Source organism: Sminthopsis crassicaudata, chromosome 2, assembly GCF_048593235.1.
Source record: "Sminthopsis crassicaudata isolate SCR6 chromosome 2, ASM4859323v1, whole genome shotgun sequence".
NCBI classification, from domain to species: domain Eukaryota; kingdom Metazoa; phylum Chordata; class Mammalia; order Dasyuromorphia; family Dasyuridae; genus Sminthopsis; species Sminthopsis crassicaudata.
The window spans coordinates 396734914-396959419 of record NC_133618.1 but is presented as its reverse complement, the minus strand read 5'-3'; the positions used below and the strand labels follow the sequence as shown (position 1 = coordinate 396959419).

Sequence of the window (224506 nt, the reverse complement as noted above, 5' to 3'; positions counted from 1 at the left end):
ACCTCCCTATTCAGTAAACTCATTGTTCCTTATAAACCCAGGATCAAATATAAAATCTTTGAAGCCCTTCACGAGCTGTAAAGTCCGGCTTCCTTTTTTTTTTTTTTTCCCCTGAGGCTGGGGTTAAGTGACTTGCCCAGGGTCACACAGCTAGGAAGTGTTAAGTGTCTGAGACTCATATTTGAACTCGGGTTCTCCTGAATTCAAGCCTGGTGCTCTATCCACTGCGCCACCTAGCGGCCCCCAAGACCGGCTTCCCTTGACATTTATACCTTACTCCCCTCCATATACTCTCAGATCTAGTAAACCTGACACCCCTTGCTATTCTTAGCACAGAATACTTGTGTTCTACTTCCACACGTTTTTACCACACATCCCTCAAGATTGGAATGCTCTGCCTCCTGGCTTCTGGCTAAAATCCCATCATTTACAGGAAGCTTTTCCCAGGGCCTTTTAATGAGATTATCTCTAATTTGTCCAGAATCTTGTTTGCAAGTTGTCTTCCTATTAGCCTCAGCTTCTTGGAAGCTGGAACTGTTTTTCCTTTTCTTGGGATTCCTCAGCATTTAGCCTAATTCCTGGCATGTAGGAGGTACTTAATAAATGCATATTCACTGATCCATTAATCAGTAGAGCTGGACCTTGGGGAGAGATGGTATCATGAAGATAATCAGCTGAGGTAAGAACAAATAAGTCCTGCAGAACCTGTGTCTCTTCTACTCAAGGTACAGAATTCCAGACAGATCTTCCGCCTGATGAGGGCATGTTGGCAGGCAAAGAGTTAACGTGTTTCGGGAGCACTTAGCATGCAGCTCCTGGGGAAGCCAGACCGGCCTTCCAAACAAATCAAGTTATTAAGGAAGGGCTCAGGGCAGCAGCCAACCCGCCCGCCTGCCGCCGAGGCATTATCGGGCCTGAGAGGAGGCACTGTCCGGACTGAAAGATACATTTATTTGCTCTCTAGGCAGAAGGAGGCTTTAGTGACTGGGAAACAGCTGAATGTGGTCTTCTTGGCCGAGATCCTGGTCGTGCTGGGCACTTGGAATGTCAAGCTGCTTTTATGACCAGGATGAATTAGGATAGATATGGAGAAGTCGGTACGGGAGCTATAAAACTCGTGATGGGCAGAGCTGCAGGAGACAGTCAGGGTTGGGAGACCCTTGCCAGCCCCTTCCACTCTGAGCCTCAGGGGTTCCTTCGTGTGTCAGGAGAGGATGGTAGTAATCATAGCACTCTCATAAGGCTATTGTGAGGAAAGCATTTTATAAACCTTGTAATGCCACATAATGAAAGTCTATTTCTCTGTCTATCCCTAGAAGGCTCTTCCTCCTCCACTTCCACTACTGACTTCTTTTATGTCCCTACTAAAATTTCATGTACAGGATTCCAGTTCCTTCCCTGTTAATTATCTCCTTGCTATCTATACCTTGCTTTGCATAGCTTTGTTTGCCTGTTGTCTTCCTCACTAAATTATAAGCACCTTGAGAACCTCTTTTTGTACACACAGAAAGCAATTAATAAATGTTTATTGATTGATTGAATTAGGCCAAATCCTGGTACAGATAAGAAAACCAAGACCCAGAAAAGTAAAACTTGTTGGAGGTCACCATCAGGAGGTTTGAGTGTAAACCAGGCAAGGCAGAATCTGGGCTTTCCAAGGCTTCTGTGGCCCAAACCTTGGCTAATGAGCCCAGCTGGTTAGGGCAGAATTGTGGGAGGTGGAGGTGTCGTCCTCCACATGGAGTTTATTGTTAGATGATTATTATTACTCAATAATTAGTAAAAGTCATTACTAATTATCAATTATTATTAAACAATAATTGATTGTGATCCATGGCCACAAAACAAAAAACAGCTTTTTTTCTGAATTGAGAGAGATTTCAACCAATACCCCTCCACAAGTTCCTACCACAACCTCATAATGTTAGCCATTATTTACAATGTTAGGTGACATTTATAAAGCATTTTAAGGTTTGCAAAGCAGGTTGTATATGTCTCCATTGATCATAGCAGACAGGAGACCATCTAACCAGACTTTGAAATGAAATCTGCACTCCTCCTCCCCCTCCTTCCACCCTCATTCCCAGTCCATTCCATTTTGTGTTAGTTCTAATTAAGAAAATTTTCCTGACATGATTTTCTGCTCCTCTTTTTGCCCTTCAGGGTCAAGCAGAATAAAATGAATCCTTCTGCCCCATGTTAGCTCTCTTCAGGAGCCGGAGGGCAATAATTACGTCCTGTCCTTCCCACCCTTTCCACCTCTTCTCCAGCAGAAGCATCCCCAGCCCTTTTATTGATCTTCAGATGGATGGACATGAGGCTCTTGGTCAATGTTGTTCAGGCCTATCTAACTCTTTGTGCCCCATTGGTTTTTTTTTTTTGTTTGTTTTTGTTATTTTTTTTTGGCAAATACTGAAGTGGTTTGCCATTTCCTTCTCCAGCTTATTTTACTCATGAGAAAACTGAGGCAAATCAGGTTAATTGACTTGCACAGCGTCACACAACTGGTAAGCATCTAAGGCCTGATTTAAGTTCACTAAGAGGAGTCTTTCTGACTCCAGGCTCAGCACTCTATCCACTGTACCACCTAGCTGCCCAGCAAACAGGGACTTGAGCCCTGGTTAATCTGATTAAAAGTCTGATGCTCCACAGACTAAGCTATCCCAGCATCCTTCTGCCACCCTATAGACTTCTTTGGTGCTTAAATATTGTTTCCCAACCTCCCATCTACAGTCTTCTCTGCATGAGCATCTTTGCTTCCTTTTTTGATCTTTGTATGGGATAGATGTGAGGCTCTTCTAATCATAGTTACTACTTTAACTTATTAACATCCTTCCCAATTGTGGCACCCAAATATAGAACCAGTACTCCAGTACTTGTGAATGCCAGGTAGACCTCCTACAATTGCACGACACTGATCTTGAAGAGATCTGAATGAGAAAGGAAGCTTTTCCTGATCTCTCTTAATCCTAGTAGCTTCCCTCTGTTGATTATCTCCAATTTATTTGCATCTTATCTTCATATTAAAATGACCCTTAATTTCTTGAAGTCAGGGATTGATTTTTGCCTTTCTCCTACCACTGTGCATCCCACGTTAGTTTACAAATAAGGAAACCAGCTCTCAGGGAAATCGAATAGCACCTTGCCCAAAGTCATAGTTAAGTGACAAAGCCAGGATTGAATGCCATGTCCCCCAATACCCAGTTAATACCCACTTCCCACTGCACTATGATGCTACTTTTTGTTCAAGGTTCCTTTATTACAGTTCCCCAAAGGTACCTGATTTCTAGGCCATCTTTGAGAGAGCTCAGGAAGAAGTTAGATACATACAACAGAGCCAAGAGTAAGACATTTGACTTTTTAATTTTGTTAGTGGTAGACAGACACAGTACTTAGAACAAGTGAACATGGCAGACAGCTATTAGAAAACAAGGTTATATGGTCCTTTGACATCTTGGTGATGAACAATAGAGATACCCAGCTCTTCATTCTCTTCCCTTCATCTTCCACAATTCACCCTATATTATCATGGGAATGCTGGGAGAATCCTCTGGGAGATCTCTGTCCTGCTTCCTTTGTAATCTGCCAAATGATCAGAGGGAGCCACAGTGATGGGCAATATTGGTCATTTATACTACTGCCAGTGACAATTCTCCTGCAAAAGGCTGTCTGATTACTCCAATTAAACTGATCTTAGCCCTCTCTAAATGTAGAGGAAAAAGTACTATACTTGGAATCAGAAAAACTGGGGTTGAGTTCCCCCTGGATAGTAGCTATGTGACTGACCTCTCTGAGACATATTTTCCCCATTTGTAAAGGAAGGGTGGTGATAATAATACTGCCTAATTCACAGACTGGTTGTGAACATGGCAGCAGTCAGGAACCGTGAAGGTGCTACATTAAGGTGAGTACTTAGGGGTCATAGGAGGTTAGAGGTGATTTGGATTCCAGCCATAAGCTCAGATCTTACATTTTAAAGTCACTGTATCCCGTAGGTTTGAGTTTTATATCCTAGGATCCATATCTCTTGTCAGTAGGGTACTCCCACTGTCCATGCTGCCCAAGTCATGGGCAGATAGTCCAGCAAACAGTGCTATTAAGGAAAAAATGCTTCCAACCTTATGAGCACAGTAAAGCTATAAAAGACATTTTCTGTGATGATGGGTGGAGATGATAGTACAACACTAACAAAATTTTCAGGAACACAATCATAGATGGCTGACGTGGTCCTTTTCCTTTCCAATTGGAGAGCTCCAAGTTTAAGGAGTGGCGAACCAGGAATGATAGGGCCTGGAAAACCTAGGAGCATGCAATTCAAGCCAATGGTAGTCACCAGGATAATCCCCAGGAATACAAAAAATAACCAGAAGGATCTCAGTGTTGCTAACAGCTATTCAAGAAACAGGAATTTTTTTTTTTTTTTAATAAAAGTTTGGGATTGCACTAACTGAGCAGTGAGAAAGATCCATAGCATTCTTTCTTACTCCATTTTAAAAAAAAAGGCAATACCAATACAGACAAAACTTCTATTTTATTTTTGGCAGACTGTCTAAGCGGGCCAGTAAGGCCTTTTTGTCTCATCCAGGTTTGTCAGTGACCAGCAAGTGAATCCCAGTTCCTAAAAAATAATGGCACTACTCTGGGCCCAAATTTTTATTATTTAATATTTTGTTATTATTAGAATTATTCCCTGGTTCACTAAGAATATGAAGTATGGACTTTTTACAAGGCCCTTCTCCTGGTCGAGACATCCTAGATGCATGAGTTAGACATGTCAGTGGAAAAGGAGCCAAATGGTTTGCCTTCCTTCCCTTTGGTAATATGCTTGTTCCCAAAATATCCCTTAGAAAGGTCTTTCAACAGGACTCTCTAATGAAGAAGAAATGTGTGACAGGGAAGAAAAAGTCTATGACCTTTGGGGCTTGAGTCAGAGCAACCAAAACACATTATTTGGCCTGAGTTGCAAATGACCATGGAAACTCTTGGTCTTTTCTCTTTGGAAAGAAAGTCTGTTCTCTTTCTCATTACTGATGACTTTATTCCAATCCTTAGATCAGATTGTGTTAAGACAAGGGCTGGTGTTTGGAGAGAGTTCCTTGAATAAGAGATCCCATTCATAGAGTGTTTTACATATATTATTTCACTTGATGCACTTTCTGATTGGAGGGGATTGCTATTGTTTGTCCTTCCTTCTCAGAGGACCATGACATCAGGGAGGTGATGCCCTGACATGTGAGTGAATTGAATTTAAATAAGGGAGGGCTGTTCAGAGTCTGCAGCCTCACTTTCTCCTCTGGAGACATCTAGGTCTAGTGGCAAGATATAGGTCCGGATGACTGGAGATGGCCCTGGACGCAGTGGGAGACCTTGGCCTTTTTAAGCTGAGATCTTTCACAGTTCTCAATGTGACTGAAGCATTGCCCATTTTAAGCCTAGGTAAGAGATGAGGCAAAAAAAATGGCTTCTTTCATCTACTCAAAAATAAAATATCAATCTAAGAAGAAAAGACCCTTAGGGCTTTTTGGCCAAAACAGAAACAATGGCTATTTACATATACTCTGAGCAATATGGTCCAAATAAGGACCATGGGCATTTTACTGTTGGCCAATCCAAGGATAGCCAGTGACTTAGTTGGAGGAGAACACAAGAGGTGGAGGTGGATGGTAGTTACTTTTGTAAATATTTTCAGATATTTATGCTTCTTCCTTGCAAATACACTTCATTTTTTTTTAAATGGCAAGAAGTCTTTTTTTTTTCTAGCATTGCCGGGACTTAAGGCTTGTTAGTTCAATACATTAAAAGCTGTAAATACTAAGCAGATGCGGAGTCCCTCATTTCTTGCTCACAGTGGAGTGAAGCTATCTAGTGCTCTGGATTCACACAGGCCCTAATTCTATATATTCTACCCCCAGAATGTCTGCTTCCTTGATCAGACCAACACTTTGTCCTAGAGTTAGGTGATGAACATAGCAAGAAAGAGACACCGTCAGTGTTTCTTTGTGTCTTAATGGCAGTTAGTTTATCTCTCACCCTGAATGTCTTGATAGACATCAGCTCAAACTTCTCTACATGTTAACATCTGACCATATTCTTTTCTGTGGTTTCCTGGTATTTAGCCAGATAACATATAATCCCTAGTTAAATGAGATGATCACTGCTGGAGGGCCATGTTACTATGAGAAGGTCCCTGATTGAGGGGAGTCTCTTTGTGATTAAGTTCCATTCTTTTTTTTTCCTGGACAGAATTCTCCACTTTATGCTCAGATAGATTAAAGACATTCTAACTCCCCTTTGTTAGTTTTCTAAGATGGAAAGACCTCACCCCAATTCTTACATTTTCTATAGTGTGGCAAGGAGGAGGAAAAGAATTAAATATAATAAGAACTCACAACTATATAGTGTTTCCCTCACAGGAACCCTGTGAGGTAGGTCATATTTCTATAGGTAATGTAAATATTATTACCCCCTTTATCCACTGAGGCTCAGAAAGGTAAAGTCATCTGCCAGTGGCCACACAGGATCACGGCTGGGATTTGGAACCAGATCTTTCTTAGTCTAAGTCCTGTATTCTTTGTACTACACTAGAGTATAAACCCCCAATGCTAAGTGTTCTACTATAGCACTTTGGGCATTTGTAAATGGGGGTGGGGATAGGTGAGAACTACTATCTGAGCTTTCTAAATGGAGGGTTCAGAAGCACATGGCACAGGACCCATGTGCAGAGCAGTTGATTAATGTTGTAGAGAGGATGGAGCAGATTTCACAGGTTGTTGTTCTGACCATCTTCTGGGTCTTTGGCTTGTGCCAGCTTCTCATTATGTTCCCTTCTTACCCTTCAGATAAAAAGAGGAAAAGGTTTAAGTCTTGAATGGGAAAAAAGAAATGCCTGAGTAAAAACAAAACAAAACAAAAAAAACCACAGCAAACCCAAAACACATCACTGATTTGAATGATCTACTAATGATGCTACTGCTTTCTTTACCAGTGAATGAGAGAAGTAAGAAGCATTCATCTCCCTTATTCACTCTACATGGAGAACTACTATTTAAAAATAGTGGTTCTGCTAGAATTTCTAGCTGACACATTTTTTAAAATTTACCTTTTCTAGGAGTGACTTACTTTTCTCTGTTGAATATAATGAATTCCTTCTGAACTGATTCAAGGTGCTCTTGAAGAAGACAAGTCTGCCAGATGGAAAAAAGAAAAGGGAGATTAGCAGACAGAGTCCACAATCAAGCAACAGATATTTCCTAAGTGCTTATCATACTCAGTAAAATCAGTCACATAGAGATCATGTAATCCAACCCTCTTTTTTGCAGAGGAGTAAAATGAAACCCAAAGAGCATCACTCACCAAAGCTCATGTTGGGAGATATCAGCCAGAATCTAAATTCAAAACTACTTTAGCCAAAAAAGGATAAATTCAGAAAGTATTTATGGGAGATGTCAATGGATGCCCACAGTTCAGCTACCACCGCTCTGACATATTGAATAAATCACTTAAACTCTCAGGGCTCTAGTTGGAAGTAAGGTACCAATCTGCACTGGTAGAGGAAGCTTCTTCACCTGGGAGTTCTCTCTACTAATAAAGTCACAGGTCCAGTTCCTGTCCTAGAAGGGTGGAAATAATCTTATTTTTTTAAATAATAGCTTTTTAATTTTTGAAATATATGCAGAGATAATTTTCAACATTCACCCTTGCAAAACCTTGTGTTCCCAATTTTCTCTCCCTTCCTTCCATCTCCTCCTCTAAATATGCAATTCTGAAAGGAAGCTTAAAGATCACTTTATCCCAAATCCCCATCTGACAGAAAAGGAAACTGAGATTCAGAGAAGAAACTGACTAGGCCCTCAGTCACATAAGTAATTAAAAAGTGTTGGAGTATAGGATTCACATTCAAGATTGCTGAGTACTCTTTTAACTGTTCCACATTGCCTTTTCCTTAGCTCTAAATTATGACCTCTATTTATGTGTCAAACTTTCTAGGAGAGCTTAAAGCATTTTTTCCCCAGTTATCAAACTGAATGACTGATTTGGGTAGGAAGGTACAATTCTGTAAGAGTAAGAGCCTGTCCCCTACAAAGTTCCCAAGATAAATGTTAGTTCAGCAGGGACAGCTACATCAAAGAGAGGTAACCAAGGACCTGGAAGAAGGCAAAAGCAATAAAAGAATCAAAATCAGAATCATAGCACTCTTATCTGGCAAAAGAAAAAGGAAGCAATACTCCAGGCCAGCAGAGCAATCACCACCTCTCTAGGCTGATTTGGAAAGACTTGTTAAGGTGGCTGTTCAACCTGGATGTCAATGAATATCTGCTGAAAGACCATCAGCTATTTACCCCAGGATAAAATCAGAAATGATAATTTCTTGGAGAAAACAGGTCTGAAATTATGCTTCAAGAGCAAGAGCTGCAGCAGCTCACCTGCATTTCCCACCACATATTTCCTATCCCATGGTGAAAGGCTCAGATGTTCTACCGCGTGGCCCAGAACCATCTCTCTCCTCCGGGATCACATTTAATTCCATCTGACTGTTCACTCCAACCACTGTGACATTCATTCATCAGGGATTTTAAAAAGTACTTTGGCTCCAATGAACAGACTATTAACTATGTCTGACTGGGTTATTGTATAAAGTACCTGCTTGAAAGATCTTAACCTTGAGAAGTGCTCAACAAACATAGGGCCTAGGAGGAATGAGTTTCCTAGAACAAAAGTTTTGGATGTTTACCAAAAAATGTTTCCCTAAATTACTTTTGAGGACTTAAGTTATTTCTAAGAGAAAATTTGGTTGCAAAGTTATCCTTTGTCAATTTCTTATCCTTTAGAAAATAAATATTCAGACTGGAAACTGAGTGGATGCTCATCAATTAGAGAATGGTTGGATAAATTATGGTATATAAATGTTTTGGAATATTATTGTTCTGTAAGAAATGACCAGCAGGATGATTTCAGAGAGGCCTGGAGAGACTTAGATGAACTGATGCTGAGGGAAATGAGCAGGACCAGGAGATCATTGTATGTAAGGGCCCTTTAAATGGGTGGATACAGTGCATTGGGAGATTGAGGCCCAGAAGTAATTTCTGTGGATATTAGGACTGCCCTTGGGTGGGATCTTGGCCACGATGAGATAGCTTTGTAATGGGTGACTCGCTGATTGGCTGTGTGTGACCTCACAGGCCCTTTATAAGCCCACTGCAGGCAGCAGTCGCTCTCTTTAACTTGGCGCTCTTCACCCTGGCTCCTTAGCCTGGGGCAGCCAAGCCGAGATGGGTAGCCAAAAGAGGTAAGGGTTTTGGTAGTGAACACCTGGTCAGAAGACTCACGGCAACAATATTATATAATGATCAATTCTGATGGATGTGGCTCTCTTCAACAATGAGATGATTGATGCCAGTTCCAATGATCTTGTGATGAAGAGAGCCATCTACACCCAGAGAGAGGCCTATGGAATGTAGATCACAACAGGGTATTTTCACTTTTTTTTGTTTGCTTGCATTTTGTTTTCTTTCTCATTTTTTCCCTTTTTGATCTGATTTTACTTGTGCCGCATGGTATTTGTGGAAATATGTATAGAGGAACTGCACATGTTTAACATATATTGCATTACTTGCTATTTAGAAGAGGGGATGGAGAGGAAGAAAGGGAAAAAATTTGGAATACAAGGTTTTGCAAGGATAACTATTGAAAATTATCCATGTATGTATTTTGAAAATAAAAAAGCTTTAATTAAAAAGAATGTAAACAGATAAGCCACATTAAAATATATGCATATTCAAATCTTTTGTTTTTATATCACCTTCCTTGATGAGTATATTTGTCTTCTCTTCCCTACCTAGGGATTGTAAATGTAGCTACCTTTCTAAGAAGGAATAAAAATGAGAAAAAAAAAGCTGTTCAGCAAAACCAACTAAAACTTCAACTGAGTCTGACAGTATATATATAATGTTATATATTAGACTTCCACCTCTGCAAAGGGAGGGAAGTCCATTCTCTTTTTTTAAATGGATAAAGCTTGGCTATCATAATTCACAACTCAACCTCTCATTTTATATCTAGCAACAAGCCCAAAAGGGAGATCTTAGACTATCCACTTACTCTTCCAACTTAGAAGACAATCAGAATGAAAACAAGAAAGAAATTCTAGAGACAAAAGTTGTACTCACTAGTCAAAGAGTGATTTAGTTACAAGATTAGTACAGAAGTAGAGCTCTCAGGAACTCTTGGCAGAGGCAGCAAAGAAAGGTTCTAAGAATTATTGTAGGAGACTTCCGAAGGGTCAAAACAGAAATATGAATATTCAGAAGAAAAGGGAGAGGAAATGCAGGTAAGAAAAAGGCCTGGCAGACTTTTACAAGAAAGGAAAAAGGGGAAGAAAAATGCAAAACAGAATGATACAGTGGAAATAGCACTAGACTTGATCCAAATACTCTGCTTCTATTACTGATGTGATTTGGGGCAAATCACTCCTTTGCTTTTCAGTTTCCTCATCTACAGATAGAGATAACTAGGTGATGCTGTGAATGGAATCAGGAAGAACTAAATGCAAATATGGCCTTAGAGACTTACTAGCTCTGGGCAAGTCCTGTGTTTGTCTCATTTTCTTCAACCAAAATGGGAACTAATAATAGTACTTAATTCCCAGAATTGTTGTGTGGATCAAATAGATAATGTTTATAAAGTATTTAGTGCAGTGCCTAATAAATGCTGAGTGAGAGAAGTAGAAGAGAGTAGAAGACTTCTAATAAGGTTCCTTCAAGTTATAAATCTAGGATACTACTAAAAAAAGGATACTACAAATGAGAAAGAAGACTATCATAGAAGAAATTACTAAATTGTATTAGCCAAGCCAGGGAATGATGATTTGGCACCTGGAAATGAAGAGGACCTGAGATACATTAAATTAAATGAAGCTTATATCTATCTGGTGATTTCTGGTCCAAGTGGAAAAACCAGTGGTTTTGGGGGCAGAAAATCTTGAATGAAATCTCACCTTTGCCATTTATTACTTCTCTGACTTTGAGCAAATCATTTAATCTCCACAGGCCTCAGTTTCCTAATTTGTAAAATGGACAGAGGTGTTATTGGATAAAATGGCCCCATCTAACTATAAATCTATTACTGTGATCTGAGTTTCAGAGAAAAAGTATATGGAGGTGAGGGAGAAGAGATGGTTTGGAACAGGGATTAAAAGGTTTGAATTATGTTATCCTCAATGGACAGAAGGAGTGAATAGAATTGTACGGCTTTTAAAAAATATGAATTTCAAAAAAATAATCAAAATCTTGAGAGAAGTAAAATATGGGAAATGTTCTAATTGAATAGAAGCAATAAAGTCATTTTCAGTGGGGGTAAAGGAGGGAGGAAGGTGAAAGACCTCTAGGAAAGAACAAAGTTTATTTTAAATTAATTTTTATTATATCTTATTTATTGTACTCTGAAACTCTATAGCCTAAAGAGACATAGTGGAAGAAATCCCAGGACTTATAGGATAAGGATAATAATAATAGCTCACAGATTTACAATTGTTTGTTAGTGTAAGACTATATATATATATATACACATATATATATATGTATATATATATAGTCTTATATAGTTAATAATAACTATATTATAGCTAATAATAACCCGTATATATATGTATATATATATATATATATATATATATATATATATATATATATATATATATATATATATATATATATATATATATATATATACACATATATATATATGCGGGTTATTATTAAGTTAGCATTTTCAATCAATGTGGTTTTAAACATTAAATTTTTGAGACCCCTTGTATTTAATCTGGGATCACTGATCATTTCATTCAAATATTTTTTTCATGTAAATTGCAGACTTTCTCTTTCAGATTCAGATTTCACAGCAGATGGAAGGGGAGGAAGATGCTTTCAAGGCATCCTTTAGGCTCTGCCAGGTCCTGGGCAACTTGTGCTCAGTGGGGAATACAACCATGTAGTAGAAGACACATCTCTTCCATCAAGGAGCTTGGAGAGACAAACACTTAACACAAACAAAAGAGAGTTAAGTGACAACACAGGCAGTATGTGATCATGGGTTATGTGGATAGCAAGACCTTAAATATGTTTGTAAAAAAATCCAAAACACTTTGTGGGAGTGTTATAAAATATTCAGATTGCCCCAACAGCTCATAAAGTTCTGACCTTTAAAGATTTTCTTTTTTAAAAAAAGAATAGAACAACAGTGTGTCTTTAATTAAAAGGTTTTTTTCATCCACACAAGGTTATGTGAGGGCTTTTCCCCCCCTTAATGAGGACCCCTATTGACTGAAAAGTCTCATTTTTAATGAGATTCTTTTAACAGGAAAATTTAGTTAAAGGTACTTCCTTAATATACTAAAAAAAAGTCTTTTGTGTATAAAAGGCACCTTTGATAGATGGCAACCTGATGCAGTGGAGAGAATGTTTCCAATTTTTCCTTCATATAGCTTATTTATATCGCGTCCTTTGAATGTTTAGCTGTGATCTTCTTGAGAATAAGGGCTGTCTTTTGCCTAATGTTTGGCACAGTACCTGGCGCATAGTAGGTGCCTAATAAATTCATGGAATGTTTGACTTAAAGTCAGAAGAGAACTGAGTTTTAATTTTGCCTCTGAAATTACTAGCCTGGACAACCGAGAGCCCATCATGTTCTCTGAGCCCAAGTATCCCCTTTCTAAGGAAACAAGGATGAATGGAGAGCACTGAGCTTATAATCAATGGAAGGCTCATCTTTACGAATTCAAATCCTGAGACACCTTCCAGCTCTGTGACCCTGGACAAGTCACTTAACCTTAATTTGACTCAATTTCCTCATCTGTAAAATGAGCTGGAGGAGGAAATGGTGAGCCATAACTGTATCTTTAACAAGCAAACTTATATACAACTGAAATAACTCAACAACAAACATTCCCGTCACAGAAATAAGGATTAGGATTATCTATAGTGTCTATGATGGGAGGTGGATTGTGAGGGCCAAATGAAGTATAAATCTAAAATAAATCATAAGCATTCCATATAAAACAAGCTATATTATTATTACTAGAATATAAGGCTTAGAGTCATGAATTTAAATTCCAGCTCTGCTATTGCTGAGTGATTTGAAACAATCATTTTCCCTTTCTTGGTTTCCATTTCTTCCTCTAAATTAAAGGTATTAAAGGAGATGACCTGATGGTCCCTTCTCCCCTGACATTAGGTGATTCTGTGAAATTTCAAGTAAAGCCTGTTTTCTTATGACTAAAAGCCCCCATTTCTAGAGCACTTTAAGATTTGCACTTCCCATATAGTATTTTATTTGAATCTCATGGCAACCTTCTGAGACAGGTACTCTAGGTCCCTCTAACTCCATTTTACAGACTAGGAAACTGAGGCTCAGAGAAGTTGTGAGCCTTACCCAGTTAATTTGAGTGAAAAAGAATCATGCTGAGAATGCCTATTGTAATTCTGTTGAGGAGGCCTGGAGGGATCAGGGAGAAGATAAACTATTCTAGCATGGCAAAAGCTCCTTAGGCACAGAGTCTTTCCCCTGTAGCTGAAGACAAAGATTCAAAGGTTGGGTATCAGGAGACAGCTGGATGCCACTAAAATGTTCACGCTTGGGTTGCTCCTTTCCACATTCATGGCTTAAATTTGAATTTTTCTGCTAAGTGTAAGGTATTATTATTATTTTTTTTAAAGAAAATGTGATCCTTAAACAGTGCTGCTCAGCACAAGGAGTTTTAATCCTTCTCTTGTGAGGCTGGAGGCAAATCCTATTCTTGTTTTAAATGTTTAATTCAGTTCCAGGAAAGTAGCCCCATTGATTGAGACCCAGTGGGGCATAGAAGATGGGGAATAACTTAGGACAGATCAGATCCTGGCTTTCTGGCTCTGGCACATATATATGTGTATTTCCCATGGTTGCTGTCCATCATTCTTGAAGAGGACCAGAATGGCTCCATACCTTGGAGTCAACTTATAGTGAGTGCAATGCTCTATCACAGGTCAGGCACAAAGGGTCCTTATAAATATTCAGGTGGATTCTCTAAATTTGCACAACTCCACTTTCTTCTGAGCTAATTCACTTCTGTTTCCTCATAGAGCACTTCTCTGATGAGGAAAGTATGGGAGATAAAAGCTATTAATTAGACTTACTACCAGACTGAAGGTCTACAGTGCCATTGTGCTGACCCCACTATAAGCCTGTGAAGCCAGGAAACTGAATCACTTCCATTTGAATTATCTTAGGAAGATTCTGAAGATCGCCTGACAAGCCAAGGTACCGGACACTGAGATCCTTTCTTGAACTAAACTGCCAAGCATCCACTGTATTTCGATATATCTGATAATTGGCTACCTCTCTCCACCTCATACCAGCATTTGTTTTTTTCTTTAGAAAATACAAAGATTGCATCATTAAGACCCCTTTATACTCTTTAAAATTTACTGAAAACACAAAGAGCTTTCATTTAAGTGGGTTATATCTAGGGATGTGCTGGTAAATGTCTAATAATCAGCTCTTCTGCCCCAAAATGTAAATGACGCTTTTAAATTTAATTTGCATTATTAACATTTTCTTCAAAATGTACTTAAGTCTAGACAATCAATGTAACAATAAATCAAACCCTGATTTGTAACATTTGCTTATTTCCAAGATATAAATGTCTAAGATTTAACAATCAGTTCCCCAGTCAATATGAAATAGCTCCAATAATACAGGGGTGTCCCTATGTGACAGGAGGTGTTGTGAAAGTCAAATAAGACAGCAAAACTAAAGGCATTTTGAAAAATATAAAGCACTATGAAATTTTAAGGGGTTATTTCTAATTTATCCCCTCTTGTTATTTTTTATGAGAGAACTTTTGCAGGATCTTTGTACCCTTCAGAAGTTGCTTTTTATAAATCTGAAATTTTAGGAGGTTATTTCTAATTTATCCCCTCTTGCTATTTCTTATGAGAGAACTTTTGCAGGATCTTTGTACCATTCAGAAGTTACTTTTTATAAAAATCTGCTTTATTTGTTCTTTAAACAATGTGCTTTTCAAGGGCAGGCACTATGTTATCTCAATTGAACTGTACAAATGTTTAATTAAGTGCCTTAGGCTCTGTGTAAGCATGGTGCTAGGGCCTGGTAATGGAAGGGCAAAAATAAGACTCCTTGCCTGTCCTTGAGGAGTTTATAGTTTCCTAAGGAAAGCACTGATATAAATAGATAAGTAAATCAAAATAAATTTGAGGGAAGAGAGTAGGGTAAGTCAAGACAAGCTCTGTGGAGGAGATGATAGCTGAGGTGAACCTTGAAGAAAGATAAGACTTTGGGGAGGTGAAGATAGGGAGAGCATCCATTCCTGGTGTGGGTGATGGAATGATGAATTCAGGACATAGTTTAATGATAGGAAATAAATTGGGAAAGCTAGCTTAGAGCCAGATTGTAGAGGACTTTTAAAGGTCAGGAAGCAGAACTTATATTTTGACCACTGAGGGTTTTTGAAGAGGGTGGTCATGGTTAAACTAATGTCAAATAATAATAATAATGTAGGCGGGCATCTAAGTGCAATAGATAGACTGCTAAAGGCCTGAGTTCAAATCCAGCCTCAGACATTTACTAGTTGTCTGATCCTGAGCAAATCCCTTAACTTCTGTTTGCCTTAGTTTCCTCATCTCTAAAATGGGGATAGTAACAGCATCTCACTGTTGTGAAAAGCAAATGAGATAATAATTTAAAGTGCTTAGTACAATGCCCAACACACAGTAAGCACTATATAAATATTAATTATTATTATGTTGGTGGTTGTGTGGAGGATGGGTTGGAGCTGGAAGAAGCTGGAAGAAAGGAGATTAATTAAGAGATTATTGAGATAGGCCAGGCAAGAAGTGCTGAAGACATGTAAAGTGAATGGGAAGGAGAAAATAAATGCAGGGGATTTGAAGGAATTTAGAAATTTGGCAACTGTTCAGAGGAAAGGGAAGAGTCAAAACTGATTTTTAGGTTGTGAACGTTAGTGAGTAGGAGGATGATGGTGCCCTCAATAGAAATGGGAAAGTTTGGAAGAGTATCAGCTTTAGTGAAGGGAAATTCCACTTTGTACATACTGAATTTAAAATGCTCAAGAGAATATGTTCAACAGGCATTTGGTGATGCATACTTAGAATTAAATAGAGAGATAAGGACTGGATATATAGATTTAGGCATCACCTGTAAAAAAAAATGAAAATGAAACCCATGGGAACTGTGAAATTATCCAGAGAGTGAAAGAAAAGGTTTCAGAACACAGCCTTAGAAAACTTCCCTAATGACAGGCCAGAATGGTAGAAGGAAAATGAAAAGAGAATAATGTCAAGGAAATCAAGAGAAGAGAAAATTTCAAGGAAGAGGTAGACAGCAGCAAAAATTATAGGAAAGTCAAATGGATAAAAAAACCCAAAATCATTGGATTTAGCATTGAAGAATTAGTTGATTTCTCTCACACATATTATGAAATTTATTCCACAATATATCATAATAAACTCCAAATGTACACATAACCTAAACAAAAGATCAAATCGTAATAAATTAGAGAAGGAAAGGACCTACATCTCATAACTATGGATGAGCAAGAATTCTTAACAAAACAAGGAATAGAGATGATCACAAAAGATAAAATGGACTATTTTGATTATATAAAATCAAAACGCATTTGCACAAGTAATGTAGTCAGAATTTGAAAGGACAGATAATTGGAGGAAAAAATTCTTTGTAGGGATTGACATTGTACTAGTACAGAGAAAAGAATATATCTTGTTTGGAGACTGGAGCAAAAATAGTACAGAATGGGGAATGATGAGAGGGATTTATAAAATAAGGGAGTATAAAAGAAAGGATAAGGATTTCACAGTGAATTACCCTGATTTGCCCAAAATGAGGCAAGATGTCTGCATAGAGGGAAAGGAATAGAAGTGGGGTAGGAGGGTTGAGGGGAGAAGAGCAAGCTTGGGACATATTGTAGGGAAGTAGAAGAAAGGTCAATAAAGGAATAATAAAAGAACTTTTAAGCAGCCAAGAGCCAAGTTGAGATGAGATGACATAGATTTGTTTTGCTAGCATGAGTTCTCTAGAAATGTTCTTTAAAAAAAAAACAAACCTTCCAGCCAAATGCTCTGTATATTGGAAGTACTTCATAAATAATAATTGAATAAATGGACATAATATCGTTAAGTGCAGACGGATGTGTTGGAACTAGCTGGAACCAATAGTTAAATTTTCAGCCAGAGTATTTACATCTTAGAAATCAGCAAATACTACATACCAAGGCTTGGTTTGTTGTTTTGTTGATTGTCTTGACTTAAGAAACAGAAAAAATGTAAATAACAGATTAAAATTAAAAGTCACTTTGATTATCATAAATACTCAAATGAAGGACATCTGAAGGAAAATTCTATCTGCATCCAGAGAAAGAATGGACAAATAGAAGTATGTAGAAAAGGCATTTATATATACATGTGTGTGTGTGTGTGTATATATATGTATATATATACACACACGTGCATATACACTGTGTATATATATATATATATATATATATACATATATATATATATATATATATATATATATATATTTGTATTTATGTCTAATGGTAGCCATTTCTAGGGTGGTTGGTGGGAGGGGGGAAAAGGGGGGAAAAGAAATATACATGATAACTTTATCATATATTTTTTAAAAATAGCAAGTTTTGCATAATAGATTTGCAGTTTCATGTGCAATCATCTTTTTAAACATGATACTATGTTATGGAAATGATTGTTTTATTCCATAAATTAAAAATTAAATAAGCAAAAAATATTTTAAAAAGAATATTGTGTGTATATTTTTTCCCTGGAAAGCCAAGTTGTTAAATATTTGCTAGCACTTCTTTGGGCCTGGACTATTCCAACTTCATTTTTAGCAAACTCGACTTACTGAAATAAAAGATTTATGGCACAAACCATAAGGCAGGGTACTCGGTTGAAGAGCACACTAGGAACTTTAAATGATCATTTAGAGCATCATGATTTTTCTTGTGTACCCCAAGGAGTAGGGGCTGAGATATGTGCGTTCTGTTGCTCACCTGGGACGAGTCACATTTCCTATTATCTTTTTCTTTCTTTGCCAGTCGTTTCTTTTTCTTATGAAGAGGTTTGGACTCTAAAATCATTTCTTCAAGTTCAAAAGTGGGATCGCAGTTCAGTCTGCCTTTCTGCAGGGAACAAAGAAAAGGTCACCTTTCTTTCTGGACTCAACCTTCTATATCATTTTGCTAATGAGACAAATTTAGGGGAATGGACTGAACTAAATCTCAATAAAATCAGCCCAAGATATTAACGAGAGCAGAGCTCCTGCTGCATGTTTTTTATAATTTATTGCCTCCTTCCATGGCATAATGGGTTCATTATTCTTTATGCTTATATTTTATTCTCTCTGTCTTTTAATAAGCCCACCATGAATAGAAGGGAAACAAATGGTTTTTTTTCCCCTAAATTACATTTTATCTTTCTTGTTGGTGGACTTTTGGGGTCATTATGGGCTTTTGTTGCTGGAAAAGTACTATGGTGCTAATGAGACTAGTCACATAGAGGGCTATCTTGGGGAAGGAGTAGAAGATTTGGGCTTTAATGGAAAGAGCAATGGGTATGGAAGCAGAAGACTTGAAATCAAATTCTATGGACTGAGTGAACAAGAGCAAGTCACCTCACCTCAACCTCAGTGTTCTCCATTGAAAACTGAGAGGATTACTGGATGATCTCTAAGGATCCTTTCAATTCTGTTACTATAGTGGCTAGAGCACCAGGACCTGGAGTTAGGAGGACCTGAGTTCAAATACAGCCCAGATATAAGCTGTGTGACCCTGAGCAAGTCACTTAACCCTGTTGCTCAGTTTCTTCATCTGTAAAATGAGCTGGAGATGGAAATGGCAAACCACTCCAATGTCTTTGCCAGGTCAGAATGAGTTAGATGCGACTGAAACGACTCAACAACAAAATAATTAACTCACTAGGAAGGGAGCCTACCTCTGGTCTCCACCATATTAAAGAAAATTTATTAGGTTGTTCCTCCCTCTCCCTACAAAGGATTCATACAAGACTGACCATGGGACATTCTCCAACTCTGTAAGGCTTTATGGCAACAGTGATTCCCCCAAATCTGCTAGAACACACTAGTGTCTTCTTTTTTAACTGCCAGAGTAATTCTCGTCTTTACTACTTATATCTTGTCATGTGATCAGTTACAGGCCTATATTCCTGAGCAAATATTTGAAATATGTCTGTCCCTCCAAGCTGCAAGCTCCTTCAAAGACAACAGGGTATCATGGTCTCCCTGGGTTTTTGGTTTTTTTGATAGTATTTTATTTTCCAAATACATGCAAAGATAGTTTTCAATATTCACCTTTACAAAACCTTGTGTTCCAACTTTTTCCCCCTTTCTCCTCCCCTCCTGCCTCCCCAAGATGGAAACAATCTAATTAAGGTTCAACATGTGCAATTCCTCTAAACATATTTCTATATTCATCATGCTGTAAAAAAAATCAGATCAATAGGGGGAAAAACATGAGAAAGGAAAAAAGACTCAAAAAAACCCAATAAAAAGATGAAAATACTATGCTTTGATCCATATTCAGTCCCCATAGGTCTCTCTCTGGACCTGGATAGTACTTTTTATCATAAGTCTATTGGAATTGCCTTGAATCACTTTATTGCTGAAAAGAGCCTCACAGTTGATCATCACATAATCTTACTGTTACTATATACAATGTTCTGTTGATTCTGCTCACTTCACATAGCATCTCCAGACTTCTCTGAAATCAGCTTGTTCATCACTGCTTATAAGAACAAAAATTCCATAAAATTCATATACCATAGCTTATTCAGCCATTCGCCAACTGATGAGTATCCTCTCAATGTCCAGTTCCTTGTCACTACAAAAAGGGCTGCTACAAGCATTTTTGTACATGCGGGTCCTTTTCCCTCTTTCATGATTTCTTTGGGACACAGATCCAGTAGAAATCAAAGTTTGATAGCCCTTTGGGCATAATTCCAAACTGCTCTCCAGAATGGCTGAATCATTTCACAAGTCCTCCAACAATGCATCAGTGTCCAAGTTTTCCCACATCCCCTCCAACATCTGTTATTATCTTTTATCTCACATTGTTCTCCCTGTTTTCTAATCCTTAAAAGTTCTTGGCACAGAACTGAGTCCAAAGCTGATATTCAGTGAACACTAGAGGATCATTAAACATATGAATTTCTGTAGGTCTAAAACTCTGGAGTTAAAGACCCCAAATTCTGAATTTTCACTGCATTAAGGGCCTCAAACACTGTCATAAAATGCATTATCAAAGTAATTTTAAACATGACATTGCAATTGATACATTAGCATCTTATATACAGTTAATCCACACAAGTGAATTATGGAGGCAGCATTAGTATAGTGAATAGAGTACTCTGTTTTGGAGTCAGGAAGAAGGCTCAAATTCTGCCTGTGATATGTATAATCTAGGTGACACTAAACCTCTTCTTCAATCATATAACCTCTCTGCTCTCACATGTCCTTCTTGTTCCTAGGATTTAGTAAAATATAAAGGTGGAGCTCCCTATAGCAAGATCCTTCTTGAATTGAATTATGCTAATTCCCTCCTGATTCTTAGGATATACAATTTTCAATGCTGTAGAATAGCCTGAGGCAAAAGTTACAAAAACTTACATTGCAACACAACATATGAGTTTTGTCCTATAGAACCCCACTGCACTGGAATTTATAGACCCTTCAAAACAAGAAAAAAATACACTCTAAACTTGGAACAGATGTTAAAATGAACAGTGTGGGGTGAGGAAGTGGGAAGCTGGACTTCTTTCAGTTGACTTACATTAGGAATGAAAGTTGGAATCAGCCTCTTCTGCAGAACTGCATCCCAATTCACGTCAGCCATGTAGGAGCAGTCCTGGACATCTGATAGCTGAGAAAATCTGTGGTCAGGATTTTGTTCAAGCAACTGCCAAGAAAACACAAGAGTTTAGATAATGAACTATGTATGGAAAGGCTTTGTGGATAATTCCATTGTTAATGTCTTCAGATATTTCCCCACTTCCTCCTATCATATATATCCGGTTACCAACTCATAGAATCAAAGGTTTAGAATTGAGAGGAATATTAAAAATTATCCAGACCAGAAGTTAAAAACATACTGCTGAACCCACAATACTCCCAAGTGTAGCCTGAAGCAGATTAAAGAGTAATTGTAAAATATTGAACAAAATAAGTAAAAACACAACAGAACATAAATAACACTAATAGGTGCTTTTCTAAATTCAATATGCTGCCTTCAGGGATCCTTATGTGTGGCTTAATGGTTCATGTTTCTATTTGAGTTTGACACCTTGGATCTGGACCAACTCCCTCATTTTATAAAAAAGGTAACTAGCTTTCAGAAGTCTTGCTCATGGTCATTCAACTAGTAAGCAATCTGGTCAGTTCTATTGCTATAACATTTCTTGCATCAATTCCCTTTCCTCCAATGAATCAGGAACTCATTACCTCTCATCAGTCCCCTCTGTCTAACAAAGACTTCTTCCTCTCATCTCCTTAAAACTCTTCTTCCTTCTAGGATCAGCTCAAGGGCAGCTTCTGTGACTAGGAAGCTTTTCTTGAGCCTCCTAGTTGTATTGCCCTCTCCTACCTCAAATTATTATATATTTATTTAACTGTTTATATATTGTAAACTCCAGCAGGATGCAGGCTCCTTGAAAGCAAGAACAATTTTTAATTTTTAAAAGGTTTTTAATTTTTGTCTTTGTGTTCCCAATGCTTAGAATGGTGTTTTGCACAGCTGTTTGTCATGTCTGATTCTTTGTGTTCCCATTTCAGGTTTTCGAGGCAAAAACATGGAATTGTTTGCCATTTCCTTTTCCAGCTCATTTTATAGTTGAGGAGACTGAGGCAAACAGGGATGAGTGACTGGTCTAGGATCATAAGCCAGTAAGTGTTTGGGGCCAGATTTAAAATCACTCACAAAGATAAATTTTCCTGACTTCAGGCCTGGCACTCTAGCCACTGCACCACCTCCCTGCCCCTTTCCACAAACTAGGCAACTAAATAATGCTTGGTACATTAAACTGTCAAGATAAAATAAAATATTGCTATCTTAAAATACAAAAGAGAAAGCATTGAATATAGCTTTTTGAGAAAAAGAAGCTCTTTCTTTTGCAACTTTTCACTTAAGATATGCCCATTCTTTTGTTTCTACACCAGAGCCCTAATTAGAAATATTTGTACCCAGGGAGAGTAATATAAAATATTCCTGGGGAAAGCAACACAAACATTAATGGACAGGCCACTGCTAGGAGAGATGATGGAACAGGGGTAGACCAGAGATAGAATGCCACCACTGAGCTACCATATAATGGTTTCCTATTTTAACACATCTTTTTTTTTTTTTAAAAATAGCATTTTAGGGGCAGCTAGGTGGTGCAGTGGATACAGCACCGCCCTGAAGTCAGGAGGACCTGAGTCCAAATCTGGTTTCAGACACTTAACACTTACTAGCTGTGGCACCCTGAGCAAGTCACTTAACCCCAATTGCCTCAGCAAAAATAAGTAAATAAAAAATAAAATAAATAAATAATATTTTATTTTTCTAAATACATACAAAGATAGTTTTCAATATTCACCTTTGCAAAACTTTGTGTTCAAAATTTCTCCCTCTTTCCCTCCCTTTCCCTTCTCTGAGACAGCAAGGAGTACAATATAGGTCAAACATGCAATTCTTCTAACCATATTTCTGTATTTGTCACACTGCACAAGAAAAGCCAAATCAAAAGGGAAAAAACTATGAGAAAGAAGAAAACAAGCAAACAAACAACAGCAAAAAGGTGGAAATACTATGCTTTGAATCATATTAAGTCCCCAAAGTTTTCTCTCTGGATGGGGATGGCTCTTTCCATTACAAGTTTATTGGAATTGCCTTGAATCACCTCACCGTTAAAAAGAGCCAAGTCTATCACATTAACTAATTATTTTTACTGGATGCTAAGCTCAGCTTTTTTTATGCTGCTAAAGGATTGCAATTACTATCACTGTTTTTTTTTTTTTTTTTTTTAATTTGGGCCCCCTGCTTGCCCACTTCCATCACAAGGGATTACCTTAAAAACAATCACAAAACAAAAACAAATTTCCCAATTCAATGGAAATTAAGTTCTACTGGTGAACTCCTGTTTGCTTCTTTTATATCAGGCTATTAAAAATTAACTTCCTTCTCTTCAGGAAAGGGTACAAAGCACTATTCCCATAGATAGCAGTGAGTTCAAGAAGAAAATCATCAGGATGTAGTTGAAGTGACAACAGTTTCATAAAGTACACATATTCTCAAAGGCCATCATTCTCATTATGTGAAAAAAGTTCCACTAAAATGAATGTTATGTGGAGTCTTGTGATTGTAGTTTTATCTTGAAGTATCTGGAGCTGGCTTTCCACTTTGCCTCAAACAATCCCTACAAGCCAAGGATTGACTTATCAATCTACAAACGAACATTATATTTATCGTATTACAAACTTTCCCAATTATATTTTGATCCGTTCCAGCAGTTCTAGGAAACATTGCCAACCTCTTAAGGTCCACAGACAGGGAGTATGGACACACCTGGTGTAGCAGATAAAATGTTGGACTAAGAGACCTGAGTTTGAAGCCTTTTTCAGACCACTTCTAGTCATGTGTTCCTATGCAAGTCATTTACTTTTTCTCAGCCTCATTTTTCTTATCTGAAAATGAGGATAATAATGATACCCAACTCACAGAGTTGATCTGAAGTTCTAATGAGATAACATGTGAAGAAATTTGAAGAGCTTAAAGTATTATGTAAACTGTTATTCTTTAAAAAATATTTATCCATAAGGTCTCACAAGGCACTAAACTTTAAAAAAGTAAAAAAAAAAAATCAAGGGGACAACCAGTGGTAACTTTGGGGAGTTATCTCAAGACTCCAGCAATCATTTAGCTCTGCTGCATTCCCAGGATGATCATCACATCTAGCCATCAGCAATGAGACTGCTCCCTCTGGCAGTAGAATTACCTAGAAGTCAAAACTTTATTATCTCAAAAACCTGTGACTTTGGCAAGGTAGGTGCTCACTTATAAAATGCAGTATAATTCCTTATACTTTAGTGGATGGTTTCATGAGTTGCTGTTGCCAAAACTGTGGATCATTTTGGTGGGCAGCCTTTGAGCTCCAAGGCCCGTCCTCAAAGGTAATTAAATACTTGTAAGGGGCGTGGGATAAAACAAAACAAACAATCCCTGTCCTCCAAGTACTTCCATTCTACTGGGAGATTACAATATATGGTTGTTGCTCAGTCAGAACTACCTTACACTCCGATGAATTGGAGAGGAGAGAACTTGGGTCCAGATTTTGTTGTTGAGCCATTTCAATCATAGTTGACTGTGACCCCATTTGGTATTTTTTTTTGCAAAGATACTGGACTAGTATCCATCTCCTTATCCAGTTCATTTTATAGATGAGGAAACTGAGGTAAACAGGGTTAAGTGACTTATCTAGGGTCACTCAACTAGCATGTGAGCCCAGATTTAAACTGAGGAAGAGTTGTCTTCCTGACTCCAGGCTCAGAGTTTTGTTCACTGCATCAAAGTTGCCCCAATACATCCAAGGAAATAAATGTAAAATACATTTCAAGAGGAAGAGAGTACTTATAATTGGGGAGAGGGAAGGGTGTCAGAAAAATCTTCTTATGAGCGTTAGCATTTTTGAAGGAGACTAAGGATTCTCTTCTAGAAATCAGAGAGAGGCACTTGTGAAGAAGCTTAACAATAACAATAACTAGCATTTACATGGGTCTCTAAGGTTTGCAGTTCATTTTACATATATTAATTCATTTCATCCCAACAAGCAGCCCTAGGTTTTTGTTAATATAATTTTACAGATGAGGAAATTGAGGCTTAAAGAGGTTGCCCCACATCACCCAGCCAGTAAGTTCCTCAGCAGGGTTAGAACTCAGACTTTCCTGACTCTAAGTGCTATTCTTTTTGCACTGAGCCACCTTGCTGAATGGTGATGGAATATCATATTCCGGGAATAGTTGGCGACAGTTTTAACTGGAATGAAGAATACGTGAAAAAGAGAAGTGGAATGTGACTGGAAAGATAAATGGTAGTTAGATTATGAAGGATTTTATATGTCAAGTTGAGGATTTTATATTTTATCCAAGTGACAATTGGCAGCGATTGAAAGTTTTTGATTCTATTCCAGGGAACTCCAAATCTGATCCACTACCTGTTTGTTTGTTTTTTTAACTGCCCCACAAGCCAAGATTATTTTTTTAAATAGGATTATTTTCTAATATAATATAATTTTCCCATGATACAAAATATTATACCATTATAAGATTTTATTTTTAACATAATAAAACTTAGTGAATATATAAAAACATTTTTGACTTGTGGGGCTATATAAAAACAAGATTGTCAGATTTGGCCCATGATCAATATTTTGCTTACCCTTAGTACTTTAATGGTTACAAAATGCTTTTCTCAAAATCCTAGGAGGTAAGTGCCATAATTATTGTGATGCCCATTTTATAGATGAGAAAAAGGGGGACAGAGTGACCTCTTATAAATACTGACGTTAGGATTTTATTTAGGAACCCTGACTTTGGGGCCCAGCTCCTTCTACTGCACTAAATTTTAGTGACAAAGGTACCTCACCCAGCTGGCCTGCTTTATAATAGATTCAGTTAACAGATATCCGTGACATATGTGTGCAAATGTAAATTTGTTTATACCACATTATCCCTTCAAGAATGGAGGACCTTTGTGAAGAAAGAAACTTGGAGAAGCTATTAAAAGAGATGTAGATAGTCACAGCTGCCTACCATCTGTAAGGTTCCTACAGACTAATTTCTGTCACTTGGGAATCTGTTCTGAAAACACTCTTACCCACAGATTCAGGCTGAAAAATAAACACCTGGGCTGCACTAGCAATAGATGTACATCCTTGCCTTCCCTCCATAACTCCATCAGGGCCAAATGACTGTCAGAAACAAGGCTAAAGAATGCTTTATGGGCCAGACTTGCTATTTAGTTTCTACTCTGAGATTGAAATATTATTCTTTCTGAATAAAAAAAAAAAGAAAATTGATATCCTTTTTGGGGGATAGTCTAATTTTACCAACTTCTTAAAATTCTCAGGGCTTAAATCATACAAATTATCTCCTATTTTCCATCCAGATGCTGGTAAAGATAGGTAAATAAACCCTATTTTGGGATTTGAAGGGTGGGATTTCTGGGGATTGACATCTCTGGATAAGTCTTCCTACCTTTTACTTAGAAGGATCACTAAGAATTACTGAATATGGGGCAAATCCGGTGGGGGGACTGAGGACCATTCCAGAATGAACCCCCAGAATCCAACAGATGGTCTCTGATGGTCTCAAATATCATGGGAAGATGGGAATGATGGGGAAAAGTGGTCCCTCAGAAAGGGACTCTGGCAATGGGGACTTTGAGTCATAGCACAAACACAAAGTAAAGTCAACAAGCCAGAGGACCATTGGGAGTCTGAGGAGATACAATCCCCATCTGTCAAAAGGAAGCAGTTCACAGTGATTGGAAAGTGGGATGATTCTGGAGCCCTGGGCCTGGGTTCAAAAACTCCTCTGACATGACCTCGTCAAGACATTTAACTTCCTTGGGCCTCAATTTCCTTAGTTTCAGGAGCAATTCCTTGGTACAGTCCATAAAACTTGACTTCAAATCCTGCCTCTGGACATGTCTCCACATCCCTGGGCAAACCAGTTTCCTCATCTACAAAATAGGGATAAAAATAGCACCTACTTGTCAGGATCAAATGACATAATATTTATAAAGTATTTTACAAAATTTAACTATAAAACTACTATTATTATTAACATTAATGAATTTTTTCTTCATCATTAAAATGAAAGAGTTGGGTTAGCTGGTCTCAAAAGTCCCTCTAGCTCTAGAGTTCTGATTTTACTATTATTATCAGGATCACATCAATAGAAATTAGACTGAAGATTTATTTCAGCAGAACCACCAGAGGGTAGTGTCTAGCCTTGTCAGATGAAAATGTTATTGTGAGCAATTGTTCTCCATGTCTCAGTTATCTTTTGTTCTAAATTCATTTTTGCGATGTCCACTTTGCTCCACATTTGGCATTTTTTCTACACTAAATTATTTTGTATTGTTAATAGTCTTTCTATGTGTATATCTCTTAGAGTTCCTACCAATTGATAAATTCCTACAAGGGAATATAGTTCGTGGAATCATCTAGCCCAGTTTTAGAAATATAGTATATAGTATAAATATAAATATACTACATAAATATATTAGATAATTATTTCTCCATAAACTCATTCTCTTCTAATATTCTAAGCATCTCTAAGGTAAGGATCATGTTTTATGTTTCTTTTGTAACTCCCACATTGCCCAACACATAGTAGGTGCTCAATAAATACCTGTTGAATTCAATTTAACAAGTGTTCAACAAGTATTTATTTTATAATATAAATATAATACCAACACCAAGGTTAGAAAGATACAAAACAGCATAGTTTCTGCCCTGAAGGAGCTCAGACCTACACGGTGCACCTGTGTGCATGCTGCTCTAAGAGTCAGGGCTGTCAGTTATTGTTACCCATGTGACTTTAGGAAAAACACCTTTCCTCTCCAGATCTCGTTTCCTCATTTGTATTTAATGGAGGACTAGCCACTGGGAAATTCATCAATGGCCTCCCATGCACAGTCATCAGGACTGGGCTCAGTGGCCTAGTTACACATAAATCAATAAGGCTGGACTACATGGCCATTCTTCCAACATAGAATCTTTTATCTTTTGTATGACTGGTTTCCTAGGTGATGCAGGGGACAGAGTACCAGGCTTTGAGTCAGGAGGACCTGAGTTCTAATCTGGACTTAGACACATAAATACATAACCCTGGGCAAGTCATTTAACCCTATTTGCTGCAGTTTGCTCATCTGTAAAAATGAGCTGGAGAAGGAAATGGAAAATCACTGCAGAATTTTTGCCAAGAAAACCCCAAATGGGGTCATGGAGAGTCGGATATGACTTAAATGGCCCAACAAAAGCATGACAGGTTCACCGATAAGTATGAAACAAAGTATGGTGTATACAGAGAAAGTACTTTAGGGAAATTTGAGGAAGGAGAGAACATTGTAATCTAGCAAATTAAGTGAGATAAAATAGAAGTACCTTAAAAATATGAAAGGACTATGCAAGTATAAGGGCTTATTATTTTTTGAATAGTAATTCTGATGATGGAATCTTAGGACTCAAGTTCAAATCCTGACTCTGACATTAAGTATGGAACATCTGGCAAGTTGTTTCCCTTTCCTGAACCCCAATTTCCTTTCTGTAAAATGGAGAGCATAATACTTGTACTATTTGGCAACCAGAACCACTGTGGAGAGCAAGTGGGATGAAGTATTTATGTTTAAGATACTAAGATCATAGAAATATACCTGAGAGAGGATCTTAGGGGCTAAAAAAGCCAAACCCCTTTATTTCTTAAAAAAAAATCACTTATTTTTAACATTCATTTTAGAAAAATGAGTTCTGAATTCTATTCCTCCAGTTCTTTCCTCACCCTTTGAGAAGGTAAGCAAAATGTCAATTATATGTGTGAAATCATATAGACTATTCCTAAATTGGCCATTTCACCCCCATATTTTATAGATGAGGAAACTGAGGCAGATAGGTTAAGTGATTTACATAAGGACACATAGCTAGTAAGTATGTGAGGCAGGATTTGAAACCAGAACTTCCTGATTCTAAGTGCAGTGGCCTGAAAGTATATAGTGCAGTATAACCCCTAGGGAGTCATGGGGACCATGCTGCCCCTCCACTTACCTTTTTCAGCAGAGTCACCATTCCCACTGACCACGAAGCCGGGTAGGTCACAATTGCTGTCTTAAACATGTGAGCAATGTCATGGGTAGATGCTCCAGAGCGAATCTGATACGGCCTCTGCAAAAATATAACGAGAAATTTACTTCTTTTTGGCTGGGGAAGGGAGAGGAGAGAGGAAGACAGAAAACCCTTCCCTTGGAAATGTTCCCAGGTCAGGCATTCAATAACTAAAATATTATTATGTAGTTTCTAATGCTTCCCCCATTGCTATCGTCAATAGAGCCTCTGAAAATCAGCGTAGAGCCAGGCTTAGCCCAGCTGAAGTAAATAGATTAAACACTGGGTTGTAAACACAAGAGCAGCTACAATAAATCCAATGAAATGAGGCAGCTCACAAAGGAAAGGATCCTGGAAGAAAAAAGTAAAAAATCCACCACCAACAAAGAGCCACCACCTAGCGGAGTTGTGGCCATTACAGCCAAAACAGAGGCATTAAATCTAGGGCCAGGAGAAAGCCGAGTGGCCAGGTCACCTTTGCAACCAAGCTGCAATAGTGTTTGGATCAAGGTTGGAGGCTAAGCAGGTCAGACGTGGGAGGTCTCAGGTGGGCTCCCCTTCCCCGTTCTGTTTGCACAAAGTGGAAAGAGAAATTGGAAACCAAGTAACTTGGCTCTGGTACTGTTGTAATGATGGGTCAGTAAGCTCCCTTTCTGTATCTCAGTTTCCTTTTCTCTGAAACGAAGAGTTTGATCCAACTAAAATTGCTTTCCAGTTCAAATCCCAGAACACTATAAATGGTGATAAAAGCAGAAAGCTGCATAAGAAATACAATTTTGGTTATTGTCCTGGGTCCCTGATGTCCTAGGGAAGAAGATTTCTTTGGGACCACTGTCTGGATGAAATGTTATAGTCCTGAATACATTTGTAGACTTTTTTTTTGAGGGGTAGAGAGAGGAGAGGACTCATTTTACTTTGCTTTGAAAAAATAAATCACTTTCACAAAATCCGCAGTTTATCCATCCGAAGACAATTCCAGTGGATGACACATTTAAGAAATGGCATGGTGAAATAAACAGATTACTAGAGCCACAGAAGACTTGTATTGGAGTGTTGCCTTTCTGCAAATTTGGGTTTCAATTGCTTAGCCCTACATTTTCTCTTTGGAAAGATAAGTCTGGGCTGTGAAGTGCTGCTGAGGTTTAGGTTTTATTCCTGTTTTTGAAAGATTTTCATTTAATACATTTACTGTATATTTTATGAGCAACTTGGAGGTGAATAATAACTAAATATTTATATAGTACTTACAATGTGTCCAGGGCAACTAGGTGGTGCAGTGGATAGTGCCTTGAGCCTGGAGTTCAAATGTTACAAGACATCTAAAGATTTGTGAACTAGATTTCTTTTTTTTTTTTTTTTTTTTTTAAAGGACTATCTCTTAAACTCAAATCACTCTGGCTCTCATTGATTGGTCAATAATAGGTTCCTGTAGCAAAACTGGCTCATTTCTTTCCTTTTTTTGCAAAAAGTTTTATTGTTTTGTTTTTACACTGTTAGAATGTTCTTTTACATTGTCCCCATCTCACTGAATCCTCCTTAATAATAGACACATATGCATGTGTGTGTGTTTGTATATGCATGTATATATACATCTACCCACATATATATACACATATACACATCACATATATATGCACACATTATATGTATATGTATGTATATTCCATTATATCAAATATATGTATATATATGTGTCTCCATAAATTTTGCTTAAATATTTTTGATAGACTGTATATATATATACATATATGTAATGTGGTCACATATGTATATATGTGTATATATATATATATATTCCATTATAGTGGGAAAATGTAAGCAAAATTAACAAAGATATATTTATATCTATTTATATATTGCCATTATAACAGAAATATTGATATAGGAACCAGTCTGACTGTGTATATACCACATTTCATAGCCGTGGTTCCCACTTCTCTGCTGAGAGGAAGAAGCTGTATTTTCTTATTAACTCTCTAGGACTAAAGTTCATTACAGTCATCAGAGTTGAATGTCTTCTGATCATTGTTATTATTTACATTGCTGTAGTCATTGCTTTCTTAGATCAGCTTTCTTCATTCCATATCATCTCATGCCTTCCCATTTCCAATGGGCCAAGATGAAGAGCCAGTCTCCAGTTTCATGAATAAATAGTCAAAAGATTGAAAAAAAAGTTTCAGGAGAAAAATTCAAATGACCAAGAGCCACATAAAAGAGATTATTAATAATGAGAAAAATGCAAAATAAAGTAATGCTGTTTTACCTCACACCTAACAAACTGTCAAGTTTGATAAATCAATGATTGATCAATGATGGAGGGAGTGGAGGAAAGTTAGGCATATCACATTAGACTGTGAGTACCATGGGATCAGAAAGTATTTTTTTTTACTTTTCTTTGTATTCTCTGCATTTAGCACAGTGTGTGGCAAACGGTAGGCTTTTAATAGATGTTTACTGACTGATATTACAGAGATATGCCATTATGGGTGAGGAAAATGTCTCTATTATTAGTCTTGGTTCCTGTGCAGTCAGTTTTATGGAACTGTTTTTTCCCCTCTTTATTTTGTTTTCTTTGTTCTAAGAGATGACTCTTTTGAAGAAAGAAGGAAGAAAAGACATATTTAGAAATTAAAGAGGTGAAAAATAATGCTCTTAAAATTTAAAAAAATGAAAGTAGATTTTAGTCAGATCCATCATCTCTTCACTCTTTACTTTCTTTTCAATTGATTGCAATTGATCTTCCTCCTCAGCCCTCTCCTGAAAGTAATCTCTTTAAGATGACTAATACTGACCTAATTGACACATCCAGTGGTCTTATGAAGTCCTCCTCTTTGGCATTGCTGCCCATTTACTCCTGTTGGCTACTCTCCCCTCCCATAGCTTCAAATATCAAGCAGTAACAGTTTTTAGGTATTAAACTGAAAACCATTTAATTGGCTAGTGTCTTATGTAGAGTTCATAAACAAAGAAAAATTGAAGAGCACAAAATGGAACAGAAATATGGTTTGAAATAAGTTAATTTATGACAAATTGATGGTTGGAACACTGAGTCTAGAGAAGTTAGAATAGACTAAGGGGCACATTTGTCAACAGTTATGATTGAGCTCAAGATTCTAGGGAACATTTTCAAGTTCATTTTCTCTTTAAAACTTGTTTCTTTCTAAATAATAACTTGTAAATGTTGAAATGATTATTTAACACCCTCTCTGTGAGATTTGGCAGTGTTGATAATTGTTCATAAATGGTTGATACTCTGTTCTTTCTTGTCTGCACATACTATTCAAAATACCATTTACAACTTAATCTGTATTTTATAGAACTGCAAGAGCCTAGATTTAGAAGAGAGTTTAAAGGTCAACAAATCCAACCCCCTTCTTCATCCCCTTCATCATGCCTTCCAAAGCATCCTTACAGGTGGACATTTGCCCTGAGAACTCACTACTTTTACAGAACATATTGTTCTATTTTCAGACAGTTCTCATTATAATTCTTTCTTAAGTTGGAATTGAAGTTTTCCTCCTTGTAACAGAAGCTGAGAAAATGTGCGTATTCTTCCAGACAATAGTCCTTGAGCTATTTGAAAGCAACTATCACATCTCCATTGTCTTCTACATTTATCGAAAGAAGCCTGGTAATATAATTCGTTTCTCTTCTTATTCTATTGATTTTGATGGCAAAAGTAATTTTTTCCCATTAGAATTTCAAGCTTAATCATAGTTATTTTTAATTACTCTAAGTAACCTAGAGAAAGGATTCTTAATATTTTTTCTGAGATAGACCCCTCCTTGGAAGTATGATGAAACCTATGGATGTCTTCTCAGAATTATATTTAAAAGACATAAAATAGAATACGTAGAATTACAAAGGATATCAATTATATTGAAACATATTTATCAAAATATTTTTTAAAACATAAGGTTTTGCAAGGGTGAATGTTGAAAATCATCTTTGCATGTATTTTTAAAATAAAATTTTTAAAAAAAACTTTTAAAACTCTAGATTAGAAACCCCTGATGTCTTAGAGTAGCCTTTTCTCAAGGCCTTGCTAAGTCAGAATTCCTCATAATGAGGTGACACAGAGAAGGGTTTAGTGCTATGGCTATCCAAATGAAATTAATGCTAAATATATGTAATTTGGGATTATCTATACTGCATTATCTCTACCTTTTCTCTTTTCTATTAATATGAAAAACCACTTAGCAAATATTTGAACTGAGCACATCTTGTAACAACGTTTAAAGATATATTTGGGAACCTTGAATTTAAAAAGTAATCATTTTGTAAAATGTGTTCAAAGTTGTTTTTAAGTAATTATTAGATTTATTTTTTGTTTTATTGCATGGGACTCCAGTAAGCCAATGCAAACATGTTTTTAACTGTTTTATAGCTTGCATTAATGTTTTTTGAGTGTGTGATGTTTAATGTAGGTCAGATGATAGAAACCTAATAAATAATTATTTATTGAGTTCATATAAGCTAAACAAGTAATTATTGAATGATGCCTCAGAGAGTACAACTCTACTTGTAAATGTTGAAGAGCTGATAGCCTTAGGTCATGGATTTGGCCACTGAGATAATCTCCTTCTGGTAAGGAAATGTCATGATATTGTTATCAATTTATCTGCAGAATCTTCACTTCCAGTTCTGTGCTACCATACAGAATAGCTTCCTGAAAGATCTCATTCTATTGAAGTTAAGGCAGAGAGGACGAAAAATCCAAAGTATGGGAGCAAGTACCAAAAAACTGTTACACTCCCAGAGAGGAGTTTAGAATATGAGACGAACCTTTTAAATTCTTATCACTTTCCTTTAATTAGACAGGCTAAGATACACTCTCTCCTTTTTTTCCCTATTTACTAAAGTGATTCAGATTTTATTTTCACCAGCATAGTGTTCCAAGTCCAATAATAAGCAATGCTCAAATGCCCATTGTGACCATGGTCACTTCCTCCTAAGACTCCACAGTATCACCCTGCAAAGGGAAGTCTAGGGCCAGATACTTAGTGTGACAATCAGGAAAAGTCAACAAGAATTTATTGAGTGCTTATCATGTATGAGATACTGTGCTAAATGGTGGAGATTTAAAAAAAAGACAAAAAATATTCCTTGCCCTCAAGGGCACAAGATTTTATACAGAGTATATAGAGAGTATCAAATGGGTTTTAGGCTTTATAAATATTATAAGTCTTGGTACTCTAATTGATGTCCTACTAAAGAAGTTAGAGCAAAGGTCAAAATGAATACAAATAACAAAAAAAGGGAAAAAAGGCACTTACAACAATCCCTGTTGACCTATTTAAATAAGCTACGAACTCTGAAAATAACAAATGATTAAAAGCAAAGACATGTACTCCATTGTTGCCAATTCTTAAGGTCATTGATTTAGAACTAGAAGGGGCCATTGAGGCCATCTGGTGCAGCCCCTTAATTTTGCAAATGAAGAAACTAAGGCCCAGAGAAATTAAATAATTTGCCTAATATTAAATAGATGGTAAGTGGCTGTGCTGGAATTAAAATTGAACCAATTGAAATAATAAGCATAATAAGGTTAAAAAAATCCCTGGAAACCACTTTGTCCACTAAATATGATAATTCCTTGTTGAGGAGACTTAGTAGCAAAGAAGTATAAAATGAATTATAATTTAAATTCATAGTCAAAACATTACAGAGGAGGTCAATAGAAAGTTATAAGCAGTACTTCTGGGCAAAGAATTAAAGAAGCAATAGGAAAATATGTCTGCAAAAAGTTTGGCATGAGATCCAACCAAATGAAATCAGGTGAAGAGCTGTCATCGATGAAGCTATAATAAATAGATAGATAATAAATCCATGGGAAATGAAACACTTTCCAGTGTTTTAATAATAATCTTTTCTCATCCTAGATCACAGTAGTGCCACCATATTTATGCTATTAGATGGATCAGAATCCAGTGAATTATTTAAAAAAGCAGAAATGGCAACAAGGTAAAATGGCTAGAAAGCAGTTTAGTGAGAAAAAAAAAAGATCTTTTAGTGGATTTTAGGGATTTTAGTGGACAGTAGGCTCAATTGGATGAGTAGGTTGGGATGGAGAGCTGGGCCTGCAGTCAGGAAAGCTGCAATCAAATGTGGTCTTAGACATTTACTACCTATGTGACCCTGGGCAAGTCATTTTCCTTATTTGTAAGATGATTTGGGGATGGCAAACTACTCCAGTATCTTCACCATAAAACCCCCACATGAAGTCACAGTCAGCCGTGACTGAAGTCTCAATATGAGTCAATAGCATAATAAGGTAATCAAAACAGTGAATAAAATCATAGTCTCCGTTAAGAAAGATATAATTACCAGGACCATGGAGATGATAGGCCTGCTGTTCTCTGCCCTGGTAAGAAAACATCTGGAGAAATGCATTCACTTATAGGGAGATCATTTTAGAAAGAGCTTTGATAAATAGGAGCTCAGCTAGAATAGGAGCTAATGTATAGGGCCTGAATACCATGGTAGCACATGTGGATCAGAGAAATAAACTCCCACAAAATATTTACAAGGGCCCTTCTTGTGAAAAGAGCCTTTCCATTCTACCGTCTGTCCTTTGGACCAAATCTGAATTCTTTTATGTCTACTGTGTGGGTATCCAGGGGTCTAATCCTGTTCTTCAGTTCTGCTATTTCCTGTCCAGAATTTCATTCTCCTGACCTTCCTCTTCTCTTCTCCTTCCAATCTCCTTTCTTCCTACTAAGATACTACAGAATTCTCAACATGAGATGCCCAAAATTACACCAAGGACTTTTGATCATTATTTTTTAGTGGATGTATTCCAACCCTGAGGGGATAATACCAGAGGTGCTCTCATTCACCTGCCTGCTTTCTTTCTTTCTGGTACTCCCCTAGCTTTTCTCTCCTCCACATCCCCTTTTATCAATGTTCATCAAGAAGAGTGTTAGAAAACGTTTGCAAGTATGCCTCTGAATGAAATGAATTATCGCTAGAAAAATCAATAGAAACCTTCATTTGTCTCCAAGAAAAGACTCTTTCCATTAGTGCAATTTTTTTTGTTTGTTTTCAGGAAGACAACTCTATTTTGCCCCTGAACCCAGAACTTCAGAATGGAGTGCCAGCAAGGAATTCAACATGACAGGGCATGAATGGTGTTGCATTAATAATTCACACCTGCTGGAAGTGGGTAGTTTCTCAACTAGTGTGTCATGTTGTGATTGCAAAATGACTTTCTTCAAATATACAAATATATTTACATGAGTTACTTAATGAATAGTACTGCAGTCATCACTTGGGAGATTTCTATTATTCAAATTACTCCTTCAATTTCTGGTGCTTAATTTAATGTTAACCAACATTCTGAGCCCCATGCTGAGTGATGGGGAATTAATCTGCATGAAAATCACATAGATTCTTACCGGCTCTTCGTTGGGCTGCAGCATGGATATTTTGCTGTCAATTCAAAAGTGGGAAGTGGAGGAGGCAGAGCTTGGAGATATACTGAGTTATTATAGGTTGGTGCACCCTTTCCTTGTAAAACACTGTCCACTAAAATCCCTAGATCTTTTTTTTTTTTTTTTTCACTAAACTGCTTTCTAGCCATTTTACCTTATTGCCATTTCTGCTTTTTTAAATAATTCACTGGATTCTGATCTATCTAATAGCATAAATATGGTGGTCTAAGATGTGATTTAAGATGAGAAAAGATTATTATTATTATTATTATTATTATTATTATTATTATTATTATTATTATTATTATTATTATTACAGTGTGGTGTGAAACAAACTGGAATAAAATTTTACTATACCCGGCCTCTCAGCAGCTCATAAGCAGTCACTCCCAGGGACCACCAGTCAACAGCAAAGGAGTATCCTGTTTGTCTTCTTGAGGTGAACATTTCAGGGGCTGGAAGATAAAAAAAATGGGACTAATGATTACGCCCAGGTTCCTCATCAATGAATAAATCCATTGAACCCATGACACCTTGCAAAAGCATCAGGGGACTTCTGTGCTAGACAAACTGAGCCTTCTGGGGCTTTTTGATCATGTAATCACTGTAAGGAACGCTAGGTGACTAATTATTTTTTAATTTTTTGGAATAAAACAAGAATTTCCCACAACATAGTTCAATTTAAAACAAGACAACGGTACATAAAACTACTAATCTCCTATGCACCATTTTATATTCCTTTCAAATACACAAGAAATTTGTCATGTAAATTTCTTTCCCCCTCCTTTTTGTGCATTTCTGCCCCCTTTTATCTTCCCCTTCCCAGATAGATACAACTATACAACTCTCTATATAGCTATATATAAGTATATGTGTAAAATTATTCTCTACCTATTCTATACCTCTATTTATTAGTTCTTTAGATAGACAGCACCATTCTTTACATGTTCTTTAGAGTTAATTTGGGCATTTATAATAGAGAAAATAACTTTCGCTAAAAGTTGTCCGTAAAACATTATTGCTAATCCAATAAACGATATTCACTATAGGTGACTGATATTTATACATGAGCCTCATTTAGCACTTGTAGCTGAGTTTGTTAAGACTTATTTTGTTTTCTAGAGAAATTTTTATTTTCTAAAATTGACAAAGCACTTTGTTTAGGTTCACTATTTCATTTGATTTCTCAACAACTCTGCAATATAGTTACTTTTATAACTCTCATATTACAAGTAGTTTTGGAGATAATGTTCTGGACAGTTTATAAACAACTGTTAGTACTGTCATGATAAAAAGTCCTGGAGTCCACCACAGAATGTCTGTTTGATGGACTTATCTAAACTTTTCTTTTCTGAATTGCAAAAGTAAAAATGCAAAGCAAAAACCTACAATACCTGTCACCAAAACCAAGATTTTAAAAATTTCTGACCTAATCTCAAAAGCAGGAGTCACCTACATAAGAAGGGAAAAATAGGGCCAATGTCTCCAGAAAGAAAAGTATCTGATAGCTAGACCTACCTAACCTTTTTTCTTCCTTGAAGGTGATTTCATTGATGAGGGTTCTAAGAGGAGGTAAATTTCCCATAACAATGCAGATCAGCCTTGTTCTTTATTAGTCTCAGGCAGTGAGAGGTTGGGTAATTTGCCCACTTTCACAAGCTACAGTGTTATAAGAGGGACTTGAATCCTAATTTTCCTAATTTAGGGAGCAGCTCTTCTCTGCTCTATCACATTGGCCCAAGTAACTCAGGCAAAAACAAGAAAGAATGGATTCTCATTCAAGAAATATGGGTGTGGCACTAGGATTGTTTTCATTGAGGTATTATGTAAGTTTTCTTTTCCAGCTTCACTCCTGTAGAAAAAAATATGAGAAACACCAATTTTTTTGTTGTTGCAAAAGCAAGGTAGACAGATGATGCATTTAAACTAAGCCACAAGAAAAGGGAGGGGGGAGATGGTTTCTTTTCAACCTTCTCACCATGGAAACCAGATCCAGACCTTAGAATGATGAAAACCGTAGAGACATATGTCACTCCTGAAAACAACGATTTGAAATGTTGCAAACATGGGCAACTGGGCTTACCAGATCTTTTTATTCCTCTTTTTATTATTTGAGTACTAGAATCTAGGACAGAAATGGGCTAAATTACATGCTCTCATTTATTTCAACTGTGACAATAAAAGGATTTATTTCATCACCTAGTATTTGGAAACTGTAATTCAGTAGTTTCTGAAGTTCCATAAAATGAGATTCATTTTTCTCTTGTAAAATTTTCTTTCTAGTTGCTCTGGGGATTGGGACTATTTTGTTAGCTCTTTCTTTCTCTCTATGTCTGTTTTTTCTTTGTGTCTCTCTCTGTCTCTCCCTCTTCCTCCCCTTCCCTTCCCATTGCCTTTCTCTTTCTTCTTCCTTCTTTTCTCATTCTCCCTCTCCCTCCTCCTCTCCTTCCCTCCCTCCCTCCTTTTCCTTCTCCCTCTCCTTTTTCATCCCCCCCCACATAGCTAAATAAAGAAGTGAATGAAATACTAAAGGGAATAAATGAACTATCACTAGGAAAGCAAGCTTCTTCAATTGTCACTAAAATCTTATTCCTGGCTTTGTAGTCTGCTTCTCTTTGTTCCTCACCCAGGTAGGGCTCTATTCCCTTCCACTCCCCAGCTCCTTGTGCACGGGGATTTTGTTGTTCATTTGTGTCTTATTCTTTGTGACCTTATTGGAGTTTTCTTGGCAAAGACACTGGAGTGGTTTGCCATTTTCTTTTCTATTTTATTTTACAAACAAGAAAACTGAGGAAAATAGATTTTTCCTGGGGGTTACACAGCTATCAGGTGTCTGAAATCACATTTGAACTCAGGTCTTTCTGACTGCAGGCTCAGAGCTCTTTTGTACCTAGCTGTCTACCCACAGGTTTTAGGGGCATATTGTTTATCTCTGCATTATTTTTCCACTTGTTAAGCATTTGTTATTGAAGCGAATTGTTTAGAGATCCTCCAATAAAACTGCAGTATGGATGCTGGGGAGGTTCCAAGCCTGGGTTTTGAGTAGCCTAACAAATGTAAAATGACAGTCAGAAGGAGAACAAAGCTCTTGACATTGGAATATGAGAAATAAGGCCATAAGAGACATGTCCAAGAGTAAGGACTTCTCTGCCCAAGACTGTTTCTGGTGAAAATAACCCACTTAGCAGAGGAGGAGGCCTTTATTTTATTGGCTGAGTATCAGTCTGTTTTATCCCCCATTCAGATCACAGTCCAGCTATAGGCTGTGAAAAGACTCTTTAGCAAAGAAAGAGTCTTTAAGAGTTTTTGTGAAGGAAAAATTTTATCACCAGGAGAACAAGTTGGTATTGAACTTTAAAAGCTCAGCTTGGCTGATGGTTCCCCTACAAACATGCAGATTGTCATTAAGAGGTGATGCTGAATAAATAGTATAATAAAATACAATAAACTTGAGTTAGAAGCCATGGGTTCAAATCCTAGCTTTGCCACTTATGTGCTGCCTGTGTGTTTTTTTTTTAAAGTTTTATTTTATTTATCTATTTAATATTTTTCCTTAGTTACATTCAAAATAAAAAATAATTCTTTTACATTGTTTTAAAACTTTTTGAGTTTTAAGTTGTTTCCCTTATCCCCACCCTCAATTACAAAACCACTCATGAAATTATGCAAAACATTTCCATAAAAGTCAAGTTGTGAAAAATTAAGTTTAAAAAAAAGAGCTAGAAAAAGAGAGAATGGTTCAATCTCTAGGTTGTGTCTAAAAAGACAATCAGTTCCTTCTCTGAGTATAGACAGGATTTTTCATAAGTCCTTCAGAATAATAATGGATTATTGTACTACTGAGAATAGCAAAGTCATTCATAGCTGGTCATCCCAGAACATTGCTATTATTTTGTATAAAATACATTTCACTTTGCTTGAGTTCATGGAGGACTTTCCAGGTATTTTTTCACTGAGAGTATCCTACTCACCATTTCACAAAGAGCAATGATATTCCATATAAACACACACCACAGTTATTTGAGCCATTTCCCAGTTAATGGACATCTCCTGAATTTCCAATTTTTTTGGAAGAGAGTTCCTCAGAAAAGAGTTGCTATGAATATTTTTTGTACATATAGGTCACTTTCCTTTACGTACTGCCTATGTGATCTTGGCAAAGGCTCTTTGCCTCTTTGCCCATCTTCTCTGGGGCTCAGTTTCCTCATTTGTAAAAGGGGAATATTGAAGGAAAGAGATAGTTGGCCACTGAAGTCCCTTCCACTTCTTATTCTGATTTTATTAAGCCACTTCTATGTAAATATTATAATCATGAGAAAATTGTTTAAATTGCCTACAATCATTCCTGTTAATCATCTTAGTTCCTTATAACCCGATGTAGCAGATAAAATACTGGTATTTGAGTCAGAAAGACTCAAAGAATTCTATCTCAAATACATATTTGCTTTGGGACCCCGGGAAAGCCACTTGTCCTCACTCCACCTCAGTTTCCTCGTTTATAAAACTAAGAACAATAGTAGCATGTATCTTGTAGGGTTGTTGTGAGGATCTCATTTAAGTCCTAGGAAAATCTGTGCAAACCTTAAAGTGCTTATACAAATGTGAACTTCTGTTGTTATCTCATTTTAAATTCTCTTTTCTATAGAGTTCACATAGAAGAGGTCCTTGGATAGGTGAAAATTCTGTTATTATTCTTTTGCATATTTAACATTCTGTAGAATATTACACAAGTGAATAAAAATAATTTATTTTTCTTATGTGTTTTTTCACCTGAGGCAATTGGAGCTAAGTGACTTGCCCAGGGTCACACAGCTAGGAAGTGTTAAGTGTCTGAGGGCAGATTTGAACTCGGGTCCTCCTGATCAGGGCTGGTGCTCCATCCTCCTAGCGGCCCCTATAATTTCTTTCTGTAGTTAAAGAAAAGTACTAGGATATAAACTCATCCACTGCAATCTCATAGAAAGCATCTTTAGCATGTTTCCCATGGCAGAAAGGCCATCAGGGTGATCTGTACCTAATTCTGTTTCCACATAACTTTAATTTATTCTACTAAGTATCTGTATTTTGAGAACTTTTCACTTCATGAAACTTGGAGTTTCAATATGGTTCTTAAGTTTTTATGAGTCCACATTATGTTTAAGTATTGATGATGACAATGGTAGTTTGCTGCTTCTTCATCATCATTAACAGAGGCATCAAGTTATGGTGGATATAGAAAGCTGATCTTGGAATCAGCAAGTCCTGGATTCAGGTCCTGCCTTTGAAAAATATTAGTTGTGTGACCTTAGACAAATCACTTAATCTCTAAGCCTAGAATTGTGGAATAATCGCTATTTTGAAAGAACAGAAAGTTTCCTCACTATGAGTGCCTTATGCTAATAGAATTCCAGTCCAAGTTAAAAAAAAATTCATTCTCACCAGACATACCCCCAAATTAATCCCTTGCCTTCGACTAATGTCACCACCCAGTACCCTGTTGACTGCTGGTGCTCCAGGGTTAGACAGGCTCAGGTCCTGCTGTCATTTAAGTAACCTGACATTCAACTGAACAAATAATCTTCCCTGAAGTTGGCTGCTATGAGTTTCTCAGCCAAAGCCTAATGACTGCTTGTGTGACTGACAACTAAATTCTCAGAGGAAAAAAGGGAATGATGAAGCTGTGGAACAGAGGTGACAGTCCTTGGGGGAAGCGGCAGCGTGCATGCAAATCATCCCCTGCTGGTGCCAGCAGCGATACTCATGATTTGCATGAGCTGGGGACTGACTTCATTATAAGGCACAAGTGGCTCCTTGGATGCTCCTGGTGCATGGGGAGGGTCCGCTGGAAAGTTTCAATAATCTCCATAAAGCAAAATAACAACTACTGAGTCAGGACTCAGGGACTGCCTGTAGGCCGGGCCATTTCATCAGGGAAGTCGGCCCCAATCCCCACTCAGCTTGTACCACTGGCCCTGCTAGCCCATAGGTCCCAGCGACTTATTCTCCTCCTCAATGACTGCCCAGACTTTCTGCATCACAAATATCTGACTTGATGGACTTGCCAAGATAATTAAAAATAATCATCATCATAAGGATGACTGGCATTTATGCAAACTTTGTCATTTATAAAGTATGCTGTATAGACATTAGCTCATTTGAACCCAGATTAGTGTTTGTTTTCCCCTAGTCTTTTCTATTTATTAGCCTCAGGATTTTTAGCTAATTTTTTAAAGTGACAAGAATCATAATTATAATAGCCAATATTTATATAGCACTTTCAGGTTTAAAAAAGTTTTTCTTATGCTATCTTATTTACTTCTCCCCAAAATGGGGTGAATTAGCTACTAGAAATATTGTTATCTCCATTTATGGATGGGGAAACAAGTCTCAGAGAGGTTAAACTGTTTGTTCAGCTTTCTAAAAGTTGGGTGGTAGACACCTAATTGGCGTCTAAGTCCTGATTCAATAGGTTGTCATTTTGATTTACGGAGATCATCGGAAGAATCCTGAGAAACACTAGTAAGCATTCCCAGTGCACCAGGAGAAGCCAGTAGTTCTAGAGAGAGAGTATTCATTTCCAGTCTTTTCTGACTCCAAGGCTGCATTGTTTTTATTATATGGCATAAAATCAAGAATGTTTAAAGAAGTTTTCCTGTTGACTATAAAACAGTAATCTAAGAAATAATATTGTGACTATTTTTAGAAGGGAAGGGAGGGGGGAGAAAGTTTTTTAAAGGATGAAGTTGGCTGTCTGGCATTTAAAGCCTTTTACAATCTGGTGCTAATCTCACTATCTTTCCAGCCTTGTATATTAGAAGCTTCCCATACTCTGTAAGCCAAGCAAAATGGATTTCCTACTATTCCCCACACCCATGACTCCATCTCCCATTTTTGTTCCTTTATTTACAGTGCATTCCCTCCTTTATTCCACCTCTTGGAATCTCTAAGGTCCTTCAAAAGTCAGTTCAAGCATCACCTTCTATAAGAAACTTGTCCTGATTCATCTATTTTCTTGCCACAAATCACTTTGAATCTAAATACTAATACTAAAATATGGTTTCTTCCAATGGAATACAAACTCCTTGAACAGATGCTCTATTTAATGTTTGTCTTTGTGTGTTTAATTTTTGGCACAGCTTGGGTATACAAAAAAATCCTTAAAAAATATTTATTATTGACAGTATGCCTGTTATAGAGCTGTTGCCTTGCACTTTAAGTAGGTAACAACATGTGAAAGAAGATGGTCTGGAAGTACCTTATTTCAAACTATACTCCAAAGCAGTTATTATGAAAACAATCTAATACTGACTAAGCAAAAGAACAGTGGGTAACTAGAACAAATGAGGTACACAATACACTATGATAAATGAGCATAGTAATCTAGTGTTTAATAAAACCAGAGATCCAGGCTTTGGGGGTAATAACTCACATTTGACAAAAATTGCTGGGAAAACTAAAAACAGTTTGGCAGAAAGTAGGGATATACCAGCATCTCATATCATATACCAAGAAAAAGTCAAAATGGATAAATAGATTAGATATAAAGGGTGATAACTTTTTTTTAAATTAAAGCTTTTTATATTCAAAATATATACAAGGATAATTTTTATCATTCATCCTTACAAAACCTTGTGTTCTAATTTTTCCCTCCCTTTCCTCCAATCCTCCCCTAATATATATTAAACATGCGCAATTCTTCTATACATGTTTCCACAAATATGCTGCACAAGAAAAAATCAGAATAAAAAGGAAAAAAATGAGATAAAAAAACAAAATGCCAGCAAACAACAACAAAAAGATTGAAAATATTATGTTGTGATCCACACTCAGTTCCCATAGTCCTCTCTCTGGGTATAGATGGCTCTCTTCATCACAAGATCATTGGAACTGCCCTGAATCATCTCATTGTTAATGAGAGCCACGTCCATCAGAATTGATCATTGCATAACTGTGCTGTTGCCATGTACAATGACCTCCCAGTTGTACTCATTTCACTTAGTATCATATAACTCTCTCCAGGCCTCTCTAAAATCATCCTGCTGCTTGTTTCTTACAGAACAATAATATTCCATACCATTCATATGCCATAACTTATTCAGCCATTCTCCAATTGATGGGCATCCATTCAGTTTCCAGTTTCTTGCCACTACAAAGAGGGCTGCTACAAACACTTTTGCACATGTGGGTCCCTTTCTCTACTTTATGATCTCTTTAGGATACAAGCCCAGTAGAAGCACTGGTAGATAAAAGGGTATGTACAGTTTGATAGTCTAAAGGGTGATAGCTTAAGTAAATTAGGGGAACATGGAAAATTTTACCTCTCAATTTTATAGATTAGAAAAGAGTTTATGACCAAACATGAGATAGAGAGGATCTAGCAAAATGGAAGTAAAATGGATGGTTATGATCATATGAAATTAATTTTGCACAAACAAAACTAATGCAGCCCAAATTGGAAAGAAAATAGGAAATAGAGGGGGGAAATTTTTCCACTCTGCTCAAGACAATGACCCAAGACATTCCAAAGGGCCCATGCTACTCATCTACAGAAAGAGAATTGACAAACTCTGGATGCAGATGTATTTTAAAACCACAAACAACAAGATTCTTTGTATTTCTGACTTCTTTCTTTGTGTTTTCCTTTGCAATATGACTAATATTGAAATTTTTTTCATGATTTCTCCTGTATAATTGATATATTGCTTGCTTTTTCAAAGGGTAAAGGAGGGGCAGGAAGGAAGGACAATTTGGAACTCAGAATTTTTAAAAATCAAAGTTGAAAAATTTTTAACTTGTAATTGGGAAATAGCTAACTATATACATACATATAAAATATTATACATATATATACATATATAAGAGAAGGTAACAACGTTCACAGATTACCTTGTAAAAGGATTCATATTCTACAGCTGGTCAGCATTAGAAGGTATTTTAATAATACTAGAAAGTATTTTAATAAACCAAAGAACTATATATAGAAATAATCAAAGAAATCCTACCCATATAAGGTTTGGTGCCAGCAACTGTGGTGATTTTCATTTCCTTCGTCAGCATGGCAGCAATGTTGAAGTCTGTAATGTGGACGTGTCCTTAGGAAAATAAAAGAGCCAAAATCAGTGCTCAGGGTTTTTTGGCCCCTGTGGATAAATTTCTGTTTTAAAACAGTTGCTGCCTAGTTTCTTTAATAACAGTTTCCAAATCAATCCTTCTTTATATCCATTAAAATCCCATTACCTAATCTAGAAGTGAAAGGTCAAAGTGTCTTGAAGTACTTTTATTTATAATTATATATTAAAATCCCTGAATGTGTATGAATATCAAATGACAACAATAATAAAGCATAGACATACGTAACTATAAATCTTTGGCTATGATCAAAGTCACACCCTGAATCACCTCTAATTCTCAACAGTAGATAACAGTAAATGACTTTTCTTCACTTGTCTGGTAACAACCTCACACAATTTAGTTCATTCCACAGTTTCCTAAGAATCTTTATAATTCTTCTTCTGATAAATTCAGGGTCTCTGAAAAAAATAAGTTAGATTTTTTTGGTTTGTTTTTATTCTAAGGGTAGGGATTTATACTTATCTTTATTAAATTTTCCCTTGATCTAGAAGATTGGGATCTTTTTAGATTTTATTCTGTCTACCAAAGTGTTAATTACTCCTCCCAGTTTTATTTAAATCTGCAAATTTGGTAAACAGGCTATATACATTTTCATCCCAATCATTGATAATAGTGTTGAATAGCTTAAGGTCAAGAATAGATCCTTTGGGAATTCTACTAGGGACCTTAGTCTATTAAACACCAACCCATTAATCAATATTCTTTATATCCCGAACAATCACTATTTGGGAAGTTGTGTGTGTGTGTGTGTGTGTGTGTGTGTGTGTGTATGTGTTAAATGTTATTAAAACATCTGATTGCTTGATTTTATTTTTTTAAAGTCTGGTTTTCAGAAGAAAAAGGGCAAGTGACTAAGAAACGTGTCTTCTTGCATTCTTTTTGTTTTTCTCCTTTTTTTCCCATCTTCACTATAGCTTTCCTTGTCATATTTTGAAGGAATATTTTGGACATTGTGGCACAGTGGACCAAAAGCCGGCCTGGGAACCCGGAAGATTTAAGTGCTGCTTCTGATATATGTTGGCTGTGTGACAGAAAGCAAGTCACCTTATCTCTGGATGCCCCCAGATTATTTTCTAAAACTTTAAACTGGTAATCTTTTTGGGGAGAATTTCCTCTCCTGGACTTCCCTATATTGATTTTAAAAATCACAGATCTGTACTCCCAAAAACCCCAAAAGAGAAAATTTGCCATCAAAGTTGGCCACCCTACTGTAATTGTCCCGGGCCTTCTACAGTCCCATTGTTCTAACGGCTTACAGAGTTAAAACTTGTAGCATCCATAAAGGGAAAAGGTGATATTAAGCTAGAAACTCAGACAGATAAATCTTTGACTCTATTAGATTCATGTTAGGAAAGGGTAACTTATCCAGAAGACCTCAGCGTGTTGACATTTTTATTTGTCTGTGTTAGTGACATTTCAATGCTTTGTCCCCAACCGAGGGAAAAACAATTGATTGTTTTCCTTTACAGCAGTATAAATTGTACATGTCAAACATTATCTTCTTCTCTCTTTGAGGACTCTGAAGATTCTATTCCAGGTAAATCTCATTGACTCTCCCAATTTGGCATTAATGAATGATTTTATTTTGTAAAGACCCCAACAAAAGAACACGTGGTCACATTTTTGAATACAAATAAAGAATGAAGAAATGAAAAAATAAGAATAAAACTGAGTTGTAACCAACATCTGAAATGGGCATTGTGCCTTGTCTGAATCATCAGTCAGATAAAATGATCTCTAGGCAGGGGTGTGCTAGTAAATGTTCAGCAACTGGGTTTCTTAAAAAAAAAAGTATACTCATGTCATATTTTTAGGTTTAATCTGAATTATTAACATTTTCTCCATTACTTTATTAAGTTTAGACAATCAACAAGACAATAAATCAAGTACTGATATATTGATTTTGTTGACTTCCAAGGTATAAATACTCATACTGAAAATGTAACAATGGCTTCAAGGCTCAGATTTTAAGACTTTTGTAATTTTTTTGTTCATCATTTTCTTACTTCGTTATCTGAGGACTTATCTAGGAAAATTCCAGAAGTCCATCATCAGAGGGTTAACCACTAGGAAATGGATTGCTTTTGTCTCACTAAATACTGGCAATTAAATATGAAGAGTATTTTAACCATTGGTGGGAGGGATACACAGATCAATTCTAGAAGTAATGGTAAAATGTGCCATTTAAAAAACTGAATTTTCTACAGCAGGTTTGAATATACATTTAAAAAATTACAAAAAGATGCACTTAAAAAGTACCCTAAAGTGTGGTGTCTGGCATACAGTAGCTGCTTAAAGAATATTTATTGATTGGTTTAGAAAAAGGTAGCCACTATATTGGTTTTTTAAGATTTTTAGATTATATTATTTAAGCTTCAATTTGTGGATGATGTTTTGCTGATTTGCATCAATCCCCAGAACAATAGAGATCCATAATTTTTTGAGTTGTCTTTGACTGGGCCTCTGCTTTTTTTTTTAAATAGTATTTTATTTTTCCAAATACATGTAAAGATAGTTTTCAACACTCATTTTTATAAAACTTTTGTTTAAATTTTTCTGCCTCCTTCTGGACCTATGCTTTTAACATATTAGGGAACATTAAGTCAAGAATATCTTCTTCTAAGGCTGATCAGTACTTGCTCTGCAACTTAAGAGTCTTAGAGAGTTGTGGGGAGAGGAAGCACTGAGAGGTTAAACGATTTGACCAGGATCACACATTTATGTTTCAGACATAACTGAACTCAGGACTTGCTGACTCTGAAGTGAATTCTCCATCCCCTATACTATAAGTACCTCTGATCCACAACTCAATGGAAATCATCCTACACACAAAAAATCAAAAGGATGAAAAGATGTCTATTGTTCAGACTATGACATGCAGCTGGATGGTCAGGCTGTTTAGTTAGAACACCAGTACTTATAGCTGGGACGGATGAAGAGGGATAATGAATTGGGCCCAAAATTGAATAGGAGGAAAAGGCAAGCTGAATTTCTTTGAGAAATGACATAGTGCTTTTATTAATTCCAAACAACTTCCTAACACAAAACTCCTCTTTTCTGATGATACCAGATAGTGATAAATGCTGAGATAAAATGCAATCTCTTAAGAATCAAATTGTTGGTGACCTGAAGGGCAATGTATAATAGGGAAGCATAGGGGTACCACATGTGAGTTGCAGCATATTTCTATTGGCCACCCATAAGCAAGAAGTGATCTAAAGGATGGCATTAAAGAAATAAATGATTGGAAAGGACTGTTCAAGGAGCAAGAGTGAGGAATCCCATAGAGCCTGAATTGTCTGCACTGATATCCACAAAACAGGAAGGCAAGAAGGAAGGGTTCCATCCATTGGGTAGATTCCAGGATGGATCCTTGGGAGGACATAACTACAACTTGCATCGGATTGAGGAGGTGGGTAAACTTGTGACATCGGTGTAGATTTAAAGCTTGAAGATTCCTTAGAGGTCATCTAGTCAGCCCCTCCATTTTATAGAAAAGGAATGGAAGCCCAGAGAGTAGAACATGGTGAGCTGGGACCCTGAGTCCCAATCATACTGTTCTATGTTGTTCTTCATTGCAACACACTCCTAAGTCATAACCTAGATAAAACTCCAAAAGATTTCCTGCCCATTGGTTAGCCCCTCTGTGCTATTTTCTGATGCAGATATCTGAGAACTAATCTGGAATGCCTTCTCTACCTTTCATTACCTCTAGTTCATTTGGGTGAATTCGGGTGGTTGGGTAACAGGGCAAGGCAAACCAGGAAGGAGGGAGGGCATTGTGATATCAAATAGACTGAACTGCTCTGGGTAAGACTTGGTTGGAGAATGAGCAAGGAGATAAAATTAGAAGAAAAACAAGGTGGGAAGGTCATAGCAGTTGCATGTTATGCTTATTTAAAAATAAATACTTCATACCACTAGCAAATCCTTTTGGGATCCAAATCTATGGATTTGGTGTTAGAAGGGATTTTCCTTAGAAGCCACGAAATCCAAAATCTTCATTTTTTACAAATAAGAAAACCAAGACAGATAGACTTATTCTGGGACCTATAGTAATTATAGAGAGGGGGATTTGAACCCAGGACTTCTTGACTTGCCACTCTGTCATGCTGCCCTTTGCCTTTATGCTAGAGGTAACTTCAACATTTCAAAATGTGTATTAGATTTAAAGAGGAGACTTAGATGATGCAGAGAATAGAGCATGGGACTTAGACACAAAAGATAAAAATCCAATCCTTGTCTGAGGCAAGGATACTTTCCAGCTGTCTGATCCTGGGCAAGCCTTATTTTTCTCATCTGTAAAACGGGGATAATGCTATCACCTACCTTACAGAATTGTTGTGAAGAGCAAATGAAATAGTGCAAGCAAACTATTTTGCAAATCTTAAAAGCACTATATACATGTTACTATTATTTGAAATAATCAGATTGGTTGTACTTTTTTAGTTGATCCTATTTACAGTTAATTGTTTTTGTCATAGAACTGCTTAAGTCATGATTCTTTGTCTCTAAACATAGTTCAGAAATTCAGCTATTTGTAAAATCAGTTTTCCTGTTAATCACTTTTCTATTCTTATATCAAGGAATGTTATTACCTTTGAAGGAAGCAGGTAGACACACCAGGGAATCTGATCTAGTATTTTTATACCATGAAGCCATCCTTCAAGGGGGTCTGATTTAATCACCAAAGGAGCATAACCCACTATTTCTAATATTGTAGGTGGGTTCAAACAATGACTATTTCTTAGCCACAGAAGGTAAGAAGGCGTTTGTTATTATCCCCTCATTCCCAATTTCTAATCAATCATGTTATTCCAACCCCCATGGTGCTGTCTACCCTGTAATCAATCACACTGTCTTACTCAGCTACCCAGCTCTGTTCTTTTGTTCTCTTGTATTTCCCAAAACTACGAAAAAATTACTAAGCCCTAATTCTGGGCCTTTGGTTATTGAGAGGCCAAACATCCAATTTATTGATTACTGCTAGCCTAACTAATGAATTGACTGTGCTCAGACCATTGTCTCTGTTTAATTTTCAAAGGTAGCATATTATTATTATTTTAAAAATAAGATCTTATACTTTATAGAATGCTTTACAACTTTCAAAAGGCTTTCAAATACGTGCTTATTTCATCTTCAAAAACAAACCCCTGTGAAGTAAACGATGCCATATTTTCATTATTTTGTGGAGGCAGAAGCTGATACTCAAAGCATTTCAGAGTTGGGAAGACCTTTAATATTCATTTAACACAACACTTTCAAACTGAGACAGGGAATTATTTGCCCAAGGTGATTTTCTTAGTGGGTGACAGAGGACACAAGACCCGAGAAGACTTGGGTTTTCTCATCTCACATGTGCCCCCTCACAGGGTAGATGCTTAAGGGACCCAAAGCAGCTCCTGAAAACACTGGCTCACTGAGGGCTCTCTGAAGGAATCTAATAATCCCATTGCCTGGGCTCACGTAGGAGCATGGATGCCATTCTAAGTGGCAGTCTTGTTTTCAGCCCGTGTCAAGCATGGTTTAACAGAAAATGCTCAATGTCACCTGTTCTACGGCTGTGCCATCTGTACTGTTAGAACAGCATGAAAGATCTATCAGGACACATCTATCAGCCACCTACCGAGGGACCGCCAAGTGTGAGGCTAAGGGAGAGTGGGAAAAGCAGTGAGCCAAGAGGTGAAGCCCAGATTTTTGCACTGACTTTGCCAATTAATATTTACGGGGTTATGAACAAGCCACTTCCTCTCTCTGAGCCTCAGTTTCTTCCTCTGTAAAATGTACTTGATGGTTTTTACAATTGATTTTTCAATTTGGAATTTACAATTCCTCTCAGCATTGAGAGCACTGGATTTGTCAGTCTGGCAAACAGACAAATCACTGACTGTCTCTGGATCTTAGTTTTCTCATCTATAAACTAGGACTAAAAAGTCCTTTGTAATAAGGATCAAATGAGGTAATAAATCTCATTTGTGAAGACACATTAAACAATATAAAGGACATGGAGATAAAGGGGATGTTGTGATTATTTGTGCATTTTTATTTGGTTATGAATTTGCCTTGAGTTCCAAGGGTTCAATGGAAAAAGAAAAAGATCTCAGAATTTTGTCCTGGCTTTGCCATGTATTATCTGTGTTACCTAAGAAATCCTTTCTCCTTTTTTGGGTACCAATCTCCTCATCTTTAAAATGAGGTTGTGAGACTAGATCAATCAATCAATCATTCACATTCATTGGATCCCATGTAAATCCCATGTAACAGGCATTATGCTAGGAAGTGGGAATATAGTGACAAAAAATGTAATTGTTCATGCCCTTCAGGAATCTTCTATTATAAGAGGGAGAGACAATACGTTATTATTTAAAATGTATTTATGTATAAAAATATTTACTTGTTTTCCTTTTTTTTTTTTTTTTTTTTTTTTTTTTTTTTTTTGGGCAATTTGAGTTAAGTGACTTGCCCAGGGTCACACAGCTGGGAAGTGTTAAGTGTCACATTTGAACTCAGGTCCTCCTGACTCCAGGGCTACTGCTCTATCCACTGCAATACCTGGCTGCCGTTAAACTTTATTTACAAAATAAGTATAATATAGTTTGGAGAAAGAGGCATTAACAGCTAGAAAGACCTGAAGACAACCTCTTGGGTCCCTTCTAGCTTTATTTTATGATCAATTATTGGCTTAATAGCTATGAAATATATAGGAAATAGAGAATAGGAATTAATCTGCACTGATTCTGATCTTCCCAAACATCCATCCATCCATCTATCCATCCATCTATCTATCTATATATATATATATATACACATTATATATACAAAAATGTATTATATATGCATTTTATGCTAATATATATTTTTCAGTTACATGCTTTTATAATAAAAATATTATTTAAGATAATATATTCTGTCATTTATCCTTTTTCCTATAAAAGCAAAGCACAGAATGTATAAGAACATAGCCTTCTGAAAGAATAGGGAAGAGCTCTCTCTCTGAAAATAAAGTCTATATTTAGATCCTCTCTCAGTCCATTGCTTGGCTCATGTTTGAAACCTTTCTTGCTCAGTAGAACATGCTAGAAGTATTTGCCTCAGTCTCATGAAGAATAGCATCCACTAGAGACAGACTTTGGCCTTCCTATGCACTAGGTAGATTGAAAATGTATTTTCCAGCAGAAAGCTGGGAAAAATTTTTTTACAGCCAGTATGTCTGATAAAGGCCTCATTTCTAAAATATATAGAGAACTGACTTAAATTTATAAGAATACAAGTCATTTCCCAAGCGATAAATGGTCAAAGAATATAAACAGATAACTCTCAGATGAAGAAACTAAAGCCATTTTAGTCATATGAAAAAAATGCTCTAAATCACTATTAATTAGAGAAATGCAAATTAAGACATCTCTGAGGTGCCATCTCACACTCACACCTCTCAGATAATGATAAATGTGGAAGGGATATGGGAAAACTAATACATTGTTGGTGGAATTATGAAATGAGCTAACCATTTTAGAAAGCAATGAAACTATCAAAGACATCATAAAAGAGGGAAAAGAACCCACATGTGCAAAAATGTTTATAGCAGCCCTTTTTTAAGTGGCAAACAGCTGGAAACTGAATATATACCCCTCAGTTTGAGAATGGCTGTGAACAAGTGTTGATATGTGAATGTAATAGAATATTATTGTTCTGTAACAAATGATAAGCAATCTTGGGGGAGAGGGAAGGGGAAGGAAGGGAAAAATTGGAACAAAAGATTTTGCAATTGTCAATGCCTGAAAAATTACCCATGCATATATCTTGTAAATAAAAAGAAAAAAAAAAAGAAATGATGAGCAGGCTGATTTCAGAAAAGCCTGTAAAGACCTACATGAACTGATGCTGAGTGAAATGAGCAGAACCAAAAGAACACTACACAGTAACTACATGATTATATGATGATCAACTGTGATGGATTTGACTCTTTTAAACAATGAAGTGATTCAAAGCAACTCCAATATCTCAGGATAGAAAATGCCAATCACATCCAGAGAGAGCACTCTGGAGACTGAATGTGGATTTCAGTACAGTATTTTCATATTTTTGTTTGTTTTCTTTTTCATGTTTTTTTCCTTTTGGTCTGATTTTTCTTGCACAATATGACAAATAAGGAAATATATTTAAAAGGATTGCACATATTTAACCTATGTCAGATTGCTTGATGTCTTGGGGAGGGGAAGGAAGGGTAGGAGGAACAAAAATTTAGAACATAAAGTTTAACAAAAGTGAATGTTGAAAACTAATTTTGCCTGTATTTGGGAAAATAAAATACTATTGAATGGCTCCCAAAAAATTTAAAAATGGAGAATGAATGACAAGCAAACAAAAAACTAAGAGAAAATGTATTTTCCAGAAGTACCATAGACTGACTAGAACTGAATGGGTTTCCTAGTTTGACTAGATAGCAGATAGAAGACTCTGGGATCACACCTTGGCCACCTGTAAGAATTAACCAAATAATTCATGGGCAAGGTAGTGTACAGTCTTCATGGGGTCTTACATGATGTGAAACTGTCTTGGACACAAGCAAAGAATGTAAGAAAAACCAGAAGATTGAAGATTCCTTCCCAAGATGGGAGGACCGCCTTCAACGCTCTCAGAATAGACATTAATGTGCTACTGCTGGTGTTTGGAAAGAAGGAAATAGCTGAACTTGTAAAAAGGTGCTTAACTTGTCCCATCAACCTTTCTCTTATTAGCCCATCACAAGAACAGTCAAGAAGCCTACAGAGTTCAGAGATAATAGGAAAAACTGTAAGAATTATAGTATGGAAAAAAATCAAGAAAGATATGAGTGTCCAAACTCAACATTTAACATGATCCTGAGTAAAAAATAAATGGGTGCTAATATTTTCACAAATGAAGACTAAATAGCCACTATTTGGGGAGGTGGTGGAGTTTAGCAGAAAAACAATTGAACTGGAAATTAGGAATCATGGATCAAGTCCCAGCTCTGCCATTTTTGAACTGTGTGACCTTGGACAAGTCAGTCAATATTTCTGGGTCTCAGGTTCCATCTATGTAGACTAGGACTAATGATTTTGGCCTACATTATTGGACTGTTGTAAGAATCAATGAGATAATCTATTTTATTTGTGAAATTACTTCCAAAACTATAAAGGATATGCTAATATAAGGAATGTTATGATTCCTCTGGGGGGGAGGGGGAGACCTACCAGCCCTGCCATCATCTACTCTGACTGTTCCTGTCCAAGAGCCATATGCTATTCTCTCCTCTTTGCCTTTATCAGTGTCTCTGCTTCCATCTTTCCCACAGCCACTATCCAGGGAGTTCATTTGTCCCAGAATTTTAAGGGGAATCTTCTTGTCTTTGCCAGAGTGTAAATAAGAAATCTAAAAGTTTTTTTTTCCAATTAAAACACCTTTATGCTAATTCTATCCATTGCCCAGAAGCATATATTTTATAATTTATTAGCATTAGAACTAGGGGGGTAGAAGGAGATGAAAAAAGAAGTGAAAGAGGAGAGAGAGAAAATCAATTTGGAAATTGGAAAAAAATACCCAACCCTTTTAAAAGAGGACATAAATAAATGATTATTCAGTGCTTTGAAATTAGAGGTCTAAAAACTGATACTCAGCTCCCTAGGCTCAGGTGTTATCTGGCAAATTCGGTTTAAAACTCAGATAAATAAATAAAAGAACAATTTATTTCCCTTTGAAGTTTCATCCCTATTACTAAATCCCATCATAAGTTCTAAATGATTAAGGAAATTTGGAGATTTCAAACGCCTTCATTTAGTGACCTTGTAATTATTGCCAGAATATTTTACTGCATATACAGCCCACAGGAGCATGCACACACAGGTGGGCTCTAGGCTACAAAACATGCAAGTTTGAAAAATTGATAGATCAGAAATTATCATAAAAGGTCCAAGAGAACTGTTATGAAGGTGTCTAATCATAATTTCATGACTTGTTAAATTACTAAAGGAAAAATGTATTTAAGATCAAAATTCATCACAACAACTTTTCCAAAGCATCCTATTAAGAGGAAGTGTAATGCTTTGGGAAGAGGATTATAGCTTGAAGTAGAACATCTGGGTTGTAATCCCAGTTCTGCTAAATTATTTGTGGGACTTTGGATAAGTTGCTTTGGGTCTCAGTTTCCTCATCTGGAGGAATGGACTGAATTAACATTAAGATCTCTGATTTAAGTCTAGTGGATAAAAAAGTCACTTTTATATGTGTAAATTTCCTTATATGTGTATAATATGTGTTTCTTTCTAGTCTACTCATGTGTGCCCAGGATACTACTCACCATGCTCATCAAGTAAAATGTTGTCGGGCTTCATATCCCTAGAACAGAAAAGAGAAAATTTTATTTAAAAAAACCTCCCAAAACATTGGAAACCGAGGTGTATTGTAAGTACAAGAACCTAAAGGTTCATGTGAGCATTACTGTGTTCTGAAGGAGAAATGGTGACAATGAATGAATTCTTGTCCTCTTCCCCTCTCCCCATAACTTCCATGCAACTCACTGATCCTCAAAAAAAAGCCCAAAACAAAACAAAACAAAAACCCCCAAACTTCAAACTTAGTCAACTTTATTTGGATTTCAGCAGCTTGAGACCGTGGAGAGAGTGTATTTCTTTAATTTGCTTTTCTGTACCCCAACAGAGTGCCATGTACTAGTGTCTGCTTAATAAATACTATTCCACTTAAGGTGGAAAATGAGATTTGGAGCTATTTCTCTCAGCCAATGTCTTAGTCTAAGCACTCCTGTGAGATTTCAGTCCACAGAAGGGAGCATGTATCTAACCCATATCTAAAGAAGGGAATGATTCATCCAAAGGGAAAAAAATAAAAACTTCATTAACTTTAAAATTCTCATGAAACTTGTGATTAAAAAATACCCCTCCATCAGCAAATAGATTTGCTTCTCTTCATCAGCCCTTACTTCTACACCCTTAGACTTTTCACTTTCCAAGCCTCACTATGAAGCCCTTTAACTCAAATGCACAGAAGCCATTATTACACAAACCATTTTGAAACAAGGTACATTAAAATTGTATTTACGTTGCTGGGATAAAGCTGCTTTGTGCTTCCTGAGCAATCCAGAACAAGGCATTTGGGACTTTCTTTTTCCAGAATACATAGATTATAACAGATATCCTGGTCCTTGCATAAAATGTATTCTGGAAAAAGAAGGCTCCAAGGAATTAACATTTATTTAGGGTGGTGCTGTACTAGAAAGCCAAAAAACTGTAGAAAATATTTCTGCATAGTTGTTTTACTTCTTAAGGAGTGCAAAAAATCATGGATGTTCTCAAAGAGAGAAACTGAGCAACAAGACACAAGGAAGTAAAATGCCCTAATCCTGTCAAAGATAGAAGACAGGGATGAGATCTGCATGTGGGCATATAAGTCTAGAGCGATTCTTTCCTTTCTGTTGCCCTTGAGAGACTTTCTGACTGTCATGCTGAGAGCAGAGAGCTGTCTGCTTCTACAATTAGGCTGAGCCTCTAGTACATCATGGGAAGAACTGGAGTACACAATGGCCTCCGCTGGAGCTAGGGTAGCTGATTCTCTTATAGGTGAGCAGGTGTGTTGCCTTTTGCTTTGGGGACTGCTCCTCTGTAGCAATCACAAGTTGCCACAGCCTGAGACTTTTTCTGCCAGTGGTTAAGACCAGAATGTGTGGTACAGGATGATGAACACAGTGGGGGGAAAAAACATAGCAAAAGTGAGTCTAGGATAGCTGAAATGAGCTGCTTTTGAAAATCCATCAGCTAGGGGGGCAGCTAGGTGGCGCAGTGGGTAGAGCACCAGCCCTGAATTCAGGAGGACCCCAGTTCAAACCTGGTCTCAGACACTTAACTCGTCCTAGCTGTGTGACGCTGGGCAAGTCACTTAACCCCAGCCTCAAAAAAAAAATCTATTAGCTGGTAACATGTAAAAGCTTGTTCTCTTTAACCTTTGGCACAATAAACCTGAGATAGGTTCTTTGGTAACCCTTTCTTTAATCCTTACCATGATCTACAGGAATTGATAAATGATATAGAAAATGGTGATTTAAACCCAGGTACCTCAAAGATAAGAAAAATTAAGCAAAGGGAAGTTTGGAGACAGAGAGGTAGAAAAGTCTCAGATCTGCTTAACATTTCCCATTTAATTTTGAATTATTTAAATGTAAATTATTGTTATTATTTCATAGGATGTAACAGAATTCCATAGAATGTTGAGAAGGACTGTTTCATTTAAAAAGGTTCATCCCAATAATTAGCACTTTTCTTGGTATATAGCAGGTGACTAATAAACATTTATGAACTGATTATTGATTACTTTTTATTATGTCCAAAAATGATGTAGCCACAGAATAATGAATATTTGTACCACATGAATGTGATTAGTAATTTGTTGAAGGAGAGTCTAGATGTTCAAGGGACTAGAAGCATAAATTTCCTTTTTTTCAGTATTTTCAGCACTATTTCATATCTTATCCCAGCTTAAATTTCAAATCTGACTATTGTCTTCCTTGAATGGCTCAGTAGTTGTTGTATGTAGGGTGGAGAGAGAGGGGTGGGAGATGGGGACAAGGGCTGGGGTTTAATAGGACAATATTCTAAGCATTCAAGACTGAGTTACTACTGTTGGCTACTTTGCAGCCTTTGGGAACTGCCAGTGAGGAACTGAAGTGGCCTCCTGGTCTAGAAAGTCAAGAAGAGTGCTATATGATGTACAACTGAGATATTACTGCCCCTCACTGGATATTTAATAAAATGTCATACTGCCTTTCTGTACACTTAAGGAAGGCAGTACATGAATTGTACATGAATTTTGAATGTCAAACACATATATTGCTAGCTAGATTACAAACCTCATTTTTGCAGATGCAAATCAATTCTTTCAGGACACCAAGATGGATCATAATATGGTTTAAAATTGTGAGACAGACTAGTAGAACTTCCTTATTATTTGAGTCTTGAATATTTGTGGACTCAAAGCCCACTCCCAGGCAAACTGCTTAACCTCTCTGGGTCTCAGTATCTTCATTTATAAAATGTGGGGATGGTTTCCGATGGCCTTTGAGGTCCCTTAGTTCTAGACCAATGATTTTTCAATTCACAACCTAAAGACTTACTCCCTGTGAGATCCTGGGCAAATAACTTAACTCCTCTGGGCTTAAGTTTCCTCATCTGTAAAAAGAGGGGGTGAGACTAGAAGACCTGCTGAGGTCCCTTCCAGCCATTTGTCCTTCCTTTAATAATTAGATGAGAAAAAGATATATATTCAGGAGAATAGCAAGTAATAACAATTTAGCTAGAGAATGAGGTTGCAACTAAATTGTGGAAGGCCTTGAATGCTAGGTTAGGTAGGTAATTGATGTAGAAGGTGGGGAGCCACTGAAAGCCTTTTAGTGAGGAAGTAACATGATTGTCTGACAGGGTTATAAAGGCTTGATTCATGCAGGGAAAACCTGGAAGCAAAGAAATTGGTTAGGAAGCCATTGTGAGAGTCTAGACAATTTAGAAATAATAAAGCCTTGAAGTAGAGTAAAGGAAATACAAATGGAGAGAAGAGAATGGATTTGGAAGTGAACTGTTCCTTCATTCTTAGTAAAAGAAATGCCCTTGGTAAAATAGGAGTGGGGTTGGAAAATGGAATAAAATTGAAAAAGTTTTGTGTTGGCATATGTGTTAAGGCAAAGTATGTCAGTACCTATTTCAAAGAGTTGCTTTGCTTTGAGACTAAAGCATATTGGTAAAGAGTCCTGATAAGTAAAAATGAACTATATCAGGAACAATATCCCTTCTTCATATCAAATATGAACAGATAAGATTTGTAATAAAAGTGAGGAATTATTTTTTTCAGGCTATATTAAAATGATCAAAGATTAAAATCTAACCCTATTGGGGAAAAACTGAGGGAAGCGTAGCAATTTTATTTATCTACTAAAGCACCTTGGAAGAAAATAAATGAAAAAAGAGTTCTGATTATTGAAATTCCTGCTGGAACAAGTTGAGACCTTTGATTTCTCAATACCAGACCCTTTGAAACTCATTCAGATATAAAAAACTGAACAACTTGCAAAGAAAAGAAAGTTTGTTTTTAAGTTTAAATAATAAAATTTTTGGGAAAATGGAACATGAATGTTGTTGAATAGGCAAGGAAAGAGTATACTGAACAAAAAGAGAATAATGAATCATTCATTCATTCAAACTAATTGGCGGAACCCTTAAAGTGTGGAAGGCACTATATTAGGGGCTAAAGAGGAAGTTGCAGTTTATTAGGAATACATATATGACAGTAGTCTCAGGAATACAAATGTCTGCTTTTTGAGGACCAACTTAGCCAAATTCAGCAAAGTTCATCACCAAAAGGTTGGTTATAGAGATGAATTCTTTTGACTTTTGGTGACCCATAAAAAGAAAAGAGAAAATAGCTCTTAGTCAGGCTCTTATGGTCCCATCCATTTCTATAACGATGATTGCAAAAGTTGGGGCCCATTATTTTCCCCAGACAGACCCAGTTATAAACCCAGACAGTTGAAAAGCACATATTAAGTGCCTATTATGTACTAGGTACTTGTAGAGATACAAAGAAAGATTTTTAATTCTTAAGGATCTTATAAGTCTCACCAGTCAGACTTAATCCAGCCATGTGGGAAAATTGTGTTAGCATTCCATTACCACTAAGTTGAATCTGTAGCAGTTGGGTAACATGGTTTACATACTCCCTCCTTTTCATCTTTGAAATCGTGTGATTCAGAGTTGTATGCTTTGTGAGCAAAAATTTGCTAGCCCTGCTACTACTACTAACTAGTCCCTCATCCTTATACACTTTCCAATGAAAATTTTTCCAATCTTCTTTTCCCCTTCCATTGTATCCTACAGAACTCAGTTCTTTTGAAGGAATTTCCATTCCTATTCTTCTTCTTTTTATACTTCTTTCCTTTCCTTAATGGACACCTGGCTGACCAACCTCTCCTTTCTTATGGATCTTCTCTTATGTTCCCTACCATACTGCTTAAGATTAAACAAATTCCTTGTTCCTGTTTCTTGATTCTTTATCTTTGCTGCCACAACTCAATAGCCAGATCTGGTTGTCTACTAATCAGTTCCCAGGTTCTTCTCTCTCCTTTAAATTATTATTTTTTAAAAAAATTCTCTTTTGATTGTTTTTGCAATACTATATATTGATTTCCTGATTGTCTTTACTGTGAATCAGTATATCTTCCCATGTTTAGCAGCATTCTCCATATTTATCTTTACTTTCAGTGCAGTGATATTCACACACCACAATTTGTTTGACCATTCTCTAATATATGAGCATGAACTTTGTTTCTTGTTCTTTACTATTCCAAAAGGGCTGCTGCAAATATTTTAGTGTATGTGGGTACTTCTCTGTCTGTCTTTGACCTTCTTGGGGATATATACCTATTCATATCTCCCCTTTCTAAAGGAGTTTAGCATCTGGCTCAGTTTTCTCCCTCCTGACCCAGCTCTTATTTGGGGTCTTCAATATGTTTAATAATATCTTCTCACTATAGGGCCTGTATTCCAAAGAAATCATAAAAAAGGAAAAAAGGAGCCACATGTGCAAAATGTTTATAGCATCTCTTTTTATAGTGGCAAGGAATTGGAAACTGGATATTCATCAATTAGAGAATGGTTAGATAAGTTATGGTATATGAATGCTATGGGATATTATTGTTTTATAAGAAACAATCAGTAGGATGATTTCAGAAAGGCCTAGAGAGACTTACATGAACTGCTCCTGAGTGAAGTGAATAGAACTAAGAGAACATTGTCTGAGTTTGGCCATTGCTAGCTTATGACTTAGATAAACCTCAAAAAAGAACGGAGCGGATCTGCAATAAACAAATGGGGTAGATCTGCAGATCTCTAAGTTCTCTTCTAGTTCTGACATCCTACGATTCTGTATCTCTGAGTTTTGTTGGGGATCATGGAGGTGGAAAGATACACACCTCTCTGGCTGCAAAAAGCCCTTAATTACATCTCACTGTTTACAGGCTATGAAAGAGTCTGTTCTTTCTGCCGTGGCTGATTCCCTCTAAGGGAACACTCTCTGAGGCAGCGAACAAGATGTAATTGATATATCTACTGGACTCACTTGAATGACTTTATAAGACATTAGCTGAACTTAATAGGCTAATTACATGACTTTTCTGCACTTACTCTGGAATCAAGTCCTCCAGCAATTTGATACAGGACATGAAAACTGTGAAACAGAAGACTATGTGCCTGTCCTGAAACCTATCTTTCTAGTGCTTTTCCCTGTTATCTGTGAGATATAAAGAGGCACATTTAGGGTCTCCAATCCTTAATTCAATTCAGTGTCTACTATGTATGTGCCAGGCACTTTGCTTAGTACTTTACAAATTTTACCTCATTTGATCCTCACAACAACCCTGGAAGAGATGCTCATATTATCATCTCCATTTTACAGTTGAGAAAATTGAGGCAGATCTTAAAGGTAAAATGACTTGTTCCCAGCCACACAACTGTTAAGTGCCAGATCCTCCTGACTCCCAGTTCAGAACTTTATCCACTGAGTCCAGTAGGATGTGATAGAAGAACTAAGTAGTATGGTATAGTATATGGTATAGTATGGTATATAGAGAATGCTGGATTTATACTCAGAGGACCTGAATTCACATATGTTCATGTTCCTCCTCCCATTCCCCCATAAGAACTACAGGTGAAATCATGTCCTATAAGAAGCTTACAGAACAGATATGTCCTAACAACGGGACTTCAGCAGTCCTCTCTCTGAGTGCAGATGGCTTTCTTCATCACAAGATCACTGGAACTGGCCTGAATCACCTCACTATTGAAAAGAGCCATGTCAGTCAAATTGATCATGGTATAATCTTGTTGCTGCCATGTATAATGATCTCCTGGATCTGCTCATTTCACTCAGCATCAGTTCATGTCTCTCCAGACTTCTCAAATCCTCCTGCTGATCATTTCTTACAGAGCAATAATATTCCATAACATTCATATACCACAATTTATTCAAACATTCTCCAATTGAGGGGCATCCACTCAGTTTCCAGTTCCTTGCCACCACAAAGAGGCTGCCACAAACATTTTCGCACATGTGGGTCTCTTTCCCTCCTTTAAGATCTCTTGAATGTATTTTTGGAAAAGATGCTCTATATCTTTGCGAGGGTAAATGTTGAGAACTATCTTTGCATGCATTTTGAAAATAAAAAAAAACTGCTATTAAGAAACTTTAAAAAAAAGAAAAAAAATGTTTTCTTGACTATGCAAGTGCAGGTGTGCCAATGCAAACAATCAATCAATCCCCTTTGGTTAATCTATTATGGACCAGGCACTGCTGTGCTTATCATTATGTTTTTTAATATCTACAAATCAATATAAATATCAACAAATCTTTTAAAAATAACTTAAAAGGCATTTTCAGTGTTCTTCTTCAAATTCTGATCAATAGTCCTGTGGAATAAAGCTCAAGATAGAATCTGATTTGTTTATCATAAACATCAACAGAACTGTCATCTGAAGGCAAGCCAATTATTTTATAAGCAGAGAAAGAGAGAATGAGATGATTAGGTACAAAGTATTTTGTTCCATTACTGCTCCAGAACAGAATGTACTGGCCTAGACACATGAAAAATAAACTCTCCACTTGAAAATGAAACAAATTTACACTCCATGTCACAGAGAGAATAAAAATGAAACCAGTGATATGTTGCCATATTCCCTTCCAGACAGTTTCAAATCCAGTTTTACTTTGAAATCTCTGTGGTAGAAATAACATATAAATCATGCATATAATTGCTAGTATGATCAGTGAAGGGCAAAAAGTCACTAAATCCATTTTAGGGTGTTTTTTTTTAAACTCGCCCATCATGTTAAAAAAATAAAGTTCTAAGCTTCAGAAAGTTGGCATGCCTTACAAGTTGCTTAAATCAACCTCTGGGATGAAATCCCTGCTTCTAGGCTAAGCAAGAAATATCTTGGACTCGAGCTTTAGTCCTGGTCAAAGGAGAAGAAAAACCTAGACCTGCCAGCCACCATCTATCTAAGCCAAAAACAATCCACCCAGCCCTCCTTCTATCCATTCATTTCAAGCAGCTGGCCCTTTGTCCCCCTCCTTGTGATTTAGACCAACATTAAAGGTCTCACCTGGGCTCAAGGAATAGTACTAGGAGAACATGAGAACAAAAGAAAAGAAGCCCCCTTGAGAAATTAATTAATGCACCTTATACTAATCCCCTTTACCAAGCAGGCAGGCAGGAAGAAAGGGAAAGGGAGGGGAGGAAATAGAAAGGGAAAAAGAGGAATTGGAGAAGGAGATGAGAAAGAAGAAAGGAAAGAAGGAAGGGAAGGAAGAGAAATCTTTCCCACCCACCAGACTTTATTTCTACCCTCAGCACCCCCCATTTCTAACTCCATACCTGGCAACAGAGAACTACTTTGCTGTTGTTGCTTTTATTGTTGCTGCTGCTGTTACTGACCTCTGGAAACCAGGAAAGGAAGAAGCTCCGAAGCCCAAGGGTGGACCTTGGGTGGGCAGGCTATTCCCCTGATTCCAAAATTCATCTATCCATCAAGCAGGGAACCACCCCAGCATATGTAGTCATTCAGCCACACACTCACTAAATTCTTTGGTAGGACATGGTGAGGAGTGTGGTAGAAGACCTCTGCAATTCAGAGAAGGTAAGGGATAGAAGCCAGCTAGAATGAGGGTTCTAAAGCTCCTCTTTATGATCCTCTAAATGATCTCTTATCTACCTATTCCAAGGCATCAGCGACTGTACTGTGACATTGGGGGTCATCTTTATATTGTAGAAGTAACCAATGAAACAGTTCAAATTGGGGTACCAATGCCCCAAAGGAAGGAGGTGGATTGTTAAGTACAACAGGGCAACCAAACCCTGTTTTACCAACTTCCCCAAAAGGTTCTCCTCGATAGTTCTAGAGACCAGTTTTTCAGACTCTAAGTTCAATGCCCCAACACTATCACACATTGCCTCTTCAATGTGCATGCACTTCCCTTCTCCTTCTCCCCCCCCTCTCTCTCTCTGTCCCTTTCCCTTTCTCTCCCTTCCTCTCCCTCTCCCTCTCCCTCTCCTCCTTTCCTTCTCTCTTTCCTTCTCCCTCTCTCTTCATCTCCCTCTTCTTCTTCCCCCTCCCCCTCCTCCTCCCTCTCCTTCTCCACTGCCCCCACCCCTATCTATCCCTGTTTATCTGTCACTCTGTCTTCTACTTCACCCAATTATTGACTTATTCAGAACTCCCCAATGTTCTTTCATACACATGCCCAAGTGCTGGATCTCATATTATCCTTTCAAACAAAGATTTCTAGACTCAAAAGTTTGTCTTGAACTCTTATAAAACATGGCAACTTTAGCAAAGTTGCAGGATAGAAAACAAATTCCCATGAATCATCCACATTTGTATATGTGACCAGCAGCTGAGCGGCAAGAAATAGGAGAAATCATATTTAAAATAACTGCAGATAATATAAAATATCTGGGAGTCTAAGACAAAGCCAGGAACTATATGAACACAATTACAAAACACTTTTCATACAAATAAAGTTAGATCTGATCGATTTGAAGTATATCAAGTCCTTACAGGTAGACCAAGCTAATATAATAAAAATGACAATTCTACCTAACTTAATCTACCTATTCAGTGCTATACCAATAAAATTGCCAAGAAATTGCTTTACAGAGCAAGAAAAAATAACATCACCTGGAAGAACAAAAGGCCAAGAATTTCAAGGGAATTAATGAAAATAAAATGCAAACAAGGGTGGCCTAGCTATACCAGACCTAAAACTATATTATAAAGTAGTGGTCATCAAAACTATTTAGTACTGGCTAAGAAATAGATGGTGGATCACTGGTATAGATTAGGTTCATAAGACACAACAGTAAATGACTATAGTAATCTAGTGTTTGATAAATCCAAAGGCTCTAGTTTCTGGCAGAAGTCACTATTTGATAAAAACTATTGGGAAAATTGGAAAACAGGATTGTACACTGTACACAGCAATGAGATTATGTGATGATCAATTGAAATAGACTTGGCTATTTTCAACAATGTGGTGATTCAAGGCCAATCCAATGGACTTGTGATGGAAAGAGTCATCCACATCCAGCGAGAGAACTATGGAGACTGAATGTGGATGAAAGCATAGTATTTTCACTTTTTTTTTTTTTGGTGATGGTGGTAATAGTGCTTGTTTGCCTATTTTTTCTTCTTTTTCCTGTCTTTTTTCTCCTTTTGATTTTTTCCTTGTGTGGCATGACAATATAGAAATATATTTAGAAGAATTGCACATGTGTTAACTTAGAGTGGATTGATTGCTTGTTGTCTAGGGGAGGGGGGAGAAGGAGGGAGAGAAATTTGGAACACAAAGTTCTGTAAAGGTGAACATTGAAAACTATCTTTTTTATTTATTTGGAAAAATAAAAAGCTATTATAAAATGGCAGTAATTCATAATTGTAAGCAGCTGCAAGAATGTTGCATATTTTCAAGGGGTGTATTGGAATAAGCTCAGGCCAGCTCCTGAGAGCCAATTGTTAATTTTAAGAGTGAGAATTTATATCCCAGAAATCAGGAAACTCCACAAATCAGGGCTTCATTTATTGTTTTATAGGTTGTCTAGACTTAAGAAAGTGATGGAGAAAATGTTAATAATGCAGATTAAACTTTAAAAGCTGTTGCACATAATTTTTTTTCTGAGTTGTTAAATATTTGCTAGCACCTTCCTGGTTGTATTTTCAATGCACCATTGTCTTCCTTCTTCCTGGCATCTTAACCCTAATAGCGCTCTAACATTCTATAAACCCATAGAGCCCTTCCCTCCCTGTCATTCCCCCCACCTCCCCAATATTAATCTAGCTAATTTATTTGGTTAAAAAATATAGTTTAAACTTTCTTGCAAAATAAATAGGATCATAGATTTAAAACTCTAAAGGATGTTATGTGTAATCTAATCTAATCCCTTCATTTTACAGGTGAAGAAACCAAGGCCTAGAAAGGCTAATTACCCTCTTCAATATTACACATGAAGGTTGTACAGAGCCAAGATTTAAACCCACATTCACTTGTTTTTTTTACTGTACCATGGCAGTCTCCAAAATAGTGGATAAGATTTTATTTGAAATAGTCAAAAGCCCTTGCATCCACAAAACTTCCCATTCTTACTAAAATGATCTAAAGAACAGTATGATTTAATTAATTTGCACTGACTCCTGAACCTAAACATGTAGGTAGCCTTGGGTGAAAATGGATGTTTCAAACTTCATTTAAAAAGAAAACAAAACAAACCTGATGGCATAATACACAGAAGGCTGGGTTTTTTTTTTTCCTTTTCAGAGGTGTAATTTATCCTCATTCATTATTTGGTAGCTTGAGAACAGGTGCAGAATGGAAATGCATCAACCTAATACCCTCATTATTACCTACCATTTTGTTTCTCAGTGTAACATAGCTCTCTTTGGGTAGAGAAATTAGAAAGAGAAAATTTGCCAGGTCTGTCTGTGGTCCACTTATAGAAAACAAGACTTACCAAAAACAAAAGGAAACAACACAAAAACTTAAAAAAAAACTAATAGAAGAAAATGCTTTTCTAAATAATAAACAAAAAGGGATATTCACACAATTCTTTTGAAGGGAGAATGCCCAATTAAACAGGGCAGTGGATCAAACATAGTTTATGAATTAGCTAAAAGAACCTGATTTTTGCACTTTCCATTTCCCGACACCACATACACAATGATCACATAATTTTAGTGTTTCATGGATTTTGGAGGAGTATATAGTCCAGCTTATAGTTAACAAGAGAACATTCAACAACAGCTTTGACATCTCTGTACTTACATACTACATGGTACAAAGCCTCCTATAAATGCAAGTTGGCTTACTGACTCTTTTTGTAGATATCTAATTATAGAGAACTCACTATCTCCCAAGACAGCTGCTTCTACTTTTGGATAGTTCTGAGTGTTAGGAACTTTTCCCTTAAGATGAGTCTTATAAACCTTATATACTTTATAAATCTTAAAATAATAAAGTTGGGCAGTAATGTCTAACTTTATTATTTTAAGATTTATAAATTGCTTAATAAATAGCTCCTTTGATCCTCAAAACAAGCTTGGGAATTAGGTTCTATTATTATTATTTTTAGATGAGGAAAGGAAAGCAGAGAGTAGTGAAATGATGTGTCCATTATTATAGCTTCTAAGTGTTTGAAGCAGAATCAAACTCAGGTTTTCTTGTCTCCAAACCCAAACCCCATCCACATAGTTGCCAAAAAAGAGTTCCTAAAGCACAAATCTGAAAGCAGAAGATAGAAGTGAGCACAAGAGCCATCAACAATGATTAAAATTACCATTTAAAAAAGATAATATGGAAAATTAATTGTCTATAAAGAATTTTTTAAGGATTAGCACATTAATTAACTGGGACTTAATGTGTTATTTTATGATAATGGATAATTATTTGTTAGCTTAAGATAAAGCATTGTGTATTCTCTCTCTCTTCCCCCTTTGAAGATTGGATCTCCTTAATTTACCCAGGGTGGAAGTACAGCAGCCATTCTCCTTTACTGCTGATTGGCATAGAAGCTTTGGCAGCCTGCTAGGTCTTTGCTCCTGGGGACTCACCATATTGATGACAGATCAGACCTTTAGTCTGAAATTCAGAATTCAGAGCTCAGTCAATCCAAGACATAGCCTCCCGTAGCAAAAATTAGAGGTATTAGACATTCTCAAGAATTATTAATTTGTCATTAAAAAAGATGTATTAGTTAGAAATTCAAGAACATAGAATTTGTTCATAGACCTGCCTAGTGAATCTTCAACACATAAATTTTCATTGATAGACAAAAATGACTTTAACAGGAAAAAAGTGACCTCAGTTAAATGGGAAAAAGAGTCTAAATGTGAGTCAGACTAATGAATTTGTTGATAGTTGTTCAGGAGATGACATCATCCCATTTCTGCTTAGCTTTTTTCTGTATATAACTTGAGCACAGTAGGTAGATGTCTTAGGGGATAGGACCACAAACAGCAAAAACATGGGGAAAATGATGCAGCTATGTTCTTTCTATGCTAAAAGTAATTTGTTTTATTCTCCACTAGGACTAGTCTCATGTGTATAAAAATAGGAAGAATAAAATTATGCCACAGAAAAAGCAGCTAAAAAAATGGGTCTGCTTAGTATTTAGAGGCAAACATGAGATCAGACATTGATTTTTTTCAACCCTCATTTAAAAGGAAAACAAAACAAATCTGATGACATAATACAGAGAAGGCTGTTGTTGTTTTTTCCTTTTCAGTTTTGCCTGCTTTCCACTGCCAAGGCAGCATGACATAGTAAATAAAACACTACACTTGAAGCCAAGAAGACCTGAATTTATATGACCCTAGGAGCAGAGGGTCCTCAGGCTGCCAAAGCTTCTGTGCCAATCAGTAGAAGAGTATGGCCTGAAAGTGATTGCTGCACTTCTAGGTTGGGAAAAATAAAGGAACCCAATATCCAAAGGGGAAATGAGAAAGGATATAGAGTACCTTATATTAAGTTAACTAATAATCATCCATCCTTCTAAAATAACAAATTAGAACTCAGTTAATTAATTAACCAATCCTGCAACAATAGGCTCTTTCTAGACAATCAAGTCCATATACTCAACTCTCAGTACTCTTCACAATTCCTTGAGAAGATGCTAATTTGCATGGGCAATTATAAGTTGTAGAGAATGCTGATTCCTCTTTTTGGAGAGGAAGTTTTCCATCCTGGGAGTTCTATTCCTTATCCTCTCCCACAGCTAAAGCTCAAACATTGAAATATATCATTTCAAGGTTTTGGGGTCCCTATAAAAGTTTCTTCTGAAGTATGGTGAAATAACTTTCCAGTGGCTACCCATGTCAGAATTCTTCCAAGAGCCTCATGGGAAAGAGAATGGAGGTCTATTACTCTTCTCATTTAGAAGGAGGAATTGTTTGTGTCATTCAGAAAATCTAGACAGAGTTAATATGACAACATCATGAACATAATCTTATTGCTGCTGGGGAGAAAGGGGAAGGGTGATATAAAAAAGCAGAAAACTTTCTCTTTTAAAAAAAGTTACTATGTATATTTCTGCAAACTTTCTAGTTTTATTTCTTTTTCATTTTTATTTCAAATTCAAGAAAACTTTCTACTGTGTTGTTGCCTGTTACGATTATTTGCATAAATTGCCTAATAAAATTTTATTGTTCATACAAGATTTGAAAAAACAAAAAGTTACAACTTTATTACTGTCTAATGTTGTTTGGAAAGGAAGGAAGTAACAAATATCTATTTTGATATAATATTGATACAAGGTAACTTAATACTGTTTGACAGTTTGTCCCATATACCCAAATTACTCATTGAATTTCTCAAAATTGGACATGAAGACATTAATAGAAATTTGTCCATTTGTGTTTAACTGTGGTAATTAGTTTCTCAAAAATCATTATCTCAAGGGAGTGATTATAATTAGTTTTATTTTCTTAAGGATTTTCTTTTTCTTTCTTTCTTTCTTTTTTTTTTTTTTTGGTGAACAAATAAAGGCTTTTTCTAAATTTTTCATTTTCCTTAGTTGAATTGAAGTTAAAAAAAAAAAAAGGGAAAGTCCAGGTGGAAACATTGGAAATTTATGATGTCCTTCAACACTTACTGAAGAACAACCTTGAAATGTGTTGACTTAATGAGTAACTTGAAATAAGAAACAAGAACAAGAATTTCAAAAGAATATGTAACTGACAAAAAATTCAGAAGTTTTTGGTTATCATCCTTCACCATAGTCTTCAGAAAATGTTAAAGAAAGAAAAGATCTGGATTTGGCTCAATATTATTGAGTGTTGCCTTATGTAAAGATGAAGAAACTGAATTTCAAAGAAATAAAATTATTAGACCAGGGTCATACAGCCAGGAAGAGGTAGAAATGGGATAAAATACCAAGCCTTCTGATTCTCAAACCTTTTTCTACCATGACATGCCAACTTTACTACTCCCTCAATTGTAATTGATTTCTTGGTTTTCAGAATCCCTGTAACAGAGATGTTAAACAGGTGGTCCACAACACTGGAAGCCTAAAGCAGATTAAAGATAGTTCCTATCTGATTTTAATGGATGGATGTAATAATAATAATAATAAAAAGAAATTAGAAAAATGTGTGATTTTTTTTAGTTCAGTATATAACTCACATGCATTCTTGTATAGTTTAGTGAGTGCTACATTCCTTTTGATCCATCCAGGTCAACTTATTAAATACACAGATAATGAAACCTACTTCTAATTGAATGGCAATATAAGCTCTTTGAGAACAGGGGTCATAGACATAGTCCTTTTATTTACCTGATTCACAGAATCTCTCCTCAGTGGAATGAAGTATTTCATTGGAAGGAAGTTCAATACAAATGAATAGAAAATTAACAACAGTTTTGATAGAAAGAGGAATGGAGAAGGGATGAAGATTTAAAACACTCTTCTGTTTCTGCAATCAATGAATAGTTTTTAAGTCAGGCACTCTGATAAGAACCATAAATATAAAGAAAGGCAGAAATAGTACCTTCCCTCAAAAAGAAATGGAGGAGAGAACATGTGAATAATGAGATATATGCAAGATAAATGTGGGGAGATGAAGATCGGACACCAGAAAAGGCCTCCTGCAGAAAAGATGGGATCCGAGTTGAGATTTGAAGGAAACCCTTAAAACTGGCCAGTGTAACCAAAGTGAAGGCACAGAGAATTACAGTGGTGGGGAACGGCCAGTCAAAGGCTCGAAAATGGGCTCTCATTCTGACCCATTCAGAGCCTGGTATTGGGGATATGTGAAAGAAAGGGGATAAAAAGGGACAGAATGAAACCAAGTCTGGTATGTAGATATATAGGTTCATACATATAGCTATATAAATAGATATTTAGATATCTATAGATATCTCTGTCTAGAGAGATAGACTCCTCCAGAGCAGTACCAGTCATTGCCCTCATTAACTCTGTGCCCCATCATTGAACATAATGCACGGCACATAGTAAACATTCAAGAAATATTTGATGTGATTTGAAAGAAGTGAAGATAATGAAAAGTTGGGGTTTGAGAGTGGAAAGAAGGGGGGGAAAAGAGGGGAGAGGAAGAGAAAGAGGGAAAGAAAAAGAGAGAGAATGTGCATAAAACTTAAATGAAAACAGGTTATGTTATAAAGAAAAGGGAAAAAAATTAAAAGATGTTTTGAGGCACTGCCAGCTTCACATAATGGTTTGTCCTTCCTGATTTCTACATTGTCAGCAACCAAAACTCCAGAAGGTAGTTGGCAATTTTCTTGCAATGATGAATGAGAGAAAAGACAGAGGGGGTAAAATCTATGAGATTAAAAGGACCTTTCTGACAAAAAGAATGTTTTTCAACCAGCTACTGCTATTCAGAAGAAACATGGCTAGAACAAGAGGTCAGGTTTTAGGTGATGTTAGTTTCAGGGGGTTGATTTAGCTGTTGTGATAATACCAAGTATGAAATTTCCTATTCCTCAAGGTGAAAAGTAATGAAGAATAGTGGAAAGAGAATTGGTTAATTAGTGAGTCAGGAGGCCTCGATTTGAGAACTGACTCACTATTCACGGTATGATTGTGGGTTAAATTGTTTAATATCCTCTCTGCCTCAGTTTCCTACATCTATCATATAGTGTTGCCTTTTTTCAGTCCCATTTTGGTCCTGATTAACTTAGCCAATGTACAAGTCTCCATTTCTTAGGGCTAGGGCTTTCTGTATGGTAATACAATCAGTGTGAACTAGAAATGATAATATGGACTCATTTCAGCATTCTCAGCCCTTTGTTGACTTTATTTAAGTAGTCAAGCCATAGATTTACAATTGCTAAAAGGAAAAATGGTGGCCACAAGAGATAAAGAAATTGTACTCATATGCTTTCCCACCCAATGCTAGGTGATCAAAGCAAAAACTTCATGTTTATAGACTTCTTTTATTTAATGATGTAGCCGCTGATTATTTTCAGCATGATGTATTCATCTCAGTACATTTTAGGAGTAGTGTGTGGTTTTGGCTCTGCTCTCACTGACTAGCCAACAATAGGGCCCACCCTAAGCCCCACTTGGTCATTGTTTGGGTTCAGGTTGGTTCATGGTAACTGTAAAGAGAAATTGTTTTTACTTTGGACAGAAACCCTGAAGGTCTTCCCTTCTGAATGATTTATTTTTTTTTTAATTGGGAAGAGGCCATTTTTTGGCTTTATTTCTAATCTAGCCTTAAACACTGAATGGGCATTACTTTAGTCAAACTGTCAGCTGGAAAAGACCTTAGCATAAAAAGACCAAGGTCTCCCCCTCAGGATGAATCTTCTTTCATGCTGATTTATATCTTGCCACTGGATCCAGATGGCTCTGGAGGAGAAAGTGAGGCTGGTGACTTTGCAACTCACTTGCTTGTTATGGCATCACCTCCCTGCTGTCATGGTCTTTGAGAATGAAGGACAAATAACAACAATTGATTCTGCAGTCAGCCTGAGAAGTGGGTGTGGATTCCATTTTAGACACTTAATAGCTGTCACGTAATGGATAATTTTTTTAATATCTCAAGTCCCCAGGCTCCTTATTTGTAAAAATGAGATAATAATAATAATTGTACTCCTTACCCCATAGGTCTGCTGCAAGGATCAAATGAGAATGTAGGTATAATGCTAGATAAATGACTTATTGATATTATTAGATCCTTAGCTAATCCTTAGCTTCTTTGGGGGTGGCAGACTGGGATCTAAGCGCACTTGATTTTGAAAAGTCTCATCACCCAACATTCAAAATGGGAAGACTTCAGCCAAAAGCCTCCCTCCTGGGAAAAGATAGTCCCTTGGGAAGTTAGAAGGGCAAAAATCAAAATGATTAAATATTATTGCTCTGTATGGGGAGGACACTCCGAGGGCTAATTAAGTATGTCCAACTTAAATCTGTATGTAAAATAGATTTCTGTGTGTCTGTGATTTCTGTATATATGTCTGCTTTGTATTCTGTATTCTGTGTTAAAAGTTAGCAAGCTGAGTGAGAGTTGAGTCAGCCTTTGTAGCTAGTTTGGAAAAGATCTGACTAAGTTGGAAAGATAAGATTTTTAACTGTTATTATCTTTAAGGTTAGTGAGAAAGTTTAAGAATGTATGAATGAGAAGTGCATAGATTGAAAGGGATTAGAGAATTTAAGAACTTTTGGGAAAATGGAAAATCAGTGTGCTACCTTAAAAAAATGAATGAAATGAAAAACGACATTTTTGTGGTACCAGAACTGGCCAATTTGAGTCTGCAGAAATAGTTAAGTTATAGAACTATTAAAAACATTTTAGCAGATTCTGTGGTTTTTGAGAATAACGTTTAAGTTGCTTGTCACTATCAGCTAAGTTGAGTTGGTCTAATGAGTTTTTAAGTAGGCCTAATTTACATGACTAAAAGCCTTCTGAGGGAAATTGTTGAAGAATTTTTAAAAATCCAAACTGCTCTCTCTAGGTTTTTCCAAGCTTTTCAGGTTTGTAGAATCTGCCTTGGCTAGGGAGGTGTCCCTGACAGAATTTTTCTGGGGTTTGTGCTGGTGCCCCTATGTCTTTGACATGGGCCTCCTCCCCAGAACTTCTGGGATAGAGAGTGAGACAGCCATTGGACCAAAGACCTGTAGCTGGACACCTGGGTCCAAATTTCCAAAAGAAGTTTAAAGAAACAACTCAAGTGGAGGAAGTTGAATTAACTTTTTTTTTAGAATGAAGAAATTATTAATGTTAATTCTGATAAGGTTCTTTTATGTGAAATTAGGATATTCTATATTCTGTATTAGCTTTAATTGGTTGTATGGAGTCATCTTAAAGTTGTACCCATTATTTAAAGGGATTCTGAGAATAATAGTTTTTGCCTTCCTCCTTTTGAACATGTTTCTGTTATAGCCAATATGCACTAAACATTTTAAAAGCAAAACAATTTGTGTAATGTTGAACTTAAAGCTACTTGGATATGAAAGGTAAGCTGTAAATTTTCTAGGGTGAATCTCTTACTGTTATTAATGTAAGGTCACAGTTAATGTCTATGTAGGATATGTGATTTTTGAGAGCTAAAGTCACCTGAAGCTTTGATTGATGATCTTTGCTATTAGAGATAACATCTCTTGGGACTATAGCAGATATATTTGAAGTTTTAAATTCAGGTATGCTTATCTGATACATCATTAAGCCAGTGATCCATTATCTGAAAGAAATATACTACAAGCTACTCAGAAGAATGTGATCCTGAATTGTTAACAGGTAGAAGTTAGTATGTGGGCATGAGTTATGAGGACGACCTTGGCCTCTGCTTAAGGTGGGATCCTTCTGACTCAATGTCCCAGTAGTATTCTTTTAACTAAGAAACCACCTAATTATTCCTGAGTCTGGCTTAAGGTGGAATTGTTACTATTATGTATGTGCTCTCAGGTCAAGGCCTTGAAAATAAAGTCCATCAGGAAGTTGAAGAAATGTATAAACTTTGATGTGAGAAGCTTCCAACTGATGAAAGAGAAGGGGGAATTGAATGAAGTAAACTGTGAAAGCTGTCTCACAAGATGGAAGCAGTGTTCTAAAGACTGAGTGGAGGTCTGCTGTGTCCCAGGACCAGATTAACAATGTGTGGGGTCATATTTCTTTGTGAGAATAAATTGGGGCTACCGTGGCACTGAAACTCCCATATAAGGTAATTTAGTAATTCTAAAGATGGGGTTGAGTTTGAAGTTTTTCCTCATTTATGACTTTGAATGTGAGGTCATTTGTCCTGAATAATCAGGACCCATATATAATTCTTTTCTGTTAATTATGCCCCACCTTTTCTTGTATAACTGCTTATTGGGAGGGAGTTGCCCTTTGAGATCCCAATAAAATTCCTTTCTGCTTTTACCTTGAGAAATCTCCTTGATTTATTTGAGTAGTGGTCTTTATCTCACACAACATGAAATACAGATTAAATTTTTGTTTGAGAATAACTCATAAATGGTATTTTTAAAACTTAATTTTTTCTCTCCATTTGTACCCTTCCTCTATTATTTTTTCTTTGTTTTCTTTTTTCTTTATCAAAATGAAATACAAATTAAACTGTTTTCTAAAACTTTGAAAATTGTTTTGTAAAATGTAAAAAAACCTCTCTCTCTCTTTTCCTCTTTTTTTCTCTCTCTTTCTCCTCTTTCTTCCCCTCCCCTAACGTCCATTTTTCTATCTCTTTTAAAATGCTGACTATAATTTTAGAATAATTTTCAATTTTTAGTTTTCCAAATTAAAAAAAAAACTTTTATTTTTTCTACTCTGTATATTTTTCCTTTTTTCCTTTTTTAAAAACTTCTTCTTTCTTTGTTCCTTAGGCCTGCCAGTGGCATTCATCGACATTGTTAAGCCACAGTAGAAAGCCATCTAGGATAATAGAGTTGCTGAGCACAGAGTAGTGTCTCAGCAAAATCAGATAGCCTGTGGCTTCTTAATTGATTTTCAGACTCAGTTCTCATATCCTCACAACCCTGAATATCATCTTCCTGAAATAAGTCCCAGAACCAATGCCCACAACTCACCTATGGATGATGCGTTGACTCTGAAGGTAGTCCAGTGCCATGGATAGCTCACAGATGAAGAGCTTCACAGTGTCTTCTTGGAAGCGGACATTCTGCTGCAGGTGATAACGCAGATCGCCACCCAATAGAAGGTCTACCACCATAAACATGTCTTCCTCATCTTGGAAGGAGTACCTAGAACAGCATATCCACAAACATAAGTTAAATGTCTTCACAAACCACCAAGTAGCTACTTGTTAGAATTGTTAGAAAAGAGCATCTTGATCTAGGACTAAACATGTCCTGGAAAGATTAGAACTGTTTGGATAGAAAATTTTCATCACAAACTATGTAGTGTCATATACATTTTATTCTGTTAGTAACTATGTTTTCTGGGTATGCTAGGTATGGATATAGCAAGCTTTCACTTCTGCCTTTGTCACCAGCAATGTAACTGTAAATCACTTAACCTCTTCAAGCATCTGTTTCCTCACCTGTAAAATAGGAGCACTCTTATCTAGCCATAACCCAAAGTTCATGGTGAGATGTACCTGAGAAAGTAGAATTTAAAGTTGGTAGAAAACTTAAGAACATCTAATGCTATTTTTCCATTTAGAGTACATGGCATCCTATGTTTAGAGCTCAAAGATTATTTAGTCCAACTTCTTAATTTTAGAGATTAAACAATTTACTAAAGGTCACACAATTAATGTGTAGCAGAGCCAGGAACAAGGTTCTTATAATTTTAGGAGGCAATATGGTACAGTGGAAAGAGTAAGGGATTTGGATTAGGATGCTCTGAGTTCAAATTCTTTTTTTTTTTTTTTCCTGAGGCTGGGATTAAGTGACTTGCCCAGGATCACACAGTAAGGAAGTGTTAAGTGTCTGAGACCAAATTTGAACTCGGGTCCTCTTGAATTCAGGCCCAACCCTAACCCTAACTCTCCTGACTACTCCCTGCTATTTGTAAGACTTTAAGTAAGACACTTGGCTTCTGTCATTTCTTCAGTTGTCACATGAGGGAAAAGAAGTATTTGTTAAAGATCCTTTGCACCTTTAAATATATGATTCTGTGGTCCTAACAAAATCTAGTATCCTTTTCATGAAATTCCTTCTCATAATAATTGTGAAAGCATGATAAATTGCTACATAAATATTAAGGAATTAAACATTTGAGAATACATCAGTCTTTGCTAGGCCATTTATGCTGCTTTCCCCCATGTGTAATGTTTGGTTTTTACAGAAAAATTAATTCATTAAATCACTTTTGATGTAGCATTATTTTCCTCCAAAAACTTTATGCAAAATTTGTTGTTTGAAAAAAAAATTAGTTTGTTGATTGTTAACAGAAAGGCAAGCTATATCCTTTAAACTCAAATAATATGGTACAAAGTAATATTTGTTTCCAGAAGACTGGCCTTGGTTCGTACAAGACATATTCATAAACTCATGAATTTAGGAGTGAAAGGAAATTTAGAGGTTGAATCCTTCAGCCCCCTCATTTTATAGATGAGAGAGCTGAGATGAAAGAGGTCAAGTAAGTGCCCTGAGTCACCTAGGCAGTGAGCAAGAGATGGAATTTGAACCTTGGTTTTCTGATACAAGTATGGACTCTTTTTATTGTATCTCACTTATGAATAAATCCCACTGTTATATTATTTTATTATTTTATTTTGTTTATTTATAATTATTTTATCTATTATATTTAAGTCACATATTGCTTAGGGAATATGTCTAGATCAGTGGTGTCAAACTCAAAAAGAAATGGGGGCCCTTTAGTCATACATAAGCCTTTTTTGTGCCACAGATTGACTTAGAAAACCCCATATTAATATTATCTTTGTCCTACTGTATTTTTAAAATTTTATCAAATATTCTCTAATTTTTATCTGGTTCAACTCTAAGGCCACCTGCTACATATTTGACACTTCTGGTCTATGTGATTAAGATGGACTCATTCCAGATGTTTTATTTTTGTTGACTTCCAGAACTGAGTCTGTACAATTTATGCACTAGAGCATTAAAAGGAATCTTTTTAAGGTGTAGTTCTTTTCTTAGAACATATATGCAGGGACCAAGGGAAACCTCCAAATGATTAAGAATCCCTGAATTGGAGAGACTGAAAGGTATAGCAGAAAGAACTCTAGAGTGAAATTAAGGAGAACTGAGTTCTTAGTTCCAAGTCAGTCATCATTTATCCCTAAGACCTTTAGCACCTCCTCTTTAGATCTCAGCTTTCCAACCTACTAAATGATGGTGTTGAATCTGAAAGGTTTCTTCTAGCTTTAAAATGCAATAATAAAACATATAAACTTAAAGGGGCAGAAGGAATTATATGCCTTTTTTATTTATTTTATAATTATAACATTTTTGACAGTACATATGCATGGGTAATTTTTACAACATTATCCCTTGCACTTCCTTCTGTTCTGAATTTTCCCCTCCTTCCCTTCACCCCCTCCCCTAGATGGCAGGCAGTCCCATACATATTAAATATGTTATAGTATATCCTAGATATAATATATATGTGCAGAACTGAATTTTGTTGTTGTTGTTGTTGTTGTTGCAAAGGAAGAATTGGATTCAGAAAGTAAAAATAACCTGGGGAGAAAAACAAAAAATGCTAACAGTTTACACTCATTTCCCAGTATTCCTTTTCTGGGTGTAGCTGATTCTGTCCATCATTGATCAATTTGAATTGGATTAGCTCTTCTCTATGTTGAATATATCCCCTTTCATCAGAATACATCCTCATACAGTAGCATTGTTGAAGTGTATAATGATCCCCTGGTCCCCTACTCGTTTCACTTAGCATCAGTTGATGTAAGTCTCTCCAAGCCTCTCTGTATTCCTCCTGTTGGTCATTTCTTACAGAAAAATAATATTCCATAACATTCATACACCATAATTTACCCAACCATTCTCCAATTGATGGGCATCCATTCATTTTCCAGTTTCTGGCCACTACAAAGAGGGCAGCCACAAACATTTTGGCACATATATGTCTCTTTCCGCTCTTTAGTATTTCTTTGGGATATAAGCCCAGTAGTAGCACTGCTGGATCAAAGGATATGCACAGTTTGATAACTTTTTGGGCATAATTCCAGATTGCTCTCCAGAATGGCTGGATTCTTTCACAACTCCACCAACAATGTATCAGTGTCCCAGTTTTCCCACATCCCCTCCAATATTCGCCATTATTTGTTCCTGTCATCTTAGCCAATCTGACAGGTGTGTAGTGGTATCTCAGAGTTGTCTTAATTTGCATTTCTCTGATCAATAGTGATTTGGAACACTCTTTCATATGAGTGGAAATAGTTTCAATTTCATCATCTGAAAATTGTCTGTTCATATCCTTTGACCATTTATCAATTGGAGAATGGCTTGATTTCTTATAAATTAGAGTCAATTCTCTGTATATTTTGGAGATGAGGCCTTTATCAGAACCTTTTACTGTAAAAATGTTTTCCCAATTTGTTCCTTCCCTTCTATTCTCGTTTGCATTAGTTTTGTTTGTACAAAACCTTTTTAATTTGATGTAATCGAAATTTTCTATTTTGTGATCAATAATGGTCTCTAGTTCTCCTTTGGTCACAAATTCCTTCCTCCTCCACAAGTCTGAGAGGTAAACTATCCTATGTTCCTCTATTTTATTTATGATCTCGTTCTTTATTGCTAAATCATGGACCCCTTTTGATCTTATCTTAGTATGTGGTGTTAAATGCGGGTCCATGCCTAGTTTCTGCCATACTAATTTCCAGTTTTCCCAACAGTTTTTGTCAAATAATGAATTCTTATCACAGAAGTTGGGATCTTTGGGTTTGTCAAACATTAGATTGCTATTTTTGTTCCCTATCTTGTCCCGTGAACCTAACCTATTCCACTGATGGAATTATATGTCTTGGCAAAAATAAAAAATTGAGGGAAAATAAGGGAAGATATATAAAGAGGCCCAAATTACTTGCCAATTTTGCCTATGGCCTGATGAGGAAACTGAGGCATGCAGGTTAATGACTTGCCCAGGATTACACTGCTACTAAGTGTCTGAGATCAGAAGACTTGGACACAACTGAAAATAACTCACTAACAACAAACTGGAGATGGCATGAATGAAAAGGACAACATACTTGGTGGTATTATGTCCCTAAAGGAGAGTATCAATGTATAATAGCTGTGTTAATTAAGCAGATCAGTTTCCCTGTTAAAAATAGCTATTTTGTAATATCTTAATCCTTCTAAAGATAATTACAATAACTAACTGATCAGTGTGGTTTACATGACAAAAAAAAATTCTGGGCTTATATTGAAATTTTGAATATTTAAGATTAGTTCTGGTAAATAGTAGGTATGGGACGATGATAGAAATAATTTTTTTCTATCCTCATGAGTATATTTTCACTAACAATAGTTAGTTTACATAGGGCTAATTTTGATCTTGACCAAAGGGTTTCACTGGGATTTGTGGAGGAGTATAACAGGCAAAAATAATTCTATGTGCTAAAATGTCAGGAAGACAAATCAAGATTTCTCAGAGTATGAGCTAGGAGTATTCATAGCAAGTTCTCAGATGCCTTGAAGGAAATGTCAACTCATGTGCTAAGAGATCCCAAGAGAGTCAGTAAGAGGTTGTTTAAATTCACTGTATCTTCATTTAAGTGAAGAAATTGAATTTAGATTTTTTTCATTGCAGCAGGGGTAACTTCTCATCTTGCTGAATGAAATTTCCAAGATCAACTCTTTTAGAGGCTTCCAAAACTTCAAAGAAATTAGGATGATGTGGTATGGTTGTTTTCAGAGATGGTTCCACATTTGATCAAAGATAATCTGAATTCTATAGAAGTCAACCCTAAAAAATTGGTGTAACACATCATCAAGAAAAAGAACTCCCAAATAACATAAAAATCATATGATAATATCAATAGATACTGAAAATAGCTTTGGTAAAATATAACACCCATACTTCTTGTATTTTTTTAAAAACAGGAGTTTGCATTTTTAAAAACTAGAGGAATAGAAGGATTTTTCCTCTAAAGACAATAAAAAAAAATGTATGTGAAACCAATGCATGTAGTGGAAAAACAGACTCTGGACAATCTATTGTTAGATTTGTCATAGTGGGGACTCATTTTGTGTGTATATTGGATTAGTTAGCTTCTGAGGTTCCTTCCAATTCTCAAATTCTATGATTCTGTTGGAAAAAAACCCAAATCCAAACAAACCAGAAGAAACTGTTAAAAAAATAATTATAAAATTCCCACTTAAGGAAAATTATTTTGATAGAGGATAACAATTTAATAGAAAGAATTAAATAATTAGAGGGTTATTTCATTATAACCATAGTTTCAGTGGATATCACAAATATTGAAACATTGATTTTCAAAATGTATACATAATAACAAAATCAAGTGAAAATTAGTTTTAAAAAGGCAGAATGGAAGATTATGTATATTGCCAGATCTCATCCATACTAGTGTCTGCTATGTGCCTGACATTATTTTAGGTATTGTAGCTATACATTAAAAAGAGTGAAGCAATCCCTTATCCCAAGGAGCATACAGTTGAATTGGGAATATGTATGGAATAAATATAAAAAGAATAATAATAATTAGAACAGTGAGATATTAAAAGTAATAAAGGACAGGTATCAAATCAGCTACAAGAGAACAGTATTCCCTAGTGTAGTCTAAACCACATTAAAATGGAGTTGGGAAATATTTAATAAAATATTGTGGTCAGTATGGGTGCATCCTTGACAGATTTAGAGGTGTTCTTCACCAAGGAGACAAAGTTGATGATGTCTTTTTAACGACAGTAACTCCTGCACATCATCCATTAAGTTGATTTACATTAGTGGAAAGAGAACCCACATTGACAACATCATATGCCCTTTAAGGAAAAGTAAGCACTTACAATATACATGCAAGTACTATACACTCTAAAGTTCATTATACTTTTCATACACTTGTACAATTTGTATAAATTATAGGTGGTAGACAAAATAATATTGTAATAAGTATGTAAACTATTGTGCAATTCTGATACATCTGAAAAAGAGAGGGAGAAAAGGAGAGAGGGAAAGAAGGGGAAAAGACAAAGAAAGGGAGAAAGAGGAAGGATGAAGAGTGAAGAAAAATATAGAGAAACAGAGATGATTGTATTAGCCTGGAGGAATTCACAACGTGGGAAATCCCTCTACCAATGCATTCATTTTTTGTGAGTAAATTATGTTTACGTGAGTTGCCCAGAGTTACACAGCTAGTAATTGTTAAGTGTCTGAAGCTGGATTTGAACTCAGGTGTTCCTGACAGGGCCAGCACTCTATCCACTACACCAGCTAGCTGCCCCTACCAATGCAATTCATGAGGCTCTTAAGAAACTTCTTGTGTTTAGAAACTTGACTTCTCTACCCATAGATATACTGTATTTGCCAGAGGCAGAACTTGAATCCAAGTTTTTTTGGATACTAAATCTAGACCTGTATGCACTGTGTCAGGCTGCCTCTTAGGATCAGTTTTCTGGGAGCATTGCTATGATTTTACCTTTTTCTTTAAGACTCTACTGATATAGATCAGTATCTGCTTTGCAATAATTTATAGCTTTAAAGGTGACTTAGGACTCCAACAGATCAAGTGGCTTATCCAGGAACGCCCAGTAAATGTCAGAGATAAGTCTTTAATTCCAGTCTTCTTGATTTGGAGGCCAGATCTCTTTCTCAATCACTACCCTACAATAGTTATTTGATAACACTTGCTAGAGTGACTAATTCAGATCACAGCATCTGACCTATGTGCCTAAAACCTGCAAAAATTTAAAATCTTGCTTGGTCCCAGAGATGACAGACTTTAAAGATATTGTTCATGAGAAGATTAATTGTATTTATCTCTCTCTGCATTTCTTCTGGCATTTGGATGGGAAGAGCATAGAGAATTATTTTATTCATTACCAGCAATATATCTACTATAGAGTGATATTTCTGAAGCCTCTCTAGAGACTATCTGGCTATTATTATTTTGTTCACAATCTCAGGAGGCAGCTCCCTCTGGGAATGCTATATCTAATAAACAGGGAAAAAGGGGATATTATCACAAACATTATAAAATATTTTTTTCCAAGGCATATACTCTGACGGTAAAAGGGACTCCTCCCCAAATGCTATCTCAAATAGCACCCTATGCAAGTAAATACAGAATTTATGTGTTTGTTGTTTTTTTTAGTGGACCTTGAACAATATTAACTTGTTTCAGACATACATAAGCAGGGTCAGTCTGGGGCACTCCTAAGATGGGAAATGGCAACTTATGATTCAGACGGTAGAAGAGTAGGTCTTGACCAGGATGAAATGTGAGTCAGCCTTGACTAGGCTGAGTAATTGCACTCAGTCTGACTCTTTCTCTAGAAAGCGAGACATAGAAAGGTAGAAAGTCCAATTGATCTTCTGCCCCTTCTGCACCCTCTGGTAAAAAGGTTGTCTGTTTTCCCTGATTTCTGGCGTCCAAGTTCCAGGCAGTGATAAACTTCACTCTAAATTCCCAGCATTATCTTTAGCAAGCAAGGGTTCATGCTCTCTGGGAAGATATACCTGGTTCCTGTCTCTCCAAAATGGTGTCTGGGTATAAGTGGAAATCATTCTGATCATTAAAGTAGGAACTTCCTCCATCCTTAAAACCTGCAGCCTGTTATTCATTTTAGGCTTTTATTTTATCTGAATTGTTCTTGAAGGCATTGGTGCTGTAGGATGCCTTGCCACCCAGTTAGCCATCAGAGGCTCCCTGCACTGAACAGAATTGAGGTACAAAGAGATAAGAAAATAAATCAGAAATTCTGAGAACTGGAAAAGGTTCTCTGTGTTTGTATTATATATATATGTGTGTGAAACCATTCCTTATTCCCAAAGAAGGACCTTTTCCTCCTTAAATGTTTCTTACAAATTGCCTAGATATTTGTTCACTTTGTATTTTCCTCCTTCCTCTCCCACTAATTAGGCTAAAAACTCCTTGGAAGTAGGGTCTATATCATGTCTACTTTTGTATTCCCAATGTTGAGTAAAAGACTGAGTACACAGTAAGTGGCTAATAAACGTCATAGTTTTCTGAATTCTTGAATTATAGAACTTGCTTCTGTTAAACACATTTTGCTTGACTCTTTCTGTAGACTTACTCTTCTATATTACTGGCCTGCTGCAGTGGCTGTGTTCACAATTCAAGCCCAATCCATGGGTACAGATTTCCTTTTCCATTTCAAGGCTGCTTGTTCTTTCAATTACCAAAAGCACAGATGGATCCTTGATATTGGTGGAGACAGCTGATGTGGAAAATACCCAGAGGTAGTTTCTGCAGCTGCAAGCTTGATCATAATTAGAGAAAGCCAACTGGGAAAGAGGCTTGAGGAGGGAGTAACCATTCCATAATGCATTTAAGCTGCCTGCTCAGGCTGAGTTAGCAGTCCATGACTGCTGTCCAAAAAGGTAGGCATAAGGACTTTATTTAGACTAGAATTCAAGGCACTCGCTAAGCCTGATTGTTTTTAATCCTTGATTTATATTTATAGAGAACATCCCAGGCAGGGTGCTGGCTGTTTGCTGGATTATGTAAAAAACTCTAATAGGTAGCTAAGAACAAAAGTTATTTTTCCTTTCAATAACACCTGCTTAAGAAAGCACTGGTGTTCAGGGACCTATTCTAATTACCTGAATTTTATAAAGAACAATTTCATTTCCCTGAGGAGAGATGCGTTTTGAACCTGTATGAAGGGCCCATCTGCTTAAGGTAACTATGGGTGGCCTAGTGCGGTAAGATGATGAAATTAATTTCAGAATGAAGTGATAGTTAAAAATATATTGTTATGTTTAATACTTGGACAGTGTTTGGTCATTTGCAATTGCTTGAAAGGCAGCATTTGCTGGTATCTGGGAACCTTTTCTCTGAAGCTTACTATTTTCCCCTGGGAAAGTCAGTCTTTTTGGAATTTTGTTTCCTCTTTTGGGAAATGAGGTGATTATATTAGACAAGGTCCTTTCTAACTGTAAACTTATCTTATGTACAACCTTATTATGTTTGAGAGCAGATGTTCGCTCCACTTCACAGATGAGGAAACTAAGGTTCACAAGAGTAAATTATCAAATTAATTATCAAAGAGTTAATAATAAAGATCACAAGGTAGGAAAAGTGTTATGGCTGGGACTAGAAGATTAGTATTCTGATTTAAGGTCAATTCTGAAATAGATATGACAAAACCTTGACTTAAACCAAAATGACCAGTATCATCAACTAATTCTTTCTTTTATTCAGTTTACAGAACAAGGAGTCAAACAATTTATTGATTATAAGAAAAAGAGCTTAAAAGGAAAAAAAATGACAGTGAGGTTGTCCAGCTCTGCATGTAGAGACTGATATATGTAGTAGGTGCTTCATAAATGCACATTGGTGTGACTGACAGGTATCAGTTTTCATACCAGAACCCTCTTGGACACAATGGCAAAAAAGAAAATTAAAAAGAGAGTGGAAGAACTGCAAAATATGATAGATGAATATGGGCCAGAAAAAATCCTTGATCAGCGGCTGGTGAGGAATCAAGTACAATACCTGGTAAAGTGGAAAGGTTTCAAGGAGGAGGAATGTTCTTGGGAACCAAGGGAAAATATAGAGTTCCCTGACCTCATTGAGAAATTCTTAGAATCCCAGAAAATGGCCTGTGAATTCAAGGAAGGCAGAGGCAAAGCTAACTTGTGTAACAGAAGCATGAGAGAGGGGAGCAAACCAAAAAGGAAGGAAGAGAAGCCACAAGATCTGGCCCCAAATTTGGAGGCAGAGAAGATTATTGATGTAGATAAAACCAATGAAGAATTGAAGTTCCTGGTGAAATGGAAAAACAGTGATAAAACTGACCTTGTTCCTGCCAAGAAAGCCAATATCATGTGGCCCCAGCTGGTCATTAGCTTCTATGAGGAAAGGCTGAAGTGAAAACAGCTGGTGGACTAGAGTGCTAACCAGAACCGATTCTATCTTCAGCCAGCCTCTAGGTTGTTGGGTCAATGGATTTGAAATGGCTGAGGAGAAAAGAAACTGTATTTGTCTTGAGACTACAGAGGCAGCTCGAGATGTCCTTAGACAAAAGAACTGGTGCTTTGCTTGTGTTTTTGGCATCCCAAGTCCATTAAACAATTCTGGCCTAGATAAGTTTGCCAGCCCAAGCCAAAGGATAGAGAAAATGATTCAGGAAGGATTTTTTGGTACTTTGTTGAGCAGATAAGCAAAGAATCTTCTGTGAAGAACAACTTCTAGAGTATTTACTACTTGTAGTGTATTGGATCCCAAAAAGAACCAATTATTTCTCACTCTCCAAAGCCATCTACATAGTGTGAACTTTTTGTTATTATCACATAGCATTGTGTAAAATTTGGGAAGGGAAAAGTGAATGGAAAAAGGAGAACTCAAAGTCTAGAATATTCACTTTAAAAATCACTGGTACAATAAATTAGCACTAAAAAACTGTTGGTAATTTTTTTTAAGACTATGCCCTACTCAGGTCCCAATTTGGGGTTTTCTTAGCAAAGATATTGGGATGGTTTGCCATTTACTTCTCTATTTCATTTTACAGATGAGAAAGCTGAGGCAAACAAGTTCACAAAGTTAGTAAGTGCTGAGACCAGATTTGAATTCACCAAGATGAGTTTTCCTGAATTCAGGCCTGGCACTATACTCCTTGCACCACTTAAATGTCCTAGCAAAAGACTATAAGACTGCTAAAGTACACTTTGCCTGAATCTAGTGCACTTGTGCTAGAATTACTTCAGGGTAGTGGAGACAGAATTATGTTAGAATTTTAATTTAATTTAAGAATTATTTGAGACATGGTGGTAGAAATAGCACAGGTAGGCTAGTCTGTTATTTAGTTCAAAGTGCTAATTTATTTATTTTTTTAATATTGACTTTATTGACTTTTCCTCTCTTCAGTCACCTTTCTTGCACCCTAAGATGCCCCAAAGTATTCAAGGTAGGAAACCATGAAAGAAATGATGGAACTTAGGAAATAGGCCCAGAGTGATCCTGGAGCTGTATCAGAGTGAGGAAATGGCCAGTGGGGTTGGTAGAAGCTGGGAAAGTGAAGAGGGGTTGCTGAGGCTCTTATAATGGTTTCTGATTCCTGCTCCCTGATCTCCGATGCTACCAAATCCTGGATCATCTGACCCCTTTCCTGCAGCCATCTCATTTCCCTTTTGGCTTTCTGTTGAAATTGCTCTGGACCCTCTAATGCCCAAATTACACTTGGTACCATGAGTATACAGAGCCAGGTCTATGCCATCTCAGATCCATTTTCTTCTCCCTTTGAGCTGCTTCCACCTTATTAGTCCCTGAGTTTTCCAGATGCTTTACTTCCCTTTCCACCAAATGCTGCCCAAACTTCTGTGACCACTCTTGATTGCCCAAGGTCCCTTCCCTGTGGCTGATAGATGGTCTTTGCTGTCATTAGCCACCAGCACCAGCTCTTCCATCACAGCTTCTCTTTAGAGCCTCTCAGATGCCTGTTGCTCCTTATTGTACAGGGATTTCTTCACCCTCCCACACCTCATAGTAGCCTTTTACTTACCCTGGTGATACTCCTCATCTCCATCTCCTTCTGGCCTCTCTCTTGCTTATTTGCTCTACCTGGTCCCCCAGGGTTTCCTCTAAAACCACAGTGATGGTGGTATGGAGCAGGGAAAAGGAGGCTGGGGCCAAAAGGATAGGAATAACAGTTTGAAAGGAGTTGGCAGAGCTGGGTTGAAGGAGAGGAAGTAAATCCCAGTCTCTGCCCTCAAAGAAAGCTAAAGTGGAAGCTTTGGCAGTAATTGGAAAATTCCCAATGACTGTTCTTCGCACAATTCACACCACCTGGCCTTAAGTCAAAAGGGTTCAGGGGCCAAGCAGTTACCTTTCCCTTTCCTTCCCCCGCCCCCTTCACACCAGAAAGTAAGATCTCAGCTAGAAGTAGTTGCTTCGCCTTCTCTCAGTGACAGCAGCAAGCTTCATACCTCTGAGACATAGGCAAAGCAAGAGGGTCAGGAGAGCGTTGTGGAGCTGATGGGCTGTGGGGTGCAGAAATGTTGATTTCCTCAAAATACATTTGGGTTCTAGGATCTTTCCACATGGTGCACCAAATGGGGAATTGGAGTTGGAATCCAAAATGAATTGGGGTTACAGGCCAGTGTTGAGATATCTCAAAAAAAATTTATAGGTTTAGATCATCTCCAAATCGAGACAAAGATTTTATTATTATACCTTTTATTGGCCAGCTAAAGTTCCAAAGGAGAGTGTTAGCCATTAACAAGGGGAAAGACTAGGGTTAAGTTTCTTAGCAAAACCCTTCATAACAAGGAGAAAAGATGCTATAACAAGGGGGGCAAGCTAGGAGTTAGTTACAACAAAAAGAAAGATGTCATAAGGCAGGCAAGGAACTTTGTCATAAGGTGGGTCATGAACATGCAAAGAAATGGGGGGCAGGTGTAGGTTCTTTTGGGGGAAAATAACCTCATGGGTTGACATAACTTTGCCTTCTGTTTGGTTGCAGTAATTGTGGGGTCATGATGATTTTGTCAATGCAAGGAATTCAGTTAGATATTCAACTAGGGGTCTGCAAAAGAAATCTACGTTAGGACAACAAAAGGCATAATTAAGATACTATTAGTGCTCTTCCCTACTTGCCTTAGGGAGTAGCTTAGACGGTCAAATTCAGGCTCTCTCCTGATAATGCCATTCCCTATTACCAAAGACTTGAGGTTTTTATTAGGCACCCCCCCCCTTTGACGGGTGGGGAGCGTAGCTTCCTTGGAACCAAGATGATCATTTCTGAAATCAAGGGAGAATCCTAGAACCTCTCATCTCTTCAAACAATTGTTTTAATCTTCAGCTTGTCTAGCCAGTCAGTGATGTGGAAGATGCAGAAAGAATTGGGGAGAAGGGCCTCATATTCTTAGGGAAGACTGATTTTTGAAGCCCGTTTTGTTTCTTAATTCTGAAATTGTTGATGGGTATCTAACACTGATAGCACAAATTCTATCTGATCAATACAAGGTTGAAAACTTCAGAAAACTGGAAAGAGTAAACATTTATGTTGGACAATGGTTCACTTGAAGGGGAAAAAAGCCTGGTAAAACTGAATTTCCTTTAAAAAGTTGGAATTTTCTTGTATCTCAAATATTTCATCTCTTAAATCATGAGATTCGCCAGTTTTCATTATCTACATTCGGACAAGACAAGAACTGCATTGCAAAAATAAACATTTTTTTTTCCAAACTATATTTTTTGGGTTTCTATGAAAAGGCCTGATTAAATGGAAAATAGAATTTTTAAAAAATCACTTTATATGGGATGTCCTGAGGGTAAATTTAATATATATTAAGCTCAATTTCCTGTACCTCCTATAACCACAATCTTGCATAACAATTTTATCCAGAATAATCAACTTGAAGCTCATAAGATCCTTTATCATGGCAGAAAGTTCTGATTTTATAACCCTTCCTACTTTCCTTCCCTCTTCTTCTTCCATACCAAGCTATTTTTAAGGCAGGAAAATAAATGAGCAGAGTTTATATATATATATATATTTACCATAAGATGCAATAAGTCTTCTTCTTAAATCACAGCTAACCAAATAAATTAGACTTCTTTCCTTATCCCTAAATTTTGGTTAATTGAGGTTTCACTAAAACCACATTCCCTTGTCATCTGTCAATTATGTTCACATAACCTGGAATAAAATAGAAGATAATTTTTAAAAGTTCCTGAAATGAGATATCCTTCTTCTTCCTCCACTTCCTCCCCTGCCCAGTATCCTAAGAATAAGGGAATTTTTTATCAGAAAAGTGAGTTAGCAACACTTTAAACTATAACATAACCTAAGATAAAATTGGGAAGGAAGTAGATGAAAAAAGGTGGTATAGAAGAAAGAGGGTTTAAATCCTGGCTACTGTTTGTATAATCCTGAGAATCTACTTCAACTTTTTGGCCTCAGTTTTCTTAGCCATAAAATGAAGCATTTAGACTAAAACTTCTAGCTTTAATTATGATTCTATAATGAAAGAAAAAGAAACTTCCAGGGGTTAATTGAGAAGATTTTCTCTACTAGATGATCATTGTATAAATTGAAGCAAAAGAGTTGGTTGAATTTTTAAAGGGGGAATTCGTAACTTTAAAAAAAAAGAGAGAGCTCAGTTGATAAATGATCAAAAGATATGATCTGTGTCCAAAGGGCATTCATTCATATTCTTTGACCTAACACCACTACTATTAGGCATGAATACCAAAAGAGATTTGGAGGGGAAAAAAAGGAAAATGACCTGTATGTACATTCATAGCAACTCTCTTCTCAGAGCAAAAAAATTGGAAATTGAGGGGATGCCCATCAATTGGGGAATAGCTCAATAAACTGAGATATGTGTTTGTGGTGGAATATTATCATTCTCTGGAAAATGAGCAGAATGCTCTCAAAAACACAAAAGGCCTGAAATATGAACAAAGTGAAATTTACTGTATACAAAGTAATAGCAATGTTCTGGGATTACCAGCTGTAAATGACTTTGCTATTCTCAGCAGTTCAATCATCTAAAACTATTCTGAAGAGCTTAAGATGAAAAATCCTATCCATACCCAGAGAAGAAACTGATTGTATTTGAATACAGATTGAAGCATTCTCTCTTTATCTCTCTCTCTCTTTTTAACTTAATTTTTCTTGAGAGTTTTTATTTTCCTGAGGGTGGGAGATCTATGTTTTCTTTTGCAACTTGACTTTTACGGAAATGTTTGCATAATTTTATATGTGGTTTCTTAATTGTGAGTGGGATAAGGAAGAGAACCTAAAACTTTAAACATATACATATATATATATATATATATATAATTTTCAATGCAATTGGGGAAATTTAAAAAAAATAGATACATGTTTTAAAAATGTGAGGGTTTCTGAAAAGGGAATCTTAGTCCTTTTTTTGGTCCTAGATCTTGTTAACAGTCCGGTAAAGTCTATGGATCTTTTTTCAGAATAAATTTTTAAAGTAATGGAAGGAAATGCTAAATTAAATTTTAGATAGATATCAGTGAGAATAAAGATGTGATTTTCCTCCTCCCATTCAAGTAATTAATTGTAATTAAGCCATACACTTCTTGGGGTCTAAAGATTCCATTTTAGAAGCCCCTATAACTGCTGAAGAAGGTTGAGGGGTTGTGGACTCAAGTTAAGAACACCATAGAAGATAGAAATTAAGCCCACACTCTCTGTCCTTCTTTCTATCTCCCTCTGCCTCCTTCTTTTCTTCCCTTTTCCCTTCCTTCCTTCTGCTTTACTCTCCCTTTTCCTGTTTCCCTTCTCCATTGGGACTTGATTTACAGATTTCACTGTACATTAGCTGCACAATATTTTAAAAAGACAAATGAACTGTTTTATGTAGAGGTCGATATGTAAGCATAAAATACAATCTTAATTATGTTTCCACTATTATTTGCCAAATAAAGACATTTTTGCCTTTGCTTGACTATGAAAACTGATTGGAACTGTATATTTAAACTTCAATCACATTTAATTTGTTTTAGAGACTAAATGGATAGCTTACATAATAAACACATATAATTTACATAAAGAAAAGAGAAGTAGTATGATAGGTCAGAGATCTGATCTTGGAGTCAAGAAGACCTGATTTTAAGTCTTGTCTCTGACATAAACTAATTATGTAACTGTGGATAAATCTCTTAATTTCTCTCAATTCTAGACAATTCTATAAAAATGTTGCTCATCTGCATTAACGGAAGGAATTTGCACACTAGAAATTAACTATACTGATAAAATCAGGGGTCTGACATCCTCTCCCCTCCATAAATAAATAAAAAGAAATGTATACATATAAACAGTGGCTGATGACACTTTACACTTCTCCATTCTCTAACACTAGACTTTAATATATCTCAAAACAAAACTTGTTCAGTTCACATCCATCTGCTTCCATGAATAACATCATGACACAATGTTAAAAGACATAGCATTATAGCAGGAAGGGAACAGGGAGTCTGGTCCAATTCTCATTTTACAGCTGTGAAAGTGATGCAGTTAATTAGGTTAAGAAGACAAAGAAGGCCTATAGAAACAGTACTGAACACTTTCCACTTCCCTCATGAGATCATGGATCCATTAAAGTATCCAAGTAAGTTATAATTATTGAGTGTGCTAATTTCTTACTAAGAAAATGGGCTTAATTTCCTGCATTTGCCCTAACCTTTTCTGTATTTTCTCTTTATTCATATAACATTCCATAACTCTGGAATTCCCAGACTAGTTAGTATGGATTTGGTCAATATATTTAAAATTACTAAATTTTTCATATCTAAATTACTTTGGGAAATGCTGTTCTAGTTCCATTTGTGAAGTTATTTTTAAAAATGTTATGTATTAAAATTCATCTCTTTTTTGCTCTTGCTCTTTATAACATTTTATGAATCACATCATAATCCTTCCTTAGTCTTTAAGTCTTACATCAATCTCTATTTAAATTAATACAATTCTCACTTGACATTTCAATGAATTTTTTAAAAGGCCTCATGTAAGAAAAGCAATTCTTGGCTTTTTTCTCCTGATGAGTACCCATAGATAGCCTAAATAATGTAAAGACAACTTAGGGTACCAATAAGTAATTCATATGGCCACTTAAAACTGCCATTAAATCTTATAGATAAGGTAGTTTAATGGCCAAGATGGCAAGGAGAAAGTTGTAAAAATTTTCTAAAACCAATGTCAGCTTTTTATAAGTTGGAGAGGCCAGTGATTAAACATTTAAGTCACTTGTGCACACCAAAATTTTCAGGCAGAAAAGACTGGCAATTGGAAAAAACTAGTCCAAAAATGGTACCATATTTGCTTCTATTTATAGGCAACTGTAATATTGTAAAAGATATAACCTTGGATTGTAACTGCACAGAAAATGTTCATTTAATTAAAATTCGAACAAAAGATAAGGGCCAAGGTCAAGCAAAACCTTATCAATGAATCATTCTTTTCATATGAATTTCATAATTCAATATATATATATGTATATATATATTACTAAAGACTAGTCTTCCATTGGCATGACCCAGTTATTTATTCCAAAACCTCATAACAAACCTGGAATTTGTTGTTTGTCCTTTGTTCTCCAAGAGGATCATGACATTAGGGAGGTGATGCCGTGATGTGCAAATGAATTGGATTTAAGTGAGGAAGGACCATGCAAGGTTACCTGTCTTACTTTCCCCTCAGGAGCCATCTGGGTTCAGTGGCAATATGTAGATCAGGAAGACAGGAGATAGCCCTGGATGAAATGGGAGACTTTGGCCTTTTTAAGCTAAGGTTTTCAATATGTCTTAGTTTGACTGAGGCTGCACCCATTCAGTAATTAAGGATGGGTAGCAAATTAAGGCAAAGAATCTCCTCTTTCACCTAGTCCAAAAAAAAAATCAACACATAAATAAATCAATAAATCTGATGGGGAAGACCCTCAGGGTTTCCCTATTTACACTCAATTTGAGTAAATCACAACCCAAAATGACCAAATGAGACTTGGTATAGGACCTATCGGGGGTCAGTGAGAATCAGATTGGTTTTGGTTTAAGGCATAGTCTTTAAGAAAGAATGGAAATATGTTTCTCATAGTAGCACATATATAACCTATATCATATTATCTACCATTTTCAGAAGGAGGGAGGAGAGGGAAGGAAGGAGAAAAATCTCAGAAACATGAATGATAAAAATTGTCTTGACATACAATTGGGAAAATACTATTAAAAATAAAAACATTATTCTGAAAAGGGGTCTCTAGGTTTTCCCAGAATTCCAGTGGAAACCAGATGCAAAAAGATGATGTCTGAACTATGGCTATAGGTTACAGTGCAGTTGTTAAATGACATTAATAGAGAGAGTTTTTTACTGGGGAGTCCATCTCTATCAATGAAATCATAGGGTTTGACAAAAAACAAGGGCAAAATAATGGGGATACAAGGACAAAACATATGAAATTGTCTCTGCCCTTCAGGATCTTATATGCAATAAAATAATAGGGATGGGATGGAGTGGAATAAGGAAGATGAGTGGTGGTGGAAGAGAAGGAGGAGGAAATGTATTCCAGAAAATCCCAATATCTAAAAACTCAAGAGAAAAATGCTCACCACAAATTAACCAGAAAGGGATGTTCTAGACATTGCATGATCTGAAGTTCCTTGAAGACATTTCTTACTTCATTGCGCTCAACACACTTCTGTTTGTTCATGTACTTCATGGCATACATCTTCTTGGTGTCATTCTTCTGTACAATGCAGACCTGATAGAGCAAATTGATTAAATTGATTAAGAGAAACAATATCATCTTGGAGGTAATGAAGAGAAATGTAAAAGTCCTCCTTAGTAGTGCTAACAGGGTTTCACTGCCCCATTTACAACTCTGAAAAGTTCCATTTTTTTTAAGACTTCCCGTTAAATCTAAAGAAAAAAATTTCAGTCTCCTGAATGATATTAATTCAGTATTCTTATTTTATCAAATTGTTTCTCATTTCTTTAACCAGATATTTTGGTGATTTTTTAAAAAAGCAATCTTTGAAACTTTATAGTATCATTAAAACCTAAACTGAATTGCCTGAAATCCCTGCTTATTGAAATGAGGTTTAAGTCTATGTGAACAATCTTGTAAATCTCTGTATTCTTCACAACCCAGATCAAATGTCAATTGTTAAATGAAATTTCCCTTGATCCCTTGGATAGTAATAACTTTTTCCCTTCTGAAAAAATACTCTGTTCTTCCTCTTTTTAAAACATTTTGGGATAGGGATAAAGACTGGAGCTATGATTTCATTAATATGGAGAATTCCCACCGGAGGGAATGCTTTTTACCAATGGAGGTCCATTTCTCTGCAATTTATAGTTTTGGAGAGTTGTCTAGATCATTGAGAGGTTAAATGACTTGCCCCATGTTATGCAGCCAGTATGTGTTGGACATGGGACTTGAGATTAAGACTTCTGGTTTTCTACACCATAAGCTTTACTTGCTTTTGTCACCTACTCAATTTTATAGTATGTTTTGGTTATCTCTAGGTAGGTATGATGAACTTCTTACAATTATATAAGACAATCACTATGAATAATATGTGCTAGAATTGTGAGTTTGTTTACTTTTAAGCACAAGATCTTAGAAATTTGTGTGCAAATATTGAAACATTGCTACTAGTAATTTAAATCTGTATTTGATTTGAAGTTTTAAAAAATAAGTTATTAAAACAAAGTTCTGGTAGCTTATCTTAGAAGATCACATGTTTGTATCCTCTAATTAGATGAAGTATGTTGCTTTCTAAAATGTATATTGGGTGGGAATCTTAAAGTTTTTTTTTTTTTTTTAAGAGGTGATTTAAAAAAAAATAAGGGACAAGAAAGATTGATTTGCAAAAGCAATTGATAGTTTGAATGGAACACTAGTTAGAATATCACAAGGTAAAGTATTGATTTTTAAAATAACTTTTTAATTGATAGGTATATTAAAATTAGATATGACTGTAAATTACATAAGATTTCTATCCATTTTTGTGATAGGTTATGTTATGTTTATTTTGCTATCACTTATGAAAGTTGTGAAATTGCTAATTAACTTATTTGGGCTTATTATTATAATATTGAAACCTAAAATTGTTAGGCTTTATGTGGTTTATGTAGACAGCAGATGATGATAGGCACCAAAGTTGCGGTTTGGTCATTTGAGGAATTTACGTTGGCCGTTGTCTTTGGCAAAAAGGTAGATTTAATATGGAAAAGGGCAAGCCCCTTGCCATTTGCCAGGAGACACCTCATGAGGTTGGGGGCATGTCCTTGGCTGGCGGACTGGATCCTTGGGGGACTTGACACCCTAAAAGAGTTAGCTATAAGGAGAAATGAGATCTGAAAGTCTAGTGGAGTTAGGGGAGAGACCACATGGAGTGGGGGAAGGGGAAAGGGAAAGATCTATTTGCTTGGGAAGGTGAAGATTTAACCCATCTGTGTGGCTACTTCTTAGAAGTGAGAGAACAAACCCAGTCACTGGAGTCCATCTCTGCCGTCGCCCCCCTTTCTGGTTAAATGAAATTACTTTAACATTAATTGCTTTTATTGTTTAAAAGAATAGCTTACATTTACATGGTGTTAATACCTGAATGTTTTTATTTTTCAAATCTGTGGTAGTTTTAAGGCATCATTTGTGATGCTATGTTAAAGGTTCTATCACTTAGCAATGTAAGGAATTTCTAAGAGAAGTTTGTTAGATTTCTGGTTGACTGCAAATTCTCTGAAAGTGGTTATTTCAAAATCCATTCAGCAAATTGCCTGATATCTAAATGCATGATGGTCTCCTTGTTTAATGAATAAGATAACAAATATGATCTATAGCTTTCTTGAAGTATCTAGAGCAGAATTTTAACCTGATATCCCTGCACTAATTTTGACTATCTTGCAGGTGCATTTGATAGATTACACATGATGGTTTGTAAGATTTTTTTTTGTTTTTACATAGACTTGAAGCTCCTGATTGGTGAAACTTGCTATTGAGATGAAATCTCTTAGGACTGTAACTAATATTGTTTTGAGTTTTGAATCATTACATCAGTAACCTGCCATTCCAGAGAAATGAGTTATTCAGAGGGATGCCTTCCTGAACTATTACAGGTATCTGGTCATCTGGTCAAGAGCTGGAAGAACAACCTTAGCCTCTTATCCTACTTTATTATTTTTGAGTCTAGCTATGAGGTGGAATTGTAACTGCATGATTGGTTGTCAGAGCTAAGGATACTTTATATTGCCATGTGTGTGCTCTCAGGTGAGGCCCTGAAGAATCACTTTTGACTGATTATATCATATTATAATCATGTCCCTGCTTTTCCTCTTATAGGAAATTCCTGTAATCAGAACAAGTGGTCAGAAGAAGATATAAGCCCCAATACAAATTTATAGATGGTATCTTGATCTGCCCCCCAGCCCTGAAGCTTCTCTGGCTGCTACCACAAAGCCCTTAACGTCCTTGCTTCCTTTCTTTGTCTGAAGGCTTACTTTGCCTAAGTATTTGGGCCACACTCCCACCTCCCTTTTGCTCACTGGGAGAAAAAGTAGACAATCTTATTGTGCCCCAGTCAGGTCAAGGTTTTTAAGACCTGGAAAACTAAACTGACCTCTCCCCTCTCTTAAACCTACCTTTTGCACTGTATATTGATGGAAGGTGGGGCCAGGTCCTCAGGATCTCATCTCATTCTCTGGAACCCCATCCTAGACTTCTTGCCTACTTCTCAAAGAAACTTGGTGTCTTTGGGGTGACCCTCCCGAGGCCTTAGAGCCCTTCTAATTGAGAAAGCTCTTAAGCTCATCCTGGGGCAATCAATGTAGACTCTGGCTCCCCACCAGCTTTGGAGCATTTTTTTATTACATCAGAGCTTTAGAATTGGGAAAAGGAATGAGAATAAATATCTATATTGACTTCAAATACATTTTTTGTGTTTTTTGCATGATCCTGGAGGCTATATGGAAAGAAAGGGGATTTTTCACAGCCAAATATTCCCCCATTAAGTATGCAGGGGAGCAATTAATGAATGCTGTCCATGAACCTAGAAAGGTTTCTATTACATATCATAAAAGAAGGGGGATTCACTTCAGGCCAAGGGAAGCAGGCTTGCAGATCCAGCTGCCCATGTGCTGCTTGTTTGCCCCGACCATGGCATCTTTAATTCCCCAACTCCTGACTTCTGCATTCCCTCACATAGTTCCCTAAGCTTATGTGTCCCACATGAAGTAGATAGCATTGCTGATCATTGGCCAATGGTTACTCCCTTTCCAGTTCATCCAATTAACCCAAGTTCCTCTCCCACCATTAGCACACTCTCTCTCTTGAAATTATATTATCCAATAGAATGCAGGTTCTTTGAAGATAAGGAATATATTTTTTATCTTTGCATCCCCAGTAACTAATATAGACATTTGCTCATACTTCCTATTCCATATGCTTTAATGATAAGTATTTATTTAGTATCAAAGCATAAGAGATAGATATTTCTTAAATCATAGTGAAAGTCTCTAATATATCACAAGGATATTCAATTCAATTTGATTTAGCAAGCATAGATCTAGAACATAGCAAACTTGTGAGGTTTATTCCACTGCATTCTATAGGATAATATAATTTTAAAAGAGATGGTGTGCTAACAGTCGGGGAGAGAGGGATATGATAAGAAAAGGAATTATATAGGAGCGGAAACCTGAGAGTCATAGTTTGGTTTTGGATTTGTTATAGAGTGAGAGCAGCATAGCTCTTTCAGTGATTACAGTTCTTTGATGAAAATGCTCAGTAGGAAGGTGGAATAGGAAGTATGAGCAACAGCAAAAGTGGAAGTGATGACTAGGGAGCTTCTCTGTCAAAGTCAGAGATAGAGAGGAAGTGAAGGAGAGGGGAGGATTTTCTGGAGAACCTGGACTCTAGGAGTCGGTTGGTTTGGTCTTAGTGAAGTGCTACATGGGGCGCCAGGGAGTGTCTCTTTACTGCTGTACAGATGAATAAAGTTGGCAGTTCTAGATGGTGGGAACTAAGGGAAGGCCTTGAATTTTGGGGGCAGGAATTTTTATTGAGAAGTTATAGCTTGGGTAGGTTTAGATAGGGTAAGAGTTTTATGATGAGCCTCCTCTAAGAGAGGAAGGGCACCCAGAGGGTTGAGTGGATTAAAATGAATAGGGAACTGGGACTGTTCTGGATGGGTGTCTTCTAGTTCTTATGTAAGCTATGTTATTTGAAGGAAATTATACCCTCTAGAAAATAAGTGAAGAGATAGTCTGGCTATCCAGACATAGTGGTCCTCTTCTGCAAAGTCACAAAAGCTGGAGGAGTCTACACAGGGAACTTCTAGCAGGCCATTAGTCTCTAGAGTGTTTTCCTTTATGATCTTGCTGCTTTTATTTGTGGCAAAAGGTCAATTTAGTCTTGATCCTTACCTTTCCAAAACTGCCTTTCCCAATGGCTCGCAAAATTTCAAAGTGATCAAAGTTGACTGTAAAAAAACAAAAAACAAAAAACAAAAATGACAACATGATACATGTTTGTTGACTAATCACTTGAGTTTTTTTCTTATCATATAGAGATTTTAATAAAAACATGGGATGTATTTTCATGAAATAATGAAGAGCAAAATGAGCAGAATCAAGAGAATGCTACATACAAAAATAGCAATTTTAAGTACAGCTTTGAGAGACTAAGTCATTTTGACTATTATAAATACCCAAGTTACCTATGAAAAACATGGAGAAACCCACTATCACCATTACTATTCAATATAGTACTAGAAACGCTAGCCTCGGCAATAAGAGCCGAGAAAGAGATTCAAGGAATTAGAGTAGGAAATGAGGAAATTAAACTATCACTTTTTGCAGATGACATGATGGTATACTTAGAGAACCCCAAAGACTCTGCTAAAAAGCTACTAGAAATAATTCAAAATTTCAGCAAAGTGGCAGGATACAAAATAAATCCACATAAATCCTCGGCATTTTTATATATCACTAACAAAATGCAACAGCAAGAGATACAAAGAGAAATTCCATTCCAAACAAATGTTGAGAGTATAAAATATTTGGGAATCCATCTACCAAAGAAAAGTCAGGAATTATATGAGAAAAATTACAAAACACTTGCCACAAAAATAAAATCAGATTTAAATAATTGGAAAGACATTCAGTGCTCTTGGATAGGCCGAGCGAATATAATAAAGATGACAATACTCCCCAAACTAATCTATTTATTTAGTGCTATACCAATCAGACTCCCAAGAAACTATTTTAATGACCTAGAAAAAATAACAACAAAATTCATATGGAAGAATAAAAGGTCAAGAATTGCAAGGGAACTAATGAAAAAAAACTCAGAGGAAGGTGGTCTAAGTGTACCTGATCTAAAGCTATATTATATAGCAGCAGTCACCAAAACCATTTGGTATTGGCTAAGAAATAGACCGGTAGATCAGTGGAACAGATTAGATACAAAGGACAAAAAAGGGTACATCTATAGCAATCTAATCTTTGACAAACCCAAAGATTCCAACATTAGGGATAAAAATTCATTATTCGGAAAAAACTGTTGGGAAAACTGGAAATTAGTATGGCAGAAATTAGATATGGATCCACACTTAACACCATATACCAAGATCAGATCAAAATGGGTCCATGATTTAGGCATAAAGAATGAGATCATAAATAGATTAGAGGAACAGAGGATAGTCTACCTCTCAGACTTGTGGAGGAGGAAGGAATTTATGACCAGAGGAGAACTAGAGATCATTATTGATCACAAAATAGAAGATTTTGATTACATCAAACTAAAAAGTTTCTGTACAAATAATACTAATGCAAACAAGATTAGAAGGGAAGTAACAAATTGGGAAAATATTTTTAAAAACAAAGGTTCTGACAAAGGTCTCATTTCCAAAATATATAGAGAACTGACCATAATTTATAAGAAACCAAACCATTCTCCAATTGATAAATGGTCAAAGGATATGAACAGACAATTCTCAGAGGAAGAAATTGAAACTATATCCACTCACATGAAAGAGTGTTCCAAATCACTACTGATCAGAGAAATGCAAATTAAGACCACTCTGAGATACCACTACACACCTGTCAGATTGGCTAAGATGACAGGAACAAATAATGACAAATGTTGGAGAGGATGTGGGAAAACTGGGACACTAATACATTGCTGGTGGAGTTGTGAAAGAATCCAGCCATTCTGGAGAGCAATCTGGAATTATGCCCAAAAAGTTATCAAACTGTGCATACCCTTTGACCCAGCAGCGCTACTACTGGGATTATATCCCAAAGAAATACTAAAGAGCGGAAAGAGACATATATGTGCCAAAATGTTTGTGGCAGCTCTTTTTGTTGTAGCTAGAAACTGGAAGATGAATGGATGTCCATCAGTTGGAGAATGGTTGGGTAAATTGTGGTATATGAAAGTTATGGAATATTATTGCTCAGTAAGAAATGACCAGCAGGAGGAATACAGAGAGGGTTGGAGAGACTTAAATCAACTGATGCTGAGTGAAATGAGCAGAACCAGAAGATTACTGTATACTTCAACAACGATACTGTATGAGGATGTATTCTGATGGAAGTGGAAATCTTCAACATAAAGAAGATCCAACTCACTTCCAGTTGATCAATGATGGACAGAGGTAGATACACCCAGAGAAGAAACACTGGGAGGGGAATGTAAATTGTTAGCACTAATATCTGTCTGCCCAGGTTGCATATACCTTCGGATTCTAATGTTTATTGTGCAACAAGAAAATGATATTCACACACATGTATTGTACCTAGACTATATTGTAACACATGTAAAATGTATGGTATTGCCTGTCGTCGGGGGGAGGGAATAAGGGAGGGGGGGTAATTTGGAAAAATGAATACAAGGGATAATATTATAAAATATATATATATATATAATAAAAAAAAAAAAAAAAAAAAAAAAGAAAAACATGGAGAAAGATGATCTGCATCCAGAGAAAGAACTGATAAATAGAAGCATGTATAAAAATGATTTTGCATACATGCACATGTATTTATATTTAATGGTAGCCATCTCTAAGATATAGGGGGAAGAAAAAAAAGGAAAAATAAGAATTTGCATGATAACATATATTTAAAAGGAATAGCAAGTTGTACATAATAGATTTGTAGTTTTCATGTGCAATTATCTTTTAAAAATTATATTATATTTATTTCATAAATTTAAAATAAAATGAACTTTAAAAAAAAGATAGGAGTAAACAAAGGTATTTGTACTTTCTTCAAGTGAGGTGTACAGGCATGAGCAAAATTGGTTTCATCAATGCTGCCTATAACTCCAAACAATAGTTCAGTCAGACAATCAGTCAATAAACATTTTATTAAGCACTATTATGTGCCAGTCACTGTGCCAAGTACTGGGGATACAAGAAATGCAAAAGACAGTCCTTGCCCTTGAGAAGCTCACAATCTAATGGGGGGAAACAACTTTCATGTTTCTTATTTTAATTAGAAGCTTTACAATTTTCCACTGTATCTGTACTTGCTCTTTGCTATTGTAGCCTGAATAAATTTTTCTATTTCCAAGTAAGGGATTAAGGAAGTAGCACAGAAATGGATGCCCAGTGTATAAATATTTTCATTTGTCTCAAGGTACGTGCATAGTATATGTGGCTGGAAGAGAAGGTATGCATGCTATTTAGTAAGAGTAAGGATGGATAAATTCAGTGCTGTTGTGAAATCCATAAAATATTCCAAGACCCATTTAGTTCTTTAAGTGGATCTTCAGTGGAAGAGTTATAGTAAGACACAGACAAGAACAAGGATAAGGAATAACAGAGCATCAGTGATCTGCACAGGAGGAGGTGTCTTTATCAGTTCTTTTCCATTCAATTGTGATCTCTATTTAGGCAACTGTTAAATCTATACTATTTAGTCCTGACCTCCCTCTAGAGTTCCAATCCTACAAGACCTAGATATTCTGTTCTATTCAATTCAACAAGCTTTTATTAAGTTCCTAGTATCACAAATATTGTGATAGGCACTGGAATACAAAAACAAAAACAAAAGTCTTGCCCTCATGAAGCTTCCATTCTGTTGAGGGAATGACATTGATAAATTGAGGAAAACAACATTGATACATATCAATCAATATATACAATAAAAATAAATATTATGTATTAGATATAAAATAATTTCTTAGCTTGCAAAAGGGATACACCTCCCACAAAATGGGGTTTCAGGAAATGCTCCATGTATAAGTTGATGCTTGAATTGCATCTTGAAAGAAGTCAGGGCTTCTTTGAGGCAGAGGTGAGGAGAGAGTGCATTTTAGAATTGTAAAGTCATGGAGATGGAATATTGTGTATATGAAACAACAGACAAAGCAGTTAAGGTGGAACTTAGATGTCTAATGTGTATCTCAAACTCATTGTGTCCAAACTGGAATTCATTATCTTCTTTGCTAAATATTGGCCCTCCTCCAAACTTTCCTATATTCACTTATATTCAAAACCTTGACATTATCTTTAACTTTTCCCTTTCCTTTATCCTTACAGTCATGCAGTTGTTAAGGCTCATCAATTCTCTATTCTCATCTACCATCTGGATTATTTCAAGATCCTACTAATTGAACTCTCAGATGCTAGTTTTTTCCCCTCTCTTCTCTTCATTCTCCACACAGCTGTTAAAATGGCCTTTCTACAGTACAATTCTATCCAGGTAATTGATGCAAAAAACTACTCTGTTTGGCATATAAAGCCCTCCACAATCATGCTCCATGATGACTTTCCAGGTCTATTTTGTATTGCTCTCTTTAGAGGATTTTACATTCCAGCTAAACAGACCTACTTGCTTTCCTCTAGATTCCATATTCCATGTCCTGTGTTGGGCCTGAATTGTTCTCCATACTAGGAGAATATTCCCTTTGTGAATTCTCGGTTGTTTATAAAGCTCAGGTGCCATCTTTTATGGAACAATATTTTGGGCAGTCAGGGCTAAGTGACTTGCCTAGGGTCACATGGCTAGTCAGTGTCTGAGGCTGGATCTGAACTCAGGTTTTCCTAACTCCATGGTCAGTGGTCTATCCACTGTAGCTGCCCCAGGGGCATCTTTCTCGAGTCCTCTGGTTGCTTCAAATTTTTGTTTTCTCACATTAGTTTTTCTAAAAATCTGTTTATAAGTGACATCATATAACTCTAAGATTGTTGGCAGGGATTATTTTCCATGTTGTCTTTGGCATCCTCAGAAACTAGCTCAGTCCATTACACATATTAGAATGTGATTGGTGTTCACTGGGTTACAAACAATACACATTTTCTGTATAAAAACAATAAAATTTCAGAAACAATAACAATAGAAATGAAGAAAATGCTCACACAATCTGCTCTGGTGCAGGTCCTCATCAACTCACTTTTAAACTTTTCAGTAGCCTACTCATTTGTTTCTTTGCTTCAAGTGTCTTATTCCAGCACATCTTCTCACTCAGTCACCAAAGTAAGTTTCCTGAAGTTCAGGTCTGACCATGCAGTAAACTCTGTTATTGTTATTTAATCATTTCAGTCTTGTCTATCTCTTTGGGATCCCATTCAACTCTAATGACAACTTATTTTTAACTCTAGAATAAAATATAAAGTTTTCCATTTGTTTTTAAAAAATCTTTTACAACCTAACTCTTTCTATCTTTCCAAGTATTCTTTTCCTCCAATTATTCTCCAGGGTCACAGCCTTGTTCCTCTCATACAACATTGCATAGCTTTACTCTGTGCTTTTTCATTAAATGCCTACTCTCACCTTTGCTACCTGGTTTCCTTCAAGACTCAGCCCAAATTTCACCTTCTGCAAGGGACCTTTCTGGACCAGCTTCCTCCCATATTTCCTCCCTTTCCCATTTACACTGCATATGTATTTTATGTACATAGCTGTTTGCAAATTTTCTCTCCCATTGGAATGTGAGTTCCTTGAGGGCAGAGAACTTGTTTTTCCTTTTTCTATTAGTATGTACTTAACATTTTTTGACTTCTCACAAGAATAAGTGCCAACTATTAACAACCATATAAAATAATGCTGCAAATAATAAACAAGAGAAATTCAAATCAAAGCAAACAAAAATCAAACAAAATTTACCTAATATCCAACAGTTTGGCAAAATGTCAGAGGATGGATATATTTAATTCTGGAGGGGGTATGGAAAGAGGGGCCCAATAATGCATTGTTGGAGCTATGAATTAGTGCAATGAAACTTAGAAAATGATTTGGAATTATGCAAAAAAAGCAGTGAAAATTTCCATGCTTTTTGACCCAAATTCAACATTGCTAAGCATAGATACTCCCAAGGAGGTCATTGACAAAAAAAGAAAAAGTCCATACCCAACAAAGAGTTTCTAGCTGCACTTTTTTGTAGTAGTAAATTGGAAATAAAATAGAGGACTATTGATTGTGGCATGGCTAAATAAAATTGTAGCAGATGAATGTTAAAAGCAGCAAATTGGTACTCTGGGTAGAGTACTGAGCCAGGAATCCGGAAAGCCCTTTTTACTGACTTCAATTCTGGCCTCAGACTAGTTGTGGGATCCTGGGCAAATCACTTTAACCCTGTTTGCTTCAGTTCTCATCTGTAAAAAGAGCTGGAGAAGGAAATAGCAAATTGCTCCTTTATCTTTGCTAAGAAAACTCAATAGGATCACAAAAGAATTATCAACCACACAATAACAGCAAAAGATGAATGCTATGTTACCTTACTGTTAGAAATATTAACGATGTCAATAGAGAAGCATGGAAAGACATACATGAATTGATGAAAAAAGAAACAGAAAAACATTTATAACATATGCCCAGATATTATATCTATGTAAATGTTGAGAATAATCATCATCAAAGAACCAAAATAAATGTGAAAATTTAAAGAACAAGCCTATCTCAAAAAGAGATATGAGAAGATACCTCTCCCTATTCCTGTACAAAGGGGTAAAAGTTCATGAATGTAAAAGATTGAATGTAATATTAGATTTGTTTGAATGTATTGATTGATTTTGCTGATTAAAAAAAAATCTTTGTTAAACTCCCTGGGCAAAGCAAGAGGAGAAAAATGGGGGAAATCTAAGTAATATAAAAATAAAAGTGGTCAAGAAAAACCTATAATTTTTCTTAAAATAAATACTTGATAAATTGTTGAATTTGAGACCACTTTTATGGATGAAATCATAGATTCATTAATGTATCATAGCTAGTAAGCAGGATAACTTGCAACCCTTTAAATGGAACTTTTTTTTATCATTCACTATATCTTTTCAATTCATTTTCACCACTGGCTGGTACACCCACTTGATGGGATGAGTGAATATCAACTCCTTGGTAAATCTATAATAGCTGAACTGCCCTAATAAAAGTATCTTTAAAAATCTCAGGTACTAGGGAAGTGTTAGGACCTGAAGTCCTAGTGATATCCACTTTATTCATACATTTATTTTCAGTCAATTAGAGAAAAGAGAAAGAGAAAGAACTCCAGTCCTGACCTTCTTTGCCTGAAGCTACTTCCCTGCATGACACTCAGCTTACTGAGGAAGCCAGTGGTGAATGTAAAATGACAGAAACTGAGATAATATTACTCATCCATTCCAGCTCTTCCTTGAGTTATATAACTACATAGTAAACAAAACTTAAATAATTAAGGCTGAGGAAAGAGGCCAATCTCAATTAATAATATGACAAAGGTATATCATTATTTTATCTATTTTATATAACTTATGTATATTTCACATATATTGCATGTAAAATTTATTTTTATTAAAATGCAATTGTATCCACTATTCTCATCACTTAATTTATCCATTATTCTACAGTTACAAAGAATTTTACACACCTTGTCTCATTTGCTCATTTTTCACAATAAGCCCATTAAGTCTGGTAGTACAAATGTAATTTATGGCCCAACGCTCAAGTTCTCTTATTCAACTTTTATGTTCTGTAGCCACACTCCACAAGCCCATCTCAAGACTTTCTAGATCTGGTTCTAAGGACTGACCTCGAACAATCCCTTTTTATCTCAGAGCCCCACCTTGGATCACTTCAAGAAAATCTCAAAATAAATTCATCTTACAGCTTGTGTTTGTTTCCTCAAATGTGGGAAATAAAGGCCCCAACTCTCATACAAGCATTCAATATAAATGTCTATCAGGAACAGGTAATAGGTAATTTTTATTTTACCATCCCCACTCCCTTCCTAAAAATGCATGTGATATAAAGAACTCACAGGACATGGCTAGATAAAAGAAATAACACAAAACACTCATACATCCTTGAATTTCACTCTGGAGACTTCTGAATATGCAACTCCTTGCTATGGGACATAGACTGCACAAAGCAACTCAGTCATAGCAAAGAGTTGATAAAGTCCATATCTCACTACTCACCTCTTACATTCTCAAATTCAACATGACTATAGTACTTTAGCTACAGGAAAATACTTCTCTAGAAAACACATGGTTTAGGAAATCTCTCTTCAGGAGACTCAGTGATTCTAGAACTTAGAGTTACCCACAGGAGTAAAACCCAAAGCTGGTGCTGCCCAGGAAATCTCCCTTCTCCAAATAGAAGATTATATGCCAGGATCATTCTGCCTAAGGTATTCAAAATCCTCTCTTTCTCTACATAGAATGCTTGAGCTCAGGACCAGTACTCTTGAACTTCTGTCTCAAATCCATGCAAACACATATTTGCCGTGACCATGCTATTCTACAAGAACTCTATAAATGTCCCCCTAGCTGCTGGGTGATGATGGGTAGGGCAAGTTTATTCCTAGAAATTCTAGCCTCTCTCTTATGTTCAGAAAAGGAAAGAGAAAGGCAGAAGACAAGAACCTGAGATTCAATAATATCCCTTTCAGGCCATATGAACAATATGTATTTTACTGGAAAGCTACCATTAATCATTTTTAGAGAAGGGGAAAGACATTCAGTCTGAAAATCTAAGGGAAACAGCCTTTGAAAATTCCAAGCCGATTTCTCAGTTCTCTTATATATCACATCACATCTGCTAGTCCTCAGAAGGCAGTGTCAGTCCCTGAAATCCAATTAGTAAAGCAGCCGCAGGAATTTCTGACCAGCTCCCATCACTCTAGTATCATTATCTTCACTTTATAGAGAAGGATGCTAAGTTTTAGAGAAGTAAAAATTCCTTGCTTAAAATTATATACCTAGTAAATGGTACATGTGGGACTAGAATCCAGTTGTTCTGATGAGATCTCAAACTCTTTTAAAACCTCTTTTTATTTGCATCTGAAAGAGGTTTTTCTGTGACTTGAAATTATTACTTCTAAACAATTCAATTTCCTTTAGGTCAGTTCAACAAAACCTTGCTGTCATTTATCTCATCAACTTCACCATACAAGTACTTTATCAGAGCCAAAACTACCCAATGATAGCAATGTTAGAAGCAGAGCTGAAGCCAGATAGTATTTGTTTTTCCAGGAGTTTTGGACTTTGAGTATGAGAAAAGGCAGCTCACTATGGCAACAGAACAAGCACCAATATTAAATTAAGGCTTTATCCTACCCATTATCAGAGGACAGATAGATTCTATTCAACCTGTATGTAGGCCTGGCTGTGACTTTGTCCTTGCTTTTGGATGGATGCTACCTAAAAGAGTATGCTTGAAAAGGGGGGAAGAGGTGCATACAGAACCTAGCTTCTGATTAAACATCACTTCTTTTATGTAGCTTAGAGTTTGCAGTAATATATAAGACAGTAGTTTGAGTTGTGCTATATTTCCAAAATCATTGTTTTGGCTTTTTTGTTTTATTCAATTTAATAAATATTTATTAATCATCTTTATATGCAATTAGAGTCTTCTTGGAATGGTGGAAGGAAAATGTGCTTTGAATCAGGATGATCCAGCCCAGATCTTCTCTTTGACACATAATGTGTGGGACCATGAATACTTCACTTAATCTTTGTATACTAGAAAACTCTGTAAAATGAACAGTTGCAGGGAAAATGTTTATTTTTCATCTCTCTGTTGATTTTTATTTTGAAGTATTGAGGTACTTTGGGATTATAACTATAGGGCATCACTGAGATAATTGGGTTAAAAAGATTGGTCTTGTTTTTGTTTTTTATTTTTTTCTCAACAGTGAACAGCTTGAGATTGTTAGATGTACTGCACAGTCTCCTAAATGGAATCCATCCCACTCTCTCAAATTCAATTCTGGATCCAATTCACTGTCCATCTGCAGTGCCTGTCCCAGATACATGAACTGATATAGTAGCTCAAAGGACTGACCTTCCAACTAGATGTCATTATCTAAACAATGGCCACATTTAATATCTACTTATTTGAGATTTCAACATCCCATTAGTCATTTTTGTTCTGTTCTTTCCACTCCAAAGATTATTCTTCACAAGAAAGAAGCCAAAAGGAAGACTAAAGTCTTCTCTCTAGTTTTTGTCACCCTACCACCTCAAGAAGTAATACTATTTATCATTCCTTTTTCTTTCATATATATTTTTTAAAAGAAATGCCTTTTTATTATTCTTAACTTTTCTTACTGGACTTAACTTATTCTGTATTGTAGCCTTCCTAACACTATTTTTACAGTTGTGAATTAGTCAACAAAAATTTATTAAGCACTTCCCAAATGCCAAATACTGTGCCATTCTTTCTGATCATTCTGTTAGTTGCTCTTACATCCATGTTTTATACATCTTCCCTGTTCCCTATTCAAAACGGGTATAATTTTTCTTTTAACAAAAATGTATTTTCTCCCCTCCTACCTACTTAGAAAAATCTTGTAACAAATATGCACACAGCCAGCAAAAATAAATTTCCATAATAATGGTCCAGAAGTACAAAAGGCCTGCTCATGTTGGGCAAGAGATAGGGGTCTGGAGGTATAAAAATAAATTGTGGGACTTGTCATGTAACTGAATCGTCTCACCCTGAACTTGGTCATCAAAACAAGGAAAAACAAGGGTGGAGGGCCTCTAGTTAGCTTTCTATGATTAAACAAATGAACTTAAAATCTGCTGTTCATTGTTCTGGGGCTTAATATATAGATCTTTTATAATCATTACCCACTGAATCACATCAAATTGATGAATACTGACTAGAATAGAATAGAGGCCTCAGTGAATCATTTCTCACAAAGTCTGGCTTTTATTTTTTCCTTTACCATAAATTATGAGATAGAATGATTATTTCCCACTAAGGTTTCTACCATTTTTACTTCAGGAATTATTTCCTAACAGGCATTAGTGAGAAGCAGACCTAGAATGAAATCTCCTCTTGCTGGTTCTTCCACTTACTGATTCTTAAGAATGAAATTATCATTGATGGAGAGCAAAGTATATTAGTTTCTGTTTTGGGTAGAAAGAGAGCTCTAGCAGATGTCCAGATAATAGAAGTCTCCCTCCCTACATTGCATCATGCATCCATGCCAAGTTTGTGATCAATTTCCCCAACTCCTCATCTGTTACCCTTTTTTTTGCCCCAGGAGTACATCAGTGACAACATCATTTATCACAGGACCATAAATTCGGAGCTGAAAGAGACCTTAAACATCTTTTAGTCGAGTGTCCTCAACTTATAGATGAGGAGACTGAGCCCCAGAGAGGTAAAATTTGGACATAGTGTGAGATAAAACCATATCCATTTCTACTACTAAGCCATTTGATAGCACCAAAGACTTTTGTAGTAAAAACTTTCTTTTTGAGGATTTCAGTAAATTTAGCTGTTGAGGAGGAAAGGAATTTTCAAAACTGCAAGATTGCATTTATACAGAAGTTGCTTCCCTGAATGATAGTTGAAGACTTGACTTAAAACAGGACTTAAAACAGTTTGGGTCCACTACTACTTCTTGGGCTTACTTGCCCATTGGTCAGTGGTTGGTGGTGATGGTAGTGGCAGCAAAGATAGAGTTTGCTCCCTTTGATGATGGTGGTATGCATGTGGGTAGACTAGAAACAAGGCTAGTGGACTGGAAGGGTGGCATTTGGACTTCAGGTCCTAGGCTTTCTCCATTAGGGTCAGAGGGAAGATGGTATAAAAAGTAGTGGCAGTGACTTAACTCTGCTGACACCTACCACCTCATGTCTCTCCCTTGAGGTACCTTGCTGCTTCAGCTATTCTGGCTTGCCTCTCTAGCTGGCAAGTTCTACAGGAGTTAGTTGCTTCTCTTGATGCAGGAGCTGTAGAGAAGCAAGGTGCAAATTCACTTACATGCACATGTCAGATGACTAGAGAAGCCCACAAAGCTCACAAGTGAGCTCCCTATATAAGTGGTATAGTGGAAAACATGCTAGATTTAAATTTCAGGGGATCAATCCTGGCTGTGCTACATACTTCTTATGTGATCTTGGGCCATGTGACTTGCTTCTTTGGATTCCATTTTCCTCATCTGAAAATTGGGGGTTGGATTAGATGACTTTAAAGATTCTTTTCAGATTCAAATCTATGACCTCACAATGTCTTAGGAAAAAAAATCAGCCATTGGAATGTTAGAGAATGAAAGAATAGGATAGACTTCAAAGGAGACCTCTATCTTTAAATGAGAACTCTTACCCAATCAGTCCACTACACTATTAAAAAAAATCTCTGTGATACTTATCTCCTATCACATTTCTCTAACCACTCCTGTGATTGCCATCATCTTTCTATTAGAATCCTATTGGTTCATCACATGGAAAGCTAAAAAATAAAAGGTATTTCTTTGAAGACAAGTATTTCTTTTTCTTTTTGGTCTTTGAAGCATAGCTAATTGCTTTACAGATGACATTTTTCGCCCAAAAACACCAGATCATTGTTTTGTTTGATATCAGGGACTCTCTTGTTTTTCAATTTATACATCTAGTACTTGACATAAAGTAAACACTTAATAATATTTTTTCATTCATTCTTTCAAGGTAATACTTTTCCTTGCTTGAAGCAGTTTTGTTTTATTTCCATTTAATACGTTTGAATTACTAATACCAACAACCAGGATCATAAGGGGATGTAAATAAATGATGAAAAATTTTTGATGTTACAGCAGCAACATTTTAAATAGAAAAAGTACTGCAGTTCAGGCCTCTATCCAACCATTTTGGGATCCAATATTCAATTCTAAAGCCAGACCTGAACACCTAGATTCATTAGGGAAATTGGAGTCATTGGATTGTTAACAATATTCTTCACCCAAATGATGTCTATCATCCTTCCTCATGTTCTTTAAATACAATTTTATACTAGTTCTTCCCCCATTAACATGTTCTGTTTCTTTTTGAATAAAGTATGGTCTTCCAGAGACATACTCCAATCATAGGTCTCATTCCATCAAGTTTCACTGATAACTGAGGTGAAATTTGCCTCCTTCCATAAAGATCTCTAGTTCCATTTGTTTATTCTTTACATTTTGCAAATTTGTGTACTAATATCTGAGGCCAGATTTTTTTGCCAGATTCTTTCTTGGATTTTGTCTCCTGTAAATTACAAAGTGTCTATACTATTTTTTCATGTTATATCTATTATCAATGATATCTAGACTAATTGAAAACTGATTAGATAGTTTCATCCCTTTCTTTCTTTTTCAGTTTAAAATCCTGTTGATTAAATTTGCAAGCATCCAAAAATATATACTCATAGCTCTTTTAGATGCAACATCACTGGCTTAGAGCATCCATATCTATATTTTAAGTTATAGTCCAGAAATCCAAATTTTATTTCCAGATACTATCTTTTTAATTAGCTCTAGACTTCCCAAATATGCCTTTCTTTTCTGAAAGTCCTAACTCATTTTTGCTCAGCAGCAAAAATGAAAAGACCATATTCATTTAGTATTAACTTCTCCCTGAGAGATGGCATAAAAAGATCTCTTAATAATTTAAAGATCTTGTCATATCTACCTTGTATTTCCTTGATTTGTACTAGAAGCAGTCTGACAGACTCTCTTTCTGACTATATCTATATACGGTTTGTTTCTGGACTTAGATTAAAAAAAAAAGAAATTAGAGCACCCTTGACAAGGATGGAATACACCTAAGAGGGACTTTAGTGCTAAGAATGTATTTATCTATAATCTTATAAATCTACTCAAAAGATCCTTAAATGGAAAGTGAAGAAGAGAAAGAAAACTATGTATATAATAAAACAGGCAAGCCTTAACAGAGAATTCTCCAGCATAGACTTAATTGCCCATTGTATGAAATAGAAAAATTGTTTTTCATTAGAGAAAGTTCCAGGATACCAGATTCCCTGTGATCAGGGAGTGGATTGGATCAGTTCAGCAACTTGAAAAAGGAGGAAAATAGAAAGAATACAACATGGAAACAATTGTTCTAGAATGTCCCTGGGAAGCCATAAGCAAAAAGATGAACTTGGAAATAAGAAAAGCGTGGCTACCAGAGCCAAGAGAGCAAGCAGAGATGGAGAGATAAGTCATGGTCTGAGGTCTGAAAAGAAATAGATGTGGGGGTAGTGTTACATGGAGCCATGTTGTTAGGGCATCTCTGAACCTGGATCCTACTGGAATTCTGATGACACAAAAGCCAACTGAGATTCTTTGCATATCTTTAGTCTTCCCTAAAAGACTCCATGAGAAAAAAGGCATTAAACCTTAGACTCTAACCCTTGGGACTGTGAATTCTGAAACAAATGTTCATCCAAGAGATTTACCAAGTGTTTTCAAATATTATCTTATTTGATCCTCACAACAACACTGGGAGGTAAGTGCTATTGATATCTCCATTTCACAGATGAAGAAAGTGAGACAGACAGAAATTAAATGGCTTGCCCAGGATTACGTGGTCATTACACAGTGTTTAAAACTAGATTTGAATTTAAACGTACATGACTCTAGTTTCAGAGTTTTATCCACTATGTCATCTAGTTGCTTTAATTTTTAATCAGATAGAAAAAAGTATAGATGGCATGCTTATCAAATTTTAGATAAGCCAAAGCTAGAAAATATAGCTATATTTATGTACCTTTATATAGAAAATACACACATACACATACTTATATACATAATAGTATAAATGGATAGATTGTATTTACGTCATATATAGATAAACAAATGTGTATGTATACATACATTGATTATATATTTAATATATTAAACATATATGCATGTGTATGCATGTAGTGAAGCAGGTGCTAACTAAACTGCATTTGTAAAGGATGTTTCCTAGAGACTCTGCTTAAGAAAAAAAAGGTCAAGCTTTCCAAATATCTTCAAAATTTTCATAAATAAAAGATGGCAGTAGCATAGCTAAATAACCTTTCATCTGACAAACACCTTAGAGGTTTTCTATGAGTCACTAGTGGAATATGTCTGCCAGAAGAGCCAATGCAATCTTAGACTGGGCTGAGGGGGATATCCCCAGGGAAGGGATGGGCTCCCTCTATAATTCTCAGATTACATCATAGCAGGAATGCTTCATTTAGCTCTTGGTGTCAGATTTTAGAGAGGACAATGATAGCTGCAGAAGTATGACCAGGAGGTGAAGGATCTTGATATCATGCCATATGAGGATCAATTGAATAAATGATATATACTTAACTTGGAGAAGAAAAGGCCTAAAGAAGGATATGAAAATAGTTTTTGTAGCATTTACTTAAGCACCTACTATCCTTTATGGGAGAAAATGGATATTTATTAAAATAGAGGACTTTCAAGAATTACTGATGAAAAAACAGTTGAATAGAAAATTTGATTTTCAAATACAATACTCAAGAAACATATGGAAAAGTAAACATGAAAGAGAAATCATAATGAATTCAATAAAGTTAAAGTGTTTACCTTTCTATATGGGAAGATGATCTATTCAGGTACTATACTAAATGTTTTACAAATATTCTCTCATTTAATCCTCAGAAGAACACTGGGGGATAGGTGCTATTATTAATTTTTTTTCCTGCTGAATAAACTAAAGCAAACAAAGCTTAAGGAACTTGCTTGAGGTCACTAAAAGCTAATAAGTGTCTGAGGCTGTATTTGCTGACACTAAGCCTAGTGAATTATCCATAGAATCACCTATTTATTCTTAAAGGATTCTGACAAAGAAGAGAGATTCAATTTGTTTGCCAAAAGAGTCAGTCTAGTGTAAATCATGGTGAATTTGGAGTGAGAAGAGCTGGCTTTGAAACATGGCTTTGCCATTTGCTATCTTTATGATCTTGAGTACCATTTATGCTTCCAGGTCTCCTATAAGAGTCAATTGAAATAACACTTCCTATATTATATTTGTTGTTGTCCATTGTACTTGAAGAGAACCATTACATCTAGGTCAATGTACAGTATGTCCAAATCTCATATTCATTTTGTATGTATTCTGTAAATAAATACACATGTGTATGTACAATACATATATGTAAATATAATGCATAAGTACATATATATTGTCTATTTCATTAAAATATAAGCTGCTTGAGAGTAGGATAATTATTTGTCCAATGCAATTGTCCAAAATAATAATCATTTGCCTTTGTATCCCTAGCACCTATCCAAATTCTTGACATATAGCAGGTGCTTAATAAGCTTGTTGAATGACTAAATGAATAAATAAACTATCTTATAGATAAAAACATCCTGAGATAGTGAGTGAGTGCTGGATTTGGAGTTGGAGGATCTAGGTTTTTATCTACTTTCTGATCTTAATATTTGTGTTGATTGTTAAGTCACTTCTCTGGGCCTCAGTTTCCTTCTTTATAAAATGAGACAATTGGGCCAAATAATTCCCTAACGTCCCATAGATAAAAACTGTGATCCTGACTTCCAGAGAGTGAAGCCATGATGATGGATTAGAGAAAGTTGAATTTTCCCAACATTTCCCTCCAGATAACTTTAAAATAATGCTTCAAATAGAATTCTGGAGTGGGAGAGCCAGTAAAAGGTTAGAGTAAGACATTCTTCCAGGTCAGGACAACAAAGGAGATGGGAAAAGAGATCTGTGATGTGGGAGGAGGAAGCTGGCTCAGAACCCATGTGGATGAAATACAAGTGGTGGAATTAAGTGGGGCTGATAGATAGAAGCAGCCAGAGCAGCTTCAGCTACCTTAAGTCAGAGATGGTAAGGGGACTTGGCAATTGGTACCACAAGGAGGACCTTGCTGGAAGCAGGACCAGATGTCATTTGGCAATGCCATTGCCTATACCCACTTCTGAGACAATTCAATGGCAAAGAGGAGTACTTTTGATCAAGAGGGAGTGGAAACCCTGAAGGACAGTATCACTTCCTCGCTTCCTCTCCCCAGATCACATCACCTAGAAAGTACCAAAAACTTCAAACTCCCAGAACTAGCTCTAAAAACAGCAGTGAAAAAAAAAGTCTTAAATTTGAGATAGACTCCCCACCCCAAACTGGAAACAGAGCCCAACATTAACATAAAGTTCCAAATCAAGAAATTGGGTGATAAAATGAGCAAACAAATAAACAGAAAAAGAGAACTTAACCATAAAATGGTGACAGGGAACAAGAAGACACAAACTCAGAACACAGTGATATTAAAGCAGCTATAAGCAAAGCTTCAAAAGAAAAAAAAAACAAACCACATATAGTTGGATACAAGCCCAAGAATTCTGGAACAGCTAAAAAAATTATATTCAAAATCAGAGTAAGGAGCTAGATGGCACAGTGGATAGTCTGGAGTCAGGAGGATCTGAGTTCAAATCCATATTCAGACACTTGACTGGGCAAGTCACTTAATATCTAATACCTCCCTCTCTCTCCATTTAAATAAGAATGGTAAAGGAAAAATTAGGTTAAAAATAGGAAGTGAAGAAAATTATGAAAAGACAAGCATCATATTAGTAAAAGAGATATGAAAATACTAGAAAAGAAAAAAAAAACCAAGAGAAAAGCTCTTTAAAAACAGAATTGACCATTTGGAAAAAGAGGTACAACAGCTCATTGAAAAAAATTAGAAATGGGTACGTGGAAGCTAATGACTTTATGAGACATTAAGTAATAAAACAAAGTCAAAGGAATGAAAAAACAGCAAAAAATGTGAAATATCTCGTTGTAAAAACTGACATGGAAAATAAATCAAGAGAAGATTTTTCAATTTTTCAATATTTTTCAATAATTTTCAAATTATTGAATTACCTGAAAGCCATAATCAAAGAAAGACCCTAGATAAATATATTTCAAGAACTTTTCAAGAAAAACTTTCCCAATATCCCAAAACCAGAAGATAAAATAGAAGTTGAAAGAATCCATCGATTATCACCTAAAAGAAATCTCCAAATGAAAAATCCCAGAAATATCAAATCCAAATCCCAGAGCTCCCGAGTCAAATACAGCCAGAAAGCAAAAATTTAAATACTTTGGAGTCATAGTCAGGATCATATAAAACCTAGAAGGTACTACCTTAAAGTAGCAAAAGGTTTGAAATATACTATTCCAGAAGGCAAATGAGATGGAATTACAACCAAGAATAACCTACCCAACAAAAACAGATATAATCCTTTATGGGAGAAAATGGATATTTATTAAAATAGAGGACTTTCAAGCATTACTGATGAAAAAAACAGTTGAATAGAAAATTTGATTTTCAAATGCCTCAAGAAAAATATAGAAGGTAAACATGAAAGAGAAATCATAATGAATTCAATAAAGTTAAAGTGTTTACCTTTCTATATGGGAACATGATCTATTCATCTATCTATCTATCTATCTATCTATCTATCTATCTATCTATCTATCTATCTATCTTCTAAGAACTTTGTCATTATTAGGGTAGTTAGAAGGATTCTACCTAGAAAGAAGGTACAGGAATTTGTTGATTATATTGAGATTATAATAAAAAAATGAATAGGTGAAAAAAATTACAATTTTCTTTGATAAAGGCCTCATTTCCCAAATATGTAGAGAATTGAGCCAAATTTATAAAAAACTAAGAACCATTCACCGGTTGATAAAAGAATACGAATAGAAAGTTTTCAGAAGAAATCAAATCTATTAATAGTCACATAGTCTAAATCATTGCTGCTTAAAGTAATACAAATTAAAACAACTCTGACATAACACTTCATACCTATCAGGTTGGCTAACATGACAGAAAAGGAAAATGACAAATGTAGGAGGGGATATAATAAAATTGGGACATTAATACACTGTTGGTGGAGTTTTGAAGTAGTACAATGATCCTAGACAACTTGGAACTATACCTAAAGAATTATAAAAGTATGCATACCCTTTAACCCAGCAATTCAACTACTAGACCTGAATGCCAAAGAGAACAAATAAAAGGGAAAAGGACCTAGTTATAGAAAAATGTTTATAACAGTACTTTTTCTGATGACAAAGAATTGGAAATCAAGGTGATGTCCATCTATTGGTGACTGGCTGAACAAGTTATGATATATTTTTATGATGGAATATTATTGTTCTTTAAGAAATGATGAGTAGAATAGTTTCAAAAAACCCAGAAGACTAGTGATTTAAAGGGTTAAAGCAGGCAGATCAAGGATTACATTGTATACAATAATAGCAGTATTATAAGGATTATCAACTGTGAAAGACAGTGACTTTGATCAAGACAATGATTCAAGACAATCCAAAGGATCTATAATGAAAAATGCTATCCTTTACCACAAAGCTATAACTGATTAACTGTGAGTGCAGATTGAGGCATACTTTTAAAATTTGACTTTAGCATTGTTTGTGTTTTCTTTTGCAACAAATTTAATATGGAGATGTGTTTATGTGACCTCACAAATATAATTAAAATAAAATTGCTTGACTTTTTAAGGAGGAGGGAAGGGCAGAAGAAAGGGAAAGAATTTGTTGTTTTAATTGTTAAAAGGGGTTTTTTGACATGTATTTGAGAAATAGTGAAATTAAAATAATTGTTTAAAAAAATTAAAAACTTATGATTTTGTGAAATCTTAACATAATGAACTTGGAGATTGCTTAGAAGCTCTTCAATGCAATTTGACCTAGATACATTTGGTCCTCTGAAAATTTCCAGTACTATGAGAAAAGTTCATACAATATGACAAACCAATTGTGATCATCTTATAAAGAATCATTTAAGTGAATCATAAGTTCTTTAATATTCCAGGAAATAGTTGGCAGCAAGGGGTCAGCATAGATAAATGTAGAGCTTGGCAAGCCCTTCAGGAAAACAAGTCCTAACTGTTCATTTGAAACCCCTGGACTGATGGTTTGACTTTGCTTTGTCAGCACTTTTTCTTCTCTTAAACTCCTGGACTGCTGTAGAGTTGGTGATTTACTAACCCAGATCACTGATGCCAGGACCCTGCCATAGAATCTACAGCTTCATTATTTCTTTTGCTCAAGCCAATATTTCATTAATGGGCTTAGAAGTCAGAAACAAGCAGGCAATTTCCTTTGAACAAAACTCAAAATGCAGTAATAGAGGGAAAAGGCAATCTCCAACAATTTCACTTATCCCAATAAAGCAAAAAAATTCTGATTGAAAACAAAATCTACTTGGCCATCTTTCAAACACATTACCTATGCTGTGCCTGGTATGTGTGGCAATATGACAGTGCACATTATTTAAATAGATTCTAATAAGTTAGATAGAGAGAGGAGAATGAGCATGATCCCATTTTGAAAATTATGCTGCAATTTCTGTGATCCTAAATTTCCCCTGCCACAAAAGGCTATCTTCTAAAAGCATTATTCTCCTGGGGATGCAATATTGTGGTGAATAAGAGGATATTACAATCTCAAAAGATTCAGAATTTCAGGTAACTCAAAAGGCAATGGAAAGATGAACAGTGGACAGAAGTAGTCCACAGCATTTTATATTTTAAAAATTATTTTAAAAATTTTCTGAGCTTAACACAACCTAAACAGAACGAGCATTTCCATATATGTGGATCAGAAAAAGATTGTGCATATCTTGATTATGTACAATTTGATTTTCTTTTTAAGTATATAATAAACTCAACATGTAACTTTTAAAGGTGTCCTACTTGTCTATCTTGTTAGTTTTTTCCTCTTTTGGCATGGGATAGAGCAATATTATCTCTAGCTAAATTTGGAAAGGCATATCCCCAAAACATTAGACATTAGAGCAGGGATATTTATAGTCTTTTTTTTTTATCATCAACCCCTTTGACAATCTAGTGATGCTTATGAACCCCTTCTGTAATGAACAAATATTTTAAAGCTTTATGTTCCAGACACTGAAATAAATCTGGGGGATATACAGAAAGGCATCCTTGCTCTGAAGGAAAGCTAATAGGAGAGATCATGTAAACAACTATATGCATACAATATGCATGCAGGTAGAATGGTAGTACCTTCAAAAGTAAAAGGGAATTAAAGATTTTCAGAATTATGTTTTTAAATGCACAAAACACATAATATTACGAAGAAGACAAATTATTTTGAAATATAGTTAATAAGATACTTAAATAAAAAACAACTAACTTTACAGATGCCAGATTAAGGACTCTTGCATTATATTTATATATTTTATTATTATGCATAATAATAATTATATTATTATATGTAATATATTATATATATTAAATATAAAATTACTGGCCAGAGAAACTCTCAAAGCTATCTGCTTGTGTGAAAGAGCCGTGATAGCTATCAAGCAGGAATCACTCACTTTGACAGAATCATGACTCCCTGAAGTATTGAAATAAGTTCCCATGGGAGAGAAGGAGTCTGGATAAAAAGTAATCTTGGATGTTTTCTTTAAAAAGAAATTTCTTTTATTAGATTTCAAATCTATAACCATATAAATTTTTAGACTTTAAAATATACAGCTTGACTTTAATGCATTATTTAAAAGGAAAAGTATTGACAAATTAGTTTTGATGTGCTTGTTTTCCAAATGGCAATGGACATGTTGGGATGTAAGTAGCAAGGATTGGCAACATCAAGGGAATGCTTGTCCTCCAACTCATACTCTAGAATTCAATTGAAGTAGGACCAAGAAATTTGGATAAGTCCATCTTGGTGGATCTCAGAGAGATACTCAGGGTATAAAAGATAATAAGGAGGTAAGTGAGTTGTTTAAATAATTTTAACTTCTATAATATTACTGAGGTTAACAGCAAATAGAGCAATCGGACACTGGGAGAAAGAGAATATTCAATTGTGATTTTACCTTAAGCCAACTCAATGTCAGGTTTATAACAATATCACTTTCATAATCTGAGAGCTTGAAGAGACCTTGGAGGTCATCCAGTCCAATTGCCTTATTTTACAGATGAGGAAACATCTATAAACAGGGGGCAACTAGTGAAAGTGCTCAGAGAATTAAACTTGCTCAAGGTTGCACAGATAGCAAGTGACAGATCCAGAATTCTGTAAATGATGAAAACACATTAAAAGACAACAGGACCATATGGGAGTTCTTGACCTCAGGGTGAACCCTGTGTAAGGCCAGAAATTTATGAGAATCAGAGTGAAAGAATGATAGATCCTGAAGGGGAAGCAGCAATCTACCTGAACTGAAGAGGATTGTAAGATGACAATAGCCATTAACTACATCCCACTGTATAAAAATAATCAGCCAGGACATTTTCTTTTGGTAATTGGTAGAGCAGATAATGGTATTTGAGTTGTCACACAATAATAGGGAACTCTGAAGAATAACAGAAGGCAATGTTACCAAGGCCCACAAAAGTTCTTTGTAACCCGAACTTACATAACCCTTCCCCAGCCCCAAATATCAGCCTCTTGATTGAAGTTCAATTTTGAAGAGAACCCAAGTACCCAAGGGATGGAAGGATCAGCTAAAGAAGAGACTGTGATATTTTAACTCAATGAATGGGGTGTAGAAGTTGCAACTATCAATTTTTTTTTCCCTGATCAAGAATCATCCATCGTACTTGAGGCAAAGACTCAGACTTTCATTTAGGAGAGACAGAAAGCAAAGGTGGTAGAAAAAAAATCCCTTCCTAGTTTGTTTTCTATTTTGACTGATGATTACTGATTCCTCTTCCTTCCTTCCTTTCTACTCAGTGACCTCATCAATTTACATGAATTGATTATCATTTCTATGTGGATGATGATAAATCTACATATCTGACCCTGATCTTTCTTCTGAGCTCTAGGCCTACATCATCAACTGTCCCATTCAAAATGTCCCAAAAAAAGAAATAATTTATCTTTTCCCTCAAACCCATCCCTTTTGAAGGCAGCATTATCTTTTAGTCCCTAATTCAGGCCTTTGTCCTCCTTTCCTGAATTATTGCAATGGACTCTTAGCAGGTCTTTTTGCTTCAGGTGTCTTCTCCTCCCAGTCTATCTTTCCCAACTCTGACAAAGTGATTTTCCTAAAGCACAGGTATAATCCTGTCATTCCCATTCTCAATAAATTCTGATGGCTCTCTATTGCCTCTAAGATAGAATAGAAACTCCCGTTTGGCCTTTGAAACTCTGTACAACCTGCTGTACGTCCCTTTCCCAATTATTCATTACTATCATTTTTACACTCTCTAGTCCAGCCAAATGAACCTTTTTGCTGTTCCTCATGAATGACTCTTCATGTCCTATCTCAGTATCTTTGTACTGACTGATTACCCCACTTGTAATATATAGTTATCCCCCTCCCACATCGTGATTTTCCCCATTGTGGTTTTGATATATCACAGGTTGGCATAAGAAATTGAATGGGAACTTTTGGGAAGTGTTGCAGAAGCTATAGATGATATGCAAAGGCCAGCAGGTAATACAGAAAAAATTTAGAAACTCAAAAATGTACAAAATATATATATATAATATTGTATAATATCAACCCAAATTTTACAATAAGATACTATAAATAAGAGAAAAAGAAAAAATTTCATACTTCTCTAGTACAAAAGGAGGGTTAAAAAATTTACACAGATTTTCCAGATTTTAAGGATGCCATGCTCCTAATCTTCCAGTATGACAAAGGATAATTATATTTCTTCCTCATTTCTGCCATACAAAATCTCTTATTTCTTTCAAATCAGATCAAATACATCCACCTATATGAAACAGTCCTTCCAAATTATTTTTATTTATTATGATCACCATTAGATCTATGAATGGTCTGAATATACATATATACACCACACATGAATACATACACAAATGTGGACATGCACACAGCATGATTGTACACATGTGTGTATATGCACACAAATATATGCATGCATATATGCATATGATAGAATGAATATAAGTTCTTTGAGGAAGAAACGGTTTCACTTTTAGTTTTATATTCCTTCCATATAACACAATGTCACGAACCTCTTTGACCATCTGGTAAAACCTATGAACCCCTTTTCAGAATGTTTTTAAATGCATAAAACAAACACATATGATTACAAAGGAAACCAATTAAGCTGAAATATAATTTCCAAATATTTTAAGAATAAGTTTACAAGTCCCAAATCTTAATGAATTAATGTTTGTTGGTTAACATTAGTGAACTTTAATATTTAGCCAATCAGAAACTATATAAATAAAAGCATATCATTATTTCAAAACTTTAGGAACAGATAGTAATTTTTTTTTTTAATTTGGAACTAATATTAGATAGTGTTGCTAGGGATCCTGTGTATACCAGTATGCTAGGAGTTTATCACTGTATTGTTAATGTCTTCCTGGAACAAATCCCATTGCTAAGAGGTACTAAAAGTTCCATTACTTACTTATTGAGAAAAGTCAATTTTACTTATTAAAATGTTAGAGACTTAGCTCATTTTAATTAGGCCATTGCACAATGTGGTCTTTCCAACATTAAATCAATGAGAGATCTGCATCTTGGATTGTTGGCCTAATGGACTGAAAGAAAGCTGGAGAATGTATTTAAATGCCCCTCTCTGGTATTGTTTTGTTTTGTTTTGAAATTCCATGGTGGTATAATATCCATGAAAACATTTAGAACATGTAACAAGAGCCAAAGGGTCAAAATCCACATTTCCCTTTGGAATATATCCACAAACCACTTCCTGACACTCGTGCTGTTTAAAAATATGTGTGATTCAGAGATTGTAAAGATTTGGAGATTTTTCAGTCTTTAATATTCAAGAATTACTGTAATTTATTGGTTTGGAAACTTCTCTTCTCCACTGAAGCAGATTGCAACCTTTCCATGGTAAACTTTAGTAAAATCCTTTATGAATTTCTGTGGTTAAAAAGAAATAATCACTAGATGAGGCATGAGTTTCTCTAAATATAATTTAGATCAGTCTTTACACAACAGACAAGTAGAGCATCTCTTCTCCATGAGAGTAGGCATTATTTTCATTTTTCTTATTTGGATCCTTAGCACAGTGCCCTTAGCATAGTAGATGCTTCATAAATGCTTTCTGAGTGATTGACTGTTGGGCCAATACCCAATATCCTATGAGCTCCTTAAATCCCAACAGAGTTTGCTTTCTGTTGGTATAATAGGGCTTTTAAAACTTTTTTTCACTCTCAAGAAAGTTTTATGTGAATCCAAGTACATAGATGTATAAAATAGGTATACAAATCAAATATTTATTCATCATAAATCATAAAATTTTTTATTTTAAAACAATTTTGGGGGTATATATGACTTTACCATTTATTAAAGACAAAAGGAAATTTGTATACTAATTAGAAAGATGTATTTTTTATTTTTATATAAAGAATTAAATCTTAGTGGAATATTTGCTACCTTTTAATGTTGCCCAATTTTTCATGACAATCACATTCAGTTCCATGATCCTATATGGGGTTGCCACCCATAATTTAAGAAATTTTGTGGTAAAGTCTCTAAGAGCCCACCACACTTGGAGTCACATAAAATATAGTAAATATATAAATATCATGCAATGATTATAATTAATGTCTATGTAAAATTGTTTAAAAAACTTTAGTAAACTTCAAAGTACTATAGAAATGTTAGTGATAGGTATTTATACTCATTTATATGATGTTCAGTAAATATATTCATGCACACAATGTATGTGTGCATATAAACTCACATAGAAATAAACATAAATGTGTGTATACAAATACATATACACATACATAATTGATGTATATCAATCAATTAATAAACATTTATAAAGCATCTACTATATTCCAGATATTGGGCTAAAAATGCTAGGGATAAAAATATAATGATTAAAACAATGAAATAATCTTTACTCATAAGGAGCTGGCAGTGGGGAAGACAAGAAATATGTATAAAAGTATATACAGAATAAATACAAATAACTACAAAATAGTAACTTACAAGGCAGTAAAGAAAGGAGAACCAATCACTTAATTTCCTAATGTACCAAGCCACACTCCAATATGATATACCTGTAAATGAGTTGTCAGTTTGTGGACAAGTATTTATTATCTACACTATGGCAGGCATTGGAAGTACAAAGATAAAAATTGATATCTCAATAATTGAAATTAATCAACATTCTTGAGGGAGATGCAACAGTAAGTGGAAGGCATTTCTACTATGGCTGTTCCTCATCTTGATAAAACCATAGGTCTTGCTCTACCCATCCCCTGTTCCATTCATTGTATTTATGGTTATATTTATTTAATATTCAGTATGGCTTGTGCTCTGTTTCTGCATTCATCTACAATTCCCACTGATTTCAGTGGGATTTGAATTCACATATTCCCACCCACTTGGTGAAGGCCTTCTGCTTTCCCATTGGTCAAACTATTCAATCTTTCTGCACCAAAGCTTCGTCATTTGAAAAATAAAGAGGTAAGACTCAATGGCCTCTAAAAGCCCTTCCAGCTCTAAATCTATGATATTATTACAAGAGGGAAGTTCTATAGCCCTACCACAATTTTAGAGGATTTAGACATCTCAAATCAATCAGAACTAGTCATAAACAAAGGCTAGACATAGATGCTGAAATAATCAATCAAAGGAATTAAATTAAGTGTTAATAATCTAGTTAAATGAAAAGGCATAGGCCACTGAGGATGGCTGAAAAGTGTTGGTGATATTCTATAGGTCTTGGAACCTGAGCATTCCAGTCACGTCGGAAGAAGGTAGTTCTAGCCCAACTCTTGAGAGGCAATTGCTTGGGGAAGGGGTGGGTGGTGGGCCAAAAGTACCTCTGCTCCTTCTCCCTCATTACCCTACCTTAACCAGAGAAAAACCTTATGATCTTATATCTCCCCATCCTGAAAAAAGAATTCTTATTTAACCTTTCAAACCTGTTGACTAGTCTTCCAAACCTGCTATTATCCGATATCTCTTCTCTCTGCCTTTTGTAGCTAAACTCAAAAAAAGTGCATCCAGTTTCTTACTACCCACTCCCTTCTTAACCAGATTCTGACCTTTTCATTCCAGGAAAACTGTTCTCTTCAAAATTCCAGTAATCCCTTAGATGCTAAATCCAATGACCTTTTCTCAATTCTCATTCTTCTTGGTCCCTTTGCAGCCTTTGACACTGTTGATCACCTCTCTTTTCAGATACTCTCTTCTCTCCAGGTTTTCAGGACACCATTCTTTCCTGGTTTTCTTTCTATCTATCAGACCACAGTTTCTTTTGTATCCTCCTCAAAGTCACATACCCTAATTGTTTATGTTCCCTCAGAGTTCTGTTCTGGGCCCTCTACTCTTCTCCCTCTAATTGGCCACCTATAGGTCCTAGGCCAAGATCTTTATTTAGGTGCAAATTGACTCAGTCATTTCTGTTTTGACCAGAAACACTGAGAATCTTCCCTCCCAGATTTATTTATTTGTTTATATTTCTTTGGTCTAGGTGAAAGAGGAGATTCTTTTCCTTAAATTCTACTTAGACTTAATCACTGAACAGGTGCTGCCTCAGTCAAATTGATATCTGTTGAAAAACCTCAGCTTAAAAAGGCTGAAGTCTCTCATTTCATCCAGGGCCATATCTAGTTGTTCTGATCTGGATCTGGCCACTGGACCCACATGGATGTGGAGAGGAAAATGAGGCAGGTAACCTTTCATAACCCTCCCTCACTCAAATACAATTCACTTGCATGTTATGGCATCACCTCCCTGATGTCATAGTCCTCTTCGAGAACTGAGAGCAAACAACTTTTTTCCCTCTATATCATTTTACTTGGTGATCTCTTTAGCTACCAAGGATTTGATTACCATCTTTATAATGATCATTCTCAAATCTACCCTTTTGTATCTCCAATAGCTTTTCACACATTTCGAATTGAATGGCCAGCTGATATTTTAAATTTAATATGTCTAAAATAAAAATCATAATTTTTCTTCCTAAACCCCAGTCCCACCCCACCTTCCTTGTTACTATAAACTCCATGGCTCTAGTCTCATAGGCACACAACCTACTGTGTGATGGGGTACAGCTTGTAGGGGGAAACATAGCAGTATGGAGGTTCCCTGACCTTAGAGTGCTTCTGTTTTAACAATTTGTCAATGGATCTGGCATTTAAAGTTCTCTCCTACCTTTCCAATCTTCTTTTTCCTTAATCTCTGGATTCACATACTCTTTGATCTAGTAACATTGTCCTCCTGGCTGTTTCTTGAACAAGACACTCCATTTCTTGGCTGTAGGCCTTTTTTCTGATTGTTCCCCATCCCTGGAATGCTCTTCTTCCCTCTGCTTTTTTTCTTCTCTAGCTTTCTTCAAGTCCGAACTAAAATCCTATCTTCTACAGGAAGTCCTTCTAACTCCTCTTAATTCCAGTGCCTTTTCTTTGTTTATTCTCTCTCTCTCTCTCTCTCTCTCTCTCTCTCTCTCTCTCTCTCTCTCTCTCTCTCTCTCTCTCTCTCTTTCTTTCTTTCTTTCTTTCTTTCTTTTTCTTCCTTCTTTCCTTCCTTCCTTCCTTCCTTCCTTCCTCCCTCCCTCCCTCCCTCTCTCTCTCTCTTTCTCTCTCTTTCTCTTTCTTTCTTTCTCTCTCTCTCTCTCTCTTTCTCTCTCTCTCTTTCTCTTTCTTTCTTTCTTTCTTTCTTTCTTTCTTTCTTTCTTTCTTTCTTTCTTCTCTTTCTTTCTTTCTTTCTTTCTTTCTCTCTCTCTCTCTCTCTCTCTCTCTCTCTCTCTCTCTCTCTCTCTTTCTTTCTTTCTTTCTTTCTTTCTTTCTTTCTTTCTTTCTTTCTTTCTTTCTTTCTTTCTTTCTTTCTTTCTTTCTTTCTTTTTCTTCCTTCCTTCCTTTCTTCCTCTCTCTTCTCTCTCTCTTCTCTCTCTCTCTCTCTCTCTCTCTCTCTCTCTCTCTCTCTCTCTCTCTCTCTCTCTCTCTCTCTCTCTCCTCTCTCTTTCTTTCTCTCTTTCAATCTCTATCTGTCTCTCTGTATATGTGTGTGTGTGTCTGTCTCTCTCTGTCGATGTCTCTCTATGTCTATTTATGTCTCTGTCTCTCTCTCTCTATGTTTTATAAGATTATGTACATTTGTTATCTCCCTCATTACATTATTAGCTCCTTGAGTGTAGGCAATGTCTTTTGTCACTTTTTGTATACTTAGCACAGGGCGTGGTACAGAGTAGGTATTTTAGATTCTTATCGACTGACTGAGGCATTTGTTTACAACAACTTGCATTTACTTTCTACTTTTAGCTTTCACAGGGCTTCATTATCTAATTTGATTCTTACAGCAGCCCCATGAGTTAGGCACTATTATTACTTCCATTTTATAAAAGAAAACTAAAATTGAAAGAGAGTAGAGGAGAAAACTGGGATAAATTAAAGTGATTTTTCCAAGGACCACATGGTTATGATATGTCTGAAGCAGCATATTCATACTCTGTATGAATCCTCTGGCTCCAGGAACTCTTCTCCCATAAGGAGTTTGTAAGAATAAGTTGAAAGAAATGCTGCTTACTAAAATGGACTGGTCAGCCAGGGTAATGTAACTGGGCTTTGAATTCTGTGTTCTTGGCTTATTAGATTATATCTCCTGATTCTGCCAAGTCTTTGGGGAGAAAAAAGCCCCCACTAAGTCAAAGGAAAATTAATGCTTTCTGCTGTTTCTGCTATAGTGGCACTTATTTGTGACAAATAACATCACCAAATGCTAGAATGTGCTGAATAATTTAATCTCTTCATTTATTATCTGCACTACTTTGCTAATTATTCTGATACCAAATAATAAATGTAATGCAAGACCAATTATTATTTTAGTTTGAGAAGGGAAGGTCCACACTTCATTTCCTGACCCATTACAAGGAAATATACAATGCATATTTATTACAATAATAAAAGGAGGCCTCCTAATCCTTATACTTGGAATCAGTTCCATTGAATCCCTTTCCTCTTGGATTGTACACCATGTCCAAAATTCTTGGCCTCATATTTTGAAGGGCTCCGTTGACAATCACTGAAGAAGATGCAGGAAAATTAACCATATAGCCTGGTAGCTCTGTGTTGCCAAATGAAAGTGGAGCATTGAACTTTTACCAAGCTTAAAGAATGGTGCAATAATTGAATTCTCTAAACAAACAACACACTTTGCAATCTCCTTTATTCTCAATTTTTATCTCAAGTCAACTTTTCAAAGCTTTAGAACCTCAATTGTCAGAGTGTTGATTATGCCCCTCATCTATATTTTAACCGTGTTTTTGTTTTGTCACTGTAAATTCAACTCATTTCAGTTTGACTAAATATTTACGAAATGCTTTCTATAGGGAAGGCAGCATGGAAAGTGCTGAAGGAAAGATTATCTAGATCTTTCCCTCAAAAAATTTATAATTTATAGTAGGAGGGAAGACTCATGTAAACAAATAAAATATAAAATAAGGTAGTAGATGATTAAGGGATTAGGGGAAGTCAAATCCCTCCATAGGAGGGATCACTTGTAGCTGTGGAAAGAATCAAGAAAGGTTTCATGGAGGAGGAAGCATCTGAATTGGATGTGGAAAAGAAAGATTTCAACAGGTGAAATTATAGGAGAAGAAGTACTGAAACAATATAGGGCAAAATAAGATAAAGGCACGAGAGGTAGATTAGTTTGTCTGGATTACAGAATATGTGAAGGAGAATTGTATGAGGTAAGACTAGAAAAGTATATTTAAACCAGCCTTTGAAGGGGCCTTGAATGCTAGCCTAAGCTGTTCCTATTTTATTCAACAAACAGCGGGGAACCACCTGAGATTTTTGAGCAAGGAAGTGAATGTAATTTAAGAAAATTGCTTTAATGATAGTGTGAATGATGGAAAAAGGGAAGAAAATAGAAATGAAAAGACCAAATAGGAAGAACTTATAAGAATTATGGGCAGCTAGGTGATATAATGCATAAAGTACTGTGAGGGATAGAAAATCCTACCCAAAAATGACTACTCAGAGATCACTCACAGAAAAGCAGAATTATTAGAATCTCTAGAAGTGGACCCCATCCTGTTCTGTGAGCCAGATTCACAGCAGGAGAGAGCCACTCCTTGAAGATGCTCACGGCTTTTATACATTTCAGACAAAGAACCTCCAAAATCCCCCCCTCCATAGGTTGTGATTGGCCATATTTGGTCAGTGGAATGTAGCTGGCAATGTGATTTATAGCTTCTTTGACCGAGTATAGGTTAATCCCTATTTGGGCAAAGGAATGCAGCCCAGACCTTCACGTGACTGGGGCCTGTAGGCCTGGTTTACGTTAGCTAGAAGTCTCTGATCAATATGTGCTTAATCTGTAAGTTCTTCACCATACCTTACTCCACACAAGTACCAATTCTGGAGCGAATGACAGAAAGATCAAAGAGACTCTTCATGAAAGACAGCCTTTAAAGAATAGACATTTTATAGTTGAATTGGACTTCTAGGTTGCTCAGTGTTTAGAGGACTAGGAAAAATTCAGCTTCCTGATCTCAAATTTGGCCTCAGACACTTTATTTTTTATTTTTTATTATGGCTTTTTATTTACCAGATATATGTATGGGTAAAATTTTATAGCATTGATAATTGCCAAACCTTTTGTTCTAACCAATTGCCAACCTTTTCCCCTCCATCTCCCCACCCCCTCCCCCAGATGGCAGTTTGATCAATATATGTTAAATATGTTAAAGTATAAATTAAATACAATATATGTATACATGTCCAAACAGTTATTTTGCTGTACAAAAAGAATCAGACTTTGAAATAGTGTACAATTAGCCTGTGAAAGAAATCCAAAATGCAGGCAGACAAAATTAGAGGGATTGGGAATTCTATGTAGTGGTTCATAGTCATCTCCCAGAGTTCTTTTGCTGGGTGTAGCTGGTTCAGTTCATTACTGTTCTATTAGAATTGATTTGGAATTGTTGAAGATCAGAATTGATCATCATATAGTATTGTTATTGAAGTGTATAATGATCTCCTAGTCCTGCTCATTTCACTTAGCATTAGTTCATATAAGTCTCTCCATGGCCTCAGACACTTATCTATATGGCTGGGCAAATCATTCTATTTGCCTCAGTTTCTTTATCTCAAAAATGAGCTGGAGAAAGAAATGACAAAATCATTCCAGTATCTTTACCAAGAAAACTGCAAACGGGGTTCCAAAGAATCAGACAGGACTGAACAACTACAATAATAAGAATTTAGGAGAGAGATAATAAGGACCAGAAGTTGAATAGGGAAGGGAGTTTGGAGGCAGTATTCACAGTTCTTGGTAACTAATTTGATCTAGAGGTGTAGAAACTAAGAGAGGGAAAACTAGTCAAAAAGGTCTTGAGTCTGAAAGATTTGAAAGATTGTAGAACTTCTAATAGAAACAGAAAAGTTAGATGGAGAGAGTAGAGGCAAGGAAGATAATTACTTGTTTGGATATGTTATATTCAAGATGTTAGCAGGACATCCGGACACTTAATAGCAATTGGAAATGGAAGTCAAGGTTGGGAAGAGATAGAAATTTTTAAAGTCATGTAGAGAAAGGTGATAATTGAGTCTATAGGAGTGGAAGAAATTGTTAAAAGAGAAAAAGGATATATAGAGAGGAAATCAGAATTGAGAACAAAGAATTGTGGAATTTCCACACTCAGGGAACAAGGAGAACCAGAAAAGGAGAATGAAACAATGGTCAGAGGTGGGAGAGAGAATCAGAATAGAGCACTATAAAAGAAACCAAGGGATGAGAGGGATGGTACCAGGGAGAGACTGGTAAACAGTCAGATACAGTATATTTTAAGGACTTTGGAATACATATTTTTGATAATGACATTTTCTTGCTCTAAATCTGAATCTAGGACAGATTTAACTTATGATATGGCTATGATAATTTACTAGTTAAATCAAATGGCAGGATGCACATATTTTGAAAATTTGAACTCGATATATAAATGTCAGTTCTTCTCTAGTGTTATTATTATTATTATTACTATTAGTAAAATTTTTAGAAAATAAAATCAGTTGAAAGACTTGAATTGATACTGAATGAAGAGAACCAGGAGAACAATTTACATAGTAACAAGCAACATTGTGTGATGATCAACATTGATAGACCTAACTCTTTTCATAAATGATCTAGGTTAATGATCCTTGGCAAGTCACTTAATCCCAATCACCTTGACAAACTCCCCCCGCCCTTCGAAAAACCCTCAATAAAACAAAAGGCTAGTGATGGAAAATCCTATCTACTATAGAGAAAGAACTATGGAGTTCTTTTACTTTCTTTTTCTTTTCCTTCCTTCCTTTCTTCCTTCCTTCCTTCCTTCCTTCCTTCCTTCCTTCCTTCCTTCCTTCCTTCCTTCCTTCCTTCCTTCCTTCCTTCCTTCCTTCCTTCCTTCCTTCCTTCCTTCCTTCCTTCCTTCCCTCCTTCCCTCCTTCCCTCCTTCCCTCCTTCCCTCCCTCCCTCCCTCCCTCCCTCCCTCCCTCCTTCCCTCCTTCCCTCCTTCCCTCCTTCCCTCCTTCCCTCCTTCCCTCCTTCCTTCCTTCCTTCCTTCCTTCCTTCCTTCCTTCCTTCCTTCCTTCCTTCCTTCCTTCCTTCCTTCCTTCCTTCCTTCCTTCCTTCCTTCCTCCCTCCCTCCCTCCTTCCCTTCCCCCCCTCTCTCTCTTGTGGTTTTTCTTTTGTTCTGTTTCTTCTTTCACAACATGACTAGTGTGAAAATATGTTTAATATGAGTATACATGTATACTATATCAGATTGCTTGCTATTTTGGAAGGGAAAAACAAAAAAAGGGAAGAAGAAAAAAATTTGGACCTCAAAATCTTATTAAAATGAATGTTGAAAACTATCTTTATATATAATTGAAAAAAATTAAATACTATTAAGTGGAGGGGGGAGAAGAAGAGAAAACCAATTATAGGGTAAAAGGAAAAAAAGCATTGAATCACTACTACAATTCATATCTCATTTGATCCCCCAAAATCTAGGGAAGTAGTTGTTCTTATTCTTGTTTTACATATGAGGAAATTGAGGCAAATAAGTAACTTTCCTAGGGTCATTCAACTGCTCAATATCTGGGATCAGATTAAAAGTCTGATCTCTCCTGACTCTATTCACCTAGTTTCATCATTGATAATAGGCCAATCATTTAAAACTCTCTTGGTCTTTCCTTCGTAAAATAGGAATAAAAATGCTTGTATTACTTGTATCACCAGGTTGTTGAGGCAAAAAAAATTATTATTTGTTTCATAAATGAGAAAACTAAGCCCTAGTTTTGTGCTTCTATCTGGGAAAATGCCAGAAAATAATTAAAGGCCTTTTAGTGGTTAGCTCCATGTTTTCCTGGCTTTATTTGAAATGAAAATCTGACAAGAGAAAAGAGGTGGAAAAGGGATCTGAGAGTGTGACATACAACTCCTGGATCAGTTTTTTGAAAGTTGACATTGTTTTTAGCTGACTCAGGCACAAACTTTTATATGATCCATCAAATTGGCTGTGTAGTTGATATAATTCTGTTGTTAAGATGGTGGACCTCAAGGGACAGAGCACTTATCATGGCATGGACAAAGGACAAATTTAGCTTAGTTTAATCAAGTTTTTTTGAAACCTCAATACAACTAAATCTAAATACTATGAGATGAGAGTTCCATACCTGAAAATGAACCGACATGAAGAAGATATAAAATGTTCTTGGGCCATAGTTTTATTGTTGCTCAGGTATGTCTGACTCTTTGTGACTCTGGGGTTTTCTTGGAAAAGATACTCGAGTGGTTTGCCATTTCTTTCTCCAGGATATTTTACAGATGAGGACACCAGGCATATGGGGTTAAAGTGACTTGTCTAGGATCATACAGCTAGTGAGTATCTGAAGCCAGATTTGAACTTAGGTTTCTCACTCCAGGCCTACTCTATTTTGAAGCTTCTTAAACTGTGGCTTGTGACCCCATGAGGGGTCTCGTAATTGAATAAGGGGGATGATAAATTATGATATATTATCAATGAATGTATTTTATATTTATTTTATATACTTATATATCTGGGGTCATGTAAAAATTTTTCGGGTGAAAAGGGATCATGAATGGAAAAAGTTTAAGAAGCCCTGCAATCTATCCACTGTGCTACCTAGCTCTCCCTGGGCTATAATGAGAAAAGACAAAACATGAATTTACTGAATCTTACATTTACCTTATTAAACATATATTTGATCATCTATTTAATCATATATTTTTTAATCATCTATTATTCCATGTCATAAACAACTTTCCTATGCTCTCTTTTCAGTAGGTGGAACTTTAGAACTGCCAAATCTACCAAGCAGGACTACCTCAATTATCTCCCTTTTGTCTCCTCCCTTTGCTTCCCTTTAATGTACATCTTCTAGCTTACTTATACCTTCCCTAAAATGCAACATTCAAAACTGAACACAGTATTCCAGATAGGATGTGAACACAGCAGTGTAAAATAGATATATTATTGCCCTGGATGTAATATCTCTCTTGTTTTCCCCCCTTTTCCCCCTCTTTTTTTAATTAAAGCTATTTATTTTCAAAATATATGCATAGAACATTTTCAACATTCACCCTTACAAAACCTTGTGTTCCAATGTTTTTTTCTCCTTCCCTTCCTCCCACCCTCTCCCCTAGAGGGCAAGTAATCCAATATGTGTTAAACATGTGCAATTTTTCTATACATATTTTCACAATTATTGTGATGCACAAGAAAAATAAGATAAAAAAAAGGGAAAAATGGGAAATAAAACAAAATGCAAGCAAACAATAACAAAAAAAAATGAAAATACTATGTTGTGATCCACATTCAATCCCCACAGTCCTCTCTCTGGGTGCAGATGGTTTTCTTCATCACCAAACCATTGGAACTGTCCTGAATCATCTTGCTGTATAACATTTCTCTTATGGCATCCTAAGTTTGCATTAGGGTTTTTTCTGTCTCTTTGTTTGGGATTTCTTTCATCACCCATACCACATAGTAAATAGAATGCTGGATTTGGAGATAGGAAGAACTGAATTCAAATCTTGTTTTTGACAAAGAACTGTGTGACTGTTGTTAAAAAGAAGGTTGGTTTACAAAACAGATTCTCTTTTGCCACTTAAAAAAGCAAGCAAACATAAAGAAATCCCTCTATTTTATACAAGTTTCAGGATATATTTGGACAACACTATGATATAATGAATTATTCATTAGAACTAGATATAAAATATGAACTATGTTAAATAAACATGAGTCTTTTAAGCCAATGAGTTCTGAATATAGCCAGCTAGTATTAAGAGGGTACTTTAAGGTTTGTAAGCATATTATAAATACTATCTTATTTTATCTTCATAGTGACTATGAGGCAGGTGTTGTTATCCCATTTATATGATTATATAATGATATGATATGGGATCTTTTGTGCACACAAGGGACAGTCCTGCCCCTAAAGATATCAGCTTAGCAATACAGCCCAATATTTTGACATTTATCAGAGACCTATGAATAAATCAGAGACCATATTTGAGGAAGAAAACAAAACTCATCATTTGACTGATTTGAGGTGAAAGGCAAGTACAGGTAATAGGGAAAAAATTACAGATAATAATATTTCAAGGCACAATGAAAAGAGTATGGACTTTGAAATCCACAATGCTCCGTTCAAATCCTGCTTGCTATTTAATACATATATGAGTTTGAACAAGTCATTAACCTTTATGGGCTTCATTTTTCTCATTTGTGAAATATGGAAGTTGGACTATTACTTAATATTTAAAATACCTTCCATCTCTAAAGCAATGATCTTATTAATCACTTCTCTTTTTTGTGTGTGTGAAAGCAATTGAGGATAAGTGATTTGCCCAGCTCACAACAGCTAGTGTCTGAGGACAATTTGAAATCAGGTTCTCCTGACTCCAGAGCCTGTGCTCTATCCACTCTGCCTCCTAGCTGCCCCCAATCATATCTTAAGTGCGGTACCAGTCACTGGAGTTAAAAGGTAAAAATGGAAGTCTTTGCCCTTAAGGAACTAACACCCTGTCGATGATGAATTTCACCATCACTAACAATTTGAAAAGTATTTTATCTGTCTCACACAGCTAGTGAGTGTCTGAGAAGGAATTTGAATGCAGGCTATCCTGAGTCCAAGTTCAGCATTCTATTCTAGTTACCTAAATTCCCTTCATATTTTATTTTAATGGAGCTCTTACAGAGGATTTCAGTGTTTTTAACCAATAATATTGTCATTCATCCTCCTAATATCCTGTGGGATTGATAAATATGCCATTTGCCGACTAATATCCTATGGGATGGATAAGAAACTCAAAGTCTAATCCCTTTCCACCTTTGTTGCCTAAAGACTAACCTGCAATTCAGAACTTGCTCTGACTCCAGAGGGAGCAGCTCAGGTAGAATAGGTTGAAGCCCGAGTGTACTTCCTTTCTAGTATGTGTCTCTATATGTGTCTGTGTGAATGCACACATTCGTACATCTGTTAACGGAAATACCCTAAATTCTTCCATATGCACCCTTTCTATAGTCCTTTGGATTCTGAGATGCATTTTGAATATTCTTCCAGCTGAGTATTTACATCCTTTGAGGCAGGAGATATTAATTATTTTTATGTAATGGACTCCTGTGTCAGTTTGGTGAAACCTATGGACCGCTTCTCAGACCTTTTTTAGATATATTAAATAAAATACATAGAAATATAAAGGAAACCAATTATATTGAAATATATATATATGTATACACACACAAATAGATATATATATATAACACACCTGCATATACACACATATATGTACACACTTTTTTTGTGAGGCAATTGGGGTAAGTGACTTGCTCTGAGTAACCCAGCCAGTGTTAAATGTCTGTCTGAGGTTGGATTTGAACTCCTCCTGACTCCACCACATCAGAGCTCTATCCACCATATCTAGCTGCCCATCTGCTGGTAAATATTTAACAACCAATTCTCTAATCCCCCAAAATGTATACATAACACATTTTAAAATTTAATTAAGATTATTAATATTTTTATCACTTTCTTAATTCTAGAAATCAATAAAACAATAAATCAAGTCCTAATATGTAGTATTTGCCAGTTTCTGAATTGTAAATGTTCATATTGAAAATCGAACAGTTGATCATCCATGGTCCCAAGAGATCTAGTGGCAGCCTTCATTCTGTCTTTACTTTCACGACTTTTTGTGATCAATGAACTCTGGGTCTCAGTTTTCTCCACTGTAAATGTGGCAATTGAATTACCTGGATCACTAAGATCCCTTCCAATTAATTTTTTAATGGTAGACATACATATATACATGTATATACACATATATGTGTATATTTACATATACATATGCACATATTATATATAATTTTTATTTTTAATTTATAGAATAAAACAAGTATTTGTACAACATATATAATAAAAAAGATTATTGTATATGAAACTGCAAATCTATTATGTACAACTTGCTATTCCTTTTAAATATATTATAAAGTTACATTTAGATTTTTCCCCTTTTTTTCTTTCCTTTCCCCCCAGATGGCTACCATTAGACAAAAATACATACACAAATATGTGTATGTGTAAAATTATTTTATACATCATTCTATATATCTATTTATCCATTCTTCCTCTGAATGTAGCTAATATCTTTCTTTGTATATAATTTAGGTATTTATAATAGTCAAAATAACTTATTCATTTTAACAGACCAGGTATTAATGAGGATGGCTGAGGAATGGGATGTTTTTGGTAAACAAAATATTCTGAGAAATAAAGGGCTGTCACATAAAGATGACCAATTTCAAAGAATTCAGATACAGTAAAATTCACAACAGTCCTATTCTAATAATCTAGTATTAGTGACCCTGGGTTCTCAAAGCTATATCAGAGGAGAACAAGCTTTGGTAGTTCCTCCCAACAGGGAAAGACTTTGATTATGGGGTCCGGAGATAAACTGGATATCTGTCAACTTAGGAGCAACCAAGATAAGCAGGGAAACATTCATCTCACTAGAAGGCTGGCTGCCAGGTGAAGAAATGTTTTGATCATATCAGCTTAGAAAACCTTCTTTAAGATATGGAAGGGTTGTGATCTATATGGAAGGAGTATGGAATCTGATGAAATCTCAGTTTTTGATATAAGTAGTAAACTGCATTCAATTAATTCTGAAAATGAGTTAGCAATACAGATAAAACTCCTGAATCTTTCAGGGTCTCAGTTTATGATAGAATTCAGGTTTGTGCTCTTTGGATTACACTGAAGATTTAGATGGAAGATTTAGAGCTAGAAGAGACTTTATACATCAATTATTTATTTCTTTATTTTTCATTTTTAAAAGACTGGCTCTCCTTATCTCTTCCAGGCTAGAAGTTCAAGGACCACTCATGGAGCCAACCCCACATAGGCTGGCATGGAAATTGGATTTGGTCTGTTTGCAGCTTGGGCCAATTTGCCTTTTACTTGGCAACCTGGTGGTGCCCCCACGCTATAGCTCAGACACTTAAAAAGGCCTGGTTCAGGGCAGCTCGGAACTCCCAAACTTCTCTGATTGCAGAGATCACAGACAAGTGCCACTATGCCTGGCAGACACCATCTAATTGTTTCCTCTTTTTATAGATGAAGAACAAGGCTAGAGAGGTTAAGGGACTTGCTCCTTGCACACAAATTGTCAGTCTCAGAGTCATTATCTGAATGATGGTCCTCTAACTTCAAATGAAGTATTTTTTATATTGTTCCACACACTACATCCTATGATTATTATTGTGCTGTGGTCTGAAATTCACTCCATATTTCCCAGTTTTATACAATAATGGGAGGATTTCAGCTGCCATCTTAATAGAGACCATTGACTAAGACTCAGGTCTGGTTTTTAGAGTCTTCCAAAATTGATTAATTGTAGTTGACAATTGATTAATTATAATATCCCTGTCACAAATGAAAATATGGGTTCATATGATTATAGACCTAGAGTGAGAAGGGACCTCAGAAGTCATTTTATCTAATCCCCTTATTTTTCAGAAGAGGAAACTGAGGCACAGAGAGGTTTAAATGATTTGTCTAAGATCGTATAGGAAATAAGCATCTTTGGGACTGTGGGTTTAAATTCAAATCCCTTAACTCTTGAACCATAACATGTTGCCTCTTAAAAAAAACCCTTAATTAATTTATTAATGCAATAACAAAATGACAAAAGTTGTCTAGCCAATTATCTTCAGGAACCTTGTAATAAGTAGTTTTAACCACTGAAGAAAAAACAAATGATGCATATTAAGTCAAATCTTTTCATAACAGAATTCACATAATTTTGAAAAATTCATATCACCTTCTAAAAATGAAAAATCAGATTTATGTCCCTCTTAAAGAATACAAATATCCCTAGGCAATTCACATGAAATACTGTTTTCAAACCCCGAACCAACATTTAGATTGTTTTAGTCTAACTTAAAAAAAGTATTCTTGAAACCATTCCACAAGACCTTACCATCTTCATTTTCATCAAACACTGGAGGCTTGCTGGAGGTGTTTGCTCCCATGATGAAATCTTCCCAAAAGTGGAATCTTCAATTACATTATCCTGATGTGAAATGTGCAAAAGGACCTGGCAAAAGCACCCCTTTTCTCTTTAAATGATGTATAGATGTTTCAGGTTGGACATCCTATAAAGAAAAAGAAAGAAATTGTGCTTTGGACTATTCTGGGGATCTCTAGGCAATGTTTTTAGATTGTGACTCACAGAATGATCTAAGCTATACTTTCACAAGGTCATTTCCTTTGATAGTAAATGATTTTCAGAGAGACTTTCAAAAACTACTTATGTGACAACATATCAACAAAAGGTAAAAAAACATCTCTTAAAAGCCTGAGGAAATAAAAATGATATTTTTCTTAATCAGAGCCATAATTAACCTGGGCCATTTTGGTCCCGGTTTTAGAAGGTGCAAATTGAAATTAAGTAAGACCAGGTATGTGGTGCTGTGGATAGAGGAGTGACACTGGCGTCAGGAAGGTCTTAGTTCAAATCTAACCTTTGTCACTTAGTAGCTGTGGAACTCTTGGCAAATCATTTAAACTCATTTTCCTCAAATGTATAATGAGGATAATAATATCATTTTCCTGTCAATGTTGCTGTGACAATAAAATGAGCTAATCTTTATAAAGCACTTAGTTAACCTTAAAGTTCTATGTAATTGCTTATTGGGCTGTTGTTACATACATTCCTACAGAAAAGGTGCAGAAAACAGCTGTTTAGATACTGGCTAAAGAGTGAGGAAGAGAAGGTTTAGGCTTTTCAACTCTAAGATTCTATCATTCACACTAAAATTGTATTATTCTCCATTTTCACATGCACTTTTCACATCATGAATTACACAGTTCATTTGAGGGCCTATGTTGTGTTACTCACTGGCTCTGGTTAGGACTCTGTCTTTGGAAGTGGTTGCTTCAGGTGTTTGAAACTACATAGAGTTCTATAGATAGGATTCAAAAAAGTCTGAATGAGAACTAATGCTCCATTCGAAATTTCAAGCAGGATATTAAAATTTCCCACAAGTACATTGGTGATATGAAATGATAGCTCTATTTCTTTCTCTTTTATTTGTTAGTGCCTATTTTGTATAAATGTCAAATGATTTAAAAACATATATGTGTCAAAAATCAGAGGTGGAAAGAAGGGCCCAATGTGTTGGTAGCTGAGAATTCCTGAGACTTGGAGTTGACATATTTAACCTGATCAAATCTTCGTTCTTCTGAGCCTCTGATTTCTCATAAGTAAAATGGTAATATTGCAATATTAGTCTCACAGGACTAGTGCAGGAAAACAATAAACTACAAAATACTGTCAAAACAAGAGTCATTTGGATAAACCATAATGAGAATCATTAGCTTCTTCAAGGTTCCTCTCTGGTACCATCTCTAAGAAAACTTTCCTTATCCCCTAGTTATTCAGGGCTCTCTTCTGTCTCATATTGCATTTGCCTGTTTTAATGTTGTTAACCCTTTCTCTCCAAGCCCTTTGAAGGCATGGACGGATTTTCTTTTTTTTTTTCTTTGAACTCCTGATTAATAATATTTAATTATGTAATTTAATTAATAAGTTATTTAAGAGAAGTCAGTGTAGTGTATCTAACAGGACTTTTTAAACTTTTTCCACTTTCAATTCTTTTTGACCAAGAATTTTTTACACGACCCCAGGTATATGGGTACATAAAATAGGTTTCCAAATCAAATATTTACTGATGGTAAATCATAATTTTGCATCCCATACATTCAGTTATAAGATGCCAGATGGGGTCACTACCCACAATTTAAGAAGCTTTGGTTTAAGGAACCAGGAGTTCTAGGTTTGATCTGTTTTGACAATTCAATTCCTCTCTCAGATTGTCATTTTCTAATCTATACAAGAATGATCCCTAATGCCAATGCTTCATATATACCATTTATCCTACTTGTTATTTTGTTATTGTTAAAAAAGAATGGAAGTTTACCTCATAAGGATAAAAACTTGAGATAGAATGAAAGAAAGACTCCCTGGAGCACCTGGACCAAGAAAGAGTGATTTGAAAGAAATTTGAAGCTTTCTGAGAACCATTTAAAATTAAGGTTAGAAGATAAAATCATTTTTTGTACTAGAAAAATGAAAGTAACAAGTTCATTCAGCAAGCAGAAATCATTCAGGAAATGCTACTTTTCAAACTTAATCTACCATAAGTGCCGGCAAAATGCTTCTCAAAAGGAATTAGTAGATGAAATCAGTAAAAAGAGAAGGGAATTAGAAAGAATCCATGTAATTGCACAGAAAAGGGGAAGGAAAAAATGGTTAGTGGCTGTTAAGCTGAGCACAAAAGCAAAAATTTGAGAAAAACATTTTATGAGATTAAAAACAAAATAAAACAAACCAAAAACAAGCATCCCAAATATTTCTAGTAGCAAAAAAAAAAAAAAAGAGGGTAATTTAGTTCTTAGAATGTGGGCAATTCTGATACATATAAAGAAGATATAATTAAAACAATGTAATGTTGGTAGTGTTAAGAAATACAAATAACATAGGAAAGAAAAAAAGTATTCACTAAGCAAAGGATCAGCTGCCAAGGGGAGGCTTAACCACCAGAAATCAGTTGTTATTAGTCTTCCAAACTTTGCTCTTTTTGATTTTGCTTCTACAAAAAGTGATTTCCAGTTGAAAAATGCTTTTCATCAGAAATGTCAAACTCATGTCCTGAGCTGTGGCCAGCAAAATTCTTAGATGCAGCCCAAAGCAGATTAAAATGTTTATGAGAAATATTTGGCAGTATTAATGTAAAAAATGCAATATAACACAATGCTGTCATAGTTTTCTAAGTCAAAATATGGATTACAGTGATTTGTTTCTATTTGAATTTGGCACCACTGCAAGTTAGTTTGCTACTCTTCACCTCTATCTTTTGAGGCAAATAGTAAAGTGTTGAATGTGCAGGTAGAAGGACCCAAGTTCAAATCCTCCCTTAGGCACTCACTAGCCATCTGATCAGGGACAAGTCACACTTGACTTCTCAGTCTCAGTTTCTCATCTGTAAAATGGGAATAATTATAGCATCTATTTCATATAATCATGTGGATCAAGTGAGATAATATGTGTAAGGGCTTTTGCAAATATTAAGCTGCTATGTAAAGTTAACTTTTTATTCTTACCTTCTTTTTATCATCTATAGCCATACTCCAGAAATAATTATTGTCAGCCACAAAGATGGAATCTCCAATTGAACCTGAAGCCACAAACTCCATACCTTCACTAGGAAGTTGACCTTATTGTTTATGGCAAGAAAATATTAACTCTAGCAGCTTCCACCAAACTGGGAGGGCTCAAAGACAGACTGAAAAGATGTCTATAGGATGAACAGCCTAGGAAAGTTCAAGTTCTAATCACAGAGTGATGAAATTTTCACCAATAGCAATTATAGTATGAAGAATACCTACCAAGTAATAGAAGGACTGTCATTTACATGAGTGTAAAAGATAGAAATCTGGAGAGAAGGCTGACACACACATATGCACATGCACATACATACTCACATTAGAAATCTCTATTTTTTAAAACCACAGTTTCCAAACTTTTAAGTATTTTCTCCTTTTATATTTTCAATAATTATTTATTCACTCTGGTGTCAAAGTTTTTTTTTTTTTTTCATTTGATGGGGAGAGAAAGATATAAAGAGGTGGTCACAGGGAGATGTTACTAAAGGTATTGGCTTAAAATCTTTCTCATTAACCAATAAAAAAGTTGTTTATAAACTATAATGTTGTCTTATTAGATTGTTCTACATTGCTAATTTGGGATTTCCTCCATTTTCTCAGTTTAACAATATAAATACATATCATTTCCCTCAGACTACAGAATTCCAGATCCAGCCAAACTCCCTGAACAAAGAGGATTTTGATATATACTTCTGCATAAGGTAGCTGCCAGTCACATTATCTTCTTCTCTTTACATTTCTATCTTTTACTCTCTTTTCAATAACACTAAACACACATTCCAAAAGCAAAAATTCTAAATAAAATACAGTTGTCATCTCCTACTATTATATGATAGGCCTTCTGCACCTAAAAATGCCAGCTGAAATCTCCCCAACCACTCCAAGTATCTAGCACAAAAGAAGAGTAAAAGAGATTGGGTTTGTGACACTAAGCTCAACCTTTCTTTCTTTCTTTTTAGCAATGCTTTTCTTTCTCAAATCCCATTTTAACCTAGACCACCGATTTGGAATGCTCTGATTTTCTATCGTTTGATTCTTAATATTCCAAACCAAGAGATAGCTTATTAGGTTGGCAACAAGTGTGCAGTTCCAAGTTGTGAGTGTCGAGCAGGCAATGAATGAAAAATAGGTCAAATTATCAGAATGCTATGTTTTCAGAAAAATATACTTCTGTTCTGAGACCTCTGTGCAAATCAGTGCAGGGAGCTCCCCCAAAAGTTCTCAAGCCCTTGTACAAAAGGTTTTTATTGCTACTGTATTTACTTAATAATTCCGCTGGGGTAAGAAAACTCCCATTGGGGTGAGCTTCAGAACTATCCAAAGCCGGTTTTAATCTTCGTTGAGAAGCCCAGATGATGGTAACAAAAGAGGAAGGAAAACCTTTCACTTGTTAGGTAGCACTTGGGCAAGAAGGTGCAGTGAAGTGGATGGCAGATCTTTAAGTTATTGCCTTTTATTTTTGGCCTCCTCTTGAAAATCTCCCTTCATAATACAGGCAGAAGCTTCTCCTAAATTCCTCACCCCATTCCCCATTCCCACCTCCATTCCTGCCCCCCTAAAGAACTCCCTCAGCCCTTTAAACAAGCAGTGTGACTGCCCAGCCCTAGGTCGAAGAACCAGGGTAGAGGAGGCTTAGAAATTACAGAGTCCCAGAATAGCTACCTACCTTGTTAGCAAGGAGCTGGGGAGACGGTGAATAGCGAACGCGGAGCTAGTGGCTCCAGGGGAGAAGAGGCGACTACCTGAAGCTGTGGCTGCAGACAAACAGCACTTGCGAGCTGCTTTGCTCTCGCTCTCCCTCTCTCTCGGGAGGGCTGGGTCTAGTGGGGGAGGGAACAGAGAGCAAGGGAGAGTGAATTAAGTTTCCTGGCTAGGGAGTCCCTAGGCTGGCGCTGCTATGGGAGGAAAGACAAAAGAGGGGAGCGACCAAGAGACTTCCAGCTCCCCCTTGCCCTTAGCTCACTTGGCGAGAGGCAGAAGTGGGATCTCCCTTTCTCTACTTGAGATAAACCGAAGTCAAAGAAACAAAGTTTGAGGTTGGGTGCCACCGGGAGCGGGGATGCAGCAGGGAAGGAGAAAGTAAGAGAAGCGCTTTGGTGATATCTGTAAAGACAAGGCTTCGGGATGTGACCGGGCTGCGGTGGGGGTGGAATAGCCTCAGAGGATCGAAGTGACCACGGCCCTTTTACTCCCGGGCCATGAAAGGCACACGGAGTAGCGAGATAGCAGAATGAGGATTTTCCCCGAGTAACAAGTGCAGCGCAAAGCAGTTTAGTGGTAGGCTATCTCTTCCTCGCCCAGCCTGGAGAATTAAGTGGTGGGTGAGAGAGGACAGGCCTTCCTAGCATCTAAAGCGGCCCTGGCTGCAAACGCTTGGTGGAAAGGGTCCGAGCTGGAGATAGTTGGGCGTTAGGGGCTCTCAAGTCAGTCTGGGCGAAAACGCGCCCCTCATTGTGAATACAAGCCTTACAGAAGGCTGGATGTGTTCAACCCCGAGTTGGCCTGGAGTGCAGCCCACAGCCTCCTGCTGTTAGGCTCCAGAGCCTGAGTTGGAAGGTCACACTCTCTGGGAAGCTGAATGGTAGAATAGGGAAAAAAGCACTGGCTCTGAGTTCAGATCCCACCACTGACACTAGAACCTGTTCGAGCTTGGTCAAAGCGCCTTGGTTTTCCCCTCTGTAAAGTCAAGCATGCTAAGCGCCTAAGCTGGGACACATCACATTGCATTTCCATGAGGACCCTAGCCTACCTCCCGATTTAACTTGACTGTGGTATTTAACAATTAACTTTGCGTAAAGCAGCTAATTTGAGGTCTAAGGACCGATTTTTACATTCTGCTTTTTATATTTATAACCTGTGTGATTTGGGGCAATTTTCCTTCCATCACTTCAATTTCCTCATCTGAAAAATGACTGGTTTGGACTAGGTGGCATCTGAAGTGTTTTTCAGAGTCTGATCTGTGATGCCAGAAGCCTGACTTTGAGCCCCTCCTTTAAGATACTGACGCCAATTTGGATTTTGTCTTTATTCCCAGGCGCCTAATAGTCCCCTTTCCATAGAAGATACATGATAAAATGTTTGTTAATTTGAAAGGTAGACTAAGTGATCCCAAAGAGAATTAAGAATCCAGTTCTACTCCCTCCAATTCATAGAAAGTGTGTTTAAGTCACAAAGAAATTCAATATTGGGGAGGAGGGAGAGGAGGTAGAGTTGAACTGACCTTTAAGGCAAAAAACGAGAACCCAAGTATCTCTCCAGTGTTCATATAAATTCTACAAACATTTTCATTTTTCTAATTTATTTTTTGATTATTGTAAACCACTATGGGAGTCTAATCTCCTATATTACCTTACAGTTCATTCAGCTCCGGAGGGCGAGTGATATTTTATTCCATTATCTGCTCAGGAGGGATTCTTGTTTCAGCTGCTTATTATATAATACAAGATGCAGCAAAGAAAGCTGTATAGCAAACTCTTGATAATAAAAACTTTAGGGAGACTTCCAGTTTTTGCTGTGATCTTTGGCGCCCCCGGGTGGAAGCCAGAGAAGGAGGTGAATAACCTTGTGATAGGGAAACCAATTTCTTCTTCTTCTTTTTTTTTTTATAATAACTTTATTTTTCAAAATACATGCAAGATAGTTTTCAATATTAACCCTTGCAAAACCCCCTCTATTCCATATTTTACCCTTTCTTCCCCAATTCTCCTCTCCCCTAGATAAGTAATCCAATATGTCAATCTGCAATTCTAAACAAATTTCCACATTTATCATGCTGCACAAGAAAAATCAGATCAAAAAGGAAAAAAAAATAGAGAAAAAAAGCAAACAACCAAAACAAAAAGTTGAAAATACTATGTTGTGATCCACATTCCATTTCCATAGTCCTCTTCTTTCTTGATGCAAATGGCTCTCTCCATCACAAGTCTATAGGAAACCAATTTCAAAAGTATATTTCAAATCATAATTTATATGACATGTCCCAAAAGTCTAGTTATTAAAGTTTGTGTATCCGTACTTACCTTTTGAAAAAAGGAGTGAAAAAGATTTGAAAGACCCCAAAACAATTGTTCTTGGAACTATCTCCTCTGATGTTAAAACAAACAAACAAAAACAATGCAAAGAGAAAATGCAGGCAGTGTGGAAACAGTGGGAGTTCTTTATAAAGTGCTAGACCACAAGGTCAGACACTCTAGAGTTGAGTAGGTCTGTTACTTTACTTACTAACTGGACAAATCATTTTTCCCTCTCACAGTTTGAGAAGCAGTCTTGGGACCTTGAAGACTTTATTCTGACCCGAATCTTTGCCTTATACTTAGCTGTATGACTCTGGGCAAGTCAATTAACCTCTGTAATTTACAGATTAATTTCTCACTTCCATCAGAGGAAGAAGTTTGGGCACCAAGGGTTACACTGATAAACAGATTCTGACGCCTAAAATTGGACTACTTTCTGCTCTAAATCTATGAATCTGAAAACTTAAGAGACTTTCTAAGGTACTAAATTTATTTTGAGGACAAGTTCTTCAGCGTGGATTACTATAAGAGAATTTACAGATTCTGTCTGAAAATGTGGGAATCAGCATAAAAAAAAAATCAAAATGCTCTTTGTCTAACAACTCAAAAAGCCTGATACTCTAAAGTGTACATCACCTTCCTTCAATTTCTAAGAACCATTGAGGGACTGCAGTGTCTTTCCCTGACATTTCTCATTTAACTCAAAGATTCACAGCTCCTCATCTGTATGTTTCCTTCCTGTGGGAACTGATCTGTGGGGAATGAGGAGTTTTTCTCTTCCCATTCTCCTTCCCCAAATAAAATAGTAACAGTATATAAGATATTCAAGTATCTTTTGGAAAATGTATCCCATTCAGTAACTGAGCAGACTGAAGGTCTGTCCTCTAAAAAAAGAATCCTCTTAGTCATAAGATGTACTTTTAGTTTCAAAACTTGGAGAGACAGTGTTTCTTTCTCATCAGCTACTGTACTAGATCTGGCACCGATCATAAGGAGATCTTTCTCTTTAGAAAATACCCTTAAAGGAGCCTTTTCTTACAGTTTATTCTTTGGGAGTGGAAGTTGTTTTTCATTAATGCCATTTGTGCTAAATGACTGTAATAAATTTGATTTAAAGATTTCGAAATGTTTTCCTATCTCACACCCATGCAGATGGAGACTCTTTAACCTTATGTTAATAGGGTATTTAACGTTTTTTTTTTTTCTCTCTCTCTGTACTCTCACAACACACAGTCTTAGTGGGTCACAATTTATTTATTGAAGACTAGTAGAAACCCAGGAGGTTTTAAATTTAAATTTCTGATGACTGATAACTAGATAACTGAGCATAGATAAAATGTTATCTAGGTTTTTCTCCCGGAGGTTTCCATAGGGAAAATGACTAAAATGGCATTAATTAAGTTTTTAGGTTTTCTGAAACTTTTTTAAAAAATGAAATATTTCTAAATCTAGATAAAAAGCATGTCATCACCTCCTTCCTCAAAATCATTTATAAAAGGTCAATATAAAAGTAACATTTCCCTACTATAAAGTGATTAGTTTGTGATTTATTGTAAACAATATTACATATCAATACAACTAATTAAGCAAGTTTTATAATTATAGATAAATAAAATACTTTGACATACATATTAAATAGAGATGTCAACAGTCTTACAATAAGTTGATCTTTACAGAAACAACATACCTATATTCACAGGGGCTTGCCAGACTAATTCCAAACTTAGACTGGATACTCAATTTTAGCCCTACTACAGGGCAAAATCTTTAATATCAAACAAATCACTGCTGGACCTCACATGAAATGTGCATTTTTCCAAAGTGCTGGGCCAGAGCTTAAAAAAAAATACTGCTTTATTTTATATATGCTGTATTAAACTCTATCAATAGATATGAATTAATTAGTAAACAATGGAACTTATTTGAAAATAACACAGATTCAGTTTGTCTATTATGATAATATATTAAAATACACATCAAATATATTAATATTAATAAAATATATTCCATAGATATATTTATATACATATATAATTTTCTCCAATTAATATATTATGTGCATTAATTTAAAAATCAGCTTTCTCCTATGTTAGATAGGAGATAAATAAAATAGGTAAAACATAGGAGAGTCAGTGGTTTTTTTTTTTTTTTTTTTTTTGCATTGTCTACTATACTGGATCTGGCACATAATAAGGAGGTCTTTCTCTTTAGAAAATCACCCTTAAAAGTTTCTTTTCTTATAGTTTATTCTTTGGGATTTAAAGTTATTCTTCATTAATACAATTTGTGTTAAATTACTGCAACAAATTTGTTTTAAAGGTTTCAAAATGCTTTTCTATCTCATGCCCATGCAGATGGAGACTCTAGAAAAAATAGTTTCACAAATATCTTGTCTACCTTGTGACCCTGCATCATTTTAAAATCAAACCCATTGTCTTCTTCTTAGCAATGGAAATATAGAAGTGACTTTTTAAAATATGTGTTTATTCTATGTATACTTAGGAAAAAAAGTGATGACCATATCAAGAAGACATGTGATTGAAGACAGAAGAGTGGATTGGAGTGAGGTGTATGATGCTGTGCTTTGAGCACTAACTACCAATTTTTTGAAAGCTGCCTTTTGGTTCCTCAGTTTTCTTATTCATAAAGTAATGGGGTTAGATTAGAAAATCTCTAAAGTTTAAATGCTTTAAAGATTCTACATTTTGACATCTGTTAAAAGAAAGAGGGAGGTTGGACTAATGACCTCTAATATCCTTCCAACTCTTCAGATTTTGAAATTGTATGATGAGTAGGTGAAAGAAATAAGAAAAAAACCTATGCATTCTGCCTTCTTTGACTTGAAATCAATAATAGCTATTACTTATAGATGTGCCTTATTTTATGCAATAGATATGTTGCTGAAAAGTTGTATGCTAGAGGGACTAGTTGTTTGAGTGTGGACAAATTATAATCTTCTTGAAATTCAGTTTCCTTTTTTTAATAATATGGAAATAATACTACCTGTTCTGATGAATACAGAGAGGTCTGGAGAGACTTACGTGTACTGATGCTGTGTGAAATGAGCAGAACCAGGAGATCATTATACACTTCAGCAACAATACTGTATGAGGATGTATTCTGATAGAAGTAGATATCTTCAATAAAGAGAAGATCTAATTCAGATCCAATTGATCAATGATGGACAGAATCAGCTACAACCAGAGAAGGAACACTGTGAATTGAGTGTAAACTTTTTGCATTTTTGTTTTTCTTCCCAGGTTATGTTTACCTTCTGAATCCAATTCTTCCTGTGAAACAAAAAAATTCGGTTCTGCACACATATATTGCATCTAGGATATACTATAACATACTTAACATGTTTGGGAATGCCTGCCATCTAGGAGAGGGGGTGGAGGGAAGGAGGGGAAAATTCAGAACAGAAGGGAGTGCAAGGGGTAATGTAAAAAATTACCCATGCATATGTACTGTCAAAAATGTTATAATTATAAAATTAATTTAAAAAATTAAAAGAGAAAAAATAATGCTACCTGTTTCATTTATTTGCAAGAGATTGTTATGAGAATCAAATGGAATGCTGTGAATATGTTTTGATAGCCACAAGGTAATAATATACAAATATGTAGCTGTAGTAATGATAACATTTCCCTATTATTACCTTTAGAGATTTTTTATCTTCATTTTAAGTTGATCCTTAATTAGCAGTAAATCCTAACCATCTAGCTTCTTTTGGAGGGAATGATATAACTCTAGGGTTTATGATGTGATAATAGAGAATGTGTAAAGAGTGCTTAATTGGAAGTCAGAAACCTTGGATTTAATTTCAGTTCTTATACCTGTGCGACATTAGGCAAGTCATTTAACATGTCTAAGCCTCAGTTTCTCCTGAGGGTTTAATCCTGAAGATTCATTTAAGCTTGAAACCTATGATTCTAAGTAGGAATGAGACATTTTCAAAAGAAGAATTTTGGCCATATATCTAGAAGACTGAATTGTTACTATGTTCCAAAATAGTAACTTTAAACTACCCCCACCCTCACTAATAAACTATTTTTGCCATATCTTTTTAGTTCAAAACAGCATTACATAGCTACATAATCGTATATTATTGCTTTTTTTTTTCAGAAATTAGCAAGTTAAATGTGAAACTGTACTTTGTTGCTCTCAAAAAATCTCATGAATTCTTGTCAATTTGATGATGGTGGAATGGGACTCTTTGCCCTTGGTTTAGGTCACACACAGTATTTTCATGCCTGGAGTTCTTGAAATACTCTCTTGTTCTATGAATTGTTCTATGAACTCTTTCCTGACCATGAAATAAAGAAGAATCACTAGAGAAGTGTTCCATTCCTTGTAAATCACACCTCCTTTACTAGAATGACTTTGAACTCTATGGAGCTAAGTTAAGCTCAAGGTTGAATTTCAAGGAACTAATGACTGAATAGTTTCCATGAAGAATCATCTAGGCAATTTCTTTGTATGCTCAATGTGCAATCTAGGGCAATATTAACCTGGAGTTTGTGGAAAGATTTTTGACAGCCCACAAACTTGGATGAGAAAAAAATACCTTTATTTTCTCTAATTTCTTATAACAAAAATTCAACATTACTTTCACTTGTGAACAAACCTCCCACAAAATTATTCTAAAAGGGATCTCATAGATTTTACGAGTCTTTCACAAGGGTCCATGACATACAAAAAGGTTAAGAAGACCTTCTTTGGAGTCAGAAGTCATTCAAATCCTATCTCTTGCTACTATGATGCTTACTACAATGTGATATTGGTAAGTTGCTTAATTTTAGTTACTTAATTTCTCATGGATTTAGTTTCTTCATCCATTATATGGAAGGATTGAATTAGTTAAACTCTAAAGCCCCTTTTGGTTTTAGGTCTATGGTCTTATTCTTTTTCTGAATTTTTATTTATGTTGTGCTATTTAATTTGCTTTTTTTTCAACATGCTGAAGTAAAATTACTTCATATATGCTTAAAAATAATGAAACAAGATTAGAAACTCCAATTTTGACTGTTTATAGTAATGGAAAATAATAAAATGGTAAATCACTTTAAAAGAATTTCTATTTAGTTTTGGAATATATGCTTCTAATTCATTTGGATATGAATATTACTTATAGCTTGGAAATCACACAGTTAACTCCTCTTTAGTTGTTTAGCTTTTCATCTTCTCTTTCTATCTGTCTTCTTAAATCTTTCTCCGCTCCCCAATTCCATGTTTAGAGCTATTGTGACTGGGTCTCAGATACTTCTAAAAAGATGGAAAGATTGAGACTATAGACAAAGGTGTAATTCCACTCTGACAAGTGCTTCAGATACTCTAACAGATGCCAAAAGGATTATGACCTCGGATAGCAGACCTGAAACATGGCAGATTACCTGCTACATTTGTAATATTTCTCCGGAGTGTACAAAATTAGTCAATTGTCATCATGTTTGCATTTGGTTCATTCTGTGGAAACCAGATATGTGACCCAAACTCACTATCATTCTCAGTTCCTGGATGTTTAGAATGGGAACACTCTCAGTAGTTAGTAACACCTTCCACTGTGTAGTATGCTAGAAAGAAGAGATCCCCCAGTGTGTGTGCGTGCACACACACATACACACACACACACACACACACAGAGAGAGAGAGAGAGAGAGAGAGAGAGAGAGAGAGAGCTGGAAAAGACTTTAGTGGCTAATTAGTCCAACTCTTATTTTATAGATAAGGAAACCTAGGAAATATTTAGAATATTGTCTATGGTCCCCAAATTAGCAAGTATCTGAGGCAGAATTCATATGAAGATCTTGGCTATCTATTATACTATATTGATTCAAATCATACTTTCAACCAGCTGGTTATCCTTAGTTCCCAAATACTCATGCATCTATGATCTTAATGATGTGGATGTTTTTTCCTTCCCTCTAAGCTTCCATTCTATCTGTATGTGACTTTTATCTGCATCCTTCCATGTTTGCCCTTTGACAAGTAAAAAGCTTTCCTTTTCTTTTTTCAGTAAGAGAAGAAAATTTCATTGAGACATATAGGCTATTGGTTGCTCCTTGTTGTCATCTTGTGAACAGCTCATATTCTTCTTTAATCATGTTTCTTTGACGACTTCTTTTAACTATTTCTTTTATGTTTGTTCTTTCTTTTTTCCCCATATTTGTTCATCCCTTCCATCACCAATGTTACTTCAAAACTCCTGACCCATGATGTCTTTTTTCATCCCTATTTCAGGAAAAAGTTGCTCTCCTAGGCAAGGCAAATCCTTTTAACTGTATCCTTCAGCTAGAAAATGTTCTACTCTATATTTTTGGATGTTCTGAAGTGCTAAAATTTGTTTAGAGTTATTATTTAAAGGAATTTGGAGTGGTTTGGGACAGAGTTTGGACAAGGTCCTGCCTTTACTTTGTCATCTTGGCTCTACCTCCCTTTTACCTGCATCTTTAAGCTCATCTCCTCCCATCTCTTCTAAGAGTCTACCCAGACCTTTGATCATTGTCATCCTTTCTCTCATCTTCACTCACTATTTCTTGAAGACTCTTTCCCTAGCTACTCACTACTATGTTAGTTACATGCTAACCTTAAAAACTCCCAAAACTTTTGATCCTGTCATTTTTAAAGCTATTGTCATATATCTCCCTCCACTCTCACTGACAAACTGTGAAAGGCAGAAGAATAAGGTGATGGACTCAGAGTCAGGCATTCCTGGGTTCAAATTCTGCCTTAGTTGCCTTCCAATTATGGCTTTAGGTAATTCACCTAACTTCTCAGGTCTTTTTCCCTCTGTAAAAGGAGAGGGTTGGACTCAGTGATCTCTATGGTTCCCTAGTAGCTCTAGACTTATAATACTAGAAATAATTGTTTAAAGTCAATAAAGTCATTTACCAAGTGCTCACTGTAAGCCAGATGGGTGTGCTACCCACTGTGGATACAAACACAAATAAAGAAAGTCTTTGCCCTCAAAGAGCTTACAATCTAATAGAGGAAGATAATGCACTAATGGAATCTGAAAGGAAAAAAAAGGAAAAGAAGAAGCTATCTGACTCCAGAGCATGATAAAGAAGACAGTCAGAGAAGTCCCAAAGTATGCAGCCAATTTTATATGATAATGACTATCACCTCCTCATTTCCCAGCCTTTACCTTCTTAATCTTTTTATCTTTTGATATTGTTAATCACCCCATCTTCCTGAATACATTTTCCTCCTCTGGTTTCTATGATATTGTTTTCTCTTGACATTCCTCCTATTTTTCTGATTGCTTCTCATTCTCCTTTGTGGCATTATTATCCATTTCTTGTTCCCTTAGCATAAGTGTTCTCCAAGACTGAACTGAATTTTTTCCCATATCTTTATTCTCTCTGCAGTTAAGTAGTATGAGGCTACTGGGTCTGGCATTAGTTCAAATCAGCCTCACACACTTACTAGCTGTGTTACCCTGGGCAAGTGACAAGTCACTTCACCTCTGTCCATCCTAGCTTCCATAATATAAAATTGGAACAACAATAGCACCTACTTTCCACAGTTTTTGTGAAGATCAAAGAAAATAACTTTTGTAAAGTATATAGCAAATAGTAGTTGCTTAATAAATATATATTTTCCTTCTCCCTTCTTTTTCCCCTTTTAGTGCACTCAACTGCTCCCATATATTCTTTTTTAATAGTTTTCTTTATTTTTATGATTATACATGTACATTAATTTTTAAAATTCACATTTCTTTATGAATCATGTTGGGAGAGAAAAATCAGAACAAAAGGAAAAAATCAAAAGAGGAAAAAAAAAAAGAAAAAGGAAAAAAAGTGAAGTTGGCATATGTTGATTTACATTCATTCTCCATAGTTCTCTCTCAGCATGCAGATGGTGTTTTCTATCCAAGTCTATTGGGATTGTCTTTGATCACTGAACTGCTGAGAAGAACCAGGTATTTCATAGTTGATCCTTGCACAATCTTGCTGCTTCTGTATACTCTGTATTCCTGATCCTACTTGTTTCACTCAGCATCAGTTCTTGTAAATCTTTACAGGTATTTCTAAAATCAGCTTGTTTATAATTTTTTTTATAGAATAATAATATTCCATTACTTTCATATACCATAACTTATTTAGCCATTCCTCAACTTCTGGGCATTTTCTCACCTTCCAATTTTTGCCACCACAAAAAAGAGTTGCTACAAACGTTTTTGCACATGTGGGTCCTTTTCCCTCCTTGCTCCCATAATTTTAAATATCATCTCTGCAAAGATGACTTTAAATCCAAGCTTATTATATTTACTGGATTCCAATTTGGTATTGTCAACTTCCTGATGGGCATTCCTTTCTTGATGCTTCATAAAGATCTCAAATGGAACTGATTATCTTTCTATTGAGCCTCTATCTCTTCTGTTGAGAGCCTTAATATCCTCCTAGTTCCCTAGTTTCATAATCTTGCAGTTGTCTTTGAAACTTACCTTTTCCTCACCACATAACCCATCAGAACATTCTTTGTATCTATCCACTTTCTCTTCATAAAACCATCACCTTAATTAAAAGTCTCCACATTTCATCTGGTCAAATATAACATTCTACTAACTGGTCTCCCAGTTTCCAGTTTCTCTTTAATCCAACTACCCCCTCCTCTGCTCAAGCTGCCAAAACAGTCCTTTAAAGGCAAAGATTTTACCATATTATTTTTTTCAAATAGAAGGTCCATCAATATGACACACATTCACAGTGTAGATCTCATCTGTTTTTAGCTTTGTTTCATGCTGCTCCCATACCTGTAACCTATATTTTAGGCAAATTGGAATACTAGCAGTTTTCTGAACTTATTACTACATCTTTGACTAGATATATTTTTACAAGTCATCCTCCATTCTTGGAATGTGCTTCTCTCTGTCTTTGCCTCTGTCTCTTTCTCCATCTCTGCCTCTAAGTTCATTTCTCTCTCTTTCTGTCTCTGTCTCTCATTTTTGTGTTTATCTCTGTGTCTCTTTATGTGTCTGTATCTTTCTCTGTTTCTTTCTGTCTCTGTCTCTGTCTCTCTGTCCCCTCTGTCTCTATTTGTTCTGTCTCTGTCTCTATGTCTCTCTCTCTCTCTCTCTCTCTCTCTCTCTCTCTCTCTCTCTCTCTCTCTCTCTCTCTCTCCTTGTCTGTGTTGTCTTCCTGTGTCTCTCTCTTCTCTCTGACTTTCTGTTTCTCTGTCTTCATCTTTGTCCCTCTCTCTTTCTCTCTCTCTCTCCATCTGTTTTTGTCACTTTCTTGCCTCCTAGAATCTTCAAGACTCAACTTTCAGCTTACTTGTGAAGCCTTTCTGACTCACTCCTTCACTAGTATTTTCTTGCTTCTCAATTTTCCTTAAGTAATACCTTTTTTTCATACTTATTAGATATCCCCATTGAACTCAAGTTTCTTGAGGACAATTTTGTTTTTATCTTTGTGTCCATAGCATTTCAATCATAGTAGGTATTATGCTTATTGAGTAAGTTCTTCTTTGATTTTAATTGAACATACAATAATTGCCAAAGTTAGAGCTGGTTAAGCATTAGTTAGACTAATGAATAGAACTGGGCCTGGAGTTAGGAAGACTCATCTTCCTAAATTCAAAATTTGACCTTTGACATTTACTAGTTGTGTGATCCCGGGAAAGTTACTTAACCCTATTTGCCTCAGTTTTCTCACCTGTAAGATGAGCTAGATAAGGAAATGGTAAATCATTTCAGTACCTTTGCCAAGAAAACCCAAAACGCGGTCAGAAAGGGTTAGATATGGCTGAACAACAACAACAACAATGATAAGAAATAAACTCTCTCTATAAATTTGCTGGCTTATACCTTTGTTGAGTCTGGGAACATAATTAAAAAGACAAAATGTCAGAGCTGGAAAGGATTTTATAGACCAACTTCTTCATTTTTATAATAAGGCTGTTTTTCTTCCAACTCCTATTAGAATAAACAAAGATCCTGCTTATTTAAACAATTGCTTAATTAAATAAAGCAGATGAAAAAGTATTTCATGCCACTCCTGGCATTTCACTGGCACAGGACAATAGTTTTCAGACTTTTTAGTGTCTAGACCCTTTTGTACTCTTTTTTTTTTTTTTTTTTTTTTTTTTTTTGCTTTTTGTTGAGACACTTGGGATTAAGTGACTGACCCAGGGTCACACAGCTAGGAAGTGTTAAGTGTCTGAGGTCACGTTTGAACTCAGATCTTCCTGATCAGGGCGGAAATCCTAGATTTTTAATCCTAAATTTATGCACTGTCTGAGTTGACAATGCAGATTCATAGAAATTAAGATTTGGAAGGGACATTAGATTCATCTAGTTCAGTGGTTTGAAATTTTTTGTCAAGGATTCCTTTACACTGTTAAAAATGATTGAAGTCCCCAAAAAGCTTTTGTTTATGTATATTGTATCTATTGGTATTTGAAATGTCTTAATATTATTATGAAAATTGTTTTGACCTTATGGAATGCACAAAAAGATCTTGGACATACTATGTGAGTCACCAAACTTTGAGAACCAATGATCTACTCCATTCCCTTCATTTTACAGAGGAGGAAACTGAGATCTACAGAGGAAAATCACTTGCCCAATGTATGTGTCCAAAGTTTATAGCAAAACTGGGATTTAAAATTGGGACTCCTGATTTCCAGGCATACATTCTGTCCATTTGTTAATCTATAGTACCAATAATCACCTGCTGTACCCAAAAGCAAATGGAAATACAGTGTAAGATATTTTAAAATATCTAGAATATTGAATGTTTCTGCTTTTATCTAGATGGTTTGCAGTGTAATCATAGTCACAATTTCCATTTTCTAAAATTATTCACATCAAAAGGCACCAGCCATCTAGTCCCAAAGAGCTAGATGAACCTTTCTTCTGAGGACAGGATTCTTCTTAATTAATTATGTAATTTAAAGAATTTCCTCTCCCTGGAGACTGAGTTTGCTATCTCTGCTTCCCGGTTATTTATTCATCCTTCCTTAGCTGTGTCATTTCTTCTTTTCCAGTAATTGGATCTGAATGTTACCAAAGCACTAATGAGAATTACAGAAATTACAAATTATAATTGATGGGGCCAATGTTTTTCTACTTAGATATGTATATAAAGGATTTGATGGTCCCAGGAATCTCTAGAATGAAAAAACAGATATGAAAAAATGTTGAGTAAAAGTATAATTTATACTCTAAACTAGTCACATATTGACCTATTTGGGAATGGTTAAGATAAAAAACCCCGCTTCTCATATGTTACGTAATCAGATTTTATTCAGAAATATAATGACTATTTTGCATTCTTAAATAGAGGTATTAAGGTTTAAAAAGCATGTATAAGCTTGTACCAATTACCGATAAGTGAGATTGCCTGGTATAGAGTTCTAATATTATTGTTCCATATTTATAGATAATTATATTAGATCTCTATAGAGTAATTCTTGCCAGGAATCCAAAGCAAGTATAATGTATTCCCACAATGGCATGGTGTGGTATGTTTCTTTCTTATTTATTTTTTTATTATAACTTTTTGTTTACAAGATATATGCATGGGTAATTTTTCAGCATTGACAATTGCAAAACCTTTTGTTCCAATTTTTCCTCTCTTTCCCCCCAGCCCTTCCCCCAGATGGCAGGTAGACCAATACATGCTAAATATGTTAAAGTATGTGTTAAATACAATATATGTATACTTGTCCATACAGTTACTTTGTTGCACAAGAAGAATCGGACTTTGAGATAATGTACAATTAACTTGTGAAGGAAATAAAAAATGCAGGTGGACAAAAATAGAGGGATTGGGAATGCTATGTAGAGGTTCATAGTCATCTCCCAGAGTTCTTTCGCTGGATGTAGCTGGTTCTATTCATTATTGAACAAATAGAACTGATTTGGTTTATCTCATTGTTGAAGATCAGAATTATATATATATATACTATATATATACTATATATATACTATATATATATATAGTATTGTTGTTGAAGTATATAATGGTCCTGCTCATTTCACTCAGCATCAGTTGATGTCTCTCCAAGCCTCTCTGTATTCTTCCTGTTGGTCATTTCTTACAGAGCAATAATATTCCATAACATTTATATACCATAATTTACCCAACCATTCTCCAACTGATGGACATCCATTCGTCTTCCAGTTTCTAGCCACTATGAAAAGGGCTGCCACAAACATTTTGGCACATACAGGTCCCTTTCCCTTCTTTAAGATCGCTTTGGGATATAAGCCCAGTAGTAACACTGCTGGATCAAAGAGTATGCACAGTTTGATAACTTTTAAAGCATGGTTCCAAATCATTCTCCAGAATGGCTGGATGTATTCACAATTCCACCAACAATGTATCAGTGTCCCAGTTTTGGTGTGGTAAGTTTCAACTGCCAAAACTGGAATCTAGAAGAAATAACCCCCTCCTTCAGTAAGTATAACAAATATTTGATTTTTGGGAAATTTCTCTTATATGCTTTTCTTCCTATCTCTTGAAATTCTGATTCTATGACTCTTTTGGTGTTTCTTCATCTTACTTATTAAACTTATTAATTATATTTTTATTATTAAACATAAAGGCCTCCATGGTTTTGTCATTGATGCTCTTCATTCATTCATTCATCCATCTGTCCATTTGCTCATTCATTTGATATTAGGCATTTATTATAGAATTAGATATTAGAGAAAATAGAATCTTAGATCTAGTCCTAACCCAAAGTTCAACAAGATTCCTCTCTATAACGTTCTTAACAAGTGATCATCCAGCCTTTACTAGAATACTTCCTAGGGAGGCCATCCCCTTTTCTAATTTTTCTTACTGTCTTTAAATCTTGGAATTTTAGATTAGGGAGATCTAGCCAAGTGTGTGCTTGAACAAGAATCTCCTATACTACATTATCCTAAAAGAGGTTATCTTGCCCCTGCTTGAATACCTCTAGTGATTAGAAATCTTACTACTTCATTAGGTCACTCATTCTACTTTTTTTGTCACGTTGTTAGCAAGATTCTTCATCACTTCAAGCGTCATTTAGTCTTTCCATAATTTTTACCCAATGTTACCTCTGCAATATTCCTTATCTGATCCCTTAATTCTAGTTACAGAGTTGCCACCTTCATTTAGGCCTTTATCTCTTCTTGCCCTACACTATTGCAAAAGCTTCCTAAGTGGTCTTTTTGCCTTGTCTTCCCCATTACAATCCATCCTCCATACAGCATTTAAAGTTATAAATCTGACCATGGCATTCCCCTCATCATTAAAATCTGATTTTTTTTGATAACTCCTGATTTTGCCCTCTAAAGATAAGAAGAGAAGTCATATTCTGGGTAGCAAAGCTTTCAGATATCTGAAGATAGCAATAATATGACTTCTAAGTCTTTTTGTCTTCAGGCCAAGAATTTATATTTTTCTAACTTGTCTTCTTATGGCACAGTTTTCAGTATCAATTTACTAGATACTAGGTCTGTCCAGTTCTTGAGCTGAATGCCTTTCTGCTATTTTTTCAGGGTCTAAATCTAGTCTTTTTGGGCAGCTTTAGAGTATTTTATAATGATATTTTCCAACTCTTACATTTTCCTTATTTTTTTTCTTAATGTTGCTATTGTAGGCAATAGACAATATCAAAATATAAGTATTTCATCAGAAAGTTGAGTATGAAGCATGCTGGGTGTCCAAATCATATCCCATTAGTCATTGGATGCCAGCCTGGCACAATATTATATAGTTTAGAACTAAATGGGATCTTACTCTTCTATGTAGCACATGAATTTCTCATAACCTGTCTCCAGCCGACCTTTATAGTGTTATTGTATATTGCTTTCATTCATCCATATTAAGTTACAAACTGTCTTAGATGCCGTTCCTTGTATCCGACATTCAATCTCTTGTCTCCATGCTTTTTTCCAGGCTATCCTCCGTGCCTACCATGTCTTCACCTAATTTCTCTTGCTTCTTTTGAGATTCAGCTCAAGTGCAAATTGCTATGTGATGCCTATTTCTGGGAACTTTAAGCCAAAAGAAGATAAAATTTTATGAGGTAATGCTGCCTTTTTTTCCAGAATTTGAAGAATTATCAGTTGGAAGAAGAATTTGGCTTGATCATTTGACCCCAGAGAGAAGTAGGAACAAATAGTACTTATAGAGATACCTTACCTTAAGGTAAGGAAAAACTTCTTAATAATTAGATCTGTCTAAAAGTAGAATGAATGCCTTGAGAGGCAGTCATTTCTCCCACATTTGAGATCTTCTGAGGATAACCATCTTCTAAGTAAGATGTAGAGGGGATTCTCATTCAGGTGTGGGTTAGACTAAATGGCCTTGGGTGACTCTTCCAACACTGAGATTCTATGATTTTACAAAATAAGAATGTAATAACATCCTTGCTTCAGAGCCAAATAATGAGCAGCTATACAGGATTCAAGCTTCTTGGATAATAGCAGTATTATCCTGAAAAGTCTGATTTAAGCATTATGTCTCAAATGGGATTATTAGATGCGTCTTTTATTCAAAAGACTTAATTTTCCTATTAATTCTAATTTACACATCAGCCATCCCAGCCTCTTAAAACAGACCTATCAGTTAAGTGCTCACTTCTGAATCATTTGTAGGATAGAGAAAAAAAAAACCCATTACCTTCTTTCTGCTGTATATTAAGTTGACAGTGTGACCCAAATAATCTTGGTGGTATAAAAAAGTTCTATTCATACAGGATGAAACTTGAAAGTCAAATAATCATGTTGCAGATGAAAAGAGGCATTATTTCTATTTTCTGGAGCAATCACAGCATGCCCAGTGTTCTCCTTTTCTTTCCCTCTTTCCCTCTCTCATCAACACTGTCTAATTGTGCAGCCTTGATCATTTTTCACATGGGTCATGCCAAGGAGAGAAGGAAGGGGCTGTTTCTTTTGATGATTAAAGCACCATTACTGCCTTCTCCTACAATCTGAAAATTAAATCAAACTGGCAATAACTCCCAACCTTGATTTTTGGCAATTTGGGAAATTCAATAGTGAATAATATTTCAAAATAACCAAACTTTAAAAAGTTGATTTTACTCCCTCTATACTTCATATGGAAATATTACATAGATATCTAGTTTTTAATCTTCTTCCAATACCTGAAGGATATATTTATGTAGTTTCACTCTTTCCTTTAGTTGGCATGTTCTCAGAAAATTTTGATGATATGATCAAAGTTTTTATTATCTAAAATTTTCAAATGTAGATATGAAAATTTCCTTTTCTTTTTTGATCTAATTTATTGATGAAACTGTCTTGTTTCAACAGTATATTCTGTTGTGGTTTTAGAGTACATTTCAGATAAATTCAATCCAATCCAATTCACTTCAGCTCAATCAAATTAAATTCCTTTCAATCCAACAAGTATTAATTGAGAGAACACAAAGCGAAAAAAATTATAAATCTCCTTCATAATACTGCATCTTTCCGAGTCTGCTCCTGTGGAAGCTAGTACCCAATAACAGGAATCCTTCTTTGCTCCTTTTCATTAGTTCCATTAAAATGAAAGATGGTCTGGAAATTCTATGGCAAATTACCTTGGAGATAGTGGGGCAAGCGTTTTCCCTTTTATGGGTCTCAGGATGACTAACTCTAAGATGCTTTCCACTTTAAAAGTTCTATGAGTCCATGACTAGACTCACCTTAAAATGTTGCAAAATCCAAAATTTCTGGTTTTATTCCCATTTTACAGATGAAGAATTCTAAAGGCTCAGAATGGTTAAGTGGTTAACCCATGATACCTAAGTTAATAGACATCATAGGCAGGATAGGAAACCAGCCTTCCTGACTTCAAGTCCCCTATCTGGGTCATTTAAATATTTTGAAATTATATTTTATTTTTAAAAGTTAATAAGTATTTATTTCCTCTCCAATGCTTCCCCTCCTTACTCCTCAAGGAAAAACCAAAATCCTTGTAAACAAAAATGAATAGTCAAACACAACAAATTCCAATTTATTGGTTATATCAAAAAATGTGTGTTGCATTCTGCTTGTTTAGTCTAGACCTCTGTTAACAGATTGGTAACATTATTTATCAGTCTTCTGAAATCATGATTGATTATTTCATTGAGCAAGATCACTATTTACTTTGAAAGGAAATGTAATGCAATGGTTAGAAAACTTGAATTGGAATCAGGATGATTTAGGTTTATATCTAGCTTTTTGCTCATTAACTGTGTGACCAGGGGCAAGTCTTTTAATTTCCTTAAACCCCTATTTCTTCATCTGTAATGGGGAAATAAAATGCATACAACCCACTACCTAAAATTTATGAGACTAAAATGTGATCATATATGTAAAGTATTTTGAAAACCTATTTTTATTGAGGTGATAGTGAGATCTATTCCAACCATTTCACAAATATTAAGGATTTCCACTATGCTGAAAGGGTTTAAACTGTGCATACTCTTTGATCTATCAGGGCCACTACTGGGTCTGTATCCTAAAGAAATCATAGAAAGAGAAAAGCACCCACATATGCAAAAACATTTGTAGCAGCTCTATTTGTGGAAACTTAGTGGATGCCCATCAATTGAGGAATGACTGAATAAGTTGTGGTATATGAAAGTAAGAAATAATTATTGTTCTATAAGAAATTATGGACAGGCTGATTTTGGAAAAGCCGGAAAGACTTACATGAATTAATGTTGAGCAAAACAAGCAGAACCAGTAGAATACTGTACACAGTGATAGTAAGATATTGATGATCAATTTTAGTAGACTTGGCTCTTCCCAGCAATTCAGTGATCCAAAGCATTTCCAATAAACTTTGGATAGAAAATGTCATCCAGAAAGAGAGAACTATGGAGACTAAATGTAGATTGAAGCATACTGTTTTCTTTTCTTCTTCTTCTTTTTTTTTTTTCTCATGGTTTTCCCCTTTTGTTTTGATATTCTCTCCCAACATGACATGTGTAAATATGTTAAGATGTATGTGCATATATAGCCTAAATTTTTAAAAAATAAAATAAAATGTGAAGAACTTTTAGTATGGGAATTCCCTTTATCACTGCATATGGGTAACTCATTTATGACTTATATAACTAGGTCTCCATTAGTGAGAACAATGCATCCCATGAAATGATCAAACACATGTAGTCTCAGAAAGTTGCCTGGTGGTACTGAGAAGCTAAGTGACTAGCTCATAGCCACTCAAGTAGTGTGTCTCAGAGGGTATACGACAGCAGGCTGGCTTTGGAGTCAGAAAACCTTCCTGAGCTGCAATCCTAAATCACTCTCAATTTGGAGAGTAAGCACGGCTAATTTAAAATCCTGCCTCAGAACTCTCTAAGCATTAGTTTCTTCATATATAAAATGGGCATAATAAATGTCCATATTACTCATCCCACTGGATTGTTATGAGGCTCAAATAACCTAAATAAAGCACTTTGTAATCTTCAAGTGCTACACAGGGGATGTTCCACAGATATCTTAAACTTAACTGTTCCAAATGGAATTCAGAACCGTTTTCCCCAATCCTAGGAGGTTTGATTCCTAACTCTCTCTCAACTTTTCACCCTTCCCACCTCACCCCATCCTATAGTCAATTTGTTGCTTTATCTTTTTATATATGTACTCTTATCTCTTCTGTCATTGCCACCACCCTTGTACCACCCTTATCCTCTCATGTCTGGATCCAGTTCATCCTCCATTTAACTGCCAAAGTCATTTTTCCTAAAGTACAGGACCCTCTTACTCAATAAACCACAGTGGCTCCCAAGATCTCCAAGACCTCCAATATCTGATACAAAATCCTCTATGTAACATGTAATGTAAAGCTTTTTAAAAAGTGTCCCTACTCCAACATTCCAATCATCTAACACCTTACTCCCTGTTCTCACCAATCTAGCTGGCCTTTTTGCTGGTCTATGAACAAGATACTCCTCTCAAATCCAGGTTGAAAATACCTGGTCTCCATCATGCTGGAATGTTCTTTCTTCTCATTTTTGCCTCCTGACTTCATTAAAGTTACAGCTAAAATCCCAATTCTAGTACGTTTCCTGTATTGATCACTTTCTATTTATCCTGTATATAGCTTGGTCATAGATATTTGTTTGCATGTTGTCTCTCTTACAATGTGAGCTACTCTGAGACACAAACTGCCTTTTACCTTTTTTTTTTTTGTAACCTCACGCTTAGCACAGCTCCTGTCACATAGTAGGCACCAAATAAATGTTTACTGACTGATAAATGTCAGTCACTGTGATTATGATTATTATTGTTGCCATGCTGCCTCCTAAAAGCAATAACTTAGAACCCTTATCAATGCTGAGCTTACAACATCATTTATCTTTATTAGAGTTTGTGTCAATAATCTGGATTTGAAAGATGATCCCTCAACAACTAACAAAAGCTCATTAAAATGTATAACTTGTACATCTATAACCTCAGTGCAGAGCCTACTCTGAGTAAAAATGTGAAAAATCTGGAGCTTGTCCATAGCAGCCCCAGGCTTCCTTTTCTGTACCTCTCCTCCCTTTAGCAGTATCCTTTCTCTCTCTCCAGAAACTAGGTGGCACAGTGGAGAGAGTGCCAGGCCTGGAGTCAGGAAGAACTGAATCCAAATGCAGCCTCTGGTGCCAATTAGCTGTGTGAGCCTAGGCAAGTCATGTAACCTGCTGGTCTCAGTTTCCTCATCTGTAAAATGAGCTGGAAAAGGAAATGGCAAACCACTCCAGTATCTTTGTCAAGAAAATTCTAAATTATGTCATGAAGAGTTGGACATTACTAAAAACTACTAAAGAACAGCAACAGATTTCTCTTACCAGTGCTATTATGCTTTCTCTTCTACTCTCTCTTCTTGAATCCTGTTTTCAAGTAAGGATATATTATTAAATCTATTAACTGAAAAAAGAATATTTATGTTCTCACAGAAGGAAAGAAGTTTAAGCCAAAGAAATGAATTTCTCTTTATGGAATTTAAGACATAAGGAAATCTGAAGGGAGAGAGATGGGGCTTAGAGGAGATCAAAAGTTCTTTCTTGTCTGTTTGACATTTTACCATGTATTTGGCTATCTCTAAGTTAGTAAACTTTGATTCTGGTCCCAGATTTATCACCAACTCATTGTTACCTTGACCTCTTTCTCTGGGCCTTAGTTGAAGGATCTTTTTGAACTTAAAATTGCAAAAATCCTATGATTCCTACCTGTATCACTGACTCTGCTTTACTGCATATTTGGCCTTTACCAGTTAGGCCAAATTTAATATCCCATAAAACAGGGGGAATAAGCATTTATTAGGTGTCTATTATGTCAGGCACTTTACAAATATTCTTAATTCTCATTACAATCTTAAGAAGTGGGTGCTATCATGAGCCTCATTTTATAGTTGAGGAAACTTGCCCAGCATTATGCAACTAGTGTCAGAGGCAGAATTTGAATTCAGGTTTTTTGATTGAAGGCCCTGGTACTTTATGCACTTAAAGCAAGTCTATATATACTCCAGAATGCTCTGTAGCAATCATGAGGCCATGCTATCAGGAATTTATTTTTCAGGAGATTGGCGTCTGAGTGTAGGGGATTTTTTTTATTTGGTCACAAGGGAAGCCACAGAAACCAAGGAGTTGAGACATGTCAGCAAGCATTTATCAAGTATCTTTTAGGTGACAGGCATTTTACTAAGCTCTAATGATACAAAGAAAGGTAAAAATAACCCCTGTACTCAAGGAGCTCATTAATTAATGGGGGGGACAACATGAAAACAATTACAAACAAACAAGATAGATATAGATCTCTCTCTCTTTATAAACACAAGTGTGTGTGTGTGTGTGTGTGTGTGTGTGTGTGTGTGTGTGTGTATATGACAATGTCAGAGGAGTTGGGAGTTAGAATTCAGAAGTTTTGGGAAAGGACTCCTTGTAGAAGTTTCAATTTTAGCTAAAACTTGAAGAAAGCCAGGGAAGTCATGAGGAAGGAGAGCATTCCATGTATGGAGAACAGCCAATGAAAAAGACCAGATTTAGGAGGGGAAGAGTCTTATATGAATTGTAGCAAAGAAGAAAGTGTCTCTGGATATTGGAAAACTTGGAAATCAGTGAGGAATAAGAAGATAGGAAAGGTAAAAATAGGTCAGATTATGAAGGGTTTTAAAAGAGAAACAGAGGATCCTATATTTGATGCTGGAAGTAATAGGGAGCCACTGAGATTTATTGAATAGAATAATGATATAGTCAATCCTGTACTTTAGAAATATCAACAATTGTTATGAAACTAAATTTTTATAACCATGGGGCTTCCTTCAGAAGCAATCTTTGGAACACATTCTTGTAATAAGGGCTGGCTCTAGTGAATTTTTGGACATTTTTTGAAAAGCTAATAACTCAGGCTTGTGACAGGGATTCTGAGTCTGATGTCCTATGTGCATCTTTTATTTTGTGCTGAAGATTCAGCACAGGAGAAATGGCAGTGTCATTGAGACCACATTTCTCATTTCTAATAAATAAATCAGAATCTCTATGGTTAAATTAAATCAAAAAAAGATTTCATTAGTCACTTGTGTCCTGCAGTTTCAGGTTTCTCATCTGAGCATGTCAGGTTTGGGGAAATGAGGGCACTAGAGGCCACAGACTGAAACGGGTGACATTTGCTCGGAAGCAATGCTTAAAGTTCAGAGGCTTTTCTGGTAAAAGGCAAAAACAAAACCTCTGGAAATGTAATTAGATAAGCACACTGGCAGAAATAAAAAGGCAGAGAAAATATTTTTGTGCTTCCTTTATGATGCAGCCAGCTTGAAACCAATATATGCAAAAACCTCTCTTTTTACTTTCTATGATAATGATGATGCACATATAAAGTACTTTAATGCTTTCAGAGGGTATCCTCTACATCATTTTCTTTAAGTCTCACAATAATTCTGTAAAACAGCGAACTCAAGTATTATTTCATACAGGTAACAAGAAAAATGAGACAGCCTTGCTTAAGAAAACAGAAGACCAGCAAGAGTGTGACCATTCCATGATCACATTAGTAGCAAGTTTCAAAAGCAAGAGTCACTGACAACATGTTCAACATTCTGGCCATTCTATGGCACTGCCTCTCATTATTGTAGAATGTAACCTTACCAAGGGAAGATGTTTTTCCTTTCTGACTCTGTTTCTCATACATAGCAGGGTATCATGCATAAATGTTTGATATGTTGAATTATATTGAATTCTATAAAAGACAGGAAAATGTGAAGAATTGTTGCCATATTCAAATATTCAAAGGAATCTCTACTGAATTGATTTAGAAGGTCACTCCATTAATGTAGATTGTAACCTTCCATGCTTGCCCATCCTGATTGATTCATATCTTCCTGTAAGTTTATCACGAGAGGAGCAGCTGATATGCTAGAGACCTTCTTTGCATTCTCTTGGCAGTCCAACGGTGCCAGGAAGACAAACTATCCACCTATTCTCCCTCACCTTTGTCACGGGACAATCCCATCTTCTTTTTCTATTCTGTGATTCCTTGATGATATCTTTTATTCATGATTTTCTTGAATTCATCACTGGTTATTTGTTACAGTCTGCTCACACCACCATGCACCATTACAAGTCATTATTATACAAGAGAAGAAGATGATATTAAAGTGATGGGCCTTTGCTTTCATGTGAAACTTGGGATCCTTAAAGTAGCTTTGCAGTTTCCCAAATGAAACCTAGCTTACTCTTTTCATGATCAACTCTAAGCTCAACTTATTCTCCATCTGCATCATTTGTCTCTGATTTATACACACACCTATAGATGAGTGTCCTTTTCATGTATGTATGCATACATATATTTTACATTCTTACATGTGTTTGTGGACAGTTACAGATTTTCCAGCCAAAATATGCTGCTGTAATCTCAACAATAGAGTTTCTTATTCCATTCAATTTTTCCTTTGTGAAAGGACCTAACTCTCTTGAGAATGATCTCTCCTAAGATGTTGTGTAATTTTTTGGAGATTAATTCAATGAGCACAAGGTCATATAAAAGCAGAAGCATTTGGAAGACCTTATCTTCCACAGAGAATCCTCCTTTAACTTGAATCTCTTTTATCACATAGCAAACTCCTTTGATGAAAATACACCTGCATGTTTGATGCCTTGCCTGATGTTTATAATCAGGTCAAGAAAAGGGTTTATTTCTATTTTTATCACTTTCAAGGACTGTTAAAATTTTGATGCATGGATGGGAAATATCCTGTAAAATTTTCCTTAAAGTGGAATTTTATTTTTTTTACCAAATCAAATACTCTTTTGGAATAAAAACAAAAGCACAATGAAATCTTATATTTCCTACACTCATTAGTTTTGTGAAGGTAGACTAAATCATCTTTTGTTACAATTCTTACATAACCCTTAAAAACTAAATGGTTTCTCACCATAGACAAACTGAGACCTGGAAAAAAACCAAAGATTTAAAAGACCAATGATGTAAAAAGTCATCATTACCTATCATCCTGACTGATGTCTTGCCACTGGAATCCAACTCTGGAAGAGAGAATGAAGTTGATGACTTTTCTCAGTCTTATCTCTTCCTTAAATTCAGTTCACTTGCAAACCAATACATTAACCTCCTGATGTTATTGGTCCTCTTCCAGAATGAAGGACAAACAATGATGACTATGGTAAAGATAAGATCTACTTCTAAATATTACTTATGAAAAACTTTCCTATTCATGTCTTCATTAAGGATGCTCTTAACTCATCTATAGGTGACTCTCAGAGATTTTATATACTAGGGAGAGTATTTATTATGTTTTCTAGGCCCTTTTTTGTTTTGTTTTTTGGTGTTGAGATCTGAGATTTTCCCATGCTTTTGCTATCTTTCCCTCTTTCAAATATCTTGTATGTTGATTCCTCAACAACCACATAATTGTGTCACCTCTAGCATGGATTTCCTCTATCTATACTTTATCCAAAACAAAAGGCTCCCCCCCACTTCAGTGTAATTTTTACTTCTTTCATAAGCATTTTGGACTCTAATGTTAAGGTTCAAATATGGCATTTCTTTTATCCTTCTTGCAGAAATAAGTCTTTTCCCATTTTTTTTGCTACTTTATGCCCTATTTCTATCCATTGAACACCTTCAGAATGACTATATTTTGTTATACTTTGCCAAATTTTCTTTAAACTGGTTTTACCCTCCATTATTTCTTTCTTCTTTATGAAATAATATTGCTCATAATCACTCATCATCCTTCTTAAGGTTTTATATACAAATACACACTCTAATCTGGTATCCTTTGGTAATCATCTCATTCCATTTGGCGAGTAAATGAGATGTTTATTGACAAAGGTACAAGGGAAAGGGCAATATCTTGATCCCTCCCTCAGATAGTTTAAGATAGTTTTTCCTTTAAAGGTCTCCCAACATTCCTAGAAACTTGGCTGCCTCTCTCATTACTTTCTCAACCAGGCTTTTCTATGTTTCTCTTCAGTCTTACCTTTCCTTATCTTTGCACTGAAGTCAGTAATATTAGAGTTGTATGTTGATGCAACTTGCTTTTAAAAATATTTATTATTTTTTATATTTTATATATTTTTATTTTTATATTTTTAAATCGAATATAATTTTTATATTTTTTAATTGAATACTAATTTTTTTCTAGATTAGGAAACATTTTCCTCCTACCCAGAACTGTCTTAATGGAAAACAAAAAACAAAAACAAAGCTCTTGTGACAAATATACAAAAAAAAAGTTCCCACATTGGCTATGTCATGTGTATTATTCTGAATATTTTGTCCATTACTTTTATGTCAGGAGGTAGCTTCTTTGTGTAGGAATGAGATAGAATCCATCTCTATTATTCCTCCTGCCTCCTGAATTAGGTTGGATTACAGCTGTTGAAAACCATGTATCTATAGCTGGTTGGATACACAATAGTTGCCATCTTCCTATGCCTCTGCTGGATATCATAGCCTGAGAAAACAAAGATCGCCAGGATCTTAAGATAATACTACTATCTATATTCAAAAACTATTTGCAATACTATTTATGAAAGTGGTTCTTATTTGTACGTGTTGATATTATCAGAGAGCTATTATTGCTTATTTCTTCCTTTCTGCATATGTCAACTAAATCATCAACCATAGTCACTGAACCCTTAACTTGTTTTTTTTTTTTTGTTTGTTTGTTTTTTGCGGGGGGGGTGTGTTTTTTTTGAGGCAGTTGGGGTTCAGTGACTTGCCCAAAGTTACACAGCTAGGAGGTGTTAAGTGTCTGAATGTGGATTTGAACTCAAGTCCTCTTGACTTCAGGGCTAGTGTTCTAGCCATTGCATCATCTAGCTGTATCCATGTATTCTTAACTTTAGAAAAACTGTAATGATGATCTATGAATTCATAGAGTGTGAGAATGAGAAGGCTTTTTAGAGATAGTTTACAAATGAATTAATTGTATGCTAGAGAAATTGTATACCATCTTTGTCTGATGTCAAACAGGAAGTCAATGGCAGAACATGTGGACTGGAGTGATCCAGGTCTTATGACTCCAACAACCAGTGTTCTTTCATTATGCCTCTTTGTTCAAACAGTGAATAATGCAAAAATAATTTCTTTGTTATTTGTAGGATATGTGAAAAATTATTTGGACTATAGCAAAGATAATTTCTCTGATTTTGTATCTGCTTTTAAAAATTCTTTGTTGCTAAATTGTTTTTTACAATAACAAAAACAAAATAAGATATCTCCCTAAAAGTTAAGCAAAACAATACTAGAAAGAATTTATGAATGATTGCATATGTAAGCATACTTGTATTATTGTTACTGATTAAAAGAGAAGAAAACTATATACTTTAAATTTTAAGAGCTAGTACCAGTGTTATTCTTTGGGTTTGAACTGAGTTTTGTTGCTAGTTAATTTTAACATTTATTTGTGAGTCTGGCTTAAAGTCACACAGTGGTGCACCTACCTTGAAGGAATGGGAAAGTTGTTTATATTGTCCATTCTGGCCTTCTGCTTCTCTTCTATCATTTATCTCCATTGCTGGGATGAACTGCATTACTTCTCAGTTTCATTTTCAATCTAATCAGAGCATCCATATTCTCATGACTCAATTCTTTTGAGTGGCTGGGAAAAATGAACATGGTTTTTAGAAAAAGATTTTTTTCTGCCAGAATTAGAGAGTGTGCTTTCGTTAGAGCTCTAGACTAATCCATTGAAAGATTAAATTAGTAATCAATTAGTAGTGGAGGAGTTCCACTGTGAGTATTTCCTCAATATCAAGATTTACTTATTTAGCTAAAGATTGTTTTCTAAAAAAAGTCCTCCAAATTTTACTCTCAGTGATCTTGGGCATAGACTATTACATTTATCACAAGAAGGGCCATGATAATTTAGCACTGTGTAATAAATCAGTGGCAAAGTTAGACTCCATGGGCAGCAATGGAAAAGCAAGACTAAAAGAGATGTCTTTTCCCAAAAAACAATTAATGAAGTCAAACAAGACATTTCTTTACAAGAGATTAATACATTTCAGATTTATTTTGTGTTTTCCTTATTTTAGAATTGGCACAAATGAACTTCCCTAGTAAGTATCACCTGTGATTGTTAATAGAAAGGAAATTAATTTTGAAAGGCCAGAAAGGAGATGCCAAAAACAGGGATGACCAATAATTGCCAAGTTCATCTAAAGTTCAATTTCTATTACTGTTTAAATTAAATTTGCAGAACACTGTCCTATCAGGCTTGAATATGATATAGTACTTTCCCAGATGTACCTTGGAGAAATTGTTGATAATGCCTTTCACTATCCATTAGCAAATCCCTTGGGCCCTAAATTGGAGAGTTGTCAAAGAAATTGCTGCTCAGTCTCAAGCTGACAGTTTGGTGACCCCCAGTGGTTACATCAATGGCCTATTATTTTGCATACATTGAAAGCTTTTGGAAAGTACAGCATAGCCTTCAGCATGGAGCTAATTGATATTCCTTATCTGACCTATTTTCTCTACTCCCCAAGATTCTAGAGTGAGCTGCAACAGTTTTCAACTCCCTTTTTCAATAATCTTTTCCATACTATATTCCTGGATTAATCTCAGCCAACAATTTTTCTTTTCTTTAAATTTCTAGCTCAATTATAGTCTGCATTATACAAAATCTTATTTGCTATATTAGTATTAGTCACTGGTGGCTCAGGTACTTCAAGACCTCTGGATTCACATAAACTGGGTTTCCTCTTGATCCTGAAAAGCATAATTTGCACTCTCTAATTCTTTGCTCCCACTGGGTGTTCTCCAAAGAAATATTTTAAATAAAGATAAAGTAAAGCTACCAGTTTTCTCAAATATAAGTAACAAGGACCCCAATTCCTAAATAGGGACTTACATGCAATTTTTATAATACTTCAGCTACATCAACAATGTCTAAGACACAGATGGGCTCACATGTGTTCTGTGATAACTTGTGTCTGGGTTCTCTAGATGGGAGTAATGAACTTCCCAACTCCTGCACATATTGTATAATGTGTATATTCTGAATTGAGACAACCTTTATTTTACTAGTGACAGAATATGCACAAAACTCAAAGCAGCAAATGCATAATCACAAAACATCCAAATTCTGTAGTCCATGTTTTTTCAGCACTATATACAATTCTTGGCAAATAACTATTACTTACATAATTTTGTTGAATGACTAACAATTCTTCTGTGTACCACTGTCGATTTTACCTCCAGAGTAAAACATGACTAAACACTGTAACTGATTAAAAGTGATACTTCATATAAAATATACAATTGATAGTAAAGTATGCCTTTACCAAAGGTAATTACATTAAAAATTTTTTACATATAAATTTTAAGACAATATCTTACCATTTCACCATGATCAGGTATATTCTGGCTGATCTCTTGGAAATATCCTTATTGGTGGAGTTTGATTATTCAGGACTGTATATTTGCATGAGGGGCAGAGTTGCTGAGAGCTTGAAAGAAGAGAGCTCTTAAGAGTGGTCTTGTAGCTTTCCATTTTAAATGAGGATATGCAATTCCAGATCACTACTGACATGTCTTCCAAATGCTAGCTCCTCTGCACGTTGGCTTCTTCCCAGACTCTTTATCTATTTTCAGGGACATGAAGAGAATGTGATCCACAGGTTAAAGGATTGATTAATAGGCAGAGATTGTAAAGAACCAAATTCAGGGTTGATAAAAGGGAAAGTCCTAAAAATCATTAGAGCCATAGGAAGTGGAATGGAATTCCTCAGGAAGTAAAGGGTGTAGTGACATTTTAGATATAATTCTAACCTGCTTTCCAAAATTGTTACACTGCAGCCATTAAGAAAATGTGTTTAATTTGACTGCATAATATTTATTTCAAAAAATGTGTTTTTATTTTCCTTTTTTAATGGGTTGGGGGGTAGAAGGGAGGGAAAATGTATTTAATAGAGTAATGGAGGAAGGAATATGACAAATATGAAATATGTGCACTTTCAGATAATCATTTTAATTAATTTTAGTTCACTTTTTACTTTGCACAACATAACTGTCATAAACTAGTAATAATTTGTACTCTGTAGTTCATTAGATTCCCCACAGAAGATAAAAATGTTTTGGGGGGCTGTTTAGCAAAAACTCCCTAATTACCTTCCACCAGGACACTGAGCATGTCCCAACAATATCATGTAGGGTTGCTCAGAGCCTCTCCTTTTCTTCTACCCATTATGTTGTAGCCCCAGTCATCCAACTTCTTAGGCTGCTTTGACAAAATGCAGAATGTTCAGGAAACCATTTTTAGGAGATCTGAATCCAAAGGACTAGGTAACTTCCAGTTTCTTAAAATTTTTTGAAAATATTTGAGCCTAAGAAATAGACTAGTTGATCAGTGGAATAGGTTAGGTTCAAAGGACAAAATAGTGAACAACTGTAGCAATCTAGAGTTTAACAAACCCAAAGATCCCAACTTTGGGGATAAGAATTCATTATTTGACAAAAACTGCTGGGAAAACTGAAAATTAGTATGGCAGAAATTAGGCATGGACCCACACTTAACACCACATACCAAGATAAGATCAAAATGGGTCCATGATTTAGGCATAAAGAACAAGATCATAAATAGATTAGAGGAACAGAGGATAATCTACCTCTCAGACCTGTGGAGGAGGAAGGAATTTGTGACCAAAGGAGAACTAGAGATCATTATTGATCACAAAATAGAAAATTTTGATTACATCAAATTAAAAAGCTTTTGTACAAACAAAACTAATGCAAACAAGATTAGAAGGGAAGCAACAAACTGGGAAAACATTTTTACAGTTAAAGGTTCTGATAAAGGCCTCATTTCCAAAATATATAGAAAACTGACTCTAATTTGTAAGAAATCAAGCCATTCTCCAATTGATAAATGGTCAAAGGCTATGAACAGACAATTCTCAGATGATGAAATTGAAACTATTTCCACTCATATGAAAGAGTGTTCCAAATCACTATTGATCAGAGAAATGCAAATTAAGACAACTCTGAGATACCACTACACACCTGTCAGATTGGCTAAGATAACAGGAAAAAATAATGATGAATGTTGGAGGGGATGTGGGAAAACTGGGACACTGAAACATTGTTGGAGTTGTGAAAGAATCCGGCCATTCTGGAGAGCAATTTGGAGCTATGCCCCAAAAGTTATCAAACTGTGCATACCCTTTGATTCAGCAGCGCTACTACTGGGCTTATATCCCAAAGAAATACTAAAGAGGGGAAAGGGACCTGTTTGTGCCAAAATGTTTGTGGCAGCTCTTTTCGTAGTGGCTAGAAACTGGAAGATGAATGGATGTCCATCAATTGGAGAATGATTGGGTAAATTATGGTATATGTATGTTATGGAATATTATTGTTCTGTAAGAAATGACCAGCAGGAGGAATACAGAGAGTCTTGGAGAGACTTACATCAACTGATGCTGAGTGAAATGAGCAGAACCAGGAGATCATTATACACTTCAACAACAATACTGTATGAGGATGTATTCTGATGGAAGTGGATATCTTCAACAAAGAGAAGATCTAATTCTGTTCCAATTGATGGACAGAATCAGCTACACCCAGAGAAGGAACACTGGGAAATGAGTATAAACTGTTTGCATTTTTGCTTTTCTTTCTAGGTTATTTTTACCTTCTGAATCCAATTCTTCTTGTGCAACAAGAAATTCGGTTCTGCACACATATATTGTATCTAGGACATACTATAACACATTTAACATGTATGGGACTGCCTGCCATCTAGGGGAGGGGGTGGAGGGAAGGAGGAAAATTCGGAATAGAAGCTAGAGCAAGGGATAATATTGTAAAAATTACCCATGTATATGTACTGTCCAAAAAAGTTATAATTATAAAATTAATTTAAAAATTACAAAAAAAGAAAATATTTGAGCCTATGATTACCCATGAGATAACTGCAAAGCTAAGAAAGTCCTCTCCAGAAATCTCTTATTTCTGCCTTATGCAGAAAAGGAACAAGAAGGGTAGCCAGGAGCTTAGGATTCTAGACCCTTTGGCCCTCTGGACAAGTACATACTAGCTTTCCATATGCCTTTCTTTCCAAACAGTATTTTCTACCTTAGATTAGGGAATGAGAGGGAGGGTAGGATGGGGCAGAGAAATTTCTTCCCCAACCCACTTTTGCTGAAGTTCATTCTGAAAGCCCAGGGGTAGACCATTTCAAGATCCTTTTTTTACAGAAAATGGAAAAAGGTATGAAAGATTTCAAGTTGGTTCCTCAACCAAAAAAAAAGTTCAAAATGAGCATGCAACATATTGTACTGTGAAGGTGATTGAAGAGGCAGAGTAGTAATGAACCTGATTGGATTTTAGAATCACTGTTATTAACTGGAGTACTTTTCTTTTTTTCTCTCTCTCTAATTTATTTTATTTTATTTTATTTTTTTATTATCGCTTTTTATTTACAAGATATATGCATGGGTAATTTTACAGCACTGACAATTGCCAAGCCTTTCGTTCCAATTTTTCCCCTCCTTCCCCCCACACCCTTCCCTTAGATGGCAGGTTACCAATACATGTTACATATGTTAAAGTATAAATTAAATATAATATATGTATATATGTCCAAACAGTTATTTTGCTGTACAAAAAGAATCAGACTTTGAAATAATGTACAATTAGCCTGTGAAAGAAATAAAAAATGCAGGCAGACAAAAATATAGGGATTGGGAATTCTATGTAGTGGTTCATAGTCATCTCCCAGAGTTCTTTCGCTGGGTGTAGCTGGTTCCATTCATTACTGCTCTATTGGAACGGATTTGATTCATCTCATTGTTGAAGAGGGCCACGTCCATCAAAATTGATCATCATATAGTATTGTTGAAATATATAATGATAAGAATGTTATGGAATATTATTGTTCTATAAGAAATGATCAGGAGGATGATTTCAGAGGGGCCTGGAGAAACTTACATGAACTGATGCTAAGTGAAATAAGCAGAACCAGGAGATCATTGTACATGACAACATCAATATTATAGCCCAATCAATTCTGATGAACTTGACTCTTTCCAACAATGAGATGATTGATCCCAGTTCCAATGCTCTTGTGATGAAGAGAGCCATCTACATCCAGAAAGAGGATTGTAGGAGCTGAATGTGGATCACAACATAACATTCTCACTCTTGTTGTTATTTGCTTGCATTTTGTTTTCTTACTCATTTACTTTCTTTCTTTTTTATCTTATTTCTCTTGTGCAACAAGAGAATTATATAAATATGTTGATGCATATTGGATTTTAGAAATATTTTAACATGTTTAATATATATTGAATTACTTGCCATCTAGGGGAGGGGGTGGGAGGAGGAGGAGAAAATATGAAACACAAGCTATGCAAGGGTCAATGCTGTCAAATTATCCATGCATGTTTTTTTTTTTATTTTATTCATTTTTCTAAATTATCTCCTCCCTCCCTCCACTCCCTCCCCCCCGATGGCAGGTAATCCCATACATTTTACATGTGTTACAATATAACCTAGATACAATATATGTGTGTAAATACCATTTTCTTGTTGCACATTAATTATTAGCTTCTGAAGGTATAAGTAACCTAGGTAGAAAGACAGTAGTGCTAACAATTTACATTCACTTCCCAGTGTTCCTTCTCTGGGTTTAGTTGTTTCTGTCCATTATTGATCAACTGGAAGTGAGTTGGATCTTCTTTATGTTGAAGATATCCACTTCCATCAGAATACATCTTCATACAACATTGAAGTGTATAGTGATCTTCTGGTTCTATTCATTTCACTCAGCATCATTGATGTAAGTCTCTCCAGGCCTCTCTGTATTCCTCCTGCTGGTCATTTCTTACAGAGCAATAATATTCCATAACCTTCATATACCACAATTTACCCAACTATTCTCCAATTGATGGACATCCATTCAACTTCCAGTTTCTAGCTACAACAAAAAGAGCTGCCACAAACATTTTGGCACATACAGGTCCCTTTCCACTCTTTAGTATTTCTTTGGGATATAATCCCAATAACACAATGCTGGGTCAAAGGGTATGCACAGTTTGACAACTTTTTGGGCATAGTTCCAAATTGCTCTCCAGAATGGCTGGATTCTTTCACAACTCCACCAACAATGTATCAGTGTCCCAGTTTTCCCACATCCCCTCCAACATTCATCATTATTTGTTCCTGTCATTTTAGCCAATCTGACACGTGTATAGTGGTATCTCAGAGTTGTCTCATGCATGTTTTGAAAATAAAAAAGCTTTATTTAAAAAAAAAGATAAATAGTGGGCAATGATCTAGTAAGGAGCCTGAGAAGGAGCATACAGTAGATAAAATGAGAACCAAGAGAGAGCAAGGTCACAAAAATCATGAGAAAGTGATCAATAGTGTAAAATACTACAGAGTGATCGATCAATAAGCATGAGAACTAAAGAAAAGCTATTAGATTCAGCAATTCAGGAATCACTGACAACTTTGTAGAGAGCAGATTCACTTGACTGATAGAATCATAAACTGATCTGCAAAGGGTTGAGCAATGAGAGGAAAGGAAATAGAGGTAGTAGACAAAGAGTAGACAACTATTTCTAGAAAATTATACCCCAAAAAGTAAGAAGAAAAATCATTTTATGAGACACTTCGTTATCTCTTATTTCAGGGCTCAGGCTCTCAATGTGAGAAAAAGACTATCATAAAAATATATTAATATATAGTCAACATCTGTTTAAAAGAAATTAGTACTGTAAATTTGTGAGTTCAATAATATAGATACACTGTCCAGTGTTATAAATAACTACTGTTCATATCCTCTAAGAAATCTCAGGGAATACATCTACTTTGCTTTTTCTTCAGCTTATATGTATACCAATATAGTGTATGGTCTGTGTAGTTATTCTTCAATTTTATTAGATGAGTGGCTTACTTCTTTTTCTCATTATATACATATCTGTTGATATTCCATACAGGGAAAGGGAAAGAAAGGGAAGAAGTATTCATACAGTACCTACTGTGTGCCAGTCACTATGCTAAGCACTTTTAAAAATATAAATATTATCTCATTTGATTTTCCAGCATCCCAGTAAGGGAGGTATTGTTATAATTCCCATTTTAGAACTGGAGAAATTGAGACAGAGAGTAAATGACTTATTCAGCCATTCTCCAGCTGTTGGGCATCCACTCAATTTCTAGTTTCTTGCCACTACGAAAAGGCTACTACAAACATATTTGCACATGGTCCACTATTTATCAATCATTATTCACATCCCACCCCTTAATTGTATCCCCCAATAGAAATCTTAATAACTATTTAAATATATATATTATATATATATATATATATAAATTGTATATATATATATATAAATTGTATATATATGTATATATATAAATTGTATATATATGTATATATATAGTATACAAGCCCTTTTCAGAAGAATTAGATACAAAAATTTTTTTCTTTTGGATAATTTCTCTTCTTATCCCAGATCTTATTCTAGTTGTCTGAATAGAAGCTTTTCAGGTTCAAGTAAGGAAAGTTATCTATTTTATTTTTTGCAACTGTCTCTATCTCTTACTTGGCTAATAGTTTGTCTCCTACCAATAGTTGTGGGAGATATATAATCTATTACTCTTCCAACTTTTTGAAAAATATGTTCTTTAATGTTAAGGTCACATCTATTTAGAATGTATTAGAACATGGAATAAGTTTAATATTTTTCAGATGGCTTTCTGGTTTTCCCAGTAATGTTTATGAATAGACACTTTTCCCCTGGGTAATTTTTTTTTCTTCCACTTTACCAAACACTAGGTTATTGAGTTCTATTACTTTTGGAGTCTAGACTATTTCATCAACCTATCTCTCAATTAAAAAAAAAACCAGATGGTTTTGAAGACTTCTACTTCATAATAATGTGTTATTCCTCCTTTTTTTCTGCTTCTTTTATCATTTCCCTTGATATTCTAGATCCTTTGCTTTTTCAAATGCTTTTTCTTACTATTTTTCCAAGTTCTATAAAGAATTCCCTTAATATTTTGATTGGTAAAGTTTAAAATGGATAGAGTTCTTTAACTGAAATCAGGAACAGTCACCTTTCTGAAAAATGAAATCTGGCTTCAGATACGAGTTGTGCTGAGCAAGTCACTTAACCCAGTTTGCCTCAGTTACCCAGCCGGAGCTGGAGAAGGAAATGGCAAACCATTCAAGTATTTTTGTCAAGAAATCCCTAAGAGGGGCCACAGAGTCAAATACAACTAATCAAAACCAACAACAAACCGAGCAGTATATTTGTCTTATAAAAGGATTCTGGTAAGGTACTTGCCTAATTTTTGAGAATAATTATGAAGTATGAGAGCTAAGTGTTAATCCATGAGGAACAGGACATTTTTCTTTGGCAGTTAATTTACTGTTAGATTGGGTTATTTAAGATTTCTATCTGGACCTCTGATAGTTTTATAGTTTATATTTTTTAGGACATTACTCTGTTTTCGTGTGGGTTTTCAGTTTTGTTAGCATATAGCTGTACATTATAAGTTCTGATTATTCTTTTTTATTTCTTCTGGTTTTGCAGTGATTTCATCTTATTCATTTACTATTTTATTAACTTGATTTTGATTTAATCAGATTAATTAAGGATTTATTATTAGTTTTTTAGTTTCCAAAAGAGCACTTTTTATTTTTTAATTGATTATTTTATTGTTTTTAGTTTTTAATTTATTTAATTTTTCTCTAATTTTTAATATCTCCTCTTTTGTGCTCATGGTATATTTGTTGACTTTTAAAATTTTACAGATGCATATTCAGTTCATGAATTTTCCCTTTTTCTATTTTGTTAGTGAACAGTCTTAAGGATTTTATCCTTCTTCTGAGGATTGCATTAGCTTGATCTCAGAAACTTTGGCATGTTGCTTCATCCTTATTGTTTATAGTTATTCATTGTTTCTATCATTTGTTCTTTGACACATTCATTATTTAAGATTCCGTTGTTGTCTTCCTTTGGGTCCATATTTTTGTTTATGGTTTGTATCTTTTGTTTGTGGTCCTTAAATCAATTTATATTATATTGCATTATGATATGTAAAAGATGCATTGATCATTTCTGTCTTTTCACATTGTTTCCCATATTTCTATGTGCTAGTACATGTAAATTTTCCTAATTTTCTATGTAGTACAGAGAATATATATTCTTTTAACCATTCCATTTAAAAGATGCTAAGTCTTTTAGCTTGTCTCTCCAAAAATTTATTCAGTTCCATATTTTCTCTTTTGTTTATCTTTCTCTCAGACTTATCCAAAACTAATAAAGGGATATTGAATTCTCTTATCACTATTGTGTTACTTTTATGAATTGGGATACTAAGAGATTTGGATCATGTAGGTTTATTATTAATATTGATTATTATCTATGATTTCTTTTAACATAATATGATTTCCTAGTTTATCCCTTTTAAATTTTTGAATGTTTCCATTTGCTTTGTCCAATAGAATGGCAATTCCTGCTTTTCCCTGCATTCCATTAGTTTTATTTTGTGTATGTCTTTGTTTTTTAAATGTGTATTTTGTAGGCAACAGATTGAATAAGAAAACAACATCTTACAATCTGTCGACTTTTTTGATTTTATTGGATTGTTTCATTCATTCATATTCAAAGTTATGAATTAAGATTTTTCTCCCATCTGTCTCTAAAATTATTCTTGTTTTATTAAATTAAGATTTTTTTCCCTTCTAATAAAAGCACAGTATTGTTTTTACTTAAATTACATTGTTTTTTTAAGGTGTCCCTGTTTCCTTTTCTTTCCTTAACCCTTATTCCCTCTTTTTGTTTATTATTCCTTTTCATTTAGGCTTTGTTTATTAGTTCCTTTTTTCTATTCTGCTTTTATTTGATGACATGTTTCTTTTTTCTCTTCTTCTCAGTTGGTCAAGTAGATTCTGCTTTCCTTTCCTCTCTTTCAGATAGTATTGTCCATTAATTTAAAAAAATTGATGCCCTTTTCTAGAATTTCTTTCACTCTTATAATTATCTATCTTCTATTTATATTCTCTAGACCCTTATTCTATGTTTCACAATTCCTATAATTATTTGATCTTTCTTTTTTTCTCTATATTCTTCATATAATAAAAACTTTCAAGGTACCCATTTTATACTTTGTAGGGTTTATTCTATGGATTTCCCTTTTCCATTATACTTCACTTCCAGAACAACGCAAACTGTTGAAGATGTCAGAGAGGACAGTGCTCCATGTGAACAGTTCTCTCATACTTCTAACCTATTCCCTCTCTTATTGACCTTCATTTATATATTTCCCTGGATTTCTCCTCCTTGAGTCCATACACTCCTCTTGGTGCCAGTTGCATTTCTATTTTAGAGAGGTTTAATGATATAGTTTGCCAGCTTATTGCTCACCAGATTTTATCAAACAATAGCCTGCTGGTTGGTTTGCATGCCATAAGTCTTCCTACTTTAGTAATTCTCTCTTCAGCTGCCAAAGTGACCTGTCTAAAGTTCAAGTCTTATCATATCACATTTGCACTCAAACTTCTGCAGCTCCAAATCATCTTTAGAATCAAATATAAAGTCTTCTGTCTGTCATTTAAAGCCCTCCACAACCTCTATCCTCTTACTTTCCAATACACTTATATCTCGCTTTCCCCAGAGTACTCTGCACTTTAGTGACATTGATCTCCTTGCTGTTCCTCAAACAACACACTCCATTTCCTGGTTGCAGACTTTTCACTGACTGTTACTCATGCCTAGAATGCTTTCCTTGATGAGTTCACATCTTTTTAGGAAGATTTTCCAGATTCCTCCTTAATTTTAGTTCCTTACCTCTATTAATTTTCTCCAATTTGTCTGTGCCTAGTTTATTTGTACCTAAGTGTACACAAGTTATTTCCTACCATTAGACTGTGGTCTCCTTGAGGACAGCAACTGTTTTTTATCTTTCTTTGTTTAGCAATGCCTGGCACATTGTAGACACTTAACAAAATTCTTTTTGACTGATTGATACTCTCCTAGTTTTCACAAAATTTGATTTCATAAAGATTGACCTGGTTCTTTGAGTAGACAGCATTACACGTTTTGTAGCATACATGTTGAAATGAATACATTTTTATCATGTTCACATAGAAGAATATGGTTCAGATATCCTGCTTTTTCTGAAGAGATTCTTTTTTTACAGAATGGAAGGATCAGAGAACTAGGATATGGAATGCTGTGTACCAATTCAGACCATAGACATGTTATCTGCAGATTTGCACTATTTTTGTGAAGGCTTCCCCTCTAGCTTGTCTTCTTGGGAGGGTGCCCCATGCATTGATAGTAGCAGCAACAATTTGCTCATATTAATCTGCACTAAAGTGTCTGCATAATGACCTAAACCTGCTAGTTGATCAGAGTTGACTGGTATATTAACCTCAGGTTGCCTATTTCATTGGGCTTGTATACTACAGAGTTCGCTATACTCAGAAAGCCACAACAAGTTTTGTCCAGTTCTAAACATGTCCTTGCTATAGATTTCCAATAATTAGGGGTTAAAACTTCAAAAGACAAATTCTCTAATAACATCTTAACATAAGATGATGTAGACCCATAAAGAGTGCAAACCTTTTTTGGATCTTTGATAATTTCCAAATTAAAAGGAGTGTATCTTCTTTCTTGACCTGAAAAATCGAACTCTTCAATCAGAGGGTATGCTTCTATTTTCAAATCAGATGTATCCTATCCTTCATCTTTAGCTTTAATTAATGCCTTTTGTAATGATGTCATGAAGGTGGACAAAGCTGCTGTATTGGTGGTACTGATTGAGAAGCACCATACTCCTTAATTTCATCAGCACTGTACTTAACTCCTTTCTTGTCCAATTCTTCATGCTTTTCAGCTGCTTTGTTAGTACCAACCCCTCTGCTCTTTCTCCTTTTCCCTTATTTTAAAACTTGCGGGATTCCTTAAAGCCAATTGTATTATGTTGTATACATCGAATGTTTCCACAGGAATTGAATCATTGTAATATTCAATTAGTTGCTCTCTCACTAGTTTCCTCTTATCTGACTCTAATTTTTCTTCCTTAGAGAACCAAGGAGATGTGTACTCTAATATTTCTAAGAGTCCAATAATCTGCTCCCAAGTTACCAACAAACCTTGCTTCTTTATTAACCTAACTATGCATGCTACACACTTTCCTTGGGGTGGGGAAAGCTCTTTTCTTAGTATTTGCCCTATTTTGGTTGAAAAATGAAAGTGACTAATTTACTCACCTTATTTCCCCGGTCACAGGGACTTCTCCACTTTTAAGCCAATGAATTGCCATTGTTTGGGGAAATTATGCAACACAAATGAATAGGTCAGGAATATTCTGAGTGGCACTGCTTTTTAAATTTTTTTTTAATTTAAAGGTTCTTTTGGCATTAGCTTTTAAGATCCATGAGAGTGTGATCTCTTAGCTAAATTTTATATTTTCCTAGTGCCTACCACATCTACATGCAGTAGATGACTTCAGAGTCCCAGAATGCCAGGGTTGAATGGGGCTACAGAAACCATTAAGTTGATGCCTCATCAAGATTTCTCTGTGCCTATGTCAATGGTCATCCACTCTTGCCTTAAAGACTTCCAATGAGGAGGGAACCTAATATACCCATTTCATTTATGCATAAATCTTAATTCTAAGGGAATTTTTCCTTATCTGGAGTTTAAATCTGTCTTCTCTAAGTGTCACTCCACTTTTACTATGCTCAGATCAAGGAGAAAATGTCAAATTTCTTTTCTACATGACAGTACTTTGAGAGAAATTATTATTTCACTCTTGTATTATTGAATTATTGAACTAGGATTAAGATTTCCCCCTCTTATGTTCTCCACTCCCTGTAGGAGTATTTCTACTATATTCAGTCAGCCTTTGAAAGGCAGGACTGATAAAGAGTGAAAGAATAAACTCTTGAGCTGACACAACCCATAGGGAAATTTTAGATCTGATCAAAAGATAAAGAGATTCTAGTCTGATGAAATCTGGACTATCATGTGTCAGTCAGATAAGTCTAAAGGGAAGTGAATTCCTCTTTTGTCTAGATTACCCTAGATGAAATGATATAGGTGTAGGAAAGTCTCTTTGACTAAGACCAGGTGATCAGTCATATACCTCATTCAGATCCTCATTAGAGTAAGGCCACTTCTCAATAGAGTTTTCTTGACAAAGATATTGCTGGGGTTTGCCATTCCTTTCTCATTTTCCACCTCATTTTACAGATTAGGAAACTGAGACAAACAAGGCTAAGTGTCTTACCCAGGGTCATCCAGATAAAGTGTCTCAGGCCAGATTTGAACTCAGAAAGATGAGTCTTTCTAACTGAAGGTCATAATATTCATTTTTTCATTACTTGTTAACCAATCAGAGTTAATTTCCATGCTCAAGAACATCCATTCTTCCACAGGCATATAAGCATTGAATGGGTTCCATGGAGTATTTTTGTCATTTGAGAGTGCCACTGATCCCTTTTATTGCTAGCAATTACCCCCAAAACTATATCTTTCAAACTTTTTATACGGTCATACCTTCAAATACATGAAGACAAATATTATAAACCTCTTCTCTAATTAAGGACTCCCAGTTCCTTTGACTAACATTTATATAATATGATGAGACCCATCACCATCCTGGTCACTCTCCTCAGGTATGCACTGGTCTATCAGTGTCCATCCTATAATGTGTTATCTAGAATGCAATACAATTATCCATATCAAGAGTGCAGTATGGCCCAATGAGTCTATCACTTTCCTAATCACTTTAATTGATTCATTGAACTGCTGTTCACCAAAATATCTAGATCTTTTCCAAACCACCATTATTAAATGGAAAAATAGATTGTCTGAGTAGGCTGCTGTGTTCATTTTTTTTATCTTAATTTGTGTGTGTGTGTGTGTGGGTGTGTGTGTGTGTGTGTGTGTGTGTGTGTGTGTGTGTGTGTATGTGTGTGTGAGTGTGTGTTAGTTCAGAGTTCTTGATAACTTCTCTGGATAATGATGATATAGCTGAGATTAAAGACATTTTTCTCTATATCCACCAGAGGTCAGTGTGTATTAGAGGTATACTGCAGAACTTGTTTTCCAGAGACTAAAGGAAAAAAGTATCATGCCTTAGTCTCTCCATTGTCCAATTCTTCCACTTCCCCATGACCCTTCTAGCCCTGCATTTTTTCAGCTTTTCTTGACTGGGAGATTAGGAATGCTCAAAAATTATAGGAAGAATTTAATTAATTTAATTCTCAGCTAATTATCAGTGTGATGTACTGGGAAGAACTGGACTTCAGGAAATTTGGGTGCTTATTTTCTCAGTGACAATCATAATAATAGCTGACTTTTACATAACATTTGAAGTTTACAGATCATTTTGCATCCATTATTTCACTTGACACTAGCAATAATGCTAGGAGATGGATTCCACAGGTATTATTATTTCCCTTTTACAGATAAAGCTACTAAGCCTCAGAGAGGAAATAGAACTCATTCATAATCGCAGGTCTTAATTGTCAGAGGTAGGATTCCAATTAGGATCTTCCCAAGGAACTCCAAGTATAGAATTCTTTTTACTACACTTTTCCACATGACCTTGGATAAGATCCCCTATGTCTTTGGGCTCCCAAGAAAATAAACAGGAAGAAAAGATATTCAACAATATCAAATATGACAGAGATATTAATAATATATAGCATTTATATAACATTCTAAAATGTACAAAGTGCTTTATTATAAGTCTTATCTCACTCAATCTTTACAACAACTCTGGAAGGTAGATATTATTATTCCCATTTTACAAATGAAGAAACTGGGGTAGGGAATAGTTAAGTGACTTGTTCAGGATCTCATAGCTAGTAAGTGTCTAAGACCAGTTTTGAACTCCAATATGCTTAACTCTAAGTCTAACATTCTATTCACTGTGCTTGTCTATAAGTTGTCTAGAAGAACAAAGATTGAAAAAAAGGACACCATATTTAATAATTTTTTCATAAGATATATACTTAAATTTTTTTTAATTAAAAAAATTTATAATAGATTTTTATTTTTTAAAATACAAGTAAAGATAGTTTTCAACATCCACCTTTGCAAAATCTTGTGTTCCATATTTTTTTTCCTTCCCTTCCACCTCCTCTGTCTCCTAGACAAAAAGTAATCCAATATGGGTTAAATGTGTGCAATTCTTCTAAACATATTTTCACATTTATCATTATCATATCTAATAATTAAGAGGTCATTGGAATATTATCTATCATCACTGAAAGAACAGATGAACTGAGTAAAAATTGATGCATTCATTTTTCATTTTTAAAAATTTTTCTTGCTTTATTATTACTTTTGCAACATTTCTAATTAGGAAATATGTTTTGTATAATTTCACATGTATGGGTATCATATTGATTGCCTTCTCAAAGTGGGGAAGGGGCTGGAGGGAGAGAGAGAATTTGGAATATAAAATTTTAAGAAATGAATGTGATATCTATATCTATATATACATATAGATATAGATATGTATGTAATTGTGTGGGGGGGGTGTATGGAGGTCACTGATAACTTAGTTTGGAGAAAACATTTTCTGTTGAATGATGAGGTTGGAATCCAGATTTCAGAGATCTTAGGAGACAGGAAGTAGAGGCAATAAGTATAAACAATATTTTTTTTGGAGGTTTGAGAATGAAGGATAAATTTAGATCATAGATTAAAGGAGTCTTTTTTTAAAGGATTGTGGAGAATCGAGCACTTGTAGGCAGTAGGAAAGGAACAAGGAAGAGAATGAAGAAAAGGGAGAAAGAAAAGATTATTATGTGGGCAATTTGCTGGAGACAATGGAAAGCAACTAATTTTTTTACTTGGCAAAGGTTGACCTTGTTGGGAAGGGTTACTTCATCATCAGAAGTTGGAATAAAAAATGATAGAATGTGGGATAAAACCAATCATTTGTAAAATGTAAATAGGATGAAAAGAAGAAGTTCATGGCAAATGACCTCTACTTTCTCAATAAGTATGAGGTGAGGTTCTAAATGGTGGGAGAAGAGAATGGAATTTTCTAAGAGGCTTGGGGAAATTTTTAGAATGATCATGGAGGAATATAGTATAGGAAATCAATTGAGATTGTTTTGCTATCACGAGGGCCTGATAGTGATCAGATAACATAAGTATGTAGGAGATCCAGTTCATACAGTTGTATAATGCTTTTTAGTTCAATTAAATAGCTCAGGAGTAGATGGAGGGAGTTAAGAATTAGCAAGGCATGGTGGAAGGGAATTGGATGTAGGAGAAGGTTGGCAAAGTGACATATGCCTGTAATTCTTGCTATCAGGGAAGCTCAGGCCTCTAGTCTTAGTTGCCAAAAGCTAAGTTCCACATTAATTTTGACATTAATTTGTCAAGTGCTCAGAAATGAGGGGCTACTAGGTAGCCTAAGAAGGGTAGGCCTTGCCCCCAAGTTAGAAAACTGATTAGATCAAAACTCTTGAGTGAAACAAAATGGGAATAGATCCATGAGTTAACCCTTGTACTTTCAAAACAGGTATTATATAGAGATATAGTCTTTAAAACACAAAGAGTGACATGTAGAATTGAATGGGTTATCTAAAATGTCAAGAGGGAGAATCAGAGAAAATTAAGTTAGAGAAGGAATCTTCAAAAATAGTGAAGATTAGAGAGATTGGATATCATAGTGAGGGTGAACAATAAGTTCAGGAGGAATGAGGTATTTGAAGAGATGCAATAAGAAGTTGTATTTGGACAAAGTCATTTCATAGTTTCTAATGGAAACTGAATAGTTGGGGGTAATAGCAAGATCAAGGGTATAAATATTCTTGTGTAGAGTTGAGGAGGAGTGAAGGAAGAAGTCAAGTAGCCTAAGTAGGTTGAGAAACTGACAGGGTTGGTTATTTAAGACAATGATGCTCTTTGGTATAATATTATAATTATATAGTATAAGTATATAATGAATGAATCTAAAGAGTAGGAAGGTTGCTACTTAAATTTTTTTTCAGTAAGAGGGCAGTTCACTCTAGTGACATTGATTACAAGACCAACAGAACTTCTTTCTACTAATTTTCCCCATGAGTCTCTTTCTTTCTTAGACTAGAAACAAAAGTAAGTTACTGGGTAGAAAATTGCCTAATTATAGAAAAATGCTGTTCTGGGGAAATACTTTTTTCCTTGAAAAATGTTTTGTTAAAAACATTAGCTGACTGAATCAGAAGGTGAGTTACTGCTGAAATGTTTTCCTCTTTAGTACCTCTAAAATTAATTCTTTGTTTCCTGTGTATCACTATTGTCTAGTAGAAAAAGCACTATGTGTGTTATTTTAGGAAAAGCTGTAGATTGGAAGTAGAAGACCCGAGTTTGAATTTTGTCTTTTTTTCATTACTACATCATGCTACTCACTGACAATAAGTCTATAGTAGATTAATCCCTCCCATCCTACACTCAACATTTTTCAAATTTTCTCTCTAACCATGTTTCACCAATCTTATGTCTCTCAAGTTGGTTTTTTGAACCCAAATGTGACATTTATCCTTATTGAATTTCATCCTATTCAATTCCATTCAATATTCTAACTTAACAAGATGTTTTTCAATTCTGACTCTATTATCCAGTGTGTTAACTATTGTTTCCAGCTTTATTTCATCTGCTAATTTAATGAACATGCCATCTATGCTGTTATCCAAATAGCCAATAAAAACATTAAATAGCAGAAGGCCAAAAACATCTGGGACACTTTCCTCAAGACTTCCTGATAGGTTAACATTGAATCATTAATGACTAATCTTTGAGTCTAATTATTCAACCAATTATGAAACCTTCTAGTTATATTATGGTCTGGTTCACATCTCCCTAGTTTTCCATGAGAATAACATAAGATATTTTATTAAATTCCTTGCCAAAAACAAGATGAACCATATCTACAGTAGGTGCAGGAAAATGTAATGTCTGGGGTAGTTTTCTTGAGGGTCTGTTTTTGTCTCCATCTTCTGTTCTTCTGTGTCTGTGTCTGAGCACAGACTCACTCCAGTCTTTCTGGAGTTTGCTTATTTCAAATCCTCCCAGCCCTTATATACCTTAGTACAATTATATCATTACAGCATACTGAGCATGTGCCAACTGTAGAACCATTATATCAACATACTAAGTACTAAGTATATGTGAACTAGAAAAACATCATCTCATCAATCATACCAAGTTAACACCTTGCTATAAGTATCTTTGCTTCAAGTATATTTTTCTCAGAGTTCCCCAATATCCAAGGTCCTCTACAGTGAAGATGTGATTTCCTCAAGATCACAAACACAGCTAATGAGTTCTAGTGACTCTATTATTCAGATTCTTGATTTCCAGTCTACAGATCTTCACCACACTTGGAGTTTATCAAATAAAATCAGTAAAGCTTGATTATTTTAATTTGTTCATTTAGTATTATGTCTTAAGTGTAACAATTACTTATTGTGTATATGTGTGTTGAAGAGAGAAAGGAAAAGGAGAACTGGGAGAAACAAAGATGGGAAGCAAGAGAAGAAAAGTAAGGGCAATTGTGCTATGTTGCTTTTTGGGTAGTCTTTAAACATTTTTTTCCAAAGTATTTTATTTTCCAAATACACATAAAGATAGTTTTCAACATTTGTTTTGTAAATTTTGTATTCCAAATTTTTCTCTCTCTTTCCCTTACTTTCCCCCTCCTCAACATAGCAATTCTTTTAAATATATTACAATATTTGTCATGTTGTGTAAGAAAAATTCCCCCAAAGGGAAAAATCATGAGAAACAAACCAACAAACAAAAATGCTTCAATCCACATTCAGTCTCCATAGTTTTCTCTTTGGATGGCATTTTCTACCCCAAGTCTATTGGAATTACCTTGAATCATCTTACTGTTGAGAAGAGCCAAGTTCATCATAGATGATCATCACATGATCTTTTGGTAATTGTGCACAATGTTCTCTTGGTTCTGCTCACTTCACTCAGTATTGGTTCATATAAGTCTATCCAGGTTTTTCTGAAATCAGCCTGCTCATCATTTCTTATAACAATAATTCATTACATACATACATGCATTATATACATACATGACATGTAATACACATACATTATTCAGCCATTCCCCAATTGATGGGCATTCTAGATAGTCTTACTTCCATTTCCCATTAAGTTGCTATAGATTGATATAAAATGCCTCTTTCATTTTCTCTTTTAATCAGGGCTGTCTTGGAGCTCAACTGTTAAATTTTCAGTATGAGCATTTGTATTTCTGAAAACAGCAAAATATAAATCAGGGCTTGATTTATTGTTTTGTTGATTGACAAAGTTTTTAAAAGTTTGGGAGAAAAATGGTAATAATACAGATTAAACTTGCATTTTCAGAGTACTGGTTGTTAAACATTTACCAACATACCCTTGCGTCTAACTAATTTCTCAGTTTTTTCTTTTCTGAATATTCTTCTTCACAAGCTGGGAACCAGTGCTCAAGATTTGGGACACAAAGTAATGATGGGTCAGTGTTGGATGAATGAGTGGGAGACAAATAGGGGATAGAGAGAGCAGTTTTCATTGGAATTTAAGTCAAGCCTTTCAGAAATAGAAGAATTTCAAGGAGCCTCTGGTCCAGCCCACAGCTGAACAATAATATTGTTTCTAACATCCTTGGTCTTTCAACATGTCTATGGCTCTTGTGTTTGAAATCTCCAGTGATCATGAACACAGGTTTGTTCAAGGTAACCTATTAGACTTTTGGAAATGTCTCATTATTAACTGTTGATTTCGTGTGGTGTACATAAATCTGACTTTATTCTTTCATGGAGTAGTTGATTGCCCACCTAACATGGTTTGAGGAATTCTAAAAAGGAAGGCCTTTGTACCCTCTTTATCTCTCCCATCCCCAAATGCCTCAATAACTTAAATTTTACCATTAGAGACAAATTGCTTTGGAAAGAGTTACTCTATTTACATATAATCCTTTTTTTTCATCCTCTTTTAAAGAGCAACTATTCCTGAGGAGGATTCAAATTAAATAATTAATATTTTTGTGTGAATTCATTTGTTCTCGCAAAAGAGAGACAAAAATATATATCATAAGGGAAAGTGGGAAGTTTTTAGCAAGCAGAAAACAACTAATTACACTTTATAATTTTGCCAAGTTTTAGTATTAGGACAATCATTCCAGTTCTATTTTCTTTTTGTAATCTATAATTGCAATGTATGTATCTAGAAAAGAGGGTAGCTAAAGCACAGTGCCAGAAACATATAATCACTTAATAAATGCTTTCTGAATTGAATTAAATACAGATATTAATATTTACTTTATATTTCTAGGATTTGTGATTTCTTTGGTACCTGTGCTTCCTTGTTACTATCACTTCATTTTCATCATCATTATGACTAGCATTTATTTAGCTCTTTAAAGTTTACCAAATACAAATATTAACTTACCTCATCCTCACAACAAACCTATGAGGTGGATAATATTCTTTTGTTTTACAAATGAGAGTACTAAGGCAGATAAAAGTGATTTTTCCCAGAGTGACACAGTTAGTAAGTAACTGAGGTTAGATTCAAATTCAGGCCTTTCTGACTTGGGTTCAGTGTTTTATCTACTATAGCTCCTAGCTGCTAGCTATTATATTATTGCTTTGGCTGAGAATATTGATCATCAGATGTCCAGCTTTCTAGCAAATAACCTCACTATACTGAGCTAAGCTGACTTGCACAGGTATGCAACCCATAATTTGCCAAAGAATCTTCTGCAAATCTCACACCATTTGGTGTACCCTTTGGGAATCCAAAGTCTTTTCTCTGCCACAAGAAGACTTTGGTGGAGGGTACTAGATATGTACATATAGGATGACTAGGTGGCCCAGAGGTTAGAGTAATGGGCTGGAGTCTTCCTGACTCCTGAGTTCAAGTCAGAGCTCAGCTGCTTATTAGTCATGTGACTCTGGGCAAGTCAGTCAACCCTTTTTGCCTCAATTTTCTCATCTATAAAACGAGCTAGAGAAGGAATTGCCAAAGCACTCCAGTGACTTTGCAAGAAAACCCAAATTGAGTCACAAAAAATCAGACATAACTGAAACAATTGGACAAGGCCATAATGTGTATATAGATGTGTATATACACATACATATTTGTATGGATTTGTTATTTAATTGGTCTGGGATTACTCAATGAAGAAACTACTCTTATCAATGCAGATCTACAACTATTCTTCAACTTCTAGACTTAGAGAATTGTCTGTGGTGGGTACAGAGAAGTTAAAGTGACTTTCCTTGAAGCAGACAACCACTATGTATCAGGGACTAGGCTTTTCTAATTCTGAAGTCTATTTTCTATCCACCATGCCAAATTGCTATACATGCAGATATACATATAACATTTGTACATATGTATCCAATATGGACCAAAGTTTTAAGCTTAATAGTTTTTAAATGAAACAGCCACTTTAATAACTTAAGAATACAATAAGATTTTTGGGATAATGTGTGTGTGTGTGTGTGTGTGTGTGTGTGTGTGTGTGTGTGTGTGTGTGTGTGTTCTGTAGTTCTAGATTAAAATAATTCATTGCAACCCAGGCCATTACCAGTCATCTTGAATTCTGTCCTGCCACTGAACTTCAATGACTGGAAGAAAGAGTACGGCTGATGATTTTGAGTCATTCTTAAAAAACAAAGGATGAATACTTGTCTAAAATCAGATAATCACTATGGGTTAAAGGTGATACTTTAACTCAGCTTATCCTAACTCTGAGCTCAGCTCTCTATCTATTATGTCTAGTTGTCACACTTACATTCACATACTGACACATTGATACATATGCAAATAAACTCACAGAGTTCCATTACCCTGATCCTCACATATATGCTTACCCCCCCCCATTCCCAATCCCCATTCCCTACTACAATCAGCATGGTATAATGTATAGTGAGGCATCTTGGAGTTAGGAAGACCTGGATTCATCTCTATTAGCTATGTGACAGTGGGCAACTTTACTTCTCAGTGCTCTAAGCAATTCTGTAAGGTTTTAAGTCAGTTGCTACCTGCATTGTAACTCATCTGGAGTTCCTTATACTACTGAAATCCTAATTGAAATGCATATACCCATACCACTCACGAATGTATCTTCAGAAGGAAGTAAATATCTCTATGTTTTTTTGGACATATCTTGTTATTGTTTTTCTTTGTAGCAAACAACTTCTATAAACTTTACTCAGTTTTGCTACTGTTGTCAGTTTTACTTGGGAAAATGTTGACAAAGAAAGCTTTGGTCATTGGTTCTTTCCAGTGAAAGCAACAGAAATTTCCCACTCAGAAAATCAAATTTAGCTCAAAGGGATTCAGTCTTTAAGGAGGAATTTGGAGGAGCAGGATGGAATGGATGATAATTCATCAAATATAGAATAACATCATTTGCTTACCCAGAGCTGACTCCGAAGTGCTCCTTTTATATGTAAAAACAGAACTGTGCTAAGAAATTGTCTCTTAAAAATAAAAAAAAGAAATTTTTTTCATTAGTCATAAAAAGTTAGTGCTCTAGAAAAATAAAAAAAAAATACCTCCATGTGGCTGAAGTGGCCTCATGTAAATTCATTTTGAGAAATAGAACTGGAAACTCCAAAATGTGGAAGAATTAAATACAGATATAACAGCAATAATTTTGAAAGAATGTATAGACGAGATATAATTATCAAATGTTTGGCAAAGATCTTATAAAGTTTTAAAAATTTTTTTGAAGAAAATAATCATTTTATTAAGCACAGTGATGATAAGCAATAAGCTTGTTGTGAGCACAAATATAAGGTTTGATTTTGGAGTTCAGCTGTGAATATGCTCTTTAAAAGACTTTAAAGAGAAATTGTGAAAACTTTATGTCTATAGAAAGCAAAACCTCACCATCTGTATGGTATCCCACTCAATTGTAGCACCTTACCACTACTTGAGTCCTCACCTTCTGCTTCTTAAAATATATTTGTTGTTGTACATTTGTTTGCAGTGGTGTCTGATTCTTTGCCAAAGAAAGCCCCCAAATGAACCTGTTCTTGGCTCCATCCTAACCTCAACACAAAATAGCCCATGAGAAATTGTAGCCATTTGTGTAAGATGAAGAAACAATGCCTTGGAAATTCATATTCCAAGGTGGGGAAAGGTTTCAGTTGCTGGACTTATGTCATGACTGAAAATTTCCTCTTGATATCTGAGATAATAAAGCTTCACCTTCTAAATTGTCTTGTCATGGTTTAAACCTCCATGGTCTCTCACCTTTGGCTTGTTTCTATTGTCATCAAAAAAGGGAAGTTTGATCCCATACCTCCATGCTACCTGTGCCATAACTGTCCCTTGTTGAAGCACCATCCTCTGTTGCTTGCCTTCATCCATCTTCCTACATCTCTATTCTTTGGTTCTTACCTTCTTTGGTGAATATTACTGCACTTTAGAATGAGACCATTTGGGCTTTTAGGGAGGGGTGAGAGAAGAAGTGAGGAGAAAGAATCTGTAATACAAAGTTTTGCAAAAGTGAATGTTAAAAACTACTTTTTCATGTATTTGGGAAAATAAAATACTACCAAAACAAAAAAGAAGCTAACTTTAAAAAAAAAGACTATTAAAAACCTGCAAAACAAAATAAAAGAAGCTTTCCAGAAAGCTGTAAGAATTCTAGACTCATCCTTGGTTTCCAACTTCATCACTTAACACAAGATGTTTTTTCCATAGTTACCTACACATAACACACACACACACACACACACACACACACACACACACAATATGACATTCATTTCTTAAAATTTTATGTTCCAAATTTTCTCCTTTCAGCCCCTTCCCCAATTTGATAAATGCAAGCAATATGATACCCGTATATGTGAAGTTATACAAAACATATTTCATAGCTAGGTTAGGATGAATACTTTTTTTTAACCTTTTCATATATTTATGGTATTTGTAGGATGCCCCTTCCTCAGCATGATCAATGTCACTCATTGAAACGTTCTGAGCTTAAGCATAACCACCTGTACCCTTTTTTATTCACCCTTTCAGTTGTCATCCTGTCCTAAGGTAATTTGTACCTGGTCAAGTTAATTGTCTTGGAGTTTCAGAAAGTCTTAATATGGCGCTAGAAACACTATAAAAGAGACAAACAAGCAGGCAATATCTGCCAGCAGCAGTAAAGCAAAGCTCTCATTCCCCTTGCAAATGATATTAATAATCATAGCTAACATTTATATAGCATTGCTTTCTGGATAATGTGCTAAGTGCTTTACAATTATCATCTCATTTTATGATAATAGTCATAATTATATTAATAATAGCTAGCATTTATATAGCATCTACTATGTACCAGGCACTGTGCTAAGTGCTTTACAAATATTATCTCATTTGAATCTCACAACAACCCTAGAAAGTAGAAACTGATACTGTTCTCATTTTTGATCCTGTTTGGGGTTTATTGACAAAGATACTGGAATAGTATTTTCTTCTCCAGTTCATTTTATAGATGAGGAAATTGAGGCAAATATTGTGAAGTCACTTGAGTCACCTAGCTAGTAAAATATCTGAGATTAGATTTGAACTCAGTAAGATAATCTTCCTGACTTTAGGCCTGGCATTCCATCCACTGTACCACTTGTCAAATATGAAAAATTCAAATATGAATACTTGAGATGCTTTCACTGTTGTTTTCTCTTTTATTATAAATCCTCATAATTTTGGAGATGTTAATGTAGTAGATTTAGTTATCCCTACTTGACAGATGAGGAAACTGGAGATGAAGGAGGTGAAATAATGAGTCCATAGACAAAAACCAGTTCAGGAAGTACAAAAGGAATTCCATTCCAACAGAGCTGGGTTTATTCTATAATTGTGTAGTGAAAAGACCATTCCCCCACCTTGGCATCAAGAGATCTGGATTTGAATTCTGCCCTTAGGCAGTGAATTGGATGTGAGTTTGGGGGGGGCAAGACATTTTTTTAACTCTGTAAGACTTGGCTCCCTCGTCTAAAAAGCTCATGATTTTGTGAGGATTATAAAAGTCCCTCTTTCTCCTCCTTGGATCTATTATCCAGAAAGGCCTTTGCAGACCTTAAAGAGCTAGGGAATTGTGAGCTATTATTCTCATCTGCCTCTTCTTTGATCTCCCCTGTTTCTTTCTCAGATTCCTGCAGGGCATAAACATACACGTTTTTTGAAAAGCCAAAGAAACGCTTAGGGCATATAATATAGAAAACATGGCACTTTTTGCTTCTTATATGATCATCAAAATGGGAAGCCAAACTACTTATTCCAGTCTAGACTGCCAATTTCCCAGAATCACTTAGATTTGTTTTTGAAACCTTGAGAAGTTGTCCCTTGTAAAATTGGGACATCATATCTAAGACACATACTTGAAATTTTGTCATCATGTCAAAAACTTGGGGAAAAAGTCCTCCTTCCTTTAACCAAATCCATCTGCAAGAAGCAATATATGTAATGGATGTTTGTGTTCCAAGATTCACATTCTGTAGAACAGCACACATCACTTTGGATCTCTCTGCTCCATAAATATATTATACATCAGTCACAGCAGAGAGATACATTTTCTCCATATACCCACACAGAATTGGGCACTTCAGAGAAGAGGAGGCATCTTTAGAAGAAGGACCAGCAAAAACCCAAATATAAAATAAAAGAAAAAACCACCACCAAAAACTTAACATATGGCAAAATGCCAGTTATATCTATTTCCCACAATAAAGAAGATGAACAACACTTTTTTGCTTGTTTCTGTTTTAGACAGAAACAGAGTATTTGGTATGAAGATGCAAGGGCAAAATGATATGTTTGGACAGCAAGTTTACATTCCTGTGAAAGCATCAGTTCTGTTATAGAACTAGGAACACACCAACTAGCTATGGTGTATACAATCAATCAATATGCACAGAAGTGTCAACCTCAAATATTATCTTTTTTCAAAACACTTTGTAGACTTGCTTAATCTATGTCACCTTCCCATTTGTGGGTAATAAAATTTTTGAAGATCTGGTACCCTACCTTGTTTTAAGGTGAATATATAAACAGGGCCTTACTTTATATTATATGCAAATGACTATACCAGAAATGCTTTTCTGATGGATGATTTTTATTTCCTGGCTGCGGCAGATTATAAATGAGGAACTGGGCAGCAGCAACTGAAGGGATGTCATAAAAGAAATGTGTGATTGGGAGAAAAAAAAAAGATGGACCAGTAATGCAGAGAGGGTGAGGGATAAATAAAGGATAGTCTGTGTGCTCTGTTGGTATCTGTATATTGTTAAGGGAATTAAACCATGGCCTCCAACATGAGGAGTGAACCCCTTTTTAGCATATTTATGGAAGGATAAGAGTAAGAGATGCACAGAATGAGAAGGGATGGATAGGAGCCCCTGTATTAATGAAGTCACAATTCTATCAAGACATTGAAGAACAATCAGTGGTCATCCATTGATGTTAACTAATGCCTAACAGGGTGTTGTCTTTGAGAGAGTGGATATTCTAAAGGACAGGAAGATTAAAACCTGGTGCCCATAGATATTATGGTATTAATGTCTTATCCATATGGCATACTTTATAGTCCTCAAAGCACTATTATAATTTATTATAATTATGATTATTATATTATCGTGACATTTTATTTTATGTTATTTTCCTATAGCAATTCTGCAAGAACAGAATGAAAAATAGTTTTGGATCTATTTTCAGAGGATCCTAAACTTAGAGCTAGAAGGGACTTCAGACTATCTAGTCCAATTTCTTCATTTTACAAATAAGGAAACTGAAGGCTGGGGTCACACATTATTTGGCAGAACTGGGATTTTTAAGTCAGTTCCTCTGACTAATCCAGGGCTCATTCAATGGTGCCACACTGTCTCCCTCAGGAAACTTTGACTCAGAGAGATGCCATAATTAGTGCCCAGTCTCATAAGACTACTGTTATCAGAACTTAGAATAATACTCAGTCCTTTATACTCATGCTCTATGTTTTTGTTTAGTTCTGTTTTGCTTTGATTTCAGCATTCTTTCCCTTTAGATATGTTGTTTGGTCATTTTTTAGTCATTTCTGATTCCTCACGATCCCATTGGAAGTTTTCTTGGCAAAAATATTGAAATGGTTTGCCATTTTCTTTTCAAGCCCATTTTGCAGATAAGGAAGTTGCAGCTAGTAAATATTTGAGGTCATATTTGAACACAGGAAGATGAATCTTCCTGATTCCAGATCAGGCACTCTACTATACTATCTATCTACCCTGGACACATATAAGTATTATATATCTATCAATAAAGAGAGAGAGAGAGAGAATCAAATTTGAACTCAGTATGATAAATCATTATGACTTCAGACCCAGCAGTCTATTCATTGCACCACCCAGGTCCACCCTTCTCCTCTTTAGGTAGGAGGATAATAAATCAGTAATGGCTAGAAAGAACTAGGGCATCTCAAATCTTAGTACAAAATAGAAAGATGTTTGATAGCCATGGTCAATCCATATACATGCTAATATTAATAGCCTAAATAGCCTTTACAATTTATAAATCTCTTTCCCAAGTCATATTATTTTACTACCACACAAAATATGTTTTGGTAGAAAAAATCCTTGATAGGGTCTCAAGAGAATGGGATTTGAAATACTACTTTAACAATTATCTATGAGGTCATAGACATGTCTTTTGAACTCTCTTCTTTCTTTTTTTAATGTTAAACATGGTATAAATATGTTAATTCCAATATATGTATACATATTTATACAATTATGCTGCACAAGAAAAAAAGAAGCAAAATAAAATGAAAGCAAACAGCAACAAAAAGAGTAAAAATGCTATGTTTGAATCACATTCAGTTCCCCCAGTCCTTTTTCTGGGTGTAGATGGCTCTCTTTATCACTGAAAAATTGGGACTGATTTGAATCATCTTATTGTTGAAGAGAGCCACATCCATCAGAATTGACCATCATATAATTTTGTTGTTGCCATGTATAATGATCTCCTGGTTCTGCTCATTTCACTTAGCATCAGTTCATGTAAGTCTCTCCAGGTCTCTCTGAAATCATCCTGCTAGTCATTTCTTATAGAACAATAATATTCCATAACATTCATATACCATAATTTATTCATCCATTCTCCAACTGATGGACATCCACTCAGTTTCTAGTTTCTTGCCACTGCAAAAAGGGCTGCCACAAACATTTTTGCACATATGAGTCCCTTTCCTTCCGTTATGTTCTCTTTGGGGAGGGAGGGCAGAGCCAAGATGGCAGAGAACAGACACACTCTCTATGACCTCCTCTCAAATCAACAGCAGTTTAAACCTTTAAACTGATTTCGGAGTCAAAGAACCCACAAATATTTGAAGTACAACACATTTCTAGAAGTTACCTTGGAAGTACTTCAGAACAGGTCTGTTTCAAACAGGCAAAGGGATAGTCTGCTGAGCCAAGACCACAACACAAAGAGCCCAGGCAAGGAGTTGGGGCCAGGAGTCAGAGAGTTGTAGCCTCCACGCACTTGGGAATCTTCTGTGAGCCTCTTAGGCCATTCTGCCCTGGTTGCAAGTAAGTGGTTTGGCAGATTTGCCTTTTGTAAAAGACAAATTGTAAATTGCTGAACCCCAGAAGAACACCAGATTCAGCCAACATTACCCAGCACTGGAAATCAATCAGCAGATCTGCCCCAGGGCAAATTAAAGCAGCTGTCACTCCTTAGCATTGAACAGATGTGAAGCCTTAAAAAAAAAAAAAAAAAAAAAAAAAGAACTCTCATCATAGACAGTCTTTATGGAGAGAGAGAACAGACCTCAAATCCTGAGGTTTCTAAAGGCTAAGCAATCCCAGATGAAGTCCCAAAGAGAGACATGAGCTCATCCCCATTTCACAATTGAAGATTGCAAAACGAATCTTAAAAGAGAGTTAGAAGAAAAATGGGGAAATGAAATGAGATCATTGCAAGAAGGAATGGAAAAAGAATATAATACCCTACAAAAGAGATATGAAAAAGACACCAATTCACTGAAAAACAAAATTTGTGAAATTGAAAAAGACTTCAATGAAAAAAAAATAATTGGGCCAATTACAAGAGGAGCTAGCAAAGGTAACTGAAGAAAATAATACACTAAAAATTAGAATTGAACAAATGGAAATGAAGTCAAGAATCAGTAAAACCAAAAAAAAAAAAGAAAAATAGAAGAAAATATGAATTATCTCCTAGGAAAAAAATTGACCTGGAAAATAGATTTAGGAGAGACAATCTAAGGCTTATTGGACTTCCTGAAAACCATAATGAAAAAAAGAAACTAGACATTATCTTACAGGAAATCATAAAATAAAACTTTCCTAATATTTCAGAATCAGAAGGTAGAGTAGGCATTGAAAGAATTCACAGATCACTTCCTGGAAGAGACCCCAAAATTAAGACCCCAAGGAATATCATTGCTAAATTCCAGAACTATCGGACCAAGGAAAAGATATTTCAAGCAGCCATAAAGAAACAATTTAAATACTAAGGAGCCACAATCAGGATTACCCAACACCTAGCAGCTTCCACCTTAAAGGATGAAAAGCTTGGAATCTGATATTCCGAAAGGCAAAGGAACTTGGATGACAACCAAGAATAAGTTATCCAGCTAAAATGAGCATTATCTTTCAGGGAAGAAGATGCATATTCAATGAAATTTCTAATGAAAAGACCAGAACTGAACAAAAAATTGATCTCCAAACACAGAACTGAAGAAAAGCATAAAAAGGCAAAAAGGAAAGAACTCTTGAGAACTCTATTTCTGTTATGGGTATACTTAGAGAATGTGGGTATAATTTGATTTTATTATGATAATATGAAAAAGAAGCTAGAGGTGGAAAGAGGATCATTCTGGAAAAAGAGGAAAAAAGGAGATAAAATAAGGGAAATTACATCTCATGAAGAGGCAAAAAAAAAAAAAACCTATTATAATTGAGATAAAGAAGGGAGGGGAATGAGCATTGTGTGACTCTTATTCTCATCAGTTTTGGCTCTAAGAGAAAATATCCGACATATTTGGTTTCACAGAGAAATTTGTCTCACCTTACAGGGAAGTTGGAGGGAAAGGGGGGAAAGAAAGGAAAGAAAAGAGAAAGAAGAGAAAACAGAAGAATTAGGGAAAAGGTATAAAAAAGGGGAAGGGGATCTAGAGGGAGAGGACTTTGAGGGAGGTGGTCATCAAAAGCAAAATACTGGGGAGGAGGGAAAGGGAAAGGGGGAAAAAAAGCATAACTTAGGGTAAATAAGATGGCGGGAAATACAGAATTAGTTATTTTTAACTGTGAATGTGAATGGGATGAACTTTCCCATAAAATGGAAGCAGATAGCAGACTGGATTAAAAGCCAGAACCCTACAATATGTTGTTTACAAGAAACACATTTAAAGCATAGTGATATATATACAGAGTGAAGGAAAAGGGCTGGAGCAGAATATATTATTCTTCAGGTGAAATAAAAAAGCAGGAGTAGCCAATCCTGATCTCACATCAAGTAAAAGCAAAAATAGATCTATATCTTACTAAAGGGTACCACAGATAATGATGCAATATCAATACTAAACATATATGCACCAAGTAGTATTGCATGGAAATTCCTAAAGGAGAAATTAAGAGAGATGCAAGAAGAAAAAAATAGCAAAACTATACTAGTGGAGGATCTCAACCTTGCTCTCTCAGAACTAGATAAATTGAACCAAAATAAATAAGAAAGAAGTTAAGTAAACAAAATGTTAGAAAAGTTAGGTATAATAGAACTTTAGAGAAAATTGAATGGAGACAGACAGGAGTTTACTTTTTCCTCAGCAGTTCATGGAACTTATACAAAAATTGACCATGTGTTAGGGCATAAAAACCTCAAAAAGATCTCTTTAGGATATAAGCCCAGTAGTAGTATCTCTTTAAGATATAAACTGGATCAGAGTATGTACAGTAACTTTTTGAGCATAGTGTCCAAATTGCTCTCCAGAATGACTGGATCCATTCACAATTCCACCAACAATGTATTAGTGTCCTACTTTTTTCACATCCCCTCCAACATTCATCGGTTTTTTTTTTTGTTGTTGTTGTTTTTTTTTTTTTTTTTTTTTTTTTTTTTTTTTGTCATCTTAGCCAATCTGAGAGGTGTGTAGTGGTATCTCAGAGTTGTCTTAATTTGCATTTCTCTGATCAATAGATCAATAAATCTTTTCATATGACTAGAAATAGTTTTTCATATGACTAGAAATAGTTTCAATTTCATATGACTAGAAATAGTTTCAATTTCTTCATCTGAAAATTGTCTGTTCATATCCTTTGATCATTTATCAATTGGAGAATAGCTTGAATTCTTAAAAATTTGAGTTAATTCTCTATATATTTTAGAAATGAGGCCTTTAGCTTGGAGAGACTTACATGAACTAATGCTAAGTGAAATTAGCAGAACCAGGAGATCATTATACATGGCAACAACAAGGCTATACAATGATCAATTCTGATGAACGTGGCTTTCTTCAACATTGAGATGATTCAAACTAGTTCCACTTGTTCAGTGATGAAGAGAGCCATTTACACCCAGAGAGAGAACCATGGGAGCAGTGTGGAACAAAACATAGCATTCTCACTCTGTTGTTATTGCTTGCATTTTTTTCTTTCTCAGTTTTTCTTTTTCTTCCTTCTTGATCTGATTTTTCTTGTGCAGCAAGATAACTGTATAAATATGTATACATATATTGGATTTAACATGTATTTCAACATATTTAGCATGTATTGGACTACCTGCCAACTATGGGAAGGGGTGGGAGGAAGTACGGGAAAATTTGGAACTTTTGTTTGGTTTTGCAAGGGTCAATGTTGGAAAAATGCTTATGCTTTGTAAATAAAAAACTTTAATTAAAAAAGAAATGAGCCCTTTAAAAGTACCTTTGAATGCAAAAATGTTTTCCCAGTTTGTTGCTTTCCTTCTAATCTTGTCTGCATTAGTTTTTTTTGAACAAAATCTTTTTAACTTAATATAACCAAAATTACCTATTTTGAGAGCAATAATCATCTCCAGTTCTTCTTTGGTCACAAATTCCTTCCTACTCCATAGATCTGACATCCTATGTTCTTCTAATTTGTTTATAATATCATTCTTTATGTCTAGATCATGCCATACTATTTCTAATTTTCCCAACAGTTTTTGTCAAATAGTGAGTTCTTATCCCAAAAGCTGGGGTTTTAGAGTTTGTCAAACACTAGATTACTATAGTTATTGACTATTTTGTCCTGTGAACCTAACCTATTCCACTGATCGACTGTTCTATTTCTTAGGCAGTACCAAATGGTTTTGATGACCACTGCTTTATAATATAGTTTTAAGTCTGCACAACTAGGCCACGTTCATTTGCATTTTTTCATCAATTCCCCTAAAATTCTTGCCTTTTTTTTCTTGCAGATGAATTTTGCTATTATTTTTTTCTAGGTCAGTAAAATAGTTTCTTGGGAATTTGATTGGTATAGAACTAAATAAATAGACTAGTTTAGGTAGCATTGCCATCTTTATTATATTTGCTAGACCTATCCAAGAGCACTTGATATTTTTCCAGTTGTTTAGATCTGACTTAATTTGTGTGGAAAGTGTTTTTTTCAGTTTTGCTTATATAGTTCCTGACTTTCCCTTGGCAGATAGATTTCCAAATATTTTATACTATCAACAGTTATTTTAAATGGAATTTCTTTTTGTATTTCTTGCTGTTGGATTTTGTTAGTGATGTATAAAAATGCTGATGATTTATGTGGATTAATTTTACATCCTGCAACTTTGCTAAACTTGTGGATTATTTCTAATAGCTTTTTAGTAGAATCTCTGGGGTCCTCTAAGTATACCATTATATCATCTGCAAAGAGTGATAATTTGGTTTCCTTATCACCTATTCTAATTCTTTTGATCTCTTTTTCTTCTATTGCCAAAGCTAACATTTCTAATACAATATTGAATAGTAATGGTGATAGCAACCTTGTTTTATCCCTAATCTTACTGAGAATGGTTCCAGTTTATCTCCATTACATATGATGCTTGCTGATGGTTTTAAATAGATGCTACTGACTATTTTATTTTTTTATTAATAATTTTTTATTATATATATATTTTTATAATATTATCCCTTGTATTCATTTTTCCAAATTATCCCCTCCTCCCTCTATTCCCTCCCCCCGATGACAGGCAATCCCATACATTTTACATGTGTTACAATATAGCCTAGATACAATACATGTGTGTGAATATCATTTTCTTGTTGCACAATAAGCATTAGATTCCGAAGGTACATGTAACCTGGGCAGACAGATATTAGTGCTAACAATTTACATTCACTTCCCAGTGTTTCTTCTCTGCGTGTAGCTACCTCTGTCCATCATTGATCAACTGGAAGTGAGTTGGCTTTTCTTTATGTTGAAGATTTCCACTTCCATCAGAATACATCCTCATACAGTATTGTTGTTGAAGTGTATAGTGATCTTCTGGTTCTGTTCATTTCACTCAGTATCAGTTGATTTAAGTCTCTCCAGGCCTCTCTGTATTCCTCCTGCTGGTCATTTCTTACAGAGCAATAATATTCCATAACCTTCATATACCATAATTTACCCAACCATTCTCCAACTGATGGACATCCATTCATCTTCCAGTTTCTAGCTACAACAAAAAGAGCTGCCACAAACATTTTGGCACATATATGTCTCTTTCCGCTCTTTAGTATTTCTTTGGGATATAAGCCCAGTAGTAGCACTGCTGGATCAAAGGGTATGCACAGTTTGATAGCTTTTTGGGCATAATTCCAGATTGCTCTCCAGAATGGCTGGATTCTTTCGCAACTCCACCAGCAATGTATTAGTGTCCCAGTTTTCCCACATCCCCTCCAACATTCATCATTATTTGTTCCTGTCATCTTAGCCAATCTGACAGGTGTGTAGTGGTATCTCAGAGTTGTCTTAATTTGCATTTCTCTGATCAGTAGTGATTTGGAACACTCTTTCATGTGAGTGGATATAGTTTCAATTTCTTCATCTGAGAATTGTCTGTTCATATCCTTTGACCATTTATCAATTGGAGAATGGTTCAGTTTCTTATAAATTAGGGTCAGTTCTCTATATAGTTTGGAAATGAGACCTTTGTCAGAACCTTTGTTTTTAAAAATATTTTCCCAATTTGTTACTTCCCTTCTAATCTTGTTTGCATTAGTATTATTTGTACAGAAACTTTTTAGTTTGATGTAATCAAAATCTTCTATTTTGTGATCAATAATGATCTCTAGTTCTCCTCTGGTCATAAATTCCTTCCTCCTCCACAAGTCTGAGAGGTAGACTATCCTCTGTTCCTCTAATCTATTTATTATCTCCCTCTTTATGCCTAAATCATGGACCCATTTTGATCTTATCTTGGTATATGGTGTTAAGTGTGGATCCATATCTAATTTCTGCCATATTAATTTCCAGTTTTCCCAACAGTTTTTTCCGAATAATGAATATTTATCCCTAATGTTGGTATCTTTGGGTTTGTCAAAGATTAGATTGCTATAGATGTACCCTTTTTTGTCCTTTGTATCTAATCTGTTCCACTGATCTACCGGTCTATTTCTTAGCCAATACCAAATGGTTTTGGTGACTGCTGCTATATAATATAGCTTTAGTTCAGGTACACTTAGACCACCTTCCTCTGAGTTTTTTTTCATTAGTTCCCTTGCAAGCTACTGACTATTTTAAGGAAAAGTCCATTTATTCCTATACTCTCTAGTATTTTTAATAGGAATGGATGTTAAATTTTATCAAATGCTTTTTATGCAACTATTGAGATAATTATATGGTTTTTGTTAGTTTGCTTATTAATATAATCAATTATGCTAATAGTATTTCTAATATTGAACCAGCCCTGCATTCTTGGTATAAATCCTACTTGGTTATGGTGTATTATTCTGGGGATGACTTTCTGTAATCTCTTTGCTGAAATTTAGTAAAGATTTTTGCATCAATATTCATTAGGGAAATTGGTCTATAATTTTCTTTCTCTGTTTTTATCCTACTAAGTTCAGGTAGCAGTACCATTTCTGTGTCATAAAAGGAATTTGGTAGGAATCCTTCTTTCCCTATTTTTTTCAAATAGTTTATTATAGTATTGAAGTTAATTGTTCTGTAAATGTTTGATATAATTCACATGTAAATCCATCTGGCCCTGGAGATTTTTTCTTAGGGAGTTGATTCTTGTTCTATTTCTTTTTCTAAAACAAAACTATTTAAATAATTTATTTCCTCTTCTGTTATTCTGAGCAATCTATATTTTTGTGGTATTCCTCCATTTCACTTAGGTTATCAAATTTATTGGAATAAAGTTGGGCAAAATAACTCCTAACTATTTCTCTAATTTCCTCTTCATTTGTAAAAAGTTCTCCCTTTTCATTTTTGAGACTAACAATTTGATTTACCTATTTCCTTTTTTAAATTAAATTAACTAAAGATTTATCTATTTTGTTGGTTTTTTCATAAAATCAACTTTTAGTTTTATTTATTAATTCACTAGTTTTTTTTTTTTTACTTTCAATTTTATGAATCTCTTTTATTTTTAGAATTTCAAATTTGGTATTTAATTGGGAGTTTTTAATTTGTTCTTTTTTCTAGCTTTTTTAGTTGCAAGTCCATTTTATTGATCTTCTCTTTCTCTAATTTATGCAAGTAAGCATTTAGAGATATAAAATTTCTCCTTATTACCACTTTGGCTGCATCCCACAAATGTCTATGATTTGCTGTTTCACCCATTCATTCTTTAGAATGAGATTATTTAGCTTCCAATTGCTTTTTGGTTTATTTCCCCCTGGCCTTCTGTTGAATGTAATTTTTATTGTATCATGATTTTTAAAAATGCATTTACTATTTCTGCCTTTCTGCATTTGATTTTAAGGTCTTTATATCCTGATATATGGTCATTTTTTTGTATAGGTTCCATGAACTGCTGAGAAGAACATGTACTTCTTTCTGTCTCCATTCAATTTTCTCCAATGACCTATCATACCTAATTTTTCTAGTATTCTATTTACCTCCTTAACTTCTTTCTTGTTTATTTTGTAGTTTGACTTATTTAGCTCTGAAAGAGCAAGGTTGAGATCTCCCACTATTATAGTTTTACTGTCTATTTCTTCTTGCAGCTCTTTAAACTTCTCCTTTAGAAATTTAGATGCTCTACTACTTGCTATATATATATTTAGTATTGATATTGCTTCACTATATATGGTACCCTTTAGCAAGATATAGTTTCTTTTCTTTCTTTTAATTAGATCTTTACTTTTGCTTAATCTGAGATCAGGATGGCTATCCCTGCTTTTTGATCTTACCGAAGCATAATAGATTCTGCTTCAGCCTTTTACCTTTACTCTGTATATATCACTCTGCTTTAAATGTGTGTCTTGTAAATAACATATTGTGGGATTCTGGTTTTTAATTTAGTATGCTATCTGCTTCCATTTTATAGGAGAGTTCACCCCATTCATATTTACAGTTAAAACTACTAATTCTGCATTTCCTGCCATCTTATTTACCCCATATTATACTTTTTTTTCCTTTCCTTTTCCCCTTTCTCTCTTCCCTAGTATTTTACTTATGAGCATCACTTGCCTCAAAAAGCCCTTCCTCTTTAGAGTCCCTCCCCCTTTCTTATACCTTTCCCCTACTATTTCTGATTTCCCTTAGTCTACTCCTTCCCTTGTCCCCTTTCCCCTCCCATTTTCCTCTACGGTGAAAGAAGTTTCTCTATGTAACCAAATATGTCTAATATTCTCTCTTTGAGCCAAATCTAATGAGATCAAGAGTCACACAATATTCGTCACCCTTCCTTCTTTCCCTCAATTATAATAGGTTTTCTTTGACTCATTGTTAGATATATTTTCCCTCATTTTACCTCTACTTTTGCCCTCTAGTTTCTTTTTTATATTATAACAGTAAAATCAAATTATACATGCACTATCTATGTATACCCATGATAGAGATATAGTTCTCAAGATTTCTTTTCTTATTACCTTTTATACTTTTCTTGAGTTCTATATTTGGAAGAAAAATGTTTTGTTTAGCTCTGGTCTTTTCATCAGAAATAAATAGAATTCACCTGTTTTGTTGAATGTCCATCTTCTTCCCTAAAAGAAAATGTTCAGTTTAGTGGGGTAGTTTATTCTTAGCTACATTCCAAGTTCCTTTACCTTTTGGAATATCAGGTTCCAGACCCTTTGATCCTTTAAGGTGGAAGATGCTAGGTCCTGGGTAATCTTAATTGTGGTTCCTTGGTATTTGAATTATTATTTTTTTGTTTTGTTTTGTTTTGTTTTTCTGGTTGCTTACAATATTTTTCCTTGCTCCAATAGTTCTAAAATTTAGACATTATATTCCTTGGAGTTTTAATTTTGGGATTTCCTTCAGAAGATGTTCAATGAATTCTTTCAATGGCTATTTTATCTTCTGATTCTATAACATCAAGGCAGTTCTCTTTGATGATTTCTTGAAAAATAATGTCTAGGCTCTTTTTTTTTAATCATGGTTTTCAGGAAGTCCAATAATCCTTAAATTGTCTCATCTATATCTATTTTTCAGGTCAGTTGTTTTCCCAAGTAAGTATTTTGCATTTTCTTATATATGTATATATTATTTTGCTTGACTGATTCTTGATATTTCATTCAATCATTCATTTCTATTTGTTCACTTCTGATTTTTTAATGAATTATTTTCTTCATTTACTTTTTTTTTTAGTTCTTCTTGTATTTGTCTGATTGAATTTTTAAATGAGTTGTTTTGTTCTGTGAATTTTTTTTTCCATTTTGTAAGGAGTTATTTTCTTTTTCCATTTCACAAATTCTGTTTTTCAGGGAGTTGTTTTCTTTTTCTATTTTATGAACTCTATTTTTTAAGGAGTTATATGCTCCCATTTCACTAAGTCTATTTTGTAATGAATTTTCTTTAAATAATTTCTATGTTTTCTTTTCTAAACCCTCTTGTAAAGTTCTCATTTCCTTTCCCCATTTTTATTCCAGCTCTCTTTTATGATCTTTTATAATTTCTTCTAGGAGAATCTTGTGTTATAGGGACGAATTTATATCACCCTTTGGGGCTTCATCTGGATACAATCTGCTTTTAATTTCCTCAAGGTTTGAAATCTCTTTCACCAAAAAAAACAAAAAAACAAACAAAAAATATATATAGTCAGAGTTCTTTTTGCTTATTTTATTCTTTTTTTTTTTTAATTGAGATCTGCTTTTAGGGCAAGGGAGATTATCCAAGCTTCTTCTACAAATCACAGTGGTTGCTCTGACTGACTTGAGGTGCTGAGTGAGTGGGTGTGGCCAGGTCTTGTGGTATTCTGGTGATTTGGGATTCTCTATTTACTTTTTGTGTTTGTGTTGGATGTTTCACAACTTCTCTACTGATATGCTGGCTTGCAACCAGGGCAGAGTAGCCAACATTACTGTAGATTCCTCCCCATAGATTCTCCAGTGTGTACCACTCTGGCCCTCTGTGCTGCCTGCACTCCTCAGTGTCTGTGCTCACCCTGCTTGTACTTGGACCACATCCCTCCATGCCTTTTCTGGAGAGCTTCAAAATTATCTTCTGCTGGTAAATTACCAGCAGAAGTTGTTGTACTCCCAATATTTCTGCATTCTGCTAGTCCAGAATTAATTTAGAGGCTAGATTTGCTAATTGGTCTGAGAGTCATGGGACAAGGTCAGAAAGAAACATGTTGGCTCCGTCCCCCTGAATGCTCTTCTTTCTTATGCAAAATGGGATGAATAATATTTGCACCTGTTTTGAGGGATTGTGCTTCATAAACTTTGTAGTACCATAAAAATGAAAGTTATTATTATAATAACTTTATTCTTGCTATATAACATGAGGCTTTTGGATTATATAATCACTAAAGTCTCTAAATCAAATTTAATCTAATAAACATTTATTGTCTGATGGCACTAATTAACAATCAGAATGATGAGAAGCTTGTGAGGATAAAGTCTTATAGAACAAATGTTTTTTAGAGAATAAGGAGTAAAACCACAAGCCAGAATTATTATTTCATTTTTGTTAAGAACTCATAATGTAGATTGTTAACTAATCTGCACCTTACTGTCTTAGAGAATTCTCTGGGTCACTCTTAGATGTAAAGTGATTTTAGGAGGGTCCATAGCTAGCAGCATCATTGATTTAGAACTGGATGAGGGCCTTAAGATCACATGGTCCAACCATATCATTTTACAGATGAGAAAAGTGAATCTCATTATTACACAGCTAGCTAAGTGTCAGAGACAGTACTTGAATCTAGGGCTTTTCATTCTAAAGCTGCCTCTCTGTTCACTATTGCATATTGCTCCATTTTAGAAATGAGTGAATAAAAACTTAGAGAAGTGTTGACTTGTCCATAGTTTTTCAGTATATGGCAGAGAATGGTTTTCTAAATCCAAATGCAGGACTTATTCCACCATACCATACTGGCTCTCATAAAGTACATCAAGCAAAACCTGACCAATAAAACCAATAAAATTTGGGAGCCATTGATCCAAAGGATGGATGAAATATGAGAGATTGCCAGCTGGGTGTCACTATGATTCAAGCCAGGGAAGAATATGAGAGAACCAGGCAATCTGTTTTTTAGTACCATACAGGATATTCATTTAGACTTTATATTGCATAAAGCTATCCCCAGAAGTTGTTATAGTTTGCTCCTTAAAAGGCTCACTTATCTTGTTCAGCAAGTCTTGAACATCACATTTCCAGAAAAGAAAAAAGAAACTAATGGAGCCACTTGGTTTCCAAACTCTTCCCATCACATGCAAATCCATTAATGATTTATTTTTGCCTCCTCTTCAGCATCAGCCTTCATCCTAAATACATCTTGTGCAGCTGGACATTTCCTGCATGCAAGCTTCCTCAGCTAATTTATCATCAGTGTTTGTGAATAGCACAGATGCCTCTGGTAACATCCTCCCTGCATCCAAATGCCTTGGGCTGCTTAGAAACAGCAAAGGGAGGGAGAGAGAAAGGGATCTGTTTTCTTGGTTGAGTATTGATTTGCATTGAAGACCAAGGGAGGATGTAGATTTCTAATCTTGGAAACATGATCTGGATTCTTGGAAGGGAAAAGGGAGGTGGGTGGCAAGTGGGAAATTGCAGTAGAGTGGAAAGGTGGCATTGGATAAGGGAGATGAATGAGATGGAAGATGAAAAATCAAGCCATAAGGTATCTCCTGCCTCCTTCTAGGATTTTCTCCAAAAGAAAGGATTTTTTTTGGATGAGCCAGAACTTTAAGAGACTGATACATATAGCACAGGAAATTTTCAGTGGGCAAGACTATCTATAGAACCATCGAGACCTAAGTTATTATAATAGCTAACAATTATATAATACTCCAGAATTATAAAAACTTTATATATGTATCTCATTCTGTACTACAAACAATCTTGTAGGTATGATATTAATTTTCTCATTTTATAGGTCAGGAAAATGGAGACTTAAAGTGATTAATTTCCCAAGATCCTAGAATCAGTGGTAAAACATAGATCTTTAAACTGCAAATGCTATTTCCACGATATCACAGTGCTGAATATCAGAAGTAAGTCCAGGGACAAAGGATGGTGGATTATCCTGGATAGCCTCTGAAATTACAGGACAAAGGAAGGAGATACCACTGTAAAAGTTAAACTTCACTGTAGGCAGTCACACTATTTCTGTGGTCACTTTGGCAGAGTTACAATTAGAATTTTTCTTCACCAGGGGAAATTATATTATTATATTACTTGGGTGAGGATAGGAATGGAAGACAATGCCAATATAAGAAATAGAAGATCATTTGATCTTACATGTTATTGTAGCAGTAGAGGGAATATTCGGATCCTCCACTCCTTTCTATGTTAGTTCAGCTATTTTTCTATCATGACTGACTCTTTGTAATCCTTTTGGGGATTTTCTTTGCAAAGATACTACAGTGGTTTAGCATTTCCTTCTTCAACTCATTTTACAGATGAAGAAATTGAGGCAAAAGAGTTAAGTGACTTGCCCAGGGTCACACAGCTAGAAAGATTCTAAGGCCAGATTTGAATTCAGGAAGCTGAGCCTTCCCAACTGCAGATCTAATATTCTGGTAACTACGGCACCTAGCTGCTCCCATTCTGGGAGTGTTCGTAGAAAAAAAAAGAACCCAAAGAAAAAAGAGGCAAGACCAGAAGAAGGAAGTCAGGCAGGATGGTTGTCAGATACTCAGGAAATTAAAAACAATTTTTACTTTAATCTTGAGGATTTAGCCCTTTTGGCCTTGGACTTCCCTCCCTGCAGTCCTGCTGTCCTGCTAGTTGGTTGCCTCTGATGCATCTGGCATCAGTTCCATTTTGCTATGTTTCACTTCACTACCTGGCTCTCTCTCTACCAGCTGTCACATATGCTGTTTCCCATCTCATCATTCCCTGTATTCTCAACCCCAGTTCTGGAACCATAATCAAATCGACTGTGTCATTGTTCCTAAAAAGAGTAGGTCTATCCACTCCCTTATAGTTCCATTCATCATCCTTATAACTTTCCAAACAAAAAACTCCTCCCTAGCCACCACTCCCCTGGATCCAGAATATAGTAGGGAGCTACTGGTCCATGGGCCTCTAGGTGGTGCTGCAGTGGATAGAGTGCTGGGTCTGGAGTCTGGAAAACTCATCTTCCTGAGTTCAAATATGGCCTCATTCACTTATTAACTGTGTGATCCTGGGCAAGTCACTTAATCCCATGTGCCTCAGTTTCCTCATCTGTAAAATAACTTGGAGAAGGAAATGGCAAACCATTCCAATATCCTTGCCAAGAAAACTCTAAATGGGATCTTAAAGGATCAGACATGACTAAAATAACTGAACAACAAAAGTTAGAATATACCTCTGAGAGAAAGGACCATAGTCAGTTTTGTGCTTGTTTCCCCAGTTCACAGCACAGTACTTGGCATAAAGAAAGTGCTTTTACAAGGAGCTATTTATTTACTTATGATAGAAATATTCTATCTTTCTTCCTAAATCACTGTGTCTTCCCTGGCTATAGGTGTTTTGTGAATAAAAGAGTTGACTCTGAAAACTTAAGTTAGGTAGAGTTCTTAGGTCCCGGGTTTAAAGTTCTGGTTATAAATGGTAGAAATAGAAAGGACCTAAAAATCACCAAATCTATGCCCCTCATTTATTGGATGAGAAAACTGAGGCCCAAATAACTTGTCCAAAGTCATAAGTGAATGGAAGCTTTCTAAGTCCGGGGTTAGAGCATTTTCTAGTCTACCACATCTTAATTAGAGATGCAGGTACAGCAAAAGCCCCCTAGCAGCTTCAGGAGTACAGATTTAAGCTTTAATAGTTTTAATAACTTCAAACATTACCATTGCCTCTGAAACTTTCTATGTGACTTTGGAGACGTCATTTTATATTCTTGTTTTCATATCTATAAGACGTGGTCAGTGAAACCTGCCTCAAGAAGACATTGTGAGGAGGAACAGTGATGTCTCTAAGACATTTTATGTGATTTTGAATGTAGGCACTATAGACACTAATGTTGAAGAATGAGATTTTCACTCCCATTGCTTTCACTTATGTGGCAACAACTTAAAAATAGACTATCGTGCTAATAAAGGGAGTGGAATGCCTTGTTTGGGCTAAAACGGGTCTGAAGTAATAAATAACCATAGTTTCTTCCCTATACCAACTGCTTATCTCCCAAAAGAATCATGCTTACAGGTCTGTGCTGGGCTATTAAACCAAACACAAGGTGTGTATTGTGTTTTTCTAGGAAAATAACAAGTCTTATAAATGAGAGAAGATATTTAGTGAGATGGTAGAAGAAAGGCCCTGGAGCATTGTGGAGAATTGAAGACATACTTTAGCACCTGTATTGCTATCATTATAGCTCAGTCAACAAACATTCTGGTTTCTTAGGAAATTAATATTTAATGATGAATGAAGAACTTGAAAAAGTAGTTTGAGATGAAATAAATACTCTATTGAGCCCAGATTTCCCCCCAGTCTATTTTCCAATTTTGATATACCAAAGCCGAGTATAATGTTTATTTCATAAAAGCTTTTTACAGTTTCCTGTGAGATCTTTGGTGAAATAAGTGGGGGCTGGGGTTGCAGTGGGATTCTGATTTAGTTTGTGGTGGTTATATTATGCTCAGTCAGCTTAAAACACTTCAGCAATAGAAAGAATGTAGCACTCTGAGAAAACTCAGTTGCAAATCCTGAAATTACTAGCTGTGCCAGGATGGATGGTTCAATCAACCTCTCTGAGTCTTGCCTACTGCGTAAAAGAGAGATAATGCTTTGTTATCTATGTTAGGATTGCTATGTGATGTGAAATGAAACAGTGTCTGTAAAGTACTTTGCAAACTTTAAGGCTATATGTAAATGCCAGTTATTGCGAATAAAATGGAATATAAAACAACGTTCCATAAACATTGAATAAATTAATTTAATTTATGATGTTTAATAAATATTTGTTGAATGGAATGGAATGGGGTTTGAATTAAATAATCGTGAAATGTTTAATGCACAATAAGTGATAAATGTATGTGGTCTTTGAAATCATATTTCGTTATGTGGGTCTCTAACTCCATTATTTTAAAGAGATCCTTAAGACTCCACTCAGAGTCCTGCTCTTGACTTTTCAGATTTCTTTTTCCATGATTCCCACCTCTTTGATGTCTTGGTCCTCTTTGAGAATGAAGAATAAACAACAACCCAATAGTCTTCTAGTCCTGGACTATCCTTCAGTCCCTCCCTCTGATTGATTAAAAAGTTTCAACTTGGAGCACCAACTTTAAGAAAGTTCTTCATTCTCAATCCACTCTACTCTGAGCCCTACTCCTAAAGCTCTGGACTTCTTTTTCCACAATCCTATATCCCTTCTTAAGCTACTTCTCTCCCATTTATTTTTCAGCTTTTTAAAAAATATGTAATCTTTCCCATTCTAATATAAAATCCTTGAGAGAAGAAATTCTTGCTTCAGATAGTTGTTGCTTTGATAAATTTGCTTTATGCAAATTCAACTTTATTGAAGAATTCCAAAAGAAGTACATATTCCAAAAAAATTTAAGAAAATTTCTTTCGCAAAGCAGACTGAATGATGACTGAGTATAATGGGGAATTGAGAAATATCTTTAAACTGATTTCCCATGTCTGCAGAGAGTGCTACTCTGTTTTTCCCTGTATTCACTAGTGAATCTTATATTTTCAACATGGCTGGCAGGAAATGTGCTCTTGAGGGGGAAAATGAACCATCTCATAAGTATAAAACAGTAGACTTGGAAATGAAAATGCAAATAATTAGAAAATATGAAGGAGAGGGCAAAGTACTTTTGATAGCACATGAATTTAGCCTTGTGGTACGGACTGTGAACACCATTGTGAACTTTGCTGCTTGGATAAAGGACCATGAGAAGAGCAGTACTTGAATGAAGTCCATTTGTCATTTGAAACACAGAAAAGGTGCTATACTAAAGATTGAGAAACTATTAACTATGTGAATAGAAGACCATTCTCAGAAGAATATTCCTTTAAATTAGATGACAATTCATGCTAAGGCTCAAAGCCTCTTTGAAGATTTAAACATAAAATACCCTGAAAGAACACAAGTATTTATAGCAAGCATTGGTTGGTTTAAATGATTTAAACATCATTCAGGATTTCATAATGTGCAAGTGTCAGGAGAGGCTGCTAGTAGCAATAAAGAAGTTCCCAGAGTTCCTGAAAAAGAAAAAAAAAGGTCTTTACTTGCTGGAGCAAATTTTTAATGCAGATGAGACTGGATAATTTTATCAAAGAATGCCATCTCAAACCTACATCTCAATGAAGGAAAAAAAAAACATGCACAAACTTTGAAAAATAGTTACTCTTCTGCTTAGAGGGAAATGCATGTAGGACTTGCAAATTAAAACCTGTTCTTGTGCCCACTCAGAAAATTCCAGAACAGTGAAAGGAATCTGCTGGTAACACTACCTGTGCATTATTTTGCTAAGGCACGAATAACCCTTATTATCTTTGAACAAAGGTTTATGCACTGCTTCATTTCCAAAGTCTAAAAATTTTGTAATTATAATGGCATTCTACTTATTTTGGATAATGTCCTAGGTCACCCTTTCCATCTAGGTGATTTTAATGAAAATGTAATATTTACTACCTCATTATTACAGCTTTTGTGATTGTGAATTTCAATTATTTAATCATGTACTATGTTTGCTCAGGTAATTGTAGCTTTGGATACAGATAATGAGCTGTCTTGGAGAGACTTCTGGAAGTCCCAAAATATTTACCATGCAACCTGAAATATTGTCTAAGGCATGGGAAGATGTAACAGAAACATATATGAAGAGTTCGGGGGGGTGAAAGTGTGTTTGCAATTCATTCCCAATTTTCCTGGATTTGACAAAGATGAAACATTGGAAGAAGTTAGAAACAAGATTGTAAAGTTAGCACAAGAATTGGAGCTAGAAGTAGATGAAAATGATATGGAGAAGTTGATTGAATCTCATGGAGAAATTGTCAAATAAGAATCAAATTGAGCTGCTGCCTGAAAAGACTTCAGAAGAAGAAATGGAGGTTTCAGAACTGAAGTCAACCAAAATGGTTCATAATGGAACATCTGGCAGAAGCATTTCATCATCTGAGGGAATTTTTTTCTTGTATTGAAAGGATGGAATCAAATACTTCAAGACTGATCCCAGAATCTTCTCCCTAGTCTCTTCACCCTTGCAAAACCTTGTGGTCCAAATTTTTCACCCTCCCTTTTTCTCTTCTCCTCTCCTCTAGACAGAAAGTAATTCAATCCAGTATATTGCTTCCCTTCTAATCCCTTTGTCAAAACTAATGCAGACAAGATTAGAAGGGAAGCAATAAACTGGGAAACATTTTTACAGTCAAAGGTTCTGATAAAGGCCTCATTTCCAAAATATATAGAGAACTGACTCTAATTTATAAGAAATCAAGCCATTCTCCATTTGATAAATGGTCAAAGGATATGAACAGACAATTTTCAGACAAAGAAATTGAAACTATTTCTAGTCATATGAAAAGATGCTCCAAGTCATTATAAATCAGAGAAATGCAAATTAAGACAACTCTGAGATACTACTACACACCTGTCAGATTGGCTAGAATGACAGGGAAAGATAATGCGCAATGTTGGAGAGGATGTGGGAAAACCGGGACACTGATGCATTGTTGGTGGAGTTGTGAAAGAATCCAACCATTCTGGAGAGCAATTTGGAACTATGTTCAAAGAGTGATCAAACTGTGCATATCCTTTGACCCAGCAATGTTACTACTGGGCTTATATCCCAAGGAGATTTTAAAGAAGGGAAAGGGACCTGTATGTGCAAGAATGTTTGTGGCAGCCCTCTTTGTAGTGGCCAGAAACTGGAAACTGAGTGGATGCCCATCAATTGGAGAATGGCTGAGTAAATTGTGGTATATGAATATTGAATATTATTGTTCTGTAAGAAATGACCAACAGGATGATTTCAGAAAGGCCTGGAGAGACTTACATGAACTGATGTTGAGTGAAATGAGCAGAACCAGGAGATCACTATATACTTCAACAACAATACTATATGATGATCAATTCTGATGGATGAGGCCCTCTTCAACAATGAGATGAACCAAATCAGTTCCAATAGAACAGTAATGAACTGAACCAGTTACGCCCAGCGAAAGAACTCTGGGAGATGACTATGAACCACTACATAGAATTCTCAATCCCTTTATCTTTGTTCACCTGCTTTTTTGATTTCCTTTACAGGCTAATTGTACACTATTTCAAAATCTGATTCTTTTTGTACAGCAAAATAATTGTATGGACATGTATATATATACACACACATATATATGTGTGTGTGTATATATATATATATATATATATATACATATATATATATAGTATTTAATTTATACTTTAACATATTTAACATGTATTGGTCAACCTGCCATCTGGGGGAGGGAGTGAGAAGAAGGAGGGGAAAAAGTGGAACAAAAGGTTTTGCAACTGTCAATGCTGAAAAATTACTCATGCATATATCTTGTAAATAAAAAGCTATAAAAAAATAATCCAATATAAGTTAAACATGTCATTTAATTTAAATCACAGGCCTTTGAAATTGTTTCATGGTGCTTCTTTTTTACCAAACTGCAAAGGTATTTTTTGGTCTGAGGCCATTCACTTCCCTTGAAGTTTTCATCAGCCCTAAGATGCTTTTTTTTTCTCTTGGATTCAGACAAATAGAAGGGAGAAGGCAAATAAAGAAAACCTCTAGATAGACATCATTATCCACTCCAGTGTCTTTTATTATGTATGTAGTGGTTGACAAAGATGATCCTGACAGCAAAATGTCACATATCCAGATTGTATTGTCTTTGAATTTGTATCGATATAAAATGAATCTGAATATAGGGTAAAGACTGCTTAAGAAAAATAGATGTTTTGATTTCTCTTAATTGGATGTTGCTTCTTTGTTTGACCCTTTCAATGAGAGGTTTGGTGACCTTATGAGGGATGTATGAACTTAGGATCTTTCTCTCCAAAGCCAACATGTAGTCCTATGAATATGGGCCTTCATCTTTTGCTTTAGAGTTTGTTCTTTTGATTTAGGTGAAGGGACTTGGAAGCTAAGACCTTATGAGTTTTGAAAAGATCAAGAGAGTAATCCATTTGAGTTTCTGGTTTTCTAAATTTCTCAGATTTCCAGGGAGTTGAGTCCTTATTGTGATTTGCATTCAGCTCAGTATTAATGCCCTCAACAATTGACTTTTAAGACCTAGCCCAGCATTAGCTGAGAAGAGAATTCATCTGGCAGTGGTACTGAATTTGAATCTGAATTTAGTGGGACCAATGCTATGTAGATATTTATGCTAAGAATGAGTCCCTCTCCCTAGAGAACAACTTGATATAGGAGAGGAATGAGTCTGAAATGGTCAGGGAAAATGTTTATATTTATGCTCTTAATATATCTTTGGAACAAATATGCTATATAAAATAGACAGATAAATAGATGCCTTAGATGATCTGAATATCGAAGATAAAAATCATCATAGGGAAAAAATCTAGAAGAGAACTAAATCAGATACCTTTGCTAGTTAAGATTAAAGGAAGAATTCTTAACTAAACAAGAGATAGAGGAGGTTGCAAAATATAAAACAAATGATTTTGATTACATGAAATTGAAAGGCTTCTGCATGAATAAAATTAATGCAGCGAGGAAAAGGTTGGAAGCAATTGATTGAGAAAAAATATTTGTATCAAATATTTCTTAAAAGGGTCTGATATTGTGTATGTATATATACTCATCTCTTTTTTGTACTTTGAGGAATATTGAAACATTTGTGCTTGTTGATGATTGTTTAAATCACAATAAAATTATTTTAAAATAGAGTATTTAATGTCCCTGTTCAAAACCTTTTGGTGGCTCCCTATTGATTCCTGAACAAACTACAAACTCCTCACCCTGCTATTTCTCTCTAAAATTTGGTTCAAATTTTTATGTTCTATCTAGGCATCCAGGCAGCCAGGCAGCCAGTCTCTTTGCCATTCTAGTATATTTGCCAAGAAAACCCCAAATGGAGGTCACAGAGTCAGACATGACTAATTGAGAAAAAAAAAGGCAGCTGTATGGAGAATGGATTAGAGAGGTGAGAATCTGAAAACAAGAAAAATAATTAGGAAGCAAAGAATAAGGGCTATAAGTAGATTGGTGGCTACATGAATAGAGACTAATTGGATGTGGGAGATGATGGAGAAAAAAGAATTTAGGATTATTCTAAAATTATGAACCTGGGCTACTGGTAAATTGGGTCCTTACCAGAAATTATTTCTTTCCTGAGGCCTCTCTTGCCTTGACTAGGTGAAAATGATCTCACCCTCCTCTGATTTCTGATAATACTGCATTTTGTCAGAGGCCTGTCCTTTGAATTTACCTTATTTTCTTTTGGATTCTAATTTATGTATTCATTTTTCTTTCTGTCCATTATTTCTCAGAGAGCAAAAATGATAATGATAGTAGTAGTGGGGATACTATGATCATAACTACTTCCACCTTTGCCACCACCATTACCACTATTACTACTATTACTACTACTACTGATAGTTAGCAATTTCAAAATCTTTTAAGGTTTCCAAAGCACTTTAATTATTTTCTCATTTGGTCCTCACAACCCTGTAAGGTAGATAGGGTTATCTCAATTTTACAGATGAGGAAACTGAATAAGGGATGTAATTTATCTAATATAGCTATATTTGATATATACACAGCACAGAATCTTTTATATAGCAGACATTGAATGAATAATTCCTGAATTGTTGATCACAGATTTAAAACTGGAAAGGATTTTAGAGGCCATTGAATCCACTACTCTCATTTTACAGATGAGGAAACAAAGATACAGAGAGATAAAATGATTTGCCTAAAGTCACAGAGCCAGTAAGTGACCAAATGGGATTTGAAACTAGGCCTTTTTGACTTTCTCCACCATATTATGGTGCTAAGAGAAATTATTAATTCAATTTTATTGAAGGAACCCAAGTTTTTTTTTCCTTTCTATTTTCTTATGAGTTATGAAATCAATACAACCTCTAAAGAACAGGGTCGATGATGAATGGGCTTAGTCTTGGATAGGACCCTACATAATTGGGAAAGCTTAATTCTGATGAAAGGGTAAAGACCATCTTATATACTTGAATTCTAGTCATTGTTCAACTACATAAGTGGTCTGGAAGAGGATGGATCCTTTTTTATAGATTGTTGGAGGTGGAATGATCTGTGTGTGGAGATGAGTCTTTTTGTCCACAAGTGACAAGATCAGAGTCCCCCAGTACCTCATTAGAATAAGCCTACCTCATAATATTCATTCTTTCATTAACTATATATCAGAGTTGATTTCCTCTATAGGCAACACCCACTTTCTAAGGTCATTTAAATGTTCAGTGGGGCTCCCAAGGGGTGTCTTTGGTTTATGAGAGAAAACCACTGACCATTTCCTAGCCATAATTAATAAATTGAATATTAATTAACCAGAAATTATGTTTCTCTGACTTTTCATTTATCACACTGCCTTTAATATTTGCATTTATGAGCTGTTGTTAAGCAGCCTTCTTGGAGCAACTCCTTTGAACTTAGCTCAGTTTGTCCTTTTATGACTCACAGTCCATCCATCCTTGGATCTTTACAGAAAACCCCTTTGGCTTTGAACATACCATCAGAACTCATGCTCTTGCAATGTAGTCTTCAAGAGCCCAAGTTTGTCCCTATGTTTCAAAGAGGTATCTGATGAGAACTTTTGGGAAGGTAAAATCAATAAAGGAGAGAGGAAGCTCAGTACTGTGGACACAGAGAGCTGGCCTTTAAATCAAGAAAACTACAGTTCTAGTCCTGCCTCTGCCATATAGTGACTGCTTGACCCTATAGAAGAGTCACTTAGCTCTAAGCATCCGAGCCTCTTGGCTTTCCTTGGTTTCCTTTAAAATTCAGCTCAAAATCCCACCTTCTGCAAAAAGCAGGACCTCTTTATCTGTCTCTCTCTGTCTTTTTTCTATTTCTAATCTCAGTGTCTGTCTGTATCATGTATCCCTCCCACATACTTTCTCTCTCTCTCTCTCTCTCTCTCTCTCTCTCTCTCTCTCTCTCTCTCTCTCTCTCTCTCTCTCTCTCTCTCTCTCTCTCTCTCTCTGTCTCTCTCTCTCTTTCTCTCTCTCTCTCTCTCTCTTTCTCTCTCTCTCTCTCTCTCTCTCTCTGTCTCTCTCTCTCCATATATATATATATAAATATAATTTTTGTATGTATCTAATTGCTTATATGTTGTTGTTCCTTATTAGAATTCAATCTTCTTTAGGGCAAAAATATTTACCTTTCTTGATATCCTGTGTGCTGAGCACATACTCTCATATATAGCAACTTAATACATTTGTTTAACTGACTGACTCTCACAAAAAAAATCAGACCAGTCCTTTTCAGGAAATATAAGGTAACAGTAGCAACACATGGAATCAATAGAAATCTTAACTGTTTAGTCCTAAACTAAAGCACATTAACAAAGAAATCCAGTCAAATGGAATGCAATTGCATGAAGTTAACCCACTGTTTCAATATTTCACAAATAGATCTCAGGTGTTCTGTCCATAAAAATAATTAACAACCCATGCACCTGTGCCTTTGGCAACACTCATATGAAACCTTCTGGCATGGAATGCAAATACATTTACACGTGTTCCTTGCCAACAAGGCACCATTCTGTGGAATCAGTGGGATGCCAGTCCTGGGCTTAACATTAGTACAAAACTATCTTCTTAAACTGAAGCTACCATCCTGGAAGAGACAAAACTCTCTCTGTTGGCAGGTAATAATTCCTTTGTTTTGTTTTCTTAGAAAAAAAGTTTAAAAAAAAAGTGTTTTCTTAGAGAAAACAAAACAGGTAGAGATCATATTCTCTAGATCAGAGATTTTTTAGAGGGGGAACAACCACCAAGCAGTATAACTCAATTCTACTTTCTGGTAGAATTCTTATCAAATATGGCTATCTAATCCTGAGGGAGATCCTAATTAAATGCTAATCTAACCTTTCACCTGAAATGGAAATGCTTTCGTTAAGAAATACTAGAAGAGTAGATTGCTCAGATCTACAGTTCCTGATATCAGAGAAAACTTTATCCTAAGAAGTTACTTGGTTAGTAATCATATACCTCTCTGGCTCAGCTGGTGAGTTAACAATGAGCAGTCCTTCACTCTCAAAGAGCTATTACTCCTTTCCTCAGTTAAATATTTAAGTAAGTCTGGAAGGAAATGGACTCAACTCAACTTCAAAGAGTGCTCGCATTAATTCCAAAGGCTCCTATTAGAACAGGTATAGAGGGACTGAAGCACCCCCAGAAACAAGAGGTAAGAAGTAGAAGCTCACTGAGGATAGACCTAGAGACATAATAAACAGTTATTAGCATAATTGCCTGTTTGCAAGGTCAACTGGACTATGTAGAAGAAAGTAGAAGTCAGCTTAGACCAACTTTTGTTCTTATTATTTTTATACAATTAACAATTATTGAAGATTTGTCCAAAGAATTTTTGTTTATGTAGTTTAGTCTTTGTAGATATTTAACATATTAGAAATAAAAACTAATTTTGAATTTGTAGACCCTCAGAAAGGATTTAAGAGATCTCCCAGGATTCTCTGGACCACATTTTGAGAACCAGTGGCCTAGACCACCTGACAAATCCTTTTCCAATTTTAAGTTTCTGTGATTTTGGTTCAGTTTCATGAGTCATCTGATTAAACAAAGGCTTCAAGTGATGTGTAAAAAAAGCATGGCATCGTACAAGCAAAGAGACAGAAACCCTCTATTTATCTTTTATCAACTAGTGGCTCAACTAACTTTCATTTCAGTGTAAATTGAGCAAGCCCCTAGTTTGAGTTTACCATTCCAAATACACTTCAAGGTTAGATTCATGGAGAATGATAACATTCGATAGTTCTTGACTCCAAAGAAGAACTTGAGTACATTATTAAATTCAAAAATGGATATT

General features: G+C 35.6%; 1 protein-coding gene and 1 long non-coding RNA gene across 2 annotated transcripts; both read right to left on the bottom strand.

Annotated features, from left to right (window-relative positions):
• Positions 1-3348: 3348 nt before the first annotated feature.
• On the bottom strand, positions 3349-4107 carry LOC141556860 (uncharacterized). The gene is made up of 2 exons (XR_012486647.1): positions 3971-4107; positions 3349-3582 (listed from the first exon to the last, which is right to left on the bottom strand). It is a non-coding gene; the product is annotated as an uncharacterized LOC141556860 (long non-coding RNA).
• Positions 4108-5746: 1639 nt separating this feature from the next.
• Positions 5747-144339, bottom strand: STK32A (serine/threonine kinase 32A). Its single transcript, XM_074291746.1, has 13 exons — positions 144201-144339; positions 139287-139461; positions 99081-99136; positions 94265-94416; positions 76125-76298; positions 55839-55876; positions 45391-45480; positions 36767-36864; positions 28920-29036; positions 20891-21016; positions 18098-18226; positions 7120-7184; positions 5747-6833 (listed from the first exon to the last, which is right to left on the bottom strand). The coding sequence occupies exons 2-13, from the start codon at positions 139336-139338 to the stop codon at positions 6761-6763; spliced, it is 1170 nt and encodes a 389-aa protein (XP_074147847.1). The 5' UTR covers positions 139339-139461; positions 144201-144339; the 3' UTR covers positions 5747-6760.
• Positions 144340-224506: the final 80167 nt, after the last annotated feature.

Excerpts from the sequence above, each read along its gene's own strand:
- STK32A (XM_074291746.1), bottom strand. The coding sequence starts at position 139,338 with ATGGGAGCAAACACCTCCAGCAAGCCTCCAGTGTTTGATGAAAATGAA. Across the intron at positions 45,481-55,838 it reads CATTTTACTTGATGAGCATG|GACACGTCCACATTACAGAC; the intron begins GTGAGTAGTATC and ends TATTTTCCTAAG. Across the intron at positions 36,865-45,390 it reads TGGCACCAAACCTTATATGG|CCCCTGAAATGTTCACCTCA; the intron begins GTAGGATTTCTT and ends TTTATCTTCCAG.